We start from the raw sequence: 288358 nt of genomic DNA, 5'->3' as shown, positions 1-288358 counted from the left end.
AATATATTTCATAACAATAGTTGTGCTTGAAATATTCTTGCGGAGTCCATTTAAATCGCATTATAATTTCTATTGTTTTACATAATTGTGCGGTAATCATCCTCGGAGGGCCCAGAACTCGTTCTTAAGGCATAAGAATGATTCCCTTCTGATGGACGAAGAAAATATCAGTGTATTTTAACGTTTTTTTTTGTAAACAACTGGGCATTTTTTTGTTATTTGTTATTTGTCATTCACCCAAAACTAAAAGCATGGTACCACCTTAATATACCGTTATATATGAAGGTCAGGTGAATTTTGGCCGTTACATAGAGGCAAAAATACGTTTAGTACATCTGCAGGCTAGATACTTGATGAGTTATATCTTTAAACTTTACTGTGCTAAATTTCTAAAATGGACTGGCCCATCATTCAATTTTGGCAGTACCAAATATTATTCAAAGGGATATTCACTAAGAATTTACTGACTGAACCATGTTCAGCCTGCACGGATGTCTTGGTCTGCGCTGGTCACCTGCCGCCATTAGGCTAATTAAGCTTATTGCTGGTCATAAAATTCGGTCATTACTAACAGATATATTATCAAAAATTATACAATGTTGGTGTCGGTGGGGCGAGAGGAAGTCTGGGGGGAGGTGGCATATACTTGCTGCATGTCTTACGTCAGTCCGTCTCGAAATCTTTTTCCAAACAACTCCTACGTATGGCCTTAACATATGAAAAAATGTCACCATGAAGTGAACTTGCTCATATTGTCAAGACATGGTTTAGGAGTTATGACCCTTTGAAATTTTACAGAATGCTGTAAAGCCTTGTCCGGACAATTCCTCGTACAGCTTTCTGCATTCATAAATTAAAATAAAATTCAATTCAAGGGATCTGCTCCAATATTTCTTAAAAGATTACCATAAAGTGCCCTTGTGCATATTGTCAGAACATTTATTTAACATACCTGAATCGTGACCCTTTGAAAATTTACAAAATGCAAAATACTAATGACACGTTTGTCCGGATAACACCTTGTCAACCTAAACGTTCAGAAATATAAACTGCTACTACATGTATATATTTGCATACTTAATTTTACATTCTTGTAACATTGTAAACGCAAAACAGAATAGCATTAACTAGTAAGTTAATACCAAAGAAATATCACTCTTTTTAAACATTTATCAATCTATGTCCCTTTTTTGAAGCGAGTCTCTGCATTATTTCATTCATATGACAGATTTGAAGCCTGAAGTTGAATTACGTATGATGTAATGAAAAATGTTTAAACACATTTGAAGCATAATTTATCTGCACTAGTTACCCTTTTATTTTGTCTTTTCAGTCATGTCCTATAGGCAAATATTGTCATTTTTCTTATAAAATTGATCTTTCCTAATTACAATATGATATGATATGATGTGATGTGATGTGATGTGATGTGATGTGCTATGCTATGCTATGCTATTGATATGCTATGCTATACTATACTATGCCATGCTATTGATGTGATGTGATTTGATGTGATATGATATGATATGATATGATATGGCTTTCGATATGATAAGATACGATATGATACGATATGATATTATATGATATGATATGATATGGCTTACGATATGATATGATATGGTTTATGATATGATATGATATAATATGATAACATTTTTGATTTGGTGTGATTTGATATGATGTGATATTATAACAAGGTGATGTATGTCCACTACCACCGTGGGGTGTTTCTAATGGACGAACTGTGGGATCTTTCAATGTTTACACGTGCGGCAAAGGAACTGTTGGTGGAGGCACCGCCAAGTGCTTACCAAGTAAACAGTGGGACAAGGAAATCAACCCCACGTGCACTCGTAAGTGTTTTCCTTTAACTTGAAATAAAATTGTGCATTTATCAAATATTGCATTTATTGAAAATTTTACCAAAAATAAGATGGAAAGTGAAATGATCGATAATAATAACAAAAAAATCATTTGCAGTAAATCTAGGTAAACGGTCCCAAATAATGTCACATATCTTGGGAATTATCAGAAAAAGGAAGAAATAAGAAACAAGAAATGAATACAGAGAGTTTCTGGGTTCTTAAACAGAATATGCAGTAATTGTCACAGGTCAAGGACAAATCATCTTAAAAAACGCTTCACCTAAGATTCAAACCTACGATCTTCTCACTTGAAGTTTTATGCTCTTCTTGGTTTATATTTGGAACAGGTCGTCAGCGTAGCTGTTAAATTTAACATGCATAAAAAGTCCGGTAATATGACACAACTTAACTGGTAAATGACATCATTTTTTTCAGCCATTTTAGGCCACCCGTGCACTGACGACTCAATATGCTCCCTCATTAATGGATACTGCTCAAATGAAGGGCAGTGCGAGTGTGGCCCTTACAAGAGATATGTCGAAACTGACAACGAATGCGTTCTTGGTAAGTATACTGCCTTTTTTCTCTAATTTCTACCGGCTATTGTGTTTACGGTAGTGAAATTTTGGAAACCATTCATAACCTACAGTGTGACTTCCGATGTCATTTATGAGCCCAGTCAAACAGTTAACCAATGACAAGGCTTTATTCTTAAAGGGTTTTGCACTTAAACATTGCAAAAGGGAATTAGAACACAATATAAAAGGATGAGATTTGCATTTAATGACGTTTATGTTGAAGAAACTATCCACCTTGGTTACTTTCGGTAGGTGGTCCTATTTAGGTACCCGTCTGTGCCCGGTGGGGCACATTGAGTTCCCATACGCCTGCTGTTCCTGGTGAGTTTACAAAATACTAACACTAGTAGCAAAAGAAGCGCATTAATGATTCTAAAAACGGCCTTCGAATTCTTTTGAAGTTTGATTTTATAGCTTCGAATTCACAACCATTACGGCTGTCAGTTAATCAGACTGATTGCATTTTGTACTACGTATCTAATAGCTAAACAAATTGTTTCGAATTTATTAATAATGCATGCATTCAAGTTAACTTTCTCTCATGTCGTTGTTCCGTTCACACATTCTAGTTTTCTTAATTATTTGTTGTTTTTTTTAAAATGACATTTTTGTCCTAGATATTGCTCAAATTTGTAGTTCCAAATGACATTTTATCCTAGATATTGCTCAAGAGTGTAGTCCCACCTATTTTGTTTTTGGTCAAACCCTTGCATTTTTTTTCAGACTGCGGTGATCCCCCAGCAGTAGCAAACTCTAACGTGTCTGGTAACACCACCACACAAACCTACGAGTGTAACGCTGATTACTTTCCAACAGCGGGCTCCGAGGCCACAGTAACATGTACTGAGACTGGATGGGAACCAGCCGGCAGATTTGCCTGTTACAGTATGTTTGTTTGTTTTACTTGCTTGCTTTGTTCAACATGTTTTTTTTTCAGCTTTGCATTCCATGGAGTCAGTAACTTATACCATTCTCCGCTTCTCGATCAAGTTAGTGACCTGTCCCTCTCAAGTAAGTGACTGGTTAAGATGGAGAATGAAGGACTTCCGGTGCATTTCCTACAATCGAATCAACAAACAGGACAACAGCCTGCCCTGGGCATTTACCCGCGACTGCAGGTTCATTTTCTTGTGAAAATGAAACAGATTGAATAAACTCTAGTCTAAGGACAAACGGCCATAAATCGTGTTTTCCTCAAGCAATCTAACTGAACCTTTCGCAGTTGCATAAAACTTGTCGTCCTCAACAGAAATTTTGTAGGGCCGCATTTCCCTATTGCAGTGACGGTCGGAAAATGGAATAAGAATACTGTATAAGTAACATCGAGAGAAGTACAAAGGGCTATAAATCTTGTCACATTCAAGTAATATGTCTGAAACTTGCAGGGTCCCGCATTTCCATGTATACAGTAAACATCTCTACATCTTTTAAAACCTTAGAACCATGTTAGAGATATGATTCCGGACGAACGAGAAATTGCATAAAACACTACATATACACTTAACAATTTTGAGTACACAGGCCCATAAAATCTTGTCTTCCTCATGAAACTTGCGGGGTGGCATTACCTTTATCATTTCTATCATGTTTTTTAATACTCCAAACCATTCCTATATGTGACCCGGGCAGACGGACGGACGGACCACGCCAAAACAATGTCCCTCCGCTTTCGGCGGATGATAACAAGTCGATGAGTTTTTTAAAAGTTGTCTGTAAAATGCGGGTACTGTTAATCGTCGAGTGTTTATAGTGTCCTGTTTTTATCGTATATAACCATTTCATAGTTCTAGGAGTAATTAGCTTCGGGCTGGTTTTAAGTTATTATATAAATTGCTACTTAAAACTTGTTTCATTATTAAAACAAATATTAAGTGATCTTTCCAAATTGATTTCCCATGGTACGCGTGTATCACATTAGGATGTTATGGCTGAATTTTAAATTAGATAAACGTACATTATCAGAATAGTTTAATCTTTATTATGGGCATTACAGTCTTAACTTATCAGTAACTTTATTCGGTTTGTAATCTAATCCACCATAAATGCACTTTTAAAATTGTTCTAATAATATATTCAAAAATAATATGAAATAAGGCAATGCATCAGTCGGGAATCGTTACAGTCCATCAGCTTGCCTAGAAATATGCGTTTGTATCAATTTAAAGGTAGATTTTAGAATAAAAAACAATACTGCACATATTTGAACTGATGTACAATACAGTGCGGTTCGCACAAGTTATATTCTTCCAAAAATCCGAAGTCAGACGCTCTGTGCACGTGCCGGAAGACTACATTTTTTAATTCGATAGTAAATCTCATTCTGTATATATCGCATGTTACTTCGCGACGAAAATCAGTAATTTCGTATCAATTTTGTTGACTGAAATTAACTATAGACGATATTTGTTCTAAAACAAGATTTCAATTTCAGCATGTGGTGAACCACCCGTTGTTGCCGGAGCAACAGTGCTCGGGGACGGTGAGGTACGGCAATATTCCTGCGATGAACTCCTGTATCCACTACCAGTAACGGGTAACGGCTCGATTACATGCGATGAAGCCACTAAATCCTGGAAACCTGGTGGTTTTCTGTGTGGTGGTATATTTGATTTTTTAGTTTATTTCAATTCATATAAGGGTGTGTTTGAACTACAATTGCACGCATTACCTCGTCGAGATGGCGCATCCACGCTTGCAGCAGTGGCGCTGTTTCGTGCTTTATTTCGCGTAATGACTTGCACCTGGAACAAAATAGAACCACCAACCATTCGCAAACATCTAGATGGCTTCCTCATACGACATAAATCGACCCTTGACGAGGGTTGAACCCACAACAAGCGGCGAGTAACAAATCATTGGAAACAACAATAGATTTTCCAGAAGTGGCTTCACTCTTTTTCTTATATGTAACCAGGATCATTAAGAAGTCTTATATTTAATCAGTAATTCCAATATCGGTTTAGCCGTTACACACAATATCCCTTGTTTATCATCTTGTATTTATCCGGAGTTTCAGCGTGGCATCAATACCGAATCAGATTGCAGTAAAATTTTTAAAAACTTTTTTTCTATTTCTGCATAAGCATCCATTCACATAAAATTCAAAATTTGATTCAAAGTTGGTGTTTGAAATTCGCTTAGCGGATAGAAGAAAAAAAATATGTACCATAGCATGTTTACTTGGAGTTACGATAAATTAAATCCTTTTTTCTGGTGTTTATGTATATGTAAAGCCTGCTTCTAATACACATTTTTAGATCATCTGATTTTTTGGGAAAAAAAATGTTATTGTCATCACTTGATCGGCGACGGCGTCGGCGTTGCCTGATTAAGTTTTATGTTTAGGTCAGCTTTTCTCCTAAACCATCAAAGCTATTGTTTTAATACTTGTAACACTTGTTCACCATCATAAGGTTGATCTGTACAGCCAGAAACATAACTCCATCCTGCTTTTTGCAAGAATTATGGCCACTTTGGACTTAGAAAATATCAGATTTCTTGGTTAAGTTTTATGTTTAGATCAACTTTTCTGCTAAACTATTAAAGCTATTGCTTTGAACCTTGCAACACTTGTTCATCATCAAAAGCTGACTTTGTACAGTAAGAAACACAACTCTATCCTGCTTTTTGCAAGAATTAATGCCTCTTTTGGACTTAGAAAATATCAGATATATTTGGTTAAGTTTTGCGTTTAGGTTAACTTTTCTCCTTTACGGTCAAAACTATTGCTTTAAAACTTAGAGCAGATATTTGCCATTACAAGCTGACACTGCACAGCAAGTACCGTAACTCTGCATTGCTTTTTGCAAGAATTATGGCCCCTTTTGGACTTAAAATGTCTGGGTAAGATCAATATTTCTTTATACAGAGACAAAATATTCAGATGAGCGTCTGCACCCGCAAGGCGGTGCTCTTGTTTACCCTTCGAGACTCTATTCAATGCATGCGTTGAAAGGAAGGATTTACACTTGCAAGAACACCAGAACAAAAATCATAAACCCTATATTCATGTTATCCGGAAAATATTTTAGTCCTCTTATGACAAAATATCAATGAAAAATCTAAAAGTGTCGTTCGGTGTATACGTTCTAACGTATATAATTTCTTTTGCAAAATATTTTCGTTACCTGCAAAGTTAGACAAACAATTATAAAAATCATAAAAAAGAGCGATGTTTCCTCTACAAAGACACTGGTCAATCAAAGTTGATTCAAACTTTTTATTTCAAACACAAGTCACTCTCTAGAAGAACATAGTTAAAATGGATTTTGGGATAGGTTTAAAATGATAAGGAACTCACCATATGTCTTTGATTTTAAACTTGTTTCCTTCAGGGTTACGTTTGGTCCCGGGGCTGTATACAGAAATGATGGAGTACTTCCCTCAGTTTAGTGGATATCTGGAGATGTTCGCCGACGGTAACTGGAGGGCTTTAACCCAGGAAGGATGGACTTGGCAAGCCACTATGGTCGCATGCAGGACACTTTTTGGCTTAGGGTAGGCTTTATTTACATCCCATTTAATACTCGAGTAACAGATAGATCATCTGGGCACGAGGCGCTGATGAAACTACTTTTTTAATGACATTTTATAAGATCACACTGGCCATAGCTTTATCAGATCAAGTGGTTCCAACGTTGTTTGAATGGTGAATTTTACGCCGATCAGATGGAGAAATATGGCCGATACTACAAATTTCCGGTATTGTAAGTATGATTTAAAGGAATTTCTACCCATTAAATAACGAATCAAATGAAAACGATGGGTGCACCTGGAGCGCAAATGTGTCTATGTTTTAGCACATGTGTCCATTTAGCTGAGATTTGTGCCGCTTATTCAAACACTTCTGTACAGTCCGGCGGGGGAAGGAGATTTTTGACAGTTTTTGACAATATCACCTCAAATATAGTGTTTATCGGCAGCAAGTAACTGTTTAAACCCTTTTTATGTAAAGGGCTACCTCTTAAAACAAAGCGTGTGTATTTTCATAGAATTATTCAGAGTTGTTTTTGAAAAATCGGCCGAAAACCTGATGAAACGCCGTTTCGAGTGGTTCGCTATGCAACGCAATCAAGTGGATACCGTTCTGTGTCTTACTTGCGAAGTATTACCCGTCTTAAAAAACAGTCATTAAGGCCTAACAATGAATAAATTTAGAGAGTTTTATATCATTATAATAATCCCGCCATTCCTAATATATTGTTCTTTTACATTTTTGACATTGTCAAGAAACATCAACACAAAAACATAAAGCAAGGATGAACACCGAACAATATCATAAAGTAAATAATAGTATTAGTTCGTTAAAACAAGAACCATTTCACTGATATTTATCTCATCCGCGAATGGTACTGAACAGCATACCAAAAGCGGATTGACTCTTTAAAATCAGTATAGTTACAGTTGTAAATTTTAGTCCTTTAAAACCAATACATTGCGATTTCATTACTGTTGTGCATTTGAGCTGTTCATACAAAATAAATAAAATTTGGTCCATGATAAAAGTATTGATCAGTTGTTTGTACATATTTTCATTCATATTCCTGGTGAAACGTTCATTTATTTTCAGAGAGATAAATCACAGAGACCGTTAAAATTGGCCAGGGAAAAGACAAGTTTTTTTTTCCTCCATAAAACCGAAACGACGTAATAAAACTCTATGGTCGCCGTTCAAAAATGAAAATACAAATGAAATACAGGCACCAATAAAAAAAAACGGACCAGCAATTCTAAGAGAGACGTGTTACCAAGCAAACGATTAAAAGCGTTTTCTCTATGTGCTCAAAGTGAATAAAAAAAAACACACACAAAAAAAAACGAAAATTCTGCTAACTCCAACTTCAAGCACCAAATATCAAGAAATAAGGAATTAGAAGAAAGAGTTTTATCTGATGAAATGTTTGAAGAATTAACAAAGGAAGAGACAGATTTTTTAGATATAGACATTGCAAGCGACAAGGCTGTCCTGAGACAACTTTCTGAAGCAAAAGATACATTATTTTACAATTTTTCTTACTCTTATCAAATCGAATAAGTACCCCTTGGCAAACATCGATTTTCTTCTTTAGTTACAGACAGTTAAATAGTACAACTATGACACGTCTCTCTTAGTATTATTGCTAGTCCGTTTATTTTCTTTCACTGGTGTCTGTATTTCATTTGTATTTTCATTTTTGAAAGGCGACCATAGAGGTTTATTACGTCATTTCTGTTTTATGGAGGACTAATAAAATTTTGTCTTTTTCCATGGCCAATTTTAACGTTCTCTGTGATTTATCTCTCTGAAAATAAATGAACGTTTCACCAGGAATATGAATGAAAATGTGTACAAACAACTGGCCAATACTTTTATCATGGACCAAACTTTATTTATTTTGTATGAACGGCTTAAATGCACAGCAAATCAGTAATGAAATCGCATTGTATTGGTTTTAAGGGACTAAAAAGTAACCAATTGTTACTATACTGATTTAAAGAGTCAACCCGCTTTTGGCATGCTGTTCAGTACCATTCGTGGATGAGATAAATATCCTTGAACTGGTTCTTGTTTTTACAAACTGTAACTATTATTTACTAAATGATCTTGTTCGATGTTCATCCTTGCTTTATGTTTTTGTGTTGATGTTTTTTTGACAGTGTCAGCAAAAATATGTTAAATGTTAAGCGAGCATAAAAATGTAAAAGTACAATATATTAGAAATGGCGGGATCATTATAATGATATAAAACTCTCTAAATTTATTCATTGTTAGGCCTTAATGACTGTTTTTTAAGATGGATAATACTTCGCAAGTAAGACACAGAACGGTATCCACTTGATTGCGTTGCATAGCGAACCACTCGAAACGGCGTTTCATCAGGTTTTCGGCCGATTTTTCAAAAACAACTCTGAATAATTCTATGAAAATACACACGCTTTGTTTTAAGAGGTAGCCCTTTACATAAAAAGGGTTTAAACAGTTACTTGCTGCCGATAAACACTATATTTGAGGTGATATTGTCAAAAACTGTCAAAAATCTCCTTCCCCCGCCGGACTGTACAGAAGTGTTTGAATAAGCGGCACAAATCTCAGCTAAATGGACACATGTGCTAAAACATAGACACATTTGCGCTCCAGGTGCACCCATCGTTTTCATTTGATTCGTTATTTAATGGGTAGAAATTCCTTTAAATCATACTTACAATACCGGAAATTTGTAGTATCGGCCATATTTCTCCATCTGATCGGCGTAAAATTCACCATTCAAACAACGTTGGAACCACTTGATCTGATAAAGCTATGGCCAGTGTGAAGATACAGCCTCTTATTTTTCTTCGTTCTAATTTTTACTCTAAAATAAGACCAAAAACCACTCTCAATGAAAGAACTAGCTTTACTTCATGCTATTCAGTAAAAATACTGATATAATATATATATTATTGAGATAAAGTTGATCTTTTCACTTTTTCTAACCGTTGAGTGAAAATATCATTTTTATTTCTTACTGGTACGGAAATACACATGAATACTAAAGAATATGAATTATAGATAATCGGAAATTTCTTTCAAAATGTACTTCAGTAAAGACATTGTGTTATTTATAAATACTTACAGGATCATAAAGTTATGCAATCCCTCGTAATAAAATCTTATAGAAATCTGGAAATGTCATAGAACTTTTTGACAGTTTATATCGTGACGTCATGGCATCAGGACGCCATGCAAAATGGATATGATTTTGTTTGAAACGCATGAAAATACATAAAATTAAAAGAAAATTTGTTTGTTTCGGTGTAAGATGGAAAATATTTTCACTCGAGAACACCATGAATTACATTTGCAGGCGTGGCTGCACCTCTCGTGAAAATATTGCATATGTGTTCTCTCGGGGAAATATATTTCAATCTTACACACACAAACATCCTCTATGTTTCCGTGGTCATGAATTTAATGAAATTAATCCAGGCACGTGCGTGGTAGCAACCTAGCGCAATGTCGACTTTGATTTCTGTAAGTTCTGTTTACAAATATCTCATCTGTCAATGTACCCCTCATAAAATAAACAAACGTGTTTGTAAACTGGACGGTTCCAAACTGAAGGGGATCCATGCTAAAAAATAATGACAAAATACAATACATATCGCATATCCATGGTCCTGACCAACCTATAAACGGGACGGGTCCATTTTATAAGTACAACAACACTGTTGACCCATTTAAACGAGGAGTACGTGTAGAAGAATGATCCTTCTATTTTAGGTTTGGGGGAACGTTCCATAGAGACTGGTTTGGTAGAACTAACCCCTCACAGTTACCCACAGTTTCTAAGCTAGACAGTCACGAATGCACGGGAGACGAGGAATTTTTGGAGCTGTGTCCAAAGTTCCAGTTGAAGAATGGAAATGGGGACAAGGAGATAGCCTTAACTTGTTTTGAAAGCGGTAGGCTAAATTATTAATTTTTTAAAATTTCTAAATCAATAACTAATACATTCTAATAGCTATGCTTTTTCTGACTATGTTTATCAGACGTAGTGTTTCTAGTCAAATAAGCAATGTTAAACAAAGAAGCATATGTTTTAACAACATGCAAGTTTAAGCTGCCTACAACAGTTTGTAGATTTGGTGCACGAATGTCAAAAACAGAAGTTGTTATTAATAAATATATCCTATACGTACGTAACATATACCGTCGTCGATCCACACATTCAAAAGGTGTGTTTTATGAAAACATATAGTGTACTTTTCAGGATATTATTCCGCAATACCACAGCACAGGTAATACGCAACCTCTGCCACTCAGGTTTAATATTTTTAAGGTAGAAATGATATTTTAGGACCGACTTTCGAACGTTCATGTATTGCCCGGGTAACTCATTTCGCAGTTTTCATACGATCTGATGTTTACAAACAAAAAGTACGTCGGTGCATATGCATGCAGTGAACTTATGCAACTCTCCCCGGTTTTCCGAATCAATTCAGTTTTCACTCATGCTGTCATTTTTATAAGTTGTGACCCTTTGCATTACCATCATATCTAAATATATTGCCCATAAAGTATTAGTGCCAGGTGAATTTTTATTTATCAACTCGAAATTTCGAATTATTAAGTCGAAATTTCGAGGTACATATCTCGAAATTTCGAGTTTCTAACTCGAAATTTCAAGTTACTGATTACAACAGTTTACGTTGATGTATAGGTCCTGGCCAAGGTTAAGTACCTGGTGTATCCATCGGATAGCCCTACAGGGTCATGTAAATAAGATGACCGTGCAGCGTTTGCTCAAAGAAAATATTACTATTCAAACAATGTTTATTCGTTTATTTATTTATCTATTCATTTATTTTGTTGGGTTTAACGTCGCACCAACAGAATTATAGGCCATATGGCGACTTCCCGGCTTTTAAGTTGGAGGAAGACCCCAGGTGCCTAACCTATGTTTAAGTCTTGAAGGTTTTCCGACCTAGTTTGAGCCCATATGGCATGGAAATATAGACATTCCCTAAATGAATGTGTAGTTAGGAGTCTGACCAAGATCTGGTACCTGGACTGATCTAGATTTTCAGGAGAGGTCATAGAAGGTGATCCGGAAGTATTCAAACTTAGAATATTTCACTATTTTGACTACATCTGGAAGGTTTTCGACCTGGTTTGAGCCCTACCAACTGAACTTACTATACATGTGAATGAAGGTCTGGAGGCTACGGTTGTACATTAATGTGTGGTAGTATATGTTTGACAAGTTTATTTCATTTCTTCCAGAAGGCCAGAGACCCATGAGGAATAACAAAGCATATATACAAATATGACGATACAGTAAATAAGATATAACCGAAAAGCATCATAACATATATAACATAACATGTGATTATATGATTAAATTATCACTTTTAGACATGTGTTCTACAAAAACGGGGTCAAAAAATTAACACAAATACACTATAAATGTACTATAAATACAAGTTCTTGTGTTATAAAGTTCTTTACAAGTGAGTATAACAGACCAGAAATATATTTCTAGCTGATGTAAGATAATAAATGGTCAACATTATCACATGCAAGTTATATCTTTCTTTACGATTACAACATGTTATTGTATTTAATCTAACCTAGTCACATTTTTAGAAGTTCATAAACTAGTTTAAACGAAAAGTATGCATCAAATATACATAGATGATTACAAACAACGAAACATTATTAACTAATAAGTGGAAACGAGAACAATATATGGAAAATTATCCATTTTCGCTTGACCTTGTTCGAAAATCGAAAAGTTTGCAGCAAGGTCAAGCTATGGTGATAATATACGTAGTAACAAAATACATAATATACATCCTGAAGTAGACATATTTCAAAATATAGAGACTCTGCCATTATAAAAAATATTCCCATATACTTGATCTTATTATATGACATAAGACCTAGCAAGGAATCATTACTTTATATCAATGTAAAATGTTTGACATTTAAATATAGTGTAATAATTGATTACGATTATATATTTTTATTTGATGTAAAATTCAAATTATTCGTTATTATATAATATACTGCTTCTTAGGCTAAATGCCTTGCAAATATAGTTTCCCAGCTTTTTATGGTATGTTCATTATCATTGTTGAGCAAGTCTACAAGTTTCTGCATATTTGGGCGTTTCCAATAGTACATAGGTATATATCTCTTTCGTAAAACATTAAATATTTTACATTCTAGCATGAAATGATATTCGTCTTCTAAAATATTGCAAGCACTGCATTTTCTTTCAATCAACGGCGTGCTTACAGGTTTGGACCATCGACCAGTTTCATTAGCGAGCCTATGTGACGAAACTCTTAACTTTGTTAAACTGGTACGAAATTTTCTTAGGTTTAAAATGTCTAAATATGGTTGGAAAGTAAAACTTGATATATATTTATAAAATGTGGCTCTGCTTGAGTCAATTAATCTACCAGACCAGTTTTGTAAGAACTGATCTTTAATTCTTTGTTTAACATTACATAAAAACAGCTCGGCATTTCCCACATCTTGAAAAAACCAAGCATCATAGAATCCAAGAGTACATAGTAAATCTTTTAACAAGGAACACCAATTTTTCTTATTTGGGTTAATTTCAACGTCGTCTTTCAGCATAAGATAAACCTTTTTAGTATATTTATTTTCATTCCTTTGTAATAATTTTAACCACAATTTAATTATGTTAAAAAATCTATGACACTGAAACGGTATTCTGCCCAGCTCTCCATAAATAAAGTCATTCTGAGTGTTTTTCTTTACTCCCAGTAAACGCTTACAAAACTGTAAGTGAACACTTTCTATCTTAGAACCATGATTAAAACCCCAAACTTCACTTCCATAATTAAGAATAGGTGTAATGATTTTATCAAATAATTCTAATCTATGTTTAACAGATATTTGCGTAAATTTATATAAGTATTTGTTCATCTTAAAGATAGCCTTTAAGGCTTGACCGCTGAGTGTACTTTGTGCCTCAGAGAAAGAACCACCGGTGGTGAACACAATACCTAAATATACAAACTTATTTATTATTTCAACTTCCTGATTATTATAATAAAACAAAGATTTGCAGGTAAACGACCACCTTTTCTGAAAACCATAATTTTTGTTTTTAATGTGTTAACAACTAATTTCCATCTTTTACAAAATTCTGATAAAACTTCTAAACTATTTTGCAGCTCAGCACTGCTGTTTGCAAATATCACTATATCGTCAGCATATAATACTAAAAATACTTTGAACATGTGCACATCTATGCCAGAAAGGCCATTTTTTTTTTTTATAAAACTGTCTTCTATGTCATTTAAAAACATGGAAAATAGAAAGGGAGATAAACATTCGCCCTGTATAACTCCCACCATGCAATTAAAAGAGTTACTTAACTTATTACAGTATTTCACCTTAGACTTGACTGCAGAATAAATGGATCTAAGTGTCTCTAATATATTTCCTCTGATTCCAAGTTTTATAAGTTTTGACCACAAATTATCTCTAACTACATTGTCAAAGGCTTTACTAAAATCAATAAATGCACAATATAACTGCTTATTGCTATTAATCATATGCGTAATAAGTCCATGTAAAACAAAAATGTTATATGTTCAAGTCCCTATATGTTCGGTACAATATATGCATGTATAGATAGATGATTCCACTTCGAAGAGTAAAAGTCGTCAATTACATTTTAGGCATTTGACAGACGGACAGACGTTTAAATTTTGTGGATAGAAGGACAAGATAGTTACTCAAAATTTCGAGCTAGTAACTCGAATTCATCTTGAAAGTTCGACTTAATAACTCGAAATTTCGAGTTACTGACTCGATATATCGAGTTAATAAAAAAACGCACCTGGCACTAATGCTCTTCCGTAGAAAAGACTTCCCATGTAACTTATTTTAAAGTCTTCTAGTTACAAAACAATGTACGCAAGGATAGTGATGTCCAAACCATAAACCCGCACCATGCCTCGTTTGTAGCATTAATAATAAGCATGGTTATTACTTTCAAACATGTTATAATTAAATATCTATAAGTTCAAGACACTCTTAGGAGTGGTGGTCGGGGATTGAGGTGGATATAACACACTTCATTCCGAAGAGGGGACTATTGGGTTATCTTTATGCAGTTCAGGCACTACTTTCACATATTGTCTCGTTAACCAGATAAAATTTTCACGAAAACTTTCTCCTACTTTCACGGAAGTTTGTTCAATTTTTCGCGAAAAGTATTGTTTTTTCGCGAAAGTTCATAAACTTTTCGTGAAAACTTTATGATTATCAAATGCAGAAATATGCCACCATCATGTTTTGAATAATAGGCTAGAATTATATTCGGATCTATTTTGATTTGCGGCGCGTGCAGTCACGACTCCGTGCTTGTATGAAAAAAAAATTGTTTGCAGATCCCACGTATGTTTCACTTGAACAATGGACTGCTGGAACAGTGGTTATTGAGGCTTTTGAGGTGCTACAGGGTGGGGTTTGTGGTACAGGGTGGACTAATAGTGCTACAACGGTAGCTTGCCGGAGCATAAATCCATTGTGGACGTGAGTACCAAAAGTTATATTGTTTTCTCAAAAGGACCAAAGATATACGATTACCTTTGTACATGTATATAGACACACACACATATAATGTATTTATTATATATATTGTTATACTGCAGTCTGCTTGAAACAGTTGACAAGTGTTATTTTGTGATTGGTCTATAAACCACGTCGGGTTTTGAATCCACATTTACAGACTGAGCGACCAACAACCACCTGCTATCCATCCGTTCTGTCCGAACTTATTACATTTCATTAAAATATTTGCTCATTTAATACAAATACTAGTAGAGTAAATCTGTATTTTAACATTTTCAGCCAAAATTTCTTAATAATACGTCAAAAATGTAGAAACTTACCCTAAGTCCACAAGGGAAACAATCTGTTTATATAGTGACATTGTCGAGTGAATACCGTTTGAAAATCCTAATCCTGTCCCTATTATACCAATGCAATATGCTATGCATGATAAGACAGTCATGCATCTTACAGTGCTGAAACTGATTTCTTTGATTTTCTCATATTTCTAGACATTTTTCCATACTTTGACGCATATGTTTACGGGTAGTAGAGATTGTACTCTTTCCAGCAGTAGCCTTTTCCGCATATTTTACCTTGTGAAATTCTGTAGGTTTTGACTCTTTTTTAAAAAAAAATGTCTTAGCGGAGTTGTCTCCATTTTTTTCCAAATATTTTACCCGGGGTCATTTTTTCAGCTCAAATAACTTTTCTTAAGAAAACGATATTGTAGTATTTTCACAGTCTACGACTTTGATGCAGTTAACTGCACGTATAGGCTATCTAAAATAGGTGGTTCCTACTTGAAGGTTGTATTTTTAGTTCCACTGCCTAAGAAATGGAGACATCTTATAATCATTAGTTGTTTTTACTTACAGGAGAGCGAGGGAATGTACCAACAACTGTTTTTCGTCAAGTATAACAGACATCACTACAAATCATATCCACTGTTCCGGAGACGAGCCTCATCTGTTTTACTGTGAGAATAAAGGGTGGGGTTACAATGCCGACTGTGACACTAGCAATCTTGTAGGCATAGTGTGTAATCCATGATCTTGACAGTAATAGTACTGCGGCGCAAACAAAAACCAATTCAATGCATATACACATGAATGCTTATATTGGCAGCATGACATAAAGTTATTTCAGGGGTGTTTGAGAAAATGTCTAACCTGATACTACGTACATATCATACTCTACCCCTACGTGTATAAAGGCAAACATTAAACGTGGTAAAAACTGGTATGATGACCTTAGTATAAAGACATGTGGTAAAAACTATAGCCTATTCCAATCAATGGGCACCGTTACACCTCAAATTGGTAGCAACGCATTTTGGTAGTCACTACCAAAATTTGGCAGAGTTTTCGTAGCCACAAAATTTGTACATATGATGTATCAAGGATCATGGAATGGAACGTACTTCGGTAATTTTTTCTACATCAGGGACTGTGCTCATTTTTACATTACGCACAAAAGAGAGAGATAAAAGGTTGGATGTATCATTAAAAAATGGTGGGGGAGGGGGTTCGGAGTTCCCCTCCCGAGATATAAAAAAGTAAATTCCTAAGCTTGTGAAAGGGGCCTCAAACGACGTTGCCAATGCAATAACATTGTATCGTTTTTTTTATAATGTGCTAGTGTTGTCGGAGGGATAGGCCACCGAGATTTTTAAAGTACGAAAATGTTAAATTCTGTAAAACGAAGTATAAATGTGAGGATGGCACGTGGGTCTTTTATTAAAAGATCCAATATAAACATACTTTTAAAGGTATTATACAACCCGTTTTATTGAACCTTTTCTCGTGAATCTCCTGAACTTTAATATCAAACAATGAGCGTTTGTGAAACCTGTCCCATGGTCATGCGAACGACGCATCAAATAATTGTGGCGCACAGTTGTGCCAAGTGCCTTCAATATCTCTCGATGTATGTCAAAGTTAGAGTTGCATTGACCTCTCTCACGTGTGTTCCAATTGTCCTCGGGCCGTTATATTTTCAAGGTTAAGAGGTCAAGGTCGGATGAGCGACTAAGTTCCATCATGACTCTCTTTGAAAAAATATTGTCCATGCGTCACAAAATATTCTTTTTGTAAATCATGAGATTATCATTAATACCGTTTTGCGTTGGATGTGTACAAGTCCAACGCATTTTGGTACTACATTTTTGTAAACTACCAAATTGCGTTGAGTGTAACGCATTTTGGTAGTGACTACCAAAACTCGGTCGAATAAAAATGCGTTGCTACCATTTTGAGGTGCAGCCGGGCACTTTACATGTAAATAATTAATATTTTATCTTAATCATGTTGTGCACACGTCATTTGTTTTAAGCATTTCACAAATGTTCACGTATTTCATGATTTCTTGGAAGCTACATTTTGTCTGGCTGATTCTTACGCAGGATAATCCGACTAATAAATTTGCAAGAAACAGCCAAGGGGACGACTTGCCATTGACATACGGTAACACAAAATCTTGTTACGAGCTCAAATAAATATCTCTCGCGGAAAGTAATACACATGAGGAAAATTGGAATAAAGAAAAATCAAGACGTAATGGTTTTTAGGCTATATAATTCTTATTTTTATTAGATATATAACTTTTCATACAGAACAACGAATGATAAATGACTTATAAATCTTTTAGATAAGACACCAATGTAATGAAAGCACGTTATTACACACCCAGATACAAAGTATATGGGGACTGTATTGGAGTCACGCATATCCGTCCGTTAATCAGTCCATCCACTCATCGTGTCCGCTCCATATCTTCTTAACAGCTGGAAAATATTTTCATAGAACCAGCAACAAGTTTTAACAATATCAACATGATTTGCAGAGCGCAAAACCTGTCAAGGTCAGACTTGAAGGTCAAATGTCAATTAGCTTTACTTCTTGCCCATTCCATATTGTCTAAACCGCTTCGAAATTTTTATAAAGCTAATTTCAGTTGTTTACCACAACAAGACTACCATTATAGCGTACAACCCATGTCACTAGGTTCAAGGTCAAGGTCACACTTAAAAATCAAATAATCGAACTTCGTTTCTGCTTAATATCTCCTTAATTACTGGGGACTTTTTCATAAAACTAGCAACAATTGTTGATCTCATTAAGACGACGTAATAATGCACATCAAGGTCTCACTCAAGGTCAGATATCTTAATGTCATGTCTCTCTTCATATCTTTAAAACCGCTGAGATGGTTTTCATAAGACTAGTATCAATTATTTACCACATCATGACGACGTGCAGAGTGTACAACCCAGATTACCAGGTCCAAGGTCAATGTCATGCTTAGCTTAGAAGTCAGAGGTCACATACCTTAAATTCGTGTCCATTCCATATCTTCTAAAACTAGCATGAATCGTTTATCTCATAAAGATGGCACGCAGAGCGCACAACCAGGGCCACTAAGTTAGTTTATACTAATTTATTTTAGCTCGATTGTGACGAAAGCTTAAAACTTATTTGAACCACTCTCGGGTCCGCTTCCTGGAAAAACCAGTACTAGTGTCATACTAGTATGAGAAGTCATGGTCGTTACCCCAGTGAGGCTCGAACCCACGACCCCGGGTTGAGCGGCAGACACCTTAACCACTAGACCACCGCTCTCCTTCACTAAGTTCAAGGTGAAAGTTGCATTTGAAGTTCAAGGTCGAACAACTTAACTTCGTGCCCGTTCCGTTTCGTCTAAACCGCATGAAGATTTTCATAAAAAAATAGCATAAATTGTTTACCTTATCAAGAGGACGTGCAAAGCACATGACCCCTAGTTTCAAAGTTTCAAGGTCCAATTGTTAACCACTGGTAGTATTTTCTTAAAGCTATCACCAACTGTTAATCTTATTGAGACGACATTCAGAGCGTACAACCAAGATCACTTGGTCCAGGGTCAAGGTCAAACTTTAAGGATAAAGATCGTGATCACAACATTTTACTTTCGTTGTATCAGACCGGCGTCTGGGGGTATTAATCGCTTTGAGGGATAGCTCTAGTTTAACATGCTTGCTATTGAATTTTAAACTAACCATTTTCTTATTTGAATTATTAGCCTTTTATAATTACAATGTCGCTTTGTAGCTTATTTTGTATTTTACATTAAAATATTTTCTGATTTGGAAATGTGTGGTCATGTCTGTTTTCAGTTTATAGTGATTTTACTTCAAAAGTGAATGCACAAAAACAAGACTCATTTTCGTATAGCGATCAACACTGTTACATTCCTACCCAAATGACATTTCTCTTGATCGTGTATCCTAACGGTCATTACACATTTTATAGCCCCTGTGAACTGTGCTTACGTCTCCCCTGAAGAGCAAATACCTTGCTGCAAAAAAAAAAGGAACACACAAATCTCGTGCAATACGACATTTGATTTATTTGTTAAAAATGTCCAAATGTCGAGCAACTCATCATTTGCTTTGGGAGAATATCACTGTAATGACAGTGGGGCAAATACCTTGAAAGGCCATTTTAATTGGCTACAAAAAACACAAACGATATTTCGATCGATTTATGATAAAAAATCGATTTATAATAAATACGGAGTTGATTTCCCATTAATAAATCATTCTTAAAGTTGTACGGTAGCAAAAAAAAAGGTACTTAAACTTTGCGTTCTAATGGCTTTCCGTCATAACGAATTTGGCATAAGCAATACTTTTCTGTTCTATAAAGCAACAACGTCAAGCCCACGACAATTTAGGAGTAACAACATGGTCTCTTTTTCGAACTAGTATTATCGTTAAACATCATGAAACTTGGGCATAAATTCCCATTGAAACATGTCAACAGAATGTGAAACATAATTATAATTATGGATTTTCCTGGACACGGACACTAAATGATCACAACCTGCTGTCACAGCTCTGTAAATTATACACAAGTCAACGACAAATGATTCGAAAGTCTCAAAGATGAATTTTCTTTCGGCAGTTCAACAAGACACTGGTGCTCAGCTTGCTAATGCAACTGCAACTTTTCCCATACAGAAAACAGGTAAAAGTAGTCTCAATGGGATTCAATGCCTCCGGTCTTTTTCGTTGTTTTTAAACTATAATCCTATTGCAATACCGTACCGCCGAGACGGGCCGCAATAAATTGAAAACGCCTATACAGACCTATAGCTGTATTAGTAGGCCGTAACAGCTATTTACCAAGATTTATTTCCCGTTCAACATCAAATTCATCGAACGTATTGTTTTTTCCTCGCATGAAATTATTAACCAGTTACAACCGATAAAACAGTATTAGCCATATTTTGAATATCAATCATTTTAGAATTAGATGGTGTAAGGGAAATAAATCTTTATAAATAACGGCGTAGACTGACAGCCTGATTGCAATTTATTGATATTACGGCAAATGAAAACATTATTTATGTTTTTTTTTCCAACTGAAAACATATCGAAATATACAGAACATTTATTCTTTAACAAGTTAAAGCATAGCAATAGTTCCTTCTAGGACACATCTTTATAAATATATATTGATCATCTTATAAAATTTTGGTTGTAACGTCTGTTTTAAAGATTGGTCGTCAGTGTGTGGACAAGACCATTCTACCTTATTGACATTCCGTATCCCTCCGTTTAATCAGGGAGTCAGTGGCGCAGTGGTTAGCAGGTTAAACTACAACGTCAGCGATCCGGGTTTGATTCCCGGACCCGAATTGCTTCCCTGTTGTGGCTGATATAACCCCGGCTAGTGTTCGGTGCTGGGTGATTTACTTTAATTGGTAGTGTTTCCACCAGTATCGGTCTAGACTGGATGCTTGCAAGGTAAATATGATGCCTGTGTGGGTTCGGCTGGAAATAAGTTGTCGACTACCCACGTTAAACAAGAAACTTTACTTATTTTTAAGCGCCCCTGCGGGCGTTACCTTTTGCACCAAGAGTGCGTTAAAATACAAAAAAAAAACACTAAAATTTTGGAAAAGAACTATGTTGTTTTATACTGCCTAAAAAGTATTTACGCTAACATAAATTGTTAAATCCAAAAACAAAGTAAATTCGTTACCACTTTCAGTTGAGTAAATATTGCATACACTGGCTATATATACACGCTGACCCGGTCAGTAGTGTACCATTCGATGCGTGAATTTGTTGCGCATAATTAGAGGGTCGCAATGGGGTTTGTTTTCATACTGACCATGCATTCGAAGGTAACAATAATATTTAGTTATTTACATGCAAATTTGCTGATATATGTCTACCTGTTTGTACATATGGTATGCTCTTCAAGAATGGAGGAAATTAATCTGTTGATCTTAAAGGTGGCCGCCGTTAACCAGAGATCACAACGCTTTATTCTTTACATACGTCACGTTACATAAAACGTGCATGATAAAATTGTTCATGGAAGCGTGCTGAGAAAAAGAATGTTGCAAACTCAACAGCCGTCGTTATTTGGCGATTTTGACGTTTCATAGAACCATTTTTCTAATAAAAGTGCAGGTGCCTGCCAAAACTTATGTATAAATGAGCGCCATTGCGGGAAATCAACGTAAGGTCTTTTCGACCCGTATGGATCCAGGTCTGATCTGGACCCATACTGTTCGCTTATTAAATCTGCAAATATATCAAAATCAAGAACATAGACCTATATATTTTATTTCACAGTACATATAGGCTGTATGTTTACTTACAAGTGTGAGAAGTTTTATTAAAATATATATTGCAGAAAAATTTCTATTTGCAAAAATAAAGTTGTGATTTTCCCATTGACCCCCATTATAAAAACTTGCTTGAGGTCCAAATGTTTCAAATCAGTCTAGCAAAAAATCAAGCACACGACCCTATCTTTTTTATTTGCTGAATTTTTAGAGTATATTCTGAAATGTTGAAAAATTCAGAATTTAAACAAATTTTACATAGTAGAAAAATAATTGATCCGGAATTATTCCTTATAATCAATAGTATTCATTGTTCCATGAAAGATAACTTTCAATTGTTCATGTTTATGTACTTGATCATGAAAGATATTTTAGCTGGGAGATGTCATGGCATTATTTCATTGGCGTTAGGTTTTTCTTGCCAGAGTTTTTCTCTATAAATATAAGTAAGTACCACTCTTTGTAAACTGCAGCAGCTACGCGACTAATAATTGTAGTCGAGCGATATTGTATGCCTGAGGAATCATGCTATAAATTGTTACCGTATCAAAAGGAATTTGTAGTTATTATAATAGTAACGCAAGTCTGATTACTGTACCTTCTAAGAAGCTATTGCTCGTTACAGTCACGAACTAACAACTGTGTTGACTTTGATTTTCCCGCTGACCATTACTGATATACAAAATGTAGCACCTATACGAGTGTTATAGCATAACGGAGTGCTGGTCGCAACGTCCTAGCAATGGTTTTCGTGCAGCGGCGCTCAAATCCTTTTATTGCACTCTCCTTACGTATGTGTATGATAACATCTATTTAACAAATTAATTATTCATCTAGCTTGATATTCTAAATAGATAATTTCTGTCGGCTGTCATTAATTTTAAAATTGCATTAGATTTAATAGCTTCATAGCTATTCGTGCAATATTTCTAGGGGGAAAAAAACCGCACAGAATTTCCCTGAATTTCGCTAGTGTGCCTAGTTCAGTTTAATCGCATATACAATATAGACCTGGGTGACCTAGGTTTCTGCAAGGATGTGCGGCCGTTTTCTTTCAGGATATCCACCATTTTAAGGAGTATTTCTTTCTAAGACATTTTATGCCGAAAATAAACGCTAAGTCATCAATTTGGTAAATAATGCACCATTTAACCAAACAGATTCTAGTTTTTGCGAAAAAGAATCACCCTTATTTTTAGCCGGATTTGCCTTAATCTGATGTAAAATGCATAAAGGATTAGTGGTCAGTAATTTCAGATACCTATTTAAGTAGATCAGATTTGGTTCTGATATTTTTTTCAAATTGATATACATAATTATAAGCTACAATTAATTTTTGTTCACTTCATATTGTCTAAAAAGTATAAATTCAACTAAACAAACTAAAAATATCAATATTCATCCCTTTTAACTTTTTTTCTCTAAATATATCTCCTAGACACCCGTTGATCCTATTTTTTTTCTTTCCAATTTGAAGCATTCTTGTGTGTCATTAAAATGGCAAAATATTTTTAAATTTTATTGTCATACACAGAAACTCTTTCTTTTCTATAGAAGCCTATTCCAAATACATAGATCGTATACTGTGATATAAATGTGATAAGTCTCGAGCGTTTTCACGTTGAAATGAAAAATATGAACAGCGTTTAATGTTAAATTGATACAGTAAAACCTGTCTAAAAAGACTGCCCTTGAAAGAAGCAAAAAGTGGTCTTTACGGACAGGTGGTCTTTATTCACAGGTTAAAATATACTGCAAATGTTGAAATAGGAAAAGAACCTGCGGGCTTTAGAGGTCACTGATAGGGAATCGATCCTACCGATTTTCGTCGCGGGATATATACCGAATGAGTTATACTATCAAATTTAAAAATGTGGTCTTCCGGCACGTGCACATAGCGCCTGACTTCGGATTTTTTGGAAAAACACGTTTTTTCCTTGTGCGTAAAAAGCGTCCACATAACTTGTCCAAACCGCAACGTCTGTCTTGCATATCAGTACAAATATGTGCAGTATTGTTCTTTTTATTCCAAAATCTACCTTTAAATTGAAACAAACGCATATTTCTGGGCATACTGATGGGCTGTAACGATTCCCGATTGAGGCATTGCCTTATTTCATATTAGTTAACTTATTATACTTAAAAAATGTTCAGTTGATAAACGTTTTATAACAGTTCATTATTAACGCACAGTTTTTGAAATTCTAGTGATTTGCTATCAAAATTTCAATCTCAAACTTAGCTGAGAACGAAAAATGTTTTGTGAACATGGGTCCAGGCGGGTGTCTTTAATACAGGTGTGACTGTATCAGGACAACGAGCTATAAAAATAAATTATTTTATACTTCTTTGATTAAGAAGAGCAGCTTGAAATAAGGCATTTAGTAATGAAGTCTCTGTCACTGGACGACAGAACATGAATAGTTAATATTTGAAATTCTAATACTCTAATGAATGTTCATTTTTATGAAATTTTACAGATACTTCATCAATTTAGTTTCCATGTGTCAAACTTTGTCATGTTATTCATCACTGATTTTTTGTAAAGCATTTTCATTAGATTAAAGTAGGTGACATGAAGAGCGGCAAACAGTTTTGCAATAAATGCCTTTGTGCAATATTACTGAAACGCACCCGTAAATTATATACAGTTGATTAAATTATTGTGAAAGAATGAGAAAATAAAACTTTAAAATCAGGAATAAATTGTTGTCATCGTTTTTATAAAAGATACAAAAGCACCCGCGCATTTTAAATAGCCCAGACACTTTTATATTCAAATGGTGACTACATAGCACATGATAACCATGCATTTGATTTAATATTAATGATGCTATACAGAACAACGGAGTAAAATATAATATGATATATCCGTTTCCTATTTTTGAAACAATAAGAATTACCCTTTCGTTTAAGTGTAACGTACACTCGTCCATCTATGCATCGTCGGACAACAATGACATCTTTCTCCAGCTACGCTCTGACACCTCGTAGGTAAGCAATATACGATACCCACGAGAATTCCATGTACTCACTAATATGGTTCATAAACTTCTCGCTCACTTAACTATTCAAAATTTAAGCAGTCTATAATTAAATGAACGAACATCAATCATTTATATTTGTCGTCATAGGTATAAAGGTCTTTATAAGGACAGGGCAAATAATTTATTCGCTTTTAGTAGAGCTGCTTCTTTAGGAGAAGACTTAATATGCGCATGTGCATTCCATATAGCTGGGCGTTCTACAGCATTGACTAATCTGTCAAACTCTTCAATATTACATTAGTAAATTATCTTTATCTCTTTTTACATTTATTTTCTTTCTATGACAATGTTTGTATCTAAGTAAAACCTTCGTATCTTCATAATTGTGAAGTAAATTTATATCAGCCTGTGTTCGGTTTCTAAACATGACACATCGAATAATTAGTTTGTCATTTCCTAACTTATATATTTTCCAATTCTTTTATTCCGTTGTTAAGTTTTAAAACAAATGCGTTATTAAGCGACCCAGTGTATGTGGCGAGTAACAAATGTGCACGGCCTAAGAAGGTACCTGCGTCATCACTGAAAACGACTTGCGTGTATCGAGATTCTGTATTCAGCTACAGTACCGTCAAATGTCTGGACACATCCATTTACATTCTTTACTGAAAATTATGACTGACTAATTAAATTACTTGAAAGTGTGATTTCATAACATTTAGAAAAAAGGACTTTAACATTGTAAGTATGGGTTTGCCTGAAAAGACTTTGTTCATATCTTTGATGTCGTTTATCTTGCAATTCAAAAGCGGCAATTCGCAGTGTTTTAATGCTGAAGAGATGACGGTTTCGCAATTAGGACTTAGTGAATCTCAGATTTGGAATGCAAAAGCACAGGATCTCGAACAATGTGCTAAACTTTGTGTTCGGAGGAAACCTTGTCTTTCAATAACCTATGACACTCAAAGTGGCATGTGTGAGCTGAACGCCGGAACTAGGAATGATACACGTATCAAAACTGGAGCAACCCTCCTGTATTCAGAATTTCAATGGTGGCCTTCGAGTGTAAGACTTTTCTATTAGTTATCTTTCAGTTTTATGGCATATCTTTCAAAATATCTGCTACACGTAATTAACCCTTCATACAAAACTTTTTTACTATTTTAAAACAATTGAGTAAAATAAGACCTGACTTTTAAGATCGGTCGTAGAAATGTAGCGGTGTACGTTACCATGGCAACGGCTACTGAAACATGTCTTGTTAGGAAATTCAGATTTAAAAAAAAATATGATTTGAAACAAGAAGACTGAATATTTTTCAATGAAACATAACATATGATATAATTACATCAGTAACTTTCACAGAGATTTAACATAATTGAGATTACTATCTAAATGACAAAAAGTATTAGGCGCACATGCAAAATTATATAATTGACACGTGCATAACTAATATTTTGTTTTTAATGACGCTATCGAATATGTCATTGTATAGAAATAGACGTTTAATCAAAACCAGTTTCAGTTTCAGTAATTAATTTCTAATGTTATTTTATGTTACTGCTGTATTTTATATGCCAAAATCTCTACTTAAACTGACAGAAAAGAATATCGTATTCATTGTTTCCCAGTCCATTTGTCTTTTGTATTGATCTTTTTTTTTCTTTTTATTTTGATGGATGCTGCAAAATGGTCACTTGCATGCTTAGACAATTTTGCATGTAACAGTTACCACTCATTGTCTGAAACTGTAAAATAGTCCGTAAATCCTATTTTATATACTAGTAGCCGTATCATCCTCGGCAAGAGGTTATATTATACGGAAAAATATCTATATATTAATTTGATTTAATCATATTTTATTGCTTCTGAACACATAATACATAGCACATATACATAATAAGTAACAAAAGCAAATGGGTTGGGCTACAAGTTATTGCAACATTAGAAGTCAACCCTTCCCAAGTGCGTAACATTAATAGCAAATGAAAAATGAACGAGTGTATTAGTTTAATTAAGCATTCCTTATACAAAGATATATGAAAGTGATAATAACTACAAAGATAAAAAGATGAAGGAGAAGAAAAAGAAGAAGAAGAAGAAGGGAAATATTATGATGATGATATCAATGTAGTAACAAAATGATAACCCTAATAGTATTTATGATAATAATTACACGATGATGTAGTAACAAAATGATAACAATAATAGTATTTATGATAATAATTACACGATGATGTAGTAACAAAATGATAACAATAATAGTATTTATGATAATAATTACACGATGATAATTAATAAATTTTAGTATTAGTCAAGTTATGGTTGTAATCATTATAGTTGAGCTAGAGAAGAAAAGAAAAAGAAATATATGCTGCTCTATATCCCCGAGTGTCTACCCAGTAATCACAAACATCCTGTCCCAAAGTAACGTAATAATGACAAGAGGACATGAGAAATACATTATGTACTGTCGAAACGTCTTGTATGTTTGATATAGTTTTGAACTTCTGTGAAAAGAGTAGTGTTATCTTCTATAGAAATATTATCATTGCCATATAAAAGCTTATTGACACTTAGTGGGTGAAATAATCTTGTTTTAGTAAAAAGTTCTCTTCTTTGATGTGAAAAACGAGTGCATTTAAAGAAATAGTGTTCTGCGTCTTCCGTTTCGGATCCGCAGTCGCAGTTTGGATTTTCTCTGATGTGATTATTAAACAAGTCGGCGTTTAGATAACTGCACTTGTTTCGTATCCTAGCGTGAAACACAGAGTATCGTCTGTCACCAATTAAGTAAAAAGTAGGGAATTGTGAGCGCTTGAAAATTTCTTTAAGTTTACTTTTGAAAGCCGAAAGAGTTGGTAGTTGACGAGTTTCAATGTTCAGATCATTCCATAATTTTATTGCAGAGGGAATAGTAGATTGGGAGTAAATTTCAATACGCCTAGCTAAAGTTTCAAAATCGGCATTGTTTCTTAAATTGTACTGGTTTGAGTCATTCACGATCGATGGAAATAAATCTAGTAAATATGTTGGAAGATCATCATTTCTTCCTTTGTATATTAAAATTAATTTTTGTATTTTTCTGCGGTCAGAAAGAGAAACCCATCCAATTTCGTTAAGAAGTCTTTCTATTGATACTGAACGCGTTAGCCCAGTAACAATACGCGCTGCTTCAAGTTGAATCTTTTCTAATCGATCTTTTTCATAATTCGCACAGTTATCCCAAACAACAGAGGCATATTCTAGAACTGGTCTCAAGTAAGCTATATAGATTTTGTTTAGGGTGTGCCTTCTAAGTTTAAATTTCAGCGCTCTCATAGATCCTAGAATTTTTGCTGCCGACTTTACAATATTAGATATATGCTCGTGCCAAGATCCATCTTTAGAGAGTGTTATGCCAAGATGTTTGTGATAATCGACAAAATTTAACTGAGTATTTTCAAACAATAGATTAGGACATTGTCTGCGCGCGAGGGAAAAGAACATAGCTTCTGTTTTTGTAGGATTAAATGTAACCAGCCATTGTTTTGACCATTCTGATATTTTTATAAGGTCAGAATTTAGAGAAAGTTCAATTTCGTGTATATCGGAAGACGAAGCGGCTAGAGAACTATCATCTGCAAATAATCGTGTCGTACTTATAAGTGAATCTGCGATGTCGTTAACGTATATTAGAAAGAGAAGAGGACCTAACACTGAGCCTTGAGGGACACCAGCTTTAAGCTCTTTAGAGTCTGAGAAAGAGGAATTAACGAAAACTTTTTGGCTGCGATTTGAAAGATAGTGAGTAATCCAGTCAATTAGTTTGCCTGAAAAGCCATGTTGTCTAAGTTTAAAAATAAGACCCTTATGCCAAACTCTATCAAATGCTTTTGATATATCACAAAAACCTATACATGTTGCTTTTTTTTCGTCAAAAGATTTGCAGATTTGGTTATAAATATCTATGAGTTGAAAAACTGTGGAATGTCCTGGTAGAAACCCTGATTGACTTTTGTATATTAAATTGTTTGACATTATATATATTAATGTACGTGTTTTATGTGGGTCAGTAAAAGGGTCAGTTTGCATAAGGATGGTTTGCTTCGTAAAGTACTGTGCAAACATTAATATTCGTGGGGGACAAATTTTCGTGGATTTCGTGGTTGAGTCAATCCACCAAATTCAATCCGAGTAAAATTAGTAAATTTTATCCTTATCCGTTGTCATTCCACATCCGTTACTTCAATAAATCAATTTTTAGGTACTTCTTGTATACAAAATCGTTTTATATGGACAAATGAAAAAAGATGCAAATGAACTTTTTACCACGACGACTTATATGCTAAATATTTAAAAAAAAAAAAACATATATACCATGATCTTGTTATAAGAAGTAAACAAGAATTTAGTTTTAAACAAGAATTTAGTTTAATGGCGAATTCCTAGTGTTAGTGAATAACACCAGGTGCCCCAACTCCCCACCTACTCAAGCAAAACTTTTTATTGGAACTTCGTTCGACCCCTCTAATACTGCTAATCAGTAGCCGCTTGCGTGATTACGGCACACCGCTAGATTTTTACGATCTGATTTAAAACCTCAATTTATCGACGTATTGTATTTTTAAATAGGTGTAAAAGTTTTGTATAGCCAAATTATCAAACCGCAATGGTAGGATATAGTAGGATATTGTAGGATAGTGCGATGGTTGGTAAATTGGATAGTAGGAAAGCGATGGTAGGATAACAGAATGGTAGGATAGCGATGTAAGGATGGTGATGGTAGGATAGTAGGATATTATTGGATAGTACGATGGTAGGTAAACTGGATGGTAGAATAGCGATGGTAGGATAGTAGGCTGTTATTGGATAGTACGATGGTAGGTAAACTGGATGGTAGAATAGCGATGGTATGGTAGGATGGTAGGATATTATTGGATAGTACGATGGTAGGTAAACTGGATGGTAGAATAGCGATGGTAGGATAACAGAATGACAGGATAGCGATAATAGGGCAACGATAGTAGGATGGCAGTGCATCATCTTACCATCATACCATCGCTATCCTGCGATGCCACTATCACTATCCTACTATCCTACCATCGCGCTATGATAGGATATTGAACTAAACAGTACTCTGTACTGACTGGATTTATTTGCTCTGTTTTAGCTGGATAAAAACTGTTATTCTCGGCCTTGTCAAGATTCCGAGGCTTGTATACCTGGAGGTCTGGCTGACGGCTCATCCGACTGTTCCTATAGCTGCATGACAGTAGTCCGTAAGTCATTACTGTTCATTTTTGTAGCAAAATGTATCTAATTACATCCCCTTGATTCATATGATTTACGCAAACCGTCCGCCAATTTGAGTTAAAACGGTTCATTTATGTCGGTTTTTCTATGGTGTTCGGAGGTATAATGGTACGATGGCATGACAGTACGATGGCAATGAACGGAAGTTCGATAGAGATAACACGACAAAATATGCAGAACCGGGTGGCGAAGTGCGACTGCACGATAGTGACAGTAAGTCATGTTGTTGCCCTTCGCTATCATACTGCCGCGCTTCGATTGTATTGTTTTCATCATCATCGCAATGTCACAAATATACTGTTGCGCTCCGCCATTGTACTGCTGCGCTTCACCATTGTACTGCTGCACAGTCGGGCTTCGCCACTGTACTGTCGTGCTTTGGCACGATCTCGTCATTTAAGTTCTAAAATATCGACTTTTTGCCTCGCATCCCCACTAATTAGCGGGCTTTTCTGCCCTGGCACCACTGTTTAGCGAAATTTTTATCCTCGCTTCCTGCCATTTAAATTCCTTAAATTGATAATGTTTCGCTTGATGTGATCTCGGGGCGAAAAGACGAAAAAGTACGAATCAACCGTTATACCATGTTGTTGGTTATTGTCTCAGTTTCAACTTAGATCATTTCTACATTGTCTTACTAAGTTACAAAAAAAAAAACTATGAAAGATCGGTGTATTTTTGCGGTGTTACCTATGCAATAGCTGACAGGTTCTTTACAGTAACCAAAATTTTGCCGGTGACTGACGAAACGTTCGTCCATTTTTCACATTGAACTTGTGACAAGAAAATACGAGTTACTGATGTAGAGATGTAGTTTTTAATTTTAGGATAGAGAGGTTGCAATTTAATACTTGATGTATAATATGATATGAGATGACATATGATATGACATATGATATGATATGATATGATATGATATCTGATATGTGATATATGATATACGGTATGAAGTGATATGGCATGGTATGACTAGGTGATGTATGTCCACTGCCTTCATGGGGTGTTTCTAATGGAAGAACTGTGGGATCTGTCAATGTTTACCTGTGCGGGAAGGGTACTGTTGGCGGAGGGAATGCCACGTGCTTACCCACTAAACAGTGGGACAAGGAAATCGTACCAAACTGCACTCGTGAGTATTTTAAAACTTCTCAATATGACATAAGGCATTCACTGACATGGATTGTTGTGTAATTGAAAACTTAAACAAAATGTCAGTCCATTTAGAAAAATATGCATTGTTTAAAAACATTTTATAGAAAAAAAGATTAAGTGAATAAAGATTCAATATAAGAAAAAGAAGAAAATTATGTTATGTTCACTGTATTGTTCCTCTGTGGTATATTTAAATCATTTGATTAAAAAGGTTATCATCATATACCGGGTTAAATGCCAGAATTTAGACAGTACTTCAGCTATATATAGAGGTTAGATAACAAAATACTGGAATCTTTACCAGTGGTGCAAGTTACACTGTGACCTGACTCCCCGCATGAAGCTAGTGGTGGTCACCCAGTCTTCGCAGAAACCATATTGGTAAGCCTCACACTTGAGTCTCCAATTTGCGAGTTTCGTTCACTAACAATGTGCTTACGAAGCGGCTGCAAAATCTTGAGCAAGTATATAGTGGACAAGTAATGAATTATCTCAACTTTAACCTGAAATAACCCTTTTTTCCAGCGATTTTAGACCATCCATGCAGTGACGATAACCTATGTTCCCTCATCAATGGATCCTGCTCGGCAAATGGACGGTGCGAGTGTGGTCTCTACAAGACATATGACGAAACTGAAAAAGAATGCGTTCTTGGTAAGAAAAAAAGCCTTTTCTTTAATATCATTTCTGTCGGCATTAGAATTATATGTTTTCATACTTAGCCAATATAAGTCCGTCGTGTCAAATTTCGCAATTGTGTGACTGTTCCCAACGGCAATTAACTCTATAATTAGTTCCGCAGGTAGGTTAACGACCCTATCGCCTTTTACTTTTGCCATAAAGTGATTGAACTCTTTTTAAAAATGCATGCCACTAAATCAATATTCTCTGATATCGTTGTTCCGTATACATGTTATCATCATCAAAATGGACTTTTTCATATTTTATTAGCAGTAAAAATATACGAAACTATTTCAAATCTGTTTGATCACCCTCTCACGAGACATGAATTTTGTACTAGAATTTATATTTTCTGTTGTTATCTGTTACGTCTGTGCGTGCGTGTTTGTTACCTGATCGCGAAGGATACTGTATGGAACGCCATAACGGACTTGTTCAGAGCGACATATTGGTCGCTATAATATGTACAAAATTGGTCGTTATGTTCTGTGCAAACCACATTTTACTCCGTGATTTGATTTGATTGTCGTCATGTACAACTCCTCTTATCTTGCTTTGTGGTATTAATCACTGTGCAATATGTAAACTACATTATGTTTAATTATTTGATCATTGTGTTCTGTGCCGACTTATTATGATCTTCACTGTGTCTGTAGTTTGTAAAAATGCTAAATGCTCACATGCTTTTTACGTTGTTTATCTTTAATTAAAGCGCATTATGTCTTGTGAAAGCCTAAACATGCCGTGCGGTTTGGTCCTGTAAAACTACGTATTGTTCCGTGTTTAAGTCCAGATTTCTTGTGCAGTCCTCAGTTTGCGATGTGCTTTGTAACTTATTATCTTGAGCAAGCAATTGTATGCTAGGTCATTAGGTCCTTGAAAAACTGCATTATGGTGTATGCTTTATGCCATGCGATTTTGATGTTATGTCCTTTAAAAATTACATTGTGCTCTGTACCAGATCTTTGTATATAGAGCTAAGAGTTTGGTCGGCCGTTAGCAAGTCAAACAGCAAGTTATCTCTGAGCCATAGCCAAATACAGATCAAAAAGCCAGCATCCCTGTGTTTTCGGTATCTGAACCATACCAAATACAGAACAAAAAGCCAGCAACCCTGTGTTTTCGGTATCTGAGCCATACCCAATACAGATGAAAAAGCCAGCAACCCTGTGTTTTCGGTATCTGAGCCATACCCAATACAGAACAAAAAGCCAGCAACCCTGTGTTTTCGGTATCTGAGCCATACCCAATACAGATGAAAAAGCCAGCACAGCAACCCTGTGTTTTCGGTATCTGAACCATACCCAATACAGACGAAAAAGCCAGCAACCCTGTGTTATCGGTATCTGAGCCATACCCAATACAGATGAAAAAGCCAGCAATCCTGTGTTTTCGGTATCCGAACCATACCCAATACAGATCCAAAAGCCAGCAACCCTGTATTTTCGGTATCCGAACCATACCCAATACAGATCAAAAAGCCAGCAACCCTGTATTTTTATGCCCCGGAAGGGAGGCATATTAGTTTTCAACTGTACGTCCGTCCGTCCGTCCGTTCGTTCGTTCGTTCGTCACAACGTTAACTTTTTGCATGAAGGCACTTTACTCACGAACCACTGCATCCAGGACCTTCAGACTTCACTTGCTGATAGTACTTATTGAGTATACCACTCCTACTGACTTTGGGATCACCAGGTCAAAGGTCAAGGTCAAATGGGCCAACGTTAACTTTTTGCATGAAGGCCTTTTACTCGCGAACCACTGCACCCAGGACCTTCAAACTTTACATGCTGATAGTACTTATTAAGTACTCCACCCTTACTGACCTTGGGGTCACCAGGTCAAAGGTCAAGGTCAGAGGGGCCAACGTTAACTTTTTGCATGAAGGCACTTTACTCGCGAACCACTGCACCCAGGACCTTCAAACTTCAAATGCTGATAGTACTTATTGAGTATACTATTCCTACTGACTTTGGAATCACCAGGTCAAAGGTCAAGGTCACAGGGGCCAACGTTAACTTTTTGCATGAAGGCCTTTTACTCGCGAACCACTGCATCCAGGACCTTCAAACTTCATATGCTAATAGTACTTATTAAGTACACCACCCCTACTGACTTTGGGGTCACCAGATCAAAGGTCAATGTCAGAGGGGCCAACGTTAACTTTTTGCATGAAGGCACTTTACTCGCGAACCACTTCACCCAGGACCTTCAAACTTCACATGCTGATAGTACTTATTGAGTATACCACCCTACTGACTTTAGGATCACCAATCAAAGGTCAAGGTCAGAGGGGCCAACGTTAACTTTTTGCATGAAGGCCTTTTACTCGCGAACCACTGCACCCAGGACCTTCAAACTTCACATGCTGATAGTACTTATTGAGTACACCATTTCTACTGACTTTGGGGTCACCAGGTCAAAGGTCAAGGTCACAGGGGCCAACGATAACTTTTTGCATGAAGGCACTTTACACGCGAACCACTGCACCCAGGACCTTCAAATTTCACATACATGCTGATAGTACTTATTGAGTACACCACTCCTACTGACTTTGGGATCACTAGGTCAAAGGTCAAGGTCACAGGGGCTAACGTTAACTTTTTGCATGAAGGCACTTTACTCGCGAACCACTTCACCCAGGACCTTGAAACGTTACATGCTGATAGTACTTTATGAGTACACCAACCCTACTGACTTTGGGGTCACAAGGTCAAAGGTCAAGGTCACAGGGACCAACGTTAAGTTTTTGCATGAAGGCACTTTACTCGCGAACCACTTCACCCAGGACCTTCAAACTTCACATGCTGATAGTACTTATTGAGTGCACTACCCCTACTGACTTTGGGGTCACCAGGTCAAAGGTCAAGATCACCAGGTCAAAGGTCAAGGTGCTGCGGGGGCATTTGTCACCATTAGTGACAGCTCTTGTTGGTATCTGAGCCATACCCAATACAGATCAAAAAGCCAGCAACCCTGTGTTTTCGGTATCCAAACCATACCTAATACAGATAAAAAAAACCACCAATCCTGTATTTTCGGTATCCGAACCATACCCAATACAGATGAAAAAGCCAACAACCCTGTATTTTCGGTATCTGAGCCATACCCGATACAGATCAAAAAGCCAGCAACCCTGTGTTTTTGGTATCCGAACCATACCCAGTACAGATCAAAAAGCCAGCAACCCTGTGTTTTCGGTATCCGAACCATACCTAATACAGATAAAAAAAACCACCAATCCTGTATTTTCGGTATCCGAACCATACCCAATACAGATGAAAAAGCCAACAACCCTGTATTTTCGGTATCTGAGCCATACCCGATACAGATCAAAAAGCCAGCAACCCTGTGTTTTTGGTATCCGAACCATACCCAGTACAGATCAAAAAGCCAGCAACCCTGTGTTTTCGGTATCCGAACCATACCCAGTACAGTTCAAAAAGCCACCAATCCTGTATTTTCGGTATCTGAACCATACCCAATACAGATCAAAAAGCCAACAACCCTGTGTTTTCGGTATCCGAACCATACCCAGTACAGTTCAAAAAGCCACCAATCCTGTATTTTCGGTATCTGAACCATACCCAATACAGATCAAAAAGCCAACAACCCTGTGTTTTCGGTATCTGAATCATACCCAGTACAGATCAAAAAGCCACCAATCTTGTGTTTTCGGTATTTGAGCCATACCCATGGGAGCAACTCTGTATTTTCGGTACCTGAAACGTATACCAACAGATCAAAGTCAATAACCCTTTGTTTTTGTATTTGAACCGTATCCAGTACATAGCTACGTCTGTCAAAAAGCAATTATTTTTCGTAACATGATATGTGGAACATCGCTTTGTCACTGCGCACTTCCGTGTTTTTGTTCTGCATTATTGAGAATATTTTTTGTTTGTCTACTTCTTTGAAAATGGTTGGAGCGTGTTGAATTTGCTAATGTTTATATCTGTGCTCTCACTGAATCTCATTTTGAAAAAAGAAAGAAAGAAAAAACAGTATTCGTATGACATCCGATTCAAACGTGCACCTTGATAATATAGATGATATTTTTGTTTTAGAGTAAGTAAAATATTTTCACCGAGTGAACAGCATATACACTATTTTTACGAGGGGCATAGCCACACTTTGATCTTATATGTAAAGCGTATAAACTTTCTTTTTATCTTTTTTTCTGTGGTTTTAATCCAAATTTTGTATTACTTGCATTTTTCTCCATCAGTCTTTCATTAATTAATCGAGAACTTGTAATAAATTGTTGCTATTTATGATGTACAGACCATCTTTGTTTTTCTCTTTTGAAGACTGCGGAGCTCCTCCAGACGTCGCCAATGCTGTGGTGTCTGGTAATACGACCATACAAACCTACCAGTGCGAGCCTGGTTACAGTCCTGCGGCGGGTTCGGAGGCCTCAATTACGTGTACAGAGAATGGATGGGAACCAGCCAACAGTTTCGCTTGTTACAGTATGTTTGTTTTGCTATGTTTGAAATCCTGTTTAAAGTTAGGCACTTACCCCCTTTTATATCAGTTACCTTCCGTTCCAGTTAAGCTCTTACCCTGCTAAATCACTATAATGAACTTAAATTGTCCATCTTTCATTTTGGACACCATTAACTGTTAAAAAAGAGTTCTTACCAAAACGATACAGACTGAATGGCGAACAGTGCAGATCATGTGCAGACTGCACGGATGTGCAGGCTGATCATGATCTACACTGGTCACAAAGGTAGACTCAGTCATGTCCAGCATGATAAGGGTTAGAGATGGAGAACGGAGCACTTTAGATGTGTTGTTTACAATTATATCAACACGGGTTCTGTTGTTTTCCTCCATTTTATGTTGTACGGACATATTTAGGTCACATGGCAGCTATCAGGCTTTAAAATTTGAGAAAAGTCCTTGTTGCCCATCTGGGATTCAGATAGGGCGAACGGTTATTCAAAGCCATAAGCTATAGCCGCTAAACCATGGATACCTAAGCATGTCAACCCAGAGAACACCCACATTGCCTGGGATTGAACTTGAGACTTCATGGGTGATGTCATGTTACCTCAAGCCCAGTCTAATCTAACTGAGTGAAACAACTAGACCAAAGATCCGCTAAGTCCATTTTTAGGGGGGAGAAGCATTTTGGATATCCTCGCACCCTTTATAGAACAGAAATGTTATAAATAGATAATGATACAAATTGCGTCTCGTATGTAAAAAGGAAAAAAAAGCACGGAGCTAACGTAGAAGGACATAATACAAGATTGTGTCGTTCATTTTTTTTTTGTTCATGTGTAGAACAACCGACCTTCCGTAAGTCTCGCATGAAGAATTCAACGCCTCAAGCGAAGTTTGAACCCGCACCGGTGAAGAGCTTGCGATTCTTAGTTAGTAACCTTAACCACTTAGCCACTGAGGCCCCTGTTTTTGTGTTTATTCATGAATATGACTGGTTATTTGTAAAATTTATTGACATACGGTTATTATACACTATGTATCAATGTTATTAATATCTTTAGACAATATCTCTTCCACATATTAAGACATGTATAGGAAGAATGAAGTGGTGCATCATAAGCATAGATTACAGCTAGTTTTCATGCCTACGATCACTTTCATTAATACATCCTGCCATGCCTATGATCACTTTCATAAGTATATGTTTTCATTCTTACAGTCACTTTCATAAATACATGTTTTCATACCTACGATCACATTCATAAATACACGCTTTTTCGTGCCTACGATCACTTTCATAAATACACGCTTTCATGCCTACGATCACTTTCATAAATACATGTTTTCATGCCTACGATCACTTTCATAAATACACGTTTTCATGCCTACGATCACTTTCATAAATACACGTTTTCATGCCTACGATCACTTTCATAAATACACGTTATCATGCCTACGATCACTTTTTTAAATGCATGTTTTCATGCCTACGATCACTTTCATAAATACATGTTATTATGCCTACGATCACTTTTTTAAATGCATGTTTTCATGCCTACGATTACTTTCATAAATACATGTTTTCATGTCTACGATCATTTTCATAAATGCATGCTTTCATGCCTACGATCACTTTCATTAATACATGTTATCATGCCTACGATCACTCTCATAAGTACATGTTTTCATGACTACGATCATTTTCATAAATACACGTTTTCATTCCTACGGTCACTTTCATAAATACATGCTTTCATTCCTACGATCACTTTCATTCGAATACATGTTATCATGCCTACGATCACTCTCATAAGTACATGTTTTCATGACCACGATCATTTTCATAAATACATGCTTTCATTCCTACGATCACTTTCATAAATACATGTTTCTATGCCTACGATCACATCAAGAAATACATGCTATCATGCCTACGATCACTTTCATAAATGCACATTAAAATGCCTATGATCACTTTCATAAATATTTCATATCATTCCTACGGTCACTTTCATAAATGCATGTTTTCATGTCTACAATCACTTTCATAAATGCATGTTTTCATGCCTACAATCACTTTCATAAATACATGCTTTCATGCCTACGATCACTTTCATAAATGCATGTTTTCATTCTGGCGAACACTTTCATAAATACATGTTATAATGCCTACGATCACTTTCATAAATGAATGTTTTAATGTCTACGATCACTTTCATAAATATATATTATCATGCCTACGATCACATTCATAAATGCTTGTTATCATGCCTACGATCGCTTTCATAAATGCTTGTTATCATGCCTACGATCACATTCATAAATACATATTATCATGCCTACGATCACATTCATAAATACATGTTTTCATGCCTACGATCACTTTCATAAGTACATGTTTTCATGACTACGATCACTTTTATAAATACATGTTATCATGACTACGATCACATTAATAAATACATATGATCATGCCAACGATCACTTTCATAAACAGACGTTTTCATACCTACGATCACTTTAATAAATACTTGTTTTCATGCCTTCCGGCTTAGTAGTCAGCTATGTAATCTTTCGATCAGTGATTTCATTTATCAGTCCCGGGCTTAATTTTTTAATTTCTTATGGTTACTGCTTTTATTTAAATTAAGTTGCACTATGGGGGAAATTCGCTGTTAACTAGAAAATATATACCGTAATATGTCTGAAACAATTTTCTACACGTTATGACAAAGTTTATTTAGATTTATAATTTAATCCATCACTGTATACGTAAAATTTTGAAAAGGAATTATCACAAAATTCCATAGCAAAAATTGTTTATGTTGATAATTGATTATTTATTAGTTTTAATACAAATACTATTTTTTTTTTAAGCAATTACAAACTTACAAAATAAAAACGATTGTTTCAGCATGTGGCGCACCACCCGTTGTTGCCGGAGCCACGCTGTCCGGGGACGGTCTTGTACGACAATATACATGCGATAATAACATGTACCTCCTACCCGGAGTGGGTAACGGCACGATCACTTGCGACGTAGACACGTCTACCTGGATACCTGTACATGATTTTCTCTGTGGTGGTAATTTGTTCTTTTCTTAATTTCAATACGTACAGATGTCCAGCCGCAAGACCCTCATTGTAGGCCTATGCGTGACCTCCGCCCGGCATCTCACTGCTCTAGCAATCTGACTAAAGTAAATCTCCAATTAACGCTATGCACATTGGATCTGAAGACGTGCTATTGATAGCCTCGTTCTGAAGGCCCTTCCGCTAGCCAATCAGAGCCTTACTTACAACATTTTGTATATGAAAGTAGAAGTTTAAAAAATCTATATTTGGCCTTGGTTTTTTCATATTTACAATTCTTATAACGACCACATCGCGAGTACGACCTCGTGATTTGAGAGAAATCATGTCATGGTACGGATTTTTGTCACGGTAGGTGTCAGACAGCCGGTTAGCTAAGTCGGTAAGGCACTCGCCCTGCAGTGAGGGAGGGGTCCCAGGTTCGAGCCCCGGACTGACTGCTCATTTTTCTCACCCTTTGACATTAGATGCTATTTTGATGGTTCAGCCGAATGCTTGTTGAAACAAGTCGTCTGATTGGTTCAAATAAAAATAGATTTGCGAAAATATAAATAGCAAAATATACAGAAAACGAATGTGAATGGGTCATTCTCAGATCTTCGTTTAGAAGATCAAGTACTTTAGTCAGATTGACTGCTCTAGAGTATGTTTATTCAAGTACGAACTGGTTCCCGGGAGAGGGTAGAACTATCGGAAACCGTTCGAAAACGTGCTAGATTGTGGCCTCCCCATATCACATTGAGAATCAAACAGCGATGGTACTGAAGATGAGGAATATTATTTCGTTTTTTTTTAAAATAAATTACATTTTTACGAAATAAAAAAGAATGGGAGATATAAAATAAAAAAGTATCGGATGTCAAAAAGGCGAGGAACAAAAAAAGATAAGATTTGGTGTGAATTGATATATTAAAATGTAACTTGGCTTTTAAGTATTTATAGCAGGAACAAGTAAGCGACTGCACGATGGTTGAAGATCAGTGTAAAAGAAACTTTTTTAACGGCAGTTACAATCGAGTAATTATATATCCACATTTCCATGCTTTCACCATGATTTCATTGATAAAATTCTAATTCTCCCAACTAAGAACACGGCGAAAATCGATAATGAGTATCGCTGTCCACAAACCCAAACAAACATCTTAGGGTAGAAAAATAAATATTTGTTTCCTTAATGTTTACAATTATAATAGAATTCATGTTATAGTAATACTGTGTAATTTACTTTTTGTCACACTAGTTTTGTTACCCACATGTGTTCAATCTGTTATATTTTTTATATTGTCTGTTGTTACCTATGTAATCTTGACGCAATAAAGAAGTAGGCCGATTGAATTGAATTGAAAATCTAAAAATAGAAGAAAGAAGCTAATTGTTTAGAAACGTGTTTAGTATGTAAATTTATGTCAGTCTTTAAAATGGTATGAATACCTTGGTTTTCATACTAGTCACTTAAAAGAACAGTATTTTAATCATGATCTGTACATACTAGTAACGTTTCCATAAATCATTTTCAAGAAATGAAGTTGGACAATTATGACTATTTTCAAAAAAAAAAGGCAGGTTTTTTTTATTTTAAGGAACAGTTACCTAAACTCTAAGTGGCCTCATATGCAATCACAACAGTTGCTTTTATGTATTGGTTTATTTATTTTTTGTTTCTATATTGTATCTCATGGCCTCGATATAATATACAGGACCCAGATATGTCCTGTCTCTGCTTCCGTTATTTTATAATTGTTTGCGAGTTGTTTTTCGAACTTGATATGATGATGTTTATTTGAAGGCAATCCTCTGTAATAAAAGAATGACAACAGATGCTGATTTTGTTCCTACAGGATTACGTCTGACCCAGGGACCGCTTCCAGAAATGAATATAACGCAACACAGTGGGTACCTGGAAATGTTTGCCGAGGGAGAATGGAGGGCTTTGACCGAAGAAGACTGGACCTGGCAGGCCACCAAAGTCGCATGCAGGAAACTTTTTGGCTCAAAGTAGGATTACTTTTAAATCTTAGAACGTATTGCTTACATAAATAACCGGTCCAAAGTTTGTGCTGCATGACTTGTCTAAATTCAACACATCTTTACTCAACTGAAGTAAAAAAATTTTAAAAAATGTATGGTTTCTATTTGCCCGATGTCCAACAAGCGTATACTATTAGTTGGATATTTTATATTTTACGTCGCTTTTACTTCGCAGCCTGACAGTACACAGGTCTTTCCGGTGAATATATACCTTACTGTAAATAGTAACAGAAAAGCCGTACGGCTGACGTTGACGGATCGGTAAAGTTGCAGCGCGCCAAAATCATAATGGCCCCGGGTAACCAACAATTAACTAAAACTAAAGAAGTATCATGTGACTTCAGTGAGCTCAAGAAAACAAATTCTAGCAAACTATTCTTATGAAATTCATTGTTGTGTTATACACTACAATGTACTTTCAAGATAATTGCAAAACCAGTGCATTTTGACAGATCGTGAAAACTAATGGCAAAATTTGACAGGTTGTTAATGACTCCTGACTTAATTAAAAGATTGCTGTAATTTCTACCTTCCTGTCCATCTTTTTTAAAAGGCTCGTAACAATTCATAAGTTAAAACAATAAAAGAACTGACTGTTAACTTATTGTCGTTTTATCTATCCATATCCTGTAAGAATTCTTATTGTTTCAATCAAGTGACACTAATTAGAGCCATTCACAATATTTTATTAGTAAAAAAAAACAGATTCCTTATTTTCACATATATATTAAAAATTTATTTTGATACACTGTATACAGATTAGTAATAAAATTTCAATACCAGGCCCTATTGTATATTACAATAAGGCTAAAATATCTCATCCCTGACGTGTCCTTAAAACATAAAACAACAATAACGTGACGTAAACTCTACAGTTGCATCGAATCGAAATGATACAAATGTTCCTATGTGAACAAATAAATTGCCATGCAACTGGAAGGTGAATATATTTATCTCCACTGCATTATAACCTAAAGATTCTGATATCTGTCAATAATGTTTATACAATATATTATAACACACAATATTTGGACTAAAATTTGCATATATAAAAATCTACAGTTGTTGATTGCTTAAAGATAAAAATATCTATTTAAAATCTATAAAAGCAAAAAGTTTTTTAAAAATAGTTTCTTTTTAAAATTGGCGGGAAACTAAGAGAAAAAATGTAATGAAATGCTTCATCATATTAAAGGGAAGTAATTCGGAAAATAATAATCCAACAGTTTTTTTTTAATATGGTCATATGACACATAAGCTTGATATGTTGAATATTCATAAAGAGTAATTTAAATATCCATGCATAGATAAAAAAAACAAGCTGCAGACAGAACAAGAAAGAAGACCTAAAATAGTTTACAGACCGGACAAGAAAAGATAACTGTTGGCTTTTGACCTCTAAGCGTGACGTTGACCTTTGAACTAAAGGGTCTGGATCTGCATCTAATTATGGGGGACATTTGTACCAAGTAATAGTAAAATCTCATTGATGAATGACAAAGTTATGGATCGTACAGGGAAAAAACACATATTGACCCTTGACATCCGAGTATGACCGACCTGTGAGCAAGAATCTGGGTGTTGTGCATGACATATTGTCTCAGTCTGGGAACAATCGTGACTAGTTATATAAAAATCACTTAACTGATGACAGAGTTATGGACCGGACAGGAAATAAAACATATTGACGTTACATCTCTAAGTGTGACCTTGACCTTTGTGCTAGAGGTCTGGGTATTGCGCATGACAAGTCATCTCAGTATGTAGAAAAGTTGTGCCAAGTGATATTAAGATCCCTTGAACAATGACGGAGTTATGGACTTTACAGGGGGAAAAGACCTGTTGACTTTGATCTCCAAATGTGACCTTTACTTTTAAGCTACAGGTCTGGATGTCATACGTGACATGTCGTCTCATTATGGGGAAAATTTATGCCAAGACATATTAAAATTCCTTGATGGATGACCGAGTTATGGATTGGACTTTAAAGAAGAATCCTACTGAACTTTTACCTCCATGAGTAACCTTGACCTTTGAGCTGCGGATCTGAGTGTTGCGTATGACACTTCGTCACATTATAGGAAATATTTCTTTCATGTAATATCAATATCCCTTGATAAATGACAGAGTTATGGATCGGAAAGGAAAAATAAGCTAGAGATATTTGACCCCAGAGTGTGACCTTGACCTTTGGGCTAAGGGTCTAGGTATTGTGCATGACACGTTGTCTCATAACAGGTAGTTTTAAAATCCTTTAATGCATTACAAAGTCATGGACCGGACAGGGAAAAAAAACTATTGACATTTGAGCTCCGAGTGTGACCTTGACCTGTGGGCTAGGGGCCCGGATGACACGACTTCTGATTATGGGGAACATTTTCCCCAAAAAAATATTGTAATCCTTTGATAGATAACAGATTTTATTAAGTGTGACCTTGACCTAAAATTTAAGCTAGGGGCCGGACTGTTGTGCAGGACACATCTTCTTGTAATAGGAAACATTTGTGCCAAGTTATATTAAAATTATTTTGCTAGATTGTTGAGTTACAGACCGGGCAGGAAAAACGTCCTGTTGACCTCCATGTGTGATCTTGCCCTTTGAGGTAGTGGTTCGGGTTTTGCACATGACACGTTGTCTCATTATTGGGAATATTTATCCCAAGTAGTATGAAAATCCCTTGATGAATGATAGAGTTATGGACCGGACACGAAACTGCGGACGGACGGACGAAATGACGGACGGAAAGCGCACTTCTTTAGTCCCCAAAACTGCTTTTCTACCAGTAACTTAACAATTTAGAACAGAGAGGATAGGACGATACTAATTAAATACTACGTGTCATATAATAATTTTGCATTGAGTCCCTTTGGTTTTTTTATGTTATAGCAACACTTAAAAGATATAAAATGGAACAAAGATTCATTTATTGTGATGGCAATTTCTTTATAGTTTTGGAGGAACGTTCCATAAGAATTGGTTTGATACCGCCAACCCTTCGAGGTTATCCAAAGTGTCTAAAATGGATAATATTGTATGCACGGGAGAGGAAGAGGCACTTGAGCAGTGTGAGTACGATTTGAAGAATGGAAATGGTGACAAAGAAATAGCTCTGACTTGTTTCGAATACGATTTCGCAGGTAAGTGTGTATTATGTATATTTGTTTTTCAGCGAACGCCGTCTAAGAACGAATTCGTGACCCGAACTAATTAATGCCACGTGACTTAAGTTTGCAAATCAGATTACTTGATAACGCATTATAGATAATTTATCAAAATGAAAGATTTATGCAACACTCTGTCTGATTGGACGAGAGCGTCTATTTTTTTCACTCTGCTGATTCAACGCTGAGTGAAATGTCAGACAAAGCGTTTATCCTTAAGGTCACAACCATCTAAATAGTTTTCCTTATATATTCTATATAAAACTGACATTTTTTAAAGAGCTTCCAAACATAGCTAGACCCATTTCAGAGAACAAATCCTTACCTCATTTTAAAGAGTTATGATAAAACTGATATAAAATGAAGAGAAAAGTAGGGGTCATGTATCTTCTAAGAGAGATTTCTCTGGTCACATTTGCTTACTGTAAACTGACATCAAAATCACACTGCTGTGACCTGGAAGTACTACTCATACTACAACTGAGATTCACTTCACCAAATACAACCTGCTCTCACATTTTTCCTACCAAAATGTCACAAATACATCCACAATGAAATTTAAACAGAAACTAGCTTTAATTTAGACCTCTGTTGCCATGCCAAGTGAAAAATTAGTGTTCAAATACCTGGCAGCCATTACGCGACCAGATGGCTCCGACGCTGGTTCCTTTAGTATAGTTAGGCCTTAATGACGCTGTTTACAGTTTTAAAGCTACGTTTCGCTAAGTATAGTTAGCAAGAGTATTGATATACCTAAAAATGATAAGTAAGTTTAATAGATATAATAAACACCTTTTCAAATACCAACAGATATCAATTTACAGAGAGAGCTGAATACGGTCAGCGTATCACATGAATAAGGGTGTGATTAGCCGATCGATTAAAGTCTTCTAGGTAGAGAAGTGTCTTCCAGACCACTGCTGTAATTATTCGTCGTAGAAAAAACGAAACAAAATTGCACCCCTACGAAACCTTTTGTGAAAAATTAAAAGTGAACCATTTAAATTGTTAAAGTGTCGTGTTTAGTTTTGCTATTTGCAAAATGTTAGATAGATGATAGAATAACACAAATGATATGAAAACCTCATAAACTTCTTGTCTTATTACAATTCACCGACCATCGATCTTTTTAAAGATATTTCTTGTTTCTTTTAGCGCCGTTTATCAACTGTATTACAGTTATGCAATCAGAATAATTAAACAGCGTTTTTAGATTCTGTACAACTACTGACTAGTATTCCTCAAGTAACTGACAACTGTCCCATATAAATCAGTTGTAGAGGACGGTAAATTCGTCACAAAGAACATAAACCTCGCACGGGGATCAAACTCGCGACCTCCTAACTCTTAGAATTGTGTTCTACCTACTGACCGGGCAGGCCTGTGAGTATTTACTTTAAAAAATGAAGATAGCCTAAATAAAGAGTCTTACTTTGTAAGGCGTTTTAATCTCAGCGTCTGCTTGTTCGTTGAAGCTTGATTGCATATTTTAAGAGTCCCGCTATTTTTCGGAAGCACAATAAAACTTATTTTGTGCACGTATGTGTATGTCCTTCCATGTTCAGATTGGCTCTAGCGCTAATCATACTTGTTGTTCGTATTTCAATTTAATTCAAACTTGATTCAGTCATGCAAAATAATTGTGGGTAATCCATTCCACCCTTTAGTGCAATATCGGTGATGTCAAGGGTCATGATAAGATTCATGTTAAATTGTGGTTATAATTATCTCCCCAAGGTTCATGCAAACTTCGCAAGTGAATTATTGAGGTCAGTGTAAAATTGTGGTCACCTCAATGCAAGTGAATTCGTAATGTTCGCGTATATTGTGGTTACCTCTTCGAAAGTGAATTCTTAAGATTCGTGTAAAATTTTACGTGAAAAGTTATCAGAAATGGGCGTTTTATGTACAAGTTGGTTTACGTCATACTTGGCAAATCGACAACAAATTGTTAAAATCAACAAATGTTTATCAGAACCTATGAATATTTCTTGTGGAGTTCCTCAGGGTAGTATCTTAGGCTCCATCCTTTTTCTTTGTTATGTGAATGATATGCCGACCTGCATTGATCCATCCTGTAAACTCATATTGTATGCGGATGACAGTGCAATACTTTTTGCTCATACAATTTCCGATGTTTTGTCAACTCAATTAGGACATGTTATGGAATCTTGTTCATGATAGTTAATTGATAATAAATTGTCATTACATTTAGGCAAAACAGAATGTATGCTATTCGGATCATCAAGAAAATTACGCAAGATTAAATCATTTCATGTAACTTGCAACAATCGTGTTATACCTTCAAAAGAATATGTAACTTATCTTGGTTTTACTATTGATAAATTTTAACATGTGGGGCATTTGTTGATAGCATTATTAAAAAGGTCAACTCCCGAGTAAATCATTTTTGTACAGAAATTGCCAGTACTTTAGTAAAAAAAAACGAAAATGGCCTTAGCGTCTGCCCTTGTTCAATGCCTGTTCATCTTGGTATTCCGGTCTGAATAAGAAATTGAAATCAAAACTACAAGCTTCACAAAACAGAATAACTAGATTTGTTTTAGACTTACCTACTATATCCAGTATTAATTATGATGTTTTAGAAAAAAATCAATACTCTCAAAGTATGTGACAGAGCGAAGCAACTCCGTCTGAATCATGCATTCAATATTTTTCACGATAAATGCCCAAACTAAACTTTACTTTTAAAAGTGTCTGAGATACATTCAAAGACAAGATTCAGTAAAAACAATTGTGTAGTTCCTAAAAGTTCATCTTTTGAGTCAAGAACATTCTTCTATCAGGCAATTTCAGATCGGAATGCTCTGCCAAGCAGTCTTAGTGTTTGAAATTATTTTTTGTCCGTCCAATGGCATTGCAGTATTTTTCAAATTATCGGGAAATTTATTTTGGTAAATCAACATTTACTTCCAGTCGTTTATTAACCCGATAAGTCACATGCTGTAGGCGGAGCTTAAATTTGTAAACAAAAAATAATTTCAAACACTAAACGCCGCACCAGACCAATTTAATTTGATAAATGCTTACTAATAAACACTAACCTATACTAAAAGATATAAAAAGTAAATCAAGTTTTAAATCTGCTTTAAAAGCACACCTTTTTAAAGAAGGTAAATCATTAGAGGAAAGCGAAACCATACGATATTAATATGTAGCTTTTAAACTCAGTTGTTATTTAACTTGTTAGTTGTTATTACTGAGGTACTTACTAAAAATATACCGTCTTTAGCACTTCTTTTTTATTCTTCATTCGCGTGCTAGTTTTTCATTGTATTTTTTTTTCTTTTCACTTAACATAATCTAATCTGTACCGTAATAAATTTGTACGAGCCGAGGACCCCATCAGAAATAAGTGCTTTTCAAGCTACTTTCATGGGTTATCCTTGGTATAAGTAATATTTATGAAATAACTTTTATATATATAATTATTATTATTATTATGAAATCATTGTCAATTTTCATAACTTTATTAAAACTATCTATTCGTGGTTTTTATCTATGTTATGCAATACTATGTAAATGTAAGTCACATTTTAGTTTTAGGAAATGTTTTCATAGTTTTATATATATCTTACAAACCGTATCTTGTGTTTTTATGCCCCCGAAGGGAGGCGTATTATTTTTCAACTGTCCGTCCGTTCGTTAGTTCGTTCGTTCATTCGTTCGTTCGTCACAACGTTAACGTTTTGCATGAAGGCTCTTTACTCGCGAACCACTGCATCCAGGACCTTCAAACTTCACGTGCTGATAGTACTTATTGAGTACACTACCCCTATTGACTTTGGGGTCACCAGGTCAAAGGTCAAGGTCACAGGGGCCAACGTTAACTTTTTGCATGAAGGCTCTTTACTCGCGAACCACTGCACCCAGGACCTTCAATCTTCATATGCTGATAGTACTTATTAAGTACACCACCCCTTCTGACTTTGGGGTCACCAAGTCAAAGGTCAAGGTCACAGAAGCCAACGTTAATTTTTTGCTTGAAGGCACTTTACTCGCGAACCACTGTACCCAGGACCTTCAAACTTCACTTGCTGATAGTACTTATTGAGTACACCACCCCTATTGACTTTGGGGTCACCAGGTCAAAGGTCAAGGTCACAGGGGCCAACGTTAACATTTTGCATGAAGGCTCTTTACTCGCGAACCACTGCATCCAGGACCTTCAAACTTCACATACTGATAGTACTTATTGAGTACACTACCCCTACTTACTTTGGGGTCAGCAAGTCAAAGGTCTCGGTCACAGGGGCCAACGTTAACTTTTTGCATGAAGGCACTTTACTCGCGAACCACTTCACCCAGGACCTTCAAACTTCACATGCTGATAGTACTTATTGAGTACACCACCCCTACTGACTTGGGGGTCACCAGGTCAAAGGTCAAGGTCACCAGGTCAAAGGTCAAGGGGCTGCGGGGGCATTTGTCACCATTAGTGACAGCTCTTGTTTATCCCCCCGCCAAAGGCAAAGGGGATATTAGAAATGCTCTCCGTCCGTGCGTGCGTGCGTCCGTCCGTCCGTGTGTCCGCAACGATCTTTGTCCGGAGCATAACTCCAAAAGTAATGGAGGGATTTTCTTCAAATTTCATACACTGATAGAACACATTGGGAGGAAGTGCAGTGTACAAGAACAATAACTCTACCTTGCCTATTTTTGAGTTATTGTCCTTTATCTTATTTTCTTAAAACAATTTGTCCGGAGCATAACTCCTAAAGTACTGGAGGGATTTTCTTCAAACTTCATACACTGATAGAACACATTGGGAAGAAGTGCAATGTGCAAGAACAATAACTCTACCTTGCCTATTTTTTGAGTTATTCCCCTTTATCATATTTTCTTTAAAAAAATTGTCCGGAGCATATCTTTTTCATGCATGGAGGGATTTTGATATATCTTGGCAAAAATATTCACCACCACGAGGCGGAGTGTCATGCGCAAGAACCAGGTCCCTAGATCTAAGGTCAAGGTCACACTTAGAGGTCAAAGGATACAAGAATGAAAACCTTGTCCGGAGCATTTTTTCTTCATGCATAGAGGGATTTTGATATAACTTGGCACAAATGTTCACCACCACGAGACAGAGTGTCATGCGCAAGATCCAGGTCCCTAGGTCTAAGGTCAAGGTCACACTTAGAGGTCAAAGGTCAGAGATAAGAATGACTTTGTCCGAAGCATTTCTTCTTCATGCATGGAGGGATTTTGATGTAACTTGGCACAATTATACACCACCATGAGACGAAGTGTCATGCGCAGTTCCCTTCTTTAGAATTACTTCCCTTTGTTGTTAATTTAAATAGCTTTTATTGTAACTTTTTCATTACTAGTCGTAGGGAAAAATCGAGACCACTTTTCTGTAGTACAACAATCCAATATTGAGGTGTATTTTGACCAATCTCTACCTGGTAAAGATTTTTGTGTGGACTTACAATTTATTTTTTTTTTAATAACTTTCCTTAGTTGTTACTATAAATAACTTATATTGTAACATTTTTATAATTGACCGTAGGGAAAAACAAGACCACTTTTCTGTGGTACAACATGGATGTTACTTTCCAATTTTAGGTGTATTTTAAGATATCTCTACCTGGTAAGGAGTTTTTTGTGGACTTAGAAAAACAAAAGACTTACAATGATTACTAAACAACCACAAAATTAAAATTTCATTTGCAAATACAGCTGCTACAGTAAAGAAATTTGCTGTGACGGGCATATATTGTGACATTCTGGCACTCTTGTTCCCTGTTAGCTTTCCATTCCTTCTTTTTACAGTAGCCATATAGAAAAACATCATAGCTATAATGTTCATGAAAATTAATAAAATTTAGCAGTAAACCACCTCACCACTGACTTATTCTTTCTTCCACATCTTTAAAACCTCTGATGCGGACCACAACTAAACGGTTCTTCCAAGCTTTCCCCAAAATTAATACTTTCAGACACTAACTTGCCAGGAACTTTAGCCTTCAATTATAATATGCCCGGCGGGGGGATTGGCCATGTCTAACATGGCTCTTGTTTAAATTGTGTATATGATTTTATACCTGAAAAAATCTATCTGTCTATCTAAAATTGCGGTTACCTCAATGCAAGTGAATTATTAAGGTTCATTTAACATTGTGGTTACCTCCTTAATGTTCATGTAAAATATTAATGTCCCCTTTGCAAGTGATTTCGTAAAGTTGTAAAATTACGGTTACCTCTTCGCAAGTGAATTCTTAAGGTTCATGTAAAATTATTGTGATTACTTTATCGCAAGTGAATTTTCATTTTGGATTTTTGGCTTCATATGCTATTGTGGATAATGATAAAAAATGTATATACATGCAGTGATCTAGAATGTATTGCCGAATTGTTCAGAAAAAGTAGGAAATGCTCTGTATAGAGGTTATTTGTAGGGAAATATATATTTTACCTTGAATAACGGATACTTGTAGTGTCACATATGTCTTCGAGAATGCATATTTTAACTTCTTTTCCAAAGTATACAAAAATGTATTTTAATTATATGTATAATTATTGTGTATCTAGCATAGCTGCTTGTAAACCCGCGTTGAAAATAATTACTTGCAAAACATGTATATTTATGTATACAGTCAAACTCTGTGTTAAAGACCATCTCTGAATAAAAGTAACTACTATAGAACTTGCTTACAGAAGTCACTATTTTTTATTCCCGTTTAACCATAAATATTGTAAATTGACCTGTGTTTAGAGACCATCCGTCAACATAGACCATCTTTTCATTTCCCAAGGGTGTTGTCTATACAGTCAGGTTTAAATGTATTTATCTTTTCCTTTCAATTTAAAAAATTGCATTTCTTATCTGACAGCTTTCATTCTGCAGTGCTCAGTGCAGAATGAAACGAAATAAGGGCCTACTGTTTGGTCCCACTTTTCCGTAACAATGCTTCTTTAACCTTTAGCCTGCTAAATTTCTAATAAAGTTTCCCTTTAAAAGGAAAGGCTTGCCTGGTTTTGCAATCTAGGAACTATATCAAATACTGCAAGTATAGCATCTTATGATCAAAACAAAAATGTTCACATTAAACCGAAAACACTGTGTAAAAGCGCTTGTTCTATTTTATAGTCCAAATGAGGGTTTTCCTTTGTGATGAAACAGAAAGTAGTCGACTTCTCTGTCTTTTTCGCAAACATGACTAAGCGGTGAAAACATGCATAGAAGCAGTCTAAAACTAGAAACCTCTTTAAACACTAATGGATTACCGTTTTTGAGAGAACCTCATCTGACAGGCTTGTTTGCCAACTCCCCCGTTCGTTTGGACCCACGAGAATAGCTTCCAAGAAGCTTTAGAAAAGCTTAGAGGAAAATGCCAATCGAACGGGAAAAAATATATCATTCTTTTTTTAAAGGTATTTTTTCAGAGATTTTTATTGTTAATGTGCTACTTCAAAAAGAATTTTTAAACATTTTATTTGTTCTCGTTTATTACTCAGTTTGTAATGTTTATATGTCGAATTGCCGCCTTGTTTTGGTCACGTGATTAACATCTCCGAAAGATCTCTTCTTATTCCGGCAGATCTTCCGAACGGAGCAAACGAACTCGCCAGTTAAACAATAAATTCATTTAATTGGACGAAATACATTTTAACGTGATTAAATTCATATGCATATCTTTGAATACTGCGAATAAAGACTAGTAAATATATATATATATATATTTTGTTCATAACTGAACCGTTTCCAACATTTTTGTAACAATAGTATTACACTATATTTCTTTATTTTTAACGAACAATTATTTTCGTTTTAGGGGATTTCAAAACTTATTTGTGCGCAAGCGCATTGGGCCATTGTAGACTGGCTCACCGTAATTTGCGCTAGAAAGTAAAATCTAACGCTGTAAAATTAGTAGATTAGTCTAAATTCTCCTAGTTTCAAAGCCAACACTGTGGAGAGGTCTTGATAGACCTCTCCAATTAGAGGCTTGGAGCTCGAAGCCAAAAAGGACTGGTCCGTCATTCAATTTGGGCAGTACCATTTATTATTCGAATGGGTGTTCAATGAAAATATACTGACTGAATAGCGAGCAGTGCAGACCATGATCAGATATGCAAGCTGATCTTGATCTGTGCTGGTCGCAAAGGCAGAATCTCTTGCCGCTAGCAGGCTAAAGGTTAATATCACTTCCAATCATTCATGTGTTTTACATCATTTTGAAGAAATCTGAGAGTGTTAATTTGAACTTTTTAATTTATTAAATATTATCTTGTTTTGCTCTGAATTCATCATCAAAATCAATTTTGGTGGATTTTTGGACATCAAAATGTTTTAGAATTTCAATAATTGTATATTGCAACATTTCAATGTAAAAATCAAATTTTATATGCGAAGAAAAAAAGAGTTATAAAATTGACTTTCTTAAGATATCTCAAAACTCCACAAAGTTCCTACTTCCATCTCCGAAGGCCTTTAGAATGGTGTCACTGAAATCAGGATATTGTATATAACAAAGATGCAATTCGTAAACACCCTTTTAACAGTTAAGCTGTATTATTGACATACTTAGGGTTTTTATCTCTGAGAGAATAAAGAAAAAAAAAACTTACAGCTCTGCCTGTATATTCCTGAAAAATGTTATCCTATGTAACTATGTTGAATACACGTTTTTTTCAGCGTCAGAGAATGTCAAGCTCTACGAAACTGACGGGGAGACAGTGCTTACGAAGTTTGCCGGAAGTTACGGTGGAGTTTGCGGGTCCGGATGGAATGATCAGGCAACAACCGTGGCTTGCCGGACACTGAACCCATCTTGGACGTGAGTAGCACTATTTATGTCTTGTAAAAGTTCAAAATAAGTATATGTAGAAACGCATATAGTCTTATCCTTTAATTATGGGATTTTAACCATAGCGGAATTAGAACCCACGGTGACGAATCCGAAATGTGTACCCGACATGTTTCTAGAACACAACACCATCGCTTCAAATATAGCCCGTCTGCTGTCCTGCTTCTGCATATTTGTTTCCTGCATTTGAATGAACATTTATTGTAAGGACGCACACACTTTTCTTTCACATGTCAAAAAATCAACATTCACACCTGAAAGCTCAGTTTTTAGAATTCTGCATTACACTGGAGTATTTTTCAATAATGGTTATAAACATCCGTTTGATTAAGCAGAAAAAACTGAGAAAGTTTTGCTTGTTTAAAGTCGCTGATATTGAATCACTTGCCCGCACCGTTGTATGTAGAATTCTTCCTATACTGAAGCCATACAACTATGCTTCGGAAGGCCAGTGGTTCTACCCATAATTTCCGAAGGAGCACGTAGGGTTTCCCTCCAAAGTTATGTTAGTACGAATCCCAACCCAATTTAAAAAAAAGTAGTAATATCAATGCCTAGTTGTATAACGTTTAGATGAACATTTTTTATTCCAGTGTCCAGAATGCTGATAGCTGATGTCATTTATAATTTAACAATTAAGAGACAATACATCCAGTAACTTTGTGCATAATCTGAATGTGTACCTGTAACCACCGAACATTTCAATGCTGATTATGTCTTTTACAGGAGCTGTAATGATATAATACAAATTAGAGTAAACCCGTTTTTTATCATGTAAATGTGAACAGTCAGAACTATGGTGGCTAATTTGTGTCGTTTCCTGCTGGGCGACGTTCGGCGAGGCGCCATAACAATGTTTGTCACTGTACCTCTGCGACAGAACGACGTAACTAAATTGCACATATCAGCCACCATATTGAACGTTGGAAGTTTAAAGCGGATTGTCATTCCATAAAGAAGTTTATGATATTTTCATGTTTCATTACAGAAGAAATAAGGAATGCAAAGACAACTGTGGTTCGCCATATGCAGGCAGTATCCATACAAATCATATCCACTGTGACGGAGACGAGCCTCATCTGTTTTACTGCGAGAATAGGGGTTGGGGTTACCATGCCGACTGTGACTTAAACAAAATTGTCACGATGCAGTGTAATACTGGTGGTGGTGACAGTTAGGAATCATGACCACATAATTTATTCTGAAGTCATATACTATGATAAATGAGCGTTGTGTACTTGTTACAGCTTCAATTTCCAAATGGAAAAGCGCATAAATGCCGGATGACTTAAACACTTAAAGAAACATTTGAAACTTTGGAATTAAACATCTTGATTAATTAGTTAATATAGTATATAGAGTTTTGTGCATTTATAAGACAAATAGACATGTCCTATTCTGCTTACGCAGAATTTAAATAAAAGCAAACGTCAGTCTCTATACGCTTTCACTTGGTGTAAATTCTATACCGTATACTTGTGGATGCTTTGTTTACATTTTATTTGTCCTCAAAGTTCAGTTTGTCATTTGGTTGTTTCTCAAATTCTAAAGTTTTGAAGCACATCCAATATTTCCATTTGACAGTGGGTCGGACACGGGATGTTTGTGCATCTGCCGTGAGTACTGCAAACAAAATAACGCAAAGGAGACTGGACGTCTCGAAAAAGACATGAAAAATACCTGCATGTTCGAAGTTTAATTTGTTAGATTTTAAGCCACACCGACACAGTTCAGGTTATATGGACAACTTTCCAGCTTTAACGATGGAGAAAGACCTCAGGTGTCCCTTGGGACTTTATTTCAGACACGGGCTGGCAATTGTTTAGAACCACCGACCTTCTACAAGCCATTTGGTGGCTTCCAGACAAGACAGTTCGAGCAAAACTTGAAACTGTTTTATTTGATTAAATGCCTATTTTCACGTAAAACATATTCAATGGCGTTTTACAAACACATAAAAAAATTACGTCTAAAAATTAAGACATTTTGAAGATGTAAGAAATAAATGAACATAAATATCATTGTGAATAAACTATTGAGTAAGTATTTAACAAAAGATCAGGCATCAGATAAGATTGATACAATATTAGAACAGTAAGATACAGTAAGATAGCTGGTACAGCAAGGCTCGAATCCACAGAGGCTAGGGGCGAGTGATTTGAAGTCGGTGCTCTTAACCATCTGTCTGGAATACCCTCAGTATAATGTTTAATTTTGATATGAAAATACAAAAGATGTAATCTACTTTTCTGTAAAACTGTTGTGACTGTTACATTTTAAATGATTCTGTGACATGATTATGTTTAATTTACTTTCTCGTCCGCACCGTATACGCGCCGCGTCTCAGAAATGTATTGTCACATCGCACCTTCCGTGTTTTTGTTGTTGTATATAAATGTAGTTTAAAACATTACTTGATGCAAATGACGTCACTAATTTCGTGTTGCGATCGTTCTCACTTATTAAAAAGTAGTTCTGCACGTTCAGATCGAAATTATTCTACACTGTAGAATTTGAGAAAACCTTGATTTTTTTCAAAACTTCAGAATATACTTAGAAAATTCGGCAAATAAAAAGAAAGGGTCTTGTGCCTGATCCTTTGCTATACTGATCTGAAAAATTTGGACCTCATGCATTTTTTTATAATGGGATTCTATAGGAATCACAAATTTCATAACATTTTGGCGTAAAGAAATTTATTCTACAATGTAGATTTTAATGAATCATCTCACAGTCGTAAATAACATAATTATGGTCTGTAATGTGGTGAAATAAAAAGTATAGGTATGTGTGCTTATTTTTGAGATATGTGACTATGATTAAAGTGAACCGCACATTTCAAGCTTTTCTGACATTATTTTGAATCATTTAACGTATCAGATGTTTTAATATCATATTTTAACTTTAGAAAGATAGTAACAGTGCCATTATAATAAACTTACTCGCTTGTTGCCATTGATTCATAAATATTTTTTTTTTTCCATTTGCCGAATCCAGGCTTTATTCTAAGTTTTCCGGATAAATGACGTTACACCATCACATCCTATAATCAAACGTGCATAACTACCTGAGCCGTGCCATGAGAAAACCAACATAGTGGCTTTGCGACCAGCATGGATCCAGACCAGCCTGCGCATCCACGCAGTCTGGTCAGGATCCATGCTGTTCGCTAACGGTTTCTCTAATTGCAATAGACTTTGACAGCGAACAGCATGGATCCTGACCAGACTGCGCGGATGCTCAGGCTGGTCTCGATACATGCTGGTCGCAAAGCCACTATGTTGGTTTTCTCAGGGCACGGCTCACCTTATTTTACTGTAAAAATTACGTGTAAGGTGATTCATCCCCCTATTTGACTCATATAGGGAAGTTGTTACTTACTTGCGGAGAACAGGTTAATACCGGTGTGGAGTCAAAGAAACTGATACCTCACTGAAAATGGTGTTAAACTTAACCTTTGGCGTCTGTTTTTGGCCTCGTGTACACAAACTATTTTCAGTCTCAGTTGAGTTAGGTAATGAAAATTTATTTGTCATTTATATCTAAATTGCATATTTAAAGCTATCTGTACGTGACTATTCAGTATTGTTGGAATAAAATCATGAAGTTCTAGTAAACCTTGCTGTCGAAATTTCAATCTCGAACTAACCCTTACCCTGCTAAATATCTATAATGACCTTGTCCATCTTTCAATTTGGACAGTACCATTAACTGTTAAAAGGGGTGCTTAGCAAAAAGACACTGACTTAATGGCGAACAGTGCAGACCATGATCAGTTTGCATAGATGTGCAGGCTGATCTTGGTCTGCACTGGTCGCAAAGGCAGAATCACTTGCCGCCACCACACCAGGCTACGGGCTAAGCCGAGGCCGAAAAATGTTTTGTGAACATATGACCTGATTTTTAATTTATGTATATATGCCATCTTTCATACTGTATGTAGCAATTCCATTATCCATATTCATTGCCAGTTTGTCATTCACAATATGTATAGTTACTGCTTGGTTTGTAGCTATCAGATGCTGTTTTAAAGACACTTGCTACAGTTTTTTGTATGAGAGATGGGGTAAACATTTGTTCAAACCTTGTATATGAACACAGTTTCATGTTAGAAACAGAAAAATGCAAGAAACAATCATAGGTCACCGTGTTTGGTTATCTGCCCTTAAAACTGGATTTTTCTTCAAATTTGCATATCCAAGGGCAGATAACTCCTGAACAAGCTTTTTTTCAAATTCTTGTTTCTAACATGACACTTATGTTCATATACAAAGTTTGAACAAATTCTATTTTTGGGATTTTTTACCCAAAACTGCACATACGTCATTAAATTAATAACTAATGAGGAATTAGTCGAGTTAGACTTTGATTTGCATTAGTACTCATGCTTTAATTATGTCTGCCCCCACTGGGGAAACATATTGTTTTTGCCCAGTCCGTCCGTCCTTCCGTCCGTCCGTCACACTTCATTTCCGATCAGTAACAGTAGAACTATTTGACCTAGAACCTTCAAACGTCATAGGGTGGCAGGGCTTATGGAATAGTCGACCCTTATAGCTTTTGGGGTCACTCCATCAAAGGTCAAAGTCACAGGGGCCTGAATATGGAGAACCATTTTCGATCAATAACTTCAGAACCGCTTGACCCAGAATATTGAAACTTCATAGGATGATTGGTCATGCAGAGTAAATGACTCCTATTGATTTTGGGGTCACTCTATTAAAGGTCAAGGTCACAGGGGCCTGAACATGGAAAACCATTTCCGGTCAGTAACTTGAGAACCACTTGACCCAGAATATGCCAAGTATATGATCCCTATTGCAACCAACCATCAGTGTCTCTTTGACTTTTGCTCCTGTCCTCTATTGACTTCTTGCCTATACGACTATGCATTGGGGGAGACATGCGCTGTTCTACAAAATCATCTTCTAGTTGAAATTGTTTTTATTTATTTATGAAGCAGGCAGTGGCTTTTATTTACATAGTCATTGGAAGTACATGTATCTAGTTTGTTTGTTTGTATTGTGTAGTTTTCATTAAAATATTTTACAATTAAATGTATGTTTCGCTTGTTTGTTTAAGTTGATATTATCCCTCAAATCACTTACAATGTGAATCCTATTAAATAGTAACGTGTACAAAGTACAGTAAAAATTGTGCTAAAATACCGGTACAAGCTGGCTCTAAATGATCAATAGGTTCACTTTCCTTTTTAGACATTTTTTAGACCTTCGCAGCGTTATTTAAACATTGTATAAAGATCGCCTGTGCATAAAGGCCCTAAGCATGTTGATGTTATGTACAGGAAGACTATACTTTAGTAATCACACCTTTTCAAAAAGGGGAATTTCTAAAGAGCGTACTTCGGTCAATTATGACTGCATGATCTGGCACGACTTCAGAAAACAGCATTTCGTAAAGCAAATGCCTCTCTTAATCTGCAGACTTTTGGCTACCGTACACACAGAGAAAATGCTCCGATTCAGGTGACAATTTGTCTATACTTGTCAGATTTTCAGAAGATAAAAAGCGCCGAAGACAGCAAAACGAGTGCTTTCCTCCGCACAATGTCTGCAACAACGTCTGCAATCTGTTCTTAGTACTTTTCTCAAACACTTCTCCCAAACGCGAAAATGTGTACGTTATTTACACAGTAAGTCCACGAAAAGCAGTTTTAGCGAAGTGTTTGTGGAAAGTACTGAGAACTCATTTTGCGGTATCCCACGCACTTTATTTTATAGAAATCTGTCAAGTTATAAGGAAAATATAGGCAAAATGTAACTGACGCTTTCCCGTGTGTACGGTTTCCAAGAAAATTCACGCGGCTTGGCCATTCTGAGACAGGCGTCTGACTGTTTAACAAAACTCCGTACCTGCCTTAGTGTTGGTGTTTCCAGGGTGTTGGGTTATCGAAGTGGTGCTGAAAATGTCTACAAAACTACAGAAACACAACGAGAACAGTATCAATTTATTATAAATACGATTGCGTAAATGTGCATTTACGTTAACATTTTACAAATAGCCTTAAACTGGCATTGTTGCAAAACATATTGTGATCTAACAAGGCCATATAGATTTTAATGATGTCAAATTCTTTTCTTTTTATTGCAATGGTGTTTGTGATAGAAGCTTTATATTTTACGTTTTAAAATGTTCAATATTCGTCTCCCTCTTCTTCGCCTTCACCTTCAACAGAGTCTACTCCAACCTCTTCGTAATCCTTCTCGAGGGCAGCTAAATCCTCACGAGCCTCGGAGAACTCTCCCTCTTCCATACCCTCACCAACATACCAGTGGACAAAAGCTCTCTTGGCGTACATCAAATCAAACTTGTGGTCGAGACGGGCCCATGCTTCGGCAATGGCTGTCGTGTTGCTCAACATGCAAACGGCACGCTGTACCTTGGCCAGATCTCCACCTGGAACCACAGTTGGTGGTTGGTAGTTGATTCCAACCTTGAAACCAGTTGGACACCAGTCAACGAACTGAATGGTTCTCTTTGTCTTGATTGTAGCGATGGCAGCATTAACGTCCTTAGGTACAACGTCACCGCGGTACAACATACAGCAGGCCATGTACTTGCCGTGACGTGGGTCACATTTTACCATCTGGTTGGCAGGCTCGAAACAGGCGTTGGTGATTTCGGCGACGGAGAGTTGCTCGTGGTAGGCCTTCTCAGCAGAAATGACAGGAGCATATGTGGCCAATGGGAAATGGATACGTGGGTATGGTACCAAGTTGGTCTGGAACTCGGTCAGATCTACATTAAGGGCGCCGTCAAATCTCAGTGAAGCTGTGATAGAAGATACAATCTGACCAATAAGCCTGTTCAAGTTTGTGTAGGTTGGTCTCTCGATGTCCAAATTTCGGCGACAGATATCATAAATAGCTTCGTTGTCAACCATGAAGGCACAATCAGAGTGTTCCAAGGTGGTATGAGTAGTCAAGATAGAGTTGTAGGGCTCTACGACGGCAGTGGAAATCTGTGGAGCAGGGTAGACGGCAAATTCAAGCTTGGACTTCTTTCCGTAGTCGACGGAGAGACGTTCCATGAGCAGGGAGGTGAAACCAGAGCCGGTACCACCACCGAAGGAATGGAAGATGAGGAATCCCTGAAGACCGGTACACTGATCAGCGAGTTTTCGGATTCTGTCTAGAACCAGATCGACAATCTCTTTGCCAATGGTGTAGTGACCACGGGCATAGTTGTTAGCGGCGTCTTCCTTGCCGGTTATGAGCTGTTCTGGGTGGAACAGTTGACGGTAGGTGCCAGTTCGAACCTCGTCTAAAAAATGAACATAATTATTTAAATGAAAAAGAGAAATCATTTCAGTCATAACGTAATGAAAATCTTATGAATATATAAATTCTCAACTGGGTTTAAAAACTAATTAAACAATGCCGCTGAGCACGACAGTGGACAGGACAATGCGTTGAACGTACAAGCATAACATTTCGGATGCGAATCCCGCTGAGGTCAGGATCAATCTTCGTAATTTAAAAGAAACCAAGCTCTTTGACATTTAACCTGCTTTGCGAACAGTGCTGACCGAGATCAATCTGCACGCCCGTGCAGGCTGATCATGGTCTGCACAGTTCGTTATTCAGTCCGTAAAATTTCTTCCGTGAAAACCCCTTTGAATAAAAAGTGGTGCTGCCCAAATTGAATGATGGACCAGTCTGTTTTAGCAGGTAAAGGTTAACAATCAAACACTAAAGATAAATAAAGCAACCGTACCGACAACGGTTGGTTCGAGGTCCACAAAGACAGCTCTGGGTACATGTTTGCCAGCCCCAGTCTCACTGAAGAAAGTATTGAAGGAGTCGTCTCCGCCCCCTATTGTCTTATCACTGGGCATCTGGCCATCGGGCTGGATCCCGTGCTCGAGACAGTACAATTCCCAGCATGCATTGCCGATCTGGACTCCGGCTTGTCCAACGTGGATAGAGATACATTCACGCTAAAACAGAAATTAAAGTCAAATTATTGGTATCATTGTTAACATAGATAGTGTAATGTTATTTTTTTTTCTATTTGGAACTATGTATAAAATTATTTCAAACCATTTTTCTATTTTTGCCCTTCCAAAATAATTATATTTATACTGATGTTTAACAGTAGGGTAATACTGTTATGTAGAATAGTTTGGTCTTGTTAGAGATCAAAGTTCTGTTTATACAGCTTTGTAGTCATGGTTCTGAATATTTAAATACGTTAAACTCCAAGGGCTCAAGCGATCTGTTTGTTCGCGAATATGCTAATCTGTGTGTGGCATACATTAACCATTTCTTTTCAAAAGTTCGATCTTCAAATAGATTCAAATTACCATCACATAAATATGAATAACAATCGTATATGCCTAGTACGTTTGTTTGCTCTATGATATTGACATTCAATTATTTGAAGAAGTTTCTTTATGTAATTACTTCAAAGTTGACGGCCCGTGAGGTTTCTTTTGATTTCTGTAGATAATTGAATACAAACAGTTGAAGATGGGATTTAAAATCGTTCAATACGATCGATCATATATCCTTGTATTTATTTGACAGTCATGTTTACAGAGTGAAGATTTAATAGTTTATTGGGTGTCCAGTGATAACACCGGACTGAATTTTAGCAACGGCATGCTCAATAAAAATCTTAACAATAGATATCACCCATTCAAATTGACAACTTTTAAGATATTTTATTTTACAAGGTTAATTATTTCGACGGCGATGGAATTGTAAATATGCGACAAAATCTGGCTAGAAAATGAAAAATGTAGTAAAAGTATGGCTATTTCGTGTCTTCATTTAAAAACAATAGTACCCGAATATAACATATAAACAGGGGTAACTGCTTCCACCTTTTAAAGAGAGAGAAGAAGCATAACTGTGTTACTTTTTTAAAACAAAATCGGCATTAATACATTAATTTTGGCCCGTGTTTTTCCTAAAATGCAATTCAGTTACAGGTAGAACATATCATTTTTTCGGTGAACCCATTGATTTCTAATTTCATCTTAACAGACTGCGCAAGACAAATAGTAGAAACAAACGAAAAAAAAGAAACCTTTTGAATTATCAATTTTCACCCACTGCAATATGTTGATTATTTTATTATTATTATTAGCTGCAATTACAATAAACTTTATATGCATCAAAATTGTTTCGTTCTTTCAAAGAAAGCAGTTCAGACTTTTTTAACAGGACACTGCTTTAATCACGTGACTTAAAGACAAAATGCGATTCCGCTGATCAAAAGCTAGCAAAAACAATTGTGACTCCGCTAATTAAAAACTAAAATATCTGAAAAGATATCGTACAAGTTTTTAACCATTAAACAGAAATTTATCCAAAAAAAAACTTACCATTTTTGCTGAGTAGATGTGCTGTTTTGTTACAAAATCTCACTGTGACTTGATGAGCCTGTATGAGAAAGTGCGACGTTTAAAAATTTGGACCTTAAGATATAGACAGGGTAAGCTAACTTGTTGTCTCAGGTGTATTGATTGGTTACAATCTGTCACATGACAAAAGGTTTACTTTGATTGGTATATTGTTGCTGGGACATTGTTTATAAATATTTGCACTCGTCGTTGCTATCAAAGGCAGAAATTTGGAGGTTGTCATTCTTAATATTTATGGACTGGTTGTGTAAAATTTATATTTCTTCATCGGCAAGTTCAAAAACACGATATTTCGAGTGAATAAAACAGACGAAACAAAGCCGCCATGGTCAAGACAAAACAAGTACATGAATCAAGTGAGCCGCATCATGAGAAAACCAACATAGGCATTTGCGACCAGCATTGATCTAGACCAGCCTGCGCATCCATGTTGTTCGCTTTCAAAGCCTATTGCAATTAGAGTAACCGCTAGCGAACTGCATGGATCCTTTTTTTTTCTTCTTCTTTTTTGTGGGGTATAGTTTATTCAGAAAAATTCAACTCAAATATTACATACAAGCTCTATGGCTGTTTCAATACTAAACTAACATTGGTATCACTACTTACTGCAAAGTTTAAACAAAATAAATCATTTTGACAAAAAAAAACTTATTTGAAGCAGAGTTAATAATATACCTGTAATACATTAATAATAATTTAACAATTTCATATAAATATTACTATTCAATTCTACATTACTGATTATAAAAAGTTGTTATTCTACCCCATTTTTCTACATATTCAGTCAATTATCTGTCTGCTTTTAAAACTACATTATTTTAAAAACTACATTTCATTTCTAAGTCTATATATTTCCGAATGTTATATATAATATAAACATTTACAATATGAATTCCAACATTGTTTAAAATATCTTGCAAAAAAACCCATTTACTACGAGAGAACAACATGACAAACTTATCAACAAGATATATAATTATTCATATATGCGCAGGATGGTCTGGATCCATGCTGGTCGTAAATGCACTATGTTGGTTTTCTCATGGCGCGGCTCAAGTATACTAAAACAAATGATCAGTCGAATGGTTTGGCTTAACGTTATGTAGTAATAGTGTTACTGACCTCTGTGCAAAAAGTAATATCTCACATGTAGCTAACAACTTACACACACGCATCAGAAGTGGTTGACTAATTACCTCAGGCTAACATGTCTTCTGTAAAAGTGTCACAATGAACATTCTTCTCGACCGGGGACCGAACTCGACAGTCCTACTGAGAAAAGAAGGCGGATAGATCAGATGAAATGCAATTGTCAAAGAAGACTTCAATCGTACGGCCAGGAAGAGAAACGTTGAAGAATCGAAGTTTAATACAAACTTTTAGACTTAGTTCGTACTAATTACAACCGTTGTAAGTCGGATAGTATTCATGGTATTTAGATCTTTATGATATGTATTTATAAAAGGTGATTATATAGAAATGTGAATATTTTACTTCTTTATTTTACGGCCGTTTTTTTCTAACCCAAAATGTCGAGTAAAGTCAGTCTAATGCGTACTATGTGTTGTCCTAAAGCCGACTTTTCAATCGTTAGGTTGTATAATAGTTCACACGATGCTGTCAGTTGCGCAGTGGGTAGCTGGTTGGACAACAGAGTTAGCGGTCCATTCAAGGCAGGGACTTCGTCGGCTATACACTTCTTTCTGTCTAACGTCTTTTGTGTGTTAAAGACTTTTGTTTTATCAACACATGTATATATCTATTATAAGTCTATTTAAAAATGTCGTGCCGGTTTTACAGCTACTCATTTCAGGCAATTATTGGTCGAGAACGTGCTAAGGCATCGAAAAGCTTGACTTCATTTTCTTATTAACTGATTAAATGTAAATGTAAATCATATTTAGCTACTAGGGTGTCATGTTCGTTATTTTAATATCAGATTCTACAGTTTAAATTAATCAATTAGTGGAAACAACCCGAAACAAGTTTAAACCAAAAACTTTCGCCTGACCTGTTTCTTTTTAAATCAATCACTATTTGAAGTCGCGGTTCAGAATTAACGTATAATTGATCTACCCTTTAATATCATTCCTGGTGACTGATGTAAAATGAGCCGCGCCATGAGAAAAACCAACATAGTGGGTTTGCGACCAGCATGGATCCAGACCAGCCTGTGCATCAGCGCAGTCTGGTCAGGATCCATGATGTTCGCTAATGGTTTCACTCATTGCAACAGGCTTTGAAAGCGAACAGCATGGATCCTGACCAGACTGCGCGGATGCGCAGGCTGGTCTGGATCCATGCTGGTCGCAAACACACTATGTTGGTTTTCTCATGGCACGGCTCAAATATGAATTATTATGGGACATTGGCAATGAAAAGAAACCTACCGTTAGTTTTTAATAAACTAATGTAGTTTTTTAAAATTTAATATATTCTTTTGATAGTCAATACTTTGAAAGCGGTAAACAGGTTTTTATAACGAGGTCAGGGGAAAACGTTTCATAATGCAAGGGTCGATTTATTTTGTTGTTGCTGATGATTTTCCGATACCATACATTGATCGTAATCGATCAAACATTCCCATTAAAAAGTAATTGAAAAAATGCCTTGTTCAAACGTTGCTATAAACAAATCTACTCATGTTTATTGGTCGTTCATGTCATCCGAAAACAAAATGACCAATGAAAATCTTGTTTTCTGTCATATATATTTTATAGGAAACAGATTTAGTACATCAAATACAGTGTGTCTCACGGAGAAGCTTGTTCAAAGTGAATTAACAGCAACCGAAAACCTGCAAGATGGTAAGTCAAATTTTCTTCTGTTCTTACACAACACTTTATATATCTTGATGAACGAGTACATTTACTTTAAAGTACATTGTTTTGTATTTTATATATTTTAGAACTATATTTTCTAATATTTTCTTACTCAACACTTCGTATTTTGCTAAAAATGAAATTCTTTTGAGTACATTTTTTTTTATATTTTACACGGAACTATATATCATCGAACTATGCTGTCATACAAATTAATTTTTATTTAATCTGGTGACCAACTGTCTGATCAATCTTACCTGTAACAAGGTTTTTCCTTAACCTTTACCCTGCTACATTTCTAAAATGGACTGGACCATAATTCAATTTGGGCAGTACCACTTATTATTCAAAGGGGTGTTCAATGAAAATTTACTGACTGAATAGTGAAGAGTGCAGACCATGATCAGTCTGCACGGACGTGCAGGCTGATCTTGGTCTGCACTGGTCGCAAAGGCAAAATCCTTGCCGCCAACAGGTTAAAGGTTAAATAGGACAATTTACCGTTAACGCTATATCTATCTGAGGAAATCCGATAGAAAAAGTTTTAATTTATTTGTCCAGATATATATCTTGATTACGTTTGAATTTATTGTAAAAATAATTCCGATGTGGGTATTTTCTATTGTAAATATCAACTATTTTGAACACAAAGCTTTAAAAGTTCTGTCTTACTTTATTTGTTGATGAAGTGTTATATCTTAAAGCAACATTTTCAAATTAAAGTTTTATAAAATTTGAGAAAAGATGTTTTGTTGAAAAAAGTTGTTGTTGTTTTTTTTCATTTTTCTGTTCGGGCCAAAATTTTACATCGGGAAGATACATTTTAGGTCATAAAATTTACATTTGCAAAAGTATCTCAAAACTTCAAAATTCAAAGACCCTTGGAGGGCGTATTAATTTTTAAATATATGGCAGACACAGATCTCGTTGGTGGTAAATTTAATCAAAAGATGATTTTAATTCAGAAAGTAGGATAAATAGAACATTAGGTTACTGTCTTATGAATTTAAATTTATTAAGTTCGTCTGCGAAAAATTGAAAGTCTCGGCTAGAGCCTTGACTTTTATATTTTCTCCGACATTCCCCAATAAATTTAAATTTATAAGACAATAACCTGATATTCTCTTTATCTTTACCCTACTTAAAACCGCGGTTCACGAAAACTCCTGTTACGAAATTGGCGGATCAAATAGTAATCCCATTTTCCAGTCACGAAAAAACGCATAAATATAAGATGTAAAAACTAGTGAACTCCATTGAAACAATCATCACAAAAAAAATAATAGTATAACTCTACCATGCCTAGGAAGAAAAGTCCAGTTATAAGACATTCTTTTTTGTGAAAAATTATTATCTCTATCATCGGACTCACATAAATGAGCTGTGCCATGAGAAAACCAACATAGTGGCTTTGCGACTAGCATGGATCCAGACCAGCCTGCGCATCCGCGCAGTCTGGTCAGGATCCATGCTGTTCGCTAATGGTTTCTCTAATTGCAGTAGGCTTTAAAAGCGAACAGCATGGATCCTGACCAGACTGCGCGGATGCACAGGCTGGTCTGGATCCATGCTGGTCGCACACACACTATGTTGGTTTTCTCATGGCACGGCTCAAATAATGTTTCCTCATTTGAGAAATTCTAAGCATTTATGCACATGTATCTTATGACTTTTTTTTATAAACACGGTATGGTAAAAAATTCTTTTAATTATTTCAGATAATATAAAAACATTTAGTTATGCGTTAGAATATTTGTAAGTGCATCTGTCTGTTTTATGCACTTCACAATTCATGATATTCATATGTTCTTGGACAGATTGTATCCTTGCTGTCAAAATTAATTCACAAATCCACCAGGCAGCACAAACGGTTATGTTATTTACTGTTGAAATGCCTTGCATTCAAAGATTTTTTTTCAATGATCCGAATGAATTATTACATGCTGTTCCAATTTTGTTTTCCAGCGTGAATGTATCTCTGTCCATGTTGGCCAAGCCGGAGTCCAGATCGGCAATGCATGCTGGGAGTTGTACTGTCTCGAGCACGGGATCCAGCCCGATGGCCAGATGCCCAGTGATAAGACAATAGGGGGCGGAGACGACTCCTTCAATACTTTCTTCAGTGAAACTGGGGCTGGTAAACATGTACCCAGGGCTGTCTTCGTAGACCTGGAACCAACCGTTGTCGGTACGCAGATGTAATATTCATTAAAGAGTTAAGAGAAGATGTTTTTGTAAATTTACCTAAAATGAAAGTATCGTCCAATTAGGAAAACTTAAGCCTTTCAGTGATTTATTTTTGGCGTTATAACGTTTAATTTAAGATCTCTTAAGCTTTTGTTGAGTATAAATTGATAAATTAGTTCCCTTACGACTGTTTCTTACCAGTATACATGCTTAAATGATGGAAACGTGGTCAAGTACCGCTTTCACCGAGAATAGCAGCTGTGTCATATGTGTTAGGAGTCCGATGTTGTATCCGCACACCACTGCGTCTCTGTAGACTTCGAGTTAATTAAGTTGTTTGCTTTTTCTCTATAATGTATGAACTACCCTTCATGCATATATAAATTGTGATTTCCAGACGAGGTCCGAACTGGCACCTATCGACAACTGTTCCACCCAGAGCAGCTTATTACCGGCAAGGAAGACGCCGCTAACAACTACGCCCGTGGTCACTACACCATTGGCAAAGAGATTGTCGATCTGGTTCTTGACAGAATCCGAAAACTCGCTGACCAGTGCACCGGTCTTCAGGGATTCCTCATCTTCCATTCCTTCGGTGGTGGTACCGGATCTGGTTTCACCTCCCTGCTGATGGAACGTCTCTCCGTTGACTACGGAAAGAAGTCCAAGCTTGAGTTTTCCGTCTACCCTGCTCCACAAGTTTCCACCGCCGTCGTAGAACCCTACAACTCTATCTTGACCACTCATACCACCCTAGAACACTCTGATTGCGCGTTCATGGTTGACAACGAAGCTATTTATGATATTTGCCGCCGAAATTTGGACATCGAGAGACCAACCTACACAAACTTGAACAGACTCATGGGTCAGATTGTTTCTTCCATCACAGCCTCATTGAGATTTGATGGTGCCCTCAATGTCGATCTGACAGAGTTTCAGACCAACTTGGTACCATATCCACGTATTCATTTCCCATTGGCCACCTATGCTCCGGTCATTTCCGCTGAGAAGGCCTACCACGAGCAGCTTTCCGTTGCCGAGGTTACAAACGCCTGTTTCGAGCCTGCCAATCAGATGGTAAAATGTGACCCTCGTCACGGCAAGTACATGGCCTGTTGTATGTTGTACCGCGGTGACGTTGTACCAAAGGATGTTAATGCTGCCATCGCTACCATCAAGACAAAGAGAACCATCCAGTTTGTTGACTGGTGTCCAACAGGTTTCAAGGTTGGAATCAACTACCAACCACCGACTGTGGTTCCAGGTGGTGATCTCGCCAAGGTACAGCGTGCCGTTTGCATGTTGAGCAACACAACAGCCATTGCCGAAGCATGGGCCCGTCTCGACCACAAGTTTGATTTGATGTACGCCAAGAGAGCTTTTGTCCACTGGTACGTTGGTGAGGGTATGGAAGAGGGTGAGTTCTCCGAGGCTCGTGAGGATTTAGCTGCCCTCGAGAAAGATTACGAGGAAGTCGGAGTAGACTCGGTCGATGGCGAGGGAGAAGAGGAGGGTGAAGAGTATTAAACAGACCCAAAAAATATCTTGAAACGACTTCGATTTTAAAAGCCTATACCGTTTAATACCTTTTTCCCCTTGATCTATACACCAGAACCTTCATTTAAAAAGATAATGATCGGTGTCCGTAACAGTTTTAAACGTTGTAAAATACAAAGTACTGGAAGTATGATTTGTAACAATTTTTATCAGTAAACGATTTCAAACACAAATTGTCTTTCCTTGTCTGTATAAAAACACGAGTTTGCCCTCATTATTACGACAATGTTTTTACCTTTTAACATTTTTGAAAAATTCATGTTAAAATTATTCAGGAATAAAAACTTCTTTTACTAGAGAGTAAGTGTAAATTACATTTTCATTCTAAGATGCTTTTATTTGAAATCTTATGATGAAAAATAATCTGAATTTCATTTCCCAGAGTAGTGATAAATCTGACGTCATGCGACAATTTGATCATCCCGGTTAGAATGATGTCAAAATGTTCTCTCACCGGTTCGCGCGTCAACTACTGCTTTTTTCCTTCTTTGTTTAACTAACCAAAATATCGAATCACAAACGCACAAATTATATTCAATTCAACATAATCATGGTTATTGACGATTTTACCTAGACTTTATTAAGATTTATCGAGAAACATATTCTAGGTGATGGCAGAGAGGTGACAGTGATGTTTTTAACTATCTTATGTGCATGTATTACTTTTAGTGTTTGAAATTATTTTTGTCCAATGGCATTGTAGATGTTTTTCAAGTTATCGGGAAATCTATTTTGGTAGATGAACATTTACTTCCAGTCGTTTATTAACCCGGTAAGTCACATACTGTAGGCGGAGCTTACACTTGTAAACAAAAAAAATTTCAAACACTAAACAGGTTAGTGTTTATTAGTTAGCATTTATCAAATTAAATTGGTCGCGCGGCTACGCCGCACCAGGCCAGTTTAATTTGATAAATGCTTACTAATAAACACTAACCTGTTTACAGAACAGAACAGAACAGAACAGAACATATACTTTATTGACTTGTACATAATACATCGTCATACATACATATCAATATAAAAAATATAAATACAATGTAGTCTCGTGATTAAGGAGGTAAATATGCATATTGTTATAAATACAACAGACAGGTTAATGAGGATGGTTGTATTTAAATTACATGCGACATAGACATTCTCACAGACATTGCGTGTTTTATATATCTAGATAAATTAATCATATCATTTCTATTTTCTGATTGCAATAATTGTACAAATTTAAACATACTTGGTCTACAGTAATAATATTTTTTGACATATTTCTTTCTCAGCTCCGAATAAGATGAACATTTCAAAATAAAATGGAATTCGTCTTCTATATCTTGCATACTGCAGTACTGACATAAACGTTCATTTCTAGGAATTCTATTTCGCGCATAACGACCTGTTTCTATTCTTAACGAGTGGGCAGATAATCTTATTTTACAAAGATATGTTTTCAGCTGAGTTGGTAGAACATCTAAATATTTCTCATACCCAAAAGAAGTTTTAACATTATCATATAACTCTAAAACTCCACTACGTCTCTTGTCTGACTGCCACTTTTGAACAAAACAATCGATAATTCCTTGCTTAAACATGAAAATAAACTCTTTATTAACCAAATTAGGCTGTTCCCACACATATAAGAAACCATATTCACTTAATAACTGTTTTACATTCGACACCCAGTTCTTTTTCCCTTTAATACAATCCTCATATGATATTTGGTACACTTTATGCAAAATCAAATTATCTATATTCAACAACTTGTACCAGTAATTGATAATTCTCATATAACGTGAAATATACAGCGGATACCTTCCAAGTTCTCCATAAATACCAGCTGTGCATGTACCTGATTTAACCTTTAAAATACTTTTACAAAATTTTAAATGTATCCTTTCTATTTCTTTAGATTTACTAAAGCCCCAAACTTCAGAGGAGTATCCTAATATCGATCCAACAAAGGAATCAAACAGCTGGCAAAGTACATTAGGTTTCAATTTATATTTACGACATTTACTTAACAGAACATTCAATGCTTTTAAAGCTTTCCCAACAAGCTGTTCTTGGTTTAGAGCAAAGCTACCAGTGTAATTGAAAACTGTTCCTAAGTAATTAAAATCACTAACAACTTCTAATGATTCTCCATTGTATGTAAAAGATTCATTACGTAATACCGGACCTCTTTTTCTAAATACCATGACATTTGTTTTTTCAATATTTACTTCTAAGCCCCACGTGTTACAATAACAACACAATGAATCTAAATTTTTTTGCAACTCTTTGTGAGAATTTCCTAATAATACCATATCATCTGCAAATAATAACAGAATAAGAACTATACCGTCTATTAATAATCCTGACTCTAAGGTATCCTGTAAATATAATTCTAAGTCCTCTACGAAAAGGGAAAAAAGGATCGGTGACATTACCTCCCCCTGACGTAAACCGACAGCATAATGGAAATATTCAGAGTAGCTATTGCATGATCGTACACATGACTTAACTTTTTGATACATGTCCCTGATTATACGGAGAACTTTTCCTTGTATACCACATTTATACATCTTTAACCATAGTGCATCTCTATTCACCGAATCAAATGCCTTTTTTAGATCAATAAAGCAACAATACAGACGTTTGTTTTCATTTTAATACTTTTGCACAATGGAAGATAAAATATACAATGCATCAACAGTAGATTTCCCTTTTCTAAATCCAAACTGGGCATCTGAAATTACATTATTATCTTCACAAAAAGTACAAATTCGTTTATTTATAACAGATGTAAATACTTTGGACAGACAACTGACTAACGTAACTCCTCTATAATTATTCACATTGGACTTATCTCCCTTTTTATGTATCGGTATAACGACGCCCTCCATCCATTTATCAGGAAAATAACCACTATCTAAAATTGCATTAAAAATGTCACAAATATGCGCAGCTAGGATATCAATGCTTTCCAAAAAATATTCATTCAATAGATTATCACTACCTGGTGATTTTTCACGCTTGAGGGATTTTACAACATTAATTAATTCCGAAGCCGTTATTTTACAATCTAACTCTTCAAAACTACAGTCAAGATTGTCGAAATTATTATTTGAAACAAAATCATTTGCTTCAACGTTTCCTGTTTGTAAAATTTCTCCACTTAACTTCGAAAAGTACTCATAAAAGTCTTCCATTGGTATATTACCGTAACAGGTTATTTCTACTTTTGCTTTGCTTAAAATATTTCCAAAATTCTCTAGGTTTAGAACGCCGAAGATTTTCTATGTCCTGTATTTTTTTCTGTTCATATTGTCTACGTTTTTTCCGTATAAGATTTTTGTAATTACTTTTGCTTAGCCAAAATTGCTCCCTGCTAAAATCTGATTTACTAGCATTAAAAACCCTCAGCACTTCCTGATACACACGTTTTGCTTCTGAACATTCAGCGTCAAACCATTCCTTATTATTACAACAAAAGTCAGAAAATTCCGGACTGCCATGGGCTACATACTGTTTACAAAAAAGTGGATCTGCAACATCTCGGATAATTTCGGTAAATTTATTTACAAGATTATTGTCAGAAGATTTATTTTCTATCACTAAGCTATCAGTCAAATGATTCAAGTCGGACAACTTAGAAATAATACCAGCCCTAAAGGCGTTTTTCAAATTACTGTTCCACTTATATATAACGTTATTTCTTTCCTCTTGTGTACATACATTTACGGTACAATTTAAAGAGAAAGACAATGGTGCATGATCGCTCCATTCATTGAAAGACTGAACATTAAAATCACAAATGTTAGTAAAATTACTTTCTTTTGTCAATAAATAGCTATCACGGACGCTCCGTGCCTAGAGGCATATGTATACACTGCCTAGACGACCGTTAGCTATTCTCAAGCTAGAAGATTTGCAAAGGTCAAGAAGCTTTATCCCAAAACCGTTACATGTTTTATCTTGTGAGGCCCGTATAAGTGGGATGTCCGGAACATAGTTATCAAAGTCAATATCAACAATATATCTATCACATTCAATAAAATCGTTTCTTATGCCGACCCTGCTGTTCAAGTCACCTGTTATATACACTGCACCGACACAGTCAAAATCCGAGATATCATCTTGCAACAACTCAAAAAGATCAACACTAGAAATGTTATAAGCTGGTGAGTCCTCACCCCACATATAAAGCCCACACAAGTAAACATCTTCTTCCATATTAAAAAAAAAATGTGTCTAGTTTCAACCATATTATCGTGTCACAATGATTGCGGACTATTTCAATGCCATCTTTAATCGCATCCTTATAATATACTGCTACTCCACCACTTGCCCGCTTAGCATTACGATTTTGAAATTTACGGAAGGAGTTGTGTGAAATATATCCATTTAATTCTAGGTTACTGTCCGAATACGCCCACGTCTCGAATAGAAAAATAATATCGTTCTTGGAAAGTATATTTACAAAATCGTCTATTTCTTTTTTAACATCTGAAAGCCCATTTACATTCCATGATAGAATTCGCAAAACATCCTCTTCGTTTCCCTACTTACTGTCAACTTTAACCTGCTCCCCATCAATGTATAGCTTATCATAAGAAAGCCACGCCCTTTTCCCGTCCTTTTTGGCCTGCTTCAATTTTGGTAATAATTTTTTCCGTACTTCAACTATTTCCCTTGGTAACTGCTCGTGAACTGAAAATTCCGTCCCTTGTAACGCTTTCCATTGCCTTCTAGTTAACTCTTTCTCTTTGTACTCCGTAAATTTCGCCACGATACTCCTAGATTTTCCACGTTTTGCGTCGCCCTTTTGCCCCATTCTGAGAACTCTATCGAATTTAATGTTAGCAACGATGTCTTTGGCTATCTTCATTTTGATTTCCATAAAATCACGCACTGTTTTTTCCGCGTCCTCCGTAACCCCCGGTCGCGCCTCCGGTATATTTTCAAATATTAGATTGTTCCGCATTGATTGCGACTGGAGGTAAACAATCTCACTTTTCATGGCCTCTTTCTCCTTTTCTAATTGGATCACCTTACTATTAACTACACCAAGGGAAAAATCCACACATTCTGCTTTATCTTCTACCGTAGACAACCGTTCATTAAGCTGTTTATTATGGTCCCCTATGTATGTCCATATTTTGGTAATTTCTTTTTCAACGTTTTTCATTTTTTTCTCCACTGAGTCTAAAACTTTCAACTTTTTATCAATTTTTGACATTTTTACATTTGTTTCAACTATGCAGAACTACTTCAAATATTTGTTGCTGCCGACGGTTTAAGGTAATTCTGCACGTTAATTCGGATCTAAATTTTTTTCTACAATGTAGAATTTGATTAAACTCTGATTTTTCAAAACTTCTAGATATACTGAGAAAATTCAACAAATAAAAAAGATAGAGCCGTGTGCTAGAAATTTTGCTAGACAGATTTGAAAAATTTGGACCACACGCAGTTTTTCATTATTGGAGTGTATGGAAAAATCGCAACTTTCATAAAATTTTCGCGAATAGAAATTTTTCTACAATGTAAATTTCAATGAAACTTTTCACAGTTGTGATTAAACGTATAGGTCCGTGTGCTTATTTTTGAGATATTTGAGTATGATTAAAGTGAACAAGCTAATTTTCAAACATTTTTAAAAATTATTTGTAGTATCAGATGTTTGGATATCATATTTAAACTTTAGAAAGGTAGTAACAATGGCATTGTAATAAGTTTATTAGCGGGTGGCCATTGATTCTGAAATGATTTTCATTTCCGTACACCGAATCGGCTTTAGTATACGTTTACCGGATAAATGGCATTATACCATCACTTCCGGTTTATCAAACGTGCAGAATTACCTTAAATTACTGAATACAAGACTAAACTGACCATAACCATGAATAACTACGATACGTGTCTAAACTTCATTCATACTTCCTTGTTATATTCGCGCTTCGTTCGTTCGAACTCGACGGAACCGTCAAAATTAGTTTCACTTATCAGTAGTTTGAGCCGTCGAAAATTATACCCAGAATATTATATAGGGATTTTGCCGGTGCCTAGCAACGAGCTGTAGCGAAGGGTGGTGTTCGAATTATCCAAGTTTGAGTAAACGACGTTCGACTGTATAAGTGTGTAAGGAGAGTTACATTTTTAAAAAAAAAAGTATGTATAGGTTTATATATGTTTTTGATATATGAACTTTTGAGGGTTTAGGCGAATAAAAAAAATAACATAGTGTCTGTGATATATTTCACCTTAAATAAACAATGTTTGTTTCACCTTAAATAAACAAGGTTTTGTTTCACCTTAAATAAACAATGTTTGTTTATCGGAAAAAAATCTCATGCAAGTTGGGTTGTATCCATCCAGTGTTTTGCTGGAATGCTCTGGAAAATATTTTTACAAACAGATCCGAAAGGTACATACATTTACAACATGGGTTTATCGTGTGTAATTACTTATTTAAAATCAACGCATGTCCGAACGAAACTTGTGACTTACGTAAAAAAAAACACAGCTATAAATTTGATACAGACCGGCTTCAGTATTACTGTGAACTTTAGGTAGCAACAATCTTTGAGCGTTAAAGCTATGAGCCCTCGGGAAAGTTCTGAATCCTCTTAGACGCTTTAACCTTTACCCTGCTATATTTCTAAAATGGACTGGTCCGTCATTCAATTTGGGCAGTACCGCTTATTATTCGAAGGTGAGTTCGCTGAAAATTTACTGACTAAACAGCGAACTGTGCAGACCTTGATCAGCCTGCACGGATGTGCAGGCTGATCTTGGTCTGCACTGGTCGCAAAGGCAGAATCACTTGCCGCCAGCTGGCTATAGGTTAATATCTTCTTTTGTGTCGATGTCTGATTTTGTACAACAATGTGCCAAGGATATCTTCTTTCTCATAATAACCATGGCTTTCACGTTTTTCTTTGATTAGCTAGACACTTATGCAAGGAATATTTGTTCTTGCATGCATGCTAGACACGATTTCCCTGATTTTTCCATTGCTGGAAACTCACCTTACCCCCGATGATTCTCGTGCTGTAATTTATGAATGAACACGTAAATTCACACACTATAATAAAATAGTGCTTAACAGAAAAAACCATTCATTTAATTTCTCCTATTTTATGAAGAAAATAGGATGCAAGAAAAAGAATCTGTCACTGGTGGAAGGTGCGGTGCTCTCGGGCAACTGTTTTACGGTAACTCGACCAGGTCTCTCGTGGCTACTGTGTTTTCCACGTTTTTCCAGATAGATACATGTGCACGAAATATTCACTCTTTCCTAGTTACCATACTCTCTTGTTTTTTTTTTTCGACAAATAGATACATGTGCAAGGAATGTTTGCTCTTTTCTACTTACCGTGATCATAGCCGGTTATCCAGTGTGATGACTTCCGTGTTTTCCTTCGTCAGATAGACAAATTGCTCATTCATATTATAGTTTCATTATTAAAGATTCGTCACAGAATTTTAATGTATTCTTTTGTATTTCCATGATAGCTAACTGAAAATACAATTAAAGACCCATCACAACCTAATGACCTACTTTTTACTATGATAGAAACTTCCTAAAAATCATTCTGATAACACTTGTATTTATATTTAGGCCCTCCGTGAATAAATGTCAAGTCTGTCCCCCAACCCCTCCTTTCATCTACACACACAACGTCTGACAAAAACCTGTGTTCGGAGTGCACGAAAGAATCACCGCGTACACACAGAAGGATACGTGTCTTCGTCTCTTCGCATAGAGAACATGAAAGGACGGCAAACTGCCGATTTGTTGTTTCTTCGCGTCTACGTACGTTTCATCGTGTTTTCGTCTGCTTGGACGATGACATGAAAACATGTCAGGCCGATGCCTATGTGTGCACAAAGCTTTTTCTTAAGAATTTTTGCATTTTTTAAAGTGGGATTTTAACTCAAAATACAAATGTGAATTTTTGATCACGACTGGTCCCGGGTAGCCTACAAGTGTAGGCATTTATGGTTTTTTTAATGTTTGGTTATATCAATAGACTTTGTAGTGTAATTTTGGACATTAATTTGAGAAAATTATGTTATTAATACAATGCCAAACTTATCTACGAAGTCCCACCACAGTGTTCTCCCTTTATTTACACACAAGATAAGTTGAAGTTGAAGTATACAATTTTATTTAAACATGGTATTCGGCTTATATAACTTCTATAAAATTTGGCCTAATGTGTGAAAAATGTGACTGAAAAAAAAAAAACTTAATAATCCGATCCAGTTTTAGGGACTCCATTACCATTATTAAAAATCTTGTAACTATAAAAATGTGACTAGTGATGTCGTATTACTTTTGACTGAAACGGGAAAATATATTTATAGAGTGTTTGGATACTTTGTCTGATTAAAGTGCCGCTTCCGGGATGCATTATTAATTTTCCTGATTTGATATTTTATCTGGTTTTGAGAAAAAGACAGACATTTTAATTAACTATAAAAAGTGCTGAACTACATTAACTAAACGTTATCCTTACAATTACGGTATATGTATTTTAGTAGATGGTTTGAAATCATATATGGTCCGAAAACACAAAACTTTCCACACCCTTCGTTTTTTTTTTTGTATCCTGGTTACATTGGATACATAGGGATAACCTATAATATAATTTTGTATCCTTTATCCCCAGGTTACAATTGTATCCTGTTCCCTAGGTTACAATTAACGCACTATATGGAATGTTTTTGTGTTTTTAGGACATATCTATTTGAAACTGGCTCCATATGTTTAAAGTACAGACCTTAGTGCTAGAAACCTGCTATCACCTCATTAATAAATTCATTGTTTTGAATTTGCAAGTCATCGCTCGACTAGATAATAGTTTTGTCATGTCCTGTAAAATTCTTTAATTATAAGCAATTTCATTAAATTCCTTAGGGGTTTGAAAACTGGTAGTTCAAATGGTCACATATATACCGTACAATACAAATCGTCCTGGTTGTGGCTTTTAGACAGTCTAGACTGAAACTATTCACTACTTCCGCTCCATGTCATGCGGATCTCCTCTGTCATTTAGGTAGCATTACAGCCAAAATGTCGGACGATGTTGTCTACGGAATTTTACTTTTAGTATCTGTTGGTTCAGGGGCTTTGATACGATACGCAAAGACTCCTCTACAGAAGAAATTACTTTCAACTTTGATTGGCGTACTTGTGATATCGTTTTCCTGTGGAATAGAAGCCCTGCACCCTCTAATAGTCACTGTAGGAAATTGTGTTTTGATCAAATTTCTTGGTGCCAGGTAAAAAAAAAGCCTTCCATTTATTCACAAAATTGTTCAAATGATTAAAAGTTGATTTCCATGATTCGAATAAATTGTGTCATTGGGAACAAATATTCTGCATCATTTTTACCTATCCAAAATTTGTTAAGAAACTTCCTTAAGTGTGAAATAAGGAAGTGGCAAGGGAACAAATTATACAGAAATATCCTGCTTGAAGTACATACCTTCACCATGGCACATAATCCAGTTGCAGCTTGTTCTAGTGATATGAAATTAGGCACTTGCTATTGAAGGTGAAAACCAGATCATGTTAAGTCTTTCCAGACTTTTCTGTTGTCCAGAGAATTCTCACTGTTGAACTTAACAGTAGATTTTTTGGCCGTGCTATATACACTGCTGCCATGCGAATGATATATTATGGACACAGCAGCTGTAGTCCAAATAATTGTACTCGAGAGTTGAATATCGTTATATTATTTTGACTTGTCGATATCCGCCTCCGAGTACAAACCAGAAAAGGTAAAGAATGTGGTAGCACTGTCCTCTTCTTTGCGTAAGTAACACCCAATGGAATCCGTTGGGCGGGAATTATGTTATGATAATGCAACGGATAAAAAAAAGAAATACATACATAGAAAGTAATTTTTATGTAATTTTTATATGTAAATGTAATTTTTCCTTTTCAATGATATATATATTACCGAGATTTCTTGAGAAAAATTCAAACTATGGCAGTTAAAACAATGCCAAGGTTTAACACGAGTGTACTACGTATCGGAAAATGGCCGATCACCGGTAAACACATTACTACACGAAGCGTCTTCATTGGTCACGCCTCCGACCGCCATTACATGAAGACGATTGAAACGTTAGAGGTTTAAATTTTTTACAACAGAAATTCTTGATAAATATGTCCTGTTCTTATGTTTTTTATTTACTATTTATGATTTAAAACAACAGGTAAGCAATTAGGGCTAAAGAAAAATCGTGACTACTGATAAATCGTAATTTCAACTGACCACAGTTTCCACCACAGTTTTGATTGTTTCTGGTTGAGACCTCTAGGTAGACAACGTAAAATATCAAAATGTAAAATCGGTCTGCCCGAGGTCTCATTATTTAGACTAACAGCAGCTGTATCCCTACTTCTTTATCCAAAAGGCAGCTGTGTCCCTTAGAAAATATTCCGAGGCAGCGATTGGGCCTAAATTAAAATTTCATTTGTTTGTCGCTTCCGCCCGACCCACTAGAATTGCGCCGGTCCAAAATTTTTTTACCAAAAAAGTATCTTTTTTATATTTTTATTTCTGTCCATTAAATATTCTTTTTGTCATGTATCTTTCCTTGAATTTGCTGTCTGGATCATGATTTAAATTTCATTGAGAGCGTCATTGATCGTCGGAAATTATGCCAATCAAGATGTCCTGACGTAATGGATTCGTGCAGCCGATTATTTACTGTATCTCACACTTGTGTAGATGTCAATAAAATCCATGGAGACCAATTGATTCTTCCATTTTCCCGCCGTGTATTCAACTGGCACGTGACATTTATATTACATTGACCTAGAATTCATGAATATTCCATATGTTTCCGTAATTAATTTTCAGTGTCCTAACCTAAATAACGATAATCATTGAAAAAGCAATAATGTACATTTATTAATTAATATCGCATGAGCAGATCCATCTCGTTGTAGGATCGAGTCCCCGTATTACCATATCATTTCGTATTTCATGATGGGAAAATTGTCACGCTTTTATAAATTATATCATCATTTTCGTTCATTTTCATGAAAAACTATTCTACTTTTCAACATTAATATTCTTCTTCAAGCATAATAGTTCCGCAAAATCGTCCTACGAAATGTCGACTAAAATCTTCAGGAGTCGGACAAGTGTGTTGTTCATTAAACGGACAATTCAAGAAACTGTTACCAATACACAAAGAAAAAAATACACGTGATGTGGATAAATTTAGATTACTTAAAATTAAAATTTATGTGCGTGAAAGCTGGAGAGCTTACCACTATGCCAGCATGCTATTGGTTAACAAATTTATAGACTTCAGACATTAATTTCATTTACTTGTAATGGCCGTTTGCATACGCACCAAAACTGAACAGGGAAAAGAAATAGAATGTATTGCAGCTAACGAGAGTTCCAGAAATGAAAACGAAGCTTGAAACGAGAACATGCTTGAATTGAGAACAAAGTCTCTGTATAGAAACTAGTCGAATTTTTCTTTGGTCATACAAATACAATGTAGTAAAACAGTTGTATAGAATCGTCATGATTCGCATGTTTATAAATCACATGTACCCATTTCATTATCCGGTGGCAACGTTACTAAGTGCCTTTGTATCAGTAATATATCCATAGACACAGGTATTTTTCTATATATTTATGAAGGCACATGCCGATTCCGAAATGTTTTTATAAGAAAATATATAATTCGTTAGGAAACCCCATATACAGTCCTCTATGAAACAGCTCACTTACTGACCGCAGTTTTTAGCTCATCTGATTTTTTGAAAAAAAATGATGAGTTATTGTCATCACTTGAGCGGTTGTCGGCATTGGCGTCGGTGTCGGCGTCGGCGTTGCCTGGTTAAGTTTTATGTTTAGGTCAGCTTTTCTCCTAAACTATCAAAGCTATTGCTTTGAAACTTGGAATACTTGTTCACCATCATAAGCTGACCCTGTAAAGCAAGAAACATAACTCCATCTTGCTTTTTGCAAGATTTATGGCCCCTTTTGTACTTAGAAAATATCAGATTTCTTGGTTAAGTTTTATGTTTAGGTCAACTTTTCTCCTAAACTATCAAAGCTATTGCTTTGAAACTTGGAATACTTGTTTACCATCATAAGCAGACCATGTACATCAAGAAACATAACTCCATCTTGCTTTTTGCAAGAATTATTGCCCCTTTTGGACTTAGAAAATCAGTTTTCTTGGTTAAGTTTTATGTTTAGGTCAGCTTTTATCCTAAACTATCAAAGCTTTTGCTTTAAAACTTGCAACACTTGTTCACCATCATAAGCTGACCCTGTACATCAAGAAACATAACTACATCCTGCTTTTTGCAAGATTTATGGCCCCTTTTGGACTTAGAAAATATCAGATTTCTTGGTTAAGTTTTATGTTTAGGTGAACTTTTTCTCTTAAACTATCAAAGCTATTGCTTTGAAACTTGCAACACTTGTTCACCATCATAAGCTGACCCTGTACAGCAAGCAACATAACTCCATCCTGCTTTTTGCAATAATTATTGCCCCTTTTGGACTTAGAAAATCATTTTCTTGGTTGAGTATTATGTTTAAGTATACTTTTCTCATAAACTATCAAAGCTATTGCTTTAAAACTTGCAACAGTTTTTCACCATCATAAGTGGACACTGTACATCAAGAAACATAACTCTATCCTGCTTTTTGCAAGAATGATGGCCCTTTTTAGACTTAGAAAATCATGGGTAGAACAATATTTCTATTATACAAAAAAAATCAGATGAGCGTCAGCACCCGCAAGGCGGTGCTCTTGTTACACTCGTTTTCTTTGCAAAGCTGTGACATGAAATAGCCCAACATGTATTTAAGCTGTTTCGCACAAGTTTTGTCTGTTTTTCTGCAGAATTGCCAAAATCAGTACGGATCAATAAGGGTATGGAAAATTCTAAAAATCGCGAACATCATTAAAAATATTTTCAGGAAGAAAACATTATCAGTCAGGGGTGTAACTGATTTAAGTTATGTAACCTATTTCAGTTATTTTTTCAAGCATTTTATAACCTGTATTAGTTATAAAATATAAGTTAATTCAGGTAAGTTATTCAAAAAAAGTCTTTTTGCTGTTCTCACAAAGTGACCTATACAGTGAAATAAGTAGCAATCTGTGGTTAATCAAATTCTCTTTCAGTCTGATCATGACCTGATAAGCATAATGGGATGCTAAGAGTTTTATAGCTTTAAACCTTTTGCGTAAAACTTTATCAGCCTTGCGTAAAAAATTTTTACTGCATAGCTGGAAAGATAAGAGTTCAATGTGATATTTTCGCATTTAAGCCATGATTTATGTTTTAAAACATATTTATTAAAACATGTACTGCGTGATATCATTATTCTAAAAACTTGTATCTTATTTTTGATAAATCGTGCCCAAAGAAATGACAAGCCTTGTCGGCGTCGGGACATGATACATGTATGTTTTGAAATAAAAATACCCTTGACGCAATAGGATTTTCCAAAACAGTATTTCTTTAGATGCTAGATCGATATAGATCTATATGGTATATCTATTTTCGTAAGCAGAATTTCCGAATATTTGGTTGAACGTGTGCATAATTGTAATATGCGTAAATATCGGCCCATTTCATATACGCCATAATAATTTCCAAAATGGAACGGGAAGCAGATGTTTCTTCAGTTATTTTGGTGGGAAAACTGCACGTGTCTTCCGTGATGCTTCTTTGGTCTTAACCGCGGGTTTACAGAAAATTTAGTATTTGCGTTATCATTTTGTAATATCGGACCATCTCATACGCCATATTGAATTTCCAAATGAAACGGGAAGCAGATATTTCTGCAATTTTGGCGGGAAACCTGCACATACAAACCTTTTACATAAAATTTAGTATTAGCGTTATATTTTCGTGTCAGCAGCTATGTTGCATTTTAATGGAATTGCAACAAAATGTTCTACAACCAAATGAAAATGCATGCTTCAGAGCTTGAATTTATTTCGTTTCTGTAGGCCAGTCACTGTCTCTGAAATGGTTAAGTAGATTCTATATATTTGTATTCAAGTTTTTAATATTTCATTGATGTGTTCAGCTTCCAAAAAGAAAGGGATGTTATTGTTTAAACAACAATAGGCTGACAGTGACGATTCTTTCACATATTTTCAAAAAAAGAAATAAATTACCGACCCAGTCCTTGAAGTACTAGGTCGGAAGTGGCAAACGAACATATTTTTAAGGGTGGCCTTGTAAGGCATAAAAAATTGTTTTTTTCCGGTATCCCAACCTACCCTAATTTTTTGGCCTGACCCTAAATGTTTTTATGGCCTTGGAGAATATTTTTTTCAATTTTTATACGCCCGTTTGAAAAACGGGACGTAATATGGGAACGCCCCTGGCGGGTGGATGGCCAGGCGGGAGCGGCGTCCACAGACTTTGTCCGGAGCATATCTTCTTCATGCATGGAGGGATTTTGATGAAACTTGGCACAATAATTCACCATCATGAGACAGAGTGTCATGTGCAAGAGCCTAGGTCTACGGTCAAGGTCACACTTAGAGGTCAAAGGTCATATTCAAGAATGACTTTGTCCGGAGCGTATCTTTTTCATGCATGGAAGGATTTTGATGTAGCTTGGCACAATTGTTCACCATCATGAGGCGGAGTGTCATGCACAAGAACCAGGTCCCTAGCTCTAAGGTCAAGGTCATACTTAGAGGTCAAAGGATACAAGAATGAAAACTTTGTCCGGAGCATTTCTTCTTCATGCTTGGAGGGATTTTGATGTAACTTGGCACAAATGTTCACCAACACAAGGCGGAGTGTCATGTGCAAGAACCAGGACCCTAGGTCTAAGGTCAAGGTCACACTTAGAGGCCAAAGGTCAGATACAAGAATGACTTTGTCCGGAGCATTTCTTCTTCATGCATAGAGGGATTTTGATATAACTTGGCACAATTGTACACCATCATGAGGCGGAGTGTCATGCACAGGTCCCTTCTTTAGAATTACTTCCCTTTGTTGTTACTATAAATAGCTTATATTGTAACTTTTTCATTACTAGTCGTAGGGAAATATCAAGATCACTTTTCTGTAGTACAACATGCATGTTACATCCAATTCTGAGGTGTATTTTGACCTATCTCTACCTGGTAAGATTTTTTTGTGGACTTAAAATTTTTTTTTTTTTTTTTTTTTAAAGACTAACTTCCCTTAGTTGTTACTATAAGTTTTATAATTGACCATAGGGAAAAACCAAGACCACTTTTCTGTGGTACAACATAGAGGTTACTTTCAAATTTTAGGTGTATTTTAAGGCATCTCTACCTGGTAAGGAGTTTTTTTTGTGGATTGAGAAAAACAAAAGAATTACAATAATTACTAACAAAAACATTGTAAATAACCACAAAATTAAAATTCCATTTGCAAATACAGGTGCTAGTGTAGAGAAATTTGCTGTGACGGGCGTATATTGTGACATTCTGACACTCTTGTTTAACATAAAGTTGCAAAACTGCACTTTTTATGCTTTAAACAAGGCATAACCCCTTTATTTGTATTCATTTTTTGACACAAAAATAATTTCCGAAAAGTCTCCCTTTATAAAAAAGTAATCCCCCCAATAATTTTTCTGACCTACCTACCCTTATTTTTTTAAGCATGTTACCGGAAGAAAACAATTTTTTTAGGTCTAAGGGACCACTGGAGAGACCCAGTGGTTTGGAAAGGAGGGCGTGATGTGCAATTTCACACAGTCATTCAGTTTTTAAAGAAACACCTACAAAATCGCAAAAATCGTTATAAAATATACCATACGACAACATTACAATACGCATACCCACAAAAAAAGTATTTGAATTGAGACCAAGTCAGTGACGCACTGTAGTGGTACTTTCTGGGAATACCTATGCTATTTAAATCGCTTTCCATGGAGTTTACATTTACGATTGGATGCAGTGATCCAATCAAATTATTTGTTAGAAAAATCTCTTTACGCAGGTTGGTCTGATTTTCTGCGTTCCGTAGTTGCTGAGAAATTATAAAAATTAGAAATGTAAAGACGATTTCAACCAGTAAAAAATTGAATTTCATTTTCAGCCATGTATCGTTAGAAAGTTAGGCCCTGCCCAGGGGGTCCCAAGTTTTACATAGACTTATATAGGAAAAAACTTTAAAAAACTTCTTGTCTTAAAGTTCAAGGCTTAACTGTTATGCCTTTGATATTTTGTATGTATCATTGCCCAGTTGATCTCTTAAAAAATTGTTCGAATTATGCCCCTGGGGTGAAAAGAGGCCCCGCCCCAGGGGTCACTTGATATATGAGTTATATACTTAAAAAATTATCAGATCATTTTTCCTAGACTGTTTAATTATATTTACCTGATGACCCCAAGTGATAAGGGTCACCCGACTGTGACCTTGACCTACTGACCTACTTTCTTGTTTTTTTTTTAAATATAGCCTTGAAATTTGGATGACATGTACAGTTTTACACACCGATCTTAAAACTGACTTTCAGTGACCATGAATGTGACCTACTGACCTACTTTCTTGTTTTTTAAGATACAGCCTTGAAATTTGGATGACATGACTTTGTACAGTTTTGCACACTAATCTTAAAACTGACTTTCAGTGACCATGAATATGACCTACTGACCTACTTTCTTGTTTTTGAAGCTTTAGCAAAGAAATTTGTTCAAGCAAGCAACTTAACTCAGATGAGCGATATAGGGCCATCGTGGCCCTCTTGTTTCAGAAGTTGTGCTTTTAGAGACTACTTGAATTCAGATCTAAATTATCCTGTGAAACAATATACTGTCAGGTATTTGAAAAGTTATTTATTATAGTGTTTTTGCTTTTTCAGATGGTGTCATGCTGCTAGTTTTGTATGGTGTTTTGGCTACCTAGCATTTTTCAGAGCTGCACACCTGTTTGGTCTGTCAAGACCGCATCCCATTACTAATGCATTACAGCTCTTCAATGCTCTGCGGGTAAATATGACTGTTTTTATTATGTTTGTTTTTAGTTTAGTACCATTTTTCCATGGTATTTCGGTCATGTAACAGCAGGCAATTATTAACCTAATCAGTGTCCCTGGATTTTATACCAGTCCTAAACTGTTCTGCGGAAGCAAGTGCAAAGGTCTGCACCTGAATCAATTATGGAGGACAAATGATTTCAGACGCAATACACATATATGTCTTTATCAAAGGCTGTCTTTAGATTTAGGATGTGCTTGGGAAATATTGATACTTGCATTTATGATTATTACAATTACTTACTGTACTATATGTACCGGCTCTTCATAATATTTGTTTTATTTCTGTCAGTTATTTGTGCAATATTTAGACAGAAGTGTGAAAAAAAACCCACATAAAACAGTCACCAATGTTAAGATAGCAGTGCTGCAACATTAGAAGCAACATTAAATGTGTTTTATGTAGGTTTTAAGAGTGTCCCAGCTTTATTTGAAAACCTGCTAGATAGTGGTCATAATACAAGCTTGCTCAGTCACTGACCATGATATCTGGTAGAAAAAAGATACTCCAAAAGGTGAAAGGCTGACATTTTATATAATATTATTATGTATGGATATGTAAATTACTGTTGTTTATTATTGGTTCGGACATTTTAGATGATAGGAGTTGCTTTTGAAGTCCATGATGCAGAGTATATGGAAAAACGAGACAGAGAATCAGAGGAGGATGCTGAACTTAAAAAGAACTTCCAGCTGAAACCGTCCTTCCTGGATACAATTCACTATTCTTTGTGCTACATTGGCTTATTTACAGGTGATTTATTTATAACATCAGCCATTTTATTAAGTTAGAACATTTTTGAAATTGATTGAAGACAGGAATTGTAAATTATGTTATCTACCTGTCAACATGCTTTGGTTATGCGCCCTGATTAAAAAGAATTGTACACTTAATTTGAAATGCATTCAGCTCCCAATGTATTCAAGCCTGCAACTTTTATAAATTTACAGTAAACAATGAATTTATATGAGCTGCACCATGAGAAAACCAACACAGTGGCTTTGCGACCAGCATGGATCCAGACCAGCCTGCGCATCCGCGCAGTCTGGTCAGGATCCATGCTGTTCGCTTTCAAAGCCTTCTGTAATCAGAGAAGCTGTTAGCGAACAGCATGGATCCTGACCAGACTGCGCGGATGCGCAGGCTGGTCTGGATCCATGCTGGTCGCAAAGCCACTATGTTGGTTTTCTCATGGCGCAGCTCATATTTAAATTGAAAAATCTATGAATAAGATAAAGCCTGCTTAATTTCCTTCTAGTTTACTCTATATTTTCATCTCATGAGGAACACAATAATAGTTGTAGTTCTGTATGTTCGGATCAAAATTTTTTCTACAATACTAGTATAGAATTTGATTAAACCCTGATTTTTCAAAAAATCCAAATATACTTAGAAAGTTCAACAAATAAAAAGATACGGTCATGTGCTTGAGCATTTGCTAGACTGATTTGAAAATTTTGGACCTCACGCAATTTTTCACAATAGGAGTCTATGAGAAAATCAAAATTTTCATAACATTTTTGCAAATAGAAATTTTTCTACTATGTAGATTTTAATGAAAACTTATCACAATTTTAAATAAAAATTTGGTTTATAATGTGGTGAAATTAAATATATAGGTCCATGTGTTTATTTTTGAGATATTTGACCATGATTAAAGTGAACTGCACTTTTAAATATAATTTTAAGACATTATTTTGAATTTCTTATTGTACCAGATGTTTTAACATCATATTTTGACTTTAGAAATATAGTAAAAGTGCCATTGTAATAAATTTACTCAGGGGTTGCTATGAATTCATAAAATGATTTTCATTCCCGTATGTCAAATCAAGGCTTTTCTGTATAAATGACGTTATGCCATCACTTCTGCAGTTCCAGTTTATCAAGGGTGCAGAACCATCTTAAGAGACTTAAAAAAGATTTATACATAAATGCTACCTTGAACCAACTGAATCTTTTTCACTGTACTTTAAATAAACAATTATTAGATTTTTAAAAAATTTTAAACAAAAAATTAAATATATAGAGTTGTGCCACATACTTAATTTGTATTTACAGGTCCATATTACAAGTACAGAACCTACTACGACATGTTACATATACCTGAAGATGCTCATATACCTATATATAAATATGCAATAGAAAGGGTGAAACAGATACCACTTATAGCTGCAGTATATCTAGTCTGCTCTTACTTCTTTAGTATACAGGTATTGCTTTCTGGAATAAGTTTACTTGCGTATATTTAAAGAAGAGAGTGTGTAGTGCTTTGCTTATGTTAGTCTGTCTGTAATTGGTTTCAGATCAGTAAGTACAGAATTCTTGGGCCTACAGAGCTGAAGATGAAATGTATATTATTAGAAGAATACCCTATTTCTTTGGAGGTCAAGGTCACAGAGATCACAGATCAGATCAAGTAATTGAAATTGTTTTGGCCTAGGACTGTCAAATTTCATGGTGTGATTAATTGTGGTCAGAAGAATACCCTTAATGTTTTAAGGTCATAATGATATTGACTCTAAAACTTAATGGTGTTTAATAAATATCTTGAGAGCCCTTGCGTCTACAATCATCAATTTTCTTGTCCATGGCCTGTAGATGATCCTTACCTATTTCAATGTCAGGTGGTCAAACTTAATCATAACATGTTCATATACGGCCAGTAGATGACCCCTACTGTTTTTGGTAGTTAGGTTAAGTTTAGACAGCATAATTTGAGATTAATATTATACAGTTAGTTACATAATGGCAGGCCATGATTGTTCCTGCTCTCATTAGTTGCATGGTTAGTATGAGCAAATTCTTACATGGTTAGTTATAAGTGTATTGCATGTGCAGCTTTACGTAAGATACACATCTAACATACACAGAGATACTAGATATTAATAGGTGAAAAATGAATTTAATTCATTATAGCTCACGAGTCACAAAGTGACAAGGTGAGCTTTTGTGATCACGCAGCGTCCATCGTCCGTGCGTGCATGCGTGCGTGCGTAAACTTTTGCTTGTGACCACTCTAGAGGTCACATTTTTCATGGGATCTTTATGAAAGTTGGTCAGAATGTCCATCTTGATGATATCTAGGTCAAGTTCGAAACTGGGTCACATGCGGTCCAAAACTAGGTCAGTAGGTCTAAAAATAGAAAAACCTTGTGACCTCTCTAGAGGCCATACTTTTCAATGGATCTTCATGAAAGTTAGTCAGAATGTTCACCTTGATGATATCTAGATCAAGTTTGAAACTGCATCACGTGCCTTCAAAAACTAGGCCAGTAGGTCAAGTAATAAAAAAAACCTTGTGACCCATCTAGGTTAAGTTCGAAACTGGGTCACGTGCTGTCCAAAACTAGGTCAGTAGGTCTAAAAATAGAAAAACCTTGTGACCTCTCTAGAGGCCATACTTTTCAATGGATCTTCATGAAAGTTAGTCAGAATGTTCACCTTGATGATATCTAGGTCAAGTTCGAAACTGCATCACGTGCCTTCAAAAACTAGGTCAGTAGGTCAAGTAATAAAAAAACCGTTGTGACCTCTCTAGAGGCCATATTTTTCATGGGATCTGTATGAAGATTGGTCTGAATGTTCATCTTGATGATATCTAGGTCAAGTTCGAAACTGGGTCACGTGCATTCCAAAACTAGGTCAGTAGGTCTTAAAATAGAAAAACCTTGTGACGTCTCTAGAGGCCATACTTTTCAATGGATCTTCATGAAAGTTAGTCAGAACGTTCACCTTGATGATATCTAGGTCGAGTTTGAAACTGGGTCATGTGCTTCAAAAACTAGGTCAGTAGGTCAAACAATAGAAAAACCTTGTTACCTCTCTAGAGGCCATATTTTTCATGGGATCTGTATGAAAATTGGTCTGAATTTCCATCTTGATGATATCTGGGTCAACTGCGGTCAAAAACTAGGTCAGTAGGTCTAAAGATAGAAAAACCTTGTGACCTCTCTAGAGGCCATACTTTTGAATGGATCTTCATGAAAATTGATCAGAATGTTCAACTTGATGATATCTTGGTCAAGCTTGAAACTGCTTCACATGCCCTCAAAAACTCGGTCAGTAGATCAAGTAATAAAAAAACCTTGTGACCTCTCTAGAGGCCATATTTTTTTATGGGATCTGTATGAAAGTTGGTCTGAATGTTCATCTTGATGATATCTAGGTCAAGTTCGAAACTGGGTCAACTGCGGTCAAAAACTAGGTCAATAGATCTAAAAATAGAAAAACCTTGTGACCTCTCTAGAGGCCGTATTTTTCAATGGATCTTCATGAAAATTGGTCTGAATGTTCACCTTGATGATATCTAGGTCAAGTTCGAAAGTGGGTCACTTACGGTCAAAAACTAGGTCATAAGGTCAAATAATAGAAAAACCTTGTGACCTCTCTAGAGGCCATATTTCTCAATGGATCTTCATGAAAATTGGTGAGAATGTTCACCTTGATGATATCTAGGTCAAGTTCAAAACTGGGTCAAGTGCTTTCAAAAACTAGGTCATTAGGTCAAATAATAGATAATCCTTGTGACCTCTCTAGAGGCCATATTGTTTCTGGTCCTCTTGTTTCATATGCAGAATCTGAATGTTGTTCATAATTCCAAAGTGAACCTAATTTGTACATGTTCTATGCAGGGATATTTCAGATGAATTAGTTTATCCTTCTGCTGAAAAGTGATACAATTATATTTTCATATATATTTTTTTTTTTTTACAGTAAAAGGTTTTTAATTAACATGGACAGTCAAAGTCCCCTCCTGGAATGAATGAATAAAGTTATTTCCAGTCAATCCCACAGCTGACATCATAATGTATTAAACATGTAGCCTAGACTAATGCTGCTGGAAAGAGTACCAAATAAAGTACCCATCCAGAACTGAACCCAGCTTGAAATATCTTTCCCAGCAGGGATTCGAACCCAGTTTGCGATTTATATGGTCTAACCTGCTAGTGTCTATGTCGCTGACCTCCTCAGATAGTGGTATTATCCCGTTCTATTGATTCTGAAATATTTTCCTTTTCTACATTGTGTTATTTTCCTATTTTATTGCAGTATGTGAAATCAGAAGAGTTTCAGTACAATCCATTTTGGTTCCGTATATTTTATATGGTGCCAATGTTCCAGATATTCCGATCTCGTCTATATTTAGCATGGATTATGTCAGAGGTGATGTCTATGACAGCAGGTCTTGGAGCATACCCCGTAGAGAGTAAAACTAGATGTGGCGAGGGACCAACAGATTTAAAGGCACTCAGACACTGGTAAATTTAAGTTTAAAATCTTTATAATGTTGTTACAATGTTCGACAGATATCTCAGATATTTTGGATTCTGTTTGGTATGTATTATACTACTGATCAAAAGTTTGACTTAGTTCGTTCGTTCGAGTACTTTTTAACCCAGGCCCTTTAAGATCCCCCATTAAAAAACAGATGGATATAGATTTGCTGTTGTCTATTTTTTACCGGACCTTTATTCAGCAGCCATAACTGGGAGCAGTGTCATTTGACGTTAGTTTATAAATTCTCTTTTAGTAAATCAATTTTGGACGTTTTTGGGTGTACCAATTTATAGGGTATGCCTCTTTACATACAATATATTTAGTATTCTTATTTTTATGACTTTATCAGCAGTAACATTTGTTTCTTTCCTTGTGGGGATTATAATTGAACTTGCTTGTTATTTTATCTTATTGTAAAAATGGTTACTCTTGAACATTTTTTCTTCATAAAAAGAACAACACTTATATACCTTTTACCTTTACCTGTAACCAAAGCTATCGCAGAGTTTCACACTTGACTCAGTCTAGCCAGTATGTGTTACCAACATTTTTATAAGATATGAACATTCGTACAGAGGATCTTTTTGAATATATGCACAGGTAATATAAAAATCAAGCTTATTTAATAAATTTCCTTTGTTCAATGAACATGGCATAGCATAACTTTATGCATTGGGATTTACGCTACTTTACAAAAAAAAAAAAACATTTGAGGAAGATCTCCCCCATCTTCAGTGTAATATTTTTTGCATGTTTTACAGCCAAGAAAGGGACCAGAAAACTGTTGAATATGAATTTGAGACAATACACAATTTAAGTATTTGGGGCTGTGAGCTGGCCCCTACAACCAGAGAAGGGCTTAGAAGTTGGAATATGAGTGTGCAATATTGGCTTGCAGCCTATGTTCATAGACGGTTACCCAGGAGTTATGGAGCAATGAGGTTTGTATATACCAAAATGTGAAAAGTTGTTTAGTTATACTTGTCTAAATTCATGCAGGCTGTTCTTGGTCTGCGCTGTTCGCTATTCAGTCAGTAAATATTCAGGGAACACGCCTTTGAATAATAAATGGTGTTGCCCAAACTGAATGAGGGACTAGTTCATTATAGAAATTCAGCAGTGTAAGTGTTAAGCATAAAATAAAATAAAATAAAACTTGTTTGTTTCTGGTGAATATGAAATATATCTCATTGAGAAGTGATAAAACTTTCACATTTTCACTTGTACTATATGCTCTTAAAAATATTTGACGTTTTTTCACTTCTCTGCGAGATACAAATGTATATTCCATATTCACTCAAAACAAACAGATATCCTGTATTTATCAAGCCTTAAAATTTATATATGATTATAACGCATTCAGTTTCTTGTATACTAGTATTCTTCATTGAAATTTTATGACACATGCAAAAATTCTTTAAGTAACACAGAGAACATGTACATCTGATTACAGGGTAGCCATTACAATGGGTGTAAGTGCATTTTGGCATGGAATACACCCAGGATATTACCTTAGCTTCCTGACTGTACCGCCAATACTTGTTGCCGAGGATCTTATGATAGCAGCATTCCGAAAAGGATCCGCCACACAGCTCCATCTGTTTGACTGGGCATGCTGGTTTTTCAAGATGCGGGGATTTGACTACAACTGCATGGGGTTTCTGTTATTAAGTTTTGATGCAACAGTAGGCTATTGGAAAAGCATTTACTTTATACCACATATAATTATTGTAATTTTCATAGTAGTTGGACTAGCTTTGAAAGGAAAGAAATCAAAAAAGAAGAAAAGTGAATGATATATCTTTTATACTAGGTTTAAAAAGATTTTATATTTTATTTTGCAATGGGACTATTGTTAAGTTTTACTGAGGAATGGCATTCCAAATGTTTTATAAAAACTTTTTATGTACCCCCAGTTACGTGGACAGTTAGACTGGTATGTTCGATGTGCTTCTGTATGTTCTGGAATGTAGTGTGTTCAACTCGTCCCACACTAACCAAGAAGCTTGATTTGCTTCAGACTGTCACAGATGAACAAGCTTGTTGTGTAGATGACCATAAAGGATGTGATAATGAATTTTTACTACAATTTTGGCCTTTTGATACTTTTGCTATATGGAATTTAGAAAAAAAAATTGTGTGTCCGACTCTTTAAAGGATATGCTTTAAAGTTTCACAGATGAAATGGACCTTGATGTGAATATGACCATAAATAAAGGACTTCTTTCTGTGGCTATTTTTTCTACAATTTTGGCCCTTTCTTAATTTCACAAAATAGGCCATAGTGAAGAAATTTGGAGTTCTCAACTCATCATACTTTTTGAAGGAATGGATTCGAAGTTGTTCAGATGCTCAATCTTACCTGAAAACAATTTGCTTCAAACTTTTAGATGATCATCCTTAAAGTGAAGTTGGTCTGTACTAAAAACTTTATTTAGAGGATGGCGCAGTATGTGGGATCATCTGTGTCCTATGGACACAATTTTAGTTGATCTTCAAGTTTCTTTTTCGAGGGCTAAATGTTTTGAGGAGAAGTGGTATATCTTTTACAATGGAAGAGTTTTAAGTTTACAACTTTTATTATATCAGTATTTTACTGAGGGCCAGATAGAGTGATCATTTTTGGAATTAAAACATTTTTTGTTTGATAGTTATTTAACTTGTACACATCTGACCTTTTAAGAATTTATACATGCATGGGGATACTCTATTCATATTTGATAGTAAAATAATTTATACTGAACATTGCTTATCTTTTGTGTAGTGAGCAAGCAAAATTTTATTGCTGCAAAACCTACTTTGTATTACTAAAAACTATTAATTCTTTACATGCCTGTATACCTTTATCATGATGAAATCAGTCACCAATAAACCAGAAATTTAAGTGAAATGATGCAAATAGTTATAGCTTTGGATTTCATAATTTAGAATCAGCTTGTCTATTTATTAATATTAATTGATAGTGAACAGTAAATCTACTTAGGAATACTTCATATTTTTATCAAAGGTACTGCATAAAGAACTTAAGAAAAATTGAAATTTACAGGTTGCTGCTGTGATTGACGTGCTTGCTTTATGAACAAAAAGGTTGCCAGACTTTCTTTTTTGCCCAAGAATTTACTGATAACACTTCAAAGGAAAATGTTTCACTGACTATATTTGGAATGTGAACATTTTAATTAGATAGTTCTCAGGTAGATCATTATACCATATTGGTATTCATTTGAAGCTGAGCCCCTTTGAATGGCCGAGAACATGTCAAGTACTATGTGGTATTTTTTCAGTATGTTTCATATTTATTTATTCATATTTTAGTCATGTGACTACACACAACAGAATGTGACTTGCATTGGAAAAAGTCTGTCTGGAGTATAATAATTGTTTTTGCCCTTTATTTGTATTCAATGTTGACATTTTCTCCTCTATCAAAACCATATATGACTTTTTCATAGATCAAAACACAACAATCCTGAATTTTATAGAAAACGAAGACTAGAAATAAGAATTATGCTTATGCATTTACTTAGGTTTGTTATATCATGCTTAAATAGAAATAAGATGTTTGCATGACTGAAGTAAGTACTGCAGACAAATACTACTAATGACACTATAATTTAGCTATAAATACATTGTTATAGACAATAATCAACATTGAATAACAACAACTTAAACAATAGCACAAGTTTAAAGTAGCAGACTCAATAACTAACCTATTAAGTTTTTTTTCCATAAAATTTGGATCAAAAGAATTAACTTGGATATTACTTTTCTGAAATGCCCATTGTTACTGTGTTCAATTACTATATGCAAAATATTTTCCATATGTTCTGTACAAATGTTGTTGACAGAAACTTTTGTTCATTCATATGTAGCCTGTTCAAGAACCCAAATTTTCCAGAATTTAAACAGCATTGGGTTCAGAGTCATTCTTACTATGATATAAATTTGGTACAAAAATGTGTATTTTCATCTTTGTGTCACATAATTCCGCTGCTGCTTGTTGCTCTCATGATTGATGTATGGGGTGCATAAAATGCTTAATGACCATAAAATCAGCGCATTACGTTATTCTTAATTTTAGTGTTATTTATTTAGGAAGGCTTTTTCCTAATAAAAACAAGAAATCCAGACTGGAAAATACATATTGATATTGTATGCTTATGATATTTCATGCCAAATACTTAATGTTTTAAATCATTATTCATTGTTATAGGTATGATGCATTTCCTTTGAAATCTGGTTTGTCATTATACTCCCACAAAATGAAGTTGGGGGAGGGTATATAGGAGTGAGCTTGTCTTGTTGGTCCGTTGGTTTTATGGTTTCCGGATGATAAATCTTGAAAGGCTTGACCCATTTAAATATTTTTTTGGTACACAGGTGTAACATCAGAAAATACAGGTCAATTTTGACTTTGGGGTCTGTAGGTCAAAGGTCAAGATCACAGTGACTCGCAACAGCTGAACGGTTTCCGGATGATAACCCTTGAAAGGCATGACCGATTTTAATTTTTGTTACACAGATGTAACGTCAAAACATATAGGTCAGGTTCGACTTTAGGGCCAGTAGATAAAAGGTCAAGGTCAAAGTGACTCGCAACAGCTTAACGGTTTCGGATGATAACTCTTGAAAGGCATGACAGGTTTAAATAATTTTTGGTACACAGATGTAACATCAAAAAATACAGGTTAAGTTTGACTTTAGGGTCGGTAGGTCAAAGGTCAAGGTCACAGTGACTTGCAACAGCTAAACAGTTTCTGGATGATAACTTGAGAAGGCTTGGGCCTAGGATCATGAAAATTGATAGAGAGGTTGATTATGACCAACAGATGACCCCTAATGAGTTTTGAAGTCAGAAGGTCACAGGTCAAAGTCACAGTGACCGGGAACACTTAAATGGTTTTTGGACAATAACTTCACAACGCTTAGGACTAGGATCACGGAATGTTGGTCATGACCAGCAGATGACCGGTGCGTATTTTGGGTTCCAATAAGGTCATTTAAACCTTTTTCGGACAATAACTTGAGAAGGCTTGGGCCGATGATCATGAAACTTCATAGGGAGGTTGATAATGACCAGCAGATGACCTCAATTGATTTTGAGGTCATTAGGTCAAAGATCAAGCAAGTTCAGCTTTGACATTGGCTTAGTTCTTTGACAAGGCTATATTGTGGGGGTAATTCATCACTCCTGTGACCATTCTAGTTTTATTTAAAAGTACAAGTCAGCGAAACAAAGGTTTGACCATTTGTGAAATATTCTGCAAGGTTTTTGTAACATTTTAGAAATATTCTTAATTGTTAAATGACAACTTCTTCATCAGTTTGAAGAATGAACTTGTCTTAAAATTTGAATACTCTAAGTTCACTTGTTAGCTCACCTGTCACAAAGTGACAAGGTGAGCTTTTGTGATCGCGCAGCGTCCGTCGTCCGTCCGTCCGTGCGTAAACTTTTGCTTGTGACCACTCTAGAGGTCACATTTTTCATCGGATCTTTATGAAAATTGGTCAGAATGTTTACCTTGATGATATCTAGGTCAAGTTCGAAACTGGGTCACGTGCGGTCAAAAACTAGGTCAGTAGGTCTAAAAATAGAAAAACCTTGTGACCTCTCTAGAGGCCATATATTTCTCAAGATCTTCATGAAAATTGGTCAGAATGTTCACCTTGATGATATCTAGGTCAAGTTTGAAACTGGGTTACGTGCCTTTAAAAACTAGGTCAGTAGGTCAAATAATAGAAAAACCTTGTGACCACTCTAGAGGTCAAATTTTTCATGGGGTCTTTATGAAAATTGGTCAGAATGTTCACCTTGATGATATCTAGGTCAGGTTCGAAACTGGGTTACTTGCGGTCAAAAACTAGGTCAGTAGGTCTAAAAATAGAAAAACCTCGTGACCTCTCTAGAGGCTATATATTTTACAAGATCTTCATGAAAATTGGTCAGAATGTTCACCTTGATGATATCTAGGTCAAGTTCGAATCTAGGTCACGTGCCATCAAAAACTAGGTCAGTAGGTCTAAAAATAGAAAAACCTTGTGACCTCTCTAGAGGCCATACTTTTCATGGGATCTGTATGAAAGTTGGTCTGAATGTTCACCTTGATGATATCTAGGTCAAGTTTGAATCTGGGTCACGTGCGGTCAAAAACTAGGTCAGTAGGTCTAAAAATAGAAAAACCTTGTGACCTCTTTAGAGGCCATACTTTTGAATGGATCTTATAAAAATTGGTCAGAATGTTCATCCTGATGATATCTAGGTCAAATTCGAAACTGGGTCACGTGCCTTCAAAAAGTAGGTCAGTAGGTCAAATAATGAAAAAACCTTGTGACCTCTCTAGAGGCCATATTTTTCATTGGATATGTATGAAAGTTGGTCTGACTGTTCATCTTGATGATATATAGGTCAAGTTTGAAACTTGGTCAGCTGCGGTCAAAAACTAGGTCAGTAGGTCTAAAATTAGAAAAATCTTTTGATCTCTCTAGAGGCCATATTTTTCAATAGATCTTCATGAAAATTAGTGAGAATGTTCACCTTGATGATATCTAGGTCAAGTTCAAAACAGGGTCACGTACCTGTGAAAACTAGGTCAATAGGTCAAATAATATAAAAACCTTGTGACCTCTGTAGAGGCCATATTTTTCAATGGATCTTCATGAAAATTGGTCAGAATTTTTATCTTGATGATATCTAGATCAAATTCAAAACTGGGTCACATGAGCTCAAAAACTAGGTCACTATATCAAATAATAGAAAAAACGACGTCATACTCAAAACTGGGTCATGTGGGAACAGGTGAGCGATTCAGGACCATCATGGTCCTCTTGTTTTTTAAAAGCTTTGAAAATATTTGAGAAAATTGCACTAAAAACTGTACACTATAATAAACCCCAGAACTTTGAGAGATATAAAATAGGAAAAAGTATAAAACATATTCTCTCTCATTTGTTCTAAATGATGCTTCGAGTTTTTATTGCTCACATTGAGCTTAAGTAGCTATTGCAAAACTGTGATTCTTTATAACTATATACGCGTTTGTGTTAGCTATCATACATGTTTTGATATTTTCGCTATCTAAATTCTGTTACAAATATAAGTAAAATTTTGATGCCATGAATGGTATAGGGAGGTCATTAAATTTTGTGGGTATATGAAATTTTGTGGTTTTAAACTATAGGAATATTAATTATTTGTTCATTTGCATTTTATTTTTAGGTTTGGTATTACTGTATATCCATGAAAATTAGTCAATTACGAAACTGTCAACATGGACAATGTGCTATATGTCAAAGCAGTTATCGAAAAAAATTTAAGAGGTGATCAAATGTATGTACAAGTTCACAAAGATATGATAGTAGGAACATGAAAAATTATTCTATATTACATGGACATTTTGTACTTGCTTGCAAATAGTATGATATATGTTTTATAACAGTATATAAAACATTTAGGGTAATTCAGCCCCGTTACAGTTCTTCCTGACCATCGTTAAACTTACATACAGACTGTATGGCTTATTCTGCTGGGGCAGTAATTGATTTATAATACTTTCCATCAGTTGAAAGTTTTTCTTTGTTATCAAATGTTAGAAGCAGCCATTAAGGAATTGTGTAAGGCTTGAAAAAAATTGACCCGTCCTTTTGTCCAGAGGCTGTTCAGCTACAAGAGGCTCCAGTGTATACAACTTCAAAAGGTTTTGTTCTAATGTTTGCAATAGTAAATGTACAAAATGGCACACATCGCCATATTTTCATACTTGTTATTGATTTTGTAATGATATACTTTATAGAAACTATATACGTCATTAAATACAATTAAATGCCTATTGTGTGTGTGTGTGTTTTTTTTCTATTTTGTAGTTTGTCTTGTTTTGCTTATTTGCAAGTAATTTGTCTTTAGAAGAAAAAAAATCAGGAATTGAAGGGATTTCAACATAGTTTTCATGACATCACAACAATGTGATATGGCTGAACATAAGTGATGCTGGGTGTATAAAATGGGTATAATTTGGACAAAACCATAACAAGAGGGCCATGAGGCCCTGTATAGCTCACCTGACCTATTGGCCTAAAAATCATCAAGATTAACATTCTGACCAAGTTTCATTAAGATATGGTCATATGTGGCTTCTAGAGTGTTAACAAGCTTTTCCTTTGATTTGACCTAGTGACCTAGTTTTTGACCCCACCTGACCCAAATTTGAATTTGAGTTAAAGATCATCAAGATTAACTTTCTGACCAAGTTTCATTAAGATATGGTCATAAATGTGGCCTCTAAAGTGTTATCTAGCTTTCCCTTTGATTTGACCCGGTGACCTTGTTTTTGACACGACATGACCCATATTTGAACCTGTCCTGAAGATCATCAAGTTTAACATTCTGAATAAGTTTCATGAAGATACAGTCATAAATATGGCCTCTAGAGTGTTAACAAGCTTTTCATTTGCTTTCACCTGGTGAACTAGTTTTTGACCCCACCTAACCCAGATTTTAACTTCAGTTATAGATCATCAAGATAAACATTTTGACCAAGTTTCATTAAGATATGGTCATAAACATAGTCTCTACAGTGTAAACTAGCTTTTCCTTTGATTTGACCTAGTGACCTAGTTTTTTATCCTACATGACCAAGATTCAAACTGAACCTTAAGATCACCAATACTAACATTCTAACCAACTTCCATGGCGATACAGTCATAATTGCAGCCTCTACAGTGTTTACAAGCTTTTCCTTTAATTTGACCTGGTGACCTAGTTTTTGATTCCAGATGACCCAATATCGAACTCGTCCAAGACTTTATTAAGGATAGCACACCGTCTAAGTTTCATTAAGATTGGGCCAAAATTGTGACCTCTAGAGTGTTAACAAGCTTTTCCTTTGATTTGACCTAGTGACCTAGTTTTTGACCCCACCTGACCCAGATTTGAACTTGAGCTAAAGATCATCAAGATTAACTTTCTGACCAAGTTTTATGAAGATACAGTCATTAATGTGGCCTCTACAGTGTTAACAAACTTTAACTTTTATTTGACCTGGTGACCTAGTTTTTGACCCCAGATGACCCAATATCAAACTCGTCCAAGACTTTATTGAGGATAACACTCTGACCAAGTTTCATTAAGATTGGGTCAAAACTGTGACCTCTGGAGTGTTAACAAGCTTTTCCTTTGATTTGACCTGGTGACCTAGTTTTTGACCCCAGATGACCCAATATCAAACTCGTCCAAGATTTTATTAAGGTTAACATTCTGACCAAGTTTCATTAAGATTGGGCCAAAAATGTGAACTCTGGAGTGTTAACAAGCTTTTCCTTTGATTTGACCTGGTGACCTAGTTTTTGACCCCATATGACCCAATATCAAACTCTTCCAAGATTTTATTGAGGGTAACATTCTGACCAAGTTTCATTAAGATTGGGCCAAAATTGTGACCTCTAGAGTGTTAACAGTCAAATTGTTGACGACGGACACAGGGTGATCACAAAAGCCCACCTTTGGGCACTTCATGCTCAGGTGAGCTAAAAACCCTAAAAAACAAGAAAGTAGTGGACTGTCTTAATTATTTGAAATCGGTCCTTATTTGGTTTATATCAGTTGTTCAAGGAGATATTTATCAGATGGGAAGATGGGAAGTGTTTCCAAATCATCTTCATAAAGGGTACAAAAACAAACATTCAAATAATGTTCAAGTAAGGTGACCTTTATTTTGTTTCCATTTTCTGATGATAATGTATATTGACGATGATCTATATTCACACACAAAAAAAGGTACAATTCTCTGCACCATAATTTTCATCATTTATGTAAACACTTGGGCTGTCCTGTGCCAAAATCAGCATGGGACAAAAAATAAAATGAAGATAACAAAATATCCATGAAGAATATTATTTTACCTTTCAAATATGAAACTTTGATGAAATATTCTTCACTGTTTCTAGAAATTTTTAAAATTAGTTACGGAATATGTTTAGAGACATTGTGTCGAGAATAATGGGAAGGCAGTATAATGTTATCATATTAGGCATTGTATATTTCATGTCATTTATGTGATAGATTATCACATGATATTTTGGGGATCCTATTGTATAACTATTTTTTTTTTATTATTGTTTTGCATTACACAATTATTTCTTAGAGATCCCCCTTCCTTGTAAAGTTTTTTGGTAGGGCACTGGTTACTGTGAATTTCTCAACTCGGTTTATTCTGATAGAATGAACTCAGTTTACTTTAATGTTGTAATGACCCATTTTATTTTGCAAACTGAATACTTTAGCCACATGCTCTGAAGAGCATTACTTGTAAGTTTGTTAATTACTGGTATGTTATGTTTATTACATCTGTGATTTGTGTTTCTTATGTACATTGTGTTTGGAACCACTTTTCAGAAAATTAAAATACGACTTATGCTTCAACATCTACTAGCAACATGGCCTGATTAAAGAAATATCACCTTTTTTGCGCAATATTTAAGGTTTCAAAGTAGGCATTGAGAAACAAAAATCAAACAACACCAAATCATAGGAAGAAAGAGTTGTTTGACATGAAAATTGAACAGCATGTAAAGCATGTATATAGTCTCTATCGCATACACAAGGAATTTCTTTATTTGACCTAGTGACCTACTTCTTGACCCCAGATGACCCACATTCCAACTCAACCTAGATTTCATCAAGGCCATCATTCTGACCAAATTTCACGAGGACCAATTGAAAAACACAGTCTCTATCGCATACACAAGGGTTTTCTTTGATTTGACCTTGTGACCTAGTTTTTGACATCAGATAACCCATATTCAATACTCGACCTAGATTTCATCAAGACAATCATTTCGACCAAATTTCATGGAGATCTGTTGAAAAATACAGCCTCTATCACATACACAAGCTAAATGTTAACAGACAGACAGACGACAGACAAATGCTGGACATCAAGCGATCACAAAAACTCACCTGAGCGTGTTATGCTATAAAAAAACAGCAACGATTTGTACAAATGTTTCAGTCGTGGATTCTTTATGTTATTCACACCTATTTGTATGTAACTGTTTGTATCTCAGAAATAAAATGCCAATACATGCTCACTAATGCCACATTTCTTTATTTCAAACAAGACTTTTCTTGGCCAGACATATAATCAAGTGATTTTTGCAAAAGTCATTGCAGAGTAAACATTTCCATTTTCTTCTCGTCCAGGTAAAATCACCACAAACAAACTGTTGCTAGGCAATCCCATCATGATTTTCCAAAATCGACGATCCAACTTCCATAAACATTTCTAAAGAGAAAGTAAACTTTTATGAGGATAAAAATACTAAGAGAAGCAATCTGACAGTGTGATAAACTTTACAGAGCCATTGATCATGTTGATCCTAAAAATAATATATCAAAGCATCTTCCTCTAGAAACGGAAACAATTACAGAACTGGAGTCTGATACCTTTGAGCCACTTACCTGAAAACAAGGACCTAAGTGGAACTAAGTCACCTTGTGATGTTTGAAAACAGTAGTTGTAACACGTTCAAAGTGTTGACAGACTGACAGACACCAGAACATTAACTCATCTGTTTAAAAACAGGCATGTAAAAGTGAAGTTCAACAAGAGGACCATGATGGCCCTATATTGCTAACCTGAGTTTAGTTGCTTGTTTAAACAAATTTCTTTCCTTAAGCTTCACTGACAACAAGCAAATTTGATGAATTGGTATCCCCCGCTGAAAGGGCTTGAGGTAAGGAATGGTAAAAAAATATTTCTGGCAAAAAAAGTAAGGATGTTACTAATAAGCAAATAATTTCATAAGTCAAAAACATATTAACAGAAAATGAATGCTTTTATTTTTGAGGGGGGGGGGGGGGGGGGGGGGGGGGGGGCAGCAGGGGTGACTAGGTGAGGGCACAAAGAGTGAGGTGGGGGAATGGTGCAACTCTGCATGCCAATAAATATTCATGGAAGGTTTGAAAAAAAAAATAATAAAAAGGAATGATTTTTTTATGGGGGTGGGGGGGGGGGGGGGGGGGGGGGGAGAGGGAGGGTGTGTGACCAAGGCAAGGTGGTGACCAGGTGTGGGTACATAAATTCACATGATTATACTAAATGTTCATGGAAAAGAATGAAAGAAGTTTAATGAAATTCTGCCAATGGGTTGGTTTGTTATGTGCAAATCTGTAGATTTTTAAAAAATTAAAGGGCAATAATCTAAGGAAATTGAAAAAACAATGACCGGCATCATCGAAGTATGTTGGTTCATATTTATTTCAAGTTTCATGAAATTCTACCAGCTTGTTACTGAGAAATGGCTGCAGATGTAGATTTTTTATTAAATCAAGGGCAATAACTCTAAGGAAAATTGACCAATCCGATAAAAAATTTGACGGGCATCATCGCAGTATGCTGGTGCATGTTTATGTCAAGTTTTATGAAATTCTACCGGATAGTTACTGAGAAATGGCTGCGGACAGACATTTTTCATTTAATCAAGGGCAATAACTCTAAGGGAAATTGACCAATAAAAAAAAAAAACTTGACGGGCATCATCGCAGTATGTTGGTTCATGTTTATTTCAAGTTTCATGAAATTCTACCTGCTAGCTACTGAGAAATGGCTGCGGACGGATGGACGCACGCACGGACGGACAATGCCATTTCAATATCCCCTCCCAATTTCATCGGCAGTGATAAAAACTAGGTGAGTACGTATGTCGGTAAATAGCTATACATAGCTAATGTCTTCCTGTTTATATATCTGCACCCATTTGAAATAAAATTTGCATTGTATTGTATCGGGTAGGTCATGGTAAAAATTATTCAAGGTAAATACTGAAAGCTGCTTAAAAATTAAACTGGTTGTCCAAATTTTCTTGCTGTAGCTTCAAAAACAAGAAAGTAGGTCAGCAGTTCAGGGTTAAGAATATTAAAGATGAGTACTGATATCAGTATCAAAAGTTATAAATGTGATCCAAATTTCTATGCTGTACCTTAAAAAACAAGAAAGTAGGTCAGTAGGTCATCTTTGAGATAATTCTATATAAATATTGAAATCTGTATCAAACATTGTGCTTGTGGTGTAAATTTCTTTGCAACTGCTTCAAAAACAAGTCAGTCAAGGTAAAACAAGGGATCACTTTGGTGTGACCTATACTGACCCAATGGCAATGATTTGAAAAATCTTGGTATATCAGAACAAATACTAAATATGTAAGCTCTCAGCCTTACGGTTTAAGACAATTTTTTTAAAGGTTTTTCACCGTACAAGTCTATTAAAACTATGTGACCCACGGGGCGGAGCTATATTTGACCCCAGGGAAATAATTTGAACAATCTTGGTAGAGGACCACTAGATGATGCTACTAATCAAATATCAAAGCCCTTGGTCCAGTGGTTTTGGACAAGAAGATTTTCAAAGTTTTTCCCTATATAAGTCTATAATTATATACCATGTGACCCCAGTGATTGGGCAAACTTTGACCCTAGGGAGATAATTTGAAAAAAAATTGGTAGAGGACCACTAGATGATACTACATACCAAGCATCAAAACCCTAGGACTTGTAGTTTTGGAGAAGAAGGTTTACAAAATTTTCTAAATATAAGTCTATGTTAACCATGCGACCACCCAGGGTTAGGCCATATTTGACCCCAGGAGGATAATTTGAAGAAACTTTTTAGAGCACCACTAAATGATGATACATACTAAATACCTAAGACCTGTTGTTTTGGACAAGATTTTCAAAGTTTTTCCCTATATAAGTCTATAATTATATACCATGTGACCCAAGGGCGGGGCCATATTTCAGCATAGTGGGGGGAATTTGTACAAACTTGGTAGAGGACCACTAGATGATACTACATGCCAAATATCTAAGCCCTAGGACTTGTAGTTTTGGAAAAGAAGATTTTCAAAATTTTCCCTATATAAGTCTATGTAAAGCATTTGACCCCCAGGGCGAGATAATATGACCCCAGGGGGACAATTTGAATAAACCTGGTAGAGCACGACTAGATGATGATACATACTAAATATCAAAGCCCTATGACCTGTGGTTTTGGAAAAGAAAAATTTTTTGGACAAGAAATTTTTTTAAGTTTTTTTCTTTCGGTTGACATGGCAACCAGAGTTCTGTATGGAATTCAATTCTTTTATCAATTTTTAAAGAAGACCATCAAAGAAACATCCCTGTGAAGTTTCATCAAAATTGGCTAATTAGTTAAGGAAGAGATGTTGTTTAAAGGAAAGTGTGGAGGGACGCCGGGCGATCACAATAGCTCACCCCAAGCACTTTGTGCTCAGGGTGAGCTAAAAACATGGCAAGACAAGATTACAGGATATAAATCTACACCTTTGACTGTTGCCTAACATTAAATTTAGAACAGTCTTAGAAAATGCCCTAAAATTATCCCTAAATTACCAATAGTTATCATCCTATAGGGAGTAAAAAGGATCGATAGAGTTAAAATTTGAAAAAAAAAAAAACAATAAAAACTGAGTCCAGAGGTTAAAATACCTGTGATATTTAAGCATACAGACCTTTGTTTCCTCATCATCATTTGATTGGTTGGTTAACTGATTCTCTTTCAGATAATTCTTGTAGCCATATAAATGTGTGAAACAAAATCCTACATCCTTTATTTTCTCTAATGTCTGTCTTTCACTGTCTTTATCTTTCTTACAAGTGATTATAGGTAAGGACTGTGGATACAGATTGACACTGCTAGGTTCATCTATTATTGCACCTGAAAAATAAAATGTGTATACCGAATACTGTAAAATCCTTTTATTTCATTGAGATAAAATTTTGTACTTTCTGCCATAATAGTTTTCTAGTGGAACCCTTAATCCAACAGTTTCGAGTTTAACAAGATTTAACCTTATTTAATTAATTTAACCTATTGACCTCAAAATCAACAAAGTCATCAGCTGGTCATAATCAACCTCCCTATTAAATTTGTGATCCTAGGCCCAAGCATTCTCAAGGTACCGTCCAAAAAGGGTTTAACTGTTCCAAGTCAATGAGACCTTGACCTTTGGCCTACTGACCTTAAAATCTAAAGGGGTCATCTACTGGTCATGACCAACCTCCCTATCAAGTTTCATGATCCTAAGCCCAAGTGTTCTCAGGTAATTGTCTGGAAACGGTTTTAATGTTCCGAGTCACTGTAACCTTGACGTACTGACCTCAAAATCAATAGGAGTCATGTGCTGGTCATGATGAATCTCTGTATCATCTTGCATGACCCTTGACTCAAGCATTCTCAAGTTATCATCCAGAAACCCTTTAACTGTTCCTGGCAAATTTGACCTTGAATTTCGGCCTAATGACCTCAAAATCTGTAGGGGTCATCTGCTAGTCATGACCAATCTCCCTATCAATTTTCCTGATTCTAGGCCCAAGCGTTCTTGAGTTATTGCCGGAATCCGTTTTACTGTTCCTGGTCACTGTGACCTTGACCTTTGACCTACTGATCTCAAAATCAAAAGGGGTCGTTTGCTAATGATGACCAACCTCTCTATCAACTTTCATGATCCTAGGCCCAAGCAATCTTCAGTTGTCATCTGGAAACTGTTTAACTGTTCAGGGGCACTGTGACCTTGATCTTTGAGATACTGACCTCAAAATTTATAGGGGTCATCTCCTGGTCATGACCACACTTCCTATCAACTTTCATGATCCTAAGCCTATATGCATTCTTGAGCTATCATCTGGAAACTGTTTAACTGTTCAGGGTCACAATGACCTTGACCTTTGACACACCAATTTCAAAATCAATAGGGATCATCTTCTGGTCATGACCAACTTTCCTATCAACTTTCATGATCCTAGGCCAAAGCGTTCTTGTGTTATCATTTGGAAACTGTTTAACTGTTCAGGGTCATTATGACCTTGACCTTTTACATACAGATATCAAAGTCAATAGAAGTCATCTGCTGGTGATGACCAACCTTCCTATCAACTTTCATGATCCTAGGCCAAAGCTTTCTTGAGTTATCATCTGGAAACAGATTGGTATACATTCTGACCAACAGACCAACCAACATCTGCAAAACAATATACCCCTCCTTTGAAAGGGGGCTTAACAAGAGGACCGTTGTAATGTTGAAAACTGAACCCCATAGAATAATGCCACCCCAAAACTATTCCCCACCACAGCCCTCATTATTTTTTATCCCCCTGGTCATTATTTTATATAGAATAGTGCCTCTATATAGGGGGTCATAATATTATGACTACCCCACCTGTAGAAGAATGACCCTCACATAGAATTGTAACCCCCTTTCATTTTATAAGGGGTGTCAGTCTTTTATAGAAAAGGGGTCATTATTCTATATAAAATAATGACCGGGCATTATTATTCTATTGCGGTCAGTTTACAACGTTACAACGGCATGCTCCAACATTGCAGACAGAGAACAAACTGACTAGGGTTTTCATCCCCTGCTTTGGATCTACATGATTTAACATTAATGGAGCATTTGATCAACATAAATTTACTTTACACACCCAAAGCAAACTTCATAGTATATTAAGTGGGTGTGATATGATAATACATATATATCTGTTGAAAGAGCTTCAAGCGCCTGTGCATTATGTTACTGTTTATGGTCATATATAATACACACATCACATTTCTTGCAAAAATAAAATTTTTCACTCATTATTCAGTGCTTGTTAACAGGGCTCTCGCGAGTGGGCGAAATGAGCGAAATGGGCACTTTGGAACTTTAAACTTCGCTCAAAACTAACCTCAAAGCGAAATGCAAGTTGCCCCATTTTCTTTGATATCCGCATTCGCTAATTACCGCTACCTGGACTATTGACAATTTGCATGGTGTCAAAATGAATATTGAATACACAGAGACACACGCCGATAGCATAATTTAAGCTCTGCCTACTTCAGTGTTCAGCCAATTAGCGCCGCAGTTATGTCTTTGACACTTTGCGTTTAATTGTTAACATGTTCGAGTGCAAAAATCAATGTTTCATAAAGAAATTGCTGATTAACTGTTCCATTAATTGGAATATTGTACACAATTATTTGTTATCTATAGTAAAAGAATGACATGTAATGTATTAACTACGTTAAATTGCCTTCCATCGATGAATTGATTTGAATATGTAGTTTACACAGTTTACTTTCAGTTTTATACGAGCAAGATATTGTTCACCAAGGTGGTGACTCCGTGTTAATAATAAATACTTCATACAGATATCATCAAAAATCAGCTGGTTAGATTAACAGCATCGGCTTGAATTTTAAAAACGACTTTTTTTCTGAATTTTGTAATGAAACAATAACCACTGTATGGGAAATGACCTGAGAAAATGAATGGTCACTTCAATGTTTTTTATACAGAAACAAGAAAATTACAGCCACCTTTCGTATCACTCAACAGCATTGCTGTAGGAAACTTCTTCCTAAAGTCTGCCCACTTCTCACAAAAAAATTGGACCTAGCTAGACCCCTGTGTTAAGTACAGGATTTCTAATTTATCAGTCATGCAAGCACCTGCTTTTCCAGCCCTGAGTTTACTGCTCTAAATCTGTTACACCTTGGAAAACTAGAAAATGCTTTTGTAAAAAAGCGCATGTCTCCCCCAATGCAAAGTCCTATAGGCAAGAAGTCAATAGGGGTCAGGAGCGAAAGTCAAAGAGACACTGATGGTTGGCTGCAATAGGGATCATCTACTTGGCATGTCCAGTCATCCTGCTAAATTTCAACACTTTTGGCCTAGTGGTTCTCAAGTCACTGTTCAGGCTCCTGTGACCTTGACCTTTGATCAAGTGACCTCAAAATAAATAGGGGTCATCTACTCTGCATGTCCAATCATCCTATTAAGTTTCAACATTGTAGGTCAAGTGGTTCTCAAGTTATTTCCAAAAAATGATTTTACATGAACAGGCCACTGTGACCTTGACCTTTAATAGACTGACCCCAAAATCAATAGGGGTCATCTACTCTGCATGTTCAATCATCCTATATAGTTTCAACATTCTGGGTCAAGTGGTTCTCAAGTTATTGATCGGAACTGGTTATCAATGTTCAGGCCCCTGTGACCTTGACCTTTAACGGAGTGATCCCAAAAACAATAGGGGCCATTTACTCTGCATGAACAATCATCCTATGAAGTTCCAACATTCTGGGTCGAGAGGTTCTCAAGTTATTGATTGGAAATGGTTTTCCATGTTCAGGCCCCTGTGGCCTTGACCTTTAACAGAGTGACCCTAAAATCGTTAGGGGTCATCTACTCTGCATGACCAATCATCCTATGAAGTTTCATCATTCTGGGTCAAGTGGTTCTCAAGTTACTGACCGGAAATGGTTTTCAATGTTCAGGCCCCTGTGACCTTGACCTTTCACAGAGTGACCCCATAATCGTTAGGGGTCATCTACTCTGCATGACCAATCATCCTATTAAGTTTCAACATTCTGGGTCAAGTGGTTCTCAAGTTACTGACCGGAAATGGTTTTCAATGTTCAGGCCCCTGTGACCTTGACCTTTGACGGAGTGACCCCAAAATCAATAGGGGTCATCTACTCTTCATGATCAATCATCCTATGAAGTTTCAACATTCTGGGTCAAGTGGTTCTCTAGTTATTGATCGGAAATGGTTTTCAATGTTCAGGCCCCTGTGACCTTGACCTTTGACGGAGTGACCCCAAAATCAATAGGGGTCATCTATTCTTCATGATCAATCATCCTATGAAGTTTCAACATTCTGGGTCAAGTGGTTCTCAAGTTATTGATTGGAAATGGTTTTCAATGTTCAGGCCCCTGTGACCTTGCCCTTGACGGAGTGACCCCAAAATCAATAGGGGTCATCTACTCTTCATGACCAATCATCCTATGAAGTTTCAACATCCTGGGTCAAGTGGTTCTCTAGTTATTGATCGGAAATGGTTTTCAATGCTCAGGCCCCTGTGACCTTGACCTTTGACGGAGTGACCCCAAAAACAATTGGGGTCGTCTACTCCAGCAGCCCTACAACCTTATGAAGTTTGAAGGTTCTAGGTCAAATGGTTCTCCAGTTATTGCTCGGAAATGAAATGTGACGTACGGACGGACGGACAGACGGACTGACGGAAGGACGGACGGACAGACGGATGGACGGACAGGGCAAAAACAATATGTCTCCTGGGGGAGACATAATAATTCAAAACCTGTATCACTGATTAAAACAAACTTTGAAAAAGATACAAGTAAAGTCATAATAAGAAATTTGACAATAATCAAGCTTACCTTCACGCCTTTGCAACCTCTGGTTTTGTATTCTGTGAAGAAAATTTTCGATGAATTTGCTGCCTTCATTTTGAAAGAAAAGTCTTCTCTTCCAAATATCAGAATTTTCCCTATTGTGTGACGTTAATGTTTTAGTTAAATTGGAAGATTCACATTGTCCACTAAGTTTATCACTAGTAGCCTTGTCTGTCTCTAGTGTTGCATCTTTGTTGTCACTTTGATTACAACCACTCTCTGCTACATCTGTCACATTTTCACTTCCTTTCTGTTCATTTTCAGTTTCCATTACACTTTTAGCATTTGTGTTTTCATTTCTTTTTTCAGTTATTTCCCTTGTGGGACTTGTGTCGTCATCAACAGTATCAGTTACATCTGTGTCTCTGCTGTTATTTTCAGTATCCTCCTCTATAGGTTTATTATCATCCTCATCAGGATTGTTTACTCCATCAGATGTATTAGGAGTATTTGCAATACTACCGTTAACAGAATCTGATAAATCTGGCTCCAGCATTGATATATCACCAAACTCTATGTCTGAAAAATGTATCAGTATATATTTTCAGGCAATGGAAAATTAGTGCATTTAGTTAAGATTTAAAAGAATGAATATGCCAACTTAACAGAAACAAACAAGAGGACCATGATGGTCCTGAATTGCTCACCTGTTCCCACATGACCTAGTTTTGAGTATGACGTCGTTTTTTCTATTATTTGACATAGTGACCTAGTTTTTGAGCTCATGTGACCCAGTTTTGAACTTGACCTAGATATCATCAAGATAAAAATTCTGACCAATTTTCATGAAGATTCATTGAAAAATATGGCCTCGAGAGAGGTCAAAAGATTTTTCAAATTTTAGACCTACTGACCTAGTTTTTGACCGCAGTTGACCCAGTTTCAAACTTGACCTAGATATCATCAAGATGAACATTCAGACAAACTTTCATACAGATCCCATGAAAAGTATGGCCTCTAGAGAAGTCACAAGGTTTTTTTTATTATTTGACCTACTGACCTAGTTTTTTATGTCACGTGACCCAGTTTCAAACTTGGCCTAGATATCATCAAAATGAACAATCTGACCAATTTTCATGAAGATCCATTCAAGGGTATGGCCTCTAGAAAGGTCACAAGGTTTTTCTATTTTAAGACCTACTGACCTAGATTTTGATTGCAGTTGACCCAGTTTCAAACTTGAACCATATATCATCAAGATAAATATTCAGACCAACTTTCATACAGATTCCATGAAAAATATGACCTCTAGAGAGGTCACAAGATTTTTTCATTATTTGACCTACTGACCTACATTTTGATGACACGTGACCCACTTGACCTAGGTATCATCAAGATGAACATTCTGACCAATTTATATGAAGATCCATTCACAAGTATAGCCTCTAGAGAGGTCACAAGGTTTTTCTATTTTTAGACCTACTGACCTAGTTCTTGATTGCATGTGACCTATTTTTTGATTGCACATAACCCAGTTTCGAACTTGAACTAGATATCATCAAGATGAACATTCAGACCAACTTTCATACAGATCCCATGAAAAATATAGCCTTTAGAGAGGTCACAAGGTTTTTCTATTATTTGACCTACTGGCCTAGTTTTTGATGGCACGTGACCCAGTTTCGTACTTGACCTAGATATCATCAAGGTGAACATTCTGACCAATTTTCATGAAGATCTTTGAAATATATGGCCTCTAGAGAGGTCACAAGGTTTTTCTATTTTTAGACCTACTGACCTAGTTTTTGACCGCACGTGACCCAGTTTCGAACTTGACCTAGATATCATCAAGGTGAACATTCTGACCTATTTTCATAAAGACCCAATGAAAAATGTGACCTCTAGAGTGGTCACAAGCAAACATTTACGCACGGACGGATGACGGACGCTGCGTGGTCCCAAAAGCTCACCTTGTCACTTTGTGATAGGTGAGCTAAAAGATTATAACAGAATCGGTATGTGATCAATACTTGGCTTCTTAGAACTGCCAGATTTGTTTGCTTACACATATTTTCAATCCAGTAATCTTGTTCTAGTTGTGCAGAATATCCTGATTAAAAGTATTTAAATTATTGCTATCAATTATAATGCTTCATTATAACAGTACCTTATGTAATATTACATGGTTACTTAAATACATTGCTGGTCCATAGTTTGTGCTACTGACCTGTCTAAAGTCAAACACTAAATTTTGCTAGGCTTCAGTCGAAACTTGAAAATATAGGAAAATTTTATCATACACTTATTGAATGGCTTTGTCAATCAACAGTCAAAGCTACTGGTGGATGTCGTCATCGGCAACGGTCTTGACTATCGAGCAACAAGCCATTACATGAGTGAATACTATTGTCAAGGCATACTGCTTGGGACTTTGTGAGAAAACATGCAAATTTAGCCGCAGCTTTCATTTTTAACTTTTCATCATATCTGACCAATTTTAACATATTATCAAAATCAGTTAAAACAAGGCAAGACTTCTGTGTAATCTGCAAAAATGTAAGACTGGTTTACTGTTTCTGAGTTTTAGCAGCACAAGTTCCATGGTAGCCTGGGCATCCTCCACTGAATTGTGACCCTCATGGCCCTCCTGAATACCCTTTCTGAAATGAAAATATTCAAAAATCATGCTTTTGTTCAGCAATATTGACCAGTATCTCCAAATATGAAAGTTTGAGCTGATATATTGCAAAATGTTTTTGTAGGTGTTGACCTTATTGAATTGTCACGTGTTATACAAGGTTTCCTACATCACAGGTTGCCCACTTAGAGTGAACAGTGATAACAATGATTCAACAAAAGATTTATGAGATACACCAACATCTGAGAAGAATTAAAGTTGATAACAAGAGCTTGTACACACATAATGCCCCCTGGATGCATTAAGTATTTGCAAAAAGAACAGAAAGTATTTGGTCACTGTACACAAAAGTTCTACTGTTTTGGGTCAATGTGACCTTGACCTTTGATCTACTGACCTCAAAATGATTAGGGGTCATCTGCTGGTCAGGATCAACCTTTATATTAAATTGCGTTTAACCGTTTAACTGTTCCAGGTCACTTTGACCATTGACCTACTAATCTCAAAATCAACAGGGCTCATTTGCTGGTTATGACCAACCTCCCTTTCAATTTTCAAGATCCTAGGCTCAAGCATTCTTGAGTTATCATCTGGAAACGGACTGGTCTACATACCATTCGGCGCTGCAAAACAATTTACCTCTTCTTCGAAGGGGGCATGATAAACATTTTAGAAAAGTCCCACAAATCTGAAGGAATCGTGTAATTGGCTACAGCTATAAGGAACAAATGCATATTCTGGATTCTGTATGACATGAATTGTATTGTGTTGTATTGACGCTTGTTTGTAGTTGCTACCAGTAACCTGTACAGTTGACTCCTCCTGCATACTGTAATTATTTTAAGTTGGACGACAGTGCAAGATACAGAAGATGCTCCAATTCCAGAAGCTTTCCTGGTCCTTTAGCATGCAAGGTGTAAAGCACCTATATAAAAGACTCTTTTCTCAAACTTAATTTCTGGTTGGAAAAGCAGAGGTCTTGTACTATCAACCCCTAATTTCATAGTCAAACACTGATAGTCAAACACTGTTACCACAGGACCACTGTGTCCACTGTATGAATTACAACACAAGCTCCATGTGCAAAGGTGACAATGGTCATGCATCAAGGGTCATCAATGAAACCACAATATTTGACTGAATTTAATGAATGATCATAATCGTATATCAAAGTATTTGTATACAAGTTATAGAAATGAAATATTTGCCAAAAATGGATGATGTGTTTTTAATTTTCTTAAATGTATTTACATAAAGGCAACAAATGAAATCAATCAAGAAATCTCCAGTGAAAAGATTACAAAGACATATAATTGTATATGTATTGAGATGTGTACCTGAGAAATATAGAAGACAGTCTTTTCAAACCTGACTTAACTCTTCTGTTGCCAGTCAGGTTATATATCACACTAGTGTCGATAACATATGGATGGAAAATCTGTAAAACATTTATAGAAGTTAAGTTCATCACATGAAATATTCTGTCATCTATTATGAATGCAGCCCCAAAATATATTTCTACCCAAGAAAATGCAAAGTATAGAATGAACTTAATACTGCTAACTTCATATGATTCAGGATATTTATTTTGGGGTTTAAGCTGTTTTTCAACAGTATTTCAGTTATGTAACCGCAACCAGTGTTACTGATTCTGTACCAGTCCTGACTTGTTCTTCGCCAATGACTGAAAACACCCTCCACAATATAGTAAACAAGAGGGCCATGATGACTCTGGATCGCTCACCTGAGTAATATGAGCTACACAGACAAGTGTGACAAGTAAAATCAGGTAAGAAAGTAAAATATAAGTAAGCATTGAAATCTTTTCCCAGTTGTTCGGACAATAATTAATGTTTCAAATGTCAAACTGATGGTAAAATATTAAGGAAGTAGGTCATTATGTCATATACATGTCAGTGACAGCCAGTTTTAAGATCGGAGGCAAAACCAAATTTCAAGGCTGTATCTTAAAAAAACAGTAGGTAAAGGTCACAGTCATGTGGCCCCTAATTATTTGGGGTCATCAGGCAATTATAATTAAACAGTCTAGGAAATATGAGCAGATAGTTTTTTTAAGTATTTTTTCCTATTAATGCCATTTAAAAAATAAGTGGCCCCGGGGTGGGGCTTCAAATGGAGCCTTGCTCACGATTTGAACAATCTTAGTAAAGGACCATTAGACAATGACGAATGCAAATATCTAAGCTATGAGCCTCTTTGTTTCAGTATAACATTTTTTACGTTTTTCCTATAGCGCTCTATGTAAATTGAAGAGACCTAGGGGCGTGATCAATATTGACCTTGGGGTTATAACTGGAGCAATCTTGGTAAAATTTCACTAAACAAGAGGGTCATGAAGGCCCTGTATCGCTCACCTGACCTATTGACCTTAAGATCATCAAGATATTTTCATTAAGATATGGTCATAAATGTGGTCTCTACAGTTGTAACTAACTTTTCTTTGATTTAACCCGGTGACCTAGTTTTTGACCCCACATGACCCAGATTCGATCTTGACTTAAAGATCATCAAGATTAACATTCTGACTAAGTTTCATGAAGATAAAGTCATAAATGTGGCCTCTACAGTACTAACAAGCTTTTCCTTTGATTTGACCTAGTGACCTAGTTTTTAACCCAAGATGACCCAATATCAAACTCGTCCAAGATTTAATTGAGGGTAATATGCTGACCAAGTTTCATGAAGATTGGATCAAAATTGTGACCTTTGATTGGACCCGGTGACCTAGTTTTTGACCCCAGATTTTATTGAGGGTAACATTCTGACCAAGTTTCATTAAGACTGGGCCAAAATTGTGACCTCTAGAGTGTTAACAACTCTTCCTTTGATTTGACCTGGTGACGTAGTTTTTGATCCCAGATGACCCAATATCGAGCTCGTCCAAGATTTTATTGAGGGTAACATTCTGAATAAGTTTCATTAAGATTGGGCCAAAATTGTGACCTCTAGAGTGTTAACAGTCAAATTGTTGACGACGGACGGACGACAGACACAGGGCGATCACAAAAGCTCACCTTGAGCTAAAAATGAAACACGAAATACCTACGCTCTATGTCTTTAGGTTTCAGAGAAGAAGATTTTTGAAATTTATGAGATAGTCATATAGGGAAAATAAGCCTCACACCCTGGTGGCAGTTTTTGAACGAAATAGAATGGCTTGAGCAATTTTGCTAGAAAGGTACCTAGAAATCATTTCTACAAACTTAAATAACTTTGAAATCTGACTACCAGTCTCTATGAAGAAGATTTTGAAGCATGGTGTGAATCTGCCTAGGTTTTGAAAAAGATTTTTGAAATTCAAAATATAGCCATTGAGGAAAAATAAGCCCCATCCCCTGCTGGCCTTAATTTTTACCAAAAAATAATTTATATAACTTATGCTATTTTGATAAAGGGTCACCTAGAGTTCATCCCCACAACATATTTTTGAAATCCAGCTCACAGTTTCTGAGGAAAGTTCCATTCACTTGCCATGGCAACCACAGTTCTGTATGGATTTTTATTCTTTGGGCAAATTTGGAAGGGGCCACCCATGGATCTTTACTGCAAAGTTTGGTATAAATCTGCCAAGTAGTTTTGAAGAAGAATGTTTTTTAGAAAATGTTGACAGACGCATGGCAGATGATGGACATCAAGTGGCCGCAAAAGCTCACTTTGAGTCTATGGCAAAGCTGAGCTAAACTGAATCACTTCAGTCACAGAGTCTTTAACCAAATTACACCTTGTAGGTATCAAAACTGTATTTTCTCAAATCATTATCATAGTGGTCTAACTTGACTGAAACAGGATATTTAGGCAAAAATAACTATAAAGTTGTAGTATAAAACAATTAACTTCAATTCAAGCAGTTTTACAGTGCAAGGAGCATGCAATAGAAAAATAATTTAAAATGTACTGGTAAACTTGATTTAATGTACATACTGGAAGACATTTCCATATAACATATTGATGAAACAATAATTGTGAAAGCAAATGAATACTCAGTATTTCGACCAAGTAAATTTAGATCAAGTAATACATATATGCAGTGAACAGATCGAATCTGTTCTGTGCTGTACCTGTATGTACATAGGCCACTTTTGCTCTCATCCCAAGAAAAAATTTGTTCTATTGTTCAAGAAAAAATGTTATTATAAAATGGTGAAGTTACCTTCATACTTGCTAGATCCCCACAGATGGACTGACCACACAAAATGGCATCAGGTGGGAGATATGTCTGTATAACCCACTGAACATCTTGTAGTCTCGTTGTCACCGGATCTAATATTTCCTTGGTTATTCCGCTGAATCTGTAAAATAAAAGTGGGATTTCCATTTTTATTTGCATCAAATCCAGTTCTTTATGAGAAAATGTTGTGGTATCAAGACGCATATGTCATCATAAACATTTGCTTTAGTTAGTCGGAAAAAGTCTAAATGCTTACTTGCATAGGGTTGGCGATTTTAACTTGTCTGTTTTTGTCACGGACTATTTTCTACTCGTCTTTGTGATTTTATTTTTATTGGGTTTAACATCAGCTTTTCAAGGTGGAGGAAGACCCAAAGTGCTCCATCATGCATTATTTCATAAAGGGCAGGCACCTGGATAGAACCACCAACCACCCGTAAGCCAGGTAGGTATCTTCTCTCATGAAAAATTCTATGCCGCAAGGCTTGAACTCACAATGCTGAGGAGCAAGTGATTTGAAGTCAGCAACCTTAACCACTAGGCCGAAGAGGCCCCTGTCTGTATAATGGTTATATAGTAAACTTCTACTTGTCCTTACGGGCTCTGGGATAAGCTAGCCATGTTAGATTTTCCTCCCATAAAATTGCTGTGAAAAGTCTGCTTTAAATTAAATGTCACAAATTATTAATTCAAACATGAAAACAGGGATTCTACACTAGCTAAGGGTAGAACGAAACATTTTAACAATGAATATAGTGGTTTTAGGAATGAATATCAAACTTTTTCAGAAATAAAATACACATGCCCTATAATTACGTTACATTTAATAAATGCTTTTCTTTAATTATCTTGATTATTAGACAGTAAAATTCAACTCGAGACTGACAGAAAGGTTTTAGATTATTACAGAATATATTTTGGTTTACAAGTAAAACATTCTAAAAAGTTAATTTTATCAAATCTAAACAAATTCAAAAAAATATTGTTACTTTCAGATCAGACCTGTTGTTTTGTGCTTATCATGAAATACTGGAATGAATCATTGAAACAAAATTGATATTTTCAATAATTAAAAACAGTCCAAAATATCATCTTTATTCTTCACTAGTATGTAGCTACACTTGAATGTATAAATCAATAAAGATATTTGTAAAACCTAGACAAACATAAAGATATACCGGTAAGCTCCACTGCAATAAATGTACTAAAAGAAATCTGGAAATTTCATATTTGACCATTTTTCAACTCAGACATCATGATACAGTCAAACTCGCTTTATTAAAAACTCATCTGGACCTGGGAGTTGAAGATGAACTTCGATGAGTCGAACTCGGATCTTTCGAACACCCGGGATTGTGCAAACTCTTTGCACGGTCCCAAATTTATTCCTTTTTTATTCTATACAGTTCTACCTCGGATCATTCGAACTTCGAAAATTCGAACACTTGAACTCATTTGGTGGTCCCCTCGGCTTAATTACAGTGATAATTCCATCTATTCAGTTGTGGCTTGTGTTTACAGTTTTTTACACCTCTGCCTGACATTCGCCAAGCTCCCCCTTTAATCTGCGCATGCGTAATTATCACACGCTTATGTAATTAGCGTCAGTATACGACAAAAAAATCAAACAAAGTAACTTTTGATCATTGCAATACTTTAATGTGCTTTTATTTATACATTAAAATTATTTGAATTATTATTATTATTATTTGAAATTATTAAGCAATTTCTATCTTTATTTTTTCTGCATAAAAATGGGAGATCTGAACTTTCATACTGTCTTAGCAGGGTTGAAAAATTTTATTTAGTAAAGGACCTGAAAGCGAGGGGTAGCTAAGTCGGCTACTGTAAAGCAAAATATTTGTTATTTGTACTGGACTATGATTTATAAAGGTTTTCTATTCATATATTTCTATTTGATGCTGTCTTCATTAAATTCTTATAATTATGTTACTGTTTTATCTGTGTGTTGTTTTTTTGTATCTATGTCATGTTTAAAAATAAATCATAAAGCATTTGTTTTTTTTATTTATCATCATATCATACACACATTTAGCTATGATGATACAATATATTATGATGGTTTGTAACACTACATGCCCCCTAATTAGAAACTTCAAAATGGCCACCATCTGGATGGCTCGAACAAAGGAAAACTCGAAGTAATTTCCACGGGACTCTCGAGTTCGAACCATCGAAGTTCGACTGTATGTTCATATCAAATGAAATTCGTATTAATGAATGTTTGACTCACCAGATAATTTGTCTGAGCAAGTTGGGCAGTATCACCAGTATCACTGATGAATAGATACTGATATAATATTATTGAAGAAGTTAATAGTTTTAAACTAATAATTCAATAAACTTATTCAGATAACATTGAATTTACTCAAAAAAAGTCATACTTAAACACGTGAAACTGTCAAGGTTCAGAGCGCCAAATTATATCCACCGTCATCATTATTTCTATTATGAAGCGTGAACTATATAATCATTCTAAGAGGGATAAAAGTTTGTATATTTTACAAGACACAGCATAACTATATCGACAAGAGAACGTCAATAATGTGTTTACAATTATTTACACCTCTTTAGATCTTTCCCTGTCAATTAATTAAAATGTTTTATATTGACATGATACACAATGGATCGAGTATTTGTTTTTGTGTAAGTGTGAACTACTTCATTGTCCAATTACCACGAGGCACAAAAAGGTTGACAATATCATTATTTTCAACACGTTTTATTCACTTCGATTTAGTATCAGCACTGTAGTTAAATAGTCAAACGTAACAAGGGCGGAATGTCCGCCAACTTCTAAAATTAATTCATATCAAAAGATGGAAAATTATAACATATATAAGCTAATTGGGACTTCCAAAATGTGTTCGTATCTACTGATTAATCGTATGAAGTGAGTTTGCTTATATGGGAATAATTTTACAAAAGAAATAGAAGGACTTGATCGGGGAATCTGGATTTTGTTAGTTTTATCCAGAAATTTGTATCAAGCGGGTTCGTATTAAGTGGACTCGACTGTATATAAATTTCCCTTGTGAACACTATTATTTAAATTTTCAATTGTGGCTGTGCCATTTAGGACAATATTGCATATCAGGTGTTCACTCCATGAAATGTATTTCAACCTTACAATGAAACAAACAAATACCATATATTTATAATACCGTAGTACTGTTGAATAAATCCAACTAATCAACTTTGTAGCAAGACAACCAGATTTTACTTCTACATGGAGTTAGAAGCTCTAGATAGATGTTTATGTTTTCAATTTCTCAAGCAAACCTGATAATAAGACCAACCTGATACCCCGACCATATGAGGTCACATTATTATCTGTTATCCTCTTTAACATTTTTCCTACTAATCTGTTGATTTTACTTCTTTGTTTCCATAGTGACCATAACTACGGTCCTGTTTTCAAACAAAATAGCAAATTTCCATTCAAGGTTTCCTTTACCTTAAAACATCTTACATACTTAGTCTAGTACTATTAAAGTTTTTATAGGATTTGCTTTTTGTCAACAGATGGACAGACAGGCAGACAGACAAACATCCAGACAGAGGAGTGCATGGCAATGTTACTATCAAGGGACAGAACTTCAGCACACACTCAACATGTGTAATTAGACTACTTCCCCTGATGACCTAAAAGCCAGAAAGGGAATTACCCCCAAAAAATCCAAATATTAAAAGAGAAAATACTGTTAAATATTCAGAAGAAAACTTTATACTATACATTCTACAGGTATGAAAACTAATAAACTTATCAATATAGTTAATGATAAAACTAAAAAGCTCTTATTATATATAGATTTTTTTTACATTGAAATTTATAATACTTTTCTCTTTTATAAAATAATCTGTTTAACCTTTAGCATGCTAGATAAATTGTCGTCTGCTGGAAATGTCGTCTGCTAAAATTGTAAAGTTCATTTAATTTGCTCCAAAATTGGAAGAAATATTGTCAGAGTAGCAAACAGCTTGGAACCTGATCAGACGCCGATTTAATCGGCGTCTGATCTGGTTCCAAGCTGTTTGCAAAGGCTGTTAAATTCGCCTGCAGCAGGCTAAGGGTTAAGGTATCCAATCCACAAAAGAATTGGTATCATCCAAAAGATTTGTGTCTGCTGAACATGATTTAGTAAATAAGATGACCATAAATAATATGCATGAATCACTACAGTCATGTTTTTTGACTGTGAAATGATAAATATTACAGTCTGTAATAACTGGATTTCTGTTGAAATATCAATGAAAATTAAAAAGTAAAAATATAGAGATTCTATAATGTATTTTATCATGGAGTTTACATTTTCTTTTTTTTTCAGTAGACATTACACTTTCAATGATACTAAAATGATATGAGCTTACCAGGCATTAATATTTGATTTATTTTAATAGCATTGTTATAGAACTTGCTTATTTGTGGATCAGATATCTTATAATAAATAGGATTTACATGTATTTGACTTTATACAGACTCAAGCTTTAGTTTCATGTAACTGATTCATGTTAAAAAATTTAAAAAAAAAAAAAACATGAAAAAAAGGAAATAAATGAGTTTAGTAAATATTACATCAAAAACTGGCTTTTATTTTTCACTTTGTATTAGTGTAAATATCAGCTGAAATTTATTTATAAGTGAAAATGCTTGTGTCCTCTGCATTCAACTTTTTGTTGAGTTTAACATTACACAGACACAATTACAGGTTATTTGTGGACTTTCCAGTTCTTGATAGTGGAAAAAGACACCCAACTGAACCCTAGGCATTATTTCACTTTAGGTAGAACCACAGAATTTCCATTAGCCACCTGTGTGGCTTCCTCCCATGATAAAGTGAGCTTTTGAAACACAGTGGTAAGGGACAAGTGACTTACAGTCAGCTACCTTATTCACACAGCCCTACAACTGTTATATTTGTATTTGCAGAATGTATCGTATTCCTGACTATCAAACCAACCTGTCTCTGAGACTGTCAGAGGTCCTTGATGATATTGGAGTTAATGAGAGAACTTTGCTTAAGATGAGAAGGTCAGCCTTACTGCAGGAAACTATGCAGACAATTACAGAGAGGTCTAAATGCAATAAAAGGCTTTCAGTTCACATGTTTGGCAGCAGTTCCGAGGGCACAACAACAGTAGGACTTCATTCAGATAAAGACTATCTATTATGTAAACATGATAATAATGTGATAATGGACTATGCAGAATGGGAACCTGGCTTTACCAATCTACTGATGATCCAGGATAATACTACATCACCAGGTTACTGTCTTCTACAACAGCTCAGAGATGATGTACCTCTTCCTGCTGCACATGTTCTAGATAAGAACCATGTCAGAGATGCAAGTGGAAGGGTGTTGCTAAAGAATACTTTATTTAGAGATATTATGCCTGCAGGTGGTGTATATCATGGTCCATCATGGGCTAGACAGGGAGGACCTGGAATTAAAGACACTGACGTTGTTCCTGCCTTCCATGGTAATTCATGGCCATATGAAGCAAGAGCCTGGTTAGACAGGCAAGGAATAGGAAACTGGCCCACTGCAGACATGAAGAGATTTGCAGTAAATAATGGATGTTTTGTTGTTCCTGTTGCAAGTAAAGTCAGCCAGAATCCAGAGCTTGAATGGAGAATTTCTACTTCACAAGCAGAGAGATGTTTAATGTTTAGTTTAAACATTACACAAATACGCTGTTATGTATTAATGAAAATGATTTTAAAAACATTTCTTCATCATGCAGGTGAAAGTCACATTACAAGTTTTATGTGTAAAACAATTTTGTTACATTGTATTGAAAACACACATTCAAATGCATGGCAGGAAAATAATTTATTTACATGTTTATCATGTTGTTTACATGTACTATACAAATGTTTACAACAGGAGAACTGCCCACATTTCATTACACCCAGAAACAACTTGATGGCAGGACAGTTTTCACCTGAAGTCAAAGCGCTGTTGATAGAAAGAATGTTTCACCTAATACAAAGTGAAGGTCAAGCATTGCTTGAGGTTCAGATTGATGACCTTGGTCAAAGACTGCAGATCAAACTGAACATGTTAGATCCGATAGCAGAAAATATTCCTTCAAAAAAGGAAAACTGTCTCATCATTTCAGGAGGATTATTACGCGAAACAGCTCGGATAATCACTAGGTGTAGTAGTAAAATGTTATTAGCAACAATTCAAAACAGTCCTGTAACAACCGTACAGAACCTGCTCAATGTATTAGAAAATTATCAGAGATGTTATAGAGAAGGAAGTAAGTTAGAACAGAGAGCAAGCAGTCTTATAGCACCACAGGTCTGCTCAACATTGGGAACTGTAATAGCCTCCATAAATATTCAGACAAACAACACCATACCTCCAGAAGCACTGACCTGGTTATCTGCAGGCCTGAATTCTGATGCTGCTTCTGGAAGACTGAAACTTGCATCTGTTCTATACAGTGTGGGGTATATGGTAGAAACCGAATTAACTTTAGGAGATATAGTGAGACGTTATGGCTTTAATAATGTTGAACCAATATGTGAATGCTATACATTCCCAGTACCTACAGTATTGAAAAGGTTTCAAGAACTTGCATATCATCAAAATGAGAAGGCTGTTAGAAGTGTCTGTGCATTTTGTGTCAGATTTACTCCTGCTGAGATTCATTGTGTTCCACAGGAACTGCAGTATGAAATGTTCCGATCAACTCAAGATGACTTGCTGTATAGAGAACTTACGGACTACTGGATGGATTGGGCAGTGGTAGATTCCCTCCCTTACCTCTATTTCCTACAATACAAGACCTACAGACACCTTCAGAGGTTTGATGATCAGCATCAAGCACTGGCTAAACTTGCTAGAACAATTGAAACCACGAGAAACCTTGGTCACAGGGAAACAGCACTGAATCTACTTGGACAGTGCTGGGAACAGGAGAACCAACCTAACAAAGCTTTACTCTGCTACATGATGTCACTGAAGGTTAGAGAAAGAAATAATGCAGCAAGATTCCACATCTGCAGACTTTTAGCAAACTTCATTTGATCTATATCATAAGCCTAATATTTTACAACAGTATAAAAAGATAACTTTGACAAACCAAATAAAATCTGTATATACCATAAACTTCTGCCCTTTTTTGTAAGGCAGTTGTCATTTTCAATGAAGTATCATTTTCAATTAACAATGTAATCGTATACTTTAGTCTGTATCAGTCTCTTAATAGATCCCCAACAATGGTCTTCAAGGTTGGTCTGTGGTCATCACATATTTTCTTCATACTTCTTAAATCGGGAGTGATAGCATTGTGTCATTTGTGATATAGAATTAAGCTAGAATCAAGCCTATGGTAACATAAATCATGGCATAAAAATGACAATATATGTATATATGTTAACATGGTGACTTGATTGCTTCATCAATAAATATTAAAATTTTATAGATATAACAACTAATGTGACTGTTACATGCCCTCGATATGACTTGTTTAATAAGTGACAAGGTTTTATAAAAAGGTGAAAAATAACAAGAAGTGGACTTTGGTTCCAGCATTTGAAATTGTCCATTAGCCATTTAAATCAATTGTTCAAGGAGAAAATATCTGATTGTAGGACTGAAAGTGTTTCAAATCATCTTAATAAAGAGTAAAAAACAAACACTGACAGAACTGTAATGATTTTTTTTTTCAGATAAAGGGATTAAATGTTATATATCTTAGAAACAAGTTTGGTGACTATTTTTTAAATTTTTCTTATGATATCATAATTATATATTTTCATGTACACTTTTAACAAGAAAAGACAAATCTCAAAACTAAAGCTGTCACAGGAATGACGAATTATACCCCAACAATACGGTCACTGCCAAGAGAATTATATTTGCAATAGTGCTAATGTTAATAAAAGTTCTTACAAAATGTTTAATATGATGTTTAATGACTTTTGAGTGTTGTGTTAGACAGCTATTTCAAAGTTTGAATAACATTTAGTGTTCTTTAACCTATGATAGTTTTGACTGCCACAGTTGTTGAGCTATACCGCGAAATTAGTGATGTGACCTAACATGATGACAATGGCTAACTATAACTGTTTGAAGTATACATGGTTGTTTCTTGGATGATATCTGATTAATTTATTCACAGTTCTTAATGCATATGACATGAAATATTGTGGTAAATACAAGAAATACTTTGTTGTGTTTGTTTTTGTTTGATGTTAAGTTAAATGTCAAGTGCCGCGACAATACAGATGAATGGTAAAATGATATTTTGTTGAAAATAAACCACTTTTTATAACAAATATTTCAAGGTTTCTATTCTTATTATGTAATAGGTATATAATGAACATCATATTTTTGTATTATTTGTTTGCATACATCAGCGGAAAATAAAGTATGTATTTCTTGAAGAGAGCAGCTCTAATATATTCCCAGCAAATTAGCATCACAAATCATATAAAGCAGTATCATACTGCGTTTATTGGTTGAAAAATGGGTAAATGTAATTAACTTCAGTTGTTAAAAGTGCAAAAATCTTGGTAGAGAGTCACACAATGACTATTTGTCTGAAGTTATTTCAAAACTAGGCCAGCAGTTTCACACAAGAAGATTTTTGAAAGTATTCACTATATATACTTGTAGGGAAAAGTGATCAAGTCCCCTTGTGGCAATGTTTATTAAATGAATTAGAATGATTTGAACAATCTTGGAAGAAGGCTACATTAGGACCATTTGTGTGAAATTATTTCAAATTTGGACATTTGGTTTAGTAGGATATTTCAAGATTTTCTATTTCTTAGCTTTGGCTGCCCCTATGTGTAACAAAACTGGCCAATTTAAACAAATTTGATAGAACTACCAGCCAACGCCAAGTTTCATCAAAATCCATTCACTGATTTTTTTGTGAGTTTAACACCACACCAACACAATTATTGGCCATATGGCAACTTTACAGTTTTTGATGGTGATAGGAGGCATGAGGTGACCCTCCTGCCATTGTTTCAGACCCTCCTGCCATTGTTTCAGACCCTCAGACCCTCCTGTCATTGTTTCAGACCCTCCTGCCATTGTTTCAGACCTATGCGTGAACTTGGATAGAACCACCAACCTTCTGTAAGCTAGCACAATGGCTTCCTTATATGAGAGAATTCTAAACCCAAAGCAAAGTTAGTATCAAACCAACAATGGTGAAGGGCATGTTATTCTATCACCTATCTTAACAATAAGACCACAGATGACCCTATTCCCTTCTTTAAACATTCTATATAACTCCTCTGAAGTTGACCGGACTTGAACAGAAAGCTTTCTCTTTCAAGACAGCACAAAAATCGCTTCAGTTCCTTTAGTCTAAAAATACTCTTGAAATACCAACAAACCTTAATTCAACCGGGATGGGAAACTCACCTTTTTGATTCAGTTTTCAATTATATTGTAATTTTCAATTAATTTTGTTTAAATTTTGCTCATTTGCATCTCTGAAATGGTTACTTTTCAATCTATGCTGATCTTTATTACCAGTAAACTTTAATGTTTTTTTCATATTCAAAAAGGGTGACTTTGCCACTTTTAGTCAAATTGAACAGATGTGTGGGGAATGATTTCCTACATTCTGTCACAACACTTTTAAAATAACTGACAAATAGTATCCCAATTCTATTTTCTTTTTTTTTCCCCGAATCTGTAATTAGTTCTATACAAGTCATTGTATGCAATAATCTAAACTTACTGTGTGACATAATTAGTGACAGGTGCCCATGGTTTGACAAAGGAATCATAAACAACTTGTAGATTCTCATCAACAAATGATACTCTGGCAAGATCCATCATTGAAGCCCTGGTCTGTACCTGGAGAATAAAGAAAAGCGAACCTTCTTGTAAATATATATAAATAATAAGTGATATGTTGTTTTACCTAGGACTTCCTGTTGCCTAATTAGAAGTCATTTTATATGTGCATTTATATTTAAGAGTTACAGTCTTGCTAGATTTAGGTTAAACTGTGAGCATTACAGCCGAACATCAAAATTCCTCAACAAGGAATGATTTTATTGACAATCATGTCATGAATCATTTATTCATGATTTGACGACTCCATGATTAATCAGGACATTGGTAGTATCATGTTGTCTGGCATGACACAAAATACCATGAAAAGAGAGACTGGATATTCTGCATTAATAAGTAAATGCAACTTGATACACTGTATTTTTGAACAAAAAGGCTTGAAAATCCAAGACTTACCATTTCACAGTCAACAGCAAACAATGGACTCTTGTCTGTCACTTCCTTGTACTTTCTCTTTGAAAACACATAGTCTTTGTACCTTTCTATAAAAACAATTAAGAAAATGTAACCTTTACAAGGCCAATAATGAAACGAACCTCAATATTTTAATGATGAAAAGATGATTCATTAATGTATAAAAATGATTATTTTCATTTATCACATGTCTGACATCGCGGGAGTGTAATAAAACAATTACATAACAAGAGCTCTGACAAGCGGAACAATATACGCCCGAAGGATTATATCAGAGGATGGGAGCAAAATGTAAAGAACCTGACTGTTGAAGCCCGAGGACAGGAACAACAAAGGGAAGGAATTTAATAAAAAATTCTAAGTCCACAAAAAAATCCTTACCAGGTACAGATATGTCAAAATACACCAAAAAATTGGAGGTACCATTCATGTTGTACCACAGAAAAGTGGTTTCGGTTTTTCCCCACGGCCAATAATAAGAAAATTACTTAAAATAAGCTTTTTATAGTAACATAAAAGGGAAGTAATTAAGAACAAAATTATTGTAAGTAAACAACAAGAGGACCATGATGGTCCTGAATCGCTCACCTCTTCCCATATGACCCAGTTTTGAGTATGACGTCGTTTTTTCTATTATTTGACATAGTGACCTAGTTTTTGAGCTCATGTGACCCAGTTTTGAACTTGACCTAGATATTATCAAGATAAAAATTCTGACCAATTTTCATGAAGATCCATTGAAAAATATGGTCTCTAGAGAGGTCACAAGGTTATTCTATTATTTGACCTATTGACCTAGTTTTCGAAGGTACATGACCCTGTTTTGAACTTTACCTAGATATCATCAAGGTGAACATTCTCACTAATTTTCATGAAGATCTCATGAAAAATATGGCCTCTAGAGAGGTCACAATGTTTTTCTATTTTTATACCTACTGGCCTAGTTTTTGACCGCACGTGACCCAGTTTCGAAACTGACCTAGATATCATCAAGGTGAACATTCTGATCAATTTTCATGAAGATCCATTGAAAAATATGGCCTCTAGAGAGGTCAAAAGAGATTTCTAATTTTAGACCTACTGACCTAGTTTTTGACCGCAGTTGACCCAGTTTCAAATTTGACCTAGATATCATCAAGATGAACATTCAGACCAACTTTCATACAGATCCCATGAAAACTATGGCCTCTAGAGAGGTCACAAGGCTTTTTTATTATTTGACCTACTGGCCTAGTTTTTTAAGGCACGTGACCCAGTTTCAAACCTGATCTAGATATCATCAAGGTGAACATTCTGACCAATTTTCATGAAGATCCATTCAAGGGTATGGCCTCTAGAGAGGTCACAACGTTTTTTCATTATTTGACCTACTGACCTACTTTTTGACGGCACGTGACCCACTTTCGAAGTTGACCTACATATCACCAAGATGAACATTCTGACCAATTTTTATGGAGATCCATTCACAAATATGGCCTCTAGAGAGGTCACAAGGTTTTTCTATTTTTCGACCTACTGACCTAGTTTTTGACCGCACATGACCCAGTTTCGAACTTGACCTAGATATCATCAAGCTGAACACTCTCACCAATTTTCATGAAGATCCATTGAGAAATATCGCCTCTAGAGAGGTCACAAGGTTTTTCTATTTTTAGACCTACTGACCTAGTTTTTGACAGCACGTGACCCAGTTATAAATCTGACCTAGATATCACCAAGCTGAACACTCTCACCAATTTTCATGAAGATCCATTGAGAAATATGGCCTCTAGAGACGTCACAAGGTTTTTCTATTTTTAGACCTACTGACCTAGTTTTTGACCGCACGTGACCCAGTTTCAAACCTGACCTAGATATCATCAAGGTGAACATTCTGATCAATTTTCATGAAGATCTCTTGAAAAATATGGCCTCTAGAGACGTCACAAGGTTTTTCTTTTAGATCTACTGACCTAGTTATTGACCGCACGTGATCCAGTTTCGAACTTCACCTAGATATCACCAAGGTGAACATTCTGACTAATTTTCATAAAGATCCCATGAAAAATATTGCCTCTAGAGAGGTCACAAAGTTTTTCTATTTTCAGACCTACTGACCTAGTTTTTGAACCCACGTGACCCAGTTTCGAACTTGCCCTAGATATCATCAAGGTGAACATTCTGACCAAATTTCATGAAGATCCATTGAGAAATATGGCCTCTAGCGAGGTCACAAGGTTTTTCTATTTTTAGATCTACTGACCTAGTTTTTGACCGCACGTGACCCAGTTTCGAAATTGACCTAGATATCATCCAGGTGAACATTCTCACCAATTTTCATGAAGATCCATTGAGGAATATGGCCTCTAGAGAGGTCACAAGGTTTTTCTATTTTTAGACCTACTGACCTAGTTTTTGATCCCACGTGACCCAGTTTCGAACTTGAACTAGATTTCATCAAGGTGAACATTCTGAACAATCTTCATGAAGATCTCATGAAAAATATGGCCTCTAGAGAGGTCACAAGGTTTTTCTATTTTTAGACCTACTGACCTACTTTTTGGCCGCACATGACCCAGTTTCAAACTTGACCTAGATATCATCAAGATGAACATTCTGACCAACTTTCATAAAGATCCAATGAAAAATGTGACCTCTAGAGATGTCACAAGGAAAAGTTTACACACGGACGCACGGACAACGGACGCTGCGCGATCACAAAAGCTCATCTTGTCACTTTGTGACAGGTGAGCTAAAAAAGGGATCTGCCAAATAAAAACAACAACACCGCAATGCAGAGCAATATACACACGACACAATGTCATATGACCTTTGAGCCCTAAGAGTGACCTTGACCTTGAAGCAAGCCATCCTAAACACGCGCTCTGCACGTTGTCTCGATGTGGTGTACATTTGTGCCAAGTTTCTTTGAAATCCTTCAAGCACTTCAAGAGTTACTGAGCAGACACAAAACAAACTCATATGACCTTTGACCCCAGAGTGTGAGCTTGACCTTGAAGAAAGCCATCCGAAACATGCGCTCTGCATGTCATCTTGATGCGGTAAACATTTGTGTCAAGTTTCTTCAAAATCCTTCAAGGGGTCCAAGAGTTACAGAGTGGACACAAAATTGCTAACGGACGGCCGGACACCGGGGGTATAACATAATACGTTGCTTCAGGCATATAAAAATGATAACACACTAGTGTAATAAAGCTTTGACATTGACATCGTTTAAAGCATAGGAGACGTTGGCCAAATTGACTTGTTTGTAATAGCTGAAGAATAGTTGTAGAATTTTTGATGTTTCAACAGGAAAAGCTAACATATGATAAAAAGAATATTACATTTGTGACTTTCCACATTGAATTTATTAAACTTGTTGAATACTGGTAAAGTTGATAAGATGCTCAGCAGAGCCTTGCATTTTATATTCAACTTGTTTAATAAATTCAATATGAAAAGACACTAGTGTAATATCCCCTATGTAAACGAAAGACACTCATGTAATATCCTCTATGTAAACGAGTGGAAAAAAAAATCATTATTAACAAGTAAACAGTACATATATTTACATTCGTAGCTTTAGGTTAAATATTAATCTTCAAAGCCAACAATTACAAAACAGAAATTTGCCTGCAGGTGCCAATAAACTGCTATTGGCCAGGTATCAGGCAACGTGCAAAACAGAGTTTCAGTCCTTGTCTAACTAACAGAAGTTTTCACCAAGAAATACAATACCAATTTTTGCAGTATAAAAAGGGTTGTAACCCTATGATTAAAGCTTTTTGGCTTAGTTATTCATCAAATGATAATAAACAAGTGCACAACATTACAACACTAAAGAACTTATAATATTCAAGAAAAGTTAGCTTTATAAAACAAGAGAACCATGACGGTCCTGAATCGCTCACCTGTCCCCACATGACCCAGTTTTGAGTACAATGTTGCTTTTTCTATCATGTGACCCTATTCTGAACTTGACCTAGATATCATCAAGATAAAAATTCTGACCAATTTTCATGAAGATCCATTGAAAAATATGGCCTCTAGAGAGGTCACAAGGTTTCTCTATTATTTGACCTAATGACCTAGTTTTTGAAGGCACATGACCCAGTTTTGAACTTGACCTAGATATCATCCAGGTGAACATTCTCACCAATTTTCATGAAGATCTCATGAAAAATATGGCCTCTAGAGAGGTCACAAGGTTTTTCTATTTTTAGACCTTCTGACCTAGTTTTTGACCGCACACGACCCAGTTTTAAACTTGACCTAGATATCATCAAGGTGAACATTCTTACCATTTTCAATGAAGATCTCATGAAAAATATGGCCTCTAGAGAGGTCACAAGGTTTTTCTATTATTTGACCTACTGACCTAGTTTTTGACAGCATGTGACCCAGTTTCAAACTTGACCTAGATATCATCAAGGTTAACATTTTGACCAATTTTCATGAAGATCCATTGAAAAATATGGCTTCTAGGGAGGTAACAAGGTTTGTCTATTTTTAGACCTACTGATCTGGTTTTGGACCGCACATAACCCAGTTTCGAACTTGACCTAGATATCATCAAGATAAACAGTCTGACCAACTTTCATAAAGATCCCATGAAAAATGTGACCTCTAGCATGGTCACAAGCAAAAGTTTACGTACGGATGACGCACAATCACAAAAGCTCACCTTGTCATTTTGTAACTAATGAGCTAAACACTCAACCAGCGAGTATCAACTTTTAAGCACAGGAACAGCCAAATTTCTGACAGGCCACATAAGAGGGCCCCTTGCTCACCTTGAGCTCTCTTTCTAAAATAGACTAGCCCATAATTCAATTTGGGCTGTACCATTTAAAAATCAAATATTCTAAAAATCAGTCATGAAAGAGGAGTTTTCCCCCTGAATACAGTTAACCTTCAGCCTGCTGACTGCAAGTGATTCTGCCTTTGTGACCAGTGCAAACAGAGATCATCCTGCACATCCATGCAGTCTGATCATGGTCTGCACTTTTCGCTATTCAGTCAGTAAATTTTCAGTGAACACCCCTTTGAAAAATAAATGGTACTGCCCAAACTGATTGATGGACCAGTCCATTTTAGAAATTAAGCAGGGTAAACATTAAATGAATATATCTTGCAGATACTGCCATAACTCATAAACAGGAAAATATTATGTACATACTATTCCCTGTTTTGATAGGTGTTGGAATGCCCTCACATATCATCTGAGCCGTGTTCAACATTAACCATCGTCGATCATAATTATCCATCTCGTATGTCGACACAACATCGTCATACATCCCATCATCATCTGGCTTTACTCTCTTGCTGTCATTATCATCATCATCATCTGGCTTTACTATCTTGCTGTCATTATCATCATCATCATCTGGCTTTACTATCTTGCTGTCATTATCATCATCATCATCATCATCTGGCTTTACTCTCTTGCTGTCATTATCATCACCATCATCATCTGATCTCTTCCTTTTCTGTCCCAGCTTTTCCTTATGGAATGATTTTAAAGGATTTTCTGCTAAAGATTTCAGAGTTTTTGCAGTGGCCCAAAGCTGTCTGTCCACTCTGGAATTGGGATTCTTTTCAACTGCCTGTCTGTTCTTTTTACTTGGTCCTTTCTTTTCTGAAGAATTAAAAACTTAATTGCATTTTTCTTGGGTGTAAGAATGGGAAAAAAAATCTGTGTTTACAGTGATTAACTTAAAAGTAACAAGAGCTGTCCGTAAGACAGCCAATGCTCGACTATTTGAAATATTGTCCCAGAAGCAGGAAAATATTACCCAAAATCTTAAAATATCTAAAGAGTTTTAATCTAGTACCTGTATTGCTAAACTTTAACCAGAAGTTTTCTAAGTCTAGTGTTATGGGACTTTGTGCGATCAACTAGAAGGCACATGTGAAGTTTCAACTTAATATCTGCATTTGTTCTGCAGATAGTAACTTGCATGCAAGCTTTAAGCAGAATTTTCTGAGTTCAAAAGGGGGCATAATTTGCCCAAAATGCATGTCAGAGTTATGGGACTTGATCCAGTGAGGTAAGTAATTGATCTAGAAAAGGAAAAAATAAGTTTAAAATCTATATGCCTTTTAGTAATTGCTGTATGTACTTGCACGCAAAACTTTAACCAGGATTTTCTAAGTCCAAAAGGGGGCATAATTTGGCCAAAATGAAGGTCAGAGTTATGGGACTTGGTGCTGTCAACTAGTTTTATAACCCCGAAGACACATGTGAAGTTTCGATTCAATATCTGCATTAGTTTTGGAGATAGTAAGTAACTTGCATGTAAAACTTTTAACCAGGAGTTTCTAAGTCTAAAAGGGGGCATGATTTGCCCAAAATACATATCAGAGTTATGGGACATGACCCAGTGAGGTTGGTAATTGATCTAGAAAAAGAAAAAATAAGTTTCAAATCTATATGCATTTTAGTAATAGCTGTATGTACTTGCACGCAAAACTTTAACCAGGATTAAAGTCCAAAAGGGGGCATAATTTGGCCAAAATGAAGGTCTCAGAGTTACGGGACTTGGTGCTATCAACTAGTTTTATAACCCCCGAAGACACATGTGAAGTTTCAATTCAATATCTGCATTAGTTTTGGAAATAGTAACTGGCATGTAAAACTTTAACCAGGATTTTCAATGTCCAAAAGGGGGCATGATTTGCTCAAAATACATGTCAGAGTTATGGAACTTGACCCAGTGCGGTTGGTATGACGTAGAAAAAGAAACAATAAGTTTCAAAGCTATATGCCTTTAAATGATAGCTGTATGTACTTGCATGCAAAACTTTAACCAAGGTGTGACGCCGACACTGACGCCAGGGTGAGTAGTATAGCTAGACTATTCTTCAAACAGTCGAGCTAAAAACTGAAGAGCTCAGTGATCAGACTTGTGTTGTAAAAGAATTGCTGTTTGCAAAAATTTTGTTACTTGCAAAATTTATAATATTTATTCTTGCACACTGGACTGGCGTTTCCGGTGATTTTACTCAAGCCAGCAAAACCCATCTAGCACCTCCCATGCCAGATGACTCTCATGCTGTTAATGACAACTAGAGATTCATTCATTGATAATATATTGTTTACGTAAAATACGAAAAAATCAGGTACCTTGATAGTTTCTCTCCATTCCTTATAGTATATTTCTCAATTCAAAATACATTATTTTACGGTAAGAACATACTGTTAGGCTACAAACTACAAAACTAAAGTGGAACTTTGTTATTGTGCATCACTGAAACGTCATTTCTGCTTACGAACGTTAATTTCCCGCGCTTTGTTTACATACTCTACTATAAGAAAGAGTGCTACATTGAAAGTATTTCTATTTGCTTTATTTATTCTATTAATTGTAAAATATGGTATGCAAGAAAAATACTCAGTCAAAATAAAAAGCTTATATGTATACGGTATGCAAGAAAAAATATCAGTCATGTGTTTACAAATCAGATAGAAATATAGAAAAATCCATCCCTTGGCCACCTGCACATGGGCGGTAACTTGGCAAGCCTTGTTACAGTCAAATGAGCAGGTGCCCTCGGGACGGATATTTTTATCCGTTTCATAAACACATGACAGATACTATTAATCATGAATTTAAAGAGCTCATTAAAATTGCATATATGTATACAACTGCTTTTTCAACTTAGTGTAAATGAAGAATTCTAGCATAAAACTGCTGTTATTGTCACTTTTCGGGGGGGGGGGGGTTTAACAGGAGAGAAAATGTGTGTTAACGAGGAGATTCTCGTGCTCGCGTGCTGTTATAACACCTTTTTATATATGTGCGTTCCGTGGCAAAGCGTAAACAGCATTCGGCACCAAAACGGATAGATCGAAACGAATTGACATCAACGTAAAAAAAACAAAAAAAAACTCGGACATTCCGCGCATTTAATGACGTTGAGTGACTATGTATTCATTATCAATTTTTACGCGTTTTATGCTAGAATAGCGTTAGCTCATGTTCATTTTGTGTTATATTTTTATAACATCTGCAGAATCCCTCGGGATATGTTGGTACCCTTGCCCTAACGGGCTCGGGCACCAACCAATCCCTCGTGATTCTGCAGATGTTATAACAAGAATAAAACATGCGTTATCCCTATATTAAAACTTTTTATCCCAAACTGTTAACAAGTAGATTTAATATACCAGAAACAGACAAGTTACATTTTATGCTTGGCTTATAGAAGATACCAAGTACTAGTGCTAAAACATAACAAAAGTGAAAAAGTTAGAACAAGACCCTAATAACTTGAGATACTTACCTAAAAGCCCCTTCTTCTTGAGTTGTGTTATACTGATAGGTACATTCATGATATCTTCCCGGACTGAGCTACCATACTGCAGTGGTGATACCATCTCTACACGCTGAAATGTTTACTTGCATATAATACATAAAGCTGTACATGCTTTAAACATAAATTGTATGGGTTAAATAATAAATAATTTGTTGTATGTCTATACTGGTATGATTATGGTTATTTATGTACAAATGTAATTCTAATATTGTAATATTAGAATATGCTATTTTTGTAGAAAACTGAATGTTAACAACCTTCTCTGTTTAAATAGTTGTCTCGCTGTTTCCATGTTTGTTAACCTTACGGGCCAGTTGGCCTAAAGGAAAATTTGAAATAAACTTATCAAACTTATCAAATAGTCACGGAGAAGTAGCACTCACATATTAAGTGATTTGTATTGTGTTTACCAGATCTAGATTCAATGCCAATTTTCAACATTATTTCATTTATGTAAATATAGTCAGTTTACCTAACAAGTGTCCCTTGACTCTGTAACTATGACTGACTTGTTCTCCATCAGTAAATGACAATTTCCCCACAGGAATCAATAGTGGGGCATGATGTTGTCTATACCATCATAGAGAAAACTCATCTCACCAAGGGATCAAATATGCAACAATTCCATTCAATGTTACCTGGCTGACCTGAAGACCCATTCCATCAACTAACTTAAATATGTGACCCAGAAGACAGCCAGCAGTATAACTGACAGAAGTAGCAAGCTAGGAAACAGTGTGTTGACTATGCATATTATACACGTTGTAGAATGTATGTCTTATCATATTAAATTTCCTTTAAGTTAGGAAGCAAAATACTGATTAACCATATCAAATATCTGGCCTGTACAAGTGTTTTAAAGCAAAAAACATATTGACCAACCATATCAAATGCCAGGCCTGCAGGGCCAGTACAAGTGTTTTAAAGCAAACAAAATATTGACTAACCATATCAAATGCCTGTACAAGTGTGGGCAAAGACTCTGGATATTTCTTAAATTCCTCACTGCTTAAAGAATCTAACACAACTGCAACCACTTTGCTAACTTTGCCAACTCTCACTAGGCGACACCATCTGTAAATGAGAAACATGTTATGCTTTATTTTTATTTAACTGAACTGCTAAAGAATAAAGCAACCTTGTACAAGCTTGTGTACCTCGAGGAGAAATATATATTATTACTGTAAGTGATATGCAAATATCAAGTGAAACTGACTCTGCCAGATAATTCTCCTGACTGTCAGTCTGTCACTACTGGGATATAGGATGACTTTAAATTTTCCTAACACATGCAAATAATGAAGGAAGTAATCATAGAACCTTTACCTTGGTTTGATACTGGCATCCTTCCCTTGCAGTGCATACAGCAGAAGATGCTGTACATCTGCCATAAAGAGTGGGGGCGCCACCTTCACTTCCCCTATATCCGTCTGCACAGGATCATCACGGGTAAGCTCATCTACAGTCAGGAACACTTTTGGCTTCAACTACAATAACACAGCGATGCCAGTGTTGTATCATTTTTCAAGATAATTCCAAACTGTGTTAAAATGTAAATTCAGCTTAGGGCAAAGTCTCTAAAATGAACCACAAAAAAAAAACAGTTCTTGTGAATGGCAAAAACATGGAAAATGAGTAGAAGAAAGCCATGATGACCCTGTATGAGCCCACATGATCCATACTCACCTTTGGCAGTCATGCTTTTTTATCAAGATTGGTTTTACTTAAGCTTTACCCAAAGAACATTCAGTCTATAAAATTAAAGCAAACCTGACACTGGTTTAGGAGGAGATGTCATTCAAAGATACTGTTTTTTAGTTTTGAGCTGGATGGCTTCCTCACATAATGAATTCAACGCCTCGACTGAGGCTCTAACCCACATCGATGAGGGGCAAGTGTCAATTGATTTGAAGTCAGTGACCTTAACCACTCGGCCATGGAGGCCCATTTCAAGATTTTTGAAGTTTCCACTTTAAACACATACCCATAGGGAAAAGTGGCCACACCCATTGGCACCATGCTTTTTGGGAAGTCAGAATATTTTGAAAATTCTTAAGAGACAGTCACCCAAGAATCATATGACTTTGTGTGAAATAATTTTTAAGATCGGGCTTAAAGTTTCTAACAAGAAGACTTTAATACTCTCAAATATGTACAATGTCATGTAAAGCAAAGTGCCCGTGCCCCCTGGTGGCCATGTTTTTTGACAAAATGTAATAATTTGAACAATTTTGACAGGTCACCCAATGGAAAATTTTTACAAAATATTTTACAATCAGACCAGCATTTTGGAAGGAGATGTTGTCTGAAGCTTCTTCGATTTTTAGCTCTGGCATTCCCTGTACCTATTTCTCTACCAAGCAAAACCATTTGAGCAACTTTCGAAGAGGACCGCCAAAGTAACAGGCCAAGTTTCGTTTTCAGAGATGAAGAAAATGAAGACAGACATGTATGACAGACCTTGAGTGATCACAATAGCTCACACTGAGTATGTTATGCTCTGCTAAGCTAAGAACAAACAGCCCTAAGGCTTATACTCCTATAAAAACCAACTGCTTGGAACCAATGCACAACTCTATCTAAAGATCTTGCAGAACAAAATCTGCTAAATATTTATCTGAAGCCATTTATCTAAAGCAGAAAATTTCCAAAGCGCATTAAATTTCATATTAATAAATCAAGTAAAGGGGATGTGGATGATCATGAATAATACATTGTATAAAGAACAATATACCATAGCTGCCTTCTGTTTCTCTCTCATCATCTTCTTGTACTCAGCAAACATTTCATCGGACAAACTTCTTTCCTGACCCGAGGATGTATTCTGTTTATCGCTATGTTGTGTACCTGAACCCGAGGTTGATCCTTTGTCTTGCATTTTTGATGCTTCCTGCAGCAAAAAACACAACAACTGATTTTTTTGCATTTATTGTGAAATCAATAAATTAGTGGGGGGACTAATTTTGTGGATTTCATGGTCGAGTCAATCCATGAAATTTAATCCCAGCAAACAAGTAAAATTCCCATTTATTTTATGTTCAAAAGTCGAAATCCATGAATTCATGTATTCACGAAATTGCTGTTTTGACCCAAACCACAAAATTTCATGCCCGAGAAATTAAATGATTTTACAGTAACAAAAGGTTTTTAAAATGCTACAAAATCAATGCAAGCATTAAAATCTGGCTCCCAAATAGTAGATGCACTTTGGTCTTTAACTATTCCTTTATATATGCATATTCTATCACTTTTAGAAGATTTAATATTTAGATTTCTACACAGAAAATCCAGAGACCAATTTGCTTTGTTAGTTATTGAGTTAATGTGCTTATCCCATTTCAAGTTGTTTTGAAGTGTTACAACTAACTACTTTGATGACTGAACTTATTTTGAAGTATGATGATGGGGTACTTTATAGTTAAACTGGATAGGATTCTTTGTCTGTGTCATACTAAGGATGTTGCATTTATCTGCATGGAAATGCATCCCTCAATCATGTTCAAATTTTACAGGAGCTTCCAAATCAGAAGTTCAGGGTCATTTAAAGTTATAACTTCTCCTTGAATTATACTATCACCTGCATAGACTATCAGAGTAACAGGCCAGTTTTTCGGCAGACAGTTCTTTCCCAAGGGAAAACTAGAAATTTGTCACAGACATGGATGCCCCCTCAACATATGAAAGGTCATAGACATAATACTGCTCACAAACAAAAAGACCAAGGGAAGTTGATTAGAAAAAAATATCCAAGTCCAAACAAAAATCCTTACCAGGTAGAGATAGGTCAAAATTCATCTCTAAATTCGATGTAAAAGGCATGTTATAAATTGTAATACCGAAAAGTGATCTTGAACTTTCCCTACAACCAGAAATAAACAAGAGCTGTCACAGGAGACAGCGCGCTTGACTATTTCGATGCTGGATAGTGAAACTGGGCACATCTGAGGAAACTAGAGCTTTCACTGGAGTGTTTAATGACTCCAATTGTGGATGAAGATATTGCACAATAGCCTGAGTCTATGTCAAAAATATCAACTTAAAGTATTAAGAGAGGTAAAGATAAAATGTATCAAAACACTATATAAGTATATCCTAAGCAAAAAGGGGCATAATTCATTAAATATTGGTGCCAGAGTTATACACCTTGTGTCATATAGTGTGGGTGGTGATGTTGAACAACTATTTTAAGTTTGAATCAAATCCATTCAGTAATAACAGAGGCAGAGTGAAAGTGCATGAAAACTTTAACCTAAAATTCTAAGTAAAAAGGGGGAATAATTAATGAAAATTTGGTGCCAGAGTTATGCACCTTGTGTCATATGGTGTGGGTGCTGATGTTGAACAACTATTTTAAGTTTGAATCAAAACCATTCAGTAATAACAGAGACAGAGTGAAAGTGCATCAAAACTTTAACCTAAAATTCTAAGTAAAAAGGGGAAATAATTCATGAAAAATTGGTCCCCGAGTTATGCACCTTGTGTCATATGATAAGAGTAATGATGTTGAACAATTGTTTAAGTTTGAATCAGATCCATTCGGTAATAACAGAGACAGAGTGAAAGTGCATAAAACTTTAACCTGAAATTCTAAGTAAAAAGGCGAATAACTCATGAAAAATTGTGCCAGAGTAATGCATCTTGTGTCATATGATGTGGGTGATGATGCTGAACAACTGTTTTAAATTTGAATCAAATCCATTCAGTAAAAACAGAGGTAGAGTGAAAGTGCACCAAAACTTTAACCTGAAATTCTAAGTAAAAAGGGGGAATAATTCATGAAAAAATGGAGCCAGAGTTACGCACCTTGTGTCATATGATGTGGGTGAAGATGCTGAACAACTACTTAAAGTTTGAATCAAATCCATTCAGTAATAACAGAGATAGAGTGAAAGTGCATCAAAACTTTAACCTGAAAATCTAAGTGAAAAGGGTGGATAATTCATGAAATATTGGTGCCAGACTTATGGCCCTTATGTCAGATGATGTGGATGATGATGAGGAATAAGTATTTCAAGTTTGAATCAAATCCATCAAGTAATTAGAGAGATAAGTTGAAACAAGAGGACCATGATGGTCCTGAACAGGGCTCCGGAAATTCTGATAACTCAATCGGTCCGAAACGAGAATCCTGACATCGGCGCTACCCCACCCACCGCATTCCCAATATTACATATTTTGTAAAACGTGATAGGGTAAAGAAATAAGCATGTCATGCATTAAAACTGAGTTACCAGTCACCGCGTGTTACCATACAATGAAGACAGTTATTCAGTGTTATGTGTGATCGTTACTTTGTTTAAATTTCGATGTTTTTCCGAGATAATAAGAGGTATTGACACCGTGTGCGTAACTAGTCTAAAAGCCAACGCACGTGACTTCGATACCGTATACACGGCAGATACTTTGTGATGTTTCCTCATTCTTTGACGGAATTCTATAAAATACAATGCGTCAAAGTGAGTTACACGACACATATTCTCTGCTAAACAGCCTCAGTATTTAAAGAATACTCTGCCGCGGACCGAATGTGTACGTTATTTGAACGCTGAGATCGAATTTCCCGCATGTATAGTACCAAAACGTCACGCGGGTTGGCCACGGATATTTCATTTCACTTACGTTGTACTTCAATAAGCAACTACATTTTATAAAGTTATATGTTCTCTTCTGATGTAAACAAAATTTCATTTTGAAACGTTTTTAAAAGACCGATTTGATAAACAGTGCCACTCCGGTTTTCTTTATCATTCGTGGTTGCCCGTCCATTTTTTTCTTTTTTGTACAGTCGGGTTGCAAAGACGATTTTCTGCATTTGTTTCAACTGGAGCCCCAACAAATGAATCATGTAATTTTTTTTAAATCAAGTGATTATAAAAATTATTTTTATCGGTTTTCCGTGTGATGTCTCATTAAATCAAAGACCTATAATGTACAATTTATTAAATGCAGCGACCATTTGTTTGTTACCGTGATCAAACATAGCCTTTTGAAATAAACCATCCGTCGGATTCTAAATAAAAGAAGTGGATCCCCGTCGAAATGATTTGGATCCAGTCAGAAACGTTAGGAAACCAGTCAAAAATGTTTAATACACCGCAGTCGGCTGTCTGCAAACATTAAAGGATGTGCCGCGCGAGCACTGACTGCGTCACGCGCTAATTACGGACCGATTACCAAAGTGACAATCAGATCGATTGACACGTTTATTGATTATCTGAAGGTGCGACCAACAATTTCCTACTTGGCAGGTGATCGTGTATTGAGATATCAGACCGAAATTTATACTTTTCTCCATTTTTACGGGACCGATTTTTTTTCGTTTTTTCACTTCACGAATCGGTCTGAAAAGTCAAAAATCGGTCCAAAACCGACAAACCGGCAAATTTCCGAAGGCCTGGTCCTGAATCGCTCACCTTTTCCCACATGACCCAGTTTTGAGTATGACATCGTTTTTTCTATCATTTGACATAGTGACCTAGTTTTTGAGCTCATGTGATCCAGTTTTGAACTTGACCTAGATATTATCAAGATAAAAATTCTGACCAATTTTCATGAAGATCAATTGCTAAATATGGTCTCTAGAGAGGTCACAAGGCTTTTCTATTATTTGACCTATTGACCTAGTTTTCGAAGGTACGTGACCCTGTTTTGAACTTACCTAGATATTATCAAGATGAACATTCTCAATAATTTTCATGAAGATCTCATGAAAAATATGGCCTCTAGAGAGGTCACAAGGTTTTCTATTTTTATACCTACTCGCCTAGTTTTTGACCGCATGTGACCCAGTTTCGAAACTGACCTATATATCATCAAGGTGAACATTCAGATCAATTTTCATGAAGATCCATTGAAAAATATGGCCTCTAGAGAGGTCAAAAGATTTTTCTAATTTTAGATCTACTGACCTAGTTTTTGACCGCAGCTGACCCGGTTTCTAACTTGACCTAGATATCATCAAGATGAACATTCAGACCAACTTTCATACAGATCCCATGAAAAATATGGCCTTTAGAGAGGTCACGAGGTTTTTTTATTATTTGACCTATTGACCTAGTTTTTGATGGCACGTGACCCAGTTTCAAACTTGGCCTAGATATCATCAAGGTGACCAACTTTCATATAGATCCGGTGAAAAATATGGCCCCTATAGAGGTCACAAAGTTTTTCTATTATTTGACCTACTGACCGCACGTGACCCAGTTTCAAACTTGACCTAGATATCATCAACGTGAACATTCTGACCAATTTTCATGAAGATCCATTCAAGGGTATGGCCTCTAGAGAGGTCACGAGGTTTTTCTATTTCAAGACCTACTGACCTAGTTTTTGATCGCAGTTGACCCAGTTTCAAACTTGACCTATATATCATCAAGATAAACATTCAGACCAACTTTCATACAGATCCCATGAAAAATATGGCCTTTAGAGAGGTCACAAGGTTTTTCTATTATCTGACCTACTGACCTAGTTTTTGATGGCACGTGACCCACTTTTGAACTTGATCTAGATATCATCAAGATGAACATTCAGACCAACTTTCATACAGATCCTGTGAAAAATATGGCCCCTATAGAGGTCACAAAGTTTTTCTATTATTTGACCTACTGACCTAGTTTTTGATGGCACGTGACCCACTTTCGAACATGACCTAGATATCATCAAGGTGAACATTCTGACCAATTTTCATGAAGATCTCATGAAATATATGGCCTCTAGAGAGGTCAGAATGTTTTTCTATTTTTAGATCTACTGACCTAGTTTTTGACCGCACATGACCCAGTTTCGAACTTGACCTAGATATCATCAAGATGAACATTCAGACCAACTTTCATACAGATCCCATGAAAAATATGGCCTTTAGAGAGGTCACAAGGTTTTTCTATTATTTGACCTACTGACCTAGTTTTTGAAGGCACGTGACCCAGTTTCGAACTTGGCCTAGATATCATCAAGGTGAACGTTCTGACCAATTTTCATGAAGATCTTGTGAAATAAATGGCCTCTAGAAAGGTCACAAGGTTTTTCTATTTTTAGACCTACTGACCTAGTTTTTGATGGCACGTCACCCAGTTTCGAACTTGACCTAGATATCATCAAGGTGAACATTCTGACCAATTTTCATGAAGATCTTTTGAAATATATGGCCTCTAGAGAGGTCACAAGGTTTTTCTACTTTTAGACCTACTGACCTAGTTTTTGACGGCACGTGACCCAGTTTCGAACTTGACCTAGATATCATCAAGATGAACATTCTGACCAACTTTCATAAAGATCCCACAAAAAATGTGGTCACAAGCAAAAGTTTACGGACGCACGGACGACGGACACCGTGCGATCACAAAAGCTCACCTTGTCACTTTGTGACAGGTGAGCTTAAAAGAGAAAGTGTAAAAGAACTTTAACCAAGGTGGGGGCGCGGAAAGACGCCGACGCCGGGTCGAGTAGGATAGCTCTCCTTATACTTCGTATAGTCGAGCTAAAAATCCCTCCATGCATGAAGAAGAAATGTTCAGGACAAAGTCATTCTTGTATGTGATCTTAGACCTTAAAGTGTGACCTTGACCTTAGACCTAGGGACCTTGTTGTCTATCCATGGTTATCATTTGTTTTGTTTTGAAATCAGACCATGCATGTCAAAGTTATGGACCGGACACAAAAACCATATTATCTGTAGATATGTAGTGAAAATTGGCTTAGTTCAACTAAGGACTGTGACCTTGACCTTAGACCTAGGGACCTGGTTGCTGCGCATGACACATCGTCTATCCATGCTTACCATTTGTGAGAAATTACTCTGAAATCTGACCATGCATGTCAAAGTTATGGCTCAGACATGAACACCACTCTTTCCCGAACAAACAAACGCACACACAAACAAACACAGACATTTTACGGGGGCAGAAAAACTGACAACTCAATTCCCATCCCCCCCAGTCAGTTCTCCTCCCCACCCCCTTGGAATAAGTTTTCTGATAGAGGAAGAAACTGACTATGTAGTCAGAAATAAAAACAGGCTAGTTAACAATAACCAAGAATACCCAGTTCAAATTCAAAGAGGGAAAGATTTACTACCCAGGACAATTGACGAGGGAGGGGTTGGAAGAATTGAGTCAATTTGACAAGTTATGTTTTTGGAACATGACTCAGTGAGGTTGGTTATTGACCTAGGAAAAGAAACACTAAGTTTAAATGCTATATGCCTTTAAATGACAACCATATGTACTAGCATGCAAAACTTTATCTAAGGTGTAACGCTGACACCAGGTTGAGTGGGATATCCTTGGATAGTCCAGCTAAAGATGTAATAAACACAAAGTGTTACAATACAAACCATATGTAAAATAGAAATGGCAAAAACTGCATAATGAAAGTGAAAATAGAGCTGTCAAAATGACGAAAAAAAATATAAAAAATATAAAAGTTAACTATTTATCATTTCCCGGAGTAGCTAGATAAGTATGTTAGACATACTACAAAAACAAATTTATAGAAAAAAAAATGTTTTAAAAAGAAGTTTGATATTTTCTACAAAATAGGATGTGGACAGTCAAAGTACATGTTTTGTAAGACAAAATACATATATTACTGAACAAGGTGACCTTAACAGAAAGTATTTTCTACTTCTTCTGAACAACTCCCAATATGTATATGTTATCAAAGAGGTATGAAATACAATTTTTCAAATTCAGACTGGCAACTCGCCTTCAAATCTTTCACTTTATTGTGTTGGTTTGTCTCCATTTTCATTCCAACCTTTGTTTTCATTTTGTCAAATTCTCTTTTCGTTCTGATCATCTCCTCCTTTAAGGACTTTATTTCATTTTTTTGTTCATCTAATTTTTTGAGCAATTCATTGTGTGTCATGTCTTTATGTTTAAAATGTGTGTGGTTATACTTTCTGTTGGAGGATTGTCTTTCCTCTAACCGTTCCTTTCTTCTTCGAAGGGCGTTTCTATATTTAGAGCAAACTTTACATCTGCTGCCAGTTACCAGTAAATGACACTTTACCGTTCTTATAGTTCCATTGTATTCTTTCCCAATTACAGTTTTTGCCTTGAAGTCGCCTTCATGCACTGCCAAAATCCCTGGCTCTTTATTATCACTAAGACCTTCCCCAACTGGCACTAAGTCAGTGTACTCCTTTTCTGGATTGCCAACACATACATTATACCTTGAAATTCGTTCAACAAGAGAAACTGCTTTATCTAAGACAGTGAGATGTGCTGGAAGTTTGTGCCAAATTTCATGTTCATTTGAAATTTTTTGTCTATGCACATAAACTTCACAAGTTAAGTCCTTAAAGAAATTAATTGAAAGTTTTATTGAAGGATTTTCACTATCATACAGTTCTATCAACTTCAAAACAGACTTTGATCTGTGAAACAGGTATCTTTTATGGAACATCGCACTTAATTTATCCCTTAATATATCCAGATTTTTTTTATCAACATTTTTGTTATCTCTCACTTCATCATTTTCATAAACACAAAACACATGATTGAACAAAACATCTTTCTCCCAAAAGGAAATACATTCCTCATTCAAGTGTGTATCTTCTTCAGAAAAAATACATTGGCCATGTGCTGTATCACTATATCCCATTGCATCCCATGACTTAGGCGGAAAATATCCAGACAGCGATGCATAGGTATGGTCATTCTTGAAAAAGTCGGCAATACCACTAACTTCATTAGTGTCTGTATCATATTTCTCAACAGTATAACTTTCATTAAAGTATGTGTGATCATTGCTGTTTTGATATTCTTCAGGTTCAAGGCCAATCACTTCTATTTTAATCACCTTGGCAGACCTTCGTTTGGCAGGCATACCAACAGTCAGTCTCTTTTTCCGTGGCATCATGAAACCTAAAATATAAGGTCATAATATTAATAATGTTATAAAAATAAATAAATATATCTGTATGACAGATGTACCAACATTATGTCTATTTTAATAAGGCCTTGCTAAAGATTAACAACGTCTGTTTCTTTTCTGGTCTATATCTAGGGGCCTGGATCTTGCACACCACATGTCGTCTCATTGTGAGGAAGTTGAGACATTTATGCCATTGCAAGTCATTTTAAAATCCCTTGATGAATGACAAGAGTCATTAACTGGAAACAAAACAGACTCTGTTATCCTTTGGCTTCTAAGTTTGACCATGACCAATCACCTTAAAGCTAGGGGCCCAGGTCTTGTGCCTGAGACTGTGGACCGACCCTCAGGGGAGATGACTGAAGACACACATTTGGACAAGTCGAAACCATGCCATTGTTAACAAACAATATGCCTCATTTCTAAAAACCTGACAATGGAGAAAATTAATTTTGTGTCAAGTAATTTTAAAATCCCTTGAAATGGCAGTTATGGACCAGACAAGAAACAGACCATGTTAACCTTTAACTTCTAAGTGTGACCTTGACCAGTCACTTTAAAGCTAGGGGCCTGGGTCTTGTGCCTGACACATCACCTCCTTATGGTAAATATTTATGCCAAGTCATATCAAGTCCCTTCATGGATGATAGAGTTATGGGACAAGACTTCAAACAAACCCTGTTTACATTTTACTTCTAAGTGTGATCCTGGCCTTAGAGATAGAGTCTGGGTCTTGCACATGACATATTATCTCCTCATGGTGAACATTTATGCCATATTAATTAAAAATCCCTGTATGGATGGCAGAGTTACAACCAACACAGTGAAAGCACACACATGGATGGTACCTTTTTAATATGCAAACTTTCTCGGGAATAGAAATTCCAATGTCAAGCTGAACTTTAGGTTGACAGGCTTAGATCCATCTGGCTTTTTAAAAAAGATCCATTCAAAATGATTCATGTTCCAACTGTTGTATCTGCTAATTTACTCAGTCTGGTAATTTACAAACTGTACATGCTGTACCTAAACAAATAATTTTTATCACGATAATCATCACAAGGCACACAGTTCACACTATAGGGTGTCATCAGCTGTGAGGAATATTTGGGCCAGCAACATTGGAATATGTTTTAGAATTTTTCAAGGGGAACATTGATTTACAAATTGATATTTCGGTGCAAAAAAAACCCCTGTAGCACAGTCCTGAAAGCTAACAAAAGAATTGTTAAACAAGTGCGATCGATTTTTCTCAGTGCTTGACTCTGAATTAGAGCTTTACCAGTAAAATAAATTTCCAAGTTAAAAAGGGACATAACTCTGTCAAAATTCAAATCAGAGTTATAGGGATTGTTGCTCCTGGTGTAGACTTTGATGGTAAATAAGTATTTTAAGTTTCAAGTCAAAAGCTTTGATAGCAACAGAGATATTTGTCTTTATCAAAAACTTAAACAGAAAATTCTAAGTTAAAAAGGGGCATAATTCTGTCAACATTCAAACCAGAGTAATGGGAGTTGTTTCTTCTCGTGTAGACTTTGATAGTAAATAAGTATTTTAAGTTTCAAGCCAATAGCTTTGCTAGTAACAGAGATATTTGACTTTATCAAAAACTTGCACAAGACACATTGTCTATCCATGCTTATCATTTGTGTCAAATTATTTTGATATCGGACCATGAATGTCAAAATTATGGCCCTGACACAAAGACAACTTATGTAGTGAAAATTGGCTAAGTTCAACCAAAGACTGTGACCTTGACCTGTGAGTTAGTAAAATGGTTTTGCACATGACCCATTGTCTATCCATGTTTATCATTTGTGTGAAATTATTCTGCAATCGGACCATGCATGTCAAAGTTATGGCCTGGACATGAACACCACCCTTTTCCCAAACATACACACACAAACAAACACATAAACAATGCTCCCCCACATTTTATGGTAAGGGAATAAAAAGGAGGTCAGCTAAGGATTTACTCTATTTATAAATTAGTTTAAATTCATGATTGGCTTGGATTGAGGTGACTGGACCTGTAGATCCAGAGTCTACAGGTCAAATTACCGGACCTCTAGATAAAGTACAGGACTGTCTAGAGCCAGTCTAGAGGTCCGTAATTAAAATGAATTCTGCGAGCAGTATTTACAAAGAGGAGAAACTGGATACAATTTCAAATGTTTGCTCTTGCATTTTTTTCATCATCTTAATTGTAATTGTAACTGAAACAGAAATATTTATAATTCTTTATTCGCTGGTAAATATGATCACAAATTCAACAAGTAATAAATTGTATGCCATACTCGGAAGCTTTAACAAATTTTGTTTTTCTCAGGACTAGTAAACTGAAATAATAAACTCAATGTTTTCTTCAGTAGACATGGGTTGCGCACATGAATTGTTTGATTATTAACAGTGACTACAAGTACCAAAAACTGATATTAATATAAATTTCATATTCAATATGCCATCAACCTGAGTGAGAGGTAATTATACTTTTTGGTATCAGTAAGTATTCAAAACAAGGAGCTGTGTACAAAAAGTCAAGGTCAAACAGAGGTTAAGTGATGTTTGAAGATGAGGAATGGTCACATGTTACATCCGTATTAGTATCAATTCATTCTTGTAAGCGGTATTGATGCTAGACGAAACGGTCCCATTTGGTTAACAAAGAGATGGCACATATAAAGCATCCTAAGTCCAAAATGAGGTCACGGTCAAGGTCAAACTGAGGTCAGGTAATGTTTGAAGATGAAGAATGGTCACAGGTTACATCTGTATTAGTATCAATTCATTCTTGTAAGCAGTATTGATGCTAGACAAAACGGTCCCATTTGGTTAACCAAGAGATGGCCCATATAAGGCAACCTAAGTCCAAAAAGAGGTCACAGTCAAGGTCAAACTGAGGTCAGATGAAGTTTGAAGATGAGGATTGATCACAGGTTATATCTGTATTAGTATCAATTTATTCTTGTAAGCAGTATTGATGCTAGACAAAACGGTCCCATTTGGTTAACCAAGAGATGGCCCATATAAGGCAACCTAAGTCCAAAAAGAGGTCATGGTCAAGGTCAAACTGAGGTCAGGTTATGTTTGAAGATGAGGAATGGTCACAGGTTACATCTGTATTAGTAACAATTCATTCTTGTAAGCGGTATTGATGCTAGACGAAACGGTCCAATTTGGTTAACCAAGAGATGGCCCATATAAAGCAACTTAAGTCCAAAATGAGGTCAAGGTCAAACTGAGGTCAGGTGATGTATGAAGATGAGGAATGGTCACAGGTTACATCTACATTAATATCAAGTCATTCTAGTAAGCGGTACTGATGCTAGACGAAACGGTCCCATTTGGTTAACCTCATACAGATGGACGAACGGAAAGGACAATCACTATATGCCTCCCGCATCAGTAGATGCCGGAGGTATAAAAATACAGCCTCTATCGCATACATAAGGGTTTTTTTTTTTATTTGACCTGGTGACCTAGTTTTTTACCCAAGATGACCCATTTTCGCACTTGGCCTAGATTTTTTCAAGGTAATCATTCTGACAAAATTTCATGAAGATCAGTTGAAAAATACAGCCTCTACTCCATTCACAAGGTTTCTCTTTGATTTGACCTAGTGACCTAGTTTTTTACCCCAGATGACCCATTTCCAAACCTGGCCTAAATTTCATCAACATAATCATTCTGATACAATTTCATAAAGATCAGCTAAAAAATACAGCCTCTATCGCATACACAAGCTAAATGTTGACAGACAGACAACAGATGCTGGACATTGTGTGATCACAAAAACTAAACTCATTGCTCAGGAGAGCTAAAAAGCACTGTTAGAATTATGTATAAACATTCTGATAGAAAGTTTTTCACAAGTCAAACTACAGCAAGACGTCCTTCTAGGGCACATCTATATAAATATATAATGATCATCTTGTAAAATTTTGGTAGCAATGTCTGTTTTAAATATTGGTCATCAGTGGGTGGAACCCCAGGATTGAATGCAAGGACAAGACCATTCTACCTTTTTGAAATTTTTCGCTTTATTTTTTCTAATGCGCTAACAGTCTACGTCCTCGCACACAACAAACTTAGTGGTCATTGATCAGGTAATTCATGGCTATAATTTAATAGTATCCACAGTTTTTCATCCTTATATAACAGAAGCCTATATTAGGCCACTTCCCATTTTAAAAATATACATTTTTTCCCAACTGTGGCGGAGATATTTCCCAAAATGCAAGGTAAGATTTCCCAAAATCATGCCAACAGATGGTTAAGATTTTATTTACAAAAGAATCAATTGTCTAGTATGAATTCTTTGTTGCACCATAGTCTCACAGCGCACAGAACCACAATCATGTGACCCAGTACCAGATTTATCGGTTATGTTCCATGGTTTGGATTTAAGTCCATGTTTCAGGGGAGATAAATGTAATTTGTCTTTCTGTGTTTACTTCTGATTGAATATTTTTCTCAGAATGGGCAATTTTTGCACATGAATTTCCCAATTTGAAAGGCCAAAGCCACTTCCAAATTTCCCTAGTATCTGTCCTAATTAATCTCATGAATTTGACACCCGGTCATTTAATATGTTAATTGCACAAAATGAGGGGTCGTGATGGGGTTTGTTTTCACATATTGGCCATGCATTTGAAGGTTACAATGTATGTTAACCTTTGTGACAAATACTATGTTTGGCAAGTTTCAACAACATCATTTTTCAATTGTCGGGTTTAGTGATAATGTCAGATTGCATTCAGCCAGGGTTGCCTCAATTACGAAAGAATGATTTTGATGTCAGAGGTTATTTCTAAGGTCATGGAGTTTGATTGGCCACCTTGTAATGACAACAGTCTGTGAGGTCAGTTGCTAAGTTAATAATGACTTACAATTCTAAGTGTGTCTTTTAAAGAGAAGGAATGACACAATTTTTTATCCTTCTCCTTTTTTGTAAAAAACTTCGGCGAGTATGGGGTTACAATTTTTACTTTTAAAACTACACATAAAGCACATATAAGCAACTAAAACTTAAACAACATTAGTTCAATGTTAAATGTTCTTAAGAAATATTTAACTCAAATATCTTACCATAAAAAAAGCGTGATAATTTATTTATCGATGAATGACTGATTGTGTTGAATCTTTCTTTTGCATACAGAATGGCATGTAGAGTGTCACTTCCTGTAAAACGAGACCTCATTCAGTTCCCACTTGATGTTGGTGCAATTCACTATATACGCCTTTCAACTTGCAGATCAATCTATTTTCATAGCTCTTTGATGTTATGAATATTACAGGTCCCGGGGATAATTTCCAAAAGGAAGTGTCTAGCCGTCCGGTAATCGGATGCCTAGCCTGCGTTCTAGCCCTATGGTAATTGATTTCTTAATGAATAAGTAATGATTTTATACAGTTTTAACTGTTTAATATTTACTTAAGGTATCAATACTTACACTGAATACTTACCTGTTAACAAAATATTGTGTGAATACACTTGTGATGTTCAATTTCGCTAACTGTTGTCTTGTTCCATACATAATTATTTCCGTTTTAGACTGATTCATTTTCAGTTTGAAGGTTGTCATCCATTTCATGATTTCATTGAGACAGTGTCGAGTTGTTGAAGAACAGTTGTCTCATTTTGAGAATTTCCAGCTTGAATTTTTAACACAATCTTGTGGTCATCCGCATACCATAGAGATCAGCTGGATATTTCTGCACCACTTGGCTGGGAGCCGATATATACAGGGTAAAGATCACCAGTCCGGCACAAAAAGTCTGTGGGACACCAAACCTCAGTGGCTTCATGTCAGATGTTGACTGTTCAACTAAAACTTTCATTGTTCTGTTCGTGAGATAAGATTCTATCCATTTCAAGGGAGTGCTATGTATACCAAATTCATCTTAAAGGATTTGAATCAGTACATTGTATCAGGATATCGATGGTATCAAACGCTGCACTCAAGTCAATCATGACCACAATTGTAACTTGATTTTTATCTATTTTTATCATTATACATTTTGACAATTGCTGTTTCAACCCCATGATATTTTCTATAGGCACTGGTAAGCATGGAGGAGATTGTTAGCTTCAATATGCTTGTTTTGGTTTAGTGCAGCTTTTTCAAGAATTTTGGAGAGGAATGTTAAAACTGACACTGGGTGATAGTTTTTTAGTTCAAGTGTGAGATCTTTCTTCTTCAACAAAGGTTTTATCACAGCACTTGTTCATTCCTCTGGGAACACACCAGATAGCAGTGATTGATTTACAATTTCTGTCACAACAGGTGCAAGTTGTGAAAAATGCTCCTTTGAATTCTGTCATAAACATAGCCTGAGTCACTAGGTGTCACTCTGAATACGGCGGTCTATATATTCCAGATATAGAGGATGAACGATTGACTACATACTTTCCATTCAGCACATTCAAAGGACTGAAAAGTTTTTGCTTGGCATGTTGACACCTTGAATTTGTTTCTGTAGTCCTCCACCTTTACAGTCGGTTCTCGGGACATCATCAATTTGAAAGCAGTAACCATCCTGAGACAATTCCCCTCTGACAACGTCAACACTATCCGGCTGTAGCCAAGTTTCAGTAATCACACAGAGGTCTATACCTTTCTCAATAATTTTGACTGTCATTTCGAAATAAAATAGATTAAATATGAACACTTTACTACTATTTTTCTAAAAGTTTTGAACATCACACTGCCACTATTGAAATTAATGTCAATTAAAACAATTATTTATTTTAAAAAAATATTTGAATACTAAACCATTTTAATTTTGAAAATCCAATGAAAAAGTTGTTAAAAATAAAAATTCCAATCCCATAAAAACATTGTTTTTCCCACCACCAAATGAACTGATTTTAATGAGTGACGTCATGGCGATCTCGCCATTATTGATTTCAATAAACTTTCATTTTATCGGCTGAAAAATGCAGTGATTTATTTATTTGAGACAATTAAAAGTAAAACTTTAGTGTGTATTCACACAAAATTGTTTTTGCAGATAAGAAGGGATATCTTTAGTAAACAAGAGCACCGCCTTGCGGGTGCTGACGCTCATCTGATTTTTTTTGTATAATAGAAATATTGTCCTACCCATGATTTTCTAAGTCTAAAAAGGGCCATCATTCTTGCAAAAAGCAGGATAGAGTTATGTTTCTTGATGTACAGTGTCCACTTATGATTGTGAAAAACTGTTGCAAGTTTTAAAGCAATAGCTTTGATAGTTTATGAGAAAAGTTGCCTTAAACATAATACTCAACCAAGAAAATGATTTTCTAAGTCCAAAAGGGGCAATAATTATTGCAAAAAGCAGGATGGAGTTATGTTGCTTGCTGTACAGGGTCAGCTTATGATGGTGAACAAGTGTTGCAAGTTTCAAAGCAATAGCTTTGATAGGTTAAGAGAAAAAGTTGACCTAAACATAAAACTTAACCAAGAAATCTGATATTTTCTAAGTCCAAAAGGGGCCATAAATCTTGCAAAAAGCAGGATGGAGTTATGTTTCTTGCTGTACAGGGTCAGCTTATGATGGTGAACAAGTGTTGCAAGTTCTAAAGCAATAGCTTTGATAGTTTAGGATAAAAGCTGACCTAAACATAAAACTTAACCAAGAAAACTGATTTTCTAAGTCCAAAAGGGGCAATAATTCTTGCAAAATGCAAGATGGAGTTATGTTTCTTGATGTACAGGGTCTGCTTATGATGGTGAACAAGTATTCCAAGTTTCAAAGCAATAGCTTTGATAGTTTAGGAGAAACGTTGACCTAAACATAAAACTTAACCAAGAAATCTGATATTTTCTAAGTACAAAAGGGGCCATAAATCTTGCAAAAAGCAAGATGGAGTTATGTTTCTTGCTATACAGGGTCAGCTTATGATGGTGAACAAGTCTTCCAAGTTTCAAAGCAATAGCTTTGATAGTTTAGGAGAAAAGCTGACCTAAACATAAAACTTAACCAGGCAACGCCGACGCAGACGCCGACGCCGACGCCGACAACCGCTCAAGTGATGACAATAACTCATCATTTTTTTTCAAAAAATCAGATGAGCTAATAAAAGGAATCAGTATGTTTATTCATTAAGAAATCTATTACCAGACTGCTAGAATGCAGGCTAGGCGTATGGTAACCAAATGGCTAGACACTTCCTTTCCACGGGGGGATTTTCTAGCTGTCTTGTAATTGATTTCTTAATGAATAAGCTATGATTTTATATAGTTTCAACTGGTACTTAATCAACACTTATTTGAGAACAAAATATTGTGAATACATGCCAAAGCAGGCCTATATCTTTTATTGTCACAAATAGATCACTGATTTTTCAATTGATAAAACCAAAGAGCTTAATAAATAGATCTGCAGCTTGAAAGGCATATAGAGCAAATCTCACCAAAATCCCATGACAAATGAATGAGATCTTGTTGTAGTAAGCATTTGTTGATTAGATCATGTATGATCAAGTCATCAAACGCTTTGAAATAAGATAACTTTCTATCAGATTGTTTGTTTATAGTGAGCTCGAAGAGCAGGCCCAAAGGGCCTGCTCGAGAATCAAGCTTTACGGTAACGCAAGTATACTTTCACACTTGGTGATGGATTTGAAAAGTTTCGTCAAGTTTTAAAAAAGCGCACCCTAGCGGACTGGTGCTCACAGGAAGTACTTCTTTCCGGAGTGAATACAGAACTTCATTCAATTGCTAAAAATTACTCATCACTTAACAATAATGAAAAAAATGATTTCCAGTTGTTTGAAAAAAATATTGTTTTCATTTAAAAGATCAAGCATCGGCCAGAAAATGGAAAAAATGTCATAATAAGCTAAAAGAAACGGGAATGCGGTAATGACGTCACCGTGACACCGGCTTCCCATAAATTTTGCAACGTATGATATTCACTGTTATAGGTATGGTGACACTAAATGTAGACTTTTTCAGTGAATAGGTTCTCCTGAGTTCTTGTGACTAGTGAATAGTTTCTTTGTGACAAATAAATGATGCATAATATTTTTAGATAAGTCCGATTTCTTTGAGCTCGCTTTGAGGCTTTGCCTTATTTCATATTAATGATAATGGTGGTTTTTTAATGTTATTAGTATTTTCTACATGGGGAAGGAATAAATTTTTGATTGGAAGTCTGAGAAATAAAAAGTTGTTGTTTGACAAATGGACTAGATTCAGTTTATTATGTGCTGGCCTTATCGCCAGTTATACTTCAGTAAGCGTCTGTTGATTTGATCATGATTGATCAAGTCGGCAAACGCTTTGAAATAAGATAACACACTAACATGAGATGACGCGAAATTATCTCAAGTTTCCATTCTGTGTATTTTATAGTTCTTTGATCATGTTGATTAAACGAATGAGATCGTGTTTGTATATATACAATTCTGTTGATATTTTATTTTTAGTAATGATAAAACATTGATGGCCGAACGTCCATTTCATTTTGTAAAACATGTAAAAAGAGATGTTTTTGTAATGGCCTAAACTTTAATTCTTGAAAAAACACACAAGCAATTCATTAATTAATCTGACTATTATTTCGAAATAAAATGAATTAATTATGAACACTTAACTACTGTTTTTCAAGTTTTGAACATCATATTGCCGCTATTGAAATTAAACGCCATTTAAAAAATGTAATATGAATACTAAGATATGAAAATTGTAAGTATTTCAAAACTGCTTTAATTTTGAAAATCCAGTTAAAAAGTTGTTAAAAATAAAAATTCCAATCCAATAAAAACATTGTTTTACCCGCCACCACAACAGATTTTAATGAGACGTCATGATGATCTTGCCATTATTGATTTCGGCAAACTTTCGTTTTATCTGCTGAATAATAGAGTGATATTTTTCAGAAGATTAAAAGCACATCTTTAGTATGTATTCACACAAAATTTTGTTTGCAGATAAGTATCGATATCTTTAGTAAGAAACAGGTATCATTACTTATTCATTAGGAAATATATTACCGGACGTTTAGAAAATACCCTGAGAAATTTCTAGCCATCCGGTAACCGGGCATCTAGAAATTATGCAGGCAAGGCGTCTGATTAGGACAGACACTTCCTTTCTAAACTAAAAATTTACCCAAGGGGTGGTCTAAATCATGGTACAACACAGAAGGCAGAGACATTTTTCTATGGCGGTAAAAGTGAGGTGTTTGCAGAAACTGATTTTGTATGAATGTAAAAAAAAAAATCCGAAAATAATAAATTTGCACTGGTCGACATCAACATTACTTTCGTAATTCGTGATTACCTTAGCTTTTATATAACTTTCATCGGAATTAATTAGTTGGATAAAAGCTGCTGCCTTCTTTTTCTTGGATTCAAGCCTATTAATAAAGCTTTTCTTTGACATTTTTTATGTAAAAAAAATGCAGATTTATTACGGGAACATTTCACATGGTCGCTGACATGTTGGTTATTGAACGCTTGCATTGCCGCTGTTGGAATATGATAAAAATTTAACATTTCGTCTGTTTGACACCGATGTACGTTTCGGATTACTTTTCACATTTTCGTTGTACGCCTGTAAAAAGCGGTATTTTTAAAGTTTTTATTAAATAAATGCATCATGAAAACAACAAAGGAGCTTGCTAGGTAACAGCAGATATGATTTTTTTAAAAGTAAATCTACGAAATATTCTATCGAAAGACTGCATTTAGCATTAGTATGACTGTTGAAAAAAACATGAAAATTTGTTGTTAAATTTACCATTTGAATTCTTTGGCAAAGATGTATAAAATAGGGCCTACACAGTTTATTTTTATTAATAACTTTAACATGTCCAAAACATTGCAGAATGATATTTATTTCACTTGGGTATTGATTACATTTTACTCGGACTTTATCATAGACTCCCTGTGTAAAATCTCAAACTTTTAACTGAAATAAAGGTATTAAATCAATATAATATTTCAATGAAACTTCAAAGTTTTGTTGTTTGTAGCATCATCTGGGGCATGTGCAGTGAAAGATCTTAATTTGATTTCTAAAATAGTGTGATATTTATTTCTAAAGTCACTATATGTTCATTGTAAATATACTTCATTATACCCAAGTGGAAACTGGCAGGTACTCGAAAATGCAGCTCTCTGATTGGTCAGTTAGAACCCCTAATGTACTGTGATGTCATGATAAAGTTATGAATATCTCTTTGAATTTACAAATGAAAAATTGAAATATCAAAATTCAGTCAATCATAGAGCTATAAAAATAAATAGATCGGCAACTTGAAAAGCATATAAGAGCATTGGTGGAGAGGGCTAAGACACTTTCCTACGGAGGTGAAGGCCCCTGGTTCGAATCCTGGCTACTCCCATTGTGGTGTTTCCTTGGGCAAGGCACTTCATCATAATTGCCTCAGTCGACCCAGCTGTAAGTGGGTACCAGCAAATTGCTGGGGGTGAGGTTAATTTTAAATGACTTAAAGCTAAAACCTCTAAAGGAACTTTGACTTTGACGAAAATCCTCAACTTCATCCGCAGGCGGACATCGTGTTGAGTGGGAGGGGTTAAAAACTGCAACGTGCTGTACAATTTGTGGGTGTCGGTTGTTCCCAAAACGTGCTCTCACTTTTTAAAATCCAACTGTTATATACACTGTACAATGTTCCATATATTTTTCAATGGATGCCGGGTTGTTGGACTGCGATCTTGAAGCTATCCAACGTTGTTGATGTAACCACTGCTGTAGGAAGACTGTTCCATACAAGGACTGTCCTTGGGAAAAATGAATATCGATAAATGTTCAGGTTACAGCTATATGTCAATAGTTTGTATGGGTGACTATGCCTAGTTATTTGCACTTTTGCAAGTTGTGGATGATAATGTGGCGGTACTGCAACCAGGTTGTTCATTACTTTATACATTAATACTAAATCAGCTGTTTTTCTACGATGTGCTAGCGTTTGCCATTTCAATGCCTGCATCATAGATGTTACACTTCCAGGATTCTGGTAATTATAGGGTTTCCCCATCACAAATCTTGCAGCGTTCCTCTGGATTTGCTCTATTTGTTTTATTTGTGTTTGCTGGTGTGGATTCCATATTGTAGAACTATATTCCAATTTGGGTCGGACGAGTGTTTGATATGCACGCTCCTTGACCTTCAAAGGACAGTGTTTAAGGTTCCTTTTAATAAATCCCAATACGCTTGAAGCTTTGTTTGTTATATTTTCAATGTGGAGATTATACTTCATGTTTTCAGATAGTTCAACGCCTAAGTATGGGTGATGTTCTACTGTTTGTAAAGTTTTGTCTTTCATTTGGTAGTTGAAATTACCTTTATTATGTCTTGTGGAAAGTTTCATGATGGCACACTTGTCCACATTAAATTCCATTTGCCACAAATCGCTCCATTCAACTAATTTATTTAGATCATTTTGCAATATAGTATTATCTTCCGAAGATGTTACTGACCTGTATATTACACAATCGTCCGCAAATAATCTTATTGTGGAACTGATGTCATCAGCGATGTCGTTGATGTATATCAAAAATAAAGTCGGACCCAACATTGTCCCTTGTGGGACTCCAGAGGTTACAACGGATGAACGGGAAGTTTCTCCATCAATAACTACTTGTTGCACTCTCCCTCGGAGGAATTCGTCTATCCAGAATAGGGTTTCATTCCGTATGCCATAAAAATCTAACTTAGATGATAGCCTACGATGTGATACCTTATCAAAGGCTTTGGAGAAGTCCAGTATCGCCATATCTACTTGTTTCCCTTTATCCATATAGCTAGTTATGTCCTCAGTTGTGATAAGGAGTTGCGATTCACATGAACGGTTTGATCTGAATCCATGTTGATTTTCATGCAAGATATGCTTATTATTTAAATGTTTCATGACCTGTGACACAACTATGTGCTCCAACATTTTTGATACTATGGCTGTTAATGAAACTGGCCTATAATTTGATGGTTTAGATCTGTCACCTTTTTTGTAAACAGGTACTATATTTGCTTTTTTCCAATCTGATGGGATCTCTGAAGTGTCCAAAGATTGTTGAAATAAACTAGATAATACTGGTGTGATTTCTGTCTGTATTTCTTTTAAGACCGCAATGGGCATTTTTTCCGGCCCACTAGCTTTCTTTATGTTAAGCCTTTTTATGCAATTAAACACTCCGTTATCTGTTATAATAATTTTAGACATGGAGGGATGTGGTGAGGAACCTTTAGATGGAATAAAGTCCAGGTTTTCCTTTGTAAATACCGAGCAGAATTGATCGTTCAAAAGTTCAGATTTATCTTTTGCATTTTCTGCAATGATACCGTTGGCTTTTAGAGTTCCAGTACTGACACTGTCCTGTTTTCTTGATTTTATATATTTCCAAAAAGACTTTGAACTCCTATCTTCTTCAGGATCCAGTAAATTACTAATGTGATTATAATACGAGGTGTGAAGTTTGTTCCGCACTAATTTCCGATAATCTATAAACTGGTTTCTATCATGCAACCTGCCTGATTTTTTTGCTTTACGATAAAGTCTGTATTTCTTTCTTATCATTCTTTTTATCTCCCTGGTAAGCCAGGGTACGTCTGGTTTGCTTTTCAGTAATTTTGTTGGAATGTATTTATCCATGGATGAGAATATTTCTTTCTTTAGATAGTTCCAATTCTCTTCTATTGTATTTTTACGAGGATCACATTTGAAATAATTTTTACTGAATTTAAATATGTCCTCCCTTAATCCTGTCCAATTCGCCTTTTTGTAGTTGTACACAGTTCTGGGTGGCTTCCTGCCTACGAATGGCTTGATTAGTGTGGAAACTGTTAATATATCATGGTCACTAAGCCCTATTGGTGGGGCAGTTGTATGTTTTTGAACAAGTCCTGGATGGCTTGTAAGAAGTAAATCCAAAATTCTATCTTGTCGTGTTGGTAGCGTATTTATCTGTTCCAAGCAAGAATTCTTAGAGATGTCTAGCAACTTATCACAATGTTGTTTATCTCTACTGCCTGCAGGTACACATCCCATCTCCCAGTCTATGTCACCTAAATTAAAGTCACCCCCTAAGAACACTTTCATATTTCTATAAGTTTGATTTACATTTATCTTACTTAAAGAGTTTTCCAATTCATCTAGGGTATCTATGGGTGATTTCGGTTCTCTGTAGAATGCTCCAAATAATATATTTTCTGAATTTGAACTTTCACTTTAATCCATTTAAAGAAGAAAACAGAGTTGTCTAATCTTATTCTGCAAAGGTTTAAATAACACCGCATCAGTACCAGTGGACCATCTAGTTAAACCTATACGTGTCACTAAAAACAAACACGAGGAACATTTTAACCTTATATATGCCAGGACAGACGTTTATAAGTATAGTTTCATACCTAATGTATACACTACGCGATTGGAATTCTCTACCACGCGAACTCATTCAGAGCTACAGAACCTCAGAAAAACCAGTGGATTTATTTATAAGTTGTATCAAAAAGTTGGACTAATTATAAGTTCCCAACACTTGGCGCAGGCGCGGTGAGAAAATGTCGATGAGATGTATCACCGTAAAAATATCAAGATCAAGATCAAGATCGTCGAACTAATCCGACGTATACAGTTTGTTTTATATTGTGATGGTCAAACTGTAACTGCAAAAGTCAGAAATTAAAAAGCAGCCACTCAGCGACAGTAAGCTTGTCTAGGGGTGAGGTATAATTGGTTTTAACTGTTCTTAATAATAGGGTCGCAGAAAAGCTCTATAGAGCTTATGTTAATTGTTTCACTAAGCGACGGTAAATAAAACTTAACTAAAACTTACCTTGCCAGCATCACATGAGAACTGGATAGGATCTAAATGTTTTACGGGGAGTATATGAAATAGATAGCAGAAGGATAAACATTTCTGTTCAGGAAAACTTTTTATATATGATCAATTGTTTATAATGACTAAATGAGAATAGTGGTTTTCACCAAATATTGCCTTAAATTACGTTTATTATTTGTAAATATTTTATTGTATAATTAGCTTTCACCCGGGTTCGATTCACATTAAATTTGAAATCAACAGTGATTTCCAGTAGTCATTGTTATATTTATGTACACAAACAGTAAAACGAATTCAATAATTTATGATCAAAGTCCATGTCTTAAATACTGAAGAAAACAATAAGTTTAATATTTTTATTAGCTTGACTATTCATAGAATAGTAGAGCAGTTGGACTCGCCCGTGTGTCGCCATCCTGATTTGATTAAGGTTTTGTATGTAAGCTGGTATCTCAGTAACCACTAGTTGGAATGGATTGACACTTCACACACTTATTCACTGTGATAAACTGACTTTCATTGCACAGGTTCCATAACTCTATTTTGCTTTTTTACAAAATTATGCTGGCCCTTTTTTGACTTCGAAATTTTTGGTTAAGTTTTTGTATGTAAGCTGGTATCTTAGTAACCACTAGAAGGAATGGATTGAAACTTCACACACTTATTCACTGTGATAAACTGACTTACATTGCACAGGTTCCACAACTCTATTTTGCTTTTTTTACAAAATTATGCCCCTTTTTAGAGATTTTTGGTTAAGGTTTTGTATGTAAGCTAGTATCTCAGTACTTACTAATGGGAATGGATTGAAACTTCACACACTTGTTCACTGTCATGATCTGACATGCACTAAGCAAGTCCAATAACTCTACTTCGCATTTTTCAAAATCATGCCCCTTTTTCGACTTAGCAGTTTTTGGTTAAGTTTTTGTATGTAAGCTGCTATCTCAGTATCCACTAATTAATGGGAATTTCCGAAGGATTGAAACTTCATACACTTGTTCACTGTTGTGATATGACATGTAGTGCAAGGGTTCAATAACTCTACTTTGCATTTTACAAAATTATGCCTCGTTTTCAACTTAGCAGTTTTTGGTTAAATTCTTATATGTAAGCTGGTATCTTAGTACCCACTAATTCACTTCTGGAATGGATTGAAACTTAACACACTTGTACACTGTCATGAGCTGATAAGCACTGTGCAGGTTCCATAACCCTGTTTTGCATTTTTACAAAATTATGCCCCTTTTTAGCTCACCTGTCACAAAGTGACAAGGTGAGCTTTTGTGATCGCGCAGCGCCCGTGCGTCCGTCCATAAACTTTTGCTTGTGGCCACTCTAGAGGTCACATTTTTCATGGGGTCTTTATGAAAATTGGTCAGAATGTTCACCTTGATGATATCTAGGTCAAGTTCGAAACTGGGTCATGTGCGGTCAAAATCTAGGTCAGTAGGTCTAAAAATAGAAAAAACCTTGTGACCTCTCTAGAGGCCATATTTTCACAAGATCTTCATGAAAATAGATCAGAATGTTCACCTTGATGATTATCTTGGTCAAATTTGAAACTGGGTCACGTGCCTTCAAAAACTAGGTCAGTAGGTCAAATAATAGAAAAACCTTGTGACCTCTCTAGAGGCCATATTATTCATGGGATCTGTATGAAAGTTGGTCTGAATGTTCATCTTGATGATATCTAGATCAAGTTCGAAACTGGGTCACATGTGATCAAAAACTAGGTCAGTAGGTCTAAAAATAGAAAAACCTTGTGACCTCTCTAGAGGCCATACTTGTGAATGGATCTTCATGAAAATTGGTCAGAATGTTCACTTTGATGATATCTAGATCAGGTTCAAAAGTGGGTCATGTTCTTTCAATAACTAGGTCAGTAGGTCAAATAATAAAAAGAAAACCTTGTGACCTCTCTAGAGGCCATATTTATCATGGGATCTGTATGAAAGTTGGTCTGAATGTTTATCTTGATGATATCTAGGTCAAGTTTGAAACTGGGTCAACTGCGATCAAAAACTAGGTCAGTAGGTCTAAAAATAGAAAAACCTTGTGACCTCTCTAGAGGCCATACTTTTGAATGGATCCTCATAAAAATTGGTCAGAATGTTCACCTTGATGATATCTATGTCAGATTTGAAAATGGGTCACATGTCGTCAATAACTAGGTCAGTAGTTCAAATAATAAAAAAACCTTGTGACCTCTCTAGAGGCCGTATTTTTCATGGGAACTATATGAAAGTTGGTCTGAATGTTCATCTTGGTGATATCTAGGTCAAATTTGGAAATGGGTCAAATGTGGTCAAAAACTAGGTCAGTGTGTCTAAAAATAGAAAAACCTTGTGACCTCTCTAGAGCTCATACTTTCGAATGGATCTTCATGAAAATTGGTCAGAATGTTCACTTTGATGGTATCTAGGTCAAGTTTGAAACTGGGTCACATGCCGTCAATAACTAGGTCAGTAGGTTAAATAATAAAAAACCTTGTCACCTCTCTAGAGGCCATATTTTTCAATGGATCTTCATGAAAATTGGTCAGAATTTTTATCTTGATGATATCTTGGTCAGGTTCAAAACAGGGTCACATGAGCTCAAAAACTAGGACCCTATGTCAAATAATAGAAAAAACAACGTCATACTCAGTTCAAAACTGGGTCATGTGGGGACAGGTGAGCAATTCAGGACCATCATGGTCCTCTTGTTGACTGTTGTTTTCATTCAATCGACAAGGCTGTTGAATAGTTGAGCATTGCTGTCCTCCAACAGCTCTTGTTCATTTTGCGCTCTTATTTCCCTGTAATTAAAGAATTATAAATACTTCTGTTTCCTGCGACTTACCATGTATTTAAAACGAGAAACTTTTGATAGAAATGATCTCGCGTTTTTTAAGGTGAAATACAGTCTGTTCTTTATAGTACAATTCTCAGTATTCATATTATTGATTATCAGACCTTTTGCCTGCCCTGTATAACTATGTGTTGTCGGACCTCTAGACTCTGGGTCTAGAGGTCCGGTTACCGGACCCCTAGCCGCTGCCTACTTTAATAAGCATCTGTTGATTTGATCATGAGTGATCAATTCAGCAAACACTTCAATAAGATATAGCAGTGACACGAGCTTAACTAAAGATTATCTACTGTTGTCATTCTGTGTATGATTCAATCAATAAATTTAATAATGTCTGCCTGTAATTTTTAGCTCATCTGATTTTTTGAAAAAAAATGATGAGTTATTGTCATCACTTGAGCGGTTGTCGGCGTCGGCGTCGGTGTCTGCGTCAGCGTTGCCTGGTTAAGTTTTATGTTTAGGTCAGCTTTTCTCCTAAACTATCAAAGCTATTGCTTTGAAACTTGGAAGACTTGTTCACCGTCATAAGCTGACCCTGTATAGCAAGAAACATAACTCCATCTTGCTTTTTGCAAGATTTATGGCCCCTTTTGTACTTAGAAAATATCAGATTTCTTGGTTAAGTTTTATGTTTAGGTCAACTTTTCTCCTAAACTATCAAAGCTATTGCTTTGAAACTTGGAATACTTGTTCACCATCATAAGCAGACCCTGTACATCAAGACACATAACTCCATCCTGCTTTTTGCAAGAATTATTGCCCCTTTTGGACTTAGAAAATCAGTTTTCTTGGTTAAGTTTTATGTTTAGGTCAGCTTTTATCCTAAACTATCAAAGCTATTGCTTTAAAACTTGCAACACTTGTTCACCATCATAAGCTGACCCTGTACAGCAAGAAACATAACTCACTCCTGCTTTTTGCAAGATTTATGGCCCCTTTTGGACTTAGAAAATATCAGATTTCTTGGTTAAGTTTTATGTTTAGGTCAACTTTTTCTCTTAAACTATCAAAGCTATTGCTTTGAAACTTGCAACACTTGTTCACCATCATAAGCTGACCCTGTACAGCAAGCAACATAACTCCATCCTGCTTTTTGCAATAATTATTTCCCCTTTTGGACTTAGAAAATCATTTTCTTGGTTGAGTATTATGTTTAAGGCAACTTTTCTCATAAACTATCAAAGCTATTGCAACTTAAAACTTGCAACAGTTTTTCACAATCATAAGTGGACACTGTACATCAAGAAACATAACTCTGTCCTGCTTTTTGCAAGAATGATGGCCCTTTTTAGACTTAGAAAATCATGGGTAGGACAATATTTCTATTATACAAAAAAAATCAGATGAGCGTCAGCACCCGCAAGGCGGTGCTCTTGTTTTTATCTTACATGTTCAAAATTTCTCAATCATGCAATTTTGATGCAAAAGTCATTGTAAAGACATTTTAATTGGGGAAAAAAATTCAATGACACTGATCTGTTTATTCTTATTTAAACTCCAATAGGGATATATAATGTTATGACGCCAGTGTCTGTCCGTCTGTTAGCAATTTCTTATCCACTATGTTACTCTTGAAACCCTTGAAAGATTTCGAAAAAACTTGACAAAAATGTTCATCACATCGAGATGATGTGCAGATTGCATGCAGGATGGCTCACTTCAAGGTCAAGGTCACGCTTAGGGTTCAAGGGTCATATAACTATGTTTCGTGTCCGCTCTGGTCAAGGTCACACTTAGAGGTCAAAGGTCATATGACTATGTTTCGTGTTCACTCTGTAACTCTTGAACTGCTTATAGGATTTTAAAAAACCTTAGCAAAAATGTTCACCACATTGAGACAATGTGTAGAGCGCATATTTCAGATAGCTCGTTTCAAGGTCAAGGTCACACTTAGGGGTCAAAGGTCATATCTTTGGGCATATATCGTTCCGCATTGTTGTGCTCATTTGTTGGTTAAGTTTACACAATGGTCAGTGTGTTTTAATGTTACATATTTTGCTTAAAATTTCAGAGAGCTTGGTTTGATAAGAAAGCGCACTTTGTCAAGTTCAGGTACATCTAGACGAGGGTTGGGCAATGGTTCTTCAGGTGAGGTTTTAATTAAACTATATTACATGATACCATTTTATGTTATTTTGAACTGCTGTACACAGTATTTACATTATAAATTTAAATTTATTGTAAATAGTTACCATGGTTACTGCCAAGTTCTCAGATTTACTGAGTATTAACTATTATGTCAAAAGAAAATAGGGTTATTTTAACAATAGTTCACTCTGGGATGTTGTATTCGGCTCGAGTGGATTTTTGCCAGATCAGATCTCACAAGGTGCGCAAATTTAGTGCTGAGTGTTATCCAACCTTGCAAAATCCATGAGAGCCGAATATAAAATCCCAGATCTAGCTTATTATTATTATTATTATTATACCAGATTTATTTAGCTTCTGTTATAAACTTATAATGACCCTTTCATTGTCATGCCTCTATCTTTTTAGTTTGTTGTTTTGTTATTGGATGAAATCTTCTATGCTTATCAAGATTAAAATAGAACTAAGTGAAGTTTTTATTTGTGCTATCTATAGACATGATAGAACTGTGTAAGGTCATGCATATTAATAAATGGTATTGTCCAAACTGAATGATGGACAAGTCCATTTTAGAAATTTAGCAGGCTTAAGGTTAATCAGATTAATTAGAATGATTTCATTTCAGTACAATCATTTAAGTACCTGATAGTTATTGACTTTGAATCAACTTGCTGGCAGGATGCAAAATTTAGAACTCAAGAGATTAGTGAGTAAATTTTCCTTTTTTTTTAAATTTGTTATAAGAATACTTTACCTCAATTATTTGAACATTTTTGTATATATGTAACTTAGCTGAATGCAAATAGTAAGAGATTTTCCTAATTTGAAGATTCAAAATTTGTGTAACTTGTTTTAATCTCTAAATAAAAGCTGATTTTTGCATTGGGATCAGAAGCCCATTCTGTTTTCTAAAGTAGAAATTTTCTATGGTTGGACAAACTTGGAAAATCTTGTTTCCACAAATGTATTTTATGTTATAAAAATTCAAAAGGATAATTTATTTTTCCATTATCTTCTAGTTGAGTTCCCAGCTGTGTTACTAAATACCTTATCTGGTGAGGTTGAAAGCGAATTCCATTTTTATGTTCAACCGCAGGAACAGCCTACACTGAGTGCTTTTTGCACTGAACTCACAGGAATAACACAGGTGAGTGTCTGACTATGAGGGACTTAATATTTTGTTTGTTAAAGTTTATGTAGGAACTTCTTTGAGCAAGTGGTTAATGCCACTGAATTGGAATCACTTGACCCTGTCACCAATATGGGTACTGCACAGGTATAATCCCACTGGGTGTAGGCTCTTTCATTTGGAGAGGCCATTCAGTTGGCTTATGGAAAGCCACTGGTAGTACACAGCTGACGGCTTGTGCCTGAAATAACACCAGGAAGGGCACCTGGGATATTCCTCTACCATCAAAAGGTGGAAAGTTGCCATATGACACATGTATACCTAACTATATCTATATGACATTAAACCCTACAAAAAATCTAACCAAGTATCTGTCCATACTTGAAATGTTACCCAGAGAGGCAACTAGGTTTTTCCTCCATCATTCAAAACTAAGTTGACATATTGCCTGTATTTTGTTAATGTGACTTAAAACTCAAAGAAAAAGAAAAAGTTTGATTTTGCATAACCGATTGCAATTTAGTTATAAATTTTATTGTTATTTATTTAGCTTTTCAGTATACTGGAAATTCTGAGAATGTCGTGTTATTTCTTATCATTTATTTAGTAATTTAAGAAATTTGATTTTGATTGTGTTTACTCACCATTAAAGTTAAATCTCAACATAAGGTTATAAAACTTGACTTCGGAGACTTTGAAAGCTTAAATATCTGATTGGTTGAAATTGACCAATGACAAAGCTGTATTCTGAGACTTGTCTGCTACTGGTAACTCAGTTTTATAACATTGCACCTTTTGTAAATTTTATCCTAGAAATGTTTTGTTGTTAAATGAAAGTAACGAACTGTTGTTTATATATGTCTGTGATTTATTTGTCGTTTTACTTCAGAGCCAAGTAGATGAAGGGATCCCTATAAATCTGTGTTTACGTAAGTTTGGTTATTGGCTTGACAAACTATATAGAGAAAAAGGTGTTGTATGCCAGGGTACGACGACAGATACCAGTATACCCATAAACACTACATGTGTAACTTGGTCAGGTTAGTAAGCAACTATTAATTTTGGTTTTCATCTGGCTTGACTTATACTGGGAGAAAGGCATTGTATGCCAAGTCTTACGACTTTAGAGCGTAACAAAACATGAAGAGGATAGAATTTAATAAAGAAAAGTCCCAAGTGCCTTTGGCGGGATTCGAACCTGGGTTGCATGGATGGAAGGCCAATGCTCTAACCACTAAGCCAAAGTTAATACTCTCTGACACAGTTTAAATATGAGGCTATACGTAAGTGACCGTAACACATGATATGACAGTGTGGGTTTGAAACCTCTCACTGCATGTAGAATTCATGTGAGAAAATCATCCATTTGTCTTGCAGAAGGTCAATGGTTACATTGGTGCCAGCCCATGCCTGAAATAATATTAAAAAGTCTTCCTCCACCATGAAAAGCTGCAAAGTTACCATATAACTTATAATTGCACAGGTATAATGTTTAACTCAACAAAAAAACAACATGTTTTTGCATGTTTGCCAAATTGTCAGTATTGAGGTTACTTCTTTTTGATCACTTTTGCCAGACAAGTGTGGGTTTAAAACTCTGCTTTTGATGTAAAACTTTTTTCTTATAATGAAGCTGTCCAGTTGGTTGGTGAAAGATTGGATGTTATACCTAGGTGCCCGTCTGTGCATGAAATAATGTACAGAGAGCATCTACTTTAGTGTTTTCTTCCACCATTAATGGTAGAAATATCCCGTATGGCTGTAATTGTTTAAGTGTGACTTAAAATCTAATATACAACAAAACTTAGTTAAAGTCATATTTTTTCTTGGATTTCTGCTAATGTTTTGTTATTTTCAAAAACTTTTTGAATTAACATCATTTTTAGCTCATCTGATTTTTTGAAAAAAAATGATGAGTTATTGTCATCACTTGAGCGGTTGTCGGCGTCGGCGTCGGCGTCGGCGTCTGCGTCGGCGTTGCCTGGTTAAGTTTTATGTTTAGGTCAGCTTTTCTCCTAAACTATCAAAGCTACTGCTTTGAAACTTGGAATACTTGTTCACCATCATAAGCTGACCCTGTATAGCAAGAAACATAACTCCATCTTGCTTTTTGCAAGATTTATGGCCCCTTTTGTACTTAGAAAATACCAGATTTCTTGGTTAAGTTTTATGTTTAGGTCAACTTTTCTCCTAAACTATCAAAGCTATTGCTTTGAAACTTGGAATACTTGTTCACCATCATAAGCAGACCCTGTACATCAAGAAACATAACTCCATCTTGCTTTTTGCAAGATTTATGGCCCCTTTTGTACTTAGAAAATATCAGATTTCTTGGTTAAGTTTTATGTTTAGGTCAACTTTTCTCCTAAACTATCAAAGCTATTGCTTTGAAACTTGGAATACTTGTTCACCATCATAAGCAGATCCTGTACATCAAGAAACATAACTCCATCTTGCTTTTTGCAAGATTTATTGCCCCTTTTGGACTTAGAAACTTTTTTTTTTATGGTTAAGTTTTATGTTTAGGTCAGCTTTTATCCTAAACTATCAAAGCTATTGCTTTAAAACTTGCAACACTTGTTCACCATCATAAGTTGACCCTGTACAGCAAGAAACATAACTCCATCCTGCTTTTTGCAAGATTTATGGCCCCTTTTGGACTTAGAAAATATCAGATTTCTTGGTTAAGTTTTATGTTTAGGTCAACTTTTTCTCTTAAACTATCAAAGCTATTGCTTTGAAACTTGCAACACTTGTTGACCATCATAAGCTGACCCTGTACAGCAAGCAACATAACTCCATCCAGCTTTTTGCAATAATTATTGCCCCTTTTGGACTTAGAAAATCATTTTCTTGGTTGAGTATTATGTTTAAGTCAACTTTTCTCATAAACTATCAAAGCTATTGCTTTAAAACTTGCAACAGTTTTTTACCATCATACGTGGACACTGAACATTAAGAAACATAACTCTATCCTGCTTTTTGCAAGAATGATGGCCCTTTTTAGACTTAGAAAATCATGGGTAGGACAATATTTCTATTACACAAAAAAATCAGATGAGCGTCAGCACCCGCAAGGCGGTGCTCTTGTTGTATACTTATGTTAAATGGTTTGTCTAACTTCAGACTGGGATTTAGGCGTGTGTTTGCAGTATGAATGTAAAAGGAAACAATTGTTGAAACCAGCTCAACTTTCCTCATGGATTGATCTCAGAGCAACTTACAGGGTATTTTGTCTTTAAACTACTGCTGTCATTTTTTAGCTCAGCTACATGTATTTGAAATTTTACAAGTAGTAGAGCTATTCACTTTATCTGTGTCCACATCCATGTTACAAGGTTAAAGTTGTGCGTTTAAGCAGGCCAGGCCAAATGCTTTCAAACCTCACACACATCTTTGGTATTGCGCAGTGACCTCCCATGCTTTAGTTTGAACAGTTGTAACTTTTATTTGAAATGGTTTTAATTTTTGCTTACAGAGAAAATGTACACTTTGGAATGGAGATTTTTAAGACTCTGCAATCCTGAGAAAAGCTTCATGTATGTAAGATGATTTTAGTTTGACATTTTAGAAAAATGTTTTAAGCTATTGGAAATATACTGAATGCCATGTCATATCAAAACCGCCATCTGACATGATATTTTGAGTCTACGTAACCATTTCAGGTAGAGGCTGTTAATGAAAGGAATAGGTTAAGCTCCAGGACTGTTCAATTTTATCTGAGAGAGGTTTTTGCGAGGTTGTTGCAAGCACTAGGGGCAGATAGATAAGGTACTGACTGTACAGCTGGATGATTAGAAATAATAGCCGTATACGTGTACTTGTCTCTAAAACTGCTCCGTATTTCCAAAAGGGAACATAAATTTACTAAAATGGGATTGCAAATTAATTTGGTAATGTTTTGTTTTGAATTTGACAATTGTAAGAACAAAACCAACATACCATAGACTTGCATTTTTGATGGTGTTTAGGATAATGAGCTCTTTAAACAAACTGTTATTAGATGACATTGGGATCTTAGAAATATCACTCTCATTTAAAGGAGAGCTACTATCTTTTTAAAAAGGATTGTAAGCATTACCAGTATTTTAGACCATAATGATAAGTCACTTCTACACAAACAGTGGAATACTACATTGAAATGAAGGAACACTCAATATCCACTTTTTGTGTTTAGGTGATGAAATGTCTTACGAGCATAAATTTTGCTTTTTATGCCCCCGAAGGGAGGCATATAGTTTTTGAAACGTGTCTGTCGGTCTGTCAGTCTGTCCACAATTTTCGTGTCTGGTCCATATCTTTGTCATCGATGGATGGATTTTCAAATAACTTGGCATGAATGTGAACCACAGTAAGACGACGTGTCGCGCGCAAGACCCATGTCCGTAGCTCAAAGGTCAAGGTCACACTTAGACGTTAAAGGTCATTTTTCATGATAGTGCATTCGTGTCCGGTCCATATCTTTGTCATCGATGGATGGATTTTCAAATAACTTGGCATGAATGTGTACCACAGTAAGACAACGTGTCGCGCGCAAGACCCAGGTCCGTAGCTCAAAGGTCAAGATCACACTTAGACGTTAAAGGTCATATTTTATGATAGTGCATTGATGGACGTGTCCGGTCCATGTCTTTGTCATTCATGCATGGATTTTAAAATTATTGGGCATGAATGTGTACCACAGTAAGACGACGTGTCGCACGCAAGACCCAGGTCCGTAGGTCAAAGGTCCTAAACTCTTAACATAGGCCATAACTATTCATTCAAAGTGCCATCGGGGGCATGTGTCATCCTATGGAGACAGCTCTTGTTTAGCTCGAATATTTGAAGAATATAACTACTTGTAGGAATGGATTGAAACTTCACACATGTCTTCTGTTATGGGCAGACATGCCGTGTACAGGTTCCATAACTGTTTTGCTTTTTTTTTTTTTCAAAATAATAATGCTTCACTTATATTCATACAGTTGACAAAGCTGTTGAATAGGGGAGCATTGCTGTCCTCCAACTGCTGTTGTTGGTATTGATTGTTACATAACTATGTCCCTTATTTTGATAATCTTACCGCTGTTTTATCATACGTAATAGCAGAATTTCTTATAGCTAGAACTACTGTTTGGTTCGCTGGAGTCTTTGGTGAATTGAGACTTAATTTTGCAAGATCCAGATGTAACTTAAAAAAAAAGAACTACAAAATTTTCCAATTATTTCGAAATATTAGTAGAAACTTTCCTTTTATGTTTTAAGATATCATGGAAGTTTTGTAATAATTATAAACAAATAAAGAAAAAAAATTGGAATTTCGGATAATATTGGTTTCCAAAATGTCTGAAATTTACTAACTGGCGAATTCCCAATCAAATATTTTTTTAATAAACTCAAATTCATAAGAATAATGTAAGATGACTGGTATTGTGATGTATTTCAACAAGTTCCTCTGTAAAAGTAGGAAGATGATTTTTTAGCTTGACTATTATAGGTTTTGTATGTAAGCTGGTATCTCAGTACTCACTTATGGGAATGGATTGAAACTTCACACGCTTCTTCACTGTCATGATTTGACATGCACAAAGCAGGTCGCATAACTCTGCTTTGTTTTGTTTTTAGCTCACCAGAGCCAAAGGCTCAGGGTGAGCTATTCTGATCACTCACCGTCCGTTCTTCTCAAAAACCAGAAGCCCTAGAGCTTAGATATTTGGTGTGAAGCATTGCCTAGTGGACCTCTACCAAATTTGTTCATATCATGACCCCGGGGTCAAAATTGACCCCGCCCCAGGGGTCACTTGATTTTACATAGGAAAATCTTCAAAAAATTTCTAAAATTAAACCAGAAGGCCTAGAGCTTAGATATTTCACATGAAGCATTGCCTAGTGGACCTCTACAAAATTTGTTCAAATGACCCCCGGGGTCAAAATTGACCCCGCCCCAGGGGTCACTTGATTTTACATAGGAAAATCTTCAAAAATTTTCTAAAAATAAACCAGAAGGCCTAGAGCTTGGATATTTCACATGTAGCATTGCCTAATGGACCTCTACAAAATTTATTCAAATCATGACCCCCGGGGTCAAAATTGACCCCGCCCCAGGGGTCACTTGATTTTACATAGGAAAATCTTCAAAAATTTTCTAAAAACAAACCAGAAGGCCTAGATCTTAGATATTTGACATGTAGCATTGCCTAGTAGACTTCTACAAAATTTGTTCAAATCATGACCCCGCCTCATGGGGTTACTTGATTGTACATAGAAAAATCTTCAAAAAATTTCTAAAAATAAACCAGAAGGCCTAGAGCTTAGATATTTGACATGTAGCATTGCCTAGTGGACCTCTACAAAATTTGTTCAAATCTTGACCCCCAGGGTCAAATTGACCCCGCCCCAGGGGATACTTGATTGTACAAAGGGAAATCTTCATAAATTTGCTAAAAATAAACCAGAAGGCCTAACTCTTAGATATTTGATATGTAACATTGCCTAGTAGACTTCTACAAACTTTGTTCAGATCATGACCCCCGAGGTAAAATTGGTCCCGCCCCAGGGGTTACTTGATTGTACATCGGAAAATCTTCCAAAAATTTCTAAAGATCATCAGTTTGATATTTGAAACATGTAGCTCATATTACTCAGGTGAGCAATCCAGGGCCATCATGACCCTCTTGTTTTCAAAATTATGCCCCTTTTTCAACTTAGCAGTTTTTGGTTAAGTTTTTATATGTAAGCTGGTATCTCAGTAGTATCCATTAATGGGAAAGGATTGAAACACAGAAACACACACTTGCCCACTGTCATGAGCTGATAAACACTATGCAGGTTCCATAATCCTGTTTTGCAGTGTTACTAAATTATGCCCCTTTTTCGACTTTTATATTCATTCAATTGACAAGGCGGTTGAATAGTCGAGCGTTCCTGTCCTCCGACAGCTCTTGTTTTATGCCTTTTTCTCGTCGATTCGAGCTTTCTCATCGATTCGAGCCCTTGTGTTTCAGTAAAAATCATGCTCATGTAGCATGTTCTTCCATCAGAAACTTGTGTCATGTACATTTTAAAATGCCTTGGAAAATATTAGTCATGAAACCACTGAAAAATTGATTAAATACCTATTTTAAATTTTTGCATCAAAAATTACTTATTTCAAAAGAAAATTACATAATGGGTAGTATTGTGAGCCCAAATTTCAGATTAAAAGCACCCTGAGCATATTTCGACTGTTGTAACGAGTGCACTAGAAGTCAATCTTGAAAGAAATTTGCTTTATGGAAATAGAATATGCAAACGTAAACATTTAATGACCTTCCAAACAGAGGGCTCGAATCGATGAGAAAGTTTTAAAATGATGTGGAGTTTCACCTCCTTCAGTCTTGTGCAAAAAAAGTTCATATAAAAGATGATAACATTGTAATTCTTATTGCCCATTGTTAAATGCAAATATTTTTGTAACAAAAAACAAAAGTTATTTAATTGAACAGGTTTACAAAAATTTGCACACCTCTAAAAGATTTAAGAGGCTCGAATCAAGGAGAAAGCAGCATACAGAGTAAAGCTTTTGAGAATGATGGTTTAAAAATGATGAACATAATCAAAATTCAGCATGATAACACAGGTTTAACTTCTTTTGTTTTACTATGAAATTGTTAATCATGGAAAACTTGACTGCATAGTTGAGCCAGTCTGTGCAGTTAGATCACATTGAACAGGTAAATTTTTCATTCTTTTTGTGTTCAAAAGATGATATTCACAAATTCGTATATGAAATTGCTTTTGTGGCCTAAACAATGAAATTTTGTGTTTTGACGAAATTAAATGATTTTACATTATCTGTGTTAGATATATGCGTTGTGTATTAAACTTTGGAAGTAAAGAAAAATAAAAAATTTTCTGTATAAGAAAGAAAGTCAGAAGCTGGATTGAAATAATTAAGTTGTATATGATATTAAGATTAATTAATCCAAACTAATTCAGCCATTTTAAAAACAAACAATTGATTTAAGCATACCAGGAGATTGTCTATGCACTGTGAATTTTAATTGACTACATACATGAACATGTAAAAGGTTAGCTATTCAGTTGGTAAATTTTCAGCGAACACTCCTTTGAATCGCTAGTGGTACTGAATATCTTAAAAATTTAGCAGGGTAAACTTTTTAAAGGTTAAGTGATACATGATAAAACCTTATTTGATTTTTGCATTAGATACATCCTTTCTTAGTCATTTACATTTAGTCATTTTCAGTTACAGATTTTTACCAGCAGATTCATTTTCCTATGAAACATTGAAGGCTGAAAATTCTTATTATACAATAATTCATTTTTCTGATGTCACAATTATTATGTCATAGCATTAAATGATATAGTGGCATGCTTGATGAATAGAATCAGTAGAAAACAGGCATATATTTGATGGATGTCATCAAGGATGTACTTAAAAATCCTTGGTTATGTGTTAGAATTGAAATAATATATCTCATTTAGTGATTTGCTCTGAAATAAAATCATCGTTTGTTGTTCAGATGCGTATTGTTATTTCAAGTTGAAACATGAAGACAGTGATTGTTTTACAATTTATATGATAACACTATGTAGCTATTTTATAAATTGAAAAGGTGCACATGATTATCAACACATCAAAATATATCTTAAAAGCACAATCCTGATAACTAACAAATAGTTATCAAGAAGAAGTTAGAGGAAATTTTGGAACTACTAGCCCGTACCCCCAGGTATAATTTCAGTACCTACTACTCGAAGCTGTTCCAGTCAAATTTGGTTCAGTTCCATGAAATGGTTAACCCTTTACCTGCTAAATTTCTATATTGAACTCGTCCATCTTTCAGTTTGGACAGTAACATTAACTGTTAAAAAGGGTGTTCTCAGTAGGTAGAGTGTTGGTCTACGGATTGCGGGGTTACGAGTTCGATCCCCTGGCGGGACATATGTTCTCTATGATGATTTGATCAACGACATTGTGTCTGAAATCATTCGTCCTCCACCTCTGATTCATGTGGGGAAGTTGGCAGTTACTTGCTGAGAACAGGTTTGTACTGGTACAGAATCCAGGAACACTGGTTAGGTTAACTGCCTGCCGTTTCATGACTGGCATACTGTTGAAAAATGGCGTTTAACCCAAAAAAAATAAACAAACAAACATAAAGAGGTGTTTACCAAAAAGATACTGACTGAATGACGAACAGTGCAGATCATTATCAGACTTTACACTTCACATGTGGGTGAGCTGAAGTTGTCTGGTTCTCATTAGTTTGATTTTTTAAAAAATACACAAGGTAAATTTGTCACTTGATCATCTATGTCTGCACTGGTAAAGTTTTCTGTTTACTTTTTCTCATAACCTATAATAGCTATTTCTTTTAAACTTTGCAAACTTATTTTTATCATCATTGGATAAGAAAGTAGGCCTAGAACCATAAATCTAACTTGCATTTTGTCAGAATTTTATGGCCCTTTTGTCTGTATTAAATTTTTTTTAGGTCCATTTTTAAGTGGTAGTTTTGAAATTGAGTATGTTGGCCAAGAATCTTAACTCTTGCTCGAATTGTATTAGAATTGTGGCCCATATTGTATGAGAAAATTGGAATTTCATGATTAAATTTTTAGTTTAGGTCCTTTTTACTTGACAACTGTAAGAGCAATAGCTTTGAAACTTTGTATACTTCTTTAATATTATTACATTAATAAGCGAGTCAAGAACCATAACTTGTCTTGCAGTAAGCAGTTGTATAGTACATGTAAACAACATGATAAACATGTAAATAAGTTATAATAATTTCCTGCCATGCATTTGTAAATATTTTTTCAATACAATGCAGCAGAACTGTTTTACACATAAAGCTTGTAATGTGACCTTCACCAGCAGGGTGAAGAAATGTTTTCAGAATAATTTTTATCAACACATAACAACGTATTTGTGTAATATTTAAACTGAACATTAAACATTTCACTGCTTGTGAAGTAGAAATTCTCCATTCAAGCTCTGGACTCGGGATAAATTTGGTTCCAACAGGAACAACAAAACATCCATTCAAAAAGTTTACTAGTAGTGCAAATCTCTTCATTTCTTCAGTCGGCCATCTTCCTATTTCTTGTCTGTCTAACCAGGCTCTTATTTCACAGGGCCATGAATTACAATGAAAGGCAGGAATAGTGTCAATATCTGATACTCCAGGTCTTCCCTGTGTAACCCATGATGGACCATGTTCTTGGACATTATTTGCAGGCAAACGATCTCGTATGCAAGACTTAAGTTTAATTTAGTAACACTGTCCCACTTTTATCTTTAACAAAGAGTTTCTCTAGATTATGTGTAGCAGGAAGAGGTACATCACTCTAATCAATTGTAGAAGACAGTAACCAGATGATGTGGTGTTATTCTGGATCATCAGTAGATTAGTGAAGCCAAGTTTCCATTCTTCAAAGTCTTGTATCACGTTATATTTAGGACCACAGGCCAGACTGTATATATCAGAATGAAGTCCTACTGTCATTGTTCCTTCAAAATGACTGCCAAAATAGTAAATGCATAACATGCCATTGAATATAGATCTGAATGTAATTGTCAGCATAGTTTCTCGTAGTAGGTCTGACCTCCACTTGAGCACCATTTCCCCATTGATACCAGTATCATCAAGGACATCAGACAGTCTCAGAGACAGGTTCTGTTGGTAGTCAGGAACGTGAAACATTCTGCAAGTAATGAATACATTGATATGATAATCATAATGAAAGAATATCACCAGAGTTAATTTCAGTTTTAATTGATTTATTTCAGCGACTAATTTCCAGTCTACAAGTTGATAAGCAAAAATCACCTATTTATCCTATACACTGTAGGCCGGGACCCAGAAATGTTTGATTGGGGGTGTAGGCACAAGTTTAGAACGAAAGTGTTCCCTGCAAGGTGCATGGCGCAGTGAGGGGGTAGGTATGTAAGGGGGGCCTCTGCTCATGTTAGGGGTTCTTCCTCTTGGAAAGTTTTTAAATACAGGTATGAAATGGTGGCCTCTGGTGCATTTTGTTTTGTCTTAATTTTGAGGTTGAAAAGTTTGAAATACATGTATGAAATGGTGGCCTGTGGTACATTTTTTGGTCAAACTTAGTATGCAAATTTTGATGTATTTATATACAAGTATGAAATGGTGACCGGTCTGGTGCATTTCTTGGTCTAGATTTTGAAAAAAAAACCATTATTCATTTGTCAAAATAGTTGGGTGCAACTTTTATGAGTAAAGGTCACTTCTCAGGCAACTTGGGTGAGGTTGGGGTGGCATGGGCCCAGCTCAGCCCTGGACCTTATTTCTCTTTTACAAATGGTTCAGTTTTTCGTAATTTATAGCCATGCCTAGTATTGAGCTACATGAAAGATGTCTGTATTTAAATGTTATTGTAAAAAGATTTAAGATAAAAGTTACGTAAGGTCTTGTATTTATTGATAGTTTACTTACATAAATGGTTTATCATACAGTCTCTTTAAACACAAGCTGTTCTTACTTTCTCTTCTGAAAAAAATATTGGATTTTTATAGGGACTTCCCCTTCGATTTTTTTTTTTTAGTTTTCAAGGGAAGTAATCTAGTCTAAATGCAGGTAAAGTTTTTACAGATTTTCTTTCCCTTGGCAATTACACATAATCATTGAGGGACAACTTTTAATAAAAATTTTACCATACTGCTAGAAGAATGGCAGAAAGAGAAAATTTTAGTCCCAATATTGAAGTAAAAAAATATTTTGGCCTCTTGAGTTCAAAGTACATATGAGGGTCAGTCAATAAAAAGTGAGACTAAAGTAGTTTCAGGCAAAATATATGACTTAGTAATACCTTTCTACATTCCTTAAATGTAACATCCCTTCTGCTGAATTACCTTGGTCCATTTCCATGGAAAGTTCTCCTACACCCATTGCTAGGCAACCAAAGTAGACAGCCCTGATTTGGTTCAGCCACCTCATCTTGAAGGTCGTCTTAGTCTTGAAATCTTATTCCCCAAAGCGGCTCTTTTAATTTGCGAAGTCAGGTGGACTCGTGCCAGGTGAATAGAATTTAAACATTCATAACATTTACTCCAATTTGCTTTTTTTTACAAAAAGTACGCCCTTTTTTCCAGTTAGATTTTTATTAGCTTGACTAATTTAGAAGAATATGGAGAGCCATACTACTCACCCCGGCATCGGCGTTGGTTAAAGTTTTTATGAAATGGTAATATCTTGTATACCATCAAAGATATTTACTTCAAACTTGGAACATTTGTTTATTATAACAGTCTCTACCTGTAGGCAAGAGTACATAACTCTGTCAAGTATTTTGGCTGAATTATAGCCCTTTTTGGACCTGTAAATTCGTTCAGATTTTGTACAAGTACATGTTCTGTAAAAACAATTTGACATGTGGCTTTGAACACTTGTTTATTGTAACAGTCTCTGCCTGTAGGCAAGAGAGCATAAGTCTGTCAAGTATTTTGGCTGAATTATGGCCCTTTTTGTACTTGGAAATTGGTTCAGATTTCGTGCAAGTCCATGTTTTGTAAAAACTATGACATGTGTTTATCATCATGATCTCCATCTGTAGGCAAGAGTACATAACTCTGTCAAAAATTTCGGCTGAATTATGGCCCTTTTTGGACTTGGAAATCAGTTAAATTTTTCATACCATTCCATATTTTGCCTTACCTGTTTGTCATATGGCTTTGAAACATTGACCACTCGTTTACCATCATAGTCTACATAGGCAAGACTACATAACTAAGACAAGGACTCGAGCTCAGTTATGCCCTTTTTAGCTTGACTATTCAATGAATAGGTAGAGCTGTTGGACTCACCCATGCATCGGCGCCCCGATTTGGTTAAATTTTTGTATGTAAGCTGGTATCTCAGTAACTACTTGGAATGGATTGAAACTTCACACACTTATTCACTGTGATAAACTGACGTACATTGCACACGTTCCATAACTATTTTGCTTTTTTACAAAATTATGGCCCTTTTTCGACTTAGAAATGTTTGGGTAAGGTTTTATATGTAAGCTGGTATCTCAGTATCCACTAATGGGAATGGATTGAAATTTCACACACTTGTTCACTTGGATGATCTGACATGCATTGCACAGGTTCCATAACTCTACTTTGCAATTTTACAAAACTCATAATGCCCCAGTTTTTGGTTAAGCTGGTATCTCAATACCCACTAATGGGAATGGATTGAAACTTCACACAACTGTTCTTGTCATGAGCTGATATGCAGCTGATATGCATTGTAAAGGTTCCATAACCCTGTTTTGCAATTTTAAAAAATTATGCCCCTTTTTATGCCCCCGAAGGGAGGCATATAGATTTTGAACCGTCTGTCTGTCGGTCTGTCAGTCTGTCGGTCTGTCCGCAGTTTTCGTGTCCGGTCCATATCTTTGTCATTGATGGATGGATTTTCAAATAACTTGGCATGAATGTGTACCACAGTAAGACGATGTGTCGCGCGCAAGACCCAGGTCTGTAGCTCAAAGGTCAAGGTCACACTTAGACTTTAAAGGTCATTTTTAGCTCACCTGAGCAATGCAATACTCAGGTGAGTTTTTCTGATCGCTCGATGTCCGGCGTCTGTCGTCCGTCATCTGTCGTCTGTCAACATTTAGCTTGTGTATGCGATAGAGGCTGTATTTTTCAATTAATCTTCATGAATATTGGTCAGAATGATAACCTTGATGAAATCTAGGCCGAGTTCGAAAATGGGTCATCTCGGGTCAAAAACTAGGTCAAATCAAAGAAAAACCTTGTGTATGCGATAGAGGCTGTATTTGTCAATTAATCTTCATGAATATTGGTCAGATTGATAAACTTGATGAAATCTAGGCCGAGTTCGAGAATGGGTCATCTCGGGTCAAAAACTAGGTCACTAGGTCAAATCAAGGAAAAATCTTGTGTATGCGATAGAGGCTGTATTTTTCAATTGATCATCATGAATATTGGTCAGAATGATTGCCTTGATGAAATCTAGGCCGAGTTCGAAAATGGGTTATCTCGGGTCAAAAACTAGGTCACTAGGTCAAATCAAAGAAAAACATTTTGTATGCGATAGAGGCGGTATTTTTCAATTAATCTTCATGAATATTGGTCAGAATGATAACCTTGATAAAATCTAAGCCGAGTTCGAAAATGGGTCATCTCGGGTCAAAAACTAGGTCACTAGGTCAAATCAAAGAAAAACCTTGTGTATGCAATAGAGGCTGTATTTTTCAATTGATCTTCATGAATATTGGTCAGAATGATTGCCTTGATGAAATCTAGGCAGAGTTCGAAAATGTGTCATCTCGGGTCATAAACTAGGTCACTAGGTCAAATCAAAGAAAAACCTTGTGTATGCTATAGAGGCGGTATTTTTCAATTGATCTTCATGAATTTTGGTCAGAATGATTGCCTTGATGAAATCTAGGCCGAGTTCGAAAATGGGTCATCTGGGGTCAAAAACTAGGTCACTAGGTCAAATCAAAGAGAAACCTTGTGTATGCGATAGAGGCTGTATTTTTCAATTGATCATCATGAATTTTGGTCATAATGATTACCTTGATGAAATTATGACCAAGTTCGAAAATGGGTCATATGGGGTCAAAAACTAGGTCACTAGGTCAAATCAAAGAAAAACCTTGTGTATGCAATAGAGGCTGTATTTTTCAACTGATCTTCAGGAAATTTAGCCAGAATGATTACCTTGATAAAATCTAGGCTGAGTTCGAAAATGGGTCATCTGGGTTCAAAAACTAGGTCACTAGGTCAAATCGAAGAAAAACATTGTGTATGCAGTAGAGGATGTATTTTTCAATTGATCTTCATGAAATTTGGTCAGAGTGATTGCCTTGATGAAATCTAGGTCGAGTTTGAATATGGGTTATCTGAGGTCAAAAACTAGGTCACTAGGTCAAAATAAAGAAAAATCTTGTGTATGCGATAGAGACTGTTTTTTTCAATTGATTTTTATGAAATTTGGTCAGGATGATTGCCTTAATGAAATCTAGGTCGAATTTGAATACGGGTCATCTGAGGTCAAAAACAGGTCACTTGGTCAAATCAAAGAAAAAACTTGTGTATGTGATAGAGGCTGTATTTTTCAATTGATCTTCATGAATTTTGGTCAGAATGATTGCCTTGATAAAATCTAGGTCGAGTTTGAACATGGGTTATCTAGGGTCAAAAATTAGGTCATATCTAAGAAAATGCTTGTTTTATCGCAAGAGACCAATTTTTTGGTTCAATCTTAATGAAAATTGGTCAGAATATTTGTTTCCATGAAATCACAAGGTCAAACATGTTTTACACTGTTATGGTGTGTTTCTTAGGTGAGCGACCTAGGGCCATCTTGGCCCTCTTGTTCATGATAGTTGGGCGTGTCCGGTCCATATCTTTGTCATCCATGGATGAATTTTCAAATAACTTGGCAAGAATGTGTACCACAGTAAGACGACGTGTCGCGCGCAAGACCCAGGTCCGTAGCTCAAAGGTCAAGGTCACACTTAGACTTTAAAGGTCATTTTTCATGATAGCTGGGCGTGTCCGGTCCATATCTTTGTCATCCATGGATGGATTTTCAAATAACTTGGCATGAATGTGTACCACAGTAAGATGACGTGTCGCACGCAAGACCCAGGTCCGTAGCTCAAAGGTCAAGGTCACACTTAGACTTTAAAGGTCATTTTTCATGATAGTTGGGCGTGTCCGGTCCATATCTTTGTCATCGATGGATGGATTTTCAAATAACTTGGCATGAATGTGTACCACAGTAAGACGTGTCGCGCGCAAGAACCAGGTCCGTAGCTTAAAGGTCAAGGTCACACTTAGACGTTAAAGGTCATTTTTCATGATAGTTGGGCGTGTCCGGTCCATATCTTTGTCATTCATGGATGGACTTTCAAGTAACTACACATGAATGTGTGGCACAGTAAGACGACGTGTCGCGTGCAAGACCCAGGTCTGTAGCTCAAAGGTCAAGGTCACACTTAGACGTTAAAGGTCATATTTCATGATAGTGCATTAATGGGCGTGTCCGGTCCATATCTTTGTCATTCATGCATGGATTTTAAAATAACGACGTGTCGCGTGCAAGACCCAGGTCTGTAGCTCAAAGGTCAAGGTCACACTTAGACGTTAAAGGTCATATTTCATGATAGTGCATTAATGGGTGTGTCCGGTCCATATCTTTGTCATTCATGCATGGATTTTAAAATAACTATGCATGAATGTGTGGCACAGTAAGATGACGTGTCCCGCGCAAGACCCAGATCCGTAGGTCAACGGTCCTAAACTCTAACATCGGCCATAACTATTCATTCAAAGTGCCATCGGGGGCATGTGTCATCCTATGGAGACACAGCTCTTGTTGGACTGCTGAATAGTCAAGATTTGCTGTCCTCCAACAGCTTTTGTTTTACATAGAAATTAGTAAAGTTTGGCATACCATTCCAAATGTTTGATATATGGCTTTGAAATTTTGAACACTTGCTTACCATCATGGTCACACATTGCCATATGTGCAAAACTTATCCAAATCCACAAATGCAGGTACATTGTCTGTCTTATCTGTTTTTCTTCTTTGTCTGAAAATCTCTTTAATATTTTGACCCCATACTTCCATAAATAAATCTCTTGTTAAACATTTTGTTGAAAGGGTAATGTTGGTGGGTGGGTGTTGGGAAATTTGAGCCAGAGCATGATGTGATACTAATGGACAATATCGAGCAACCCCGGAAGATTGGTACAGGGTCACACAAAGAAGTTATGAATTCAGATAAGTAAAATGAAGTGAATTTTTTTTTCCACATAGCTAAAGAGAACATGCCCTGCCCATGGCAGCCTTTTTTTAGCTCATCTGATTTTTTGAGGAAAAAAAATGAGTTATTGTCATCACTTAATCGGTTTTGGCGTTGCCTGGTTAAGTTTTATGTTTAGGTCAGCTTTTCTCCTAAACTATCAAAGATATTGCTTTGAAACTTGCAACTCTTGTTCACCATCAATAGCTGACCCTGTACAGCAAGAAATATAACTCCATCCTGATTTTTGCAAGAATTATGGCCCCTTTTGGACTTAGAAAATATCAGATTTCTTGGTTAAGTTTTATGTTTAGGTAAAGTTTTCTCCTAAACTATCAATTTGAAAGCTATTGCTTTAAAACTTGCAACACTTGTTCACCATCATAAGCTGACCATGTACAGCAAGAAACATAACTCTGTCCTGCTTTTTGCAAGAATTATGGCCCCTTTTGGACTTAGAAAATATCGGATTTATTTGTTAAGTTTTATGTTTAGGTAAACTTTTCTCCTAAACTATCAAAGCTATTGCTTTGAAACTTGCAACAGTTGTTCACCATCATAAGCTGACTCTGTACATCAAGAAACATAACTTCATCCTGCTTTTTGCAAGAATTATGGCCCTTTTTGGACTTAGAAAATGATGGGTATGACAATTTTTCTATTATACAAAAAAATCAGATGAGCGTCAGCACCAGCAAGGCTGTTTTATACAAAACGTAAGATTTGAAGGAATTCAAAAAAGGGTAACCCAAGGAACAGTGGTGTCAAATATATTGAAAACAGACCAACATTTTCAGATGAGATTTTTAAAATATTCCATACAGCAATATATAAAAAACAAGAGGGTCATGATGACCCTGAATCGCTCACCTGGGTAATATCGGCCACATGTTTAAAATGGCAAACTGATGCTAAGATATTAGAAAGCAGATCAGTAGGTCACATTTATGGTCACTGAAAGATTGATGTGCAAAACTGTACATGTCATCCAAATTTCAATGCTGTATCTTAAAAAACAAGGAAGTAGGTCAGTAGGTCAAGGTCAAAGTCAAGTGACCCCTAATCACTTGGGGTCATCAGGTAATTATAATTAAACAGTCTAAGAAATATGATCTGATAATTTTGAAGTATTTATTCCTATATAACTCAAATAACAAGTGACCCCCCCAGTGAGGGGCCTCTTTTCACCCCAGCGACATAATTTAAACAATCTTGTAAGAGATCCACTAGGCAATGCTAAAGGCCTAGGTCTTGAACTTTAAGACAAGAAGATTTTTATATTGTTTTCCCTATGTAAGTCTATGTTAAATTTGAGACCCCCAGGGCAGGGCCTCTTTCCACCCCAGGGGCATAATTTGAACAATTTTGGTAGAGGACCACAAGGCAATGTAACATACCAAATACATAAAGCATAGGCCAGAAGATTTTTAAAGTTTTTACTTATATAAGTCCATGTTAAACTTGAGACAGCCAGGGCAAGGCCTCTTTTCACCCCAGGTTTATAATTTGAACAATTGAGGACCACAAGGTCAAAGGCCTAGGTCTTGTGGTTTCAGAAAAGATTTTTAGCTCACCAGAGCCAAATGCTCAGGGTGAGCTATTCTGATCACTCACCGATCGTCATCCGTAAACTTTTACTTTAAACGACATCTCCTCATAAACCGCTAGGCCAATTTCATCCAAACTTCATAGGAATGTTCTTGGGTGAAGCTCTACAAAAATTTTTTTCAAAGAATTGAATTCCATGCAGAATTCTGGTTGCCATGGCAACCGAAAGGAAAAACTTAAAAAATCTTCTTCTCAACTACCAGAAGCCCTAGAGCTTAGATATTTGGTGTGAAGCATTGCCTAGTGGACCTCTACCAAGTTTGTTCAAATTATGACTCCGGGGTCAAAATTGACCCCGCCCCAGGAGTCACTTGATTTTACATAGGAAAATCTTCAAAAATTTTCTAAAAATAAACCAGAAGGCCTAAACCTTAGATATATCACATGTAGCATTGCCTAGTGGACCTCTACAAAATTTATTCAAATCATGACCCCCCGGGTCAAAATTGACCCCACTCCAGGGGTCACTTGATTTTACATAGGAAAATCTTAAAAAATTTTCTAAAAATAAACCGGAAGGCCTAGATCTTAGATATTTGACATGTAGCATTGCCTATTAGGCTTCTACAAAATTTGTTCAAATCATGACCCCTGGGATCGAATTGACCCTGCCCCATGAGGTTACTTGATTGTACATGGAAAATTTTCTAAAAAATAAACCAGATGGCCTAGAGCTTAGATATTTGACATGTAGCATTGCCTAGTGGACCTGTACAAAATTTGTTCAAATCTTGAGCCCCCCCCCCCCACCCCCAGGATCAAATTGACCCAGCCCCAAGGGTTACTTGATTGTACGTAGGGAAATCTTCATAAATTTGCTAAAAATAAACCAGAAGGCTTAGATATTTGATATGTAACATTGCCTAGTAGACTTCTACAAACTTTGTTCAAATCATGACCCCTGGGGTAAAACTGGCCCCGCCCCAGGGGTTACTTGATTGTACATTGGAAAATCTTCCAAAAAATTTCTAAAAATCATCAGTTTGACATTTGAAACATGTAGCTCATATTACTCAGGTGAGCGATCCAGGGTCATCATGACCCTCTTGTTAAAGTTTTTACTTAAATAAGTCTGTGTAAAACTTGTGACCCCCGGGTTAGGGACTCTTTTCACCCCAGGGGCATAATTTGAACAATCTACATAGAGGACCATTAGATGATGTCACATGCCAAATATCAAGGCTCTACGCATTGCAGTTTTGAACAAAAAGATTTTTAAAGTTGTTCCTTTCAGTTGCCATGGCAACCAGAGTTCTGCATGGAATTCAATTCTTTGAAAAATTTTGAAAGGGGGCCACCCAAGGATCATTCCTGTGAAGTTTGGTGTAATTCTTGCTAAGTGGTTTTCAAGAAGATTTTTTTAGAAAATGTTGACAGACACACGATGGACATTGAGCTGTCACAAAAGCTCACCATCAGCCTTTGGCTCAGGTGAGCTAACAAGCTCTGTTGACCATGTTTTTTTAACGAAACATAAATATTTGAAGGAATTTAGTAGATGATCACCAAATGAACAATAATGCTGTAAAATCATTTTTGAAATCTGACAGACAGTTTCAGAGGGTCATCCACGGGATACAGTGCGGTGAAATTATTCTGAAATTGAGCCAGTTTCAGATTTTCAAGTTTTCCATAAAATTAGCCTTCGCTCCTGGTGACCATGTGTTTTTTCTCCACAAAACAGAAAAATTTGAAAGAATTTTGGTCACCCAAGGAACCTTTCTGTGAAATTATTTCAAAATCTAAGAAGACTATTTTTAAAAAAGTTCCTTAAGTTTATGGTTACCATGGCAATAATTCTATATGGCTAACGTACGAAAGGGGACCACTCAAGTAACATTCCTGTGAAGTTTGGTTGAAATCAGCATCATTGTTTAAAAAGAATTGTTCTTTAAAGAAATTATGGATGATAAATGGACAACAGACATCCAATGATCCTAAAAGCTCCCCCAATCTGCGGTTGGAAAAACATACCTTTCAAAACATGAAGGTTCTAAACAGCACCATAGAGCTTTGACATCGTAGTTAGGAAAGTATACCTCAATACTAAATTTTGATAATAATGATCATAATGATCTTGAGACTTTTGTGTAACCTGCATGTTTAAAAAGTGAAAAAAATAGTAAAGACCAAACAGTGATAAAATCATTGATCTTTTAATATCACACAGTAAAAATACGATAGTATAAAGCACAACATGAATATATTATGTAATAAATATCACATGTATAAAACATCCACAGTAAGAAGTGCTTACAAATACAACATTAAATTCATTTACGTGTAAACATGAAATCTGTATACAAAAAGAAAACTAACATTTAGGAAAGACATTTTTTATATCTTTATAACAAAAACTCCATAATAAGATACAAAGTAACAGTGTAATTACAATATAGCAATATCACTGTTATAACAGAATGATTATTTGCTGTAATTCTAAATATAATAGATGCATTAAGTTACATTTAGATAACACAGCATGCATCCAAATATAACATAAAATATAAAGAAATTTCAAAGATAAAGTATTAAAATCTGTTTATGTATGTTATTTGTAAGTTATAATGTACAAGTACAATACATTCATTTCACATCATCACTTTGAACAGAAACTAATGGGATATAGGGCCCAAGATTACTCAAGTTTGATATCTGAAATTCACACAGACTTCAAAATGCTAAATTTTCTTTTTGCACCGTCATCATGTTACATTGGCTCATATTTTAAAGAAACTGCCTGAAAGTGCATTCTATAAAAACAAACATCTGAGCCAAATTTCATTTTTATTTGTTCTTAAAAATGTTACAGCATATTTGAGCCGTGCCATGAGAAAACCAACATAATGGGTTTGCGACCAGCATGGATCCAGACCAGCCTGCGTATCTGCGCAGTCTGGTCAGGATCCATGCTGTTCGCTTTGAAAGCCTACTGCAATTAGAGAAACCGTTAGCGAACAGCATGGATCCTGACCAGACTGCACGGATGCGCAGGCTGGTCTGGATCCATGCTGGTCGCAAACCCACTATGTTGATTTTCTCATGGCATGGCTCATTTGAATATTTGCCATTCTTGAGTCTAAACTTAAGGTTTAAATTGCGAATTGTGAATACAGGCCCAGGGCTCAACAAAAATCTTTGAAAGCAAGCCGTCCTGGAGGATAAACTTTCATTTGTCTTGCTAATATACTCCTGATGCACACCAAATTAGAACAGATCAAATTTAAGAGAAGAGAATACTTTCTGGTAGCGGTATGCTGGGCAGTTCAGACTTTTCTGCAGTTTCATTTTCATTGAATTAATATCTTTTTGGTCAATAATCACATTACACTGCAGCAAGTTCCACATGTCCGTAGCTGATTCCCACTTGTATTTATGTGTGAATGAGTCTAGCCCTGGGGTAAAGACCTTATATACAGATAAATACGGTAAAGTTTTGTATTTTATAAAAAAAAAACAAAAAAAAAACTCGATCATTTTAAATTAACAGCTCATGGGGTCATGCAAAATATCAAAATTCTTGCTGAATTTCATAGCATCCATCAACATTATTAATATTAATTTTATAATGTTAAGTAATTAACAGTCTATATGATTTCCTGAATTTTGATATAATACACTAGGATGAAGATCCATATCTGGTGGACATCTCTTTGAGAGAATAAATTTTTAGCAGCTTTTTAATCTATAACAGCATACAAAAGTTCACATGAAAGCCTACTGGTAATCTTTACAGCTTTTTTAACTGGTAAAAAAGTTTATAAACCCCAAATTACTGTATGTATTTAATGGGACAATGAAATATAAAAGGTTTACAGCAATTTCTAAATATATATCAATTGCTTGAAATATACAACCCATTTCTGAGAACATGAATAGCTTACACATAAAATTGACAGTAACAAAATTAATTTAACAACAAAAATCAGACTACAGTGAAGGTAATTCAACAAAGAAATCAGACTACAGTGAAATAGTTCAACAGCAAAATTGAGAGTTGCTAAATAAATGCATGGATTCAGACTGATCAGGTAACAGCAGAGTGATTTAACAACAGTTTGACTGACAATGTAGAGGTATTCAAGGCATAAAACAACAATAAGCAAATTCAGAATAATACAAAACCCCTCTTTTTAAATATTCAGTTTCAAACTGAAATTTAAGGCAAAGGTTTGGAGTTCATTTATTAAAGGGGCATGCATCCAGATTGATGTATTTTTAAATCTTTTTATAAAATGAAATTTAGGAAATACTTTTGTTAGCAATTTCAAATTAGAGCTGTTTGTAAATTATGTATGTCCCCCTTGATGGCCTGTCTGTTGAAACTGGTAATGTATTATGCTGTGACCTTGACCTTATGACAGGGGACATCTACTGACTACAGAAGATTTGAAGTCTGGTGGCCAAATGTCCAAGCATTCTCCAGTAATTAATCAGAAACAATTTTCAATATCAAGGTCACTGTGACCCTGACCCTTGAGGTACTGACTCAAAATCAGTAAAAGTTATCTCCTAACCAATGACAATTATCCTACGCACTTTGGTCAGTTGTAAGCCCATAAAGTGCTCCAGATATTGATTTGAAACTATTTTCAATCTGGAAGTCACTGTAACCTTGACATTTGACCTAATGGAAACAATAGTAGTAACCTACTGATCAAAGGCATGCAATCATCCAATGAAGTCTGACCACAGTAGACCAAAGCATTCTCAAGTTATTGACTGAAAACCAAATGCTCTACTGACAGACAAACCAACCCATGAGCAAAATAATATATTCTTTCTTCTTTGAAATGGGGCATAATAAAAACTAAAACCGAAGTGAGTTCTAAGCAGTATTTACCTAGTGAAACTCATTTTGAAAATTTGAGACTGTCCTAAAAATCTGGAGGCATGTCCCTTTAAAAACGACTGTTTCAGGATGAAGGGTAAACAGGCAGTGTTGTCCTCGTAGTATTTGCTGAACAACTATTGCTGCACATTTGAAATACATATTTATCATTTGTATTCTATATCTATTTGCCTCTTCCAATTCCCAATTCATACCACAATATATTTCTGTTTTAAGAGGATGCAGTAACTTTTGATTCAAATCTCGGTTTTATATAAATTACATCTATTACACTAAATACTCCTTTTCTTCCATCTTGTATTCAGTAAAGCAACAAACACCCTCTTCTTCAATGGTAGCATAAAAATAATTAAAACAATGACCTCTTCTTTGAAGAGCAGCAAAAACATAACGCAAGAATTTTGGCCTCGATAAAAGTAAAAACAAAATATGCAGTGTTTATGACTGACACATAATAACATTGCTTTTGCTATCACGAATTTCAAAACAAGAATCACTGTTACAAAACATGTGTGATACAAACACAATAGCGAGTTCTCCACAGCAAAAGCACTATTTCTATCATACAGGATCTCCATATTGTGGAAGCGGAGCAGCGGCAATGGAATATTTTGGCGGAGACATTAAAACTGGCTGTGAGGTACATCTTGTGCCATCATTGAATTCTATACTGCCAGCTACACTGTTTTCATCTGATAAACGCTGTTGATTCCGTGAAAATATCACCATCTCGTAAGCTGGTGGTGGATCTTGGAAAACAGGACCATTGAGCTGATCTTGAGAGGGAGTATAAATGACTGAAAAGCAAACAGGAGTACAAAGATTAACCCTTACCCTGCTAAATTTCTATAATGAACTTGCCCATCTTTCAATTTGGACAGTATTATTTACTCTCACAAGGGGTACTTACCAAAATGATACTGACTAAATGGTGAACAGTGTAGACCATGATCAGCCTGCATGGATGTGCAGGCTGATCTTGGTCTGCACTGGTCGCAAAGGCAAAATCACTTGCCACCACCAGGCTAAAGGTTAAATAAAGTCTTTTTAACAGCACAAATTTACAACAAAATGTGAATTTTTAACAACATGAAACAAGACCATTTAGTAAATCAAATACATGCCCCACTCTTGATGGCCTATCTGAAGTAACTGGGTGAGTAATTTTCATTCTCAAGCTATGAAGTTTGATGGCAATAGTCCTAACATTCTTGCCTACCTAAAGGGGAAAGACATGGTTGTCACGGTAGCAGAAGATAAGCTATACATGCACATACTGATGTCTAATTTGACGTCACAGTGTATGTGATTTTTAATTTACAATAACTTGTTGCAATAATATTAATGGTGAGCATGAAAAATGATCTAACATGTCTGCCTGAGTAAGACAGGTGGTTTCCCGATGCTTGGGCAGCATGGATAAAAAACTTCACTAGCGCTCAGTTTTCTATTCCATGCTGTCCCTCGGGTATGGGAAAAGCCTGGTTAACACAGATACGCAAGATTGTTATGTTCTCAAGCTAACAGTATTGGTATGTACCGGTAATCAGTCTTAGACACTGAGATTTTAACCTACCATAGAATGACCCCCAAAAACATTTTATACACCTTGATCCTTTTTATCTCTAAAACTTGCAATGTACTTCAGACAATAAAATGTTTTAGAGACCAGTTTAAAATGTAACCTCCCAGTTTGCCATTCCGTCTAAAATACTAGTACTGACAGCAAGTACTGCAAAACATTCTCTTGACAAAAAAAATCTAACCTCTAACCCTTAACCTGCTAAATTTCTATAATGAACTGAACTTGCCCATCTTCCAATTTGGACAGTACCATTAACTGTTAAAAGGGGTGCGTACCAAAAAGATACTGATTGAATGGTGAACAGAGCAGAGTGGTCGCAATGGCATATGATAAGGGCTAATACAAGACAACCAAAACCTAGAATGTGTCTGTAGGACACAGGGTGTGCCCCCCACTGGTACATTTGTCACAAATAAGGGGAAATAATTCAAATGTTTGCAATCTTAATGGGGTATAGCCTCAACAAACATTTAATGAAAAGGATTCATTATTCTAGGCCATATACTTTTTGAGCTATGAGCATCACAAACAAAAAATCCACTATTCTGGCTATTTCAAGGGCCATAACTCTGTAATAAGTGCTAAGATTCTCAAGAATATGCCAAGTGTGCAAGGTCACATTATGATAAAGACTCAAGCAAGGTTTCATGAATTTACATCAAATATTTTTTAAGCTAGGCACATAAATAGGTGAAAATGTGCATTTTTTGACTATTTCAGGGGCCATAACTTAAAAAATAGGGGAAGGAGCCAGCCAAAAAATAAGAGGTGTGCAAGTTTATATCATGATAAAGACTCATGCAAGTTATTATCCATTTATATCATATACTTTTTAACTAAGTGCGTCACAAGGTGAAAATGTGCATTTTTGACTATTTCAGGGGCCATAACTCTGAAAATAGGGAGCGGAGGCAGACAAAAAATAGGTGCGCAAGTTCATATCATAATAAAGACTCATGCAAGGTTTAATCAATTTATATGTAATACTTTTTGAGTTAGGTGTGTCACAAGGTGAAAATGTGCATTTTTGACTATTTCAGGGGCCACAACTCTGAAAATAGGGGGCGGCGGCAGACAAAAAATAGGAGGTGCGCAAGTTCATATCATAATTAATAAAGACTCGTGCAAGGTTTAATCAATTTATATGTAATACTTTGTGAGTAAGGCGCGTCACAAGGTGAAAATGTGTATTTTTTACTATTTCCGGGGCCATAACTCTGGATACAGGGGGCAGAGCCAGATGAAAAATAGGAGGTGCACAAGTTCATATCATGATAAAGACTCATGCAAGGTTTAATTAATTTATATTGTAATACTTTTTGAGCTAGGCGCGCCACAAGGCAAAAATGTGCTTTTTTGACTTTTTCAGGGGCCATAACTCTGGAAATAGGGGGCGGACCAGATGAAAAATAGGAGGTGCGCAAGTTCATATCGTGATTAAGACTCATGCAAGGTTTTATAAATTTATATCAAATACTTTTTGAGCTAGGCATGTCACATGGTGAAAATGTGCACTTTTGACTATTTCAGCATGTTCAGGGGCCATAACTCTGGAAATAGGGGGCGGAGCACAATAAAACACACTGGACTGGTTAAATAGTGAATAATGGATACCTTAACCCATCTATGTCTAAGCCGTTTGCCTTATAATGAGACTGAATTGTGATTTAAGAGAAAATATTTATACTGACTTGAACAAGCATAAGGACAAGCATCAGGATGATGGTGTCGATTCAGCTGACCTTCACCAGTTCTCATTTTTCGTGATAGTAACATCTTTCCCAGGATTCCTGTCCCAACAAGGATTATCAACCCACACACTGAAATAAAGTCAAGAAGTGGATTATTAACTCACACACTGAAATAAAGACAAAAACATTAACTGCCCCGGACTCAAATACAGTCAAGAAGAAGATTATCAACATGCAGACTTAAATAACGGCAAAAATAAATGCCCATCAACTGAAAAAAGGCACAACTAGGATTATCAGCTCACAGACTGAAATAAAGTTAAGTAAAGATTTATCAGATTGTTGACTGAAACGAAGTCAGGAAGAGGATTTCAAACCCACTAGCAATGCAGTAGGTATTTCAACAACAACATGATGTAAGTTTTCTCTATAGTTGTTTCTCGCATTAACGTTTCGGCTAACGCCTTCATAAAGATAACTCACATTGTTCTTGACTAGGATAATCAACCTGCAGACTGAAATACATTTGTTCAGACAAGGATTCGTTTACTGTAAATTTTGTGGGCAAGATGTATCAATATGGGACTTCAGTCACTGAGTTGTTTAAGTCTATGATTTGGAACTACTTGCTATCACCACTGTTGGTCAATGTAGAACTCAAAGTTAAAATGTGTGTCAACTATCCAGCTAAGTAATGGAAGGCAAGCAGTTCTACCAAACTACCTGTTTGTGCCTGAAAATATCTTAAATAAACAATTATGAAAATATATTTCTTCATTTGTATCTTCTAACAATACAGCAAGTAATTATAAAGTGCAATGACTGCCAAAACTTACCCATTCCTAGTACACATAACATTACTGTAATGGATGTGTCACCTTTGACAGCATTCCCAATAAATACACTTCCCAATATCAACATGATCACTCCTAGACTTGCTGCACAAATAAACCCAATGAGCATTTGTCTCCACAGTCTCCGACCTCCAGGCACACCAAGTTTTCCTTCATTTCTAAGTCTTTGACCATGCTCAATGCATGTCTGAGTGTGCGCTCTTTCTGACAAGTTTGGTGAAGCCATAACTTTTCTATTTGAATGGTAGGAACATCATTGTTGTATCATTCTGTAAAATGAATTTATATGTTCTGGTTTGATGATGCTATGATATGTAAATTGTTACCGTTTTAGTCAGGTGCTCTGTAAACAAATACTACATTCAACAATGCAAATCATAACTAGTAGGTCTGTCAAAGTAAACAAATGTAAATTAATGTCCTTAAACAGAAATGATGTCACAACTTTTCAGAGATTGCAGCACAATAAAAAAGTTCCAGTTTAGTTTTGTCATTTGAAGGGTAACATTGTTTTTCCTGTAAAATAGCTTTTTTATGAATTGATAAATAATATACTGTAAGTAATGAACAGCAACTATACAGTATTTGATTTTTAACAAACTTTACATAAACAATATATATTCAACATACAATTGTTAGTTGTCATTAACAGCACAAGAGTCATCAGTCGTGAGATGTTGCCAGATGAGTTTTGCCAGAAAGGGTAATTTCACTAAGAACGCAAGCTAGTGTCTGTGGTTTGTTGCAGCATGGTCACACTTAGTCTATGTAAGACCATTATTTTGGTCTTTCGAGTGTTTGACGCGAGTGGGGATATATATTGCCCAAATGAAAAAATTATCTCAATATTTCCGAGATCGCGTCAAATTTGTTGGACTACACTCCCTTTAACAGAGAAGGGCTTTCGTTACCTTACTCATATGGCTTATTAGGAAGGCTATTTTCTGATTTGATATATATAGTTACCACCTCAAAGTTCTAACTATATATTATATCTATATACACTATAGACAGTGACCAGTTGCTGTTCTGCCCCCAAATGTCCAATTAACCGGACAAAGGGCATATTTCACACCAATCACCATACACAGTCTTATCAACATTTCTTGTCTACGATATATAGTTTACCTTTCCGAACACTCTCAGCTCGTCTAGACATACATGCATTAGCTATTACAGTCTACATAATTCGGATAAGATCTTATCCGAATATTAAAACAACTGTTGCATAAATGTTAACGAGTTCATGTAATCAACATGTAATATATATAACTCGACTCTCTTATGACAAGAGTTTGACAATTAAATTCTTTTGTCTACAAAAGCATTACCGATCTCACGAAAATGTTAAATATGTGACTGAATTACTCAGCTCCAATAATCGATGTTGACATTTTGGCGGGGGTCAACTTGACTGGTTCTCCGGGCCTAACTAAAAATAGTAAGATCTTTTCAGAAATGTGCTAATACAATGTATAATGTAATAGATCTATCTAAACTGTCAATACATTGAACTAAGATAAACATTGAAATCTAATTTTCAATATTTACCCACATTTTGTACATGTGTGAATACGGAATTTTTTAACACACCAAATTTTGGGTAACCAGTCAAATTTGGCGGGAATATTTGAGATTTGACAGGCACATACGCCTTCGTGACAAGGTAATATTTTATATAAATACAGAGTAAAATTAAGTGAAAAATAATAATAATATACAGTTGATTTAAAGATTAAGTTCATCAGCTTTTGGTGAACTCGTGGATTTATTCAAAACATAACCAGCTAGCTGATCAGATAATAATAATTTGCACTAATTTTAGCACAAGAAGTTTAAAATTACTTTTATAGTTATTTGTTTTAGCAAAAAGATTTCAGCTCAAGAGATGTTTATATGGTGTCGCAAATCTCTAAGCTTAATGGATGCGACCATCAGAAAATAAATATAGTGGCGGTTAAGTTATGATAGCCAGAACTACTTTTGTTCACTGAGTTTTCAAAAGGATACATGCCAGATTTTTAAATTGAAGTATGACATATTTTATGATCTGATATTTTATAGTTGTCATCCCTCTAATGGAGACAGAGGCTGAGACAGAGGTGGAGACAGCGACAGTCAAAAGTTATCACGCTGTCGCGAAACGTCTTATTATTTGGACAAGTCTGTTTTGTCAATTGCTATTTTCCCAGTAAACACCTGACGTCGTACCGACGTTGGTTAGACTAACCAACGTCATAACCACGACGTCTAATAGACGTCAGACTTAGACGTCGGAATTAGTTTGGATAGAAAGTCTGTTTAAATGTTTTCATTTATGAAATTAACTGGTGTAATTTTGCTATAATAGTTTAAAGATAGTTATGCCTGAACATGCGCTTATAAATAATAGGTCATTCGCACATCAAACATTATCATTAATTATGTTACAAAATCGCATGAGATTGTCTATTTTCGGAAACGGATATCTTTTTTACCAGTTTAAAACTGTTCAGGAAAAAACTGCATTCTATACACATGTATAAATTATTCTAAATTCACCTACACATGTTGTTTATTAGTCATGCTTTCGCGAGATAAGCCTGCATCGGTTTACACAAGTCTTCCGGTAATTTGATATTTGTGGGATAAGATAGAGCAAGTTTATAAATACTTTACACAAAGGGATCCGCAACGTGAGTAGCAGGTTTTTGTAAGTTGTACTTAGTTTAATAGTTATTCTTTTTAATGTTACGTATATTCTTTCAAAGATTGATACATTATGTTTATTACTTTTAAAAAATCAATTGCGTTTAACATAAAACTTCATTACATTTTATGAGGTTATAGAGATTTCTTTTAGAATTTAAAATGTAACATGTTTGTTTTGCACGTAGCAATTATATGTAATAGTTATAGTATGTGTGAGAGTGTGTTACCAGGATATATCAGAGCTAGGGGTACATCGAGGGTATTTTTCTCTGCACATATCGTCGAGGCCGGTAGGCCGAGACAGATATGTGAAGAGAAAAATACCGAGACCAAAAAGGGCCATAATTCTTGCAAAAAGCAATACAGAGTTATGGTACTTGTTGTGTGGAGTCAGCTTTTAATGGCAAATAACAGCTCTGAGTTTTAAAACAATAGCTTTGACTGCTAAGGAGAAAAGTTGACCTAAATGCAAAACTTAATCAAGAAATCTAATTTTCTAAGTTCAAAAGGGGCCATAATTCTTGCAAAAAGCGGGATGGATTTAATTTTTCTTGCTGTACAGAGTCAACTTTAATATGATGGTGAACAAAGTGTTGCAAGTTTCAAAGCAATAGCTTTGATAGTTTAGGAGAAAACTTTACCTAAACATAAAACGTAACTAAGAAATCTGGTATTTTCTAAGTCCAAATGGGATAGAGTTATGTTTCTTGCTGTACAGGGTCAGCTTATGATGGTGAACAAGTGTTGCAAGTTTCAAAGCAATAGCTTTGATAGTTTAGGAGAAAAGTTTACCTAAACATAAAACTTAACCAAGAAATCTGGTATTTTCTAAGTCCAAACGGGGCCATAATTCTTGCAAAAAGCAGGATGGAGTTATGTTTCAAGATTGCTGTACAGGGTCAGCTATTGATGGTGAACAAGAGTTGCAAGTTTCAAAGCAATAGCTTTGATAGTTTAGGAGAAAAGCTGACCAGACAATATGTTGCATGATACATGACCAATGCTTGGTGGTCAAAAGTCAAGGTCACTATTGAAATAAAAATAAAAATAATTTTTGTTCCTTAGCTTCTGAATGTCTAGAATCATTTATATAAGCTAGAAGGGACATATTATGTTATGACAGCAGGGCACTCATTTGGCCTTTTTGGGACCAAATATGGGCCCCATTCCCCTCATAAAATAATATGTTTTTTTCCCCTTTCTCAGAAGAAAATTCCCCTTATAATAGGTCGTTTGACACAACTCGTGACAACTAGATATGAACTCTCTTTTAAGTTATATTATAGTTCCTCCAAGAAAAGTTACAGCTGCAGTATAGTTACATTAGTTAGAAATGATTGACAACAGTATTAATAAGTGTGAAAAGTAGTAACATCATATATGGCTAAAAACTTGCCCTTTTTGTCTTAAAACAACGAAACATTCCCCGTCCTGAGGGTATGGGTACCTGTCTCCAAAAGTTATCTAGTGCCCTGCTGACACCAGTGTCCGTGCGTCCGTCCATTAGCAATTTTGTGTCCGCTCTGTAACTCTTGAACCCCTTGAAGGATTTCGATGAAACTTGACACAAATGTTCACTACATCGAGGCGACATGCAAAATGCCCCAGAATTCCAGCGCTGAATTTCAAAATTTTCCAGGGGGGCATGCCCCCTGACCCCTGGCTGGTCAGCTACTTTTCTATTTCAGCCTGTTCAACAAAAACTTATTGGCAACCCTGTGTATATATATATATGTTAACGGCCAGCATCCACAAAAATCACATCAAATTATTTAGTGTATAAAGACACATGTTTGTCATAGTGAGGGTTCGGTCGGACACCTTCTGAGAAAATTTGCTGGATCCGAGTATGATACAGATCACCAAAATAGCTCAGTGGTAGTGTCTGCTTTGAGTGTTGGAGGTTGGGGTTCGATGTGACCAAAGACTTGAAAAATTGTCAGTATATTTGGAACACTTGTGTTAAGCAAATTTAATTTAATGGGTGTTAGATTTATTGATGGGCCACATAATAGACTGTCATATAAATCTTTTACCTTAAAGGGTGACCTTGACCATTGCACAACAGGCTTTGGATGTTACGCATCATTTTTGTTATGGGGAGCTTGATATAATTTGATTTTGTAGCTTCTGGACTGAGTCTTGGTCAGCAGCCATCATCTGGTTATATGTCTGACCAAGTAGTTTGGGAAAAGAAAAATTAAATATAATTCACTTTTCTAGGTTGTAAACTTAATGTACCAGCAACAAGCTAGCTGAAGAATGGCCTCAAGGGATGAATCACACATGCAAGGTTATGAAGCCTTATTTGAAGAAGACCTTGAGAGGAAATATGTATGTACAGTGTGTCTACTTGTGATGAAACATGCAGTGCAGACATCATGTGGACACAGATTCTGTGAAGCATGTATATGCAGAGTTGCAAAGTGAGTAAGAAAAGTTTCAGTGATACTGTGAAATCATTTAATTTCATCCCCACGAAATTTCGTGGTTTTGGTCAAAACTGCTGTTTCATGGGGACGTAAATTCGTGGATTTTCAATTTTTGAAAGAAAAAAAATCATAATTTCCACAGGAAAAGATCTAGTATATCATTTTGTTCTTATATGAGAAACCTACACGTGTCAAACAGCACTACCATGGTTACCTGCATGATTGCACCTTCGAAACATTTAAAGCCTTCCATAAATACTAAACTGACCCCATAAATTGCTTTGAAATACACAGTACAAGTCCCTAGGAGCGAAATATTTCAAATATCCCCGGCGATTTCAGCTGCCAAACGAAGTGATAAAAACCAGGAACACGTCCGCTATCCGGAATGAAATCACCAGGGAATACTGAAATATTTCGCTCGTAGAGACTTGTACTGTGTTTTTCAAAGCAATTTATGGGGTCAGTTTAGTATTTATGGAAGGCTTTAAATGTTTCGAAGGTGCAATCATGCAGGTAGCGGCTGCAAGTGTATAAACTCCGATTTTGAAATGTTCTACAAGTTTGCTGAGTAGCTTCCCATAGCGTTACGCTCGCATAGTTCACCTTTTCAGTGTATATGATACTGTGACCGGATTTTTTGTCATCGATTTTTTTTTTCATTTGACTAACATATAAAAGGTTAATTGTGTGAAAAAAAGGGATTTTTATATTAAACAAAAAAATAAACACTGGACCCGTGAATGTGCACTGGTATTGCCAAAGAAAACAGACTATGTACATTCTGTAATAGACAAGAAATAGGGGATGAACCACATCTTTTAAGCATGATTATTTTGTAATGACAGACAAACTTATATCCTTCATAATACTTTTAAGAACCCTAATTTGGCGAATTATCAAAAGCCAATGTGTAGCACTGATAAAAACAACTTAGTTAAATTAGCCCAATTTATTAAATTAATATTAAATGCTGAAATCATAACGAACCATCTTCCTTATATATGTCAGCTGCAACTGAAATCTTTTAGACACTCCATTGTTAATATATTGTATTCCATGATTATCCTGAATTATTATTGTTATATGCAAATTACTGTAATTTGTGAATACAGTACACTTAAATGATCCAGGGTAGCCTGGAATAGAATCAATTGCAAAATCTTTATGTAATTTTGTTCTTGACATGTTTAGTCATATTTGTTGTTTTATGTTTGTATTCTCTTATGCCCTTTTCAAGGGCCATGAGATCAAATAAATCTTTGAATCTTTGGTTTTGTTCTGAAGCATATCTATGTTTATCGTTGATGGAGCTACGGCCTAGATCGGACCGCTGTGATGTCTTTTTTGGCGACATTGAGTACATTTATTCATTGTGTTTTACGGCGCACAAACACAGTATAAACGGGCATAATTTGTTTGTTGGGACTTAATTTCTTGGTTGAGCTGAACCACAAAATACACGAAAACTAATCCCCCACGAATAATAATGATTTCACAGTACACAGTGTCACTGTTGTTAATTAGGCTAAATAAAATAATATGTGTGGTTCCGGTTTCCCGACTGACCCTATTTTTTCCCGCCGACCCTAACTATTTTATTGTTGTAAAAAAAAAAAATCGGTTCAGTTCCGGTTTTTGACCTGCGAAAAATCGAGAAAAACTCTTATTTGATCGGCACAGAAAATGTCCCATGCATCGGCTTGACCCGCGGAAATTTTCTTTGAAGCGTCTCGAGTTTGAAAGTTCTGCCTCTTGTCATTCAAAATCCCGTTGAATTTCAATATTGTTCGCCGCCACAAGTAGGCGGAACGTCGTATATTAATTAGCTACTGACAGATGTCAATCACGCCATGCACCGACTGACACTTAGTCTATCTCGTGGTTTGTATTTAGTACAATAATGCCCGTCATTATCAAAGGTGTTTATTGATCAATGTGTAAAAGTTTATTGATAAACAATGCGAAGAGCAGCCTATTATCGTGTTTGTACCACTTGTTAATTAGCAGTATAACCTACTGTAGATTATCGATAATTTACATCTATTTTGTGGGCATCAAGTTTTTACAACTTTAAGTAAACAGATTACAACAGTCGGCCCTTCGGATTTCACCTGGAGGCGATAATAAGGAGAAGTGGCCGACTTTACAGCAACTATGTAGGATGATCCTTGGTGTCATTGAGAGAAAAAATGTCTCGGCCCGGTCTTTGCTTTGTTGTCACCAGAAACTTTCGCCAACTGATCCAAAATAGCGCCAGATTTTGTGGCAACCGGCAGCGCGACCCCTGCCTACCCGATCGGCCGTTACGATCTATAACAAATCATTTTGGCCCAATAAAAATGCTTTGAATAAGCAGAAAGTATAAGTATTGAATAGAAATGAAATTGAAAACAAGTATTTTATCAAGAATTTAATTAATGCTTTCTTTTGTTTTCCATATTTGTCACCTGTTTTTGCGATCGTAATTTTCGGATATTTCTGTCATTTTTTTACGAGATTTTCTAGTGCAATCTAAATAAAAAGTCTGCATTTAAGAAAAATGTGACAACTGTTGCGAAAGCATCTCTTATTTTGAAGCATTTTTAGAAAATAAAAGCATGCAAAGGCACCAAACTCCACCCACGGTATAAAGTCACTCTTCAAGAAAATATTAGGCTATAAAACTTTACCATGATGATAAAATATATGTAAAATTTACCTTTTTAGCTCACCTGAGCCAAAGGCTCATGGTGAGCTTTTGTGACCGCTCAATGTCCGTCGTCCGTTATGTGTTTTGTGTCGTTCGTCGTGTGTCGTCCGTCCGTCAACATTTTCGAAAAAAATCTTCTTCTTGTTAACCACTGGACTGAATTACACCAAACTTCTTAGGAATGATCCTTAGGTGGCCCCCTTTCAAAATTATTCAAAGATTTGAATTCCATGCAGAACTCTGGTTGCCATGGCAACCGAAAGGCAAAATTAAAAAAATCTTCTTGTCCAAAACCACATGGCCTAGGGCTTTAATATCTGGTGTGTAGCATCATCTAGTGGTCCTCTACCAAAATTGTTCAAATTATCCCCCTAGGGTCAAATATGGCCCTGCCCCGGGGGTCACATGGTTTATTTAGACTTATATAGGGAAAACTTTGAAAATCTTCTTGTACAAAACCACACCGCCTAGGGCTTTGATATTTGGTGTATAATATCATCTAGTGGTCCACTACCAAGATTGTTCAAATTATCCCCCTAGGGTCAAATATGGCCCCGCCCCGGGGCTCCCAAGTTTTGCATAGACTTATATAGGAAAAAAAGTTTAAAAATCTTCTTGTCTGAAACCACAACACTTAGACCTTTGATATTTGGTTTGTAGCATTGTTTTATGGTCCTCAACCAAAATTGTTCAAATTGTACCCCTGGGATGAAAAGAGGCCCTGCCCTGGGGGTCCCAAGTTTTATATAGACTTATTTAGGAAAAAACGTTAAAAATCTTCTTGTCTGAAACCATACGACCTAGGCTTTTGATATTTGGTATGGTGCATTGTCTTGTAGTCCTCTACCAAAATTGTTCAAATTATGCCCCTGGGTTAAAAGAGGCCCTGCCCTGGGGTCACTTAGTTATTATGTGAGTTATATATGAAAAAGTACTTAAAATATCATTTGATCCTATTTTTAAGACTGTTTAATTATAATTACCTGATGACCCCAAGTAATATGATGTCACTTGACTGTGACCTTGACCTACTGACCTACTTTCTTGTTTTTTTAAGATACAGCCTTGGAATTTTGATGACATACACAGTTTTGCTCACCAATCGTAAAACTGAATTTCATTGACCATGAATGTGACCTGCTGACTTTTGTTATATTTTATTATCAGTTTGACATTAGAAACATGTAGCTCATATTATTCAGGTGAGCGATCCAGGGTCATCGTGATCCTCTTGTCCAATTTGCAACTTTAAATTGGATTTATAGTCTACTATCAGATGTAACATCATGATCGAAACTTGTGATCCTATGTGTATTATTTTAATATAAATATATATATATAGTTTGAACTGTTGATTACAAAATTACAGATTACATCAGATGAAGGCCTGTCCCTGAAAATTTTATCAGAGTGACCTTTTTCCTGGCCTGTGTTTTGGACTTCGTAATATTCAGAATGCATAAATAAACTATTTATATATCTGCTACTTTGACTTGTGTTCCTGGGTACTTTTCTAACCTGAATCCCCAGGTCCTCTGATGGTTAATATTTTTCACATGGCAAACGTTCACTTTGCAAGCTATAATTACTGTGAACATAAAATCAAAAGAACGAAGGAAATATACAGAGCAATATAGTAGCAAGTAAATTTCATGAAAAGAAGGTTAACATGCTGTGCACAGGGAGTGATTAATAACCAAAGGGTACATAAAAAGCACCTGTATGTACTGATACATCATTGTTTCAATACTTAAAAAAAAAAAAAAAAAAAAAAAATATCCCTACCTACCTACCCTATTTTTTTTGGCCGTGTTACAGGAACCACACATTTTTTTTTGGCCTTAGTTTAAATTCATGTTGATTTGTAGTGTTTGTTGTAAAGAAGTAAATATGCTACTAAGTAAGCATCCAGCCAGTTTTTACAAATATTAAGGCTTAAACACTCTTATTTGTAGTCTAGATCTACATGAAACTTGGTCAGAATGTTTACATTTATGGAATCTATGATAATGTGTGTTTACAATCATATCAAGTCAGCTGGTTTACTCAGATGAGTGATACATAATCTGCATGGCTCTCTTTCTCTGCATAATTATTGCAGAGATATTGAACAGGCATTGTTTTTTCATTTACTTTCAGTGAATCTGGAATGTGTAAATGCCCAGTTGACAATACCTGGTTTGACTTGTACTGTGATGTAAGTAGATGTTTTTTGGCTCTCACTGCTATCATGCATTGACATTAGGCCTAAAAAAATTATTTGTTTCCAGTAACATGCCTCCAAAAAAATAGGGTAAGTAGGTAGGAAATATTTTTAATGAAGAAACAGCAGCAAAAAGTATAAAAAAAATAGCAAAAATATCGGGGAAAAAATCCCAATGACATAAAAACATTTAGGGTTGCAGCAAATTTTTAGGGTAAGTAGGGATACCGGAAACAATTTTTGTTAGGCCTTATGTTGAAATGAATAATTTGTTTCTCTATATATAACTTTTGAATACCTTTACTGTGTGAAAGAAATACACATTTTTAATTGAAATGGAGGTCAAAAGGGTAAAGATAAACAAAAAGTTCTCCCTGTAAGGTGCATGTATTTCTCCTTTTCAGTAAAATATAGGTCAAATTAGAAACTGGATCATGAATCTGGTGTATAAACTAGGTCAGGTTAGCAAAGCTGGGCCTTATGGCCCTTTTACTTACCAGATAATTATGTCTCCCACCACACAGTGGCGCGGGAGACATATTGATTTACTCCTGTCTGTGTGTGTGTGTCACAAAGCTTGTCCACACTCTAAGTCGAACATTTCTCATCCGATCTTCACCAAACTTGAACAAAACGTGTTTGCCAATAAGTGCTCGGCAAAGTTCGATAACTAGTCAAATCGGCCCAGCCACTTCAGAATTATGGCCCTTGTATTACCAAAAAACGCTCAGATTTCTTGCGCATTTTTGACACCAAAAGGACCCCTATACTAGTAATAGGGGTCCTTTTGGTGTCAAAAATGTGCATGTGCTCTAGTAGTATAGGAGTCCTTTTGGAGTCCTTTATGTGCATGTGCTCTAAATAAACAGTATATAAAGACTGACTTACTATTTAGATGATTAGGCAGTTGTGGAAGACATGCGCTTTTCTCAAAAGCAGCTCTAGTTTATTATATGTTAAACCTGGTGAAATGTATGTCATTATGGTATCAATTTCAAGTTTGAAATTGTAGTCTTTTGAAATTGGATGAGCTTGTTTTTCAGTTATTTCCTGATGTTGCTTTTCAAAGGGAAATTCTGTCACTGAAAGTGAAATGTAAGCATCACCATAAAGGTTGTACCTGGACTGGGGAACTGAGGGATCTTGAAGTATGTTTTTAGCTCAATTATTTAAAAAATTTAAGCTAACCTGTTCTGGGCGAGCTAACTATTTAACAGTATATGTTGATGGTGCAGTGTCATTTATTGTGAATAATTATGTTAGAGAACACTCTTTTTGCCCAATTGTAATGAAACATGATTAGAATATTTGCATAAAAAATATTTTATACATATTTTTATGCATCTCTTAGCCCAAAACTAGATTAAGCATAAGAACCATAATTCAATTGTGTAAGGTTTTAGAATTGTTCCCCTTTTATACTTTTCACTTTTTGCAAAATTAATTAAAGTTCTTTGAAGAGATTTTAATGTATCTTAATAAATCTGTACTGTACAAGATTCATAACTCTGCCTAGAATAAGGTTAGAATTATCTGCCTTTTTAGCTCGACTTTTCGAAGAAAATGTAGAGCTATTGCACTCGCCCTGGTGTCGGCGTCGCCGTTGGTTAAAGTTTTTGATAAAGTCAAATATCTCTGTTACTATCAAAGTCTATATTCAAAGATATTGACTTGAAACTTAAAACAGTTATTAACTATCAAAGTCTGCACCAGAAGAAACAGTCCCTGTAACTCTGATTTGAATTTTGACAGAGTTATGCCCCTTTTTAACTTAGAATTTTCTGTTAAAGTTTTTGATAAAGTCAAATATCTCTGTTACTATCAAAGCTATTGACTTGAAACTTGAAATAGTTATCTACTATCAAAGTCTACACCAGGAGAAACAATCCCCATAACTCTGGTTTGAATTTTGACAGAGTTATGCCCCTTTTTAACTTAGATTTTCGGTTAAAGTTTCTGATAAAGTCAAATATCTCTGTTACTATCAAAGCTATTGACTTGAAACTTAAAATAGTTATTAACTATCAAAGTGTACACTTGGAGAAACAATCCCCATAACTTTGGTTTGAATGTTGTCAGAGTTATGCCCCTTTTTAACTTAGAATGTTTGTTTAAAGTTTTATAAAGTTTTTACTGGCAAAGCTCTAATTTTGAGTCAAACACTGAGAAAAGTTGAGCGCGCTGTCTTACAGACAGCTCTTATTAATTGCACTTATTTCAGAAACTTTTCATCCTTTGAAGGAAGTTTATATAATTTTAGACAGTGATAGTTTTCGAACAGTTATAGAACAGTCATGAACAGTTTTAGAATTATCTCCCTTTTTAGCTCACCTGTCACATAGTGACAAGGTGAGCTTTTGTGATCACCCTTCGTCCGTCGTCAGTCCGTCCGTGCGTCCGTGCGTCAACAATTTCGTGTCTGCACGATAGTGGTTTCATTTATGATTTTATTTTAACCAAACTTGCACACAACTTGTATCACCATAAGATCTCGGTTCCTTTCTTGAACTGGCCAGATCCCATTATGGGTTCCAGAGTTATGGCCCCTGGAAGGGCCAAAATTAGCTATTTTGACCTTCTCTGCACAATAGCAGCTTTATTTATGATTTGATTTTTACCAAACTGGCACACAACTTGTATCACCATAAGATCTTGGTTCCTTTCTTGAACTGGCCAGATTCCATTATGCGTTCCAGAGTTATGGCCCCTGAAAGGGCCAAAATTAGCTATTTTGACCTTGTCTGCACAATAGCAGCTTTATTTATGATTTGATTTTTACCAAACTGGCACACAACTTGTATCACCATAAGATCTTGGTTCCTTTCTTGAACTGGCCAGATTCCATTATGCGTTCCAGAGTTATGGCCCCTGAAAGGGCCAAAATTAGCTATTTTGACCTTGTCTGCACAATAGCAGCTTCATTTATGATTTGAATTTAATAAAACTTGCACAGAACTTGTGTCACCATAAGATCTCGGTTCCTTTCTTGAACCGGCCAGATCCTGTAATGGGTTCCAGAGTTATGGCCCCTGAAAGGGCCAAAATTAGCTATTTTGACCTTGTCTGCACAATAGCAACTTCATTTATGTTATGATTTTAACCAAACTTGCACACAACTTGTATCACCACAAGATCTTGGTTCCTTTCTTGAACTGGCCAGATTCCCTCATGGGTTCCAGAGTTATGGCCCCTTAAAGGTCCAAAATTGGCTATTTTGGCTTTTGCAGCCATATAGAGACTTCATTTATGGTTTTATTTGATACAAACTTCCAAAATATCTATAACAACAATAAATCTTGGATTCCATGACAAATCAGATCCAATCGTAGGTTCCAGAGTTATTTTATATCTTGATTACCTCCCCTGATTGTAATCAAAATGGATTTATATCAATAAGTACTTATAGGACTTATTTGAAATTTCATTATTGTCATTAGTTGGACTGAGCCAATCAGGGTAGATAACTATGGACTGATTTTCTGTCAAATTACCTCCCTTTATTTCAAATTAAAATGGGTATAGTTCCATAACTAATGAAGATACTGATCTGAAATTTCATTTATGTCAACAGATTTATTTGGCAGATCCTTCTTTTGTTCACTTACAATATTTTTTTTATAATTACTTCCCTTTTACATTACTATAAATAGCTTATTTTTAGTAACTTTTTTATTATTGGCCGTAGGGAAAAACCGAGACCACTTTTCTGTGGTACAACATGGATGGTACCTCCAATTTTTAGGTGTATTTTGACATATCTGTACCTTGTAAGAATTTTTTTTTCTTTTTGGTTAAATTTCTTCCCTTTGTTGTTCCTGTCCTTTGGACTTAGATATTTTTTCTGAGGACCTTCTTGTCCTCAAGTGCAATGATAACAGGTGAGCGATATAGGGCCATCATGGGCCTCTTGTTTACTGAACTTTTTAATCTGTTTTACATTTAAGACAATAGTTTTACCTCCAAAGATGGAATTTAATATAATTTTGATATAATGATGAAACGCACTTACTGGAAATATAGGCCATACAAAGTTAACTATGTAGGTCACACAAATTACATTTGTATAAATGACATGAATAAGGTTTCCACATTGTATTTAATTTTCATTTTTTTTATGTAAAGACAGCAACTGCGACCCCACTGAAGAGAATTAAAATGTATTGCATTTAAAGCAGTTCTTTTAAGCAATCACTTTTTGAAACAAGCCTTTGGTGAAAGTATGTATCACCTGGAGTGATAGCTCTAGTTAGAAATAGAGCTAATAAAAAACAATAAAATTACACTATTCTGGCAACAAATGTATATTACAAGATGACTGTATATGTTTTTATTTGATAATAATTAGTAAACACTGATATAATCAACATTCTTTGGGGGGAGAGGAGGGTGGGGGGGAATGAATATAGAAATGCAGTTTAATTCAAAGTGTTTAGATATAAGTTAATTATCAAATCAAAATGGAAAGAAAAAAAGGTAAAAAGAAAAGGTAAATTTTATTTACCGTCGCTTTGTGAAACAGTTAACATAAGCTCTGTACAGCTTTTTTGCAACCCTATATTAAGAACAGTTAAAACCAATTATACCTTACCCCCAGCAATTTGCTAGTACCCATTTACAGCTGGATCGTCTGAGGCAATCGTGATAAAGTGCCTTGCCCAAGGACACACCGCAATGGGAGTAGTCAGGATTCAAACCAGGGGCCTTCACCTCCGTAGGAAGGCCTCTTAGCCCTCTCGACCAATGCGTCCACTTAAAATCCACATATTCACAGAAATGAAAATATTGTCTTATCAATGTCCTGTATTTACAGCCACATCAGTTAAGTGATTGCCAAAAATGGCCTGTCATTTGTCCATTGTGTACGAGTCGGCCAATGAATCGTGAAGACTTGCCACATCACCTCGACAGAAAATCTGGAGACTGTCCTAATGTCATTATTCAGTGTCCATTCCAAAAATATGGATGTTCATTTTCTGTGAGTATAAACACAATATCTGATTTGATACCTAACATTTTAACAATCCGTGTGCCAGCCTGTGATAAAGTAATGACTTAGTGTGACGTCAAGCCCCAACAAAAAATATAAATCTGAAATATCTCAATTGATGTACTGTTGATATAAACAAGTTGATTGATGCCTAGAACGTCTGGGACAAATTTGTAGAGCATTTATTTTACATTTCTTGCTTCTTACAGCAGTATATAGGTCTGATCCTATCAAAATCTTTCATGTTCACATAAAAAATTAGGTAGCTTGTAAAGGTGCTGTGTACTTACAAATGGCTACCTTAGTTATAAAATACAGTCTTCTGTGGCCGGGTGGTTAAGATTACTGACTACAGGTCACTTTCACTTCACCTCAGTCTGTTTGTAAAAGCCAAGCTAAGGCTGTAATGTGCAGAAGTTACATGTACCTATCAGACTTAAGGAAGACAGTTTGTTTTACCCAGGGGCATGTATGCCACTGCGTGAAATAGTGTCCAGGGATGGGAAGCACCTGTGGTCTCCCTCCACCATTAAAGCTGAAAAATTGACATACCTCTTTGTGTTGGTTCACTTATTCTATGATAAGACCCAGTAACAACTTACTACTGAAATATCACTAAAGAGTAGCATTTGCAGTGCTTTTCCCTAGAGTCAAAACTTGAATGGCAGTATATCTCCATTTTAATTTTAACCCAGCAAAAGAATAGTAAAGTAAAATATTTAATACAGTTCATCAGACAATTGTTCTGTTCCTGTATCTTAAAAGACTTGTGTTTCTGGGAACTGTTATATTTCAATGTTTTGAATTTGTATCTTGCTCATATTTTGAGCTGAACTTGAGCTGTTATGAACCTTGGCTGCCTGTTGTTTGCCTGTCTTTCAACATATTCTTCAAAATTCATCTCCTGTGAACTTGATGAATGTTCCATAGATCATACTCTTCTAAAGTTGTAAAATTTATAAGGATCTGTTAAGCTTCACAGAATTTTTTCTTGGATGTTGAAATCGTCTGTAATTAAAACGAAAATCAAATGTAGACTTAAGGGTCTTGGGCTAGGTTTCCTTTTAAGGCATAGTGAAATATATTAAAACTTTCTTGTCTGAAACTTGGTGGAATATCAAATTTGCAGGAATATAAGTCCTCTGGACATCCTCTACCAAGCTTAATCAAAGTTAGCCACTGGCGGCCAATGGTCACTTTTCCCTATATAAGTAGTGGGAAAATTTCTGCTTCCTTTACAGGAAAGAGTGAAAAGGTACAAATATATCATTGATCTGTTTTGTGAAAAATAACCTGCATCTCCTTTGAATGTGATGTGTATTTGTATTCATTTCGTATGATCATACCGGTAACGCCTTATTTTCTTAGTGATGTATATTTGCAGGGACGTAGAGAGACAATGGCTAGCCACGAGAAGGCAGCTGCCCACTTGCACCTGAGCTGTATGGAGCAGAAGATTCTGTCACAGAACAAACATATTTCTAGCCTTGATAACAAGATTCAGCAGCTAGTTGGGTAAATACTGTCTTATCTTAATTGTTATGTAGGCAAGTTTTAAGGCTTAATTGCTTCCAAATATTTGTAACAACTTTGGTTTTAGATTAGAAGTTCACTTGTTCAGGGTGGGCTATTATTGTACCCGCCGAACAACGAAGTTGTAAGGGAGTGTATACTGGTTTCAGGTTGTCTGTCTGTGCGTCCAAGGATTATGAGCTATCTGACAGTACAGAGAACAAAAGAAAACAATAGGTTCATTCCGTGAACTAAAGGTTTAGGGGCTAGTAGCCCATAAGTTAACAAAAGCAAATAACAAAAGAAATACCCCATAAACCAAAAATGTTGGAATGTCCGTCTGTCTGTAGACACGATCTTGTGTGCACCATATCTCCTCATCCCCTTGACACAACTTAGTGAAACTTCACACCTGTGATCAGTAACAACAGTATTTGCACATGGTGCATGTTAGGTTCTTTCAGAAAAAAAAATTGCAGAGTTACTGGACTTTGTTTTTTGTTACTATACTACATACATAGAGTTTGCATATACCCCTTTTAGGGGCCACCAGATCTAAAAATAGAAAAACATTTAAATGACCTTACGAATCGTGTGATGTATATTCATAAAACTTGATTTTTAGCATCTTTCTGTGGACCTCATTCAAAATTATTCAAACACTGCTTGATCCTTTCAGGGGCAACATGAGCTAAAAATAGAAAAAAACCTTTAACAACTTCTCACGAACCACTTGATGGATCTTACACTCAGATCTAAAACTTCGGGCGCATATTGCTCCGCTTTGCAGAGCTCTTGTTCTTACTCTCTTCTTTACGTATATTCTAGGCCAAACATTGAGGTGAGGGATGCGAGTCATTTATGATGCTCTTGTTTATGTTCTTTTGCACTATTATGTCTCCCACCACACAGTGGTGAGGGAGACATATTTATTTACTCCTGTCTGTCTGTCCGTCACAAAGCTTGTCCGCACTCTAAGTCGAACATTTCTCATCCGATCTTCACCAAACTTGAACAAAATGTGTCTGACCATAAGTCCTCGACCAAGTTCGATAACTAGCCAAATCGGCACAGGCACTTCGGAATTATGGCCCTTAAATTACCAAAAAATGCTCGGATTTCTTGCGCAATGTTGACACCAAAACTTGAAAAGGACCCTTATACTATTTATAAAAGTAGTATAGGGGTCCTTTTGGTGTCAAAAATGCACATGCGCTCTAGTAGTATAAGAGTCCTTTTGGTGTCCTTTATGACTGTGCATGTGCTCTAAGTAAACAGTATATAAAGACTGACTTACTATTTAGACGAATAGGCAGTTTTGGGAGACATGAGCTTTTTAGCTCACCTGTCTCGAAGTGACAAGGTGAGCTATTGTGACCGCTTGATGTCAGTCGTGCGTCGTCCGTCGTCCGTCAACAATTTCTAATAAAATCTTCTTCTTGAAAACCACTGGGCAGAATTACACCAAACTTCACAGGAATGATCCTTGGGTGGCCCCCTTTCAAAATTGTTCAAAGAATTGAATTCCATGCAGAACTCTGGTTGCCATGGCAACCAAAAGGAAAAACTTTAAAAATCTTCTTGTCCAAAACCACAGGGCCTATAGCTTAGATATTTCGTGTGAAGCATTGCCTAGTAGACCTCTACCAAGTTTGTTCAAATCATGACCCGGGGTCAAAATTGACCCAGCCCCAGGGGTCACTTGATTTTACATAGGAAAAATCTTAAAAAATCTTCTTCTCAAAAACCAGAAGCCCTAGAGCTTAGATATTTGACATGTAGCATTGACTAGTGGACCTCTACTAAAGCTGTTCAAATCATGACCCCGGGTTCAAAATTGACCCCGCCTCAGGGGTCACTTGATTTTACATAGATTTCTATAGGAAAATCTTCAAAAATTTTTAAAAAATAAACCAGAAGGCCTAGAGCTTAGATATTTGACATGTAGCATTGCCTAGTGGACCTCTACAAAATTTGTTAAAATCATGACCCCCGGGGTCAAAATTGACCCTGCCCCAGGCGTCACTTGATTTTACATAGGAAAATCTTCAGAAAATTTCTAAAAATAAACCAGAAGGCCTAGAGCTTAGGTATTTGACATGTAGTATTGCCTAGTGGACCTCTACAAAATTTGTTCAAATCATGACCCTCCGGGGTCAAAATTGACCCCGCCCCAGGGGTCACTTGATTTTACATCGGAAAATCTTCAAAAAATTTCTAAAAATAAACCAGAAGGCCTAGATCTTAGATATTTGACATGTAGCATTGCCTAGTAGACTTCTACAAAATTTGTTCAAATCATGACCCCACCCCATGGTGTTACTTGATTGTATATAGAAAAATCTTAAATTTTTTCTAAAAATAAACCAGAAGGCCTACAGCTTAGATATTTGACATGTAGCATTGCCTAGTGGACCTCTACAAAACTTGTTCAATCTTGACCCCCCCCCCCCTCCCCTCCCCAGGGTCAAATTGACCCAGCCCCAGGGGTTACTTGATTGTACATAGGGAAATCTTCATAAATTTGCTAAAAATAAACCAGAAGGCCTAGATCTTAGATATTTGATATGTAACATTGCCTAGTAGACTTCTACAAACTTTGTTCAAATCATGACCCCCGGGGTAAAATTGCCCCCCCCCCCCCCCCCCAAGGGGTTACTTGATTGTACATCGGAAAATCTTCCAAAAAATTTCTAAAAATCATCAGTTTGACATTTGAAACATGTAGCTCATATTACTCAGGTGAGCGATCCAGGGTCATCATGACCCTCTTGTCTCAAAAGCAGCTCTAGTTTTGTATAATTAGGCAAAAGGCAGCAACAAAGCAAGTTGAACAAACAGGGTGTAGGCAAGCAACATCAGATAAAGAACATGTTACCAGTCTTGCAGATTTTTCAAAAGTAAGTATGAGTGTTTGAAATAAAGGAAATTTTAAAGCAGAGTTCTTGAAATAATTTCCTTTGGTCAAAGGTTGTAAAACACAGATTGGAGATCGGTCTGGAAACTCCAGAATCTGATTGGTTGTTCCTGATTACAAATTTTAAATCAACCAATGGCAAGATCGCATGCAAGACTGTCTCCTCCAGTCTTTGTTTTATGACTTTATGCCCAGATATCCCTAATGGAGATTGCAATCAATGTAGTAGATTCTCAAATGTTTTATAAAGTGAGCATTGTGTTTAAAAAATCTTCCAGACTGCACATCTGTGCAGTCTGATCAAGATCTATACTGTTTGCCATTCAGTCAGTACCTTTTAGGTAAGCACCCCTTTTAACAGATAATGGTACTGTCCAAATTGGAAGATGGACAAGTTTACTATAGAAATTTAGCAGGGTAATGGTTAAGCTGCTTAACAATTATAGCCATCAAAGTGTTGACCAAGTTGTGTTACACCGTTCAACTTACATGCGTTATATACTGCCCAAAGGTTGTTTCCAGTCTTTACCTGTGTGAAAACAGAACAGGAACCAATAACTTGTGTAAATCCTTTTCATTAGCCTACTAATCACCTGCAGAATAGCAGCTATACTTCAACAGCATTGATGGTAGCAGTGACAGCACAACTGAAGTATGCATATACAGTCGAGACTGTTTTAAGAGACCGACTTTGGGAAGCAGCAAAAAAGGTCACATATGACAGGGAGTCTCTTAAAACAGTCTCACTTAACTGGACGACACTGGTTTCATATATTTTTCCAATTAAAGTACATGTATATCGGATACTAATATATAGGTCTCTTTTAAGGTAGGAGTGAAAAATGTTTATTATAAATACTATTTCTTTAATTGCATATTGATAAAATATAAATTTCATATAATTTACATCATTCGTATGATGTTGATAAAACAAATTTAAGCTCATGATCTGGCAAGAAAATGAAGGGCAGCAGTAAAATATAAATGTTCCATTAGAACTATTTTACACACTGAGGTTTATGATATCTATTTTTTGTGTATTAATGGCTCATTGACATTTATTCGTTTATTGACTGCATCTTTAAACCGTGTTTACTTCGTCGTTTCCTGTTAAATACCGCCTTCTTTTTGTTTCACCAGGAATCGTCTCAAAGTCGCTGAAAACGGTCTAATAATAGAATCGGGAGCTTGATTTCACAGTCGCTTGTCGCGTAAGGCAGGGTGTTGCTTAATTCAGACTTTTTTAGCTCGACTATTCGAAGAATAGGGGAGCTATCCTACTCGCCCCGGCATCACACAAATGTTAAAGTTTGTGTACCACCCAAATATTTTCAAAGTCCATTGAGATATTGCTTTCATATTTTGCATACTTCTTTACAATCATGACCCCAGTCTGTAAAAAGGAGGAGGCAACTCTATCAAGCATTTTGACTGAATTATGGCCCCTTTTCGACTTGGAATAAATGTTAAAATTGCGTACCACCCCAAATATTTTCAAAGTCCATTGAGATACTGCTTTCATATTTTGCATACTTGTTTACCAACATGACCCCAGTCTGTAAAAAGGAGGAGGCAACTCTATCAAGCATTTTGACTGAATTATGGCCCCTTTTCGACTTAGAATAAATGTTAAAGTTTGCGTACCACCCCAAATATTTTCAAAGTCCATTGAGATATTGCTTTCATATTTTGCGTACTTCTTTACCATCATGACCCCAGTCTGTAAAAAGGAGGAGGCAACTCTATCAAGCATTTTGACTGAATTATGGCCTCTTTTCGACTTAGAATAAATGTTAAAGTTTGCGTACCACCCCAAATATTTACAAAGTACATTGAGATATTGCTTTCATATTTTGCATACTTGTTTACCATCATGACCCCAGTCTGTAAAAAGGAGGAGGCAACTCTATCAAGCATTTTGACTGAATTATGGCCCCTTTTCGACTTGGAATAAATGTTAAAGTTTGCTTACCACCCCAAATATTTTCAGAGTCCATTGAGATATTGCTTTCATATATTGCATACTTGTTTACCATCATGACCCCAGTCTGTAAAAAGGAGGAGGCAACTCTATCAAGCATTTTGACTGAATTATGGCCCCTTTTTGACTTGGAATAAATGTTAAAGTTTGCGTACCACCCCAAATATTTTCAAAATCCATTGAGATATTGCTTTCATATTTTGCATACTTGTTTACCATCATGACCCCAGTCTGTAAAAAGGAGGAAGCAACTCTATCAAGCAATTTGACTGAATTATGGCCCCTTTTCTACTTAGAATAAATGTTAAAGTTTGCATACCACCCCAAACATTTTCAAAGTCCATTGAGATATTGCTTTCATATTTTGCATACTTGTTTACCATCATGACCCCAGTGTGTAAAAAGGAGGAGGCAACTCTGTCAAGCATTTTGACTGAATTATGGCCCCTTTTCTACTTAGAATAAATGTTAAAGTTTGCGTACCACCCCAAATATTTTCAAAGTCCATTGAGATATTGCTTTCATATTTTGCATACTTCTTTACCATCATGACCCCAGTCTGTAAAAAGGAGGAAGCAACTCTATCAAGCATTTTGACTGAATTATGGCCTCTTTTCGATTTAGAATAAATGTTAAAGTTTGCGTACCACCCCAAATATTTACAAAGTACATTGAGATATTGCTTTCATATTTTGCATACTTGTTTACCATCATGACCCCAGTCTGTAAAAAGGAGGAGGCAACTCTATCAAGCATTTTGACTGAATTATGGCCCCTTTTCGACTTGGAATAAATGTTAAAGTTTGCGTACCACCCCAAATATTTTCAGAGTCCATTGAGATATTGCTTTCATATTTTGCATACTTGTTTACCATCATGACCCCAGTCTGTAAAAAGGAGGAGGCAACTCTATCAAGCATTTTGACTGAATTATGGCCCCTTTTCGACTTGGAATAAATGTTAAAGTTTGCGTACCACCCCAAATATTTTCAAAATCCATTGAGATATTGCTTTCATATTTTGCATACTTGTTTACCATCATGACCCCAGTCTGTAAAAAGGAGGAAGCAACTCTATCAAGCAATTTGACTGAATTATGGCCCCTTTTCTACTTAGAATAAATGTTAAAGTTTGCATACCACCCCAAACATTTTCAAAGTCCATTGAGATATTGCTTTCATATTTTGCATACTTGTTTACCATCATGACCCCAGTGTGTAAAAAGGAGGAGGCAACTCTGTCAAGCATTTTGACTGAATTATGGCCCCTTTTCGACTTAGAATAAATGTTAAAGTTTGCGTACCACCCCAAATATTTTCAAAGTCCATTGAGATATTGCTTTCATATTTTGCATACTTGTTAACCATCATGACCCCAGTCTTTAAAAAGGAGGAGGCAACTCTATCAAGTATTTGACTGAATTATGGCCCCTTTTTGACTTAGAATATGCTTATTGTAATGTTAAAGTTTTACTCATTGCTTATATTATACTATCAAGCACTGAGAATAGTCGAGCGCGCTGTCCACTGACAGCTCTTGGTAATAGTAAATTGCGTCCGGAGCATAAAATAGGGTCGCATATGACAGGGTCCGTTGCTAAATTCAGGGGGTCGTTAAGGCAGTCTCGACTGTATGTCTGACTTTGTATGTAATTATTAAGAAAATTATGATTTCAGGAAGGCAGCAGCTCCTGCGAGAAGTTTTCTTTGCCCACTCTGGTTACTTTAAATGTGACAGCTATAAGAGTGGGCACATTCAGGACCATCTCTGTAGAACCTTTGCTTATATCTGATAGGGGATTTAAATTCTTTATTAATGGTAAGTAATTCTTTTATGCTCCCTGTGTCAAAGACCCATTAGACATATAATGTTTGAAGTGTCAAACACATATACCTCCAAAGAATTTGATCTAGAGTCATGAAACTTCAAAGGAATGTTGTTTAGCCTGTAAATGTGTGCAATGGGCAGGGTTGTGCCTAATTATCCCCCGCCGATGAAATCGGGAGGGGGGTATTGAAATGGCGTTGTCCGTCCGTCAGTCCGTCCGTCAGTCCGTCAGTCCGTCCGTCCGTCCGTCCGCAGCCATTTCTCAGTAACTACTTGGTAGAATTTCATGAAACTTGAAATAAACATGAACCAACATACTGCGATGATGCCCGTCAAGTTTTTTTTTTGATTGGTCAATTTCCCTCAGAGTTATTGCCCTTGATTTAATAAAAAATGTCCGTCTGCAGCTATTTCTCAGTAACTAACAGGTAGAATTTCATCAAATTTGAAGTAGACATGAACCAAGATACTGTGCTGATGCCCGTCAAGTTTTTTTTTTGATAGGTCAGTTTCCGTCAGAGTTATTGCCCTTGATTTAATGAAAAATGTCCGTCTGCAGCCATTTCTCAGTAACTAGCAGGTAGAATTTCATCAAACTTGAAACAGACATGAACCAAGATACTGCGACGATGCCCTTCAAGGTTTTTTTCGATTGGTCAATTTTCCATATAGTTATTGCCCTTTAATTGTTTAAAAATCCACAGATCTGTACATAACAAACCAACCAATTGGAAGAATTTCATTAAACTTCTTTCATTCTTTTCCATGAACATTTATATAAACATGTGATGTTGTGTACCTACACCTGGTCACCACCTTACCTTGGTCCCCCCCCCCCACCCCCCACCATTTTTTTTTTTTTTTTTTTTTTTTTTTTTTTTTTTTTTTTCATTTTTCATTTTCTATCAATATTTATAATCAACATGTAAACTGTTTGTGTCCTCACCCCCCCCCCCCCCCCCTCAGCCCCACCCAAACAAACCATTCATTTTCTTTTAATTTGATTTGACTAATGAAATTATTTGCTTCTTGGTAACATTCTTAACTTTTTGCTGGATATATTTTTTTGCCGTTCCTCAACTCTGACCCTTTCGGCGGGGGATTCCAATTCATCGAATTTGCTTGTTATAATTGAATTAATAATAATTAACAAGTTTGAAATAATTGAAAGTAATTATCAATTGAGGCAAAAGTCGACACTATTGTAATTAATTAATTACTGACTCAGATTTGACCAATTATTGTCAATTAAATCTAATTATTCTTAATTATTGTGCCTTATCTATTAGTGCTCAGGTGAAATTTCACACTGTAAAGTAGTATAGTTTATACGAGTCTATGACACTTTGCCGAAATTGACACTTCATCGAATACGACACGTAATCAAAGCTACCTGCTCGTCGAATTTGGTCGAAAGTTCGTCGAAAAAATCGGAAAAGGAGTACTTACAATATTGAACAAGAAAAGAAAGCGGAAACACTTCTATTAAACTGTGCTTGATTTATAACAAAATCAATCAGGTAGATTAATTGAGTTACAGTCTCTTAATTCAGTTCTTATGTTATATGCAATTCCTTTCAGAAATTCTTCAGACGATCGTTTCCCAAAGTCCTGCACCACTCTTTGTACCTTCTCGTTCATCTTTTTGATCTGAAATAAAAGTTTAAAAGAACCTTAACAGATTCAGTTTCCAGACATTTAGTTATAAAGTGAAATGTTTCCAACTTATTTCCAACTTGTTATCATTTTTCTTTGCACCGCGTTAACTTAGAAAATATTCAGGCTTTTCCTCCATTGTTTGCTTTTACACTTTACAATAACATCCCTTAACAAATATACTGAAACTAAAATTATAATTATTTTTACTTAGCCGTAGGCTTCTCCAGTCGAATCCAAAAAAACTTTGTTCACCAAATAACACGTTTCTAATCAGTTATGGCTATTCACGCATTGAATAAACGGTAAACTTAAGCCGATAATACAATCAATTTTCCTTGACCTTGACCTCATTTTTGACTTAGGTTGCTTTGTATGGGCCATCTCTTGGTTAACCAAACGGGACCGTTTCGTCTAGCATCAATACCCCTTACTAGAATGACTTGATATTAATGCAGATGTAACCTGTGACCATTCCTCATCTTCAAACATCACCTGACCTCAGTTTGACCTTGACCTTGACCTCATTTTGGACTTAAGTTGCTTTGTATGGGCCATCTCTTGGTTAACCAATGGGACCGTTTCGTCTAGCATCAATACCCCTTACTAGAATGACTTGATACTAATGCAGATGTAACCTGTGACCATTCCTCATCTTCAAACATCACCTGTTCGACCTTGACCTTGTTTTGGACTTAGGTTGCTTTGTATTGACAAGGATGCCACCGGGGGCATCAAGCGTTTATTGAACGCAGCTTCTTGTTATTTATTAGCTCACGTGACAGGGTGAGCTTTAAAATTTGTGATCGCCCTTCATCCTTCCATTCGTCAACAATATTGTGAACACGATAGAGACCACATTTTGCAAACAATTTTTATCAAACTTGCACACAACTTGTATTGGCATAATATCTCGGTTCCTTTTGAAAACTGGCCAGATCCCATCATTTATTCCAGAGTTATGGCTCCTTAAAGGGCCAAAATTTGCTATTTTGGCTTTTGCAGCCATATAGAGACTTAATTTATGGTTTGATTTGATACAAACCTGCAAAATATCTTCAACAACAATAATGTTGGATTCCATGATGAATCTGTCAGATTCAGTCATAGGTTCTGGAGTTACAGCCCCTGACTGACCCCTTAAAGAGCCAAAATTTGTTAATTTTTACCTTGTGAAGATGATAGAAGTGACATTTTATATATGATTTAAACCACACTTACAAACAGCTTGAGTCACAATAAGATCTTGGTATCTTTCGAAAACCGGATAGATTCCGTCACGGTTTTTAGAGTCACTGCCCCTGAAAGGGGCAAAAAAAAATTATTTTGGCCCTTTCAGCTGTATAGAGGTTTCATTTATGCTTTGATTTGATACAAACTTGCACAAAATGATTATCTTGATGATCTCTAGGCCTGGATCGAAACTGGGTCATGTTGGGTCAAAAACTAGGTCATCAGGTCAAATAAAAGGAAAAGCTTGTTAACAACCTAGAGGCCACATTTATGACCCTATCTTCATGAAACTTGGTCAGAATATTTATCTTGATGATTTCTAGGCCAGGTTCGAAATGGGTCATATGGGGTCAAAAATCAGGTCACCCGGTCAAATCAAAAGAAAAGCTTGTTAACACTTGAGGCCACATTTATGACCCTATCTTCATGAAACTTGGTCAGAATGTTTATCTTGATCATTCCTAGGCAAGCATGAAATATTGGATGAATTTTTATCTGGGTCATGTGGGGTTAAAAACTAGGACACCAGGTCAAATAAAAAAATAAGCTTGTTTACACCCTAGGGGGCACATTTTTGATTCTATCTTCATAAACCTTGGTCAGAATGATTGTTATCATGAAGTCTTGGATGATTATGTCTCCCCCATACACATTATTGTTGCCTTTGCCGTCAGTCCGCGCTTTCACAAGTCAAACTGCCGGCCAGAATTTGCTGAAACTTCATAAGAGTGATCAGTACCAAGCCTTGTTGTGCATATCGCGGGCATGTTCTGCTTCGCTGCACAAAATGGCCGCCAGAGCTTAAAATAGAAAAATCTTGTCCAGCTTTCACAGGTCAAACTGCTGGCTGGATTTTGACAAAACTTCACAGGAGTGATCAGTACCAAGCCTAGTTGTGCATATCGCCGGCATGTTCCGCATCGCTGCACCCAATTATTGCCACCAGATCTAAAAATAGAAAAATCTTGTCTGGCTTTCACATGTCAAACTGCTGGCCTGATTTCGATGAAACTTTAAAGGAGTGATCAGTACCAAGCCTAGTTGTGCATATAGCCGGCATGTTCCGCTTCGCTGCACAAAATGGCCACCAGAGCTAGAAATAGAAAAATCTTATCCGGCTTTCACAGGTCAAACTGCTAGCTGGATCACTTCATAGGATATCGATGCATTGCGATCCTGTGTGTCCTGATGGTATGCATCGATAGAAAAGTCGCAATCCAGTAACAATCGCCGATAGTTCCTTCAACAATCGATAGTTTTGATAATTTTGAAATTTTAGTAAATATAGAAATAATTCTCTGGGGGAGACATATTGTTTTTGCCCTGTCCGTCCGTACGTCACACTTCATTTCCGAGCAATAACTGGAGAACCATTTGACCTAGAACCTTCAAACTTCATAGGGTTGTAGGGCTGCTGGAGTAGACGACCCCTATTGTTTTTGGGGTCACTCTGTCAAAGGTCAAGGTCACAGGGGCCTGAACATTGAAAACCATTTCCGATCAATAACTAGAGAACCACTTGACCCAGAATGTTGAAACTTAATAGGATGATTGGTCATGAAGAGTAGATGACCCCTATTGATTTTGGGGTCACTCCATCAAAGGTCAAGGTCACAGGGGCCTGAACATTGAAAACCATTTCCGATCAATAACTAGAGAACCACTTGACCCAGAATGTTTAAACTTAATAGGATGATTGGTCATGAAGAGTAGATGACCCCTATTGATTTTGGGGTCACTCCATCAAAGGTCAAGGTCACAGGGGCCTGAACATTGAAAACCATTTCCGATCAATAACTAGAGAACCACTTGACCCAGAATGTTGAAACTTAATAGGATGATTGGTCATGAAGAATAGATGACCCCTATTGATTTTGGGGTCACTCCATCAAAGGTCAAGGTCACAGGGGCCTGAACATTGAAAACCATTTCCGATCAATAACTAGAGAACCACTTGACCCAGAATGTTGAAACCTAATAGGATGATTGGTCATGAAGAGTAGATGACCTCTATTGATTTTGGAGTCACTCCGTCAAAGGTCAAGGTCACAGGGGCCTGAACATAGAAAACCATTTCCGATCAATAACTAGAGAACCACTTGACCCAGAATGTTGAAACTTCATAGGATGATTGTTCATGAAGAGTAGATGACCCATATTGTTTTTGGGGTCACTCTGTCAAAAGTCAAGGTCACAGGGGCCTGAACATTGAAAACCATTTCCGATCAATAACTTTAGTACCACTTGACCCAGAATGTTGAAACTTCATAGGATGATTGTGCATGCAAAATAGATGACCCCTATTGATTTTGGATTCACTCTGTTAAAGGTCAAGGTCACAGGGGCCTGAACATTGAAAACCATTTCCGGTCAGCAACTTGAGAACCACTCGACCCAGAATAGGATGATTGTTTATGCAGAATAAATGACCCCTATTGTTTTTGGGGTCACTCCGTTAAAGGTCAAGGTCACAGGGGCCTGAACATTGATAACTATTTCCGATCAATAACTTCAGAACCTCTTGATCCAGAATGTTGAAACTTCATAGGATGATTGAACATGCAGAGTAGATGACCCCTATCGATTTTGGGGTCACTCTGTTAAAGGTCAAGGTCACAGGAGCCTGAACATGGAAAACAATTTCCGATCAATAACTTGAGAACCACTTGACCCAGAATGTTGAAACTTCATAGGATGATTGAACATGCAGAGTAGATGACTCCTATTGATTTTTGGGTCAGTCTATTAAAGGTCAAGGTCACAGGGGCCTGGTCATGTAAAATCATTTCTGGAAAATAACTTGACAACCACTTGACCTAGAATGTTGAAACTTAATAGGATGATTGGACATGCAGAGGATATGATCCCTATTTGTTTTGAGGTCACTTGATCAAAGGTCAAGGTCACAGGAGCCTGAACAGTGACTTGAGAACCACTAGGTCAGTAGTGTTGAAATTTAGCGGGATCACTGGACATGCGAAGTAGATGAGCCCTATTGCAGCCAACCATCAGTGTCTCTTTGACTTTCGCTCCTGACCCCTATTGACTTCTTGCCTATAGGACTTTGCATTGGGGGAGACATGTGCTTTTTTACAAAAGCAATTTCTAGTTAATAATTTATAATCCCAGAAACAGAGCCAGCTTTCATTTGCGCCCTTCTCCATTACAAAAATTATCCTCACGGACTTAAACTACCGTAAAGGACTGAGAAGTCTGGGAGGTAATTAACAAATTTAGTTCTCTTATCTTCATTTCTTAGAAACTTTGATTAAATATTTTAAAATAACATGTTAATCTCAAATGAGAAAAGTACTAGGGACGAGGAGAAAGTAGGCTATTTGTATGATATAGTATACTGTTTGGTAGGGCCCTTCATTTAGTGCTGGTATACCTTAGTCAATTTTCGTCTTTTTCGACGCGTTGGGTTATTAAACAAGTTGACATTTGCAACAAAATGACCGACTGGTAGTATAAATATGGTGGCCAATAACTATTGCAATAGTATCGCAATAGTTACCTGCAATAGAATAGTATCGCAATAGTTTTTCAGCAATACCAATAGTATTGCAATAGTCAAAATTGGCCTCAATAGTCACCCCTAATCATTACCAAGCCTAGTTGTGCAGGTCGCCGGCACATTCCGCTTTGCTGCACAAAATGGCCGCCAGAGCTAAAAATAGGAAAATCTTTTCTGACTTTCACAGGTCAAACTGCTGGCTGGATTTCAATGAAACTTCACAGGAGTGATCGGTACCAAGCCTAGTTATGCATATCGTTGGCATGTTCTGCTTCGCTACACAAAATGGCCACCAGAGCTAATAATAAAAAAATCTTGTCTGGCTTTCACAGGTCAAACTGCTGGCTGGATTTCTACGAAACTTCACAGGAGAGATCAGTACCAAGCCTAGTTGTGCATATCACTGGCACGTTCTGCTTCGCTGCGCAAAATGGCCATCAAAGCTAAAAATAGAAAAATCTTGTCCGGCTTTCACAGATCAAACTGCTGACCAGATTTCGACGAAATCTCACAGGAGTGATCAGTACCAAGCCTAGTTGTGCATACCGACAACACGTTAGATGTAAACATAGGAAGAGACATACGTTTTTGTGAAAAAAACACCTTCTAGTTTTAATCTGTGTCACGTGGGGTCCAAAACTAGGTCACTAGGTCAAATCAAAGGAAAAGCTTGTATACCCTTTAGAGGCCACTATTTTCCTCCAATCTTCCCAAAACTTTGTCAGAATGTTTGTTTTCATGAAATTTTTGGACAAGTTCAAATCTGGTTAATGTGGGGTAAAAATCTAGGTCACTAGGTCAAATCAAAGAAAATGCTTGTTTATACTCAAGAGGCCACGTTTTTTGGTCCAATCTTAATGAAAATTGGTCAGAATATTTGTCTCCATGAAATCACTAGGTAAAACATGTTTACACTGTTATGGTGTGTTACTCAGGTGAGCGACCTAGGGTCATCTTGGCCCTCTTGTTATTTTTACTGTTATTCATAACTTCTATTTTTACTGGCAAGAGTTTAGTATTTCTTTAAGAGCTCTTGTTATTTACAGGTATGGCAGGCACCAAAACATTTCACTTGTACCCGCATGACATTCAACAGTGCTTGGTCTATTTCTGTGGTGAACCAAATTTAATGTTCTTCCTGACCACACAGGGCTGTGCTTCAGGGATACAGAAAGATCTTGGCCTTGTTATAAATGCTGACCCCACAAAACCTCCTCTAGAACACTTTAATCCATCTAGTACCGGTAAATATTTTCAGTAAAGTTTATATATAATTATGTAAGCTGGTATCTCAGTAACCACAAGTTGGAATGGATTTAAACTTTAATTAATACTGTGAGATTGTGGTGATCTGACATGTAGTATGCTAATTCACAAGTTATGCTACCATTTGTTGATCTACTGGTAGCTTGCAGTTAGCTTGACATTATTGAGTCTGCTTGCAGAGAATTCCACATATAATATATAGTAATAGGAATCAAGCTAGCTGTTACGTGTATGTGCAATAGCTTGTGCATCTGTCCAGCTTTCAGATTTTATCCAGCAATAAACTTAAACGTGCATGTTTGTAGCTGTCTTATTAGCTGTCAGAATAGTCTTGGTCTAGCATTCTTGTAATATCTTCATAAGGATTCAAATTTGTCCAAGTTATTCTGAACAGTTTTTCTGTTCATTTGCTATGGCAATCAGAGTTCTCCATGGAATAAATTTTTTTGAACAACTTTGTCTGAGGACCATCTGAGGAATATCCAGGTCTGGTTTCGTCAACTTCCACCAAATCCTTCCTTTTTTCTTACCTTCCACAACTCTTTGCATAATATCCGTATTGAATCTGACGTGATTTTGATTCGAAACGTGTTAAGTTCATGTTTTTTTTTCTACTATATACATCATTGACATTGTATATGAAATTGTATGTCATACATATATGTTATGCAAAGGAAAATAAATGGGGTTACCCAGCTGGGGCCTCAAAAAAAAAAAAACTTCCACCAAATCGTTTCAGAGGAGATCTTGTTTGAGGAAAAGTGTTGACGGACATATGGCAGACAGCGAGTGGCTGGAAAAATAGAAAATTTAATTTCTCATTTTATTCTTTCTATTTGTTAGACTTACGACATCAAATGATCATGATTGTGATGAAACAGTTATCTGCGGAAGTACAGCTGTATTTCCAGAGGTATATGGAACTATTCAAGTCAAAGGTAATGCCAGGTGATGAAGCTTTCTTTATGGAACTTAGCAAAGAGGAGGCAGATGATGTATACCGACAGTCTACTGGTATTGATAGAGTACAGCAGGGTGTCTCACCGACATCAGTGGTTTCAGATCTTGGCTATTGTCTTACTGATGAGGGAGAGCAGGAAAGTCGTTCGTCACCATTACCAATTCCTGTTATCAAGTAAGCAAGTTTCTTGTATTTTGTCATGGGAGGTGCTGGATTAATTTTTAGCTGAAAAGTGCCGAACTCATTAGTGGTCTGCATTATAATTGATTTCATTTAACAGAACAGTTTTCAGTTACACCCTACCTCACTAACTTCTGTCCCTATTATCATCAAACTTCAGATAAGGATTCTTCTTGGTACGACGCAGACTTTTTTATCTTGTCTGATTTTTGAAAAAAATCTACGAGGTATTGTGATCACTTGATCGTCAGCGTTGGTTAAAATTTTTGTTCAGGTCCACCTTTTCTCAAAAGCCATAAGAGCTACAGCTTAGAAACTTTGCCCACTTATTTGTCATCATTAGGTGACTGTGTAGGCTAAAAGAACCATAACTTTGATTTCATTTAGTCAAAATTATGGCCCTTTTTGTACATAGAAAATTTCAGTTTCTTGGTTAAAATTTGTACAGCTTTGAAACATTGCACACTTGTTTATTATCATTAGGTGACTGTGTAGGCTAAGAACCATAACTCTGATATGCATTTTGTCAAATTTTAAATTATAGCCCTTTTTAGCTCATCTGATTTAGGGGGAAAAAATGAGTTATTGTCATCATTTGATCGGCGTCGGCGTTGCCTGGTTAAGTTTTATGTTTAGGTCAGCTTTTCACCTAAACTATCAAAGCTATTGCTTTAAAACTTGCAACACTTATTCACCATCAATAGCTGACTCTGTGCAGCAAGAAACATAACTCCATCCTGCTTTTTGCAAGAATTATGGCCCCTTTTGGACTTAGAAAATATCAGATTTCTTGGTTAAGTTTTATGTTTAGGTCAACTTTTCACCTAAACTATCAAAGCTATTGCTTTAAAACTTGCAACACTTGTTCACCATTAAAAGCTGACTCTGTACAGCAAGAAAAATAAGATCCATTCTGCTTTTTGCAAGAAATATGGCCCCTTTTGGACTTAGAAAATGAGATTTCTTGGTTAAGTTTTGTGTTTAGGTCAGCTTTTCTTCTAAACTATTAAAGCTATTGCTTTAAAACTTGAAACACTTTTTATGCCCCCGGCACCTACTGATGCGGGAGGCATATAGTGATTGTCCTGTCCGTCCGTTAGTTCGTCCGTCCTTACGAGGTTAACCAAATGGGACCGTTTCGTCTAGCATCAATACCCCTTACTAGAATGACTTGATACTAATGCAGATGTAACCTGTGATCATTCTTCATCTTCAAACATCACCTGACCTCAGTTAGACCTTGACCTTGACCTCGTTTTGGACTTAGGTTGCCTTGTATGGGCCATCTCTTGGTTAACCAAATGGGACCGTTTTGTCTAGCATCAATACCCCTTACTAGAATGACTTGATACTAACGCAGATGTAACCTGTGACCATTCCGCATCTTCACACATCACCTGACCTCAGTTTGACCTTGAACTTGATCTCGTTTTTGACTTAGGTTGCTTTTTATCGACAAGGATGCCACCGGGGGCATCAAGCGTTTATTGAACGCAGTTTCTTGTTTACCATCAAAAGCTGACTCTGTACAGCAAGAAACATAACTCCATCCTGCATTTTGCAAGAACTATGGCCCCTTTTGGACTTAGAAAATATCAGATTTCTTGGTTGTTTTGCATTTAGGTCATCTTTTCTCCTTTAAACTGTCAAAGTTATTGCTTGGAGCAGTTATTCCCCATTAAAAGGTGACTCTGCACAGTAAGTACCGTAACTCTACATTACTTTTTGCAAGAATTGTGGCTCCTTTTGGAATCATAGGTAGGACAATATTTCTATTATACAGAGACAAAAAAAATAGATGAGCGTCTGCACCCCGCAAGGCTGTGCTCTTGTTGTACTTAAAAATTCTGTACTATAACTTATTTCTTGCATACTGACCAGCACTTGCAGACAAGCGATGGCACCCGTGAATAAAATCGCCATTATCTTCAAACCCTGGAGTTCAGGCCTTTGATGAAAGTTGAAAACATGTTATCACTCAAGATTCACAAACCACTGATAATTACATAGAATGGTTAGACCCAAAAGCCTTGGTCAAGTTGTATTATGGGCTAGATTAGACTGGTTTATTTAGAGTTACAGTAATGCCCTTGATTTTGCAAACTTACAAATGACAGGCATCATTATACCCCCACAAAACGAAGTTTGGGGGGGTATATAGGAGTGAGCTTGGCGGTCGGTCGGTCGGTTTTGCATGGTTTCCAGATGATAACTCAAGAAAGGATTGACCAATTGAAATAATTTTTGGTACACAGGTGTAACATCAGAAAATACAGGTCTAGTTCGAATTTAGGGTCAGTTGGTCAAAGGTCAAGGTCACAGTGACCCTGAACAGTTAAACGGTTTCCGGATGATAACTTGAGAACGCTTGGGCCTAGGATCATAAATTTTGGTACACAGATGTAACATCATGAAATGCAGGTCAAGTTCGACCTTGAGGTCTGTAGGTCAAAGGTCAAGGTCACAGGGACTCGGAACAGTTAAATGGTTTCCAGATGATAACTTGAGAACGCTTGGGCCTAGGATCATAAATTTTGGTACACAGGTGTAACATCATGAAATGCAGGTCAAGTTCAACTTTGAGGTCTGTAGGTCAAAGGTCAAGGTCACAGTGACTCAGAACAGTTAAATGGTTTCCGGATGATAACTTGAGAACACTTGGGCCAAGGATCATAAATTTTGGTACACAGGTGTAACATCATGAAATACAGGTCAAGTTCTACTTTGAGATCAGTAGGTCAAAGGTCAAGGTCACAGTGACTTGGAACATTTAAACGGTTTCCGGATGATAACTTAAGAATGCTTGGGCCTAGGATCATGAAAATTGATAGGGAGGTTGGTTATGACTAGCAGATGACCCCTAATGATTTTGAGGTCAGTAGGTCACAGGTCAAGGTGACAGTGACCCGGAACATTTAAACAGTTTTCGGACAATAACTTGAGAATGCTTGGGACTAGGATCAGGAAACTTAATCTGGAGGTTGGTCATGTCAAGCAGATGACCCATATTGATTTTGAGTTCCAAAGGTCAAAGGTCATTGAAACCTTTTACAGACAATAACTTGAGAACGCTTGGGCAGAGGATCATGAAACTTCATAGGGAGGTTGATCATGACTAGCAGATGACCTCTGTTGATTTTGTGGTCAGTAGGTAAAAGGTCAAGCAAGTTCGGCTTTGACATTGGCTTAGTTCTGTGACAAGGCCATATTGTGGGGGTATAATTCGTCACTCTTGTGACAACTCTAGTTTCATCAGCGATGTTGATCATATCTGAAATATTTCTACCTGTATGATCTCTGTGTTTTTGGGGTATTTGTAAGGTTAGACTATTTATTGTTGAATTTTGTGTAACTAAGCTAAGTCTGGATATTTATGCCTACCCCCCCAACAGGAATACATAATAAGCTAAACCCCCCCCACCCCCCACCCCCTGTCGGTCTGTCAAATTTCATTTCTGATCAATAGCTGGAGAACCATTTCACCTTGAACCTTCATGAACTGCATAGGATGATTGGACATGCAGACTAAATGGCTTCTTTTGATTTTGGGATCACTCGGCCAAAGGTCAAGGTCACAGGGGCCAGAACATCGAAAACTTTCTCCAATCAATAACTTTGACCCAGAACCTTTAAACTACATAGGGTGATATGGCTTACGAAGTAGATGATCCCTATTGTTTTGGGGCGTTAAACAGTCGAACTTCAAGGTTACAGGGGCATGAACATGGAAAACTGTTTCTGAACAATAACTTGAGAACCACTTTACCCAGAATGTTGAAACCACATGGGATGGTTGGACAGGCCAGGTAGATGACCCCTATTGAGTTTGGGGTCACTATCAAAGGTCAAGGTCACATGGATCAGAACATGGAAAGCCATAAATTTCTGATCAATAATAATATGAGAACCATTTAACGCAGAACTTCAAACTTTATAGGGTGATAGGACTTGTAGAGTAGATAACCCCAATTGTTTTAGGGGTTACTCGATCAAAGGTCAAGGTCACAGGAGTCAGAACATGGAAAACCATTTCCAATCCATAGCTTTAGAAACACTTGGCCAAGAACGTTAAAACTTCATGGGATGATTGGACATGCCAAGATTATCTCTGTTGCATTTCAGTAACTAAGCCAACCATCAGTGTCTCTGATTTTTGCTTCAGTCCACTGTCAGCTTCTTGCCTATTACTATGTTTCGTTATGCCCCCACTTTGGGGGGGGGGGCGGGGTGCATATAGATTTGCCCTTGTCCTTCCGTCCTCCATCCGTCTGTCCTTCCGATAATGTTGTGTCGCGCGTAGCTCCAAAAGTATTTGACGTAGAGTCACAAAACTTTACAGGAATGTTGGTCAGTATGTGTAGTTGTGCACCTGGGGTTTCGCGTCCGGATTCATTCAGTCCTGTAGGAGTTATGGCCCCTGACTTTGTAAAAAATTGGTCATTTTAATGTTGTGTCGCGCCTAGCTCCAAAAGTATTTGACCTAGAGTCACAAAACTTTACAGGAATGTTGGTCAGCATGTGTAGTTGTGCACCTGGGGTTTTGCGTCCGGATTCATTCAGTTGTGTAGTAGTTATGGCCCCTGACTTAGTAAAAAATTGGTCATTTTAATGTTGTGTCGCGCGTATCTCCAAAAGTATTTGACCTAGAGTCACCAAAGTTTACAGGAATGTTGGTCAGCATGTGCAGTTGTGCACCTGGGGTTGCGCGTCCAGATTCACTCAGTTTTGTAGGAGTTATGGCCCCTGACTTAGTTAAAAATTGATCATTTTAATGTTGTGTCGCGTGTAGCTCCAAAAGTATTTCACCTAGAGTCACCAAAGTTTACAGGAATGTTGGTCAGCATGTGCAGTTGTGCACCTGGGGTTTCGTGTCCAGATTCATTTAATCATGTAGGAGTTATGGACCCTGACTTAGTTAAAAATTGGTCATTTTAATGTTGTGTCGCGCGTAGCTCCAAAAGTATTTGACCAAGAGTCACCAAAGCTTAAAGGAATGTTGGTCAGCATTTGCGGTTGTGCACCTGGGGTTTCGCGTCCGGATTCATTCAGTATTGTAGGAGTTATGGCCCCTGACCTAGGAAAAAATTTGTGTCCTTTGTCATGTAGTGGGGGCATCTGTGTCCCATGGACACATTTCTAGTTTTGGGAGACATTTGCTTTTCTACAAAAGCATCTTTTAGTTGATCTTGGTTTACTTAAGTTTTATCTCTGTTACCATGAGGTTGAATATGTCGTTAAGAGAAATCATACTCAGATGAGCAATATAGGGCTATCATGGTTTTCTTGTTAACTCATACCAAGGTAATCTATGAGGCTTGATGATCCAATGTTTGTTGTCCATCATCTGATTTCCGCAATTTAACTAAACTTCTGGACAGCTTGGTGTATAGCACGTCAGAAACTGTGAAAGTAAATTCACACATCTGTTCATTGTGGGGTACTTTACCAAGAATGTGACAGTTATATATTGTCAAAAGTCATGACTGCCAGATTGAAAAATGGAAAATCAGAATCCAAACCACTGTTAGGAATTTGAAATAATTTCACAGAAATGTTCCAATTGTAGAATCTTTAAGGTGCTGCCAAAACTTGAAATAGAAGAAAACTTTAAACGTTTTTAGCTCGACTATTCGAAGAATAGGGGATTTATCCTACTCGAGTCGGCGTGAGTGTGAGCATTAGCGTTAGCGTTAGCGTTAGTGTGAGCGTCACTCAAATGTTAAACTTTGCGTACCACCCCAAATATTTTCAAAGTCCATTGAGATATTGCTTTTATATTTTGCATACTTGTTTACCATCATGACCCCAGTGTGTAAAAAGGAGGAGGCAACTCTATAAAGCATTTTGACTGAATTATGGCCCCTTTTCGACTTAGAATAAATGTTAAAGTTTGCGTACCACCCCAAATATTTTCAAAGTCCATTAAGATATTGCTTTCATATTTTGCATACTTGTTTACCATCATGACCCCAGTGTGTAAAAAGGAGGAGGCAACTCTATCAAGCATTTTGACTGAATTATGGCCCCTTTTCGACTTAGAATAAATGTTAAAGTTTGCGTACCACCCCAAATATTTTCAAAGTCCATTGAGATATTGCTTTCATATTTTGCATACTTGTTTACCATCATGACCCCAGTCTGTAAAAAGGAGGAGGCAACTCTATTAAGCATTTTGACTGAATTATGGCCCCTTTTTGACTTAGAATATGCTTATTGTAATGTTAAAGTTTTACTCATTGCTTATATTATGCTATCAAGCACTGAGAATAGTCGAGCGTGCTGTCCACTGACAGCTCTTGTTTCTTGAACTAGCTGATGGATTTTCAACAAACTTAGTATATTGTATCCTTGTATGGATATCGCATATTTGTTATCCCATGACTAAGGTAGGGAAATATAGTTTTGGTGTTGTCAGTCCTTCTTTCCTTCCGTCTATTTGTCATTTGTCATCCATCACCAACAGTTTCACTGTTAACACACTCGTGGTCATAGTTTTCTCCCAATTTCAATGAAACTTGGTAAGAACATTATCTAAATTAATGAATTTCAAAATTTTTACCAAATCATTGATAGATTTTCTGGGGTCAAAAACTAAGTCACTAGGTCAGTTGATATGAAAACTGTGTTAACACTTAAAAAGCCACATTTTCTACCTCATCTTTATGAAACTTTGTTGGAATGTTTGTCGTCTGTGAAATCTAGGACAAAAAGAAAGCTGGGTTACAAGAGTTTAAAACCTAGGTCACTAGGTCAAATCATAGAAAGCCTTGTTTGCACTCGAGAAGTCAAATTTTCTGTTTGATGTTTTTAATACTATTAAAGTTCAAAATTGGGTTACTTGGTGGAAAACCAAGACACTAGGTCAAATCATGGAAACATGTCAGCTCTCAAAAGGCCACAATTTCTAACAGATCTTTATGAGACTTGATTGGATTGTTGGGTCACTTTGGAAAACATTTGGTCATTAGGTCAGATCGTAAAAAAAAACTTAACATTAAGTTAATGCTGTAGAGGTCACTTTTTCAGCTTGATCATCCTCAATATTGTCAGAATTCTTGTCTGTATGGAATAAATGTTAAGTTCAAAGGTCAGTACCTGAGGTCAAAATCTATGTCACTAGGTCAAAAATGTGTCCAAATAATACCGCTTGTCCCTATTTACTAGAGCTGAAAATAGTAATACATTTAAACAACTTCTTCTCATATAACTGATGATAGATCTTCATCAAACTTAGTCTGTAGCATCATTATAAGATCCTGTACCAAATCTGTTCAGACCAGGGTGTTTGGCCCCTTTCGGTGGCCACTAGAGCTAAGAATAGAAATACCTTCAAATGACTTTTCTCAGGAACAACATGATGGATTTTCATCAAACTTGGTCTATAGCATCATTATAAGATGCTCTCCTAAATTTTGTTCAAATGAGGGTGATTGGTGAATATTGTCTTTTAATCTAAATATAATTTGTGAATTGTAGTTAAAAAAGTATACATGAAAACTTTCGTCTATTTATAATATTGGTAAACTGATTACGTAAATTACCTTTTTCAGCACCTGCGGAAGAGGGCCACCTACATTCATTGGTCAACCAGGTATGAGTGGCCCATCACAACAAGGAATATATGCTCCTATGAGACATCAAGTCCCCTGGGCACCATCTTACACACACTTTGTTAGTAGGCCACTATTCAGTACAAACTATGGCCTACCTACAGGATATTATAGACCTGCTATGAGCAGTCCAGCTGGTTGTTTGAGGCTACAAAAATTTTGACCACCAGGCATGGGACTTCCTCTGGGAATTGTAAGTTCTTATGTGCTAACACTATACCCTATGGCTATGACTGTTCCCTAGACAAATTCTGCACTGCTGCTGATGTTGCAATGATTTCAAGAATTGCAAATGAAATGGCAGCAGCTGTTGAATGGTGTGTGTCTGTCTGTCTTTCTCATATTTTAAGGCCTGAGCATATTATAACTTTAAAAACATTCAAGGTATTGACTTTTAACTTGGCATAGATGTACAGTAAACCTCACTTATAAGGAACTCGGATATAAGGAACACACGGTTATAAGGAACAGTTTTCAATTCCCCAATCTAATTCCTTCTTTATTCAATGCAAAAGTCCTCGGTTATAGGGAACTCGGTTATAAGGAACACTCAGTTATAGGGAACACTTTTTCCAGTCCCAAAGTACGAAATTCAATGGAAAACACCTCGGTTATAGCGAACAATAATCAAAAAGAATAAATATCATCGAAAACTTGAAATAAACAGGAAAATCACTGATAACGTCAGAGTAACGTCGGCACTTTCACAAGCTTTCATGCACATGAATAAACATTTCATTTCTATGATTCTCACTGATACGATATAAAATATATATATTTCTCAAGATTATGTTCGAGAGCTACATGTATTAGGTATTTCATGTTAACAATAGTGAACGAAAATCAGTGACGGTTACGGTCATACTATTCTAAATAAATGTGCTATAATTACGCGTGATTTACAATGGCAAACAGTCCAATTTACCAAATTTCCAATTGTAAAAATTATAGCAGGTGCTAAAATGGACAATAGCAAAATTATAGGTATAATTTACACTTTAATCCGTATGTATGGTGCGGTTGTCTAGTCGTAATACACTGTATGTCATAAACACTTCTGAATTTTAATGGGTAGTCCAATTTAACTTTTTTTGGTAATAAAAATTTGAACATTTATTTTATATTAGTGCAGTCGAGCAAGGTGAGGGGAGAAACTGCAACATATCATTAATATAGTCATAATGTAGCGCTCTCTAAAAAGGAAGACAGACATAACCGACAAAAAAAAAACCCACAAATTACGGTCATTCTTACCGACATACATTTTGACTTAGTTTAGGTTTAACACCGTGTTTCAACACTATTTCAGCCATATACATGCAAGCAGTTTACCTTACCATGTCTCCAGGAGAGGACCTGTAATAGACTCACAACTTTCTTGGTCGGCCCGGGGTGTTAACACATAGCCCTTTTCAAACGCTATACAAATTGCATTCGTTATACAAACCTCGGATACATATACGAATATAAGGAACCTCAGTTATAAGGAACAATTTTAAGAGGTCCCAAGCTGTTCGTTTTAAGCGAGGTTTACTGTAGGTGATTATAAAACAGTGTGCAAAAACTGGGTCAGATAGGCAAAGGTTATAGTCATAACTTGAGCCCAAAGGTGAAATCTGACATATTTTGTTTCCAGGGCATAACTGAAAAAAACAACCTTGCAAGGTATTGACATTGGACATTGGTTTACTTCTGTGACAAGGCCGTATTGTGTGGGTATAATTCATCACTCCTGTGACAGCTTTAGTTTGAATCTGAATTTGTGCACATTCTGAGATTTGTAAAGGATCATCACTTTGCATGACTAAAGTTATGGCTCTTGAGTTGGTCAAAAATATGCATTAAGCTCATCAAAGTTTGTGTCCCACTTATCTTAAAAAGTATTTGACCTAGAGTCAAAGATTACAGGATTGTTATTATATCATGTGAAGTTGTGCACATGATTTTCTGTTTGCAATTTCACTCAGCTCGATTAGTTATTGTTATTGTCTTAGTCTAAATTACACATAAAGTGCTTAAACATTCTTGTTGCATATCTCATAAAATATTTCACTAAAGAGTCATGAGACCATGTACAGTGACTGTAAGTGAGGCTCCAGTGTCCTATGGACACACATCTAGCTCATGAATACATTTAAGTAGAATATCTTTGAAGCTTTGTATACCGTATAGTGGATTAATTCTGCAGGTTTTTATTTCTGCTTATTCTGCGGGTCACAGCTGTCACGCAGAAATAAATTCCACACAATTAAACTATCAGCAGAATTTTTTGATGCAGAAATAAATTAATATAATGACCCGTTCTTTATCTCACGAGTTTTTCGTCTGCTGTCAAGTTATTCACACCATATCGATTGTGGTTGATTGCTTTTGTTGTATCAATCTATTGTCCACGAATGAAAGGTTACCATTTCGGGCGTGTAATTTTTACAAGTGTATATCACAAAACGCTAGGTTTATGAAAAGTTTGACAAACGTTATATAAATTTGGGAAAATCAAAATGAGCATATTTGCGATATTTTAAAAAGAAGGAACCTATTCCCGATGGGGATGAGCTCTATCAGAGTTGTTCATTATGATGTAGTAAATGCGGTAGCATTTCCCATGCGCAGAATTTACTTCAGGTTTATGCAAACTGCAAAAATTAATTCCTGCTTTTCTCGCAGGTCGCAGAAATAAAAAACGCAGAAATAAATTAGGCCCATTTTAGGACAAAACTGCTGAATTTTTTGCCCGCAGAATTAACTGGCTATACAGTGCTTGTTTATTATCAAAGATTAGTAATGTCAAGAAGAAGTCTTTTACATTTTGATAGAATTGTTTCCTTTTTCACATAGAAAATTGGTATTTCTAAATTTCTTTTTTGCTTAGGCTCACTTTTCTTGAATACTATAGCTTTGAAACTTTATACATTTTTAAGTGAGTAAGAATGTCGAGGACCATAACTCATTTCTTGCATATTGCCTTACATCAAGCACTTACAGACCAGCCTTGACACCTGCTGGTGGTGCTCTTGTTATAAATTCTGCTTCAGTCGATGCTAGGAGGCATGAGAAACATTTCATTACCTGGCATTGCAAACTCGTTCAAACAAAATCTGCTATTAGTTTGCCTATCTGCCTTCTGCGCTTCTAAGGGATCTTCTTATAGATTTCATAATAAGTTAATTACTGTAAACCATTAGGGGATGGTGCTTGGGGATGTGATTATCACAAAATGAGCCGTGCCATGAGAAAACCAACATAGTGGCTTTGCGACCACCATGGATCCAGACCAGCTTGCGTATCCACGCAGTCTGGTCAGGATCCATGCTGTTCTCTTTCAAAGTCTATTGCAATGACAGAAACCATTAGCGAACAGCATGGATCCTGACCAGACTGCGCAGATGCGCAGGCTGGTCTGGATCCATGCTGGTCGCAAAGCCACTATGTTGGTTTTCTCATGGCACGGCTCAAATATTGTCTGAAAAAGACTGACGCTTCTTTATCACTTTGTGTCTTATGACATTTTACAGATTTGACTACCATGCTGTCGAATGAAAAGAGCAGTTAGTATGAAAGCAAAAACAACAAAGGTGATGCCATTTGCCAGATGTCTTAATGTACAGTTCTGTTGTCAGCAGATGCCACACAGTTTTAGTTACTCAGTTACTAATGTTCTTTATCAGTACTTTCAATTTAACAAACATTCTTGGTTCATTTACAACATCAGTTCAGAAGCAGTTTAGAAGTGATAATGGTACACGGTGTTGAACTTCTGAAAAGTGCATGTAATATTTAAAAGTAAGTAAACTTATTTTTATTTGATGTGAAGACTGTTGGCTTAGTCAGGTTTGAGGTACTAATGTACCAATCCGTGTGAAGAAGTTCTTTGACAGGAAAATGTGAAGGTATAACCAGACATATATCTGTATTGTAATGCAACAGATTAAATTACAATTACGTCTGCTTTATTATGGCTCCTTCTGAAAAGAGGGGATATTTTTTTTATATTGATTGAATATTGATTGACTATCTGGTCATCAGTAATGGGACAATATTTGCACAACTGTTACTTATAGTCCCCTATCTATTTGGTGGGGGTTAGGGTGAGGGAAGTAGGTTTATGTCAATGTCACAGAGACTGAAAACATTTTATAATTAATAATTAGAGAACACTTGATTAGTAATCATAGACAGATTGCCAGTGGTCATTAGATTAACCCTATTATTTTGGAATTCATTAGGTCAAAGGTTAAGGTTATATTGACATGATGACTGAGTTGGCTTATCATTTTCTGGCTACATTTTAGCATGAATCTAAATCAGGTGACAGACTGTTTACGATGATTGTCTGAGTTGAGTCGGAGGTAATCTGCATCATTTATTGGGTCAGTAGCCTAAAGGTCAAAGTTAAAATGACATTGAAACTGTTACAAATTGGTAACTGGGCTATGTTTTGGCCTACCTTTAGAATGAATTTTGAAAGCGATTAGTAACTAGGTAAAGTTGAGGTTTTACTGCCACACTCAATATCATGATTGTTAGCAGTAAGCAGATAAACCCTATTAGGTCAAAGATCAAGGTCTTCATGACATTGAAACTAAAAGTGATTTCCAATGGTTTGCAGCAAATTCAAATGTTATTAACCTGAAAGTTGTTGATAGATGACCTTTATCGTTTTGGTGTTATTAACCTTGTTACCTCAGAGATACTACCATTCTACAAGAAAGTGTATATAATGATTCCATTGTTTCAATATCATTATTTTTACAGATATTTTGATATATTTATTTGTGATTAATTTGTGATGAGTTTAGTTTTTTGTTCATCATTTTGAAAGATTTAATTCATTTTGAAACATTGTTTTCATTTTTCAAATGGTTCATATTTTAATATTTCATTGTATTTGTTGTTAACAGTTCAAAATAAAAAGGAGTTACTTTCATAACCTTTGCTTGTTAATTGAATTAATTATCATTCTATTTATGACAACAAACTTCTTATTCTGATTTACTAGCTCTGTTGTTAGTGAGAGATGATTCTAAGTGGCTTCTGCCTGGCTTTATATCTGGCATTTTTGGGGTACCTAAGTGGCTTCTGCCTGGCTTTATATCTGGCATTTTTGGGGTACCTAAGTGGCTTCTGCCTGGCTTTATATCTGGCATTTTTGGGGTACCTGGTAAAATATCCAGCTTTTCAAACCTATAATATTAATATACACATCTCAGAATTTAATGTTTTGATATGACGTTTGATGTTTTTCTGAACTCAAAAATGAGTGGGGAAAAAAATCTTAGATTACTATAATACCGTAGTTAAATGACTTAAAATTGATGTTTTATGGGGACAATTTTGTTGGTTATGTCAATCCGTGACATAAAAAATGGCTGTTTTGGCTAAAACAACAAAGTTTTGTGTCCTTCATAGTATGTTGTTAGATTACAGTCAAATTCAAAACAGGGTTGTCAGTGATAAAAGAACATAATCATAGTCATATTTGAAACTAGGTCATCTTTGGCCAAAAAGTAAGTCACATGGTCTTCTCATAGAAAAACCTAGTAGCCACTCTAGAGGTCATACATTTTATCTTATTTACATGAAATCTTGTTGGAACATTTTTTAAAATGAAATAAGTTCCATCATGGCCCTTTGTTTGGGATATCCATTGGACTGTAACTATCTAATTTATTGTTTCATCCAAACAGTAGTCATGCCATAAACTGTTGCATTATTGCGCAAAAAGTGAACTATCTCCCTGAAACGAAGATACTGTAGAACACCACCCACTTGGAGAACCCTGGGCCCATATTCTTCAATGTTTAAAGTCTGTAACTTGGACTTTAAAATGCTAAATTTACTTTTTGCCCAGCATGTGTAAATATTGTATGGAATTTAATGACACTTGGTGTAAATATGTCATCTACTCCAAACAACAGCTGTACAAAGTTTCAACTACATGCATGTAGATTTGTTATAAAGGAAGATATGGCAATTTATATATTTTCGAGTTGTTTGGCCTTGGCTGTTTTCCTTGTGTATGTTTTGATAGCTCATATGCCAGTGTATCTTGAGCACTCTGCTCCTCCCCTGTCAGTCTCCAGAAGTTGTTGTTCATGTAAGCTCACCTGTCACATAGTGACAAGGTGAGCTTTTCTGATTGCCTGTTGTCCGTCCGTCCACAATTTCTTGTGAACACGATAGAGATCACATTTTGCAAGCAATTTTAATCAAACTTGCTCACAACTTGTATTGGCATAATATCTCAGTTCCTTTCGAAAACTGGCCAGATCCCATCATGGGTTCCAGAGTTATGGCCTCTTAAAGTCCAAAATTTACTATTATTGGCTTGAGAACATGATAGAGACCACATTTTGCAATTGACTTAGCCAAACTTGCACACAACTTGTATTGGCATAATATCAACTTTTATCAAACTTGCACACAACTTGTATTGGCATAATACCTCGGTTCCTTTTGAAAACTGGCCAGATCTCATGAGTTCCAGAGTTATGGCCCCTTAAAGGGCCAAAATTTGCTTGTGAACATGATAGAGACCACATTTTGCAATCTACTTCAGTCAAACTGGCCAGATCCCATCATGGGTTCTAGAGTTATGGCCCCTTTAAGGGCCAGATTTTGCTATTTTTGGTTTATGAACACAGTAGAGACCACATTTTGCAATCCATTTTTATCAAGCTTGCACACAACTTGTATTGGCATAATATCTTGTTGTTGTTTTTAGCTCACCTGTCACATAGTGACAAGGTGAGCTTTTGTGATCACCCGTCGTCAGTCCGTCCGTCCGTCTCGTGCGTGCGTCCGTGCGTCAACAATTCCTTGTCTGCACGATAGTGGTTTCATTTATGATTTTATTTTTACCCAAACTTGCACACAACTTGTATCACCATAAGATCTCGGTTCCTTTCTTGAACTGGCCAGATCCCATTACAGGTTCCAGAGTTATGGCCCCTGAAAGGGCCAAAATTAGCTATTTTGACCTTGTCTGCACAATAGCAGCTTTATTTATAATTTGATTTTTACTAAACTGGCACACAACTTGTATCACCATAAGATCTCAGTTCCTTTGTTGAACTGGCCAGATTCCATTATGGGTTCCAGAGTTATGGCCCCTGAAAGGGCCAGAATTAGCTATTTTGACCTTGTCTGCACAATAGCAGCTTCATTTATGATTTTATTTTAACCAAACTTGCACACAACTTGTATCACCATATGATCTTGGTTCCTTTCTTGAACCGGCCAGATTCCATTATGGGTTCCAGAGTGATGGCCCCTGAAAGGGCCAGAATTAGCTATTTTGACCTTGTCTGCACAATAGCAGCTTCATTTATGATTTGAATTTAATCAAACTTGCACAAAACTTGTGTCACCATAAGATCTCGGTTCCTTTCTTGAACCGGCCAGATCCCATAATGGATTCCAGAGTTATGGCCCCTGAAAGGGCCAAAATTAGCTATTTTGACCTTGTCTGCACAATAGCAGCTTCATTTATGATTTGATTTTAACCAAACTTGCACAAAACTTGTATCACCACAAGATCTTGGTTCCTTTCTTGAACTGGCCAGAATCCTTCATGGGTTCCAGAGTTATGGCCCCTTAAAGGTTCAAAATTGGCTATTTTGGCTTTTGCAGCCATATAGAGACTTCATTTATGGTTTTATTTGATACAAACTTCCAAAATATCTTCAACAACAATAAATCTTGGATTCCATGACAAATCAGATCCATTAGTAGGTTCCAGAGTTATTTTATATCTGATTACCTCCCCTGATTGTAATCAAAATGGATTTATATCAGTAAGTACTTATAGGACTTATTTGAAATTTCATTATTGTCATTAGTTGGACTGAGCCAATGAGGGTAGATAACTATGGACTGATTTTATGTCAAATTACCTCCCTTTATTTCAAATTAAAATGGGTATATCTCCGTAACTAATGAAGATACTGATCTGAAATTTCATTTATGTCAACAGATTTATTTGGCAGATCCTTCTTTTGTTAACTTACAATCATTTTTTTTTAATTACTTCCCTTTTATGTTGCTATAAATAGCTTGTTTTTAGTAACTTTTTTATTATTGGCCGTAGGGAAAAACCGAGACCACTTTTCTGTGGTACAACATGGATGGTACCTCCAATTTTTAGGTGTATTTTGACATATCTGTACCTTGTAAGAATTTTTTTTTCTTTTTGGTTTAATTTCTTCCCTTTGTTGTTCCTGTCCTTTGGACTTAGATATTTTTTCTGAGGACCTTCTTGTCCTCAAGTGCAATGATAACAGGTGAGCGATATAGGGCCAGCATGGCCCTCTTGTTTCGAAAACTGGCCAGATCTCGTCATGGGTTCCAGAGCTGCTATTATGGCTTTTGCAGCCATACAGAGACTTCATTTATGGTTTGATTTGATACAAACTTGCAAACTATCTTCAACAACAATAAATCTTCAAGACTTGGATTCCATACGCAAGTAACTGCCAACTTCCCCACATGAATAGAGATGGAGGTCAGATCCAATCATGTACAGTTTTGCAGGCCGATCTTTAAACTGACTCAGTGACCATCAATGTGACCTTGTTTTTAGCTCGCCTGTTACGTAGTGACAAGGTGAGCTTTTTTGATCGCTCGTCGTCTATCCGTCTGTCCACAATTTCTTGTGAACACTATAGAGACCACATTTTTGGTTCCTTTCAAAAACTGGCAAGATCCCATCATGGGTTCCAGAGTTATGGCCCCTTAAAGGGCCAGAATTTGCTATTTTTGGCATATGAACATGATTGAGACCACATTTTGCAATTCACTTTAATCATACTTGCACACAACTTGTATTGGCATAGTATCTCGATTCCTTTCGAAGATTTGCCAGATCCCATCATTGATTCCAGAGTTATGACCCCTTAAAGGGCCAATATTTGCTATTTTGGGCTTGTGAACACGATAGAGACCCCATTTTGCAATTGATTTTAATCAGACTTGCACACAACTTGTATTGGCATAATATATTGGTTCCTTTCTTTAGCTGGCCAGATCACATCATGGGTTCAAGAGTTATGGCCCCTTAAAGGGCCAAACTTTGCTATTTTTGCTTTTGCAGCCATATAGAGACTTCATTTAAGGTTTGATTTGATACAAACTTGCAAAATATCTTAAGCAACAATAGATCTTAGATTCCATGATGAATCCAGCAACTTAAGTCACAATAATATCTCGGTTCCTTTCGAAAACCGGCTAGATCATTTGGTCATAAGTTCTAGAGTTACTGCCCCTGAAAGGGGCAAAATATTCTATATTGGCACTTTCAGCCATATAGAGGTTTCATTTATGCTTTGATTTGATACAAACTTGCACAGAATGTTTATCTTGATGATCTCTAGGACAATATTGAAACTTGGTCTTGTGGGGTTAAAAACTAGGTCACCAGGTCAAATCAAAGGAAAAGCTTGTTATCATCATGTAGGCCACATTTATGACCCTATCTTCATGAAACTTGGCCAGAATGATTCCTATGCCAAGTGTAAAATTGGGTCATGTGGGGTCTAAAACTAGGTCACCCGGTCAAATGAAAGGAAAAGCTTGTTAACAATCTTGAGTCCACATTTATATGACCCTATCTTCATGAAACTTGGTCAGAATGTTCATCTTGATGTTTTCTAGGCCAAATTCAAAACTGGGTCATGTCGGGTCAAAAACTAGGTCACATTCTTAAATCAAAGGAAATGCTTGTAGGAAACACTCTAAAGGCCATATTCTATGACCCTATAATCTTCATGGAACTTTATAAGAGTGTTTATCTTGATGATTCCTTTGCCAAGTCTGAAACTAGGTGATGTGGTGTCAAGACTAGGTGACCCTGTCTTCATGAAACTACAAGTCAGAATGTTTATCTTGGTGATTCCATGGCCAAGTTTAACAGGTGAGCAATATAGGGTCATCATGACCCTCTTGTACTTACACCCTTAACATCACTGGTCTATTATACCTTGGTAATCAGTCTACTAGGTAACCAATCTGTTTTACATTGGTATCCAGTCTATTTTTAGCTCACCTGTCACAAAGTGACAAGGTGAGCTTTTGTGATCGCGCGGTGTCCGTCGTCCGTGCGTGCGTGCGTGCGTCCATAAACTTTTGCTTGTGACCACTCTAGAGGTCACATTTTTTGTGGGATCTTTATGAAAGTTGGTCAGAATGTTCATCTTGATGATATCTAGGTCAAGTTCGAAACTGGGTCACGTGCCTTCAAAAACTAGGTCAGTAGGTCTAAAAATAGAAAAACCTTGTGACCTCTCTAGAGGCCATATATTTCAGAAGATCTTCATGAAAATTGGTCAGAATGTTCACATTGATGTCAAAAACTAGGTCAGTAGGTCTAAAAATAGAAAAACCTTGTGACCTCTCTAGAGGCCATATATTTCATGAGATCTTCATGAAAATTGGTCAGAATGTTCACCTTGATGATATCTAGGTCAATTTCGAAAGTGGGTCATGTGCCATCAAAAACTAGGTCAGTAGGTCAAATAATAGAAAAACCTTGTGACCTCTCTAGAGGCCATATTTTTCATGGGATCTGTATGAAAGTTGGTCTGAATGTTCATCTTGATGATATCTAGATCAGGTTCGAAAGTGGGTCACGTGCCTTCAAAAACTAGGTCAGTAGGTCAAATAATAGAAAAACCTTGTGACCTCCCTAAAGGCCATATTTTTCATGGGATCTGTATGAAAGTTGGTCTGAATGTTTATCTTGATGATATCTAGGTCAAGTTCAAAACTGGGTCAACTGCGATCAAAAACTAGGTCAGTAGGTCTTGAAATAGAAAAACCTTGTGACCTCTCTAGAGGCCATACCCTTGAATGGATCTTCATGAAAATTGGTCAGAATGTTCACCTTGATGATATCTAGGTCAAGTTTGAAACTGGGTCACGTGCCCTTAAAAACTAGGTCAGTAGGTCAAATAATAAAAAAACCTTGTGACCTCTCTAGAGGCCATACTTTTCATGGGATCTGTATGAAAGTTGGTCTGAATGTTCATCTTGATGATATCTAGGTCAAGTTTGAAACTGGGTCAACTGCGATCAAAAACTAGGTCAGTAGGTCTAAAATTAGAAAAATCTTTTGACCTCTGTAGAGGCCATATTTTTCAATGGATCTTCATGAAAATTGATCTGAATGTTCACCTTGATGATATCTAGGTCAGTTTCGAAACTGGGTCACGTGCGATCAAAAACTAGGCCAGTAGGTATAAAAATAGAAAAACCTTGTGACCTCTCTAGAGGCCATATTTTTCATGAGATCTTCATGAAAATTAGTGAGAATGTTCACCTTGATGATATCTAGGTAAAACAGGGTCACGTACCTTCGAAAACTAGGTCAATAGGTGAAATAATAGAAAAACCTTGGGACCTCTCTAGAGACCATATTTTTCAATGGATCTTCATGAAAATTGGTCATAATTTTTATCTTGATAATATCTAGGTCAAGTTCAAAACTGGGTCACATGAGCTCAAAAACTAGGTCACTATGTCAAATAATAGAAAAAACTGTCATACTCAAAACTGGGTCATGTGGGAAGAGGTGAGCGATTCTGGACCATCATGGTCCTCTTGTTTCTTGGTAGCCAGTCTCTTCCACCTTGTCAATCAGTCAATTTTACTTTGCTAACCAGACTATTTTATCTTGGTTGGCAAATTAAATGCTACTAGATCCACGGACACCAGTCTGTACAGCAGTTGAACCTAAAACTAAGTATTCTTTGTTATTAAACTATTCTGGTTCCGTGACCCGGAACAAGATTCATGCACGCGCTGTGGGTACAAACAAACCATTCTATAAATAGATTACACTATGTAGCATTAAAATATGCCAAAATGTTAAACTTGCACATGTACACAAATTCAGCCTTACTTTATTAATACAATACATAATGACATTAACATATCTGTCTGTAGTAAAAAGTATCAGTTTGGCTTGTCAATTCAAAGAAATATTTGAGGTATTAAAGTTTAAACTTTAATAGTTTATATAACAAATCTGGGATATTATACCTACACTTATTTGGGAAAACCCAGTTCTGGATTAAGACTATTTAATATTTGTTTTATAGGATGTATTTTTCTTGTGTATATATACATCTTTAAGATCTGAAATGGTGAAAAAGGTCGCATGAAGCCTCAGTCGTATTGCTTGTAACAGTTAGTGCTCACTATATAAATACTGCAAAACAAATGTCCAATAACTCAGTTTGTATTGCGTATTTTGTGTACTGTCAGAAGAACTTCCTGGAAATAATCCATTGAATTGCTCCGGAAACTTGTTCATGGACATTATGAAAAGAACACTGGTAATTCTTAGAAATAGTTCCATTTTTCCACAGTATTTCATACCTCACTCCTGGGAATGTCTTTAAATACTTCAGAGTCAACTTTTCGTGGAATTTCACAGACATTTGATGAAAAACTATGGAGTCGTCTGAGTCAGCCAGGCTGACCTGAGTAGACATACCTCTCTTCAGTAACTTTGAGGATGATTATTTCACAACTCCAGTGAAGAATCAAGCTTTAAACAGTATCAAAAAGACAACTGTATATACTATCTCATTTTCAGCAGACAAGAAGACTTCACATTGTATTTTATGAAATTGCAAAATTTAAGGAGTTTAATTTAAATTTATCAGCTGCATTTCTGACAAAAACTACCAACTTTAAGTTTGTTTTATTTATGTAGATTTTGATATGTTTTGCATTTTATTTGATAAAAAGCACAAGATATTTGTCTACCTATGATATGGCAGGAGTGGATCATTTTCCAGATAATTTTGTTCATTTCTTTTTACTTCACTGTTGTGTGTAATAGACTCTAAAATACGCTCCTTAAATTTAGGGTCATTGACACTAATTGTCACGTAATTTTCGACATACTTAGATAAGTCATTTGTCATGTGTTCCAAACAAATTTTACCAGAAGTACACAGAAGCAGAAAATTGTGATCTTCAAGTTGAGTCTTTGTTAATGCTTGAGATAAAATGTAAATTCTAACCTCGTCGGCAAGGGACTCCTCGGAGAAAATAAACATCATGTGACGAGAAGTATCGAAAATCATTGGAAGCTCATCTCGTATATCAGCTCCCGGTGTAAACTCCATGTCTAAAATTTTAGCACATATATTATTTGCTGCCAAAAAAGGAATTATTTCATTTTTCACATAAAAATGATATTCGTCTGGATATGAAATTGGAATTCGATTACCAGTATCCTCATGGGCGTTACTTTCAACTCTCAGGTCATTTCCACGTTGCTCCATTTCTATATCGCGGTTTTCTGCAAATTTAATTTTTGGCATCAAATATTCAATTTTTTCTTTCAGGAACTTTGATTCTCTGTCTAAAGAGCTGTTGCTTTTCAGAAATTGCAGTAAATTGATGTCTACATCTTTTTGTTGCTTCTTTATTACTCTGTCTGTCACTAGTATTAAGCTGGTCATTGATGTAGTCATTGCTTTGTCGTAAGCGATATTCCAGGCAGCTTGGATAATTTTATCATTTATAGCAGACTGGGTCAGTACGAGAATCACTTTATTTGAGCAGTTTATTAACTTTTCAACATTCTCTATGTAGGTGTACCCGATATAAGAATTTCTGTACATGTCAGCTATTTTATACCCTTTTTCAATGAGATGATTTACAATTTTGACCGTTTGTTCAATGTCACCGTGACTGCAAACTGTAACAGCATCATAGACATAATCTTTCTTTCTGTCAGACTGTTTGTCAAATGGATGAAGATTAAAATGAATAAACAATAGAACCTTAAGATTAAATCTTTGAAAATAAATTATTAAAGTCAGTACCACCAGCACAAATAAAATGGATCCGATTACCATGGCTGGAAGAAATACATGTTCTGTAACACTGAAAGAGTTGTCTTCCTTGCAGACAAATTCAGAATCTGGAACAGCAATAAGTTGCTGTAAATTGTCATAGTTATTGAGGCATTTTATGTATGTCCAGTCTGGCACAAGTTTTTCATCATCTAGAAGCCACTGTTTCATCCAGCCAGTTGTGCAGTCACAAATGAATGGGTTGTCGGAAAGCGTCAGTTTCGACAGTTTCAGTGATGTCACTTGAAATGGAATGGACGTGAGATGATTTGAGTGGAGATGCAACACTTTAAGAAACCTCAGTTGGTTGATAACCATTGGTTCAATATTTCCCAATTTGTTTTCAGCCAAATTCAATACAGTCACATTTTCTAAGTAAGGTAATGGACCTATTTCGGAAATGCTTGAATTCTGAAACCACAGTTCAAGTTGAAAATTTGGCAACTGCTTTGGCATATGTTTCAGTACAACATCATGACAGTCTACAATAATTGTTTCTTGACCACTCCTTTTAAAGCATGAGCATAAATTTGGACAATGTTTGGCATTTATAGGGCAGTATTTCTCAGTTTCGGCAATTGTCCACATAGGCCGACCACGGAATTCGGGAGGATTTACACATAACCAGCTTGCCAATTCGTCTTCCATAGATACTACTTCATTTTTATCACTGACTACTTCTTGAATCACTGAGGTGTCACAGTTACATGTGAATGGATTCCCGTCAACACCAATATTATAATTTATGAATAAGTATTTGAGTTTTAACATCATGGAACCAGTCATATTGTCAGATGGAATGGTTTTGATTTTGTTGAAACTAAGGTCAATTGATCCTGTGTTACCTAATGGCAAAAATGGTGGGTCCATTCCGCCATCAACTAGTTTTTCATTAACATCCAGTTTATTCAAATGATTGAGCAGCCTTACAATGCTGTCCCCGGTGATATTTGCATCCCTTATGTCCATATCGTATAAATACGTTGAGTAAATAGGCCAGAGTGGGATATCAGTAATTCTGGGGTTTGAATTAATTTCCAGAAATTCCAAAGAACCAGTCTGATCTCGAAACATGTCCCTCGGAAATTGTGCTATAGAATTATTCTGTAGAAGTATGTCCTTTAGATGATAAAGTGATTTGAAAGGATCATCTTCTATAACTCTAATATTATTGTTGCCTAAATTTATATATCTCAGTTTTTTCAGACCTGCAAACATTTTGTTTGAGATTTTTGTAAGTTTGTTGTCCTGAAGATAAATACGTAGCAACTTATCTTGATTTTTGAGCAAGTCTTCATGAATTGTTTCTAATTTATTTTTAGCCAGGTTGAGAGTCTGTGTCAAGGTTACATTGAGTAATAAGCTGGGTTCTAAGTAGCTCAGGCCCATCTCTGTTAATGCTAACATGTCCACTTCTCCTTTTAAAACCAATGATTTAAATTTCACTTGGCAGTGAATGAATAAAATCGAATTTTTCGGAAACATACTGTAAAAATATATGTCTTTATATAAGTCAAAATAGGCTTTCAAAATGTTGTCTATGTTTTCGTTGTGTATAATTTGTGATTTCATCCAAGGAAAGATTAATGGGTGGTCAACTCTTGCAAAGTTTAAGACGAGACTGTCCAGATTTGGAAACTTCTCTCGTAAAGAGCTTGTATTTATTTGATAATAGTTGTATTCACATCCAATGATAGTAAGCACGGCCATATTTGGAAAAATCTGCATGCACGATTCCCAGAATAAACAATTCAGTTCGTAATTCTGGTCACAATTTGCTTCAAGATGAATTGCTTGCAAGTTGACGGCAAATAAGCAGTTTGTTTCCGACTCTGTTTTGATAACATTTTTGATATTGCGCAGCATAAGAATTGTTCCAATTTTGAGAAAAATGTTCACTTCGTTTATTATTATGGAACATTTTGAAAATCCCAGTTCTAAATCAAGGTCAACTTTTTTATAATTATCCGTGATGCTGAAGTTATTGAAATGAACTGTAATTGAAGAGTGACAACTAAATGTGAGAGAAATCATCACTCTCTCCTTTATTGTCTGTAATTTTTTCACTTTTGGCGTCAGGATAAAACCGGTGTACAATTCTGCCATGTTTATCCAGCATTCTGTTACATCCATTATTCCTATAAGAATCTGCCTATCTAATGGATTAGAGACATTAGATTGTTTATAGTAATCCTCCATATCAAACAAGTTACATAGATACGGGTATCTGTTACCTCCTGCGGAATAACACAAAATTACTGCCATCGCCATTAAAAATATATTCAGCTTAACTTCCATGTTACTCTGTTAAAAGTTTGTTAATATTCTGACATAATTTTCACAGGTTGTTACAAAATCTCAGTTTTGCACTGCGGGTAATAACCATCAGTTACGTTATCTAATTGCCCAGAAGAGTTGAATTTAAACATAATATTACATCCAATAGCTGATTGATAATCGTTATGAAATAACTTTTTATTCTTTATCTGTGTTTATTACTGTGACGTTTAAATTAAATATTGAACGGGACTAGCAGGTGTATCTCAGATACGGAGTGAAACCAGTCGCTAATTGCCAGGCATCTTTAGATCCATAGTGATAATGAATGGAGATGAGTATTCAACAAACAAAGCATTAAAAAATTACTGTTTGATCCACCAGTTATGTAACACTGTTTTTCCCTGATTCCTCTTTAACCCTTACCCAGCTAAATTTCTATAATGAACTTGTCCATTATTTAATTTGGACAGTACCATTAACTGTTAAAAGGGGTGCTTACAAAAAAGATACTGACTGAATAGCGAACAGTGCAGATCATAATCAGACTGCATGTATGTGTAGGCTGATCATGATCTACACTGGTCGCAAAGGCAGAATCAGTCATGTCCAGCATGATAATTAATTTAAAACAATATAAATTTATGATATAAACTGTATACATTATTCTAAAGAACTTCATAGGTAGTAAATTTTCAAAATATCTTGATATGTTGTGAATTTATTGTCACAAAAAAAACAACAACAAAAAACACCTGATTTCATTGGGCTATTTATGTTTTAATTTTAAGCCATTTTTGAGGCCAAAACTTTAATTTTTGCAGTTATTTGTGAACGGATGTTATAAAACTTTCAAGTTATCTGTAGCCATTGGTGAAATTTTTGATAAAGTCAAATATCTCTGTTACTACTAATGCTTTTGACTTGAAACTTAAAATAGTTATTTACTATCAAAGTCTACACCAGGAGAAACAATCCCCATAACTCTGATTTGAATTTTGACTTAGGCACCTTTTTAATTTAGAATTTTTTGGTTAAAGTTTTATAAAGCTTTTACTGGCAAAGCTCTAATTCAGAAGTCATGAAGCACAGAGAAAAGTCAAGCCCACTGTTTTATGGACAGCTCTTGTTAATAGCTGCACCATATTCCTCTGAATACAGTTTGGTGTATAATAGGGCTGGGACGATTTTTAAATTTTGAAATCGGTTAATCATTTGTATGAAATCGAATCAAACCGGTTAATCAGCCGCCATATTTAAAATGCTGTTAGTCTAGCTATTCTACTCACCCTGCCATCGGCGTTGGCATCACACCTTGGTTAAAGTTTTGCATGCAAGTACATACAGCTGTCATTTAAAGGCATATAGCTTTGAAACTTATTTTTTCTTTTTCTAGGTCAATTACCAACCTCACTGGGTCAAGTTCCATAACTCGGACATGTATTTTGTGCAAATTATGCCTCCTTTTGGACTTAGAAAATCCTGGTTAAAGTTTAACATGCAAGTTACTATCTCCAAAACTAATGTAGATATTGAATTGAAACTTCACGTGTCTTCGGGGTTATAAAACTGGTTGATAGCATCAAGTCCCATAACTCTGACCTGCATTTTGGCCAAATTATGCCCCTTTTTGGACTTAGAAAATTCTGGTTAAAATTTTGCGTATAAGTACATACAGCTATTACTAAAAGCATGCATATAGACTTGAAACTTATTTTTTCTTTTTCTAGATCAATTACCAACCTCACTGGGTCAAGTTCCATAACTCTGACATGTATTTTGAGCAAATTTTGCCCCTTTTCACTTAGAAAATCCTGGTTAAAGTTTTACATGCATGTTACTATCTCCAAAACTAATGCAGATATTTTATTGAAACTTCACATGTGTCTTCTGGGTTATAAAACTAGTTGATAGCATCAAGTCCTATAACTCTGACCTGCATTTTGGCAAAATTATGCCTCCTTTTGGACTTTTGCGTGCAAGTACATACAGCTTCAGGTATTACTAAAAGGCATGTAGACTTGAAACTTATTTTTTCTTTTTCTAGATCAATTACCAACCTCATTGGGTCAAGTTCCATAACTCAGACTTGTATTTTGAGCAAATTATGCCCCCTTTTTGACTTAGAAAATCCTGGTTAAAGTTTTACATGCAAGTTAGTACCTCCAAAACTAATGCAGATATTTTATTGAAAAATCACATGTGTCTTGGGGGTTATAAAACTGGTTGATAGCATCAAGGCCTATAATCCTAGTTAAAGTTTTGCGTGCAAGTACATACAGCTAATACTTAATGGCATATAGGCTGGAAACTTATTTTTTCTTTTTCTAGATCGATTACCAACCTCACTAGATCAAGTCTCATAACTCTGACATGTATTTTGGGCAAATTATGCCCGCTTTTTGACAGAAAATCCTGATTAAAGTTTTACATGCAAGTTACTCTAAAAACTAATGCAGAATACTGAATTGAAACATCACTTGTGTCTTTGAGGTTATAAAATTAGTTGATAGCATCAAGTCCCATAACTCTGACCTGCATTTTTGCCAAATTATGCCCCCTTTTGGACTTGAAAAATCCTGGTTAAAGTTTTGCGTGCAAGTACGTACAGCTATTACTAAAAGGCATATAGACTTGAAACTTATCTTTTATTTTTCTAGATCAATAACCAACCTCAATGGGTCAAATCCCATAACTTTGACATTGTATATTTGGCAAATCTGAATTCTGGTTAAAGTTTTGCATGCAAGTCACATCTGCAGAACAAATGCAGATATTGAATTAAAATTTCATATGTGCAGATACTGGACTGAAACTCTATAGATATTTTTACATTTAGGGTAACATTTTCCTGCTTCTGGGACAATATTTCGAATAGTCGAGCATTGGCTGTCTTACGGACAGCTCTTGTCTTTCCTGACGACCATATCTAGGTACGTTCAGCAGATGACTTCATCAGAAACTTACAGACTTTATCGTTTACAAGCAGTGTGATAATTAATAAGTCATATTTTAGTTCATTGTTTTAGATATATCATGACAGGCAAATCTAAGACTATTTTTAATTTTGTTCAAGTTGATGCGTTTTAGCGGAAATATACTGCGGGTCTATCATATAGTATGTGATGGTCAAAGAAATATAAAGATAAAGTACAATTCGTGATGTTTATTGTTTGAGAGCGATTAGTGGTTTTGCAAAATTGAAACCGGTTTTACATAGTATTCGAATTGGATCCGATTAACCCTTAGCCTGCTGGCGGCAAGTGATTCTGCAGTCTGATCATGGTCTGCACTGTTCGCCATTCAGTCAGTATTTTTTGGTAAGCACCCCTTTTAACTGTTAATGGTACTGTCCAAATTGAAAGTTGGACTAGTTCAATATAGAAATTTAGCAGGGTAAGGGTTAATAGAGTAATCATCCCAGTCCTAGTGTATAATATGCACCCCTTTGTGAAAATGAAAAATATCATATAAAACATATATTCAAATATTGAATTCGAAGTCGTTATTATGCGAGCCACAAAAATGGGCGTTTGTTGAAACAAAATTATGACTGACTTTCGATGCGTATTATATTCCACTGTATACGTTTTACCCTAGATTTTGATACAAGATTGGGAGTGTGTAATATACAACTTAGCGTAATATATTTGAGCTTTTATTGTATAATGTAGGTAGTGATTTATTTGGTTTTGAAGGAATAAAATATTGCCATACATGGAAAGTAGGAAAGATTATATACCTTATAAACTAAAAAGAAAGCAGACTGAAAAACAAATTGTAGAAATATAAACTTCCGGTGATCAAATTACAGTCGAACTTGTTTGAGAGACCACGGTCATCTAGTAAGAGAACACTTTCAGTTCAATTTTGTGTCATTTAAGAACAGAATGATTATGTTGATTTTAAGAAAGCAGTTGTGTTCAAAGACAACTTTTTGCACTCCCAGGGTGTGGTCTCTTATTGCAAGTTGCACTGCCCTGTGCAGCTAAGAGATCTAAGCGTTACCCATCAGAGTTTGCTAAACATATGTCATCAGCAGGTTGTGCTGTCCCAGTTTGGGGATCAAATCTCTAAAGGCAGCAACTTTTTAAATTCTATTTTATTTCCAATAGAGAGAGATTTTAACTTCATCCCAGGAACAAAAGTTTGATTTGAAGTTGGAAAATCATTAAAACCTTTTTATAACACACCACCCCAGTTTCAGGGATGTTTACTTAGGGGTTAACAAAAATAGACATTATACTGTAGATACCTAATGGTGAGAATTCTTTGTTTCTAATAAAAAAATTTCATTGACTTGCAGTTTTATGGTATAAATAAGGTTTAATTAACCCAGGTTCATCAATCAGGATGCAAGATAAAATTCTTATTCTCTGACAAGTTACCAAGTAGCAGGATGTTTGAAATGGATTATGTAACAAACAGCAATTGCCGTAATCTTTAAAGGGACTTACTCTAAATGTAATATTCATATAAGCATTGAAAACATTGCAAGAATATAAAAATGAATTTTGCTGTATCATACCTATAACATAGCAAACTCAACACAACTTCACCGAGTGTAGGACAAAATCCCCTGCGGACAAAACCCCCTTCGCTCATTTTTGCATAGGCGAACAAAATCCCCTTCATGATTTTTACAAGGAGGACAAAACCCCCTTTGTTTAATTTTACAAGGAGGACAAAACCCCCTTCGCACTTTTTTTCAAGGAGGACAAAACCCCCTCCGTGTTTTTTACAAGGAGGACAAAACCCCCTTCATCCTAGAATCAAAAGGGCAAATAATATAATAATATATAACTAATCAAAGTACCTAAGAGTTATTTAACAATTTACTTTAATGAACAGTTCATTGAGACAAACAAACAATTAACAAATTAACAGGTCAATTAATTAAGAGATATTTAACACTTTTTTTATCAACAAACTATAATAATTGTATATGTATAGTCAGATTAATTTCAAAGTTACTATGGAACAAACAGTAATAATTGTATATAATAGAGTAAGTACATCAATTATCCATATTATAATCATTAATTATAATTATCTTCAAGACATCTCTTTCTATTAATAAAATGGAAAATTTTAAAGTGTATTATCATATTGTCTGCCCTTTTGATTCTAGGATGAAGGGGGTTTTGTCCTCCTTGTAAAAAACGTGAAGGGGGTTTTGTCCTCCTTGTAAAAAATGCGAAGAGGTTTTTGTCCTCCTTGTAAAATTCAGCAAAGGGGGTTTTGTCCTCCTTGTAAAAAACATGAAGGGGGTTTTGTCCGCCTATGCAAAAACTAGCGAAGGGGGTTTTGTCCGGATCCCAACTTCACCACGATAATAATTATTAGTCAGTCAGTTATTCCTCACTGGAGTCATATTTTTTAAGCTCCGGAGTGGATTTTCAAATAACTGCACACATATTTTCACAATGGTCACATGATGAGATATACACATGACCCAGATCCTTAGATCCAATGCTGAGTCAAAATTGAATGTCAAATAGGTTTCAGTAGCTGTGTTTTGTTTCCAATCATTATTTTCTTAACAGCTGGGAGAATTTTCATACACTATCCTCTCCTGGAGATAACTTTCAGAACATGACTTCTGTCACAAGGTCTAAGGTCAAGGTTACACTGGGGTCAAAGGTCAAACAGCATTTCATGTCTGTTCAATATCTTCTAAAGTGCTACTGCTGGAAGAATTTTTTTCTGGGATCACTTATCTTGTCAAGATGACTTCGTTCATGTATCTGGGGTAATGATCACCCTCAGTGATAGCTCCAGCTATGAATAAGTAGTCCCTGAATCACAAAGAATTACACTGTGTTCATATCTTATTTACAATTTGATATTGATAACATTTTTTTTTTTCAGACTCAGCAATTTTTGAAGTAGATTTTGTGTGAGCCCCTTTAAAGGATGTTTTCTTTTAAGTCTGATTTTATTGTGGTAGTATTGTGATCTTGTACAAAAAATGATGTAATGAAATTTTAGGTTGTCATATTTAAAAGATAAATATTAAGGACAGGAAAACGAAAAGGACTGGGATAGGCACTGTTTGGGATTACTCAGTACATTTCCTAATGTTAGATTCACATGTTACTTAACACCGTTTTTCATATGCTGAGGGAAACAAAATTGTTGCTGTCTTTTTAAATCTATGTGCATGCAGCACAATTCTTCAACCCAGTGACACTATTGATGTCGGGGTTGGAAAATATCTAGCATAACTGTTTATCCTATAATGTTCGTTTAATAGTTTGCTTGGAACCAGTGATCTAGTTTACTAGTAGAAAGTTATTACATCAGAATTACTGACACGTCAGGATGACACCAAAGTTTATTTTGAAGGTCTACACAGTCATCTTAATTATTAAACTTACCAAAGCATATGCCTTGGGGATATTATAATTCAGTATCAAATTAATAATTTCCCAAACAGTTTAACACCTTTTACACATGCTGATTATAATCTTTAATTATCTTGTTTTTAACACCTTTGTGACATGTAGCAGAAGTTCAACAAAAGGTATGAGATCTGTTAATTATATGACAGGAAGTGGAGCATATTTGACTGGACAGTCAATTTACTGCATTATGGTGATCTCTTCAGACTGGTTCAAGTGGAGTGTAGGAGCAGACTAGAAAATTCATGTAAGTGAAGCTTTTTAAAAGTAAGCAGAAAATTCAAACAAGCAATAATTTTAATATTTGTGCACTACAGATAATGGTAAAATTTACTCTTGTTTTATCTTGTATGTGACATTTGTATTTTTGTGCCAAACTTTGAAGGTAGAATAAACTACACATGTCAGTCTTTTTACAGTTCTGTGAAGAATTACAGTAGATATTTTAATAAAAATGGAGCTCTTCTGCCTTACTTGCACAGACCAGTAAAACCTGATCAGAATTTGGATGTGAAATAGATGGAATTTAGCTAGATCTGTTATTAAAATTTGTTTCTTTCATCATGTTGCTGTGTCAAAGAATAAAGATACAATGGCAACAAATAATATGACAAAGAAGTGGCATGGTTGGATCCTTGGATATTTTCGAAAGAACTAGAAATTGCTTCACTGGGTAGAATGTAATTTGGAGAATATGCATGGCTTTTTAGCTAGACTACTTGAAGAATAAGGAGACCTATCCTTCTAATCACAGCATTGGCTTCAGTGTCAAAACTTGTTGTCTTTCATACTAGTCCACATTCTGACATATGGCTTTGGAACTTTTATCTCTTGTCTACTAAAACAGTTTCAATCTGTAGGCAAGAGTACATAACTCTTGCGTTGTTGCCCTTTTAAGAAATGAAAGTTGGTCCAGTTTTTTCGTAAAATATACATTTTTCAAAACTAAGACTTTGAAACTTGTTTAATGTGATAATCTCCATCTATTTCAAGGGTATATAATTATGACTACAATATTTGGCTGACTTTTAGCCCTTTTTAGCTCATCTGATTTTTAAAAAAATGATGAGTTACTGTCGTCACTTGATTGGCATTGGTGTTGCTTGGTTAAGTTTTAGGTCCACTTTTCTCCTAAATAATCAATGCTTTTACTTTAAAACTTGCAACACTTGTTCACCATCAATAGCTGACTCACTACAGCAAATTGAAAGAATTATGTCCTCTTTTGGACTTAGAAAATATCAAGAGTTTTGTGTTTAGATCAGCTTTTCTAGTCAAAGCTATTGCTTTAAAACTTAGAACAGTTGTTCGCCATCAAAAGCTGACTCTGCAAAGCAAGTACTGTAGCTCTACATTGCTTTTTTCAAAAATTATGGCCCCTTTTTGGACTTAGAAAATCAGATTTCTTGGTTAAGTTTTGTGTTAAGGTCAGCTTTTCTCCTGAACTATCAAAGCTTGCACCACTTAGTCACCATCAAATTCTTACTCTGTACAGCATGAAACGTAACTCCATCCTGCTTTTTGCCAAAATTATGGCCCCTTTTGGACTTAGAAAATATTATACAGACAAAAAATCTTGTTGGACTTGAAAATTAGTTAAGTTTTTCATACCAGTCCATGTTTTGTCTAAACTGTTTGACATAAGGCTTTGAAACTTAACTACTTGTTAACCATCATTTATTCTCCATATGAAGACAAGACTACTTAGCTAGGACAAGGATTTTGGCTCGGTTATAGCCTTTTTTGACAAAGAATTTAGTTTTAGTTTTGCGTACTGTTGATTCCGTATTTCCTCTAAACTGTTTGATATATAGCTTTACATTTAGATAATATCATAAGACATTGCCATATAGTGCAAGACTATTCCAGTTCCACTAATACAGGTACATTGTTTGTCTCATCTGTGTTTTTGTTCTATTTTCTGAAAAGCTCTGGTATTATTTTGACCCAGTACTTAACATCTATTCTTGGAATAGTTGAGCACACTACCAACTGACAGCATTGCTGTGGCAACAAATTGTCCAGAAATATGTGGATTTTGCAATAACTTAAAATGTACAAGAGATGAAATTTGATAAATACTGTAAAACACCTTTTATTCGCGAGAATTTAATTTTCGCTAATATTCGCGAGGTTAAGTACTCGCGAATTCAAAGTGACCGCGAAAAATAGCTTTACCTGTTCGTGTTTATCCGAAATTCGCTGATGTCCGAACTAATGTCTGAACGATAAATATTCGCACTTACGAAATTCAGTTGTGATTTTGCGTGATTCCACCATGGTTCAACAAGTACGGTTAAATGACTATATTATATACAAAATATACATGTATACAGCAAAGTATAATCTTTATTATTTAATAGTAAACATTTATCCAATTCATGACGTATCGATCAGCACAAGGGAAGAAACTAACGGTGTTACTGTACACGACCGCTCAAACAAAGTTATCTTCCATTACAATACTATAGTACATGTACTAAGTACTAGTAATTCTAAATTAATGAATTCCAGCCTGAATCCAGCCACGCTGTACCATATCAGTGTCATTCTCAATTTTCTGCATGGTTTTAACAAGCCATTTAGCGTGCAGTGGTTTCACAGTGGACAAGCGCAAATCAACATTTACAGAGTCAATGTTACTATCCTTTAATTGGATGGCGATTTCGTTAGCATAAAACTCCTCAAAACACGCTTTCATGTACAACTTGAAATTGGCATACAAACACGCAATTATTTTTCACGCCTAACGAAACAGTTTCCCTTTTCAAAAGACGAAGATAATTATTATACAAAATGTACCATTGTTTACGAATTTTACAATGGTTTACACTTTTTTCAAAACTGAAAGAAACTGTGAAAAGTTTGCAATGATTGGGTGCATAATAAATGTTCAAAGATCAAGCGTTCATTATAAATATGGAGTCCCAGTCGAGCCATGATATTTTTTAGTTTAAACTTATTTATTTTACCTGTTTTGAACCTTTTTCTTCCATCGTCCATGAGCTCACCGGCACGTAATTACATTGCGATTATAGCCGGTTTCAAACCCAAGCTGATACTTCTAACACTTGTAAATGTTACGGATATTAAAGCTACGTAATAACAAAAGAAAGGAACAATTTATTGACGACTATACAACAGTGAGCACATATCAGATATTAAAGGCATTAATCTGCTATCAATAAAGAGCGTAACATGCACTAGCGGACCGGAGAATAAACTTTTAACAGTGACGTCATGCAGGTACCATAATTGCAGAAAGTAACCGAATGCAGTCGTATTTCCTGTTTTCTTCCGGATTCACATTCGCGAATTTAAAATTACGATTTTAACATCGCGAATTTAAGATTTCGCGAAATAATAAAATGCCAAAAATCGGGATAAATTCGCGAAATAAAGATCTCGCGAATTTAAAGTGTTTTACAGTAGGCAAATGATAATGTTGAAAAAATGCACACCCTGGCATCAGCATCGCACCTTGGTTAAAGTTTTGCATGCAAGAACATATGGCTATCATTTAAAGGCATATAACTTTTAAACTTATTTTATTCTTTTTCTAGGTCAATTACCAATCTCACTGGGTCAAGTCCCAAAATTCTGACATGTACTTTAAGCAAATGATGCATGATGCCCCCTTTTGGAATTAGAAAACCTGGCTAAAGTTTTACATGCAAGTTATTATCTCCAAAAGTAATGCAGATATTGAATTGAAACTTCACATGTATGTTCGGGGTTATAAAACTAGTTGATAGCATCAAGTCCCATTACTCTGACCTGCATTTTGGCATAATTAAGCCCCTTTTGGGACTTTAGAAAATTCTGGTTAAAGTTTTGCGTGCAAGTACATACAGCTATTACTTAAAAGCATATAGATTTGGATCTTATTTTTTCTTTTTTCTAGATCAATTACCAACCTCACTGGGTCAAGTCCCTTAACTCTGACATGTATTTTGGGCAAATTTTGCCCCCTTTTGGACTTAAAAAATTCTGGTAAAGTTTTGCGTGCAACTTACTATCTGCAGAACAAATGCGGATATTAAATTGAAACTTCACATGTGCCTTCAGGGTTATAAAACTAGTTTATTGCATCAAGGCCCATAACTCTAACATGCATTTTGGTCAAATTATGTCCCCTTTTGAACTTAAAACTTCTGGTTAAAGTTTTACATGTACTAAGTTACTATCTCCAAAACTACTGCAAATACTAGATATTTTAACAGTTATGGTAATATTTTCCTGCTTCTGCGACAATAATTCGAATTTTTTAAAGATGGATGGTAGGTTACATGAGAGAGTGCAGGTTCTTCATTCATAAAGAAATCATAAGAAAATCAACTAAATTTCAAAATAAAAAAGAGTGGTTCATAAGGCAGCAATTTGTAACAATTTATAAGTAATAATATGGCCCTTTGGGCATTGGACTTTCATTGCTTGAGAGTAGTCTTGTTTTATTTGGAGACTCCATCAAAACCCTGATGTTTTAGACAGACAGCGTTACCACTGGATCACCTTGCCTTTCCTATTGAGGCCCATCCCAAGACCTGTATCTCAGTAAAAATTTGGAAACACTGAACATACTGTTATTTTTCTTTCAGCATTTTCCAGGTAACCAGAAGCAATGGCCTCAGTTGATGCAGCTAGCCAGTCAGGTGTGCCGGGATATGAAGCAGTATTTGATGCGGACCCTGAAAGAAAATATGTTTGTCCTGTCTGCCTTACTGTGATGAAAGATGCAGTGCAAACATCTTGCGGACACAGATTCTGCGAAACATGTATTCGTAAAGTTGCAAAGTAAGTAGATAAAATAGTTTTAGTTCTATTTAGTAGTTAGTTATTTTATAACCACCAAATATGAAATATTGAGGGACTATATATTGGAGTCATAAGTGTATTTCCTTAAGCGATAGGTTAAAGGTCAAGTTCACACATGAAAACCCATGTGAAAACTTTTGTGTCCACTCTATCCATATTTTCTAAACCCCTTGAAGGATTTGCCTTGTACTTTATTACATTGTCATGAATTTTAGTTCCAGTTTCTATTTGCAGTGTTGAAAAGTTGTAATTTAGCGACAAAACTCCGACAAAAATCATCATAGACAAGTGATCACACATATAATGTCATCTGCTGAAAATATTTTATCATTTTAGTGTTGCACTTTTAGCAAACTTCAAATTTTGTTGAAATGTGTTAGACAGAACTTTGTGATCAAACAGTGCCATTAATGTATATAATGAACCATAGCTGTCCTTATGTACTTACATTAACATTATAATTGCTAAGAAATTGCACATGTATCCCTTTACTTTCAGTCGATCAGGAATGTGTAAATGCCCGGTAGACAACACATGGTTCGACACAGAATTTGAGGTACGTAGGCATCAGCTTTAGTTTTATGTCTTTTGTTTTTGAAAGTAGAGTACAGTTTTTATGTCGGTAATTATAAGGTTTAAACATCAACTTTTTAATTAGACTTATATCTGATTTTGCTTTCTCTACAGTCAATTGAATCTGTTTAGAAAGGTTAATTTGGAGCCTCTCAACTATTGATTCCCTTTCATAAATTTCCAGCTTTAAAGTTAAAAGGTTATGGTAGCTGTTTGTTTGATAGGGTGAGCACAAGGCTCCCATTTCTCGAAGTTGAAGTTCTGAATCAGGGGCAAAATATATAGCCAAATTTCAGCCATGAATTCCAGTATGTCTAGATGTCCTGTGTGCTTTATCCTCAAGACTCGGGGTGGTGGAGGGGGGGGGGTGGTGTTCAGGTTATTTTGTTGTGATATATTCAGTATGGATTACTTTTTGTTGAACAATCCCAAATTACAAACAATATCAAAAGAAATGCAGCATTGTATGTCAAAAGGCTCATGTAGCTATATGGAAAATTAAGTTCCCATTATAAAATGTGTCAATGCTTGTTTAATATTATGTAGTTATATGGTTTGTTTTGTTTCAATATTTTCAGTTATTTCCTGATGTGGCTATTCGTAGAGAAATTCTGTCACTGAAAGTGAAATGTGAGCAACACCACAAAGATTGTACCTGGACTGGGGAACTGAGGGATCTGGAGGTATTCAGTTTTTAGCTTGACTATTTCAACAATAGGTAGACCTATTGCACTCACCTATTCTTCGTGTCCATGTTCCGATTTGATTGGGTTTTGTATGTTAGTTGGCATCTCTGTACAGATTTATAAGAATGGATTGATTCATTTTTAACATCACTCAAATGTTTATTGTGATGATCTGACTTTCACTTTGCAGGTTATATTACTCTGTTTTTACTTTATCACAAAGTTATATCCCTTTTACATCTTAGCAATATTTTGGTGTAATCTGTTATGTCATTATTGAGCATCATAAGATAGGAAAGCTTCATGACTCAAAATTGTTGCCCATTTTGTACTTGTTTATGTGAATGTTTTCATAGTTACAAGGCTTTTGAATCATCAAGTATTGCTGTCCTCCAATAGCTCGTTTCCCTCCCTCCCTGTGATAGTCTTCTTGATCAGTTTCCAAGGTTACAAAACAGGCAGGGTACCAGCCTCAGAATACTAGCAAGCCATTGGTCAATTTCAAGACTAAGCTTTGTCTTGGCCAGTCAGATGATAGTGTCATGTTACTGGGTTCTATGTTATAAAACTGAGTTTGGATACCAGTCTCGAAATGCCAGCATCTGTTGGTTAGCTAAAATTTGAAATTGACCAGTGGCAAGGCTGCATTTGAGACTGGACTGAAAAGTAAGTTATCAAATCTTGAGAACTGAGTAATAACTCAAAATTACTGGTAAAAAGGACAGTGACCTAAAAGAAAGAAAGGCAGTATTGAATTTTGATTATCTGATATGATAACAGTAGATTTCGATGATGAAATACACCCATTTTCAGTTGAAACTTTTTCAGTAACATGATACAAAAATTTAAAGGAAATTGTTGAAAAAAGGAAGATTCAGAGATTTTTTTATTCAACTGAATATAAGTTTTAAAAAATTTCATATTTCAGAGTAAATTTTCCCCTAAGATTTAGTGTAAAGAAATTCAATGTTTTTTTCTGTTTCTCAGTCCCACATGACGTTGTGTGAGTACATAGAGGTTCCATGTGAGTATGGTTGTGCCGAGAATAGCATACGCAGAAAGGATCTGTCTCAGCACCTGGAAACCTGTGACCTACGACCTGTCAGTTGTGAGCATTGTAACTCGTCTACAACATCTGTTGATTTAACAGTAAGTTTCAAAATAATCTAGCTTTAACTGTATACTGAAGAAATTTTGTTTGATTTTCTGGTTTTAAAATCATATTGACGCACTGCCAGTTAATACCAACAAACTACAAGCTAAAACTGCCACACTGCCAGTTAATTTAATGGGCATGCTGCCACTAACAGTTAATAATTTATACCAAGACTGCCAGTTAAAACCAATATAATTCCTGTCAATACCAATCCACTACGAATTAATACTGACACATAGCCAGTTAATAGCAATACATGACAAGTTTATACCAAAACACTGCCAGTTAAGGGAACATTCAAGCCAAATGCCAGATGGTAAAAGCTGTGATGAAAAGATATATCTATGTTGCAAAAAAATAGTAGCCATTTGGGGATCAAAATTCAGAAATATTTCACAGAATCAGCAAAAATAAAGTGCATGTACAGAAGCACTTTATTTTCATCAGTAACCAAAATTTTACAGCATTGTGAGAAATTCTTATCTTATTTGTAGCAGATTTTACGTCGTGACTCAAAATGGCAGTCAGGGGAGATAATCTGTACATCAACTGTGACTCTTAAAATGGCAGTCAGAGGAGATAATCTATGCTAGCTATGTGAAAAGCATGTGTTCATTGATGATGAATTTTTTTGGCAAGCATGTCATGAACCGTTTTTCATTCATGATTAATGAGTATATACTGACAAATGTGAAAATGTATATGCTTGTTACCAATAAAATCTTTAAAAAAATCCTATGGAGGCAAAGAATGCAACCAAGAAGAATTAATAGCAGGCTTGGTTTGATTAAGTCTGTTCATCAGATGTAATGAAATGTGCAACACCTCTCACGCCCCCTAGCACCGGCTTAAGTGGAACTCTATTACACATATGTTGAATGGACTCCATGATCCGAAAGGACCAGAAAATATAACAACACCCATTCCCAATAAGGCAACAGACTGCTTTTAGATTAGAAGACAGTTAATTGAAAAGGTGTTTGTGATAATTTTAAGTATCTAATCTGTTACACATAATTATGTTTTAGTCATTTATAAAAAAAGCCATTATTTATTAATTAAAACAGTGTACATGAAGTCAGTAAAATAGATTTACTATGGATTAGGGTACCACACATCTGTGTAATTAAAGGCATTGGCCTCCAGATCCTTCGACAACAAAAAAGGAATTTTTTTAGAAATCTGGAAATTAATGCTACATTTCTTTATAATGCTTTGAAACTTAATTACTGACATACTATACAGGGTTTCCGCTGCAATTCGCCAAAGTCGCCAATGGCGAAAAAAATAAAAAATTGGCGAAAAAAGTTTTTGCTGTAAATGTATTTTTTATAATGTGTATTTCTCTCTGTCTTACCTGAAAAATCAATATTTCCCGCGGGCGTTTCCGTTCATGATACACAATACACAGCGTGTCACAAAGCGAGGGATTAGCGATTCGGCATCAATTACACAAGCTGCCACGTGCCTCTCGATCTTTGACTTTAATTTAAACATGCGATAAACCAATGACAGCTTTGGATGTAGAACGCGTGACGTATTTTATCGGCAAAATTATTAAGCTCCGCCTTTACATATGTCATCGTTGATTGAAGTAATATGGCGCGGTAGTAAACAAATGAAAGTCATGTTTCACGGACTGAATTAAAAGACACTGACAGCTGATTTATACATGTTTAAACAAGCGGAATCATGAAAGTAGTGTCAAATTAGCCATTTCTAAGTTATATTATGTAGCAAAACTTCGGAATGAACGACTGACGGGACATCCGCGATAAATTCCATTAATTTTTAAATCATGATCGTAGATTGATTTTGGCAAAGTCCATTGAAAAAACTGCGATAAACAAGCAGAAATCAATGGTAAAAATTAACTCTGGCCATAGAAAATAAGTTATAAATTTTCATTTTATAAATAATGCTAGTCTTGATTGCTTTTTTTTTGTTTGTCACACATTTTCGCAACCCCAATTTCCGTTTAATTTTGGTCATTCAGAGAAGACCTACCTATGCAAATGGATTTTTTAATTTTTGCTGAGGTACCCTGCTATTTTGGCAAATGAATAATAATATTTTCTCAAAATATAGACCAAGAAACACACCAGAGGCCACCATTCCATACCTGTATTTTATAATTTTTCCAGGGCGAAAACCCTCTGACCCTCCATCCCCCCCCCCCCCCCCCCCCACACACACACACTCATAAAGAGGGTACTAACCCCTCGTTTACCTCAAAATTTTGGACCTTAAAATTCACCAGAGGCCACCATTTCATGCCTGTATTTCAAAATGTCCCAGGGGGAAAACCCCCTTACCCCCCACCCCCACCCCTCATCAAAAGGGTATTAACCTCTCCATTATCTCAAAATTTTGAACATAAAAATGCACCAGAGGCCTTCATTTCATGCCTATATTTCAAACATTTCCAAGGGGAGAGCCCCCTACCCCCCCACCCCATCCCCCAATAAGAGTTTTACAATCAAATAATGAAAAAACTGTAAAAATGACAAATTGTTGCAACATGCACATTGTGTTGGAGAATACACCCACTGGATGCCCCACCCCCTATGTGTCGTTGACTTCGATATTTTGTGGCGGAAAAAAAATTGGGGCCAGTGGAAACCCTGCTATATGTTACTGAAACACATGAGAATTAGTCGTTTTTACGATGAAAATTGAAAAGTGTTTGTATCGTTGTATTCAAGGTAAACTGCCTTGATTAAAAATATCTGTATTTGATGCACACTGAACACTGAATCCTCCATAGCGCTAATGGTAACTTCAGCGGAAAACTTTTCTATTGCCATGGCAGTCCGGTTTCATATCTTGATTTGGCATTTTTAAAATAGTTTAGAAAGAAAAGCTCATATTCTAATGTTCTTAATATGACCAAACTTCTGTTTGAAAGAGAGATCATTTTTAGCCAAAATCTGGAGGTCGGTGCCTTTAACAACCATTTAATAATATAATGTAGATATTATAAATATTATTATTATTATTATACCAGATTTATATAGCGCCCTTTTCATGATCAATTTCACGTTCAAAGGCGCTTTACATAGTTCAAATGCAGCCACACAGGGCGCATAATTCATCCTCTACTAGTACAGACACAGACCGATCTGACCAGAGGGACAGAGTGAGACAAAGTCCCCATGACTGAGAGATCAGAAATCAGATACAGGCTTGTCTGGCTAACTTAGCCTAGCTCGTTTTGAATAGACAGCCTGGTTCTTTAACGTGCCCAGTGTATAGCACTGATACACGCAAGGATTGCCTGGGTTCCTGACCAGTACACCTCTAGTTGGGTGGGAAACACTGAAAAGCATTTCTGAAAATTCCCGAGTAGCTGCCGGGGATCAAACCCCCGACCTCAGGATTGGAAGGCCAGTGTGCAAACCTCTGAGCTATCCGTCCACCAATACTATGTATATGCATAAATTTGTCTGTGTAATTACGTTTTGTTCTATATTTTCAGAAACATCAGTTATTGGACTGCAGAAAGTTTCCAGTAGTGTGTTCACTATGTGGTAAGAGTAGAATAAATCGTGAAGACATATCCTGTCACCTCAACGAAAAATCTGGAGATTGCCCTCGTGTCATTATTCCATGTCCGTACCAAAAATACGGATGCCAATTTGCTGTGAGTTAATTATATGATTATATTCCTTACATTTTAACGATAGATTTATGAACTTCTGTTACAGTGTGTTGAGTGGCTCTATTTATATATTGTCTATTCTGACATTCCGCTTGAAAAAACAAACATGAAAGTAATTTTAGGCTTTTTAAAAGATACTCAAAATTTATGAAACTTTAGTTAAGCATTTGGAGTTGTTATATAATGGGTTCTGTTTAAATACCGCACAGATTTATTTGCTGGTTCAAGAAGGGTCAAAAGTCAGATAAGCAGGTTTTTGTGTCAGCTCCTTATATTTTGCACTCTTAAAAGATTTTCAAATAAATTAGCACAAGTGTTTACAATAAAGAGATCACTCTCAAAACTTTGAGTCATACCAGTTCAAGGTCAAAACTTTGTGGTGATTTCAAATGTCAAAAATTGTTTGTCCACTTCTTATCTTGTTACCACTTTGATGGATTACTGGATAACTTAGCATAAATATATGTCATAAATAAACAGTGTACATAATGCAATATCCAGTCACTTTTATGGTTCTTAGCCAGTTACAGCCAGGTACCAGTAATTTACATATCCATTCATCCTTCCATTTAAATGGAGCTGTATTGTCCATAGTTTGCCATTTTCTTTGATAAGATTAAATCAAATTACTCTTAAGCAAATTTTGCAATTGGCATTTACTGATGTGGGAGGCATATAGTGATTGTCCTGTCCGTTCATCTGTCCGTACGAGGTTAACCAAATGGGACCGTTTTGTCTAGCATCAATACACCTTACTAGAATGACTTGATACTAATGCAGATGTAACCTGTGACCATTCCTCACCTTCAGACATCACCTGACCTTAGTTTGACCTTGACCTTATTTTGGACTTAGGTTGCTTTATATGGGCCATCTCTTGGTTAACCAAATGGGACCGTTTTGTCTAGCATCAATACCCCTTACTAGAATGACATGATACTAATGCAGATGTAACCTGTGACCATTCTTCATCTTCACACATCACCTGACCTCAGTTTGACCTTGACCTCATTTTGGACTTTGGTTACTTTATATTGGCCATTTCTTGGTTAACCAAATGGGAACGTTTCGTCTAGCATCAATACCCCTTACCAGAATGACTTGATACTAATGCAGATGTAACCTGTGACCATTCCTCATCTTCAGACATCACCTGATCTCAGTTTGACCTTGACCTCATTTTGGACTTAGGTTGATTTATATGGGCCATCTCTTGGTTAACCAAATGGGACCGTTTCGTCTAGCATCAATACCCCTTACTAGAATGACTTCATACTAATGCAGATGTAACCTGTGACCATTCCTCATCTTCACACATCACTTGACCTCAGTTTGACCTTGACCTTGTTTTGGACTTAGGTTGCTTTGTATCGACAAGGATGCCACCGGGGGCATCAAGCGTTTATTAAATGCAGCTTCTTGTTTATGGTCGGGAACTGTGGCAGTGTGCCAGCCACTTGGAGGTCATTGGTTTGAGACCCAATGGGATCACAACCATACCATCTAACATGGCACACGTACTATGATTTTCAGGAAGTGGACTTGAGCAAGATCATGTATGCATCAAACTTTATCACAATCATGTTACAAATTATATTTTGTAAAAACTGATGATATCTGTTTGCAGGGGCGTAGAGAAGTAATGGCCAGTCACGAGAAAGAGGCTGCACATTTACACCTTACCTGTATGGAGCAGAAAGTCGATTCACAGGACAGGCAGATTTCTAGTCTCGATAAAACTGTTCAGGAGTTAATTGGGTATGAAATTTTATAGACATACTCTGTAGGTAGTGAACACAAGGTAGTAGACCCATAGTGTGAATCAGTTTGCATTTTATTAACAGATAAAACTGCTTTAATCAGGTTTTAAACAATTTCTATTTTGTGGCTGCAGCACATACCATAAGCAGATGAAGTGCCACTTCTCCTTGATATCTCTTCATGTCTCCTTATTCTTTGCTAATAGAGAATCTAACCTAAAATAATCTAGCTAGGGCCCTGTCATCTTGTAAATTTTAGATTGTTTTATATATATGAAGCTTCAGGCTGTTATAATTCTCAAGAAAAGCCAGTTGTGATGCTTTAAGAAATGTTTCTGTATTGGAAGTTTTTACATATTGCAGTGACTGCCGATGTCCACATTGTTACTGTTACAGTCATTAATTTTTTAATTTTCAGAATTTTGGAAAAGAAGAAGATCAATTTTGAGTCAGTGGTATCTCAGTTAAAGGAATCCCAGATGATGAGCTACAATGGTAAACAGTTGTGGAAAGTCAAGTTAGTATCAGGAACAAACAAGTACCGTAGCCGTTCCTTCTATACTGGTTGCCCTGGGTACAAGCTCCACGTCTCACTGGAACTCAATGGACACACCGAGTCTGGTCAAAGTTACGCGTCCTTATTTGTCATCCATGAGAAAGGCCAATTTGACGAGGAGCTATTTTTCCCATTTTCAGCCTCTTGTGGTGTGTCTTTGTTAGCAGTTCGACCAACTAGGAGTCACGAGACCATTGTCACATGTACCGCTGTTCCGAGATGTAGAACTGATACAGAAGGATTTCGTTGTCAACGGGGACGCCTCAGATTTATCAAAATGGAGGAGCTACTCAGTGATGCATATTGTGTAGAGAATTGTCTCTATCTTGAAATTAGCGCCCATGTGTTTCAACTTGGTTCATTCACAAGTGAGCACCATACAGTTTCGAGACAGGTTCTAGGTACTCTAAACTGAACTTGAAAGAACAAGTGTGTTTCTGCATGTGTTATTTAAAAACAAATGAAGTGACAAGTTTTCTGTTTTCTTCTGATCTCAGTACTGTTTAATACTCAGTGATTTCAGGTCACATTTAGAATACAAAACATTTTGAGAAGGAATTAAAAGGTGTAGCTGTAGATTGTGTAATATTCAAGGTGGTTTTATTTTGGTGAATAGAGTCATACGTTTATTCAAAATGTGAATGTAGGGTTTACGCATGTTTTTTGGTGTTGTAACATCTGCAGAATCCCGAGGGACTGGTTTAGGCGAGGGTACCAATGATTCATACAAATGATTTCTGATGGATTCTGATGATGTTATATCACAAAATGAACATTTGCCAAAGCTATTCTAGCATAAAACATGTAAAAACAAATAAACGAATATTAATTCCAGCAATGTCATTGAATTTCTATGAAATGCACTGAATGTCTGCGTTACTTTTTACGCTGACATCATTTCCTTTTGAATTATCCGTTTTGGTGCCGTAATGCAATTACGCTTTGCCAAGGAATGCGCATATTATATAAAAAGTTGTTTATCATGTTTATGCAAGAATCCCTGTTTAAACAAACACCTCTATAAGTGACTAGAACAGCAGTTTTAACTAGAATATTAGGAAGGAATGATCTCCACAAATGTGTTTTATTAACAATGGGACTATGCATTTATTCTTATTATATAAGTCAGTGAAAAATGAAATATTTTAAAGCTACTTTTTCACGGGTTGGGTGAAATTTTTCAACACCCTCATTACCACCAAGTTTGGCATAATATTATAGTGAAAAATGTTGATTTTTTCTAATTACTTAGAAAGCATTACAAACAGTTTTACACTCCCTTCTGCACAATTGTTTTGGTAAATTTTAAGGATATCTTGCAAAAATTGTATGTCTATAAGTTTGTACCATTGAATAATAGTACTTTCATAATGCCAAACATCTGAAAAGTGTGAAAGTGATGCTTTAAGTCTCATGAAAACTACACAATCTACAGAAATAAAATTACAGTTATTATTGTATTTTATAATATTTTTCTGTATATATCATAGCAGTCTTTGTTAAATGCACACTATGCACCCTCCAAATGATTAGTTAAGGGAGAAGGAGTTATATTGAGATCAATTTTGGACTTGTGTAAATTGTACTGTCAATTAGATTGAAAATCACAGGCATTTTGACGGATTCTATTTGTTAAAGCTGCATGTTCACAGCTGGGTGAAAATTTCTAATATCTTTATTATGCCCCCCAGATACAAAGTATATTGGGGTATATTGGAGTCACATATGTCTGTCCATCTATTGTGTCTGCTTTATATCTTCTTAACTGCTGGGAAGAATTTTATAAAACTAAGAGTTATGGTTAACCCAGGGGACATGCAGAGTGCACAACCCAGGTCACTAGGATCAAGGTCAAAGTCACACTTTGAGGTCGAAGGTCACATAGCTTAACTTCATGTTCTCGCCATGTCTTAAACCGCTGGGAAGATTTTCATAAAACTAGAACAATTAGTTTCTTTATCAAGAAGACATGCAAATCAAACAACCAAGGTCCAAGGTCAGGGTCTCGTTTGGGGGGTCAAAGGTCAAAATTGTCTCAGTTTTTTGTCTGCTCCATATGGGGGTCAAAAGCCAAACTGTTTGAATGTTTTGTCTACTCCATAATTATGGTCTAAATTGCTGAAAAAAAATTCATAAAAATGGCATTGTCTACCACAACAAGACATGCAGAGCAGATGACCTACTTGTATGTCACATTTCACTCCCTGTATCAAAGTGGTGTCTGAAGTTATTTAATGCCTTAAGTGTGTAGTTGATAATCCTTACTGACTTGAGGTCATAGGGTTCAAGTTCAAGGTCACTGTAGCTTTTAGTAAAAAAATATGTTTCTGCTTAATATCTTTAGAACTGTTTCACCTACTGTCAATGTACTTGTCAGACACATAGCCCATAGGCAGTGGATTAATGCTTTTCATTTTGAGATCAGTTGGTCAAAATTCAAAATCACAGCAGCTGATTTTTAGGTTTCATAGTCAAAGATCATGGCCACAATCATGCGAAGAGATCAGATCGTTTATAATGGTGCTAGTCATCTTATCTGTTTGTTTGCAATTCAGTCTCTGCTCAATAATTTGAGATTGCTTTATGCCTATGGTTCTCAGACTTGATAGGCAGACTGCATTTGGTGTATTTTGCTCTTCAGAGCATTGCTATTTTTGTATATTTCATTGTACATGTAAAATAAAGACAAAGCATTCATCACATTTCATTCATAAAAGATGTTCCTTCTGAGAATTGCTTTTTATAATGTTCCAGTACAAACCTGTTCTCTGCAAGTAACTGCCAACTTCCCCACATGAATCAGAGATGGAGGACAAATGATTTCAGACACAGTGTCTTTTATCAAATCGTCATGGAGAACATATGCTTCGCCCAGTGCTCGAACTCACGGCCCTGAGATCCATAGATCTGTGCTCTCCTTATTGAGCTAAGCTGGCGGACATTATTATGTCTCCCACCACACAGTGGTGTGGGAGACATATTGATTTACTCCAGTCTGTGTGTCTGTCTGTCTGTCACAAAGCTTGTCCGCACTCAAATTCGAACATTTCTCATCCGATTTTCACCAGACTTAAACAAAATGTGTTTGACCATAAGACCTCGGCCAAGTTCGATAACTAGCCAAATCAGTCCAGGCGTCTTGGAGTTATGGCCCTTGAATTACCAAAATTCGGCCTTTTTACTCTTGTCTGCACTCTAATTCAAACATTTCTCATCCGATCTTCACCAAACTTGAACAAAATGTGTTTGACCATGAGACCTCAGCCAAGTTCGATAACTAGCTAAATCGGTCCAGGCATTTTGGAGTTACGGTCCTTGAATTACCGAAAAATCCGCCTTTTTACTCTTGTCCACTCTCTAAGTAGAACATTTCTCATCCGATCTTCACCAAACTTGAACAAAATGTGTTCAGCCATAAGACCTTAGCCAAGTTTGATAACTAGCCAAATCCGCCCAGGCACTTTTGATTTATGGCCCTTGAATTACTGATTGGATCCACTCATCTAGACCATCTAATTAGATCCACTTGTCTAAACCATCTAGAGAAACCAGACATTTTTCATAGGGGCAGTTGTGGGAGACATGCGCTTTTCTCAAAAGCATCTCTAGTATTTTGTAGGAAATGCTTTGATAAGAAATGTTTAGGTAAATTAAAATTTTGATGCATTTGAAGCACTAGGATTTTTATGCCCCCGAAGGGAGCCATATTAGTTTTCAACTGTCCGTCTGTTCGTTCGTCACAACGTTAACTTTTTGCATGAAGGCACTTTACTTGCGAACCACTGCACCCAGGACTTTCAAACTTCACATGCTAATAGTACTTATTGAGTACATGACCCCTATTGACTTTGGGGTCACCAGGTCAAAGGTCAAAGGTCGAGGCGCTGCGGGGGCATTTGTTACCATTAGTGACAGCTCTTGTTAGTATTAAAGGCTGTAACTTTGAAAATGACTTCTTGATGAGCTACTGATTTTAGAAAGTTATTTCTCTCATGGTATTTTCATGTTCCTGAAATGAAGTCAGATTTGCTAAAAAGATAAATATATTTTATCAAACAGTAATTAAAATGCTTTGCTAGGCTCAATATAATTTTTTTTTCTCTCCCAAAAACAACCGATATTAAATTTTTTTTTTCACTCTCAGAAACGATCTGGACATTTCTTGTGAATATTACAACACCCTTTTGTATTATGGATTTCATCTTTCTACATTTATTTTGTTAAATCAACCTTTAACGTTCAAAAGTTCTAAATAAAACAATACCATGAAATATAAGTTGTGAAGCATTGAGCAACCATTTTGCTTTTGATATCTACTTTATTAATACATGACTGTGTTCATTCTACTTTGCTTGTATTGTGCAGAAGTCTACTGCTTAAATTTCTTAAGCAGTAAAACCTTACTTAGTTTTGTGATTGCACAAGTCCCAGGAGTATGTCAGTCGAGTGTAATCAGTCTTTTTAATGTTTACATACGAGATGATACTTACACAGTGTATATAATGGTCATAACATCTTACTAGTTGAAGTTGATAACTGACTCACCCGCTTAGCTCAATAGGGAGAGCAGGGCCAAGAGTTAGATCCCTGGTTGGACTCATGTTCTCACTAGACATTGATTCTGAAATCATTCGTCTTGTACTCTTGATTCATGTATAAAAGTTGGCAGATATATATGCGTATAACAGTTTAGCCCAACGTTACATAATTGAAAAGCAGTGTTAAACCTAAAACAAACAAGTTCGGTAATGGTCAACGTTGGCTCTTCAATTGTCATATTTAGTTTTGTCCATATTCTTCAGCAAGCTTTACGAAACTTACAGAGAATCGAACCATATCCAGTAACACCAGAGTTATGGCTCTTGAATTAGTTAAAATGACATATACTACATTGTTAAGGGCCTCCGTTGTCGAGTGAGGTGCTCGCTCATGATAAAATAATGCATGGAGGGGCACCTGGGGTCTCTCCGCCAATAAAGCTGGGCTTGCTCATTTTTCCCTGTAAGTATATAGTGGAAGCTTTAAAAATATCTTGCCCAATTTTAAAACCATTTCACACAAATGGTCCTCGTTTGTGTGACAAGGATGGACGTACCGGCGACAATAACAGAACAAATCAACACCCTTTACAATATTTACAAATTTATTTACATAAAATGATTATTAACAATGAATAAATGATAAATAGAAAAAAAAACTGATTATAAGAAAGAAAAAAAGAAAATCAGTTCAGTATCTCTAGATACAAAGTTCTAACACTGACAATTCCGTGGTAACGTGACGTGGCACAGATGTTTCAGTTAATTTCGAACTTTAAGTAGCACAAAAAATATAACATATCTTCAAATAAAGACCCTTTAAACCGTGAATACGTTGACTCCGTTTTGGCTCCCTATGATGGTAGGTGATTGCATCCCTGAGCTGACTTCAGAGGATAACAAAAATCATCGTCTTTGCGGTTTACGGCACAACCATGGGACGAAAGCTCTGCGCTGGGAAAATCACATCCAGGCGAGTGAAGACAAATGAACCTCGGGCATTGTACTTCCGGGTTGTGACATCAGCTCCAGGAAAATATCGTCTGGTGGAAGAAGCTAAAATATATAACACATGGTAAGCACCATAGCAAAACAAATAAGTCAGGGCATAAAACTGCTCCTTTGGGTACACCATACCTCCGTAGGCTCCCATAAATAATACGTGCTACTTATACAAAATATATGTGCTACTAAGTTCATACGTCACGTGATTAAAATACGTCACTTATTACTTTCATTATTTCTAAAATTACTTACTTAAAAGTCTAAAGTTGAAGTATGGAAAAGATATGAAGAGTTTATGATGAAAAATTATAGATACGGAAATGATAAACTGCAGCTATTATTTACAACTACAAATTAACAAAATTAAATGCAATTCACACGTTATACCATAGTTTGTATCAATATAATGTCTAATGCCATACAACAAAACGGACATTGTATGTATATGCTATAGACTGGCACACAATTAAAATTACAATAATATATTACATACATGGTACTAGACTTGCCACATAGATTTAACATTACAATATCGGCGTTCCATAATTAACGAAAGGTTTGACATATGTTTTTGAAAAAGAGTACTTTACAATTATCATGTTACACAAATTTCAGTACAAATCTTACAGCTTATAAAAACAAAACATTTTAGACTCCTCTTTCGAAATAATTTACAAAAGTCTGAAAAATTTAATAAATTATCCTGACATACCGAAACTACAAGCCGAAAAGTAAATGTTACAAAATTCTGTAGAATGAACAAAAATTTACCAAATAAAAATCGTAATTCAACAAGAGCTGTCACTAATGGTGACAAATGCCCCCGCAGCACCTTGACCTTTGACCGGTGACCCCAAAGTCAGTAGGGGTGGTGTACTCAATAAGTACTATCAGCATGTGAAGTTTGAAGGTCCTGGGTGAAGTGGTTCGCATGTAAAGTGCCTTCATGCAAAATGTTAACGTTGGCCCCTGTGACCTTGACCTTTGACCTGGTGACCTCAAAGTCAGTAGGGTTGGTGTACTCATAAAGTACTATCAGCATGTAAAGTTTAAAGGTCCAGGGTGAAGTGGTTCGCGAGTAAAATGCAAAAAGTTAATGTTGGCCCCTGTGACCTTGACCTTTAACCTGGTTACAAATGTACCCCAAAGTCAGTAGGAGTGGTGTACTCAATAAGTACTATCAGCATGTGAAGTTTGAAGGTCCTGGGTGCAGTGGTTCGCGAGTAAAGTGCCTTCATGCAAAAAGATAACGTTGGTCCCTGTGACCTTGACCTTTGACCTGGTGACCCCAAAGTCAGTAGGGATGGTGTACTCAATAAGTACTATCACCACGTGAAGTTTGAAGGTCCTGGGTGCAGTGGTTCGCGAGTAAAGTGCCTTCATGCAAAAAGTTAACGTTGGCCCCTGTGGCCTTGACCTTTGACCTGGTGACCCCAAAGTCAGTAGGGGTGGTGTTCTTAATAAGTACTATCAGCACGTGAAGTTTGAAGGTCCTGGGTGCAATGGTTCGCGAGTAAAGTGCCTTCATGCAAAAAGTTAACGTTGTGACTAACGAACTAACTAACGAACGGACGGACAGTTGAAAACTAATATGCCTCCCTTCGGGGGCATAAAAATCATACAAAAATCTAACAAATAAACTTCTTACCTCGATCGAGCATCAGTTTCTAACAAGAAAAATTAGTCTGACATAGATTCGTCTAATGTCGAAATGTGGTGTGCGCTAGGCATATCTAGTCCAGTCTATTTGTAGGGTAATGTCCCGCCAAATACTAAATTTCATGGGACTCACGGCTAATGCGTGAGCTCCGACTATTTTTATTTATACGGGATTCACGATATAGCCGGGAAATCTGACTACTTTGGCGCGGATTGAAATTGACAATTTGAGGCCCGTTATAGTGGTTTTGTGGATAAAAACATGAATTACTGAAGTTTATAAAATATCAACTTTCTTATTACTGAACCGAATTTAATAAAATTTATATAGAAATTTAAGTTATGAAGTACAGAAAAACATTAGAAGCATTTTATGCGTAAAATCAGACATTTACCTCAATAACTCAAAAATTTACAAAAAGATGATGCAATACCTGTATTTAAACTACAGATACAATAAGGCCCGTATGTCAGTTTGTGACAGTTTGACCCTCTACGAAAATGTTCAAATATTCCGATTCGTCCAAAAACATGGCCACCTGAGGGTGTAGTAGACTGATTACACCAAACAGGAAGTGAAGAAGCCCAAAATGTAATTCCATGCTGTTGATGATAGCTGGTATTAATGAGTCATATGAGGATGTGGCAGTTATATTTTTTTGGCTTAGTTATCTAGACCATTTTCATTGCGAATATCCAGGTATTAAATTTATTCTTTGAGAAAATGTCTACATACACATAGTCAGCCCGCTTAGCTCAAAAGGGAGAGCGCAGATTGCGGGGTCACGAGTTCGATCCCCGGGAGTGGCGTATGTTCTCCTTGTCGATTCGATAGAAGACATTGTGTCTGAAATCATTCATCCTCCACCTCTGATTCATGTGGGAAAGTGGCAGTTACTTGCGGAGAACAGGTTTGTACTGGTATAGAATCTGGGAACACTGGTTAGGTTAAATGCCCGCCGTTACATAACTGAAATACTGTTGAAAACCGGCATTAAACCCAAAACAAACAAACAAATCTGCATACGCATAATTGCAAAACGGCTTTTCATGGTAGCATTTCCAGATGGTGATGTTTTTCAGAACAGATTAAAATTTCTTATATGTAACATAACATGTCAATATTTTTTCTATTTGTGATAAGAAGACATGTCATACTAAATTACCATTATATGGTTTTCATACCATTGAAATGCTGTAAAGTACTGAAAATGATGTCTCAAGATTTCATTGTTTTTATGAGATAAAGGAGTGTAACCTGATAGGGATGGTAACTACCCAAGAAAATCTAAGGGGAACATCTCTGAATTGACCAATGAACTGGTCAAAAGATGGACTAGCTACTAGACTGTTAATAAAGAATTTGTCACAAAAATTTCAACTGTAATTTTTCTCTTATTATCCCCCGACGAAAGTCGGAGGGATATAGTTTTGGCGTTGTCCTTCCGTCCGTCCGTCCGTCCGGAGCCATATCTAGGAAATGGTTGGGAATATTTATATAAAACTTCATATACGTGTTCACCACAATGAGTTTTTACGGCCCACCAAGTTTCAGTCAGATTGCCCTAGTAACACCAGTGTTATGGTCCTTAGAAGTTTCTAGTGTTAACTATATAGGGTACTATAAATATGGCAATTTCTGCATCATAACTTTTTATATATTTGACCTAGAACTATGAAACTTAAACAGACTTTAGATCACCATAATGTGGTTGTGTACACACAATTTGGTTCAGATTTTTTTTTTAAATTAAGAGTTATTGCCCTTTAATTGTATAAAAATCCACATATTTGTACATAACAAACTTACCATTTGGTAGAATTTCATTAAATTTCTTTCATTCTTTTCCATGAACATTTATTGTAAACATGTGAACTTGTGTACCCACACCTGGTCACCCCCTTACCTTGATCACACCCCTCCCCCCTATTATTCCTTATTTTAGATTTTTTTTCAAACAGACGTCATATACATGTTCACCGCTATGAGGTTATGGGGCCCATCAAGTTTCAGTCAGATTGCCCAAGTAACACCAGAGTTATCGCCCTTAGAAGTTTCTAGTGTTAACTATATAGGGTACTGTAAATATGGCAGTTTCTGCATCATAACTTTTGATATATTTGACCTAGAACTATGAAACTGAAACAGAATTTAGAGCACTATAATGTGGTTGTGCACACACAATTTCGTACGGATTTCTTTTATAACTTCAGAGTTATTGGCCTTTAATCCACATATTTGTACATAACAAACTTACCATTTGGCAGAATTTCATTGAATTTCTTTCATTTCTTTTCCCTGAACATTTATTATTAACATGTGAAGTTGTTCACCCACACCTGGTCACCCACTTGCCTTGGTCACACCCCCCCCCCCCCCCCCCCCCCCCCCCAAAAAAAATCTTTTTTTTTTCATGCCATATTTTAGATTTTTTTTCACACCTTCCATGAATATTTATCAACATGCAAGTTGTACCATTCCCCCATCTCGCATTTGAATTAACTGCATTTGATTTTAAAAGCTAAGCTTAATACATTAAGCATATCCCGTTCAAAATAAATTCTTTAGTCAGGATCAAAGTATCATACATTTATTATGTACTCTTTAATTAAACATTTGTTTTCTGTTAAATTGATTTTGACTAATGAAATTATTTGCTTCTTATTAACATCCTTAACTTTTTGCTGGACATATTTTTTTGCCATTCCTCACCACAAACCCTTTCGGCGGGGGATGCCAGTTCATCGAATTTGCTTGTTTTATTTGATATTGACAAATGCAAGTCTATTTTAGAGATTTTCGCAGAGAACTGGTTGTAATTACCTGGAAAGCAACAAGTAGGGTAGCACATGCGGACTGAGTGATTTCACTTGACCTTTTACCAATATGGAACTGGCTTATCGCATTTATGGAACGCCGTTTTGCAATATAGCTGGTACTCTATATGATATATAGAGAAATGTTTGTGAATTGAATTCCTCATATATTCAAGAAATAATTTATAACAGAAGAGTGTTTTAACACTTTTTATGCGCGATGGGTGGTTATATGTCGGGCATAATAATTTCACGAGGGCGCAACCCGAGTGAAATTATTTGTACGACATATATTACCGCCCAAGTGTATAAATAGTGTTGAAACACGGTTTTGCTATAAGTTATTCCAATTCTAATATGCCCTTAATCTAAAACAGTAGATAAAATATAGCAGCGCTCTTTCTTAATCACAACAAAAACATTGACGTCACCGCACGTTAACGTGACATCATTCTAGCGTAAGCGTGTTATAACAGAGACAAGCATATAAGAATATTTCATATAATTTATTAAAACTATCAGCAATGATCAATATTGATACTTAGTTGTACATAAGGGATTTTTATGCCCCCGGCATCTGCTGATGCGGGAGGCATATAGAGATTGTCCTGTCCGTCCGTCCGTTCATTCGTTCATCCGTTCGTACGAGGTTAACCAAATGGGACCGTTTCGTCTAGAATCAATACCCCTTACTAGAATGACTTGATACTAATGCAGATGTAACCTGTGACCATTCCTCATCTTCACACATCACCTGACCTCAGTTTGACCTTGACCTCATTTTGGACTTAGGTTGCTTTATATGGGCCATCACTTGGTTAACCAAATGGGACCGTTTCGTCTAGCATCAATACCCCTTACTAGAATGACTTGATACTAATGCAGATGTAACCTGTGACCATTCCTCATCTTCACACATCACCTGACCTCAGTTTGACCTTGACCTTGACCTCATTTTGGACTTAGGTTGCTTTATATGGGCCATCTCTTGGTTAACCGAATGGGACCGTTTCGTCTAGCATCAATACCCCTTACTAGAATGACTTGATACTATTGCAGATGTAACCTGTGACTATTCCTCATCTTCACACATCACCTGACCTCAGTTTGACCTTGACCTCATTTTGGACTTAGGTTGCTTTATATGGGCCATCACTTGGTTAACCAAATGGGACCGTTTCGTCTAGCATCAATACCCCTTACTAGAATGACTTGATACTAATGCAGATGTAACCTGTGACCATTCCTCATCTTCACACATCACCTGACCTCAGTTTGACCTCGTTTTGGACTTAGGTTGCTTTGTATTGACAAAGATGCCACCGGGGACATCAAGCGTTCATTGATCCCGCAGCTTCTTGTTTGAATTGCTCTTTATTAATTTCCTGGATTATGGTCCTGTGTTACCTAACTATATATAACTGAAACTGAATAATTTGATTAAACGCCTATTTTTATAATATGATATATTCAATGGCGTTGTAATAATAATCATAATTGTTATAACAATATTAATAATGACAATAATAATAATAACAGCTTTATTGTAACAAACAGTCATGACCGCACCCCTCCCCTTGAGGTCATTTTACCCCTATTGCGAATACCAGTGCTTAAAGCATCAGATGATACTCCCAGACGAGCTGCATATAGAGGTTCAAACCCCCCGGTTAATGGTGACATCATATACTATTTAAGAAAGAAATACAACACAATACCCTACCCATAGAGCCTTATCAACAAGTGCGTTTAATTAAACAAACCTTGGAAATATTAATGTTGAAATGTTAAACCTTTTACGAAAATTTAAGAACTATCACCTGCTGTTTTCGCATAATAAACAGTTATCAAAAAATTTAAAACAATGCCACGAAATCTCTGAAATACAGTGTCTTAAGAATTTTTTTGAATGTGTCAAGTGATTTACTTTTGCCTAGTTCTAACGGCAGTTTATTCAAAAGTTTTGGACTAATAGTACAGAAACTTCTATCATTGAATGTTTTGCACCTGTTGTATGGAACAACATAACGACATTCAGAATTTTCAGACGATCTCAAACCTTGTCTACTAGGAATATACTCTGTAAGCAATTCTGTTAAATACTGAGGTGCTCTGCCACTCACTGTGTGACAGCTATACATAAAAGAAAGTATCTTGAACTCAATTCTTGCTTTCACCGGCAACCAATGTAAGTGGTACAATGCTTGTTTAGAACTGTCAAATTTCCTCCTATTAAGGACAAGTTTTGCGCACATGTTTTGAATACGTTGCATCTTACGCACCTCACAGTTAGCTACACCATACAGAATGACATTGCAATAATCCAGATGTGAAATAACTAGAGACAAAACTAAAATTTCAGTGGCTGCTTTTGTTAAGTAATTCGTAGGTAATTCAACATACGAATGTTGTACGGCATTTGCGATTTACATGATCTTTAAAGTTCAAAGTTTCGTCAAGAAATGCACCGAGATATCTAATTGTGCTTTCACGTTTGGCATCATCACCAGCAATGTTAATGGAATTTGTAAAGCATTTGTTCAGTTGAGGTCTGCTACCAAACATAATAAATTCAGTTTTGGAAGTGTTCATTTTCAGTTTGTTTCTATTCATCCAGTCATTGATTAATTATAACTGAGCACCTTTCAAGGTCTCCGATCACTTGTGATTCTACAGAAACAGATGTAGGACGAAAGCTTTTATTTGCTATCTGATCATCAGCTAAACCGTAGACTGATATTGATTTTAGAATGACATCAAAAACATGTTCCAGCATAGGTGAGATACAGCCACGGACCAAGGCAACTGCCCTGGGGCACTGCATTCAAGATGGCGGTCTGATGAATATACATTGTTGATAATAATCTTACAAGTACGAGGCCTTAAATAGGAGTCTACCCATTGAAGAGCTGTATCACAGACGCCATACTGTGCTTTAAGGACATCTAGAAGAATGTCGTGGTCGACAGTGTCAAATGCCACACTTAAGTCAATCGCAATAAGGGCCGTGACTTCCTTTTTCTCCATACCACTTAGAAGATCATTGACCAACCGAAGTAGCGCAGATTCACAGGAGTGGTATTTCCTATATGCAGACTGGTTCTTAGGCAAAAGACTGTTTTGATTTACATGTTTGTTTAATCTGTAAAGAACAGCTTTTTCAATTAGTTTTGATAGAAATGATAAATTACTCACAGGACGATAATTGGAAAGCTCTAGTTCAAGACCTGCTTTATAGCTTTTCTGATCATTCGATGTCCGGCGTCTGTCTGTCTGTCTGTCGTCTGTCAACATTTAGCTTGTGTATATGATAGAGGCTGTATTTTTCAACTGATCTTCATGAAATTTGGTCAGAATGATAATCTTGATGAAATCTAGGTTGAGTTTGAAAATGAGTCATCTGAGGTCAAAAACTAGGTCACTAGGTCAAATCAAAGAAAAACCTTGTGTATGCGATAGAGGCTGTATTTTTCAATTGATCTTCATGAATTTTGGTCAGAATGATTATCTTGATGAAATCTAGGCCGAATTTGAAAATGAGTCATCTTGAATCAAAAACTAGGTCACTAGGTCAAACCAAAGAAAAACCTTGTGTATGCGATAGAGGCTGTATTTTTCAATTAATCTTCATGAATTTTGGTCAGAATGATTGTCTTGATTAAATCTAGGAAGAATTCAAAAATGGGTCATCTGGGGTCAAAAACTAGGTCACTAGGTCAAATCAAAGAAAAACCTTGTGTATGCAATAGAGGCTGTATTTTTCAATTAACCTTCATGGAATTTAGTCAGAATGTAACCTTGATGAAATCTAGGCCGAGTTTGAAAATGGGTCATCTGGGGTCAAAAACTAGGTCACTAGGTCAAATCAAAGAAAAGCCTTGTGTATGCGATAGAGGCTGTATTTTTCAATTAATCTTCATGAATTTCGGTCAGAATGATTGCCTTGATGAAATCTAGGTCAAGTTCGAATATGGGTCATCTGGGGTCAAAAATTAGGTCACTAGGTCAAATCAAAGGAAAAGCTTGTATATGCGATAGAGGCTGTATTTTTCAAAGATCTTCCTGAAATTAAGTCAAAATGATAACCTTAATGAAATCTAGGCCGAGTTTGAAAATGGGTCATCTGGGATCAAAAATTAGGTCACTAGGTCAAATCAAAGAAAAACATTGTGTATGCAATAGAAGCTATATTTTCCAATTGATCTTCCTAAAATTAAGTCAGAATGATTGCCTTGATGAAATCTAGGTAAATTTGAATATGGGTCATCTAGAGTCAAAAAGTAGGTCACTAGGTGAAATCAAAGAAAAACCTTGTGTATGCGATAGAGGCTGTATTTTTCAATTGATCTTCATGAAATTTGGTCAGAATGATTGCCTTAATAAAATCTACGTTGTTTGATTATGGGTCATCTTGGATCAAAAAGTAGGTCACTAGGTCAAATCAAAGAAAACCCTTCTGTATGCAATGAGGCTGTATTTTTCAATTGATCTTCACGAAATTTGGTCAGAATGATTGCCTTGATGAAATCTAGGTCAAGTTCGAATATGGGTCATCTGGGTCAAAAAGTAGGTCACTAGGTCAAATCAAAGAAAAACATTGTGTATGCGATAGAGGCTGTATTTTTCAACTGATCTTCATGAAATTTGGTCAGAATGATAGCCTTGATAAAATCTAGGTCAAGTTTGAATGTGGATTATCTGGGGTCAAAATCTAGGTCACTAGGTCAAATCAAAGGAAAAGCTTGTATATGCGATAGAGGCTGTATTTTTCAAAGATCTTCCTGAAATTAAGTCAAAATGATAACCTTAATGAAATCTAGGCCGAGTTTGAAAATGGGTCATCTGGGATCAAAAATTAGGTCACTAGGTCAAATCAAAGAAAAACATTGTGTATGCAATAGAGGCTATATTTTCCAACTGATCTTCCTAAAATTAAGTCAGAATGATTGCCTTGATAAAATCTAGGTCAAATTTGAATATGGGTCATTCACCCACAAGTTACTTTTTAGGACGAGTGATCACAAAAACATCCATTACAATTTCTGGTGTGTATAACTTCCGGCCGCAGAAAATCTTTCGACTTGTATTATCAGTCTAGTAACATCCGAAATACTCTTAGACTAGCAGAGTTGATTGGCACATGTGGCTATTAATTTACCCCTAAATAATTTGGTACATCATGCCAGTGATCAAGGGTTACAAGCTGGCCAGTGATATGTTTAGTTAACAATTATTAATGGTTCTCCATTCAAGAGTTCATCCAGAAAGTTGTTCTCAGAAATAATCTTACAAAGAGAGATAATTGCATCTAAATCAAGATATTAAAAAAGGTGAGTTTGTGAAATAATGGTATTTTTGTTGAAAGTTTGACAATGGTTAACTGTTTTTAAATCAATGATCAGAGTTTCAGACCATACTTGGAATATATAAAGGACTTATATCTTATAATATTTCTAAGAAACAATGCAGTCATTTAAACATGTTACCTAATTTTTTTAATGAATCTGCTTGTAATATAAACCGCTGAGTTAATCTGATTATGCATACAATGAAAATATCTTCTTTTCTGTTTAATTAACAGAAAAAGATCCATCATTTTATCGAAAAAAGGGCATTGCCACAACATCCAAAATTAGATATAATTTGAGATCACATTAAAAGTTTGCAACTACAACTATCAGCTTTCTTACTTAGTGGGTGGTACAAATGAAGAAAAAAAAGATAATTAAATATTTCTTTCTAACTCGCGCATAATACATCATTATATAATGTTGTACCTTTTTTATCCTGATTTTTTCCTGTATAACCCATCTGAGACGAAATGATACAGAGCAGACACAATTTTATAACAGACAGACGGCTGGTCCAAATACAGTGTGTATCCCCATAAAATGAAGACATAATTATTATACACACTTGAAACTTAATGACTCAAAGACTGACTTCCATATATTTTAGATACAACGCACCTGCTATTCAGAGTTTTTGACAGCTTGAGTTATTCTTAATTGGTAAATGAAATGTAATTGTATTAAGTGTGATTTTTACCCGGAATTGTCTGATAATGTAATAAGCGAAGATTTTAATTCAGTTATACATAAAGGCTATGTTGCATAAAAACCATCGGTAATCTTATTGACATCTTTTTGTGACATCGGCATGCCAGGATGAGACCATTCATCCAGTCCGTCAAGTATGATGAGACATGTTTCTTTTGCTAGTATGTCTTTCAGGAAATGTTCCTGATCGTAACAATGACAGTTTGCTCGACCTTCTATGATTGGATTTCGAATCACTGCGTCAACATCACAATCCTCCTCGGGTGCATCTCTTAACGCAAGAAGAAAAATGAATTCAAAGCTTTTCATCAACTCCACATCGTCTTTATATTTTTTAAAATGTTTCTCAACTTCCTTTCTTGGTTGATACGCATGACACCACGTCATAACAAGATGCTTCAAAAATGATGCTTTGCCCTTGCACGCTGATGAGGTTATATATTTCTACATTGCCGTGTTTCCTCGAAGAAAATCTTTCGGTAGGACTGAAAAGGAACAGAGTTATTTTCCGATCCATCGATTTTTTCTTCCACCATCAGTCAGCTTAATCGATTGCGAGTATCGGGCGCATCATGTTCTATAACCAGTGGTGAAAGCAGCAGTGTACCATGATTTTAGAAGAGGACCATGATGTCCCTAGATCGCTCCTCAGCGTTACACTGCTTACTTGAATAGTTTTGGAAGATGGTTATGCAAGGACAATGTGAAATTATTCTGAAATAGCGCCAGTGATATCTGGCAAAGATATTTTAAAAATTTCCTCTTAATAAATACTGATGGGTAATCCTATAACAACGAGATGGATCAATAATGTGATAATAATTATGATGTTAATTAATAAATGTATTTTATTGGTTGTTCAATGGTTATCGTTATTTAGGTTCACACACCGAAAATTAATAACGGAAACATATGGAATATTCATGAGTTCTTGATCAATGCATTATAAACGCAACGTGCCAGTTGGATACAGGCATACAGACACTAAATAGAAAAATGGCGCGAAAAAAAAAATGGTAGTCGCATAATGGCGGACACAAATAGTCCTCAGTTTTTTTGCTCTGTAGAGCTATTTTCCTTAT

General features: G+C 36.0%; 13 protein-coding genes and 1 long non-coding RNA gene across 17 annotated transcripts in view; 8 read left to right on the top strand and 6 right to left on the bottom strand.

Annotated features, from left to right (window-relative positions):
• LOC123562528 (uncharacterized) overlaps positions 1–6947 on the top strand; it is a 10389-nt gene extending 3442 nt beyond the window's left edge. The window contains exons 3-7 of the mRNA XM_053537688.1: positions 1701–1856; positions 2304–2432; positions 3170–3331; positions 4878–5045; positions 6781–6947. Coding sequence (XP_053393663.1) covers positions 1701–1856; positions 2304–2432; positions 3170–3331; positions 4878–5045; positions 6781–6947 — 782 coding nt within the window. The remainder of the gene's footprint in view (positions 1–1700; positions 1857–2303; positions 2433–3169; positions 3332–4877; positions 5046–6780) is intronic.
• Positions 6948–10690: 3743 nt separating this feature from the next.
• On the top strand, positions 10691–16676 carry LOC128548347 (uncharacterized). Its single transcript, XR_008366959.1, has 3 exons — positions 10691–10867; positions 15341–15485; positions 16382–16676. It is a non-coding gene; the product is annotated as an uncharacterized LOC128548347 (long non-coding RNA).
• Positions 16677–59761: 43085 nt separating this feature from the next.
• LOC128550122 (tubulin alpha-1A chain-like) lies at positions 59762–63293 on the bottom strand. The gene is made up of 3 exons (XM_053528431.1): positions 63164–63293; positions 61549–61771; positions 59762–61095 (listed from the first exon to the last, which is right to left on the bottom strand). The coding sequence occupies exons 1-3, from the start codon at positions 63164–63166 to the stop codon at positions 59966–59968; spliced, it is 1356 nt and encodes a 451-aa protein (XP_053384406.1). The 5' UTR covers positions 63167–63293; the 3' UTR covers positions 59762–59965.
• Positions 63294–65890: 2597 nt separating this feature from the next.
• On the top strand, positions 65891–70189 carry LOC123563063 (tubulin alpha-1A chain-like). Its single transcript, XM_045355636.2, has 3 exons — positions 65891–66009; positions 67990–68212; positions 68609–70189. Exons 1-3 carry the CDS (start codon positions 66007–66009, stop codon positions 69736–69738), a joined length of 1356 nt encoding a protein of 451 aa, XP_045211571.1. The 5' UTR covers positions 65891–66006; the 3' UTR covers positions 69739–70189.
• A 4113-nt stretch (positions 70190–74302) lies between these two features.
• On the bottom strand, positions 74303–74980 carry LOC128555406 (uncharacterized). The gene has a single exon (XM_053537687.1). It carries the CDS (start codon positions 74978–74980, stop codon positions 74303–74305), a length of 678 nt encoding a protein of 225 aa, XP_053393662.1.
• Positions 74981–78801: 3821 nt separating this feature from the next.
• On the top strand, positions 78802–99891 carry LOC123563064 (lysophospholipid acyltransferase 7-like). The gene is made up of 7 exons (XM_045355637.2): positions 78802–79032; positions 86613–86739; positions 87384–87540; positions 88849–89000; positions 91840–92048; positions 92829–93008; positions 93521–99891. The coding sequence occupies exons 1-7, from the start codon at positions 78824–78826 to the stop codon at positions 93861–93863; spliced, it is 1377 nt and encodes a 458-aa protein (XP_045211572.2). The 5' UTR covers positions 78802–78823; the 3' UTR covers positions 93864–99891.
• Positions 99892–103146: 3255 nt separating this feature from the next.
• On the bottom strand, positions 103147–157982 carry LOC123561923 (uncharacterized). Its single transcript, XM_053528376.1, has 14 exons — positions 157804–157982; positions 139386–139541; positions 137978–138138; positions 137599–137725; positions 136619–136721; positions 133512–133970; positions 128333–128418; positions 127818–127936; positions 118062–118200; positions 115228–115328; positions 113824–113912; positions 111298–111831; positions 106588–106793; positions 103147–103343 (listed from the first exon to the last, which is right to left on the bottom strand). Exons 1-14 carry the CDS (start codon positions 157903–157905, stop codon positions 103203–103205), a joined length of 2523 nt encoding a protein of 840 aa, XP_053384351.1. The 5' UTR covers positions 157906–157982; the 3' UTR covers positions 103147–103202.
• On the top strand, positions 121135–126499 carry LOC123563065 (uncharacterized). The gene is made up of 2 exons (XM_053528382.1): positions 121135–121845; positions 123031–126499. The coding sequence occupies exon 2, from the start codon at positions 123032–123034 to the stop codon at positions 125138–125140; it is 2109 nt and encodes a 702-aa protein (XP_053384357.1). The 5' UTR covers positions 121135–121845; position 123031; the 3' UTR covers positions 125141–126499.
• On the bottom strand, positions 146108–154552 carry LOC128550119 (uncharacterized). Its single transcript, XM_053528413.1, has 2 exons — positions 152618–154552; positions 146108–147519 (listed from the first exon to the last, which is right to left on the bottom strand). The coding sequence occupies exons 1-2, from the start codon at positions 152727–152729 to the stop codon at positions 146309–146311; spliced, it is 1323 nt and encodes a 440-aa protein (XP_053384388.1). The 5' UTR covers positions 152730–154552; the 3' UTR covers positions 146108–146308.
• Position 157983: 1 nt separating the features above from the next.
• On the top strand, positions 157984–171746 carry LOC123563067 (ERI1 exoribonuclease 2-like). Its single transcript, XM_053528419.1, has 6 exons — positions 157984–158147; positions 167191–167267; positions 167893–167973; positions 168287–168414; positions 169286–169436; positions 171523–171746. The coding sequence occupies exons 1-6, from the start codon at positions 158122–158124 to the stop codon at positions 171636–171638; spliced, it is 579 nt and encodes a 192-aa protein (XP_053384394.1). The 5' UTR covers positions 157984–158121; the 3' UTR covers positions 171639–171746.
• A 17189-nt stretch (positions 171747–188935) lies between these two features.
• Positions 188936–197201, bottom strand: LOC123563069 (uncharacterized). 3 transcript variants are annotated; one of them, XM_045355645.2, is made up of 4 exons: positions 197109–197201; positions 195760–196046; positions 194924–195052; positions 188936–192444 (listed from the first exon to the last, which is right to left on the bottom strand). In XM_045355645.2, exons 2-4 carry the CDS (start codon positions 196001–196003, stop codon positions 192209–192211), a joined length of 609 nt encoding a protein of 202 aa, XP_045211580.2. In that variant the 5' UTR covers positions 196004–196046; positions 197109–197201; the 3' UTR covers positions 188936–192208. The 3 variants fall into 3 exon arrangements, with proteins under 3 accessions (XP_045211580.2, XP_045211582.2, XP_045211581.2); XM_045355647.2 differs by lacking the exon at positions 197109–197201 and adding an exon at positions 196906–197098; XM_045355646.2 differs by lacking the exon at positions 197109–197201 and adding an exon at positions 196408–196799.
• Positions 197202–197300: 99 nt separating this feature from the next.
• On the top strand, positions 197301–240366 carry LOC123563068 (uncharacterized). Of its 2 annotated transcripts, XM_053528362.1 has the most exons (12): positions 197305–197443; positions 200692–200894; positions 205732–205789; positions 206839–206943; positions 210606–210770; positions 212167–212297; positions 215101–215194; positions 218869–219010; positions 226472–226669; positions 227535–227826; positions 235383–235635; positions 238958–240366. In XM_053528362.1, the coding sequence occupies exons 2-11, from the start codon at positions 200731–200733 to the stop codon at positions 235603–235605; spliced, it is 1572 nt and encodes a 523-aa protein (XP_053384337.1). In that variant the 5' UTR covers positions 197305–197443; positions 200692–200730; the 3' UTR covers positions 235606–235635; positions 238958–240366. The 2 variants fall into 2 exon arrangements, with proteins under 2 accessions (XP_053384338.1, XP_053384337.1); XM_053528363.1 differs by lacking the exon at positions 210606–210770 and having other exon boundaries at positions 197301–197443.
• A 7840-nt stretch (positions 240367–248206) lies between these two features.
• On the bottom strand, positions 248207–251608 carry LOC123561925 (protein toll-like). Its single transcript, XM_045354587.2, has one exon. It carries the CDS (start codon positions 251606–251608, stop codon positions 248207–248209), a length of 3402 nt encoding a protein of 1133 aa, XP_045210522.2.
• A 5753-nt stretch (positions 251609–257361) lies between these two features.
• Positions 257362–274153, top strand: LOC123563071 (TNF receptor-associated factor 6-like). The gene is made up of 8 exons (XM_053528354.1): positions 257362–258238; positions 262590–262785; positions 263305–263362; positions 263958–264062; positions 265053–265214; positions 268700–268864; positions 270510–270640; positions 271061–274153. The coding sequence occupies exons 2-8, from the start codon at positions 262613–262615 to the stop codon at positions 271611–271613; spliced, it is 1347 nt and encodes a 448-aa protein (XP_053384329.1). The 5' UTR covers positions 257362–258238; positions 262590–262612; the 3' UTR covers positions 271614–274153.
• The last annotated feature ends 14205 nt before the right edge of the window (positions 274154–288358 follow it).

This window comes from Mercenaria mercenaria, chromosome 2 (genome assembly GCF_021730395.1).
Source record: "Mercenaria mercenaria strain notata chromosome 2, MADL_Memer_1, whole genome shotgun sequence".
In the NCBI taxonomy this organism is placed as follows: domain Eukaryota; kingdom Metazoa; phylum Mollusca; class Bivalvia; order Venerida; family Veneridae; genus Mercenaria; species Mercenaria mercenaria.
Note: the sequence above shows the minus strand (reverse complement) of the source record. Positions and strands in the feature narration are given on the sequence as shown.

Bases quoted from the DNA above. Each gene is read 5' to 3' on its own strand.
- LOC128550122 (XM_053528431.1), bottom strand. The intron at 61,096-61,548 runs GTACGGTTGCTT...TTCATTTTTTAG, and splicing joins CCTCGAACCAACCGTTGTCG to ACGAGGTTCGAACTGGCACC.
- LOC123563063 (XM_045355636.2), top strand. The intron at 68,213-68,608 runs GTACGCAGATGT...TGTGATTTCCAG, and splicing joins CCTGGAACCAACCGTTGTCG to ACGAGGTCCGAACTGGCACC.
- LOC128555406 (XM_053537687.1), bottom strand. From the start codon at position 74,980: ATGTCAAAAATTGATAAAAAGTTGAAAGTTTTAGACTCAGTGGAGAAA.
- LOC123563064 (XM_045355637.2), top strand. From the start codon at position 78,824: ATGTCGGACGATGTTGTCTACGGAATTTTACTTTTAGTATCTGTTGGT. The intron at 86,740-87,383 runs GTAAATATGACT...CGGACATTTTAG, and splicing joins AGCTCTTCAATGCTCTGCGG to ATGATAGGAGTTGCTTTTGA. The intron at 87,541-88,848 runs GTGATTTATTTA...TTGTATTTACAG, and splicing joins CTACATTGGCTTATTTACAG to GTCCATATTACAAGTACAGA.
- LOC123563065 (XM_053528382.1), top strand. From the start codon at position 123,032: ATGTATCGTATTCCTGACTATCAAACCAACCTGTCTCTGAGACTGTCA.
- LOC128550119 (XM_053528413.1), bottom strand. From the start codon at position 152,729: ATGAGGTCTCGTTTTACAGGAAGTGACACTCTACATGCCATTCTGTAT. The intron at 147,520-152,617 runs GTAAGATATTTG...CTTATATTTTAG, and splicing joins ATTATCACGCTTTTTTTATG to GTTTCATGATGCCACGGAAA.
- LOC123561923 (XM_053528376.1), bottom strand. From the start codon at position 157,905: ATGTCAAAGAAAAGCTTTATTAATAGGCTTGAATCCAAGAAAAAGAAG. The intron at 115,329-118,061 runs GTAACTTCACCA...AATGTTTTACAG, and splicing joins GGGATCTAGCAAGTATGAAG to ATTTTCCATCCATATGTTAT. The intron at 111,832-113,823 runs GTAAACCAGTCT...TACATTTTTCAG, and splicing joins GCTGCTAAAACTCAGAAACA to ACATAGAGTTTGGTGATATA.
- LOC123563067 (XM_053528419.1), top strand. From the start codon at position 158,122: ATGAAAACAACAAAGGAGCTTGCTAG. The intron at 167,268-167,892 runs GTGAGGTTTTAA...ATTTCATTTCAG, and splicing joins GTTGGGCAATGGTTCTTCAG to TACAATCATTTAAGTACCTG. The intron at 169,437-171,522 runs GTTAGTAAGCAA...GTCTAACTTCAG, and splicing joins TACATGTGTAACTTGGTCAG to ACTGGGATTTAGGCGTGTGT.
- LOC123563069 (XM_045355645.2), bottom strand. From the start codon at position 196,003: ATGGCTTCACCAAACTTGTCAGAAAGAGCGCACACTCAGACATGCATT. The intron at 195,053-195,759 runs GTAAGTTTTGGC...ACTTTATTTCAG, and splicing joins GTTATGTGTACTAGGAATGG to TGTGTGGGTTGATAATCCTT. The intron at 192,445-194,923 runs GTCAGTATAAAT...TTTGCTTTTCAG, and splicing joins TTGTCCTTATGCTTGTTCAA to TCATTTATACTCCCTCTCAA.
- LOC123563068 (XM_053528362.1), top strand. From the start codon at position 200,731: ATGGCCTCAAGGGATGAATCACACATGCAAGGTTATGAAGCCTTATTT. The intron at 206,944-210,605 runs GTATGTTTTTAG...CTGTATTTACAG, and splicing joins GGGAACTGAGGGATCTTGAA to CCACATCAGTTAAGTGATTG. The intron at 226,670-227,534 runs GTAAATATTTTC...TCTATTTGTTAG, and splicing joins CTTTAATCCATCTAGTACCG to ACTTACGACATCAAATGATC.
- LOC123561925 (XM_045354587.2), bottom strand. From the start codon at position 251,608: ATGGAAGTTAAGCTGAATATATTTTTAATGGCGATGGCAGTAATTTTG.
- LOC123563071 (XM_053528354.1), top strand. From the start codon at position 262,613: ATGGCCTCAGTTGATGCAGCTAGCCAGTCAGGTGTGCCGGGATATGAA. The intron at 264,063-265,052 runs GTATTCAGTTTT...TCTGTTTCTCAG, and splicing joins GGGAACTGAGGGATCTGGAG to TCCCACATGACGTTGTGTGA. The intron at 268,865-270,509 runs GTGAGTTAATTA...ATCTGTTTGCAG, and splicing joins AATACGGATGCCAATTTGCT to GGGCGTAGAGAAGTAATGGC.